Here is a 249,303-nt window from a genome sequence, read left to right as displayed (position 1 = left end):
ACATCCAAATCATAAAGAATCTATATTGGCATCAGGTAGCAAATGTGAGACTAGGCCAAAAATACTCAGATGATGCAGAAATATGAAGAGGGATCAGACAGGGATATATTCTGTCTCCACTGTTATTTAATATCTACTCTGAGTCAATCTTCTACGAGGCACTAGAGAACATCGATGCTGGCATCAAAGTAAACGGTGTTTGGTTCAGCAATTTAAGATATGCTGACGATACAGTTCTGCTTGCCTCATCAACAGAGTCAAAGCTTGAAGCTTAACACCTCAAAAACCAAGATCATGGTCATCAGCAAACAACCTGTTAATAAATAAATTCAGAAGGAATACCATTAGAAAAAGTTGAAAGGATCACACACCTCGGTTCTAATTGACATGAAAGCTGGGACATGATCACTGAAGTAAAGACAAGGATAGAGAAAGCTCGAACAGCATTCTTCAAAATGAAAAAGGTCTTCTGCAGTCACGACATAAGCCTAAGATTGAAAGACAGGCTTGTCAGATGTTATATTTTTTTTTCTATCCTGCTCTATGGAGTAGAGAATTGGTCTCTGACAGAAGGCCACCTGAAGAGACTAGAATCATTTGAAATGTTGATTTATAGGCAGCTGTTACTTATAAGCTGGGTTGACAAGATCAGAAATGAGGAGGTGATAAGCCACCTGGGAAAGCCAAGGGAAATCATCAAAACAATGGAAGAAGAAGAAGAAGAAGAAGAAGAAGAAGAAGAAGAAGAAGAAGAAGAAGAAGAAGAAGAAGAAGAAGAAGAAGAAGAAGAAGAAGAAAAGAAGAAGAAGAAGAAGAAGAAGAAGAAGAAGAAGAAGAAGAAGAAGAAGAAGAAGAAGAAGAAGAAGAAGAAGAAGAAGAAGAAGAAGAAGAAGAAGAAGAAGAAGAAGAAGAAGAAGAAGAAGAAGAAGAAGAAGAAGAAGAAGGGCAATAGCATTAGCACTTAAACTCATATACTGCTTGGATGAAGATCACTACAAATATGTGGGCATCTTTCAAGCTGAAAACATCAAGCGCAAAGAAGTCAAGAGGAATGTTAGTACTGAATGCATCACGAGAGTGAATAAGATTTTAAAGTCCAAATTCAGTAGAAGAAATACAACCAAGGCAATTAATACCTGGACAATTCCAGTCATTAGATACACAGCTTGGCAATACATAGATACTATAGTGGGCTGCACTCAAGTAGAACTAAAAGCCCTGAATAGGAAGACCAGAAAAATAATGCTAATCTAGTCTAAATATCTAGCTGACTGTGCATCCAGTTGTAATAAATCATAATACCATTTACCATTTAGCAGGGAACAATTAAAGAGGCACAAAATAGTATGAAACTTTTTTACTTTCTCCGAATTCATCAGGCAAAACATTATGAAAAGCACAGGTTACGGAAGATGCCAAAAGCTTAAAGATTTGACAAGATGTTTCAGCCACAAGATTTGCATCTCATGGTCAGCCTCCATCTAGGCTGAACACATGAATGAGTGATAGGCTTGATAAAAACTAAGGCAGACTCTATAATGGAAAAAAAAAAAACCCACCAGGAATCTGCTAGCATATTTTTTTTCATTCATGAATATTATTAAAAGGCATACATTTTGCAAGCTACAGGTCATTTCATCAGATGTTTTCAAAGTAGATTATGTCCACTATTTAGGGAAGAAGAAAACATAAAGTCCATTAGTCCTTAATCTGTCTTTTGTTGTAAGTGAAGATCATAAGATTCTGATCTGGAAGGGGGCAGCAGCGGTGTACTGTAGGAAAACTATAGTCCTTATTTGACCATAGTAATCACAAAAAAGTTAAGCAGGTTCAGACTTGGTTAATATTTATATGACAGAACACCAGAAAATCCCAGCATTATGGACAAATTGGAAAGTTGAAAAAAATATTCTGGAAGAAAAACCAAAGACAAATAATTTCTATATTGTTGCCAAGAAAGCAATATGGACATTACGGTGAATTATTTTCAGGAATTGCTCTGAAATCAATATATTATTTTACTGTCTTTTATTTACGGGGGATGGTTGTTATCTTTATGCTTGTACAAACTGTCTTGGATCAGCTCTAAGGCTTGGTAGTTCTCCTTAATAAATACAATTCAACTTATTTCATCAAGGATCAATATATTGTAGCTCATTCCCATCACAGCGCATTGATGATGATGTCAGCTATTTGATAATGAAAAATCTGCAAAAACAACCAAGCTCAGAGAGCATCAAGGACTACACAGTTCAAACCTTAGTTACAAATATTCTCTTCTATTGTTGGATTATATGATTGCACATTGTATAATTATGAAATCTCAAATCAAACAAGGACTGTCTGAAAAATAATACAGAGGTGTCTTTGCTCAACTCTAGTTGTAAAACTCCTCTTCATAATGAAAAGAACAGTAGTCTTTGGGAGATTTCATTGTATTTATAGGGTATTATACTCTATTTAAACCCCATTCCAACTCTGATCGGGTTGCTGGAACGTGCTACATTCCACCAGCTGCTGCTTAAACTGTAAGTTTTGGGAGAATCCACCAGGAAAGTAGCAAGGCCCTGATTGGATCTCCATTATATTTATAGGGTATTATACTCTATTTAAACCCCATTCTAACTTATATAACTATATAACTAAAAATCACAAACAGTAGCAGTACATTCAGGGCAAGTGTGTCTAACATCCCCTGTATCTAAGATGTCCGGCTTAGTTCAGTGCAACACCTGCTTTGCAACAGTCTTTCGCAGTACCCTTTTCAAACTTGGAAACTGTCCTATCTGTAAACAAATCACTAGCCTACAAGGACAGATCATTTACCTAGGGTCTGTAATCCGTGCTCTTCGGGCAGAAATTAGGTGTCCAGTTCAGCCCCTCTACTCTAGTAAGCCTCCCTGCTATCAGCCCCCTTTACCACAAAGATCCTGCAGGAAAAGGGCAGTGTGGACAACCGTGGAATCTGGCAGGGTGAGAGCTGTGAACCATAAACACAAAGCTTTCTCTGTGTCCCTGCACAACAGCTACAGTGCCCTTGCTGACCTTAATAGGGACATTAAGGAGACTGGTAAAGGTATTTGTGAAGATAACTCAAATAAGCAGGGGATTGTGGTCTGAGATGAAGAACTAGATTTTGACAGGGAGAAGTGTGAATCAGGTATTGCACAACAGTCATGCAAGAATAGAAAGGCTCCCAAAAAGAGAAGCTACCTTCTGGTAGGTGATTCAATTATAAGGGATGAAAATTTAGGAAAGGACACAGAGGCTTTGAAAGAGGTCAGGTGTCTTCCAGGTGCTACTGCCAGTAGGGACAAGAAGCGTATTTCTAAAATAATCAAGAATGGCAGCAAGGACTGTGATGTGGAGGCTATTGTACATCTTGGCACTAATGATCTGTCCCAAAAAGATGTACTCTCTGTGCAGAATGATTTCCAGAGCTTGGGGAAGGAACTTAGCAGAATAAGCTGTAGGCTTACTTTCTCAGAGGTTTTACCAGTGTATAAGGAGCAAAACGGAAAAGGCCAGCGCATAGCACAATTCAATATGTGGCTAAAGGAATGGTGTAAAGGGGAAGGCTTTGGATATATTAGTCACGATGTCAGTAGCTGGTCCAATCAAAAGATGTACAAAAGAGATGGTTTGCATCCATCAAAAAAAGGGACTGAGTTACTCGGCTATAAATTCACAGATTTTCTGGAGGGAAATTTAAACTAAACAGCGGGGACAGGGAGTTAATTGATACGGAACAACCCTGTCCCCGGCAATTTAAAAACTATAGGGCTATCAGTGCATGTAGCATAGATGTGTGTGTGGACAAGAATACCAACCTTGCTATCAATCAAAATGAAGCCTCTAATAGCGAGTGCCACATAAAGTGCACTAACCAAATAGGTGGTAAGACAATAGGGGAACTCAGGCACCACACAGGTTATGTAGAAAGGAAACACAGGGCCACCCACAAAGGACTCAAATGTTTTTACACCAATGCACAGAGTATGAACAGCAAACAGGGTGAACTAGAAATTCAGGTTAATGAGGGCAGATACGATATTGTTGCCATTACGGAAACATGGTGGGATGAAACTCACACATGGAACACACAGCTAGAGGGATTTAAATTATTTAAAAGAAACAGACCAAATAAAAGAGGAGGTGGAGTTGCTCTCTATATAAGAAATAACTACATCTCCACAGAAATAGAGTACAACAATGATAAAAACTCTCTTGAATGCATTTGGGTCAATATAAAAGGGGGGGGGGAAATGACATTGCCATAGGTGTATACTACAGACCACCCAACCAAACAGAGGAAATAGATGAACTTTTTGCCAGTCAGCTAACTAAGGTATGTAGGAAGCACATCACAATAGTAATGGGGGACTTTAACTACCCTGACATCAACTGGGAGACAAACTCCGCACCAAGTGGAAGATCAAACAGGTTCCTGGCAAACCTAGCAGACAACTTTGTCTCCCAAAAAGTAGAGAAGGGAACTAGGGGATTAGCCATTTTGGATCTAATTCTCACTAACAGAGATGAAATGATAGACGGTGTTGAAGCCATAGGAACCCTGGGAGGAAGTGATCATGCAATATTAGAATTCAACATTATAGAAGCACAACCAATAGAACACAGTCAAACTAGAGTCTTGGACTTCAAGAGAGCTAATTTCAATAAACTTAGAGAGGGCTTGGGAAGGATTCCATGGATGAGAATCCTCAAGGGGAAAACAACTCAAGAAGCTTGGGAAATTTTGAAAAATGAGATAATAAAAGCCCAGTCTAGCACAATACCAACAAAGAGGAAAAATAACAGCTCTCAAAAGAAACCAGCATGGCTGCATAAAGAACTCTCTGACAAATTGAAAGATAAAAAGGACAAGTATAGAAAGTGGAAAGAGGGGAACATAACTAAGTCAGAATATCAGCAAATAGCCCGAGCCTGCAAAGATGAAGTGAAGAAAGCCAAGGCTCAAAATGAACTAAGGCTTGCGACCAAAGTCAAAAATAACAAAAAAAGCTTCTTTCAACATGTAAAAAACAAGAAAAAAGTGAAGGAAACGATTGGTCCATTAGTGGGTGGAAGTGGCAAGAAGGTGACAAACAACAGGGAGAAAGCAGAACTATTTAACTCGTGTTTTGCATCTGTCTTTACACAAAGGGAAAAAACAGACCAACCTATTAAAAATAGTGCCATAAAAAACAAAACAGAAACACAAGTTAAGATAGGCAAGAAAATGGTTAGGGAGCACCTGTCCAGCCTAGATGAGTTCAAATCGCCAGGACCAGATGGATTACACCCCAGAGTTCTCAAGGAACTGGCAGATGTGATATCGGAGCCACTGAACTATATTTTCAAAGATCCTGGAACACAGGGGAACTACCAGAGGACTGGAAAAGAGCTGATGTAGTTCCCATCCTCAAAAAAGGAAAAAAAATGGATCAGGAAATTACAGACCTATCAGACCTCAATACCTGGGAAGATCCTGGAAAAGATAATCAAACAACGAATCAACGAACACCTAGAGGCAAACAAAGTCATTACTAAAAGCCAACATGGGTTTGTCAAAAATAGATCATGCCAGACAAATCTTATTGCATTCTTTGACCAAGTGACAAAATTAGTGGATCAGAGGAATGCTGTGGACATAATTTACTTGGACTTCAGTAAGGCATTTGATAAAGTAGATCACAACCTACTACTTGACAAGATAGAAAAATGTGGGGTAGACAGAACCACCACCAGATGGATCCGTAGCTGGCTGACCGGCCGTACTCAGCGAGTGGTCCTCAATGGAACTGCATCTATATGGAGGGAAGTGTGTAGTGGGGTGCCCCAGGGCTCTGTTCTGGGCCCAGTACTCTTCAACATCTTCATCAACGATTTGGATGAAGGGATAGATGGGGAACTCATCAAATTTGCAGACGACACCAAGCTGGCAGGAATAGCCAACACTCCAGAAGACAGGCTTAAGATACAGAAGGATCTGGACAGACTTGAACACTGGGCACTAACTAACAAAATGAAATTCAATGGTGAAAAAAGCAAGGTTCTACATTTAGGCAAGAAAAACCAAATGCACAAGTACAGCATAGGTGGCACCATGCTCAATAGTAGTAACTGTGAGAGGGACCTCGGAGTCCTAGTAGACAATCACTTAAATATGAGCCAGCAGTGTGCTGCAGCTGCCAAAAAGGCCAACACAGTGCTAGGCTGCATTAACAGAGGGATAGAATCAAGATCACGTGAAGTATTAATACCACTCTTTAATGCCTTGGTAAGGCCACACTTGGAATACTGCATCCAGTTTTGGTCACCACGATGTAAAAAAGATGTTGAGACTCTAGAAAGAGTACAGAGAAGAGCAACAAAGATGATTAGGGGACTGGAGGCTAAAACATATAAGGAACGGTTGCTGGAATTGGGTATGTCTAGTTTAATGAAGAGAAGGACAAGGGGGGACATGACAGCAGTGTTCCAATATCTCAGGGGCTGCCATAAAGAAGAGGGAATTAAGCTATTTTCCAAAGCACCTGAAGGCAGGACAAGAAGCAACGGGTGGAAACTAATCAAGGAGAGAAGCAACCTAGAACTAAGGAGAAACTTCCTGACAGTGAGAACAATTAATCAGTGGAACAGCCTGCCTCCAGAAGCAGTAAATGCTCCAACACTGGAAGTTTTTAAGAAGAGACTGGACAGCCACTTGTCCGAAATGGTGTAGGGTTTCCTGCCCGAGCAGGGGGTTGGACTAGATGACCTCCAAGGTCCCTTCCAACTTTACTATTATTATTATTATTATTATTATTGACCATAAGTTTATCACTCTTGATTTTGCAATTTTGGTAGATGAAATGAGCATGGAAAAACAAGCATATTGGACTGGATCTAATGAGAGTGTAGTCAGACTGACTGTCAGTGACAGAGTCACAGTCAATCTCAGTCATCAGAATCACAGAGTCTGAAGGCTACATGGCAAGATTATTGTGAGGATAAAAGAAAAGAGGGAAATTATTATGTGTTGCTTTAAGTCTGTTGGAGAAAACATGGAGCATAAAGACACAAAAAAGAGCTTCTGCTTCTGTAGGTAGTAGAGATTTCAACTATATGTCAGAATGTTCATGCATCACCTATAAAACAATGACCTTTATTTCAGGGAGCTCTCCTTTAGATTTATTTCTTTTTCAAAAGTCACGATTGCCCTTTATTTTGATCATTTACCTTTTACCCTATGAATAGTACCACAGTCGTGGGTGGTCATCAAAGTTAATAGATAGATACTGTAAATAGAAGATAGATAGATAGATGGATAGATAGATAGATAGATAGATAGATAGATAGATAGATAGATAGATAGATAGATAGATAGATAGGTAGATAGATACCAAATAATAACTAATAATAATAATAATAAATTTGAATGACTTTGTGAATCAAGGTATGGAAAAACTGCTGCAGGCTGTGAAAACAGAGAGCATTATAAAAATAATAGAAACAAAGACAGAAAATAAGAGAAAACGGCTGGATGACAGATTAAATAGATGGAAAACCAAAGCTTTGCATGGACAGCACTTGAAAAACATTGAAGGAAAATGTGATAACAACATGACATGGGCATGGCTTAAGATGAAAACTATCAAGGAAGAAATGGAAGGCTTAATACTGGCTGCTCAAGAACAAGCACTACAAACTAATGCCATGAAAGCGAAGATACAAAAATCCACTGACAATCCAAATTGCCGTCTTTGCAATGACAAGGTTGAAACTGTTTCACATCTAATATCTGAGTGCAGCAAAATCGCACAAACTGTGTATAAAGCTAGACATGACCAAGTTGCTAAATTAATCCACTGGGCATTGTGTAAAAAATATGACTTGCCTGTGTCCGAAAAGTTGTGGGAACATAGGGTGGAAAAAGTTGTTGAGAATGAGAAGGTGAAGATCTTGTGGGACTTTCGAATACAGACAGATCGCCATTTGGAACAGAACACGGCAGATATTGCAGTTGTAGAGAACCGACGCGTACAGGTGATTGATATCGCTGTGCCAGGAGATGCCAGAGTTGAAGAAAAAGAACTGGAAAAAATTACGAAATATTGTGATCTGGCCATCGAAACTACATGATGGATGGATGAAACATGTAACAGTGATATCCATTGTCATCGGAGCACTGGGAACTATGTCCAAAAACTTTGCAAAATATTTTAAGTAACTGCAGCTTCCTGCAATAACCCCAGCAATGCTACAAAAAACTGCGCTACTTCCAGTGGCTGCATCAGTGCTGATGGCCGCTGTTTGACAGCTGCCCATCCCGGGAAATCGTAAAAGCCAGCAAAACAGCGACGATCAGCTGTTTTGTGGCTTGAAACTTCCCTCCTGGGTGAAGGGAGGGAGGTGAGCTTTTGCCTGGATAGAGGTAGAGCCTCAGAACTTTCCCAGTTTTTTTTTCTGGGAGATGAAGTGAGAGCTCCCTCGGAGTCTGGGTGTTGCTCCGTTTCCTTGGATGCCTTTGTTCTCTGAAGAGAATAAAGCTAGACGCTGCCTCCACTGCTGCTATCTGATGGGAACAGTAAGTTAACTCAAAAGCAGACAGAGTGGTCAGGAAGAGAAGAATTGATGATTTTACTTTAAACCTAACTCAGTTTGAATTAACATCTACTCCTGTTACTATGCTAATTGGAGTGAAGAAATATGGCGGAGGAATCCTCCTTCTTTGTCACTTTCCTTGTTTGAGAACTTTCACTTTCTATTTTTTACTTACTACTTTTAAACTGGCAACAAAGTTTTAACAATGTAATAGACTTGGTTCATTTTAAAGGGGAAAAATTCTTATTCTCTTTTTTTAAGGGGGAATTGCTTTTTCTTCTCCTTTGTTCTTATATTACTATTTTTTGAAAAAGGGAAGGGGGGAAAAACCCCTCCCTTTTTTTTAAAATGGCTTCAAAACGTCCTGGACTTTCTTCTCTTTCTAAAACTTCAACTGCCTCTCCAGTAACTCAGACTGTACAACAACCCAAACCTAAACCTTCTCCACCTTCGCCCCCACCTCAGGCACTTACACTTCAGGATTTAAAAGATGCTTTAGATAAGATTTTGGAAAAATCACTAGAAAAAACAGCAGAGCTTCTGGCTCAAGAAAGTAATGAGCTCAGGAAAGATATTGTTTTGGCACTCCAAGGGCTTGCTGGCCTTGTGGAAAAGATCGACGACAGGGTGGATGAAGCGGTCGGTAATGTTGAAATATTACAAGATAGAGTTGAAAAAATAGAAGAAAATGTGGATGCTTCACAGAATGATATTATAATGTCACAATACAGAGAAATGGAGTATGCTTTGAGAATAAGGGGCCTGAAGGAAAATATTAAGGAGAATTTGAGAGAAGAAATTGCAGGCCTCTATTTTGGAAATTGATCCCGAAGAAATGTTGAAATATATTGAAAAGATTTTTAGAGTTAATTCGTGGGTTGCAAAACAGAGGAAATTACCAAGAGATGTGGTGGTCTATTTTGCGAGAAAATCACTTTGTAATGAAATTATACAGGCCTTCTATAAACAAAGATTTCAGATTGCAGCTCAGGATGTGATAATTTTAAAGGAAATACCTTCTAAAATTCTTAGAAAAAGAAAAGACTTTGCTTTTTTGGCTGAAGAACTTAAGAAGTGACAAATTCAATTTAGATGGGACATACCTGTGGGGATAGTGGTGACTTACGCTGGTACACAATACCGTCTTAATACAGTTTCAAAAGCAAGAGATTTTTATGTTACTATTTTAAAAGCAAGTCCACCACCATCTCCAAGATCAAAGAAAGATGAGAGCAAGGCAGAAGCACAGTTGTCTGTAGGTTTAATGCCATCTTTGGGAGAAGAATTGTTGGTTGAAGTTATGCAACAGAATTTGCAAATAACAGAAGACCCAAGAGAACAGAGAATTACACGCGTTGCTTATAAACGTAGAGAAAGACAACAACAACAACAACAACAGTAACAACAACAAAAGGCAGATGATGGAAGTTTATCACAGTTTATTTTGGAGCCGGTGGGAGGAGCAAGGCCAAAGAGATCATCGACTGTAAATTTAGAGGCTTTGTTCCAAAGGCTTCATCTTGCCAAGGATGGCAAAGCTGCTAACCTGGAATGTTAATGGCCTTAACTCTCCACAGAAGAAAAAGAAATCTTTCATTAGTTGAAACAACACAGAAATGATATTATTTGTTTACAAGAGACTCATATTATTTCTAAAGATCAAAAATATTTGTTTAATCCCCAGCTGGGGATACATTTTATAGCTCTTGTTTTGCAGAAAAAAGGAGGAGTAGTTATCTATGTGAGAAAGGAACTTTCACCGAAGTTAATTGATTTTGACTTACAAGGAAGATATGTTATTATTGATTTACTAATAAATGATCAGAGAACTCTTCTTGTTGGTTTATATGCTCCCAATCAACAACAAAAACATTTTTATAAGTTGATTCACCAGAAATTAACTTCTTTGGATTATAAGTCAGTTATTATGATGGGAGATTGGAATGGTGTTTTAGACTCAAGTAAAGATAAGAAGGGTCCTTTTAAAGTTTCTAACCATGCAAGACTTCCTAAAGTTTTTTTTGACTTAAAGGATGATTTGGAACTTAGAGATATTTGGAGAGAACGGAATAATGAGGAAAAAGACTTTACTTTTTTTTCGGATAGACACCAATCTTATTCTAAAATTGATTTTTTCTTGGTTACTAGTGATTTCCTTTCTAGGGTGAAGAATATCAAGATATTTCCTAGAATAATTTCAGACCACAGTCCGGTATGGTTGGAAATTTCATCGGAAGAAAGAACTAGAAGGACTTGGAGGTTGAATGAGAATTTATTTAGATATGAAGAGAATATACAGCAATGTAAAGGTTATTTAAAGGAATTTTTTGCTTGGAATATGAATAAGGGTACTTCGATGCCAATGGTATGGGATTCTTGTAAAGCATATATGAGAGGGGTTTTGATTTCTATGAACAATGCTCACAGAAGTAAACAGACCCAGAAACATAAAGATCTTGAAGATGGGATTAAATGTAAGGAAAAGCTTTTAATATCAAATCCAATGGACAATAAGTTAAAAGTTTCTATTACTTTGCTGAAGGAGCAAATTAATATGTTATTAGCAGATCAAATGGCAACTAATTTGAGGTATGTGAGACATAATACATTTTGTAATGCAAATAAACTTGGTAGATGGTTGGCTTATCAATTATGTAAGAAACAGAAATCGAGGATTATAGATAAAATAATTTATAAAGGTAAAGAAGTCTACCAAAAAAATTTGATTAAAAAGTCTTTTTTAGATTTTTATTCTAAATTATATGCTAGTGTGCAAACTTCAGATATAGAAAAATATTTACAGGGAGCACATTTTCCTAGACTTACGAGTGATCAATGTGATGGGATTAATGGCTTAATTACTTCTGAAGAGATTATTTTTGCAATTAAACAATTGAAGGTTGGTAAGACTCCAGGTACTGATGGGTTAACAGCGATTTATTACAAGATGTTATCTGAAGAAATGATAGAACCGTTAAAGGTACTTTTTAATGATATTTTATCTGGAGCAGAATTACCTCCATCTTGGAAAATGGCCTTCATATCATTAATTCCAAAGGATGACCAGGATCTGTCCCAACCTAGAAATTATAGGCCTATATCTCTTTTAAATACAGATTATAAGATTTTTGCAAAGATATTGGCAAATAGATTAATGCAGGTTTTGAAACAATTGATTCATACTGACCAATCTGGCTTTATAATGGGGAGATATATGAAAAACAATGTAAGACAAATTGTTAATTTAATAGAGTATTTGGATAAGAACAACCAAATCCCTGCTGCTTTAATATTTATAGATGCTGAGAAAGCTTTTGATCAATTAGATTGGAATTTTCTATTGGAAGATATAGAGGAAATGAATTTTGGAGATAAATTCTTGTCTGCTCTCAAGGCCATTTATCAACAACAATCGGCACAAATTATAATTAATGGGGAATTAACAGACGTATTTAAAATAGGAAAAGGTACAAGACAGGGTTGTCCTTTATCCCCCTTGCTATTTGTTTTAACAATGGAGATTTTACTTATTAAAATTCGAGATTCATCTAGATTAAAAGGAATAAAAATAAGTAAGATTGATTATAGGCTGAGAGCTTTTGCTGATGATTTGGTTGTGACATTATCCCATCCAACAGATTCGGTCAAAGATTTGGTTGAAATTTTAGCACAGTATGGACAGGTCTCTGGTTTTAAGGTGAATAAGAATAAAACTAAAATATTATTGAAAAATATTTCTATGAAGGGAAAAGATATTATAGTTGAAGCAACAGGTTATGAAGTAGTTAATAAGGTTAAGTATTTAGGAATATATATAACAACATCTAATGGAAAACTGTATAAGAATAATTATGAACGCTTATGGGTAAAAGTACAAAAAGATTTAAATGATTGGCAAAAATTACAACTATTGTTACTGGGGAGAATTTCAGTAGTAAAGATGAATGTTCTACCAAAGTTTCTTTTTTTGTTTCAGATGATACCTATTTTAAAAAAGGATGCTAATTTGGATGAGTGGCAGAAGGGTATCAATAAATTTATCTGGGGTGGGAAGAAATCAAGGGTAAAGTTTAAGATTTTACAAGATGCTTGAGAAAGAGGTGGATTTAAAGCACCTAATTTGAAATTATATTATGATGCGGCCACTTTAACTCTAGTAAGTGACTGGCTTAATTTAACAAATAAAAATATTCTTGCTCTTGAAGGTTGGGATTTATTATATGGTTGGCATGCATATTTAATTTTTGATAAGAAAGTAGATTCGGTCTTTAAGTCACATATTTTAAGATATGCTTTACTTCGAGTTTGGAAAAAATATTATTATAAGTTAAATTATAAAATACCTATTTGGGGGATCCCTGGACAAGCAATCCAGGGGGTTTCCAAGGGGGTGAACTTTGACAACATTTCGTATAAAGAGTTACTTATTTGGTCGGGTACTGATTGGCAATTAAAGTCTTCTGATGTGTTAAGGCAAGAAAACATTTTACAATCGTGATTTCAATATTTGCAAATTGTGCAGAGATGGACTTTGGATAAGAAAGTGGGAATTACTTTAGTAGATGAAAATTTAGTAATTCAGATCAAGGATCAGAAATGTGCCCATAATGAGTTAATAAAATTGGATTCAGAAACAGAATTAGTTAAAGATTGTATGATTAAATGGGCCCAGAATATTCAAGAACCAATCTCGTTGGACTTATGGGAGGTAATTTGGACTAGAAATGTTAAATTTACGCAGGCCCAGAATTTGAGGGAAAATTTTTACAAAATGTTTTATAGATGGCATCTGGATCCTAAAAAGCTGCCCTGTATGTACCCGAACCTGCAACCTAAATGTTGGAGATGTGGTTGCTTGGATGCAACCTATTTTCATGTTTGGTGGACTTGTAAAGTTATTAAAGCCTTCTGGATTATGATTTGGTGGAACATTCAAAAGGTTTTTAAAAGGAAGATTAAGTTTACTCCCCAACTCTTTCTTTTGGGAATTTTCGTGGATTTTAATGTTAAAGAAACTATTTTAATGTTGAATTTAATAACAGCAGCAAGATTACTGGTGGGTCAATATTGGAAGAAGGATACTCTGCCTTCTTTAGAAGAATGGGTATTTAAGGTTTCTAATTTAGCAGAAATGGCTAAAATTTCTGCTTATTTAAAGGACCATTCACAAGAGAGATATTTTAACGTATGGAGAAGATGGATAGAATATGTTCAGAAGAAATATGGAACTACAAAGTTTCACTTATTCTATGAGTAATGATTTTGTTTATAAACTTATGATGCTAAAGTTTGAAGAGAGTTAAGGGTTTTTATGATTTTGTTCATTGTATAATTAGTAAACTTAAATAGATTATGTTTAATATGTTTGCATAATCCTGTATTTTGCTCTGGGAAGTCGGGGTGGGGGGGATGGGGGGAGGGCGTGCATGGGTTGAAGTTTAAGTAGTTCAGATAAAGTAGAAATAGTCTTATTGTATATAATATTAATGTTTTAATTTTGGGAGAAGAATTGCTCGGGCATTTCCCCTGGACTGCATCAAGAGGGAGAAGAAGAAGGTGAGAAGTAAGTAGGAAGGTTGAGGTGAAGGAGAAGAGGGGGTGAGTGAAGAAAAAGAGGGAAAGAAATAAGTTGGTTTGAGGTGGGATGTGGTTTGGGGGGAAATGGACGGGCAAGACCGAATGTGGTGTGTATCAATTTGTTTTATTTTTTATCTGAAGTATTTGTAAGATTGTTATGTATTGTAAAGTTGAAAATAAAATTTAAAAAAAAAAAAAACCTGCGCTACTCGGAACATCTTACATTTTAAGGAAGTACCTGGTTGATACCTAGGATGCTGGCAGCAACCCATGTCAACCATCAGTGCCAGTCAATTTGAATGTTCAGTTGACTGAGATTCACGTCATCATACTACTACTACTACTACTACTACTACTACTAATAATAATAATAATAATAATAATAAAGTTGGAAAGGACCTTGGAGGTCATCTAGTTCAACCTCCTACTCAGACAGGAAACCCTATACCATTTCAGACAAATAGCTGTCCAGTTTCTTCTTAAAAACTTCCAGTGTTGGAGCATTCACAGCTGTTAGAGGCAGGTTGTTCCACTAAATAATTATTCTAACTGTGAGAAAAATTCTCCTTAGCTGTAGGTTGCTTCTCTCTTTGGTTAGTTTCCATCTGTTGCTTCTTGTTCTACGTTCAGATGCTTTGGAGAATAGCTTGATTCCCTCTTCTTTGTGGCAGCCCCTGAGATATTGGAACACTGCTATCATGTCACCCCTTGCCCTTCTCTTCATTAAACGAGACATACCCAATACCAGCAACCGTTTCTTATATGTTTTATCCTCCAGTCTCATAATCATTTTTGTTGGTCTTCTCTGTATTCTTTCTAGAGTCTCAGCATCTTTTTTACATCTTGGTGACCAAAACTGGATGCAGTATTCCACGTATGGCCTTACCAAAGCATAGTAAGGTATTAAATGGTATTAACACTTCACGTGATCTTGATGCATAGTCTTCATATTCATATGAAAAATATGGAAATCGGGTTGTCTTTTTAAGCTAAATGAACATACAGTAAGTACACTGTTGGGTTTTAGATAATTTTATTAGTATATGCATTTTTGTAAAGTTTTTCTCAGTTGTGCTCTTGAATTTTCCATTGTAAAGCAAAGTTATAAACAAACTGTTTTTTAATCCTTATGAACCTCTTTCAGGATTGTCTCTTTTTCAGGTTTGTCCTTTACTTTTTCTCAAGAAAATACGGCCTCTGTATCTATAATGGATTTGAAACATTCCAGATACGCCAAATATGTTTTTAATTTTAACTTCATCATTTAGCCTCTAGAAGGTGACAAAGACACAAAATATACAGAAAGGGCATCCCAGATTTAAAAGCAAAGGATGTTATAATACTGACCAGTCTTCCGGTACGAGGCGACGGCGATGGCGGCTATCTTTTAGCCGTCCAGCTGGGGAAGTGTCAGAGCCGCGGAGCACAGCGCGCATCAGCTGGCCCGCGGCTCGGAATTCCCTTCCCGGGCAAAGGGAAGGGACAGAGAACGCAGGAATAGAGGTAGAACCCCTAAACCCCCTCTGGATTTATTTCTAGAGGGGGTGAAAGGAGTGTTCCCTCGGAGCTCCTGCTGATCTCCGCCTCCCAGCTGTTTTTGCTTCCTAGGAAGCAAAAGAAACCGCCGCTTCTATCTCCGTGTTTATAGTATTTTGGTGAGTAATTTTTAAATGGACGGAGCAGTTTAAAGGATTTTTGTTATATATTTTAGGTGTTTATTTTTTTTATTATTTGATTTTTACTATTTTTCCTCCTTTTCTTTGTTATATTAGTGAAAGGATTTAAGATGGCGTTTTGAAAGTGTCGGAGTTTTTTTTCCCTTTCCCTTTTGTTTTACTTTCCCTTTTTAAGGACTGGATTTGCTTTTGCTTTTGGCTTAGAATTTTTTCTTTTGAATTGTTTGCTCTTTTATCTTTTATTCTTTGGATTTTCTCTGGATTTTCAAGGACTATAGTTTGTCTCTTTTTAAATTCTTTTTCTTTTTCTTTCCTCCTCCCTTCTTGTGTGGAGGGGAAAGGGAAGTGAGAACTGTGCTTTTTAAAATGGCTTCAAAGAGACAGCAGCCTGCTTCAATACCTAAGGTTGTTTCTTCTCCTATAACTTCCACTGCACAATTACAACAACAATCTAAACATGTACCACCGGCTCAGCCACCACCCTCCCCCCCTCTGCCTGGACTTTCAGCACAAGAGGTCAGAGGCATAATGGGAGAGATTGTAGTTCAAATGAGAGAGGAAATGAAGCAATTTGCCTCACAGATTAAATCAGAAATTAAATCTGATCTTAAAGAAGAGATAACGGGGATAAAGACTAAATTGCAAGAAAATAATAATGATTTACGACAAGATATACTTGCAGCAGTTTCAGGTTTGGCTACTGTGGTGGTTAAGCTCGATGCAAGGCTTGAGGAAGTGGAAAACAAAGTTGATTCCTTTGATGATAAAATTCAAGATGTGGAAAGGAAGGTGGAGTCCTCACAAGAAGATATTTTGATGTTTCAGTACAGACAGATGGAGTATGCCCTGAGGATTAGAGGCCTCAAGGAAGATATGAATCAAGATTTGGTGGAGGTGGTCCTTACTGATCTGGCAGTGGCCTTGGATATGGATAAAGGAGAATTACATAGAGAAGTGGAAAAAATTTATAGACTTAACTCCTGGATTGCTAAGCAGAAGAATTTGCCTAGAGATGTGGTGATTTATTTTACAAAGAAGTCCCTGCGGAATGAGATTATACAAGCCTTCTATAATAAAAGATTTCAGATTGCTGCCCAAGATGTTATCATTCTAAAGGAAATCCCATCCAAAATTTTAAGAAGCAGGAAAGACTTCGCTTTTTTAACCAATGAGCTCAAAGCTAGATTGATGCCATTTAGATGGGAAATTCCGATGGGTATTGTTTTGAGCCATGCGGGGACACGCTACAGATTGAATACAGTTGACAAAGCTAGAGAGTTTTATACTTCGGTCCTGGGTGCAGGCTCAACTCCATCTGGTCAGAAATCTCCGAGTGGCAAGGAAGTCGAGCAGCAATCTGAGGCATTAGGTTTGGTTTCCGCTGGGATGATACAAGCTGAAAGGCAACGCCAGATGGAGGTTAAAGAGCAGAGAATGACTCGTGCAGCTTATAAGCGTAAAGAGAAGGAGCAACGTAAAAAAGAGCCTAAAGAGAATTCTTCTGGAAGTGCATCACCGCCGGTGGGAGGAGCAAGACCCAAGAGTTATGCAACACATGCAGCTCTTTCAGATTTTGATGGTGTCTTCTCCAGGCTGCGTGCCAAGGGAGATGGCAAAGTTTTTGACCTGGAATGTTAATGGATTGAATTCTCCTCAGAAACGGAAAAAAATCTTTTATTATTTGAAGCAACATACCAATGATGTTATTTGCTTACAGGAAACTCATATTTTACTTAAAGATCAGAAATATTTAGTCAATGCTCGTTTGGGATCTCATTTTATATCTTCTGCTCCTGGGAAGAAAGGGGGAGTTGTTATATATGTTAAACAAAACCTACCAGCTTGTCTGGTAGAATCAGATCCCCAGGGGAGATATGTGATGATTGAACTTGGAATATATGGTAAGAAAGTACTTATAGTGGGACTTTATGCTCCAAATCAACAACAGGAACAATTTTATAAGCAGTTACATCAAAAAATAACATTGCTTGACTATAGATCAGTGGTATTAATGGGTGATTGGAATGGTGTCTTAGATATACAAAGGGACAAGAAAGGTTCCTCTCCTTTTCTTAAACAAGCAAGGTTACCTAAAGCTTTTTTTGATATGAAGGAAGACTGGGAATTAAGGGATTATTGGCGGGAATGTAATCAAGAGGAGAGAGATTTCACTTTTTTTTCTGATAGACACCAATCTTTTTCAAGAATTGACTTTTTTTTTGATTACCACGGATTTGTATAATAAAGTAAAGAATGTAAAGATTTTTCCTAGATCACTGACGGATCATAGCCCAGTTTGGATGGAGCTGACTCAAGAGAAAGAGGAAAGGAGATCCTGGAGAGTTAATGAAAATTTGTTCAGACAAGAGAAGAATGTTCAAAAGTTAAAGGAGTGTTTAAAGGACTATTTTGCTTTGAACATGTATAAGGGGACTTCAATGTCAATGGTATGGGATGCAGGTAAAGCATTTATGCGTGGTGTTTTGATAAAAATGAATAATTGTCATAAGCGGAAGCAGATTCAGAAACGTAGAGAACTTGAAGATGAAATTAAATCAAAAGAAAGGGCCTTGATTCTAAATCCTTCTGATGAAAGTATTAAAGAATCTGTAAAGTTACTAAGGTCACAATTTAATATGTTGATAGCAGATCAAGCGGCAACCAATTTATTGTTTATGAAACAAAATACATTTTGTAATGCTAATAAGCCTGGGAGATGGTTGGCTTATCAATTAAGAAAGAAACAGAGACAGAGAATAATAGAGAAAATAAATTACAAGGGTAAATTAGTTTCTCAGAAGGAATTGATTAAAAAATCTTTTTTGGATTATTATCAAAAGTTATACAAGTCTACTAATGTGCAACTGCTAGATATAAATAAATATTTAGCTGAGGCAAGTTTTCCTAAATTGACTGAGGATCAGAAACATGAAATTAATGGCTTAATTACTAAGGAGGAAATTGCCTCAGCAATTCAACAACTGAAACTAGGGAAAGCACCGGGTCCGGATGGGTTAACAGCTGTTTATTATAAAGCTTTAATGGAGGAGATGATCCAACCATTAAATGATCTTTTTAATGGTATCTTACAGGGTTTAGAGATTCCTCCTTCATGGCGTAGTGCTTTTATATCATTGATTCCAAAGGAGGATCAAGATCTTACTTTACCAAAAAATTATAGGCCTATATCTCTTTTAAACGTGGATTATAAGATATTTGTAAAAATTTTGGTAAATAGGCTTATGAGGGTGGTGCATCATCTTGTGCATAAAGATCAATCAGGGTTTATAACAGGAAGGTATATGAAAAATAATGTTAGACAAATTATTAATCTATTAGAATATTTAGACAAGAACAACCAAGTTCCTGCAGGGCTCATATTTTTAGATGCTGAAAAAGCATTTGATCAATTGAATTGGCATTTTATGCTAAGAGTAATGGAAGAAATGAATTTTGGCGAAAAGATATTACAAGCTGTTACGGTAATATATCAAAAACAAAGATCAATCAACTAAACACTCCTTTAGTTTTTGAACATTCTTCTCTTGTCTAAACAAATTTTCATTAACTCTCCAGGATCTTCTTTCCTCTTTCTCTTGAATCAACTCCATCCAAACTGGACTATGATCCGTCAGTGATCTAGGAAAAATCTTTACATTCTTTACTTTATTATACAAATCCGTGGTAATCAAGAAAAAGTCAATTCTTGAAAAAGATTGGTGTCTGTCAGAAAAAAAAGTAAAGTCTCTCTCCTCTTGATTACGTTCCCGCCAATAGTCCCTTAATTCCCAGTCTTCTTTCATATCAAAAAAGGCTTTAGGTAGCCTTGCTTGTTTAAGAAAAGGAGAGGAACCTTTCTTATCCCTTTGTGTGTCTAAGACACCATTCCAATCACCCATTAATACCACTGATCTATAATCAAGCAAAGTTATTTTTTGGTGTAACTGTTTATAAAATTGTTCCTGTTGTTGATTTGGAGCATAAAGTCCAACTATAAGTACTTTCTTACCATAAATACCAAGTTCAATCATCACATATCTCCCCTGGGGATCTGATTCTACCAGACAAGCTGGCAGGTTTTGTTTGACATATATAACAACTCCCCCTTTCTTCCCAGGTGCAGGAGATATAAAATGAGATCCCAAACGAGCATTAACTAAATATTTCTGATCTTTAAGTAGAATATGAGTTTCCTGTAAACAAATAACATCATTGGTATGTTGCTTCAAATAATAAAAGATTTTTTTCCGTTTCTGAGGAGAATTCAATCCATTAACATTCCAGGTCAAAAACTTTGCCATCTCCCTTGGCACGCAGCCTGGAGAAGACACCATCAAACTCTGACAGAGCTGCGTGTGTTGCATAACTCTTGGGTCTTGCTCCTCCCACCGGCGGTGATGCACTTCCAGGAGAATTCTCTTTGGGCTCTTTTTTACGTTGCTCTTTCTCTTTACGCTTATAAGCTGCACGAGTCATCCTCTGCTCTTTAGCCTCCGTTTGGCGTTGCTTTGCCACTTCTATCATCCCTGCGGAAACCAAATCTAGTGCCTCAGATTGCTGCTCAGGTTCCTTAGCACTCAAAGATTTCCGACCAGATGAAGTTGAGCCTGCACTCAGGACCGAAGTGTAGAAATCTCTAGCTTTGTCAACTGTGTTCAATCTATAACGTGTCCCAGCATGGCTCAAAACGATACCCATCGGAATTTCCCATCTGAATGGCATCGATCTAGCTTTAAGCTCATTGGTTAAAAAAGCAAAGTCTTTCCTACTTCTTAAGATTTTAGATGGGATTTCCTTTAGAATGATGACATCTTGGGCGGCAATCTGAAATCTTTTGTTGTAAAAAGCTTGTATAATCTCATTCCGCAGGGACTTCTTTGTAAAGTAAATCACCACATCTCTGGGCAAATTCTTCTGCTTAGCAATCCAGGAGTTGAGTCTATAAATTTTTTCTACTTCTCTCTGTAATTCTCCTTTATCCATATCCAAAGCCAGCGCCAGATCACTAAGAACCACCTCCATCAAATCTTGATTCATATCTTCCTTGAGGCCTCTAATCCTCAGAGCATACTCCATCTGTCTGTACTGAAACATCAAAATATCTTCTTGTGAGGAGTCCACCTTCCTTTCCACATCTTGAATTTTGTCATCTAAAGAGTCAACTTTGTCTTCCACTTCCTCAAGCCTTGCATCGAGCTTAACCACCACAGTAGCCAAACCTGAAACAGCTGCCAGTATATCTTGTCGTAATTCATTATTATTTTCTTGCAATTTAGACTTTATCCCCGTTATCTCTTCTTTGAGATCAGATTTAATTTCTGATTTAATCTGTGAAACAAATTGAGTCATTTCCTCTCTCATTTGAACTACAATCTCTCCCATTATGCCTCTAACCTCTTGCACTGAAAGTCCAGGTAGAGGAGGGGAGGGTGGTGGCTGAGCCGGTGGTGCATGTTTAGATTGTTGTTGTAGCTGTGCAGTGGAAGTTATAGGAGAAGAAATAACCTTGGGTATTGAGGAAGGCTGCTGCCTCTTTGAAGCCATTTTAAAAAGCACAATTGTCACTTCCCTTTCCCCTCCAGCCAAAAAGGGAGGAGGAAAAAAAGAAAAAAAGAATTTTTAAAAAGAGACAAACTATAATCATTAAAAGTCCAGAATAAATCCCAAGAATAAGTAGTAAAAGAGCAAACAATTCAAAAGAAAAAATTCTAAGCCAAAAGCAAAAGCAAAAGCAAAAAACAATCCTTAAAAAGGGAAAGTAAAACAAAAGAGAAAGGAAAAAAAAACTCCGACACTTTCAAAACGCCATCTTAAGTCCTTTCACTAGTATAACAAAGAAAAGGAGGAAAAATAGTAAAAATCAAAAGATAAAAAAAATAAACACCTAAAATATAACAAAAAATCCTTTAAACTGCTCCGTCCGTTTAAAAATTACTCACCAAAATGCTGTAAACACGGAGATAGAAGCGGCGGTTTCTTTTGCTTCCAAGGAAGCAAAAACAGCTGGGAGGCGGAGATCAGCAAGAGCTCCGAGGGAACACTCCTTTCACCCCCTCTAGAAATAAATCCAGAGGGGGTTCAGGGGTTCTACCTCTACTCTTGCGTTCTCTATCCCTTCCCTTTGCCCGGGAAGGGATTTCCGAGCCGCGGGCCAGCTGATGCGCGCTGCGCTCCGCGGCTCTGACACTTCCCCAGCTGGACGGCTAAAAGCTAGCCGCCATCGCCGTCGCCTCCCACCGGAAGCTCTCTAAGATTTCGGCTTTCTTAAAGCAACAAACGCAAGAGAAGTTCCTTGCTGTTTGGGACAAATGGATAAAATTTATACAATTTAGATTGGGTATACAAAAATATCACATAGCTTTTTTATAAGTTTTATTTTTATATATATAGATAGATATTTTTTTTAATATATATATAAATATAATTTTTTTAATTTAATTTTTTATTTTTATCTCTTAATTTTTAATTAAGCCTATATTCTGCTCTGGGAAGCTCAGGGGGGGGGTAGGGAGGGTTTTTGTGAGGGGTGGGGGATGGGGGGGGTTATATATATGTAATGTTTAGTTTTTTTTTTTGTATATGTTGCTTTTTGTTTTGTATTGTTTTTGTCTTTTTGTAAAATTTATAAAACTTTTAATAAAAAAAAAAAAATACTGACCAGTCTTTAAGTATATTGGCACAGGATGATTGAACTTGCAGTAGGCTGAGGACAATAATCTGGACTTAATCTTCTTTCTGTTCAATTAGGTTAAGAATAATTTTCTTACCAATCGGCAAGAAGTTGATAATCACTAGTGTGGGAAGTCAGCCCCCCAGAGAAGGAAATATTTAAAGAGCAGAAAATATATTTCCTCAAAGGATCTTAAAGAGGCAGAAAAGCATGCCCAGTTTTTTTAATAGCCCCAAGTCTCCCTCCCACAAGCAGAAACCATCTCTGTAGAAATGCAGATGTAAATAATCCAGGAAGTTGGAGGCCCCCAGCTAGACGATTAGGAAGACAAAGACATCTAAAATCTACATACCCCACCCAAACTCTAAGACAGGACATAATAGGATTAACCCACAGATGCCAAAGGGCACACTCAGACTCAGGTCAAAATACATGACACAGGAAATACAAAGATTCAAACAGCAAAAGGAAACAACCTCAAGAGCCCCAGAGGGTATAAAAACCCACTCCCCGTCTACTTTTCCTTTTCTTATCCTCTGTTTACCGTGCCTTTGTCTGCCTCTCCTGGGAGAGCCCATCCAGAAAGGGGGGAGGAGATCTTGTTCTCATGTCTTTCAGCCTTACACAGATGACCCCCACAACTTTTGGAAGCAGAGCTCACTGACCCAGTTGCTGCCTCAATCCATTTGAGCCATCGAATTGGGTTTGGAATCCGGTCACCCACTAAAAAGCCACCATGCAACCAGAATGGAACAGATCTTCCCAAGTCCTACCATTCCCCCAGATGCCTGTGAAAGTTGCAGAGGAAGGAAGGAGCCCTGGAGCCATTGGTCCCCAAGTGAAGCCTAAGAAAAAAATTAGGAAGACTATGGGGGGAGGGTGGAAACTCATTGTAAGGTTTTCTCTCTGGCCCCATTTGTGTTGTAATTAATCAGTTGAATGTATTTATGGAGTGAAGGCATTTGGGAATAGTTGGCACAGCAAGTACTGAACACCTTGGACTTCTGTCTGGTGGGAGGGAAAATTTGTCCAGGATGTTTGCATTGCCTGTTTTGTGGAAGTAGCTGTGCACACATACACGCACACACACTATTCATAATCAGGCTGAGTCTATCTCTTTCACCTACCTTCAGTAAAGCTCCAGCCTGATTCTTGCCCTGTGTCATTAAAAGTTTGTAGGAACAACTTCCAGCAAATTCCAAGGGGGAGGGAACCAGGCCCCCTCAGATGATTTGCAATTCATATGCTCTTACTGAGGAGGTAGCAGAAAAGAGATCTCCAAACCTAAGCCCTGAATATCTTGCACTGGTGGACTCAGATTGGGAGTCCTAGGGCTCACTATGTGCAATTTAAGAAAATGTAATAGCCTAGCTTGCATACTGGCTAATCTCAGTTGGACATTACTAACCTGGATGAACTAAACTAAGAGCTAAGGCAGGAAACAACCCTTGAAAATGGGCAGCCAGTGGTTATGTACAGAGGCAAACCATGGCTGTGAAGAATTTTGAGAGGCATGAGTTTCAAAACCTGACTGAATGCTCAAAGTGACATCCAACATCTGAAAAAGAATTGGCACAGAATATTGGGCACTATAAATTTCTTTTCCATCTAACAGAACTTTTGCCCTGGCTTTAGACCTTCATGGTTGAACTCTATTAGTACCTCTCTTCTTTTGCATTAATATTTTAAGGTTTGTTTACCAAGTCTCCCTGATCAGATCAATTTTAATCTTGTGCCAGTAAAAGTGTGTCACCCACACTGTTCTGTTTTCGATGAAAAGGCATTGAGACGAGGCAGGAGTAACAACAGTCTTCTCTTTATTCACTCTCCAACAAAAACACAAATAAAATGGCATGGATTCCTTTTATACCCCTTGCAATGCAATGTATTTCTCCCACCTTGCGCATGGGCAATAGGCTGGAGACAGCCTGCCTGGTCCCGGGCATCCACGTGGTCTGCTCAGGCCTCTCTGCAGCTTGCTGCACCTGCTGAGTCACTCAGCAGGCCCAGGACATAACCCCTCTCCCCCCTTATTTCAAAACATAGTACTTAATATTTTACAATACTACAAATCTAATACCTTGTCAATTCTTTATTCACAACACAATGATATTCACTATTGTGCATTACTATAAATGCACTATTGTGCATTACTATAAACAACTATACTTGTTCTTTTGAGCGTGTTCTGATTTCTAAGTACCCTTAAATCTGTCCACCTCCTGACAGGAATCTTACATAGTCCTGTAAGTGCGTGAGTGGACCTCTGGCTCACTCTGACCTTCTTGGAGCGGTTGTGATTGCCTGGCCTGCAAGCTCACCTGCCAGGCTCGGCAGACCAGGACTTTGATGCCCCCTAGACTCAGGCGACCCTCCATCCTGCTGACTGATTGGATACTGTAAACCCAGACCAGAGTTTCTTGGTGGGGTAGAATTCTCCAAGTCCATAATGGACCCCTCTTGGGAGCACTGTCCCGTGAGCCCAAGACCAGCAGATGGAATGACCTGAACAGCTGATTTCGAGTAACGTCCCATGGACTCGGTGCCAGTGCCAGAGTCAGGAGCCGCCTCATTTGCACAACTCCCTACTGGTGCCTGTGAAGTTCCACTTTCGCAGAGAGACTGTGGTCCACGATCATAATCGTGGTCCTCCCCCCCCCCCGAGAGCAGAGTCAGGAGTGGAAGTGTGACTAGGAAGCCTCCAGCACAGTTGGTCAATGTGTTGACATAACACATGACCATCATCCAAGGCCACTTCGTATGACAATGCCCAGTGACTTTGCAGACTACTTCTGTCACCCAGAGATGTCCAGGTCCATAGTTCCTTGCCCAGACTGGATCGCCCACCTGTAGTCTCCTAGGTGCCCGTGGCTGTGACACCTGTGAAGCCACCCAGTCTGAGTGCAACCTGTCCAGTTTTGTAATGAATCTGCAATCCCAGCGGAGTTCAGCTGGGCTCTTTCCAGTGGCTGTGCAAGGTGTGGTGTGGTGGCAAAGAAGAAAGTTAGCTAACCTGTCATGCCAGCTTCCATGAGTGATCCTCTTTAAAGCATTTTTGGTTGTGTGCACCATACGCTCAGCCTGGTGGTTGGACGCTGGATGAAATGGTGCGGATGTGGCATGACGGATCATGTTGGCCTGTAGAAAAGCCTGAAACTCAGAAGAAGTGAATAGGGGTCCGTTGTTGGAGACATCTGGAAGCCCATGAGAGGTGAAGATCCCTCTCAAAATCTGGATGGTCCTGGCAGTAGTAATGGAGGAGACTGGAATGACCTCTAACCACCTGGAATGGCTGCCCACGAGGAAAAGGAAGAATTGCCCCTGAAACGGGCCAGCATAGTCGATATCAACCCTCGACCAAGGGGCATGTGTCTCCTCCCACCTATGTATAGGAGCCTGAGGCATTTCAGGCCTAGACTGTTGGCGTAAACTGTATAAAGAAGCCATGAATGTAATGGTTGTCAGTGCTGACTTTAATTTGTTACTTTACTGGAATAAACCTGAATGTTCTTCGTTCCTGACGGGGTGATTTTTGTATCAGCTGCTTGTGTAGTCAAGATGAGGCAACAGGAAACATCTTCCCTTGTGAAGATCTTCTGTTGCAGGTCATGACTTCTCAGTCCACAGACTAAACGATCTGGAAGCCTTTCTTCGAGGTCCTTGAATTCGCATGGCCTAGTTGCTTGTTCCAATGCAGCAATAAAGTCTGCAGCAGACTCTCCAGGATGCTGGTCCCTCTGCTTGAATGCATGTCACCATGCAATCACTGAAAGCTTTGGTTCAAAGTGTTCTGGCAACATCCTCTTCAGCTTAGCATACACGATGGATTCAAGAGGTGCTGGAGCAACCAGATTCTCAGCAATATCAAAAGTCTCTTGCTCACAGACACACAGTAGCATAGCAGCTTTAAGACCATCCTACCAAACTTGGTTTACCTGAAAGTAGTTCTCTACCTGGGCCACATAACAACTCCAATGTTCTGGATGAGCTGTGTCGAATTCCGACAGACGGCCTAGCTTGGACATCGTTACTTCCCGGCAGCCTCGTCAATGCCTTGTGCTGCAAGGCTTGAGAAGGGGTCCCTTTCTGTGGAGCTCTCCTCCAGTGTTCTCGTACTGGCAGGCAGAGTCGCACTCTTTGGACACCGAACTTCCCAGCACTTCAGGCCTTCCATGGTGAGTCAGCCTATCTTCTTTTCATTGTTTCCCTTGCAGCAGATCCCATCCTCATCGCCAATGTTTTGTTTTCGATGTAAAGGCATTGAGACGAGGCAGGAGTAACAACTGTCTTCTCTTTATTCAATCTCCAACAGAACCACAAACAAAATGGCGCGAACTCCTTTTATACCCCTTTGCAGGGATAGTGTCAGCCAATCAATGCAACATATTTCTCCCGACTTGTGCATGCGCAATAGGCTGGAGACAGCCTGTCTTGTCGTGAGCATACACGTGGTCTGCCCAGGCCTCTCTGCAGTTTCCTACATCTGCTGAGTTACTCAGCAGGCCCAGGATATAACACACACAATTATGCACAAAGGGGGGATTTGTGGGAAGTCAGCCCCCATGAAGGAAATATTAAAAGGGAAGAAAAATATATTTCCTCAAATGATCTTAAAGAGGCAGAAAAGCATGCCCAGTTTTCTTAATAGCCCCAAGTCTCCCTCCCCCAAGCAGAAACCAGCTCTGTAGAAATGTAGATGTAAATAATCCAGGAAGTTGGAGGCTCCCAGCTAGAAGATTAGGAAGACAAAATCTACATACCCCACCCAAACTCTAAGACAGGACATAATAGGATTAACCCACAGATGCCAAAGGGGACACTCAGACTCAGGTCAAAATACATGACACAGGAACTACAAAGCCTCAAACAGCAACAGGAAACAACCTCAAGAGCCCCACAGGATATAAAAACCAACTCCCTACACATGCTCTTTCTCTTTTCTTCCAGAGCCATCTTTCTAAAGCAGTCGCCATGTTGTTTATTCGCGGCATGGACTGAACCATGATGAAGACTTTTCCCTCAACACTAGGTTTATGGACACAAAACCCAGAGTACCAAACAGAGTAAAATGAGAAAGGTTTTAAAGGTAAAATGGAGCTCAGTGATTTATTACTTAAGTGAGAGTCAGTAAACTAGCATGGGGAAAGTAGATCCATGTGATCTTGTTTCAGTTATTACATTAAGATCTATTTTCCATGTTTCTCTCGTTCTCTCTGAAAATAGGTGTAAGAAGAAGCAACTACTTGAAGTTCAAGCACAGACAATGACCCAAGTGATATATATACAGTTCTCATTTTAGTGTATCAGTATTGCTTTATAGTACAAATAATCCCCAACTTATGACCACACCTGGGACCAAAGTTTCTCCTTAGTTCTAGGTTGCTTCTTTCTTTCATTAGTTTCCATCCATTGCTTCTTGTCCTGCCTTCAGGCACTTTGGAGAATAGCTTAACTCCCTCTTCTTTCTGGCAACCCCTGAGAGATTGGAACACTGCTATCATGTCCCCCCTCGTCCTTCTCTTTGTTAAACTGGACATACCCAGTTCCAGCAACCGTTCCTTATATATTTTAGCCTCCAGTCCTCTAATCATCTTTGTTGCTCTACTCTGTACTCTTTCTAGAGTCTCAACATTTTTTTACATTGTGGTGACCAAAATTGGATGCAGTATTCCAAGTGTGGCCTTAGCAAGGCATTGTAAACTGGTATTAATACATCACATGATCTTGATTCATGAAGTATTAGTACCACTTTACAATGCCTTGACTTTTTGCGTGTTGGAAGTCAGGTGGGAAAGTTGCAAATGGTAAGATGACCCCAGGAGTTGTAAATATATATGGGTTGCCAAGCACCCACTTTTTGATCACATAACTGTGGGGATGGTACAACAGTTGTAAGTATGAGGTTTGTAAATCACTTTTTTCTGTGCTGTTGTAACTTGGAATGGTAACTCCTGTTGCTGGCCAAATTCCTGATGCCATATCTTAGACCATATCTTTTCAACTCATTGTACGCGTACAACCTGTGGTACATTAGCGCAGCCCTGCCCAGCCAAGTGTAGTGGGGGAGGGAACGAGCCAGCACAGGCAAGGACTTACTGTGAGAGAGTCCTTCGGAGCTGCCCGAAACTCACTTCTGCCTCAGGAGGAGGAGGAGGAGGAGGGGTACGGAGACAGGAGAGAATATAAAAGGAGGCAGTTTGGATGGGAGAGAGAGAGAGAGAGAGAGAGAGAGAGAGAGAGAGAGAGAGAGAGAGAGAGAGAAAACAGCAGCCTTGGGAGGAGGCTCTAGCTGCACTGAAGGTAAAGAAGGAGGAAGAGGAGGGTGGGGGAGAGGAGAGGAGATCCAGCAGGCTGGCTGTGAGCCGATCTACAACTGCTGTGGCAGCCCCTGTGCTGGCAGCAGCAAACAAGCAAGAAATGCAGCAGGGGAGGGGTCACCCTCCAAGAGGAATGAAGAAAGGCAGCAATAAAGAAAAGCAGCATCGGCTGGAGGTGAGGCAGGGAGGAAGGAGGGAGGGAGATTGAGAGTGGAAGGATTCTTATGTGCTTTTGTGACTTTGAAATTACTTAAGTGAGAGTCAGTAAACTAGCATGGGGAAAGTAGATCACTACTTCTTTCAAAGCAGGCAGAATCATCTCTTCTTCCAAAGAAGCGTTCACACCTCAGGATCCAACCACATGTCATTTCCTAGGAGGCCTTGTGCATATCGTTTCCTTGGCAATAACATAGAAGTAGATTACCATGGATTTGTTCCTGAATGTTTTTTCAGCTTCCCAGTTTACTCTACCGATTTGCAATTTCCTGGAAGTCTTCACATACGGTAATAACCTGGTCTGATTCGGCTTAGCTTCCCAATTCTGACAATGCTGTCCAGGACAGTCACCATCACCTCTCTCTTATTCCAAATCAGGAATGAGAGCAACTTTACTCAGTGTTTTGGGTTTTTTTTTTTTTTTTAAAAAAAACCCAAACCACTGAGTAAAGTTGCTCTCATTCCTGATTTTTTTAAATAGAGGCTTGTGTTCGTTATGTTAAAAATTAACTTAGTTTTTTTAAAAATGATTGATGCCATTCAGATGGGAGATTCCGATGGGTATCGTAGTGAGTCATGCGGGGACGCGTTATAGACTTAACACTGTTTCTAAAGCAAAGGAGTTTTATAAGTTGGTCTTGGGAGCAGGGTCATCACCACCTATGATGCAGAAAGTCTTGGATGGCAAGGAGGTGGAACAGCAGTCTGAAGAAGTAGTATTGATGGATGTTGGAAAATCACAGGCTGAGTGGTTGCAACAAGCAGAGATCAAAGAGCAAAGAATGACTCGGGCAGCTCATAGACGTAAGGAAAAGGAACAACAGAAGAAAGAAGTTAAAGAAGTTCTACAAGAATTTGCTTCGGTGCCTGTGGGAGGAGCAAGACCCAAGAGCTCTGCAGCACATTCTTCAATGGCAGATCTTCAAGCAGTCTTCTCCAGGCTTTTGGTCAAGGGAGATGGTAAAGCTCCTGACATGGAATGCTAATGGTCTTAACTCTCCCCGAAAGAGAAAGAAAATCTTTCATTACTTAAAGCAACATAACAATGATATTATTTGCCTGCAGGAAACACACATTATATCTAAAGATCAAAAATATTTAGTTAATGCTCGTTTGGGATCTCATTTTGTATCTTTTGCTCCCGGGAAAAAAGGGGGAGTAGTTATTTATGTCAAGCAAAATTTATCAACCTGTTTAGTAGAATCTGATCTCCAAGGGAGATATGTTATGATTGAAGTGGGTTTGTACAGTAAGAAAGTACTCATAGTGGGACTGTACACACCAAATCAACAACAGGAACAATTTTATAGATTGTTACATCAAAAATTAATTTTGTTGGATTATAGATCTGTTATATTAATGGGAGACTGGAATGGTGTTTTAGATACACAAAGAGATAAAAAAGGACCCTCCATTTCTTTTAAACAGGCTAAATTACCTAAAGCTTTTTTTGATTTGAAAGAGGACTGGGAGCTGCGAGATTATTGGCGTGAACATAACTTGGAGGAGAGAGACTTCACCTTCTTTTCGGATAGACATCAATCTTTCTCAAGAATTGACTTTTTTTATTACAATGGATTTATATTTCAGGGTAAAGAATGTTATAATCTTCCCTAGGACATTGACGGATCATAGTGCAGTTTGGATGGAATTGGTTAATGAAAAAGAGGAGAGGAGATCTTGGAGGATGAATGAAAATTTATTTAGACAAGAAAAGAATGTTCAAAAATTAAAGGAGCAATTAAAGGATTATTTTGCTTTAAATATGTATAAGGGAACTTCAATGTCAATGGTCTGGGATGCAGGTAAAGCTTACATGCGGGGGATTTTGATACAAATGAATAAGGTTCATAGACAGAAGCAGGTGCAGAAACGTAAGGAGTTGGAAGATGAGATTAAACTAAAAGAAAAAGCTCTGATTTTAAACCCTACAGATGAGAAGATTAAGGAATCCATAAAATTGCTTAAATCACAATTTAATATGTTGATGGCTGATCAAACTGCAACTAATTTATTGTATATGAAACAAAATACATTTTGCAATGCCAATAAACCAGGGAGATGGTTGGCTTATCAATTGAGAAAGAGGCAGAGACAGAGAACTATAGATAAAATAAATTATAATGGTAAATTGGTATATCAGAAGGAGTTGATTAAGAAATCTTTCTTAGATTATTATCAAAAATTATATATGAGTACTAAAGTACAGGTTTCAGATATAGATAATTATTTAAAAGAAGCTAATTTTCTTAAACTAACAGAAGATCAGAAACAAGAAATTAATGGTTTGATTACTAGTGAGGAAATTGAGACAGTAATTAAAGAATTAAAATTAGGTAAAGCACCGGGTACGGATGGATTGACATCTATCTATTATAAAACCTTGGTACAAGAGATGATTCAACCTTTAAGGGAGCTTTTTAATAATATATTACAGGGTTCAGAGATTCCCCCGTCATGGGGTAGAGCTTTTATATCCTTGATTCCAAAAGAAGATCAAGATCTTACTTTATCAAAGAATTATAGACCTATATCTCTTTTAAATGTAGATTATAAGATTTTCTCGAAAATTTTAGCTAATAGACTTATGAGGGTCTTGCATCATGTAATACATATGGATCAAACGGGTTTTATAACTGGAAGGTACATGAAGAATAATGTTACACAAATTATTAACTTATTAGAATACTTAGATAAAAACAATCAGGTTTCCGCAGGATTGATATTTTTAGATGCTGAAAAAGCTTTTGACCAGCTGAACTGGCAATTTATGTTAAGATTAATTGAGAAAATGAATTTTGGAGAAAAAATTTTACAAGCTCTTTGTGTTATTTATCAAAAGCAAACGGCACAACTTATAGTTAATGGGGGTTTGTCAAAGGTGTTTTTAATAGAGAAGGGGACTAGACAGGGTTGTCCATTGTCACCATTGCTGTTTGTTTTAACTTTGGAAATTTTGCTGATTAAAATTCGAGAATCACAGCAAATAAAAGGAATAGAAGTTAATAAAAAAGAATATAAATTAAGGGCTTTTGCAGATGACTTGGTTGTTACTTTATCTCAACCTACTTATTCTGTAGTAGAGTTATTACAATTGATATATCAGTATGGTCAGGTTTCGGGTTTTAAAATTAATAACAATAAGACTAAAATATTGCCCAAAAACATGACTAATTGGTTAAGTTGACAGATTTTGAAGTTGTCAATAAGGTAAAATATCTGGGGGTTATTTTATCTGTTTCTGATGCAAAATTGTAGTAAAATAATTATGAAAGGCTGTGGATCAAAATACAAAGAGATTTGGAAAATTGGGAGAAGCTGCAATTATCTCTTTTGGGAAGAATTGTGGCGATTAAAATGAATGTTCTGCCAAAGTTTCTTTTTTTATTTCAAATGATACCCATTTTAAAGAATGAGGCTAATTTAAATGAATGGCAGAAAGGTATCAATAAATTTATCTGGGCAGGGAAAAAACCAAGAGTAAAACTTAAAATTATACAAGATATTCGTGAGAGAGGTGGACTCAAGGTACCGAATTTGAAATTGTATTATGATGCTGTGGTTTTAACATTAATTAGTGATTGGGTTAACTTAACAAATGTAGAAATACTCCTCTTGGAGGGTTGGGATTTACTTTTTGGATGGCATGCCTATTTAATTTTTAATAAAAAGGTTGATAGGGTTTTTAAATCTCATATTATAAGGATTTCTTTACTTCGGGTTTGGAAGAAATATTATAGAAGTGATTTTAAAATTCCACTATGGGCTATACCGGGGCATGCGATAGAAGGGATAAGGAGAGGAGTCAAGATGGATAGCGTTTCTTATGCACAATTACTTAGATGGGATGGTAAAAACTGGCAATTAAAATTTTTGGAAGATTTAACACAAGAAAATATTATTTACTCATGGTTTCATTATAGACAAATAGTGGAGAGGTGGAAGATAGATCGTAACGTGGGTTTGCTTAGAGAAGATGAGAATTTATTAAAACAAATAAAAGATCAAAGACAAACTCATATTAAGAGAATTCATGGGGTGTTAGTAGAACTGGATTCAGAAGCAGAATTAGTTAAAGAATGTATGGTTAAATGGGCACAAAATTTTGATGAACCAGTTTCATTAGACACCTGGGAAATTATTGGGGTGAGGAATATTAAATTTACACAAGCCCAAAATTTAAGGGAAAATTTTTATAAAATGTTTTATAAACATTTGGCACCTTGATCCACAAAAAATGTCTCGTATGTATCCTGACTTGCAGCCTAAATGTTGGAGATGTGGATGTTTGGATGCTACTTATTATCATATCTGGTGGTCATGTAAAAATATAAAAGCTTTTTGGATTAAGATATGGTGGAATATTCAAAGAATTTTCAGAAGAAGGGTAAAATTTACCCCACAATTGTTTTTGTTAGGTATTGTTTCTGATTGTGATAGTAAAGAGACTATATTGATGTTAAATTTAATTACAGCAGCTAGGTTGTTAGTAGGGCAATGTTGGAAGAAGGAATCTTTGCCTACTTTGCAAGAGTGGTTTCTTAAAGTTTCTTATTTGGCGGAAATGGCAAAGATTTCGGCTTTCTTGAAAGATCAACCGCAAGAGAAGTATTTCCTGGTATGGAAAAAATGGATAGATTTTATACAATATAAGTTGGATATAAAAATATTATTTAGTTTTTGAATAACTTAAATATATTTATTTAATATTTAAAATTGAAGATATTTTATAGACATTTTTTTAATTTTTTTTCATTTCTTTTTTTATTTGATTTTTTCTTTTTCTGTTTCTTTTTTCCTTCCTTCTTGTATTTTCTTTTTATATATTGTTGTTAACTATTTTATAATTTGTTTAGTTAATGTATTTAGATTTGTTTATGGTTTATATGTGTTTTAAGATTTTTTTTTAAAAAAAATTAATTAAGCCTGTATTCAGCTCTTGGAAGGTCGGGGGAGGGTAGGGGAGGGTTGGGAGGGTTTGGGGAAGGTAAAACTTAAAAATTTTCAATTAAAAAAAATAATAACTTAGTTTTGTTTGTGTTGGTTTTCGTGCTACAGATATAGGAAGTCACAATAACCTGGAAAGAGGGGATTTCATCCCTGGCTACCACACAAAGGAAAGGAGGAATCTCAAGCTATAGGCATTTTATTCCAGTTATTCTCAATATTTGATGTCCAAATATTGTTCTGTCATTTCCAGTTAGAATGATCAATCGTCAGTCATGATAGCAGCAATCAGATGATCCATGATTGGAAGCTACCATGTTTCCTCTTTAGGTTTTTCAATTTTGGCATTTCAATCTGTGTTAGTAGAAGGGAGATTTCCTTTAGTGGAATTGTTTAGTGATATAGGTCGCTACTTGAGGCAGTCACTAAAGAGGACTACCTATATCTCTTTCTCTACCTAGTAATGACATTACATCCAAGTGATCTTGTTTCAGTTATTACATTAAGATCTATTTTCCATGTTTCTCTTGTTCTCTCTGAAAATAGGTGTAAGAAGAAGCAACTACCTGAAGTTCAAGCACAGACAATGACCCAAGTGATATATATATATACAGTTCTCATTTTAGTGTATCAGTATTGCTTTATAGTACAAATAATCCCAAACTTATGACCACAACTGGGAACAAAATTTCTGTTGCTAAGCAAAGATAGTTGTTAAGAAAATGCAGCTTTCATAATAATAATAATAATAATAAAAAAAAAGTTGGAAGGGACCTTTGAGATCATCTAGTCCAACCCCCTGCTCAGGCAGGAAACCCTATACCATTTTGGACAAATGGCTGTCCAGTCTCTTCTTAAAAACTTCCAGTGTTGCAGCATTCACCACTTCTGGAGACAGGTTGTTCCATTGGTTAATTGTTCTAACTGTCAGGAAGTTTCTCCTTAGTTCTAGGTTGCTTCTTTCTTTCATTAGTTTCCATCCATTTCTTCTTGTCCTGCCTTCAGGCGCTTTGGAGAATAGCTTAACTCCCTCTTCTTTCTGGCAACCCCTGAGATATTGGAACACTGCTATCATGTCCCCCCTCATCCTTCTCTTTGTTAAACTAGACATACCCAATTCCAGCAACCGTTCCTTATATGTTTTAGCCTCCAGTCCTCTAATCATCTTTGTTGCTCTACTCTGTACTCTTTCTAGAGTCTCAACATTTTTTTACATTGTGGTGACCAAAATTGGATGCAGTATTCCAAGTGTGGCCTTATCAAGGCATTGTAAACTGGTATTAATACGTCACATGATCTTGATTCATGAAGTATTAGTACCACTTTACAATGCCTTGACTTTTTGCGTGTTGGAAGTCAGGTGGGAAAGTTGCAAATGGTAAGATGACCCCAGGAGTTGTAAATATATATGGGTTGCCAAGCACCCACTTTTTGATCACATAACTGTGGGGATGGTACAACAGTTGTAAGTATGAGGTTTGTAAATCACTTTTTTCTGTGCTGTTGTAACTTGGAATGGTAACTCCTGTTGCTGGCCAAATTCCTGATGCCATATCTTAGACCAGGGCTTTTCAACTCATTGTACGCATACAACCTGTGGTACATTAGCATGTGGCAGGTGGTGCGCAGCCCTGTCCAGCCAGGTGTAGTGTGGGAGGGAACGAGCCAGCACAGGCAAGGACTTACTGTGAGAGAGTCCTCTGGAGCTGCCCCAGACTCATTTCTGCCTCAGGAGGAGGAGGAGGAGGAAGAGGAGGAGGAGGGGTATGGAGACAGGAGAGGCTATAAAAGGAGGCAGTTTGGATGGGAGAGAGAGAGAGAAAAAAAAGCAACAGCCTTGGGAGGAGGCAGAGTCAGCTCTAGCTGCACTGAAGGGAAAGAAGGAGGAGGAGGAGGGTGGGGGAGAGGAGAGGAGATCCAGCAGGCTGGCTGTGAGCCGATCTACAACTGCTGTGGCAGCCCCTGTGCTGGCAGCAGCAAACAAGCAAGAAATGCAGCGGGGGAGGGGTCACCCTCCAAGAGGAATGAAGAAAGGCAGCAATGAAGAAAGGCAGCATCGGCTGGAGGTGAGGCATGGAGGAAGGAGGGAGGGAGATTGAGAGTGGAAGGATTCTTATGTGCTTTTGTGACTTTGAAATTCTGAGATTTGTGCAATGTGGGCTTTGTGTCCTTTTTTATTATTTTTTCCATTGTTTTTATTTATTTTTTAAAATTTTATTCAAATACAAATAATACAAACATAACAAATATAAATCTAAATAAAAACAGTATAAAAATACAAATACTATAGTGCACGCACACCCCTGGAGACCATTTTTATTACCTATATTTCTTCTCATATAACAACTAACAATATACAATATAATTCAATTGTGCCTTTATCCCCTCCAAAACAGCATGTATTCTTGAGCAGGTTTATTCCCTTTGTCTTCCACCAAGACTGTTTTTATAAAATCATCCCATGGGCTTTGTGTTCTTAAGGAGTATTTGGCAATTTCTATTTGGCTGATGGCTGATGGCTCGTGTTAGTTTCTATTGCTCTGCTGTTCTTAGCTATAAGTTTTGCTACAAGAGATTTTGAAGTATTTTTTTCCTGAATGGATTTTGCCTGTAGCATTCCTTTACTTATGAATGGAGCCATTTGGGGAGGCTGCCGTCTCCTTAACTTTCCTTTCTAGCCAGTAGCTAATTCTTAAAGAGGAATGCGTCTTTTTAAGCTAGTTCCCTCAATGGCTTCTCTTTTCTGTCTCTGGAGGCTTTTCCTTGTTTGATGAATATATGGAAGAGGAAAAATATGGGGGGGGGTTCAAATTCTTCTTTCAAAAGGAGATGGGAATGAGAAAGAGGGAGGGAGGGAGGGAGGGAGGGAAGGAAGTCCCACTTTAGCACGTGGCCACCAGCTGTCATTGACTTTGCTTGTAAAAGGTTGCAAAAGGGGATCACATCATCCTGGGACAGTGTGACCATCATAAATATGAATCAGTTGCCCAGCATCCAAATATAAATCACATGAGCCTGGGCATGCTACAATGGTCATAAGTGTGAAAAATGGTCATAAGTCATTTCAGTGCAATTGCAACTTTGAACAGGTGGGGTTTTTTTTGACACCTTGCTAGGTGGTACTCGAATATTGCCATATCCTAAAAATGGTACAGTCAGTGAAAAGGTTGAAAAGCCCTGTCTTAGACAACATAAACCTTAAGTAGGACTCTTGATATGTAGAGCTTACATCATTTTGAACCTTCTATCTGACCTATGGGGAATGAGTTGCATTAAGAAGTTCCCATCTCTTCGCTTCAATTGCGATTTCCCCCATTTCTCTCATTTGAATAGAAGCATTCTTGGACTTGCTTCAATATTTTCTCTATTTTTATATAACCGAAAGTGGGGAAGGGGGTTGCATCTACTGGGCAGTAGCTGTTTATGGAATGTGGAATACCTGTTACAGTAGCAGGCAGAGGTGGACAGGGAATTACATTCCTGAAAGATCATTTTCAAAATAGGATAATTGTGGCCTTTGACCTTCAGAATTATCAGGAGACAGAATACACATAGATGAACTGGCTATTTTTCTTTCAGCTAAAATGTTGAACAATCAAAAGGTGACACACTCTTAGCTTCATAACACTTTGTCTGGGCTAGCAGGGGATAGACAAAAACTAATTTGAACCATTAGAGAATGTTTGTAGAGAATATTTTCTATCAAGGTCATTTTCCTTCAGAGATAACCTGCCATGTCTTGTGTGGCTACTATGGGAGGGGCTAAAATCAGCTGTGGGCAGGGTCACTTCCTCCCTCCTTAGTTCTGCCATTCCTCCCTCCCTCTCTCCCTCTCCCTCTCTCTCTCTCTCTCTCTCTCTCTCCTGCTTTCCTTCCTCTTCCCTCCCCACCCACCACCACCACTTCTGCCCTGAAATGAGAGCTGAAATTGCCCAGATCTCCTCTGGAGCAATTATCTCTAACTCAGTGCCCTCCAAACATCCTGGAAGACATGGGTAGATGATTGCAGCTATAGTTTAACCAACTCAGAGAAGCCAGAATGATTAATGCAATAGCAATATCAACAGCACTTAGACTTATATACCACTTCATACTGCTTTACTGCCTTCTCTATGCAGTTTACAGTTTCAGCATATTGCCCTCAACAATCTGGGTCCTCATTTTACCAACCATGGAAGGATGGAAGGCTCTTGGTAGTGGGTAGAGTTAGCCTGCAATACTTCATTCTATTTTTTATAAGATTTTATTGATTTTTTTCGTACATACATATAATAATTTTTCAACCAATGTGCTATCTGGGTTTAAAAGCGCTAATACGTATTTAATTCCTAATCCTTCATTCTTTCCTCTATCCATTGACTGAATAAGTCCCAAGTTTGATAATATTCTATTTCTTCTTTTTCTTTCAATCTCATAGTCAATCTTTCCTTCTCTGAGCATTCCAGTATTTTTTAATTATTTCTTCATCTGGTAGTATTCCTTCATTTTTCCAATATTGCACAAACATTATTCTTGCAGCTGTTGTGACGTGTAAAATCAAATATACGCTTTGTTTGTTAATCTTTTCTGGAGTTATACCTAGTAAGAAAAGTTCAGGTTTAAAGTCTACATGTTCTCCCAATATCTTTTCTAACCAAGTATGTATCTTTTTCTAATAGCTCTTTGCTTTATCACATGTCCACCAAACATAATAATACATGCCTGAATTATGTTTACATTTCCAACATCTGAAATATTTTTAAACATTTTTGCTAATCTTACTGGTGACAAGTGCCATCTATAAAACATTTTATATTTTTATATTTTATAATTTTCTTTATACGAAGTTGACATTGTCAATTTATAATTTCTTTCCCATAAATTCTGCCATTTTTCTAGTTCTATATTATACCCAAAATTTTTCACCCATCTTGTCATTGTTTCTTTAAGAAAGCATGCCACCCCAATTGTAGATCATGTCCCTCCAGATATAACAAACATTTGTTTCTAAGAATTATCCATTCTTTCACCCATGTTAAAACAAATGCTTGATAATATAGAGCCCACTCCGGTAGTCCGAAACCTCCAAACCTCCGAAACAGAGAAGAGCAACAAAGATAATTAGGGGACTGAAGGCTAAACCATATAAGGAAAGGCTGCTGGAATTGAGTATGTCTAGTTTAATGAAGAGAAGGACGAGGGGGGACATGATAGCAGTGTTCCAATATCTCAGGGGCTGCCATAAAGAAGAGGGAGTCAAGCTATTTTCCAAGGCACCTGAAGGCAGGACAAGAAGCAACGGATGGAAACTAATCAAGGAGAGAAGCAACCTAGAACTAAGGAGAAACTTCATGACAGTTAGAACAATTAACCAGTGGAACAACCTGCCTCCAGAAGTGGTGAATGCTCCAACACTGGAAGTTTTTAAGAAGAGACTGGACAGCCATTTGTCTGAAATGGTATAGGGTTTCCTGCTTGAGCAGGGGGTTAGACTAGATAACCTCCAAGGTCCCTTCTAACTTTATTATTATTATTTTCCTTAGCATCTTGTAACGTTTTCATCTTAATTCTAGCTTTCTTTCCTTGCCAAATAAATTTCAAAATTAATGAATTTAAATCTTGAAAGAATTTTTTTTCAAGTTTTATTGGGATTGTTTTAAATAAAAATAGAATTTTTGGCAATACATTCATTTTCACTGTAGCAATTCTTCCTAATATTGACAGTTGCAAATTTCTCCATCTTTCCTAGTCCAATTTTATTTGATACAATAATTTTATGTAGTTACCTTCATTTATTGTTGAACATCTTGCCGATAGATCTATGCCCAAATATTTGACCTTTTTCACTATCTGTAACTCGTTTTTTTCTGACATTTGGGTTTTTTTTTTAGTTTATCTGTGAGGTTCTTGACTATTACTTTAGTTTTTTCTTTATTTATTTTTAATCTTGCCATTTCTCCATACTGTTCTATCTTTCCCAGTAATTTAGGAATCATCTCCAAAGGTTCTTCTAAGATAAATACTAAATCATCAGCAAATGCTTGTAATTTATATTTTTCACCTTTAATCTCCAGTCCTTTAATTTCTGTATCTTGTCTGATATTTCTATTTAGAACTTCCAGAGTGAAAATGAATAACAATGGGGATAATGGACATCCTTGCCTTGTGCCTTTTCTTATCTCAAAGCTCTCCGTACAATCTCCATTCACGATCACTTTGGAAGTCTGTTTGTTATATATTGTTTTTATCATATTTATAAAGTCCTGTCCAAAGTCCATTATTTGTAGTTGCTGAATCATAAATTGCCAGGAAATGTTATCGAATGCCTTTGGGGCATCTAGAAATATTAGTGCCAATTGTTTCCTTGGATGTAGTTAATAATATTCTAATATGTCCATTATCACTCTTAAGTTATTTTTGATTTGTCTCTTTGGTAAAAAGCCATTTTGGTTTGAGTGTATGAATTCAACTAAATACGTTTTCAGTCTCTCTGCCATTATTGAAGTAAAAATTTTATAATCCACATTAAGCAGCGAAATCGGTCTGTAGTTTTTAATCTGTGTCAAAACTGAATCTTCTTTTTGTATTAGAGTAATATTTGCTTCCATCCATGTGGCTGGAAGTTTAGCCTCTAACAAAAGTCCATTACAAACATCTTTCAATGGTTCACTTAGTATATCTTGTAAGTTTTTATATAGCTCCACCGGTAGCCCATCTGGACCTGGTGTTTTCCCAATTTTTTGTCCCTTTATAGCCTCTGATATTTCCATCATTGTAATTCTTTCCTCTAATGTGGTTTTAAATGTCTCTGGGATTTTTGGAAGATTATTTTCTTCTAAGTATTGAATGGTTCTCTCTCTTGAAGTTTCCTCTTTGTCATATAATTCCTTGTAGTACTCCTTAATTATCTTTTTTATTTCTTCATTTTTAAATTTGGACAGCCTTTTCCATGTACCAAGTTGTATATCATTTTTTTCTCTTTCTGTTTTTTAAGTTTATAAGCTAACCATCTTCCTGGTTTATTTGCATTTTCAAAAAAAATCTGTTTTGTTCTCTTTATCTGCTCTGCCACTTTTTCTGAGTCCAACAAAATTAGTTTATGTTTTATTATTTCCATTTCTCTTTTCAAAGTCTTTTTCTGTGGGTTTTTCTTTAGTTCTGATTCTAGTTTCTAATTTTTCTTTTAATAATACATATTGCTGTCTTCTCTGTTTATTTTTCTTTGCCATATATGTTATAGCTATGCCTCTAAAGTTTGCTTTAGCTGTATCCCATACATTTTGTAATGTTGTGTCTTCCTCTTTATTTTCTTTTTTTTGTTTTGCTAATTCTATAAAAAATTTTTTTAATATAGATTGATTTAAAGTCCATCTTGGTCTTTTTTGTATTCCTCTCCACATCCCTTTTAACAGATTATGATCTGCCCATGTACCTATTTCTATTTCAATTTCCTATATATTCATCCTCAATTCAGACATCATCCAAATCATATCACTTCTTGACCAGGATTTTTGGCTGTTTGAATAAAAGGTGTATTGTAATTTTTCTGGATTAATTTGTATTCCAATTTCGTCTGTCATCTCAAAAATGTCCTAGGTAATCTTCTTCCGCTTTTCCCTGTTTTACTGCTTTTATAATCAATTGTATCATCTACTATCGCATTAAAGTCTCCTACTAGACAGATATTTTGATACTCCATTTCTATTACCGTATTTTCCGGCATATAAGACAACTTTCTAAACCATGAAAATCTTCTCAAAAGTCGGGGGCCATCTTATAAGCCCAGTCGTCTTATACGCCGGAAAATACGGGTATTCTATTTTATTCCTTTACACATGTGGTTTGGCATATTACTCATCAAGTTTTCTCTCCCCCCCTTCTCTTGCTGAAAAAGAGTCCTAGGGTTATTATTATTAAAACCAGCCGATCAACTAACAATATCTCTTTCCGGCCTCTATACTGGGAGAATGATAGGCATTATCTGGCTGTTGTGATGGTAAGATTTCCTGGAGGTTTATTCCCCATTCTATAATGCTACATTGCATACCGCCTCCTTCTCTCTTCTTCCCTCTCCTTCGCCATCCCAATCCCTTGCCCACACTCCAGAACTACAGATTGGTAGTGGCCGTCCTGTGATTAATTCATTCGAAGGAAGTAGAAAGGGATGGCCCATGTAATGGGGAAGGGGGGGAAAGAGTTGTAGGGTGGTTTTTTTATATATATAATGAAAACAAACCGAAGCATCTGCGTCCATTCAAGGCACTTCTCAGCGCTTCTTCCGCCATCATCCAGAGCCTTTTCGGCGTTGACCTCTGACCCCCAGTGGGAGTAGCTTGGGGGAGGTGGAGCTTGAAAGGAGGTGGGCAGTAGGAGATGCTCATGGGGGATGCAGTGGTGGCTCATACTGAGCGTACGACTGGTGGCTGTGGAGGTGGGCAGGCAGGTGGCGGTACAAGGCGTTCCCTCTTTCCTCACGCCCCACACAGTAGGGAGGAAGGAGGAGGAGGTTATGGGTCTGGAAGGGGAGGGAGGGGTGTCAGCTTAATTCTTCTCAGATTTACGAAGCAGGAATGGAGAGGGGACAGAAAACAGCTACACGGTCCTTTCGCCTATCGACTTCCACCGAGCTTATGCCAGTGGTTTCCCCCTGCCTAAATAAACCTGCATGGTGCATTTGTGGTGTTATTTATGACAGATCCTGGCTGGTCAATCCGGCTCCCATCAATAAGTATTGTAGTGCACTGAGTTTTAATAACAAATTAAAAGGAAAGCCGAAATTAAAAGGAAAGCATTTACTTCCCCCCCCATTAGCTGAAAAGGGGGCAACTTATCACATTTGTGGAAATGCAAGTTTTCGAAGGGCGAATGCCTTTCTTACTCAGTTTATTAACTGCTTCATTTCCTTCTTCCCTAAACATTCTGGCTGTCACTAATTTCATTCTTGGTAGTGTTACTTTAAAAAACTGCTGAGAAGTCCTTTTGCAGGCAGGGCAATTTTCATCAAGGTGTATGTGCGATTGACAAGGCAGAGCCCCGAAGTTTCCTGGCTCACAAACAGGCAGGCTTTCCACTTGCTTCCAGCTCCATATCCCAATCTGTCATCTCAACCGGGGGGGGGGAGTTTTGCAAGTACATCCCACCAAACCCGGGGAGGGGGGAGTTTGGCTCGGGGAAGCTGTGGAGGATTCACAGGGTGGAAGACCGAGAGGAGGAGATCCCATCTCTGGAGATCCCGGTGCGCAGCCCGCTTGCTCCAAGCCGGAGCTCGCTACCGGGGGGCAACGGAGGGGACCCGCTTGCTCCTTCTCTTCTGCCTTCATCTCCCCCCGCAGCTGCTGCTCACAAAGGTTGTGGAGGCATTGTCAGCCACCACCGTCCCTGCAACTCGCCTCTAGTGGGCGTGTGGTTTGCAGCTGGTTTTTGCTGACTTGAAGTCGCAGGCTGGTAAATGTTCACCCTGGGAAATTAGCCACAAAACTCAATCTGTCTCCTGGCTGCTTTGCACTTTCTGAGCTGCAAATCGTGGTAGAGGGGGGTGGAAGGATTGGAGGGAGAGGGAGGAGGGAAAGGAGGTGTGTGTGTGTGTGTATGTGTGTGTGTATGCATGTCATAAGCATTTGAATTAAAATTATGGTACCATATTGAAATCAAATCTGATGTTTTTTAATTTTTATTTGGTGTGCGTTGGAAGAGGGATAGTCTTATATGGCGAATATAGTCCAAACTCTATATTTTAACTGGAAAAGTTGGGGGTTGTCTTATATGCCCAGTCGTCTTATACGCCAGAAAATACGGTACTTTTCTATCTGGGCTTTGATAGAATTATTCTTGGTTATTGTTTGGTGAATAAATTGCCACTAACAATGTTTGTTTTTGGTGCAAATATATTTCTACCATTACAATTCCTTCTTCATCTGAGACACAACATTTTAAAATCTGTTGTCTCTTTAATACATTCAGCAACACTTATTTTTCTCTGATGCGCTGATGCATAGTAAAGTTTCCCAATTTTTTGATGTTCCAATAATTTGTGATGTTGTTTTTTTATATGTGTCTCTTGCAAACAAATTAGATCTATATTCAAATTCTGTAGTTTCCTGAAAATTTTGTTTCTTTTTGATGGGGAGTTTAGTCCGTTTACATTCACTGAAAAAATTCCATTTTCTTTCTCCATTTCCATTTCCATTATTTATATTTAGGTCTAGTCGCTCTCGTAATCCTCTGTTCTCTGGCCATTCCTTCACCTTCACCCTCTTGCTTGTCTTTCTTTTTCTGTTCCCCTACTTGTATAGTTGTTTCTTGGGCTGTCTCTTCCATTTGCTTCTGTTCCTTGCTCTCCTCTTGTCGTTGTTGCACTCCTTCATCTAGAATTGCTCGGTTTCTTGCTTTGAAGTCCTCCAAATTGAATCCAGTTGATATCTTGTATTATTCCAGTTTATTAAGATGCCTTCTGGCATTAACCATCTAACGTTTATGCCTTTTTGCAATCAGCTTTGTAGTTAAGAAATGGTAGTGTCTTCGAGTATCTCTTACTCTCTTAGGTATCTGCTTTAAAACCACAATTTCTTTATCTTTATATTGTAATGGGTCATCTCTCACTTTTCTCAGCACTTCATCTCTTGTTGTTTTCTTTATGAATCTTACATGTACTTCTCTTGGTGGTTTATTCTTCCTTGCATAGCTTGAATTCATTCGAAATGTTTCATCTATCTCAATTTGCATTTCTGCTTTATCTGCCTTCAAAGCTTCTGCCAAAGGCTCAGTGTTCACATCTGCTACGTTTTCTTCTCTGTCCTCAGGCATATTTTGAAATCTCAAATAGTGTTCTGCCTTTTCCATTTCTACAATTGCAACTGTCCCCTCTAGATTTTGATTGGCTTGTTCTAATTTTTCATTTTCTTGTGATAACATTTCCATTTTTTTATCAATATCCTCTGATTTATTTTTCACTTTCTGAATTCTTTGTTCATTTTTAATAATCATTTGATGTTGAGCTTCAAATTGTGCCTTTATATCCAAGATTTCTTTGCTTAATTTTTCAAAATTACTTTGTGTCTCTTCATGATTTTTTTTTTTCATCATCTCTTGGATCTATTTTGGTGAGGCCTGCATTTCATTTTGGGCAGTGCTTATTTTCTCATGCTGCAGCATTGTTTCAATAGATCCCTGGGTTGTTGGGCTAGATTGTCCAACAGAGGGTGCAGAAGAGATCTTCTTCATAAGTCTAGTAATGTTGGATGTACTCATTTTACAGACAACAATCTTAAAATAAAGTCCTGGGTGTAGGAAGAGGCCAGCTGTTTTTGAGTAAATCGACCTCCTCCAGTTGAGTCTCCAAAACAAAATGTTCACTTTCTCCAAATAATTTCTGTTTAGTTATAGTCAAAGTCAACAAATGTAACTATGAGGAGTCTTTTCCCTTGTAATCTCACACCAAGGCATTTTGTTTTCTGCAGGTGTTGTTTTTTCAAGGTCAAAAGAGTTTTTCCAATATTTATTTATACTGTCATTTCTTCTTTCACCACTAGTCCTCATAAACTCATTTATTAATGTCTGATATTCTTTAGGAGTTTTTCCCCTTTGTAGTTACTCGCCACTTTTAAGTTAATTCTTCTGAGGATTTTGCTTTTAGGTCTTACCCATCAGGGGCTCAATGTTTTATAACCCACAAGGAGAAGTAATAAAGCACTGGTTCACCTCTCTCAGCACGCTGTTGACAGTCAGCTATTTAGCGGAGTGCTTCGGCTGCAACTCCTCGCTTCCCCTCCGGTTTGGGACAACTTGGGCTGCGTCGGCTCATCCAGCAGCCTTTCCTCCGCCTTTTCAGAGGATTTCTTCAGTTCACTCCAATTGGCCAATGCTTGATCCGAGCTTCTGGAGTGTCCCTCCTTCTTCATTGCCCCTCCAGGGCAACTTTCTGACCCTTTAAAGGTTGCTAGGCAAAGTGAAATCAGACTGGAAAGCCAGAGCGCCGGCTTCTTCCATCCATCCCGTCCGCCACCAAAACCACATTTTAACCACTGTGCCACCATGGCTCCTAATACAGGTAGTCCACTTCATTAGTGATCATTCAAAGTTACAACGGCACTGAAAAAAGTGACTTATGACTGTTTTCACATTTATGAGTGTTGCAGCATCCTCTTGGTCATGTGATCAAAATTCAGCAACTGGTTCATATTGATGATGGTTGCAGGGTCTCTGGGTCATGTGATCACTTTTTGCGACCTTCTGATGAGCAATGTCAATGGAGAAGCCAGATTCACTTAACAACCATGTTATTAAGTGCAATGATTCACTTAACAACTATGGCAAGAAAGATCCTAAAATGGGGCAAAAATCACTTAACAACTGTCTCACTTAGCAACAGAAATTTTTGGTTCAATTGGGTGTCAAGGACTACCTACACTACAGATCAAGGATTCCACAAGAGGAATTTAATTACTCAGATTGACAGAAGTTGGGGAAAAGATTCTACAAATTGGTTCTGAGTGGATTGTATAAATGCTGTCAATTCCATTTGACTCATTAAGTCAAGCTTAAGCCAAAACTAACTTAATATAATTTGTGAATAAGGCAGCAGAGTAACAGAAAATTAGAGAGATCTGATAACACTGACATAGAAGAGTATCTGTTTTTAAAAATTACACAAGTTGCATTATGAATGTCAACACACTTTTATTCAAAGTGCTTGCCCTTTCCTCCAATATTAAAAACATAATTGTAGAATCAGCTAAACAAATCTTGTGCTAACAATAAGAATGTTCTCTTGATTGCCTATTTAGCATCATTTTGAATAAAATCCACATGACTGAATGCTGTGCACACATCCAAGTACTCTGCAGACAATGCTTCAGCCTCTGCAGTGAAACAAAAGATGTCACTTTCTTGTTACATTGAGAGAAGCAATTGAAGCACTATCAGGATTGTGACCAAAGTTTTGTTTTAAATATTATACTGTATTTCTCATTGGATGAGAAACATGGCATGGTGAGCAGATGGCTTTACTCTTGTCTCATATTGCAGTTTATTCTCTTGTGATTTGGGGATCCCCTTTCTCCAAATATAGTTTCAAAAATCATTCACACAATACAGTAGGCATTGAATGGATACTGCTGGTGGTACGTCAGGCTCCTTTCATTCACTGTTAGAGATAAAATGTTGAATGAAAGTCTAATAGTAAGAAATATAAGCAGTACTTCTGGTATTGTTGCACTCTAAGTAACCATCATTCCTCATCAATGGAGCTAATGGGAGCTGGATTTCACCAGTATCTGGAAAGCTGCCTATTGATTTAAAAGCAACAGAGTTTGGATTAAAGCTAGGAGGTGTACTTGACACAGCATGGATCTTTATATATGTTTTGTTAAATGCTACATTTCTTTGTCTCCATTAGAAGAGAGACTTTGAACCTGCAAACCAAATTTTAGCACCTTCAGGTGAGGAATTGCCAAATACAGCTTTTCATGGAGGGGGTGGATGTGCTGAGAGTCCTTCTTGCCACAGCAGCAGAGTAATGTGCTATCTTTGTCAGAAGTCTTTTTTGAAGCAAAGTAAGATAGGGTAGGCTGGAAATAGCTGCTTATTGGTGGCAAGACCAGGAACGTGGAATCACTAGCTGCCAGAAGGTCTTCTGAAAAAAGAAAATGATGACTACGTCAAAAGAGAAACAATAGGCGTAAGGGAAAGAACTGCCATAAGACAAAATAATACAAGAATTCCAACTAATCACATGCTTAGATCTGGGTCAACAAGTTCAACCATATATACATATATTCCAACACAATCAGGAGCCCATTAGCACAATACTCCCAAAGTCTCAGCAAGGTCGAAGGCAGCACTGGAGAGATTTGAACTGCAGGCCTAGCCTTTTCCAGGATGCAGGATCTGGTTCTGGCAGTTTCGCTTCTCAGGCCCTTCAGCTCCTGGAAGCAACTCAATGTAGCCCCCGTACTTGGAGGATGTTACTTATCAAAGGCTCTTAGACCCAGAATTTTCAATACTGCATGTTTCAAAGAACCTTTTGCAGCTACTGTTATGAGGAGAAGGAAGAAAGGTTTGCTTTGACTCCCTGCAGGTGAGCATCTATGACTAGGCTGTAAAACAGAATCTTGCAATAAAAACTTATGGAACCTGGGTTCCCCAGAATGTGCTGGATTCCCAATCAGAGCCAGCATACATGGTTGGCAACAGGTTGGGCATATCTGCTGCTCTCAATGGACCTTTGGTTTGGTCTTTTTTCCTGTTCAGGGCTCCATAGAATGAAAAGGAATGAAGTGAAAATAAAACAATAAAGACTTTGCAGCATTCATGTATCAATAACAGTCAGGTGCTTTTTTTTTCACATACTGAAATGCCCCCTAAGTGCAACCAATGTGAAATATTATTTGTTCTTTATTTTTTTTATTGATTGGAGTATTTTAATGTTTTGAAGCCAAAAGGTGATTCAGGCATAATCTTAATAAAGTAATATTAAGTAATAATCAAACAATCCTTAATTAAATGGTTCCAGCCAAATTACAGATATTTTTCCCCCTGCTTTATCACTCTCTTTATATCTGAAAACAACAAAAATTGAAACCATTGTGCTCTCATTTTTAATAACATCTACTGTAGTTTCCAAATACATGCAAATAAGTATTCTGAGCCCTTGTTTTTCCCAATAGTGATGAGATAGAATTTTTTAACTTAAGTGCCAGTTTGAGGTAGTGGTTCAGGTACTGGCCTAGAAATCAGGAGACAGTTAATTCTAGGCTTCCCTTAGGGATGAAAGTAAGCTGAGTGACTTGGGTCTAGTCAGCCCAGCCCACCTCACAGGTTTGTTGTTGGGAAAATAGGAAGCAGGAACATTAGATATATATAGTGCCTTGAGCTGACCAGAAATAAAAGCAGGATAAAAATCAAATACATATTTATTTACGAGCTAGCATAGATACAGGTGAATAACGCTAGGAACATATAACATTGGAAAAGAAGGAAGGAAAGAGAAGAAAAGGATAATCAGCAGTAAAGTGGGTGAAGTCAATTATACCGGCTATGACTGCCCCGTTGGGAGACTTGAAAGAACAGGTAGGCATAGTTCAACATAGGGAAGATCTATTTATGTTGTCACTAGGAATCAGAACCAGCTTAATGGCACAAATCAACCAGTCAGTTGGTTGATCGGTCAGTCAGTCAAGTCAATTAGTAGATACAGGTGCAGAATATATCCCCTGAACTGCCATTAGCCATTGCCAATACCAGCAGAATTAGAATCAGCTCATAGCTTTAGAACAATTTTATCTGTAAGTTCCTGGCGTTTCTGAATTCCCCACCTTCTTTACCTTAATTTTAGCAGTTGGGATATATACCAACTAGTAGTCTTGACCCTCTTGGAAAATAACATGAAGAGGAAACCCAAGACTTATTCTAACTCCGCGTAGGTAGAGTGTCTACTCACCTCCTTGAGTGGACAGTGGGCATGTGCGAACCACTCTTGGCTTAATAAGGAGAAAATGGTTGTCATGCCCAAAATGTGGCCTATCCATATGATGATGTTCCAGACAGGGTTTTTTCTCTTATCATTTAGAACAAAGTTAAGCAACACTGTGAAAACAAACAGAAAAAGGATTAATTGTATATATTCCAATCACACTGAGCCAAGGAGATAATTGTTGATTTCTAATAACTGTTATTTGCAATAGAAATGTTCTTCGTTACCAAATCTAAAATAACAGCAATTCCCATGTTAATTATAAGACAATACTGTATGCCTCATCCCTACTTCTATGGAGGTAAAATAATTTGGGAAAGACAATTCTCAAAGCAATACCCTTGTAGATGGAACTCCCTGCTCCTAGAACCTACGCTATTTCCCTGTCCCTCTTTTATCTGCATCCTGATTACAACTAAATTTTAGTCATGATCAGGACGCAGATAAAAGAGTACTTGCATCTGTTTTGGAATTGTAACTGGACTTCTGAAATAGCAACATTTTGTTTTCCAGTTATTAATTTTGTTTTTGCTCTTTGCTCTTGCTTTTTAATTTGTAAAATTGTTTGACATTATTTTTTTCCCCTCCTGTTGGAATAAAGAATCTTAATTTTCTCAGGGAAGAACCACTGTTTATTCAATCAGTGACCAGCAAAATTTGAAAAAAATACGACACCAAAATAATTTTCTCAGGGATGAAAAAGCAGCCTCCAGCCTAAGCATACAATTCACCATCTGAGGGAATAATACAATGCACATGCTGCCTGTGAAATTCTGGGAGCTGAAGTTCACACATTTTAAAGTCCCCAAGAATGAGAAACACTGGATGGGGGATGGGGTGGGAGAGGATAATGCCCTGAATCTTTCCTTAGCTAGTCTTTCCCAATTTAGGAAGCTGCACATTTGAGGCAAGCAATTCCCAAGATTCTGCAGCCAAGATGTCTGAAGGCTGTGATGACTGAGCATACTGGAAATAATAATAATAGTAATAAATCTGGAGCAGATGAGGTGGGGTGGAGGTTCGTTCTCCAAGCTTGTTGGTTTCGTTACCAGGCTATGTAACCTTTTCAGTGGAATTTAGGGGATGTCAGTGTCGGTGTTCTGTTTATAAGGTCTCTGTGTTTTCAGGTGTGGGTCACAAGGGAGGGTCCTGTAATAGGTTTTGTGATGGGTCAGATGTGGGTCACATAAGGTGAGGGTCTTGTGATGGGTTAGGGTTAGATGGATCACAAGACCCACCACAAGACTCTGACCACTGGCTTCATATACTTTAAATAAATTTGGAGCAACTCCACCTCCCAGTGGTAAAAAAAAAAAATATATCAAAAGGAACATGAGTGTGTACCATTTGGGGAGTGTGGAAACCCAAAACCAGGGGAGGGTAGGACATAATGGAAGAAGGTTCACCAGGAGCAATTCATGCCACGTTATTTTTTTACCGGCCTTGCTTGAATCCTCTGAGTAAAGGTTCAGTCCATTTCCCGAGGGAGTACTGACCTCCTATCATGGCAAATAGCACAAACATGACAGGAAAGAACATGCTAAAGGCCAAGGTGAGTAGGTATTCATGGACAACCGCTGAGAGAAGGAAGACAATCAGCATAGCTCCACCTCGGGCTCTCCCTCCAAACAGCTGGAAGAGAAGGAGCACATGAGACCTCACCTTGGTACTTACCAATTAACAATGAAGACAGGCATAGAGAGATTACATGCAGCAGATCTATTTTATGGGATAATATGGGGTGGGTTTGGTAAGCTTTCCAATACTTTCAGGTATTCAGACAGTAAACCAAACCAAATAATAGTGCTTTTAGAAACTGTGCTTTTATTGTAAGGTTCCAGTAATAGAATCTTGCAGGTCTGAGAGCACTTCCTTCCTTTGCGGCCTTTATTTTTTGAACAACAAGAGAGAATCCCTTCTGAGATGCTGTTCTACCCCCCAATTCCGGCTGTGGGCTTAGGCATCTCTTGTTGATCATTGCCCTGGCTGAAGTTCTTCCTCCTGGCCACAAAGTTATTCACATAGCCCATTACAGCCTTACCTACCCGCAGAATATCTTGATAAATATAGTAGTACAGCCAGTCGTGTATAATTATATTCCATATCCGAAAGAATCCAGAGAATGATCTGGAATTCCACCAGTCCTAGGCAGGGAGAATGGAATAAATAGCATGAAACTAGAACATCCCTGTATTTTAGGCAAGCAAAAGAACAATCGACTCTTCATAAACCTCGACTTAGAAGGGCAATTGGGATTAGAATTTCCATCATTAAGTTAGTGGGGAAACCAGCAGGAATTTGCAACTCCCAAACAGGCAAGGTAAGTGGCTGTTGTTGGGTGTGGGAGAGCAAGCAGGTGCAACTGGGTGTTAGGGAAGGGGTGAGATTGAGGGGCAAGGGGGCCATGAAAGGTGAGATTTCAGCCATTGGGAGGGCTGATGAATGATGTGGGATCATGTGAGATCTTGCAAAGTCTTTCAGAACATGTTATTTGATCTCTTTTACATTCCCTCAATATACAGGCAGTTTCTACAGGCAGTCTTAATTTAGTGACCACAACTGAGAGCAGCAACAAAGTGGTTAAGTGGTCATTAAGTGGAAATAGTTGTGTTATTTATTTGTCAGATTTCTTTATTGCCAAATTTACATGGTTGCCCATCTCACCTGAAGTGACTCTGGTGCCATATGACAAAAGCAAAAAGTAAAATATTTTGCAAGCCCATTAAAACAATTAGCATAGATAAAAATGCTTGCAATCTGACTTCAACTTTCCTTTGCTTTATAAACCTGCAGAGATTGTAAATGTGAGGACTGATCATAATTTTACTTTATCATCATCATTGTAACTGTGACCAACTGCTAAATGAGAACCACCTATATTTATTACTTTGATTACAAGTAATTTGATACTTCAATGTCAGTTTCTTCAGTATAGTTGTTTCAGCAAGTTAAAATTTGCTTTTCTTTTAGAGGCATAACATCTCAGAATTCTTGGGAAAGTTTTTCAAACTGTTCTTCACAGAGTGGTCAATGGACCATTCAAATATATCCATGAGGAATGAAATCCAGACTCCCTGTATCTTTCTTGCAACCTCCCCCACTCCTTGTTATCACCTTGTAGAAAGAACGGTCTGCAAAGCGTAGGATCTCGGCAAACATGTTTTGCCAGCAGTGCAGGAGGAAATAGTGGATCATGATTCCCAGAGTTATTCCTGAATGAGAGAGGTAAAGAAATACATCAGTTCTTCCCGGAGATTAAAAATGCAATTATTCTTATGGATTTAAGACAGACGACTGCAAATCAAATTAGACTTTTAGCTTAGACTTTTAGAGGTTAGCATCGTAGTGGAATATCTAATCATCTAGGTCATGGTTGATCCAAGCAAAGCTGCCTTTTGCAATTGACTGATAGTGGTTTTGTCAGTGTTGGTGGTCTTCAAGTGGTGCTCCAGATGTTTTGGGATTGCACCCCAGGTGCCTATTACTATTAGTACTATCTGTGCTTTCTTTGGCCACAATTGTTCTATTTGCAGGTCTTTATATTTTATGATTTTTCTCCAGTTCTTTGTCTTTTCTTCTGCTTTTCCAGATACTACAATGTCTACTATCCAGACTTTTTTGTTGTAGGATCTGATCTGGGTCAGTCACTGGGATCAAAGGTTTTGTCTTTCAAGCTTTCAGACACTAGCCTAGGCTAGAGAAAGTTTCCTGAAGATGGGCAACAGCACAAGTCCGAAAGCTTGGAAGACAAAAACTCTGGTCCGGGTAACCGACCCAGATTGGATCCTGCAACATTACCCTGGGACACTTACATTTGCTTTCATTCGTGAATTTTGTCTTATCCATAATTGTTAACATAAAGTATTGTGTGGCAGATGCTTGTCTGCTTTAATTCTAAAGTGCCAGAACACTTTAGTGTCTTTGTTTTCTACTATTTGTCTATCTTGTGCTCTTACCAGTTCTTCTTGCAGGTAAGTGTTGTTATTATTATTATATTTTACCCACCTTTTGAATATATAACTCAAGGTGGCAAACATACACAATACTGAAGGTGAAGGTTCATTCTCCAAGCTTTAATTCATAGCTCTACCGACCATCCTACCAAAATTCTGGATATGCTATGTCAATGACACATTTGTCATCATAAAATGCTCCGAAATTGAAGAAACAGACCACCTACTCAATAACATATTCTCTGGGATCCAATTCACATGTGAAGAAGAAATAGACAACAGACATTCAATCCTCAATATTGACATAAGGAGACTAGACAATAGAGAACTGGAAACCCGCGTCTACGCCAAACCCATGCACATGGATCAGATCTTCTTCAGAAGGGCCAGGACAAACTGCAGTACCACAACACTAGGAAAAGCAGAAGAGAAATAGCTGCTTAACGTCTTTCTCCATAACGACTATCCAAAAAACTTCGTATTCCAACACACAGCACCAAAACCACAGGAGACCACTACAATACCCAAGAGTGGTGTCAGATATGACAGCCAGAATTTTCCAAACCCTAAGAATAGCAATAACCCACAAACCCATAGCTACATTCCACCAGGAATTATTCAGAACCAAAGGCAAGATACAGAAGGATGAAAGAAACAATGTAATCTACAAAATCAACTGTAACGATTGCAACCAATTCTATGTGGGACAAACATCATGTCAATTAAAACCAGGTTCCCTGAACACTGGCTTGGCAGTCAAATGCCACAATCCCAAATCCTTAATCTCTACTATGTTGACACCAAACAGCACCAGTTCCATTGGAGCAACACAAAAATCATTGATCATGCTATCACCCACTGTGCTCGTGAGTTTATCAAAGACTGGCACTCCACAAGCACTTCCATCAATAGACACATGGATCTACAATCAGCCTACGAACTCCTTAAAATCCAAATCAACCACACAGACAACCAGAGACAGCACCAACCCTCAACCAACCCACACAAGCCCCCATCACCAGCAGTTCACCTCCCAATGATTTTGACTTGATGTGACCTCCCCATCACTAGACACATCACAAGAATCTCACTAATGACTCTCACATGATTCATCACAAGACCCATCCCAAGATCCTCACTTGACACATTCATTCCTGAAGCCCTTATGAACAGAAGAACACTGATGTTGACATTCCCTAAACTCTGCTGAAGATGTTACCTAGCCTGGTAATGAAACGTTCGGGAACCAACCCACAAGCTCAGAGAACATACCTTCACCCTTATCCTACACCCGAGCTACAGATAGTCACCTCTATTGCGTACACACTACTCCTGCCCCATATTTTCTTCACAACAATCCTGTGATGTGGATTGGGCTGTGAGCAAGTGACTGGCCCAAAGTCTCCAGCTGCCTTCCATTCTTAAGACAGGTTTAGAACTCACCATAAACTAACTACAAGGCCAATGGTTTTACCAAACTGATCTTGTTCTCAACATATATGCAAAGTATCAAGAGGCAGGCAGTTAGTGTAGTTTGAACTAAAGGTAGCAGTCAGCTCCATAATTCAGTAAACACCTATGAGTGATTTTAGCTGGGAACTGATGGAAAATAGCTTCACATTTTTACAAGGAAGGAGGATAGGTTTAACATAAATCACTCTTTTTTAGAGGCAGAGAAAAGGCTGCAGTCAAATAATCAAAGAATCTAGAATCCAGATTCACTGCTAAAATTATATAATTATCCTAACACACAAAAACCTATACCAATTTATTCACAATTCTGTGGTCAGAATAGATGAATTGCACCATATTATATATATTATGAAAATGCTATGGGAAGGCCCTCCTCCCCAGAATAAAATATTCTACAGAATATTAAAAGAGGCAGAATAGAATATTTCCCCCTACAGTCTTTCTGCTATAGCCTCAACCAGAAGCCTGAAGAGGCTAGGTTTTGTGGATTGGTATTTTGCATCCATTCATAAAGCCAGGCCCCTCTATTCATAAACAAAGGGCAGCCAACAGCTCCAAATAAGCAGCACAATAGGCAAGGAGCTGAAACTGACAAGATTAGTTCAGACTACAAAACACCTGGGATTTGCATTTCCACTTCTGCCTGTAGAGCCAATCGTGACCCCTACATGACCCCATAGGAATCTGGCAACAGTCATTAAAATAATAAAGGACATGAACAGGCATCTCAATCACAAAGCCCCCAAAATTGTATAAAAGCCCATCTACGCTCATCTCTAATTTGTCAGCCACCCCAGAAACGTGCTGCTGTCACTGAAATGGAGATCTCTTTTCCAACTGCAGTTGCTTCAGTTCATTTCTTCTGTGTCTTTCTCCCAACTTGGAATAAGAACCAGACCAGATTTCACTTCCTACAATGCAAAATTTTATTCTGTCATTTATCCAACCAATTTGCATTATGCATTCTTATAATTTTACAGAAGGAGAAAGTCCTGTACAGAATTGTTTAACTGTACCATCTAATAATGAGTCATGTGTTTCAGCAGCAGCTAAGCTGCCTCCTAAGGTTTCAGCTGCCCATTGCCAGCTGCCTTGTAAATCTATCTTTGCAACCAGGACTACAAAATTGTTTTTCAGAAGTAAAGTAAGATAGCATTTTTGGTAAGTAGAATTTTATGAGCAGCACCATAGTCTCCAGATTTCTCCCATGTCTACAGAATTTTTGCATACCCCTTATTGCAAGGAAAGATGATGGACTTTGACAATCTGAACAGGACAATGTTCAAAGGGGCATAGCGCATGGCACTTGGAGAATAATTGAGGCAAAAGCAGAAAAAAAGAATAAGTAACTACCGGTTGCTAAAGCCCTTTTACAGGAAACAGAATCATCCAACAATGAATTCATAAAGACTTCTTTGCTGGACATTTGTTCTATTTCACATACTTTCATCATGAATAAAACTAGTAGACTGCCAGATCTACCTCATCATTTTCTGTGGGTGTTACATATAGTCCAAAATCATCTATATCTTGGCCTGTGGGATGAGGTAACAATTTACTTATTAAATTTATATGCTGCCCATCTTGCAACCCAAAGTAATTCAACATGGCTTACAATGAATCACTGAATTGCTACAGGTAGTCCTGGACTTATGATCACAACTGAACCCCAAATTTCTTTTGCTAAGTGAGACAGTTGAGTTTTGCCTCATTTTGTGACTTTTCATGCCAGTTCTTGAGTGAATCATTGCAGTTGTTAAGTTAGCAACCCAGTGGTTAACTGAACCTGGCTTCCCCATTGATTTTGCTGGTCAGAAGGATGCAAAATGAATGTGGTTCAGGATTCTTTGGAGAAAGCTATACAAAAGATCAGATTTGAGACAGAAGAGCTTTTGGAGGAGAAAAATCATCAGATGAGGAAAGATATTTTGTTGGCTCTTCAGGGGCTTGCGGCCCATGTAGAAAGGCTGGATGATAGGGTGGATGAGGTGGCTGGAAATGTTGAAAGATTGGAAGAAAGAGTTGAAAGAGTTGAAAATAATGTGGATGCAGCACATAATGAAATTGTGATGTCACAATGCAGAGACATGGAGTTTGCTTTGAGAATAAGAAGGTTGAAGGAGAATGCGAAAGAGAATTTGAAAGAAGAGACTGCTGCAGAACTAGCATCCATTTTGGGATGTGGAATTGAAGAAATGTTGAGAGATATTGAAAAAATCTTTAGAGTTAATTCATGGATTGTGAAGCAGAGAAATTTACCAAGAGATGTAGTTATTTATTTTTCTAGAAGATCACTTCGCAATGAAATTATACAGGTTTTTTACAATCAAAGCTTTCAAATTGTAGCGCAAGATGTTATAGTTTTAAAAGAAATACCTTCTAAAATTTTGAGAAGAAGAAAGGATTTTGCTTTTTTGGCTGAGGAGCTTAAGAAGCGTCAGATTCAATTTAGATGGGATGTACCTGTTGGTATAGTGGTGAACTATCTTGGAACACGTCATAGATTAAACACAATTTTAAAAGCAAGAGATTTTTACATTTCTGTTCTGAAGGCAGATGCACCACCATCTCCAAGATCTAGAAGAAATGAAGGTCAGTTGGCTGCAGGAGCAATGTCACCAACAGGAGAGGAGTTGTTGGTTGAATCAATGCAACAGTGTTTGGAGATAAGAGAAGAACCAAGGGAACAGAGAATGACTCGTGCAGCCCATAAACATAGAGAAAAAGAACAACAAAAGGTAGATGCTGGAGATACTACACAGGTTTCTACCTCTGAGCCAGTGGGAGGAACAAGACCAAAGAAGTCTTCAACTGCGGATTTAGATGCAGTGTTCCAAAGGCTTCAAGCCATTAGATATGGCAAAGTTCCTGACATGGAATGTTAATGGTTTGAATTTACCACAGAAAAGAAAGAAAGTATTTTACTATTTGAAACAACATAAGAATGATGTTATATGTTTGCAAGAGACTCATATTGCTTCAAAAGATGAAAAATATTTGATTAACTCCTGGCTGAGAGTACATTTCCCAGCCTCTGCTCCGCAGAAAAAAGCAGGAGTAGTTATTTATGTGAGGAAAGACTTATCACCGAAGTTAATTGATTCTGATCCACAAGGAAGATATGTTATTATTGACTTATTATTAAATGGCAAGAGAAGTCTTGTTATTGGACTATATGCTCCTAATCAGCAACAAAAATATTTTTATAAGATGATACATCAGAAAATAACTCAATTAGATTATAAATCAGTAATTATGATGGGAGATTGGAATGGTGTTTTAGACTCAATTAAAGATAAAAAGGGTTCTTTTAAATCTCCTAATCATGCAAAATTACCTAAAGTTTTTTTTTTATTTGAAGGAGGATTTGGAACTTAGAGACATTTGGCGTGAACGGAATATGGAAGAAAGAGACTTCACTTTTTTTTCAGACAGGCATCAGAATTGACTTTTTTTAAATTACTAATGATCTCTTTTCTAGGGTGAAGAACGTCAAGATATTCCCAAGAATATTATCAGACCATAGTCTTGTATGGATGGAGTTATCTACTGAAGATGGGAACAGAAGGACTTGGAGATTGAATGAAAATTTATTTAGATATGAGGGGAATTTACAGAGATGTAGAGATTATTTAAAGGATTTTTTTCTTTTGAATATGCATAAGGGTACTTCGATGCCAATGTTATGGGATGCTAGTAAAGCTTATATGAGTGGGGTATTGATTTATATGAATAATATGCATAGATGTAAACAGGTGCAGAAACGTAAAGAGTTGGAAGCAGAAATTAAATCTAAGGAAAAGGCTCTTATATTAAATCCATTGGACAATAATTTAAAGGCTTCTATTAGTTTGCTTAAGGAGCAATTTAATATGTTAATAGCTGATCAGATTGCAATTAATTTGAGGTATATGCAACATAATACATTTTGTAATGCAAATAAACCTGGTAGGTGGTTGGCTTACCAACTACGAAAGAAACAGAAATCTAGGATTATAGAAAAAATAAATTATAAAGGTAAAGAAGTTTATCAACAAAATTTAATTAAAAGGAGTTTTTAGATTTTATTCAAAGTTATACGCTAGTGAAAATAAACAAGTTTTAGATATAGAAAAGTATTTACAGGAATCACATTTTCCTAAACTTACTATTGATCGAAGAGATGAGATTAATGGTTTAATTACTTCTGATGAGATTATTTGGGCAATTAAACAATTGAAAGTTGGTAAGGCTCCAGGTACAGATGGATTAACAGCAAATTATTACAAAATGTTATCTGAAGAAATTATAGAACCATTGAAGGAATTTTTAAATAATATTCTGTTGGGAGCAGAGGTACCTCCATCATGGAGAAGGGCTTTCGTATCATTGATTCCGAAAGAAGATCAAGATTTGACGCAGCCCAAAAATTATAGACCTTTATCTCTTTTGAATACAGATATAATTTTTTTTCAAAAATATTGGCAAATAGACTAATGTGAGTTTTGAAGCAATTGGTTCATAGTGACCAATCTGGATTTATATCCGGAAGATATATGAAATATAATGTTAGACAAATTGTTAACTTAATTGAGTATTTGGATAAGAACAATCAAATCCCTGCTGCTTTGATTTTTTTAGATGCTGAAAAAGCTTTTGATCAATTAGACTGGCAATTTTTATTCAAAGTAGTAGAGGAAATGAATTTTGGGGATACATTTTTACTTGCCCTTAAGGCAGTGGTTCTCAACCATTTTAATGCCGCGACCCCCAACCGGTCGTAAGTCAAGGACTACTCAACCGGTCGTAAGTCAAGGACTATTCAACTGGTGCAGCACCATTTGCATAATGGGACTTTTGGCGGGCTCAGCAGGGCAGAGACAGTCTGGACAATTCCTATTGGCTTTTGAAAGCCAATAGAATTAGACTCTGTTCAAGAGAGTCTATTCTATTGGCTTTCAAAAGCCAATAGAATAAAAGGGAGTAGCACAGCTAAGGAAAAGGAGAAAAAAAATGGCAGACTGTGTTGTTTGGCGACCCCCGTGAAATGGTCGTTCGACCCCAAATGGGGTCCCGACCCACAGGTTGAGAACCACTGCCTTAAGGCAATATATCAACAACAATCTGCACAAATCGTAGTTAATGGAGGTTTAACAGAAGCATTTAAAATTGAAAAGGGTACAAGACAGGGATGTCCTTTATCCCCATTGTTATTTGTTTTAACAATGGAGATTTTACTTATTAAAATTCGGGAGTCACCTAGATTAAAGGGAATAAAAATAAATAAGAGTGATGATAGATTGAGAGCTTTTGCTGATGATTTGGTTGTGACATTATCTCAACCAACAGATTCGGTTAGAGATTTGGTTGAAATTTTAAGTCAGTATGGGAAGGTTTCAGGTTTTAAGGTAAATAATAATAAGACTAAAATATTATCGAAAAATATGTCTATGAAGGAAAAGGACATTATGGTTAGATTAACAGGTTTTGAAATAGTGAAAAAGGTTAAATATTTAGGAGTTTATTTAACTGCTTCTAATGTTAAATTGTATAAAAATAACTATAAGACATTATGGATAAAAGTGCAAAAAGATTTAAATAATTGGAAAAAATTACAATTATCTTTGTTGGGAAGAATTTCGGCAGTTAAAATGAATATACTTCCAAAGTTTCTTTTTCTTTTTCAAATGATACCTATTTTGAAAAAAGATGCTAATCTGGAGGAATGGCAGAAGGAGATTAATAAATTTATTTGGGCAGGGAAAAAGCCGAGAGTTAAATTCAAAATTATGCAAGATACACGGGAAAGAGGTGGATTGAAGGCACCTAATTTAAAATTGTACTATGATGCGGTGGCTTTAACGTTGATTAGTGATTGGCTCAACTTAACAAATAAAAATATTCTTTCTCTTGAGGGATGGGATTTATTATATGGATGGCACGCGTATTTAATTTATGATAAAAAGGTTGATCAGGTTTTTAAAACTCATATTTTGAGAAGTGCTTTGTTGCATGTCTGGAAGAAATATTATTATAGGTTAAGTTATAAAATCCCAATTTGGGGGATTCCAGGACACATGATTGAGGGAGTATCTAGGGGAGCAAATTTGGATAAGATTTCTTATAAGGAATTACTTAGTCTGGATGGGCAGCATTGGCAATTAAAGCCTTTAAATGAGTTGAAGCAAGAAAATATTGTATATTCTTGGTTTTATTATAATCAATTGTTATTGAGGTGGAGTATAGATCAAAAGGTTGGAATTACTTTAGAGGATGTGAATTTGGTAAAACAGATTAAAGATCAAAGTCGAGCTCATATAAAAAGAATTTATAATGTTTTAATAGAATTTGATTCTGAAACAGTTGGTTAAAGATTGTATGATCAAATGGGCGCAAAATATTCAAGAGCCAATTTTATTGGATACATGGGAAACAATTTGGGTTAGAAATGTAAAATTTACTCAAGCGCAAAATTTGAGAGAAAATTTTTATAAAATGTTTTATAGATGGCATTTGGATCCCCAAAAGTTGCCCTGCATGTATCCAAATTTACAGCCTAAATGTTGGAGATGTGGAAATTTAGATGCAACGTATTTCCACATTTGGTGGACTTGTAGAGATATTAAAGCTTTTTGGATAAAGATTTGGTGGAATATTCAAAAGATTTTTAAGAAAAAGATTAAGTTTACTCCGCAATTATTTTTGTTGGGTATTATTGTAGATTTTGATGTTAAAGAAACTAATTTGATGTTGAACCTTATAACAGCTGCAAGATTATTGGTGGGACAATATTGGAAGAAAAATTTGTTGCCTACTTTGGAAGAATGGATACTTAAAGTGTCTAATTTGGCAGATATGGCGAAGATTCTCCACCTATTTGAAGGACCATTCACAAGAAAGATATATTATGGTTTGGAGAACATGGATTGATTATATTCAGAAGAAATATGAAACTGAAAAGTATTATCTTGCTTTTGAGTAGATTTTAGATTATTAATTATTAATAGCTTTAATTATATTATTATTTTTGACTTAATTTGTTAATATTTGTATTGATAAGGAGTTAAAGTGTCTTATGGTTTTGATTGATAGTATAATTGGTTTATGTTAGCTGGATTATATTTGTTTATTCTTTTGCTTTACCCTGTAATCAGCTCTGGGAAGTGGGGGGAGGGGGGAAGGGGTGGCGGGGTTTATATTGTAATAAATTTATAAAACTTTTAATAAAAAAAGAAGGATGCAAAAGGTGATCGTGCCACCCTCTGGGGCACTGCAGCCTTCATAAATACATGCCAGTATTTACGGCGTGTATTTTGATCACGTGAGCATGGGGATGCTGCAGCAGCCATAAGTGTGAAAAATAGTTATAAGTCACTTTTTTCAGTGCTGTGGTATCTTTGAACATCACTAAACAAATGGTTGTCAGTTGAGAAATATCTGTTGTACGTCTTCACTTTCTCTAAAATGTGATAAATCAGCCTTATCCTGTAATCCCATTACACAAATTAAATCATAATTGTTTCCACATACCAGATACTACTGAATCAAAGATGGAAAGTAGCAGGATTTTGATGGTGAAGGGCTGCTTATGCATGTTTTTGAACATAGGGATGAAGGAGTATTTCATAAGGAAATTCAGAAAATATATACTCGCCAGGAACTGTAGGATGGAGAGAAAAAATACTACCTTAGTGATCCACTAGCATCTCAGTCTTCTGGCAAGGCATACTGGTTGCCTTGGCTATGACTAAGAACAATCTTCTTCTCATCTATGGTTTCAAAAGCTGGATTTGGCTGCCATTTTAATCTCCTACAATGCCCAAATACTGTCCTCCCTTTTCTTTAGTTTTAGTCAACCTGTCATAGATTTCTGCACCACTCACTTGCTGAATGGCTCTAAGTTCCATTAACTCCGCTCTCTTTCAAATCCTTTTTCCTTTTGTTTTCCTTTAGGAGATGTTTGAAAATATGTAAATTGTGTCTAAAATTTTAAATTGTACATCTCTTAGGGGCAGTGAACTTTTTTGCATCAAACATGACTCAGGACAAATGTTGTAATTCACTCAAGGCTAGAGAACTCTGGGAAATTTAAATGGTAGCCTTTAATCACTCAGGGTTTCTTAAAGTGTTATTGCTATTTACTACCTTGGCCACCTAAGATACCTTAGGATTCCCAGTTTAGCTCAGTCTTTTCTAATCCATAAAGAGGCCAGATAAAACCAACCCGCCAATGGAAACTTTAATGTGTTTTACTCACCTCAACCAATTTTTGGATGACGTAACTCCAGCGGATGTATGGATCTCTATAAGGAAAGGAGCAGGGATTGCGTTGAGATGTGATAAGGGTGCAGTTCCCTTTTCTTGGGAAATACAATGGTTACACCATTGCTCTAGGGGCATGGACTATAGACACTGAAGCCTGTTTTGCCCACTCTTTTTCTGATATAGCTGAGAAACCAAGCAGCCCCAAATACAAGGACGATATGCAAAGACTCACCTTGGATAGCTCTTTCTGTAGATCAAAGTAGGGCAGAAGAGAAAATACAAATATGTTGATAATTCAGGAGGGCTTATCTTCCCTGGAGTAGGGGAAAGAAGCAAAGGAACTATTGAAAGTACACAGGGACAAGTACCGAGACAGCAGTTTGTGTTGTACACTGAAGAAAGAGTTACACACATGATGCTCAATTGGAGACATCTTATCTCTGCATACTGTTTCAGCAGGAGGAATGCAGAGCTTTATGTATACGTGATGATAGCAGTAGCAGTAGCACTGCAGCCCTCTCTAAGAGGTTTACAGAGTCAGCATATGGCCCCCCAACAATCTGGGTTCTCATTTTGCTGACCTCGGAATGATGGAAGGTCAACCTTGAGCCAGTGAGAATCGAACTTCTAACAGTCGGCAGAATTATCCTGCAATATGGCATTCTAACTACAGCCCTTCTTATCAAGATACTTATCTACAAAAAGTAGCTGCAAAACCCACTATAGTTAAGATATGATACAGGATGCAGAATTAAAGCTTTCTGAAAAAATCTGTCTCCATTGGTATACAAAAGCAACAAATAAGGAAATTGTCTATTCCATGTGTTCACAGGGATATGTATAAGGAAAAAAAATGCAATCAATAAAATCTTGCATTATACGTCAGATTTTTTTTAAAAAAAACATTTTGAGCTGCTTTGTATCCTAATAAGAAAAATAAATAAATAAATAGATAAATAAATAAATCTCCCATGTTTTGACCTCTTCATGCAAAATGAAGTTTGACAAATAGGAGAAATTGTGATTTGGTGAGGGATATGGGGAAGTGTACTTGATCCAAGCAAGAGGTTTCTTTTGCTTTGAATCCATATAACTTTTCTTAGCATTTTGATATACCTAAAGTCTACTTACAACATCTAACATGATCCAATCACTGACAGGAAAATGGAAAATGTAATCCAATAGTTCCTCAGCTGTCATAAGTTGAGAAAGTCTGTGATTAGCATTTGGAGGCCAATGGTTGGATGACTAGCTTATGCTACAACTAAAATGCTGCCATTGATGGAAAATCAGTTTGGGGACTATGGGGACAACTTACAGCCATTGTAATCATGACTAAGGGCCTTCAAGTCAAACTCACCAACTTGGTCCCTGGCAAGGAGAAGAGGGGGCATCGATTCTCGCAGAAATGAGTGGCTTTTCATCAGGAACCGGATCTATCCCAGAGGGGGAAATGAGCAATGAAACAGTGTGAAGTTACATCATGTAGATATTCTTGCAGGGGACTTTAGTATTCTGCTATGCCATCTACCTGTCCTTCGGTACTATCCTTGTGGATATTCAAAGAATGGAATTGGACCCATCAGCTCAGATGGATGGGCTGATCCAAGAAGTCTCTAATGCTCACATGGTGGATCCCATGGTGCTCCAGACTCTGTCTGTTTAGACTTTTCAGATAGAAATGGCACTTGGCTATCTGTCAGCTATACTGCCTGCTGATTTTTCAGCTCATTGTCTTGTTTGGATGAAATCTGCTAGTCTTCCAATTTGCAAGAAGAACATACGAGGGCAATTCGGAAATAAACCTCCATTTGGTTATCAATGACAGACATGTGCAGATACAGAACTTTTACTATACAGATTAGAAAAATACAACATTACATTACTTTTCGCAATAATTGTCATTCAAATTGAGCCCCTTATCATAACATCATACAAGGTTTGAAATTCCTTCTGCAAAAAAATCTCCTGCCTGGGAATGAAGGCACCCCATAACAGCATCGTGAACTCATTTGGTTGTGTTTTGTGCTCCTCAGAAAGGAATTTTTGTACCCAACAAGCACAGAACTTGCGATATCCCAAATTTTCTGTCACTACCTCATACAAAACAGTGTGAGAAATTTGGGAAAAGTGTAAAGAAATCGCAGATATCATGAACCAGTGAACTTCATGGACCTTTTTGTCAATTTTCTGCATGAGTTCATTGCTGATTACAGATGGGTGGCCTTGCCTCATCGTGCACGTCAGTTTGTCCATCTTTAAACATGTGACACCACTGACGTACGACGCCTTCACTCATCACATTTGCTCCATAAACATTACACAGTTCATGATGAATCGCAGTTGCTGGCAGTTTTTTCACATACAGGAATCCTTTTACTGCACGCACTTCACCTTTGGAGGGATTTTCTATGGCAGGGTTAATTTTCAACTGATCCAGTGGATGAGTTAACTACAACACTACCTTCTCCTTCCATTCCTCACTGCCTACTGAAGTACTGCACATGTCTCCATTGGACGGGCGTCGCTATCCCCACCTATTTCTCATGCTCAAGGGGAGGTTTATTTCCAAATTGCCCTCATCTATTTGAGGCCATGGCAATTGCTACTGCAGGCATTTATACACAATGTATGCATGACCATGGCTGCTAAGGAGCATACCTTCTGCCACAAGATTAAAAAGAATGTACTGTATATCTTATTCAGGGCAATGTATAGTAAAGAATATGTGTTTGACCTGGCCATCCTTAATGCCCCTATTTGGGGTTTATGGGACCAGTCCAGACCATCCAGAGGGCACGAGATAGGAGACAACTACCTTAAACCTGGAGTGAGGTTGCCATGTCTTCTCTGTGCAATGGCACATATGTGGCCTGTGTTTGGTAGTATAAATTTATGCTTTCGGGGGCCTTTGTAGCACCTGCTGCTATCTATATTTTCCACACTGAGATATTCTATGGCAACCAGAGTTCCTTCACAAATCCAACCTCATCTTAACTACCCTCATTGCTGTTTAAGAAATCCTTTCCCCTCTACCAACTTCCTTTGTGCTGGCCCAGTGACATACCTGCTCAGAGATGACAATAAAACGGGAGGCAATTCCCAAATCACAGGAGAGAAGGATATAGATGGGGAAGAAGCCCAGCATTGCAGTGTGGCAGAGCAGCACCAACACCACCAAGGTGACTGTCAAGAGGTTGGGGAACCTGGTCATCTTCAAGCGGCCTGACCATATTTGCAGGGCCTGGTAGGGCACAAATAAGGTGTAGAGGAACATGCAGAGCCAGGCAAAGAGTGCTGTGGGGAGTTGTCGAAAGCTACTGATAATGAGATCGAAATCCAAAACAAGACTGTGGAAGACAAAGAAGAAAAGGCGCTCTAAGGATGTTGCCCAAAAGATAAGGATGTTTCAAATTAAAATAAATACCCCAGGTGACCCATATCCCTCTGCCTCTACTGCAACCCCTTGAGCTTTCTTTGGGGCATCCCCAATATTCAGTGGTACAATTGCTGAAAAGTGAAAGGGATGGGTCCTGCTATTTTGAGGAGGTAAACCCATGAAAGGTTCAATGAACTCTTCAAAATAGACAGATCAGAGTTAGATGAAGGAATATCCCCTTCCCCAACTAAAAGAATTATGATCAGTCTCTCTCATTTTGTTTCATAACCTTGTTTGATTTCATAATCTTGGTTTCATAATCTTTACCCTAAAATATTGGATCCACAAAAAAAGGTTCCCAGCACAATTTCAATGGGTCAGGAATAGAGGATGGTGAGGTATTTGATGTGCCTATTACACTAGGAACATTACTCAACATGCTTGTCAGAGAAATATTTGTATATTATTCTGCCGTCATCACATGGCTGTTTGGGTTTTTGCAGATCCCATCCTCTCTAAAAGGATTAGTTTTCTTCATGTAATCCCTTTCTCTGTTCCTAGTTTCTATATTTTTCCATTCCTATATTAATAGTAAATTTATCCCGATTTTCTTTAAAGTCAATTGGTCAATTAATCAATTTATTGACCACTAGTCAAATGGAATGGAATATAGTACAAATACAAACCATGTTAACAAATGGCAGATGCATACTATGTGACACAACACATATGTTCACCCACGAACACCGGTACAGAAAGATCCAAAAGGTAACAAGTTTCATTCAGAATGAGGTTAGAATAAGTGAACTGAGTAAGTGGGCTACTAGGATAGAGAACGGTGTTTGGATGCCTAGCAAAGGTGGCACCAAAGGGATGTTCCTCAGTTAGACTTATGAATTTCTAGGCAGGCATAGGAGGGTCCCAAGGGATACTGCTCCACAAGAGTGCAAAGACAAGGAGAACAAATTCCATCTCCTTTGTAGCAAGTAGATGAACAGTGACACCTGGGAGGAGAAGCAGCAGGGTCAGGGGACTCGCAGAAGGTTGCCAAACCGTTGATGGAATCTAAGTTCAAAAGATTAGGTAAACATGTTCTTAAGATAATTACTGTGTCCCTTAGCAGAAAACAAATAGCACCCTATCCCCACATTCACCCCAGCATTAGCATACATCAGAGGATCATACCGTCCTTCGTCGATGGAATCCCCAATGATTTGTTTGAGGACAAAGATACAGAGCATGGCCACAAATATGTGACGGATTGTGCGGAAATGTTCCACCTCCATCAACGTGCTGTAAAAGAGAGAGATGTTGCCAGCAAATAAGCAATAGAGGTGGGAGAAATGGGCATTTGAAAATCATTGGACGAGACCTGAGATACCAAAAGATTTTCATCTGGCTTTCTGTGCAAAAACTTGCAGTTTCACTTGTATAAAAGAAATAACAATCAAGGGGCTGGGGGAAAATGTTCCCTCTCTTGTGATATACAGGTAGTCTTCAACTTATGATCACAATTGAGCCCTAGGACCAAGCAGGAAACTCACTCCTGCTGAGACTACAAACAGCCTTATTCTAATATGCTAGTAATCACTCTTTGTACTATCATGCTAGCCCACTAATCAACCTAATCCTTTAAAACATACTTCATTCCATTTCCAATCTACAGTATCTATTCTTTGCATACTCTCCCTGCACCCATCAGTGTGTGGCTATGGAGCATGCTCAGTCCTTATTGGACTGTTTCCAGCTCTTGTTCGTCATCACAGTGGAATATCAGTTATTTGCCCCAGGTCACCTTTGGAACCTAAGGCCTTAGAGATCTGGCTACTTTGCCCATTGTCTCTCTGACTAAATCTCATTCATACAATGGCCAGGTATACTTACTCATACAATGACTGTTGAGGGACAAAGACTTTCTTCTTCAGTAGCTGACCTTTCTCTCTGCAAAATAAGATTTCAAAGCAGGTAATATTTAATATATTTCTCAAAACCCTTCTCATCTCTGAGCAAGTGGGGGGGGGGTAAAGGTAAAAGAGTCCCTGCAATTATTACTCCACTAGTCATTGCCGATTCATCTTCATTTCAAGGCCATTGAGCCAGTGCTGTCCAAAGACATTTGTGCGGTCATGTGGCCAGAATGACAGCACAAAGGGCTGTTACCGTCCCACTGAAGTGGTACCTATTTATCTACTCACATTTACATGCTTTCGAACTGCTAGGTTGGCAGAAGCTGGGGCAAGTAACAGGAGCTCACCCCCTCATGTGACGTTGGGTCTTGAACTTGAACTGCTGTTTTTTTCATCCAACAAACCCAGCGTCTTAACTACATTGCCAAGCATGGACGTGGGAATAGCAAAATAAGAGCAACAACGTCACAGAATTCATGCATCATATTACCTTCTTCAGAACCAGCCATCGCTTGTGTATTTGAAGCCTTGCCATTTATTTTTTTCTGTACTATAACCACTACATAACTTTAGGAACTGGTACCTGAATTTTCTTTCCCCTTCCCATTTTATTTGTTTTTAAATTGTTTATGGAACTTAGATTTTTTTACAAGATTTTATTAATTTTTTCCATACATACAATAATCATTTTTCAACCAATGTGCTCTCTGAGTTTAGATACACTAATACATATTTAATTCCTAATCCTTCCTTCTTTCCTCTAACCATCGGTAAAATAAGTCCCAAGTTTGATAATATTCTGTTTATTCTTTTTCTTTCAGTCTCATAGTCAATCTGTCTATCTTTGCGCATTCTAATATTTTTTGAATTATTTCTTCATCTGATGGTATTCCTTCATTTTTCCAATATTGCACAAATATTATTCTTGCCACCATTGTGACATGTAAAATCAAATATAGGCTTTGTTTGTTAGTCTTTTCTGGCATTATACCTAATAAAGAAAGTTCAGGCTTAAAATCTACATATTCTCCCAACATCTTTTCTAACCAAGTATGTATGTTTTCCCCAATAATTCTTTACTTTATCACATGTCCACCAAACATGATAATATGTGCCTGACTTGTGTTTACATTTCCAACATCTATCTGACATATTTTTAAACATTTTTACTAATCTTGCTGGTGGCAGGTGCCATCTATAAAACATTTTATATAAATTTTCTTTATAAGAAGTTGACATTGTCAATTTATAATTTCTTTCCAATAAATTTTGCCATTTTTCTAATTCTATATTATATCCAAAAATTTTCGCCCATCTTAACATTGTTTCTTTAACTTTCCATTTCCAAAGTTAATAAAAAATTATACATTTTCTTAATTAATTTCTTTTTTTAAAAAAACAAGTTTTATTGGTTTTTCAATTTTTATGTCAAAGTGCTTAGGAACCAGCATGGTGATGGGGTAATCAGTTATCCAAACAAACAAACAAACAAACCACAAAATCATAAGTATACAACTCAAATTTGTTCCTTAAAAGTTCCCTCTCTGTTTCTCTCAGTTAATGTAACATATTCAAAATAATATATTTCTAAATAAAATTCAGACAGTCAATAAAATTATCAATGACATTTTACCTATACAAATCCAAATCCTGTTTTGTAGCTTTAATTAATTTCCAATTTCCATGTTCCAATTTAGCCTTAACTAGGTATATTGTTTACATTTCGGGTATCCCTAATTTCCCTCCTTTTATAACATACTGATTATACTATCTAAAATAAAAATGTTATTCCAACAATTTCACTATTAAATTTCCCAAATATATTCTATTTCTATTCTAATACCTCCTCCTTTGCTAATACCATATCTTCCATTTTCACAATCCATTTCCTTGTTCTCATTCCATTACGAAGTAATTATCATACCTAAAGTAAATATGTTATTCCAAGAAATACATTCTTACTCTATTTCACTTATATGTTCTATTTCTTATTATAATAGCTCATTTAAAACCTTTTTCATGTTACAATTCCAAGCTACAGTCTAACCAATAATTTTCACCTCAGTTATAAATCTAAATCCTAAGCATTAAATCAGTCCGTGTCTCTAAAAAACCTTTTCAGTCCATAAATATAGTTTTAACTCCCATTTTTATACCTTACTCTAGCTTTCTTTTTGTGCCAAGCAGGTTTCCATAGTAGAGCCTCTGTGTCAACAAATAGGTCTCCCTTCATTCCTTGAAATATCATTTGGTCAAACTGATTGGCACAAACAGTCGTATCCAACATTGTAATTGGTAATTGATTGTCAAAGTTATCACAATTCTCAATGGTTTGTATCTGAGCATCAGTTCCTGTTGGTTTTGAAGTTACATATGATTTGGTTAAAGTCATTTTTGAATCATCAAATATCTCAGTAGGTTGTATGTAGAGTAGTATAAAGTCCTCTTTAGTGTTGATTTGTTCTTCTTCTGTTATTTTTGGAGCTGTAAAGAAATCAGTTGGAGTCTGGGGGTCAGTCAGCAGTTTTGGGACAATTTCTTTGGTTTCCATCCTGAAATTCATTTGGTCAGTAATTTCAAAGGTTTTTTCCAGAGTGAATTCATAATTAAGATGTGAATCAATTTCCTCCATCTCATTAAATTGTGTATGGTGTTGGGTATAGGCCTCTTGAGTGTTTGTCTGTTCCTCCTCTACTATTTCTTGGCCTGTAGATTGCTCAGTTGAGGTTTGAGCTTTAATCTGTCGTCCCCAAATAATCTCTTTCATTCTGGAATCCATTTGCTCAGTCGTTTCAAGATTTTTTTCCAATGTGAGCTTGTAGTTAAGATGTGGGTGGAATCCCTCCATGGCAGTGGTGATTAAAACCTTTAATCTTTTAGTGGAGGCTGCATTTAATAGCAGTCAGTATCCACCTGCACAATTTCTAACAGTTAGTTTCATCACCCAGCAATTCAGCTTGTTTATCTTTTCCCTTTTATGATAATTTGAAACTCAGTGTCATCTTCAAAATTAAAAGGGAAAAGAAACAGCAATTGCAATTTCAGTAACTATTTTCACCACAAGATGTCCCTAGTAAGTTATAAAGTCTTTTCCCAGACCCCAATAATTTTTTTTTCCAGTTAAAGAAATAAAAAAGACAATGTTCTCCAAATAAATAGAATGTTGAAATTCTATTAAAGAGGTTTTTCAGGACCCCAAGGTGTCCCAAGTTAAACCTAGTCATTAAAGTTAGTTGTTTATTTTTTCCCTTTGTTCCAAGCTTACCTTCCCACATAGACAAACACTGCTTTTTCAGAAAAGGGAAATAATTCCAGAAGGGCTTTTCACAGGGGTAAGTAAGAAAAGGAGAGGCAGGAAGGGATCTCACCCAGATCTTCCACAGTGGTTCTTTTCACTTAGATGTTCTTGTGACTTTCAGCTGGTGCAGCTAAGTGATCGGCCATCTTACTGGGCGATCTTTGCTCCATCGGCCCTAAGGAGCTGCCTCGAGCCACTGAAGGAGCTGCCCCCCTCCTGCAGTCAACGAGGAGCCTCCTCAATGGTGGTCGCCCCTCCAGGGTGACTTTCAACCCTCTTCAGGGTCTACCGGCAAAGAAAAACCAGCTGGCGAAGAGACAACTCTCTCAATAACACCACCAGCGCCATGAACCGGAACCGGAAGTCTTAATTAATTTCTCTTCTGAAGTTAATAAAGTCTTATCAAATACCGTTTGTTGTTTATAAAATCCATACAGTTTAACATCTTTTTCATATCTAGTTTGCATTTGTAAATGTGCCCACTATGACAAGTTGATGCCTTTGTTGTCCATTTCTTGTTTAGATTTTAAATTCCCTTCAGAATTTAGAATATCTTTATATGTCCAGATTTTTTCAAAGTCCACCAAATTTGAGGGTACAAATGCTTCCATAGTTGACAACCACCCTGGAATTTTCAAATATATTTTACTTTTTATTTTTTCCCATACTATTAATAATGCATTTCTTATATAATGGTTTTGGAAATATTTATGTATTTTGTTTTCCCCATACCATAAAGGCATGCCGCCCCAATTGTAGATCATGTCCCTCCAGATACAACAACCTTTTGTTTCTAAGAGTTATCCATTCTTTTACCCATGTTAATAGAGATGCTTGATAGTACAAAACCCACTCTGGTAAACTAAATCCTCCATTTTCCTTAGCATCTTGTAATGTTTTCATCTTAATTCTAGCTTTCTTTCCTTGCCAAACAAATTTCAAAATTAATGAATTTAAATCTTGAAAAAAAAATTCTCAAGTTTTATGGGTAATGTTTGAAATAAAAATAAGATTTTTGGCAATACATTCATTTTCACTGTAGCGATTCTTCCTAATATTGATAATTACAATTTTTTCCATTTTTCCAAATCCAATTTTATTTGATTCAATAATTTTGTGTAATTATCTTCTTTTATCATTGAACATCTTGCTGTTAAATGTATACCCAAATATTTAACCTTTTTAACTATCTGTAATTCTGTTTTTTTTACATTTGTTTTTGTTTATCTGTAAGATTTTTAGCGATTACTTTAGCCTTTTCTCTGTTTATTTTCAGTCCTGCCATTTCTCCATACTGTTCTACCTTTCCCAGTAATTTAGGAATCATCTCCAAAGGTTCTTCTAAGATAAATACCAAATCATCAGCAAATGCTTGTAATTTATATGTTTCGCCTTTTATTTCCAGTCCTTTAATTTCTGTATCTTGTCTGATATTTCTATTTAGAACTTCCAGAGTGAAAATGAATAACAATGGGGATAATGGACATCCTCGCCTTGTGCCTTTTCTTATCTCAAAGCTCTCCGTACAATCTCCATTCACGATCACTTTGTTTGTCTGTTTGTTATATATTGTTTTTATCATATTTATAAAGTCCTGTCCAAAGTCCATTATTTGTAGTTGCTGAATCATAAATTGCCAGGAAATGTTATCAAATGTCTTTTGGGCATCTAGAAATATTAGTGCCAATTGTTTCCTTGGATGTAGTTAATAATATTCTAATATGTCCATTATCACTCTTAAGTTATTTTTAATTTGTCTCTTTGGTAAAAAGCCATTTTAGTCTGAGTGTATGAATTCAACTAAATATTTTTTTCAGTCTCTCTGCCATTATTGAAGTAAAAATTTTATAATCCACATTAAGCAACAATATTGGTCTCTAGTTTTTTACCTGTGTCAAATCTGAGTCTTCTTTTGGTATTAAAGTAATATTTGCTTCCATCCATGTGGTTGGGAGTTTAGCCTCCAACAAAAGTACATTACAAATGTCTTTTAATGGTTCACTTAGTATATCTTGTAGTTTTTTTTTTATAATATTTTATTGGTTTTCCAGTTTTATATTTGAGTATTTAAAAAGCAACGTGGTGACTGGGTTAATCAATAGTTCAGTAACAGAAACTTTTGGTACCGATCTTGGGTTACATCATCAAATATTTCTTCTCTTTTTCCCTTAAAATTTACTATGTCATATTTAAACTAGTACATTTCTAATTGCATCAAATTCAATAAAAACTTCATTATTACATTTATCAATGCATTTTTAGCTTATACATATCTCAATAGGTCTTCATAAATAATCCATGTCCTGTTATTAATTTCTACCTAATTTTTAATTTTTAGTTTACGGTCAATACTCCAATTTAACCTTTAATATCCATAATTTTCATCTTTTGGGTAGCCCAAATTTCCCTTATCTCATTTCATAAGAAAGTATAATATGTAAAATACACTTTTTACCTACTTGAATATAATCTTATTCTATTTCCTAAAATTTTTCTATTTCTCACCATATTAAATCACCAACTTGGTAATAGAGTATCCCCTTTGTTGGCTCCAATCCATTATGTATATTGCCTGAGTTAGTTAACAGTTCAAACATATTCCTAATAATTAGTTTTCATTTCCCTTTTAAATCTAATTCTCGGTATTGAACAAATTAATTCCTTATTTTCCACTAATTTCCAACTATTTTAAATCTAATAATCAAAATTCCCCTTATCTCAATGTCTCCCTTTAACCCTCCAACTGACAATATAGAATCCCCTGTAGTAAATCAAAAACCCCAGTTTTTCAACCTAATTCTAGCCTTCTTCCTTTGCCAAACAGGCTTTCATACCAACGCTTTTAAATCATCAAATAGATCTCCCTCCATTCTTGTATATGTTTATTTATTTATTTAATTTTATTTATATGCCGCCCAATCCCAAAGGACTCAGGGCAGCGTACAAAATTAAAACAATCATCAACAATAAAACAATAAAATAATACAATCATACCGCGAGTCCAATCATATCCCGCCCTCCCCCCCGGGGACATCAGCCCAGGCCTGCCGGAACAGGAGAGTTTTAACGGCTTTCTTAAAGGCCGGCAGGGTGGGAGTAGTTCGAACCTCGGGGGGAAGTTGATTCCACCAGGTCGGAGCCACCACAGAAAAGGCCCTTCCCCGAGGGCCCACCAGCCGACATTGTCTGGCCGACGGGACCTGAAGGAGGCCCAATCTATGGGACCTCACCAGTCTCTGGGACTGTGCGGCAGTATGCGGTCCTGTAAGTAACCTGGCCCTATGCCATGAAGGACTTTAAAGGTGATAACCAACACCTTGAAATGCGTCCGGAGACCCACAGGAAGCCAGTGCAGCTCGTGGAGGATAGGTGACACGCGCCAAGGCACGCCCACAATCGCTCTCACGGCTGCATTCTGAACCAACTGCAGCCTCCGAACGCTCTTCAAGGGTAGCCCCATGTAGAGCGCATTACAGTAATCCAGTCTTGAGGTGACAAGGGCATGAGTGACTGTGAGTAAAGCCTCTCGGTCCAAATAAGGCCGCAACTGGTGCACCAGGCGAACCTGGGCAAAGGTCCCCCTGGCCACAGCCGATAGATGTTGTTCCAAATTTAGCTGTGAGTCCAGGAGGACACCCAAGTTGCGTGCCTGCACTGAGGGAGGTAAATTTGCCCCCCTCCAGGACTAATGATGGACCATCCAGTTGACCTTTGGGAGGCAAGACCCAGAGCCACTCGGTCTTGTCAGGGTTGAGTCTAAGCCTGTTCACCCCCATCCAGACCGTCACATCTTCCAGGCACCGGCACATCACGTCGACTGCTTCACTGAAAGGACACGGGGTGGAGATATATAATTGGGTATCATCCGCATACTGATGATACCTCACCCCGTGTTGCCGAATGATCTCACCCAGCAGTTTCATGTAGATGTTAAAAAGGAGGGGGGACAGGACCGAGCCCTGAGGCACCCCATGATCGAGGCACCTAGGGGTCGATCTCTGTCTGCCTGCCAACACCGACTGCGACCTGTCAGAGAGGTAGGAGGAGAACCACCGCAATACGGTGCTGCCCACCCCCACCTCTCCGAGACAATGCAGAAGGATACCATGGTCGATGGTATCGAAAGTCGCTGAGAGGTCAAGAAGCACCAGGATAGAGGAATGACCCCTATCCTGGGCTCGCCAGAGGTCATCGGTCAGTGCGACCAAAGCAGTCTCAGTGCTGTAGCTGGGCCTGAAACCAGATTGAAAAGGGTCCAGATAATTAGTTTCATCCAAGGATCGCAAGAGTTGGGACGCCACCACCTTCTCTACAACCTTCCCCACAAAGGGGAGGTTGGAGACAGGATGAAAGTTCTTCAAAACATCTGGGTCCAGGGAAGGCTTCTTGAGGAGGGGCCTCACCACCGCTTCCTTTAAAGGTTGCGGGAAAGACCCCTCCATCAAGGAGGCATTGATTATCGCCTGGAGCCAGCCTCGTGTCACCTCCCTACTGGCAGAAACCAGCCAGGAGGGGCACGGGTCCAATAAACAGGTGGCGGCATTCATTGCCCTCACAGCCTTGTCCACTTTATCAGGGGTCACAGGCTCAAACTCGCTCCAGATAACATGACTAAGACCAGCCCCCGGCAACTCGGCTGGCACTGCCCAGTCGGAGTCCAGGTCTCTCTGAATCTGAGTGATTTTGTCCAAAAGAAACTGAACAAACTCCTCAGCTCTCCCCTGCAAGGGTTCCTCCGCCACCTCCACTTTAAGAAGGGAGCGAGTCACCCTAAACAAGGCGGCCGGGTGAGATTCTGCGGACGCAATAAGTGCGGAAAAATGAACACGCTTTGCCGCCCTTATCGCCACTAAATAAGTCCTAAGAAAGGCTCTTAATAGTGATCGGTCAGATTCAGAGTTACTGGCCCTCCAACGTCGCTCTAGACGTCTCTTGTGGCACTTCATCTCCCGGAGCTCCTCAGTAAACCAAGGCGCCCTCCGGGGACCACCACCACAGAGAGGTCGCAAAGGCGCAATTCGATCCAGGGCCCCAGATGCCGCCTCATTCCAGGCCGCAACCAGGGACCCAGACGACTTGTGGATAAGGGACTCAGGTATTTCCCCAAGCTCCTCCTGGAACCGATCTGGGTCCATTAGGCGCCTGGGGCGGAACCACCTAGTCGGCTCCCTCTCCCTGCGATGGGGGAGTGATGCTCTGAAGTCCAGCCTCAATAGGAAACGATCTGTCCATGACAAGGGCGAGATCTCTATTCCCCTTAATTCCAGATCATGTCTCCATTGCCCGGAGAGAAACACAAGGTCGAGTGTGTGACTACCCCTATGAGTCGGATCCTGAATTACCTGGGTCAGGTCCATGGTTGCCATGGAAGCCATGAACTCCTGCGCCGCCTCTGAACGATCGCCGAGTGATGGTAGGTTAAAGTCCCCCAGTACCATAAGTCTGGGGAACTCCACCGCCAACCTGGCTACTGACTCCAGCAACGCAGGCAGGGCTGTTGCAACACAGCTGGGAGGTAGGTACATCAGCAGCAAGCCCAACTGAACCCATGAACCCAACTTCAATAGGAGGGACTCACACCCAACAACCTCCGGGGCAGGAATCCCACGAGGACTCAAGGACTTCCGAGCGATGACTGCCACTCCCCCACCCCTGCCCTGATGTCGAGGCTGATGAAGCACCACAAACCCGTCCGGGCACATCTCCGAGAGGGAAACACCCCCCTCTGGGCCCAGCCAGGTTTCGGTTATACATGCCAGGTCCGCCCCGCTGTCCAATATTAAATCACGGACAAGGGGAGCTTTGTTGACAACAGACCTGGCATTAAGCAACAGCAGCCTACAACTAGGGCCCTGTACTCCCCTGTCACCAGTATTGCAGGATGAGCCTTTTGAGGGGCCAGAACAAGGAATCGCTCTAATATAGCGAGTCCTCATTCCCCAAAGATGGCCTGCCCCTCGGCTCCCGCCATATCTGCCCATCCCAGTCATAACCGGGATGCTCCGACCTTCTCCCCTCCCCGGAGTACCCCCACCCTCACCAGCCTTCTCCCTTCCTGACCGGACTAGCTTTCCATACAGACCAAGCCCAAGGGTAAGTCCTGCCCCCCCTACTTTTGCTATTGCACTCAGCAGAGGGGGTACCAGGCTCCGCCCCCGACTCCACCATTCCCATACCCCAAACACTCAATACACATTCACACTCAATTTATATACATAAAAATAAAAATATTCACATTCATACGCCCTAAATACAATAATAAAATTTATACATAACAGGGCCACCATTCATCTACATACATACACATACCCACAACAAACATTCTCTAAAAAATATTGCCCCTCTGTATCCCAGGCTGGTCCAATGTTGCCGGCTAGGTGATCATTAGGTACTTGTATTGGGGCAGCCCGTACTTGGCCTTATGCTCCTCAAAGAGCTGGATCAACTTCTCTCGTGCAGCTCATCAATGGCTTCTCCGGATATCCAACAATTGTGCAAAGTCAACCCAGCCACGGCGGGACTGTAATTTGTCTTCTTCCACGGGGTGCCAGTGTAGGCCAGCTCCTCCGGCCTGCTCGACAGCCTCCCCAAAGGCCCATTCCCCAATGCGGCAGGACCCAGCAACAGCGTACAATTGAAGCTGGAGGTGGTGGCCTTGTTGTCGCGCTTCCTCTTGTTGCTGGCCATCACCGCAGCGGCGGCGGTTGCCGCCAGGGCAGCGGGCGAAGTCATGCGGGGAGCCCAAGACCCCGTCGCGGAGCCCGAGGAAAACGACGAGGCAGCGGCGGCGATGATAGCAGAGAAGAAGGAAAAGAAAGCCACACACGGGGCAGCGAGGGTTGGCTGAGCGCCGGGCCGGATTGCCCAAGCGGGCGGCTGCGGCGAGGCCTGCCGCCGTGGGGAGGCTGTGGTTGCTGGTGGGGCAGGCCAGAACTCTCCAGCAGCAGAAAGTCGGGCTATGGGTCGCCGCCACGCGGGACGTGGGACATGCCGGGCAGCGGGGACAAGGCGGCGGCGGCCTCCAGGCACAACGAAGCGGCCAAGGCGGCGGACGAAGAAGTCGAGGAGGCCGAGGAGGAGGCTGAGGCGGGGCGGCGGGCTGGGGCGGCGGCGGCGGCTGCTACTGCTACTGGCAGGCGAGCTGGCTCCGAGGCCTATGACATACAGGCAGGGAAAAAACGGAGCTTCGGCCGCCGGTAGCGGCGCCGGGATAAATGTACTTTATTCCTACTCGCTCAGAGCTGAGGCCGCTCTACGTGGCGGAGAGAGGAGGATGCTCAGGGGGGCGAGCCGCGCTCTTGCTCTCTCTCGCTCGCTCACTCGCTCGCTCCGGCGTCTCCTGGATCGGCTCGCCTTTTTCCTACAGCCGCTTCTGCCCGGTTCCCATGGTGGGGGCCGCCGCCTGGGCTGTGAGGCACGGGAGAGGAGGGCGACGGGCCGGGCGGACTGAACAAAGCCCCCCGTGCAGGCGGCGGCGGCGGCTGGCTTTTTTTTCTTGCAGGAAAACCACCGAACTCAGAGTTCCCCCTTCGCTTCGTCAGCTGCGCGGCGATTCCGTGTCCCGTAGGCAAAAACTATGTTGGATATGTTCTATGTTGTTTGAATTAAGGGAGATCATTTGATTGCCCATTTTCTAAGAGAACTGGTCAATTTGTAATCGTTAAATTGTCATCCCAGTGTCTCAGATCCCCATATTTGCTCTGGTATAGTTGTCTTCAATTCGATCTGGTCTTCTTTCTCAAATTTCTTCAGATTTGTATAAAAAGTCATTTCCATTTTTAAGGTTGTCGCTTCATTGTCTGGATGTTCACTAAGCTGTACTTGTTGGTCACTTAAGTCCTCTGTCTTGGTATTCAGTTGTTCCATTTCTGTTGTTTTCTGGATTGTTGGTTCTTTAGTTGAAATCAGAATTTGGCTTTGTACATCTAAGCTGGCATCTTGATCTTTCTTTTTAGGCTTCATTTTCTCACAAGCTGTGAGAATAGTTTCAAGTATTAATTTTAGCATGGCAAGGTTTTTTTTGCTGATCTTCCTCCATCTCTATCATGAAGTTGTAAATAGTCTTTCTAGTGAAGGTTGTTTATTGAGCAAAAGTCAGTAAAAGTTCACCTTCACAATTCACAATTCATGGAAACTAATTTCACTGCCCATCTGTTCTCTCACAGCTGAAACCCTCACAGACAATACCAAGGTCAGAGAAATCTTATCTGGGCTGGGCTGTGAGCTAAATCTTTTTGTAGGAAATAAGAGATTGTAATTCCAACCTTCCCCACAAGGTGTCACCGATACCATTTAAAGTTTTTTAAAAAAAATTCCCGGACTTTTCTAGGTTCTTTTCCAATTTAAATTCTTTTTTGCAGCTAGAAATAGAAAGTCTCTGTAAGAGTAGGAGATTTTTGGTCCCCAAGTTCCAAAAACATATAGATCCAATTATATTAGAGTGGTATTTTTGATGCTTTGATTCCCCTGGGTAGTCAGACATCGCTATTTTTAGAGGGGAAAAAATTCCCTTCCCTCTCTTCACAGGGGGACGATACTTCAGGAAGCTTTTTACAGGAAAATACTTAGGATAAAAAGAAGATAAGATCTCACCTGGTTCCTCCACATTCAGAGTGCTTGTTAGTGAGTTTGACTTCGGCTGTCAGCAGCTAAGTGATGGGCCATATTGTTATGGCCGATCTTTTTCCCGTTGGTTAGAAGAGCTGGCCCGGATCAAGTGGGAGGGCTGTTGCCATTCTGCGAGAGTGCGGGTCCTCTCCTTGCTCATTGCCCCTCCAGGGCAACTTCCAACCCTTTTCAGGGTCCCCCAGTGGGATAAAACCGGATGGTGGGGACAGGGATTGCCCTGACACATCCACCAATGCTGCGATAGCAAACTGGAAGTCATCTTGTAGGGTTTTATATAACTCCGTTATATAACTGGCCCTGGTGTTTTCTCATTTTTTTGCCTTCTTATGGCCTCTGTTATTTCCATCATTGTAATTTTTTCCTCTAACATAGTCTTAAATGTTTCTGGAATTTTTGGAAGACTATTTTCTTCTAGATATTGGATAGTTCTCTCTCTTGATGTTTCTTCTACATCATACAGTTTCTTGCAATATTCCTTAATTATCTTTTTTATTTCATTTTTAAATTGTAGACAGCTTTTTTCATTTACTAAGTTGTATATCATTTTCTTCTCCTTCTGTTTTTTAAGTTTATAAGCTAACCATCTCTCTGGTTTATTTGCATTTTCAAAAAAAAATGTTTTGCTCTTTTTATCTGCTGTGCCAATTTTTCTGAATCCAACAGATTTAGTTTGTGTTTTATTGTTTCCATTTCTCTTTTCAAAGTCTTTTTCTGTGGCTGTTTTTTTGTAGTTCTGATTCTAACTTTCCAAATTTTTCTTTTAGTAGTACATATTGCTGTCTTCTCTGTTTGTTTTTCGTTGCATATGTTATAGCTATACCTCTAAAATACTCTTTGGCTGTGTCCCATATATTTTGTAATGTTGTATCTTCTTTTTTGTTTTTTGCTAAAGAAAAACTCCATTTCTTTTTTTTTTTTTTTGCTAATTCTATCAATTCTCTTTCTTTTAGTATAGATTGATTTAAGGTCCATCTTGGTCTTTTTTGTATTCCTCTCCATGTCACTTTTAAAGGGTTATGGTCTACCCATGTACCTAGTTCTATCTCAATTCCCTGTATATTCATCCTCAATTCAGACATCATCCAAATTATGTCAATTCTTGACCAGGATTTTTGACTATTTGAATAAAAAGTATATTGTAGTTTTTCTGGATTAATTTCCCTCCAAACATCTTGTATTCCAATTTCTTCTATCATATTAAAAAATGTATTAGGTAGTCTTCTTCTTCCAGTTTTCCCTATTTTGCTGCTTTTATGGTCAATTGTCCCATCTACTATCGCATTAAAGTCTCCTACTAAACAAATATTTTGGTACTCCATTTCTATTATTTTTCTATGGAGGATTTGGTAGAATTATTCCTGGTTGTTATTTGGTGCATAGATTACTACTAACAATGTTTGTTTTTGATGTAGATACATTTCTACCATCACAATTATTCCTTCTTCATCTAAGTAAACCATTTTAGAATCTTTTTAATATATACAGCAACACCTCTTTTTTCTGATGCACTGATGCATAATAAAGTTTCCCAATTTTTGGGTATTCCAACAGTTTATGTTGTTGTTTTATATATATATATATATATATCTTGCAAACAAATTATATCTATATTTAATTTCTGTAGTTTCCTGAATTTTTTTTTTTTTTTTTTTTGGACAGGGAATTTAGTCCATTTATATTCACTGAAAAGATTTCATTTTCTTTCTCCATTTCCGTTATTTATATTTAGGTATAGTCAATCTCGTGGTCCTCTGTTCTCTGGCAGTTCCTTCACTCTCTTGTTCAAATTTCTCTTTCTGTTCTCTTGTTTGTGTAGTTACTTCTTCAATTATCTCTTCCATTTGTTTCTGTTCCTTGCTCTCCTCTTGCTGATGTTGCACTCCTTCATCTAAGACTGCTCGGTTTCTTACTTCAAAGTCTTCTGCTTTCCAGATTGAATCCAGTCGATATCTTGTATTATTCCAGTTGATTAAAATCCCTTCTGGCATTAACCATCTGAAATTTATGCCTTTTGCAATCAGCTTTGTAGTTAAAAAAAATGGTAATATCTTCAAGTATCTCTTACTCTCTTAGGTATCTGCTTTAAGACTACAATTTCTTTACTTTTGTATTATAATGGCTCATCTGTCACTTTTCTCAATACTTCATCTCTTGTTTTCTTTATGAACCTCACATGTATTTCTCTAGGTAGTTTATATTTCCTTGGGTAGCCTAAATTCATTCAAAATATTTCATCTATCTCTATTTCCATCACTGCTCTGTCTGCTTTCAAAGCCTCTGCCAGAAGCTCAATGATTACAACTGCTCTATTTTCTTCTCTGTCTTCAGGGATATTTTGAAATCTCAAGTAGTGTTCCGCCTTCTCCATTTCTAAGATCGCCACCATTTCTTCTAGATTTTGGTTTGCTTGTTCTAATTTTTCATTTTCCTGCAATAGTATTTCCATTTTGATCAATATCATCTGATTTATTTTCCAGTTTCTGGATTCTTTGTTCATTTTTGGCAATCATTTGATGATGAACTTCAAATTGTGCCTTTATATCCAAAATTTCTTTGCTTAATTTATCAAATTGCTTTTTGTCTCTTCATGACTTTTTTGCCTTGACTCTTGAATCAATTTTAGTGTAGTCTGCATTTCATTTTGGGCAGTGCTTATTTTCTCACACTGTAACATTGTTTCAATAGATCCCTGAGTTGTTGGGCTAGGAGTTGCAACAGAGGGTGCACAGGAAGTCTTCTTCATAAGTCTGGTGATGTTTGATGTACTCATTTTTCAGCCAACAGTCTTAGGATAACATCCAAAATGTAAAAAGGAGCCAACTATTTTAGGCTAAATCCAGTATCTCAAGGGGAAAAAACAAAATAGAGCAGGCAAAAAGAAAAAAGAAAAAAAAGCCAACTGTCTTAGGCTAAACTCCAATCAAAAAGAATGAGCCAACTACTTTATGCCAAAGCCAACTCGTCCAGTCGGGTCTCAGATGTAAAGCGTTCACTGTCTCCAAATAGTTCGTCAACAAATATAGTTATGAGAAGTCTTTTCCATTGTAGACTCACATCAAGGAATTTTGTTTACACCAGGTGTTGTCTCAAGGTCAGATATTTCCAGATTCTTTTAGTATTTAATAATACTGTAATTGCTTCTTTCATCACTAGATGTCCTCATACACTATTTTATCAATGTCTGGTTTTAGAAAGTTTTTACAAAGTTTTTCTTTTAAAGTTTATAGGTTATTTGCCCTTGAAAAAAAAAGCACTGATTCATTCAGCTTCAGCATGCTGTTGACAATCAGCTGTTTGGTGGAGCACCACAGCTCCTCGCTTTCCTTCCAGCTGTCAATGACTTGGGCTGCCTGGACTCACCTGGCAGTCTTTCCTCCATCCTTTTAGAGGGTATCTTCAGTTCACTCAGATGACTGCCATCTGGTCTGGGGTCCTGAAGTATCCCTCCTTCTTCGTTGCCCCTCCAGGGCAACTTTCCAACCCTTTAGAGTCGCCAGGCAAAGCAAAATCGGGCTGAGAAGCCAGAGCCCCAGCTTCATCCACCCATCTCATCACCTGCCAAAACCAGAAGTCCACTATGGAACTTAGATTTATTAGCAATCAGAAGCAGGGCCAGAAGTACTAAAGGAATGATTGAAATCCTAATGGTAACTTTTCATGTATTTGTATAATGTAACCTGCTTGTTCTTAAGAGCAGAATAGATTTCCTTTTGTCATTTTTTAAAGGAAGGCTGCTACTTTTCCCCCAAAAGCATTTGACAGTCTTTTGTCCACTTTTTCTTTGACAATCTTCTGGAAAATTTACTTAAGACTTGTTTTTTAGCCAAGCCCTTGGAGTAAGGATTGGCTTCTGAATGGTAGTTTTGTTTTTATTAGTGATTATTGTCATGTAATTAGCTGAAAACTATCTGCTGCCAGTAAAGATAAAGAAACATATAGAGAGGTTTTGTTCCCAGCTAAATAAAAGCATTGCCATGCATTCTGCGTGGTATTTTCTGTGATAAAATCAAGATTTGATCATTTATTCCTCTAGATCAGACATGTCAAACTCGCTACGTCACATGACGTCGTACAACATATCGGAAAGGTTTTGCCATTGCCGGCAATGGGGTGGGTGCGGCTTCCAGATGATGCATCTGGCTCACGGCCCAGCAGTTTGACACCCTTGCTCTAGATGGTCTGGAACTACAACTCCCAACATCCCTTTTAGTGGCTATACCAGCAGGACCTACTGGAAGTTATAGGCCAGGTGTCAAACTCGCAACATCACGTGGCGTGTCACGACGTATCACGGCTTTTTTTCCCATTCCCGGCAATGGGGTGGGCGCGGTCTCGCATGACGCATCCAGCCCAATGGCCTGCAGTTTGACTCCCCTGTTATAGGCCAATAAAATTTCTGGATGACTCTATTTTTCCCATCCCTGTTCTAAAATCAGTTGTGAGGAACCTCTTTCACCTGCTTTGCTTCTTTGCTGGGTCCACCCTCAAATGCCAGGGTATGGAATGAGCTGCTTCTTCCAAGGTCTTGTCCAAGAGATCACTCAGCTGATTGTGTACCTGTTCCAGGACATTCACCTTCATCACCTATCAACAAAACAGAGGGAATTTAATGATGCCCAGGTCTGTCATGATAGATTCCTAGAATGTATTTAGGTGATGGGCACGTTGGTTGGCTTGGTATATCTGTATATCTCCCAGGGTTTTTTTTCTTGTCCTTGTGGCTAAATTGGCATTATCTGGAATGTGTTGTATGACATTGTTTCATATGGTCTCCTATTCCAGAGTGTCCAACGCACTTGCTGCTTCCAATGCTCTCTTCTTCCAATGCCTGATGTAAAGCCTTCCCCATGTTGCATTTAGACAACATTTTTTTTCTCTCTTTATCATACTCCAGCCCATGATTGAAACAGCATTGCTGCATTGGTGTTAGATAATGTCCAGATTATGGAGAGGGGAGGGTTTGGCAGTGGCCTAGTAGAATTAGAGCTTTCCCCAAAGCTGGGCTGAAGTGGTCTCCTCCCACCCAAATAGCCACGAAGCCAATGGGTGAGAAAGCCAAGGTGATTTTATACATCTTGAGGCATTAGCTTTAGGGAAAGCCCCATTTCTACTATGCCATTGCTAAACCCTCCCTATACAGCCTGAACTATTCTTGGAGAAGGATGCAAACTTTAAAAAACTAAGACCCAAGAGAACAACCAGCAGCTGTCTCTCAACTGAGTTACTGCCTGAACCTATCAGATTACCCAGATGAGCTGGTTCTAAACTTAACCAGTTGTTTCCCTTCCTTGATCTATTACAAAAGCTCCCTTGCCCAGAAGGCCAAGTAGATCTCCAGGACCTGCTCCTCTATGACAAGGATAGATGTCATGTGGTCCTGGAGACACAGAATCAGCCATTTTAATCATCCTTGACTATTTACTGTATCATTTAGGATGGAATATTTGTTTCTCCAGTGCTAGCATTGGCTTTTATTATTACCTATTATAATATCTATTATTACCTCCAGGTGTCTCTTCCATTGGCTGTGGGCAATGACATTCTCCAGGTGTTCATCCTCTCCTAGAGAATTAGAAATAGCTTCACTTTAAAAACATGATTTGACATTGGGCGAATGGAGGAGGTCAGTTCATTGTTTGGATTAAAAATCTCATTGTAGAGATTTTTTTTTGTTTATAAATTACTACCTCCGAATTTCAAGCACTTGTTTCCCCACTCTTCACATTCTCTTTCCTTTGGGGTGGATAAAGCAGGTCCAAAACTATCTGCACCAGGCTTCTGAAATATGTTATATGGCACGTTTTATTCAGTTTTGTAGCCTTTTCTTAAAGCAGATTTCCAGACTATAATAACATCTTTTAACCAGAAGATCTGGAAGGCTGTTTATCCTAGAATTCTATAATAATAATAATAATAATAATAATAATATTGGAAGTGACCTTAGAGGTCATCGAGCCCAACCCCCTGCTCAGGCAGGAACCCTACACCATTTCAGACAAATGGCTGTCCAGTCTCTTAAAACAGCCTATAACATTATCATATCATTCTAGTAGAGATGAAGGAAGGAATATTGCCAGTACTTCTGATAAATTTATTAGAGTTTAGTACAGGTAGTCTTCAACTTACAACCATTCATTTAGTGACCATTTGAAGTTACTGAAGGACTGAAAAAAATGTGACCTGTGACCGTTTTTCACACTTATGACCATTGCAGCATCCCCATGGTCACAGAATTAAAATTTGGATGTTTAGCAACTGACATGTATTTATGACCGTGTATCAGGGTCATGAGATCCTCTTTTGTGACCCTCTTACAAGCAAAGTCAATGGGGAAGCCAGATTCACTAAACAACAGTTTTACTAACAGCTGCAGTGATTCACTTTGCACTGGCAAAAAAAGTCATAAAATGGGGCAAAACTCATTTAACAACTGTTTTGCTTAGCAATGGAAATTTTGGGTTCAATTGTGGTTGTACTTTGAGGACTATCTGTATATAAACTAACATAAAAAGGCACTTGGAGCAAAAAGCTAACTTAAATCAAAGACAAATGATAGGAAACTGTATTTGCTGACTGGGAAATAGTTTACCTGATTTCTCTCAAATGCAATGTAAAGCATATAAATGTGCCATTTCTGAGTAACCTTTTTAGAAAGGAGCCAAGAAAATATACATCAATAAACAGGTTCTAAAAGCAATTAAAAAGGAGCTGATGAAATTTTTTGAATGTTTTGTTTGTAACTGGTTAACTAATTAAGATGTTTCTTGTTTCTTTTCAACTAAATGTTTGAATTGTTTTGTCACTGAAGGCTGAATATTAGCATTTCCGGACAAAAATTAACTTAAAGGCTTTTCATGCATAACTCTTGAGCTTTTTGTCATAATTTCCCATGTTATTTCTTATTGATGTGTGTGAATCAACCATTATCTGATATTTGCCTCCTTGCTATCAGGCCCCAAAGCAAGAATGACATCCAGTGATTCTTCCCAGCTGAATTCTTTATTGTTTCAGATCTATAGACAGAGAATCTTGCCAGACTGAAGATTATACTGTCTGCATCTACAATACACTGCTATGGAGGGGCTGTCTTCAGCCTCTTTCTCTCATACATAATGTCTGGACAGAACTGTCTCCTTACTCCTTTGTGATGCACCCCCTCCCTTCTGTGAATCCAGCTCCTTACTACATTCCATCACATCTGCAAATGATTAAAGATTGCATCTGCCATCCTTTCTATAGAACCCATTCATACAACTTCCCCCATTTCCCTCTTTCTTTAACATACATTTGATCATCTCCTGTTCCAAAATCCCTTCCATCCCTACAATTACTTTGTGAATATTTGTATTAAGGAGAATACATACAACAGACACTATTCCTTTTGCCACAAGTTCTGCAATCTTTTCACAGGTGTTCAGAATAGTAGGAGCTTCTTGGGGTTGAACTCCAAAGTATTTGGGGGGACACCACTTATCTCTCTAGTAAAGTAATATAAGGCTTTTTGCTGCAGTTCCCAAAATGCTAATCTTTGCATAGTACTGCCTAAATCCAAGACCAACTGAAAATCCCCAGATAATTTATCTGTAGCAAAGTTTTGGTTCCATTTGTGCAACAAAATATATCGTCCGTTCCCTGAAATGCCTCCTTACCATTGAGTAATTGTGTTTCCTCTTCTCCCCTGGTCTGCTCCTGAGAGCTTCTTTGCCTCATGCCTCCAGTGTTCATTTCCATGATGGCTCTGAATGTAGAGTTTCTTAGGTTAGTTTCACACTCTAGCCCAGCAGTTAGACAACTAACTCACCAGGGAAGGAAATAAAGCCTCTGGAGTTAGAATTTTGCATCGATAAGGCAACACTTATCAAGTAGAGACAGCAATGATAGAGGGCAAACCTCCCTACTCTGATTGGTAAATTATACATTCTCGCTGAACTTTCCTCAGAGAAAAGTTGTAATGGAGCCAGGTTTCCAAAATCTTTCATTGTTCATACCATTTTATTTTCTGAATCAAATATGCAAATATTTATTTCTTAGAGCCAAAACATCTGAGAGTCTGTGTAAAGAAGCTATTTATTTCCCAGGTCCTATGATTTGAGAATATATCAAGGATGAATATTCTTGGCTGAACTCAAACACAAATTCAACTGCATTTTTCCCACCTGTTTATTCCCATAACAAGGCCAGACAGTTCTCTGGGGGACAGATGTAGAACTTGAATAGCTGAATTATCAGGCAAAGTAAGGTAGCTGTTTCCTGGGCTCCAAGATCATTGCAGATGGGGACTGCAGCCAAGAAATTAAAAAATGCTTGTTCCTGGGGAGGAAAGCTATGGCAAATCCAGAAGCATACTAAAAAGCAGAGACATCACCCTACCAACAAAAGTACATATAGTCAAGGCCATGGTTTTCCCAGTTGCAATGTATGGTTGTGAAAGCTGGACCATAAGAAAGGTAAGCACCAAAGAATTGAGGCCTTTGAACTATGGTGCTGGAGAAGACTCCTGTGAGTCCCCTGGACTGCAAGGTGATCAAACCAGTCAGTCCTAGAGGAGATCAACCTTGACTGCTCTTTAGAAGGCCAGATCCTGAAGTTAAAACTCAAAAACTTTGGCCACCTAATGAGAAGGAAGGACTTACTGGAGAAGAGCCTAATGCTGAGAAAGATTGAGGGCAATAGAAGAATGGGATGACAGAGAATGAGGTGACTGGATGGAGTTGCTGAAGCAGTAGGCATGAGCTTAAATGGACTCCAGAAGATAGAAGAGGACAGGAAGGCCTGGAGGAATGTTATCCATGGGTCGCGATGGGTCGGACATGACTTTGCAACTAACAACAACAACAAAGATAGTTGCCTCAGTCAGCAGATGCCATGCATGGCTATGCTAAAATGCAGTAGAAGATGCTAGCTATTCACTAGCACTGAGGAAAAAGGTTTTTTTTTTAAAAAACAAATAATTGTTATATGAGGCCATATAGTAATCAATAATAATAGCAAAAAAGTGAAAGAAGCAGCAGGCCTCTACAAAAAGAAAACCAACAACTTAGTTGACAAAGAGGGGGAAATTATCTTAGATGAGGATGAAAAATTAAAAAGATGGAAAGGATATATTGAAGAACTTTTTGAGGACACTAGGGATGATATAGATGTGGGAAGTATAACAACTGGTCCAAACATCACTATGGAGGAGATTGAACATGCAATAAAAATACCAAAAACAAGAAAAGCCACAGGACCAGATGATATCCCAGTAGAAATTTTAAAATTGCTGGAAGACAATAGGAAGAATTTTTTACTGTAGCTCTTCAGTTGAATATATGAAACAGGAAAGATACCAAATGATTGGCTAAAATCAACCTTTGTGACAATCCCCAAAAAATAAATGCAAAGTGTACCGAATACAGAACAATAAGTTAATGAGTCATGCCCTGAAAATATTCCTAAGAATAAGTCACACAAGAATATACAACAAAACAGGAGTCTCTAGGTAACACACAATTTGGTTTCAGAAACAGTCTTGGTACACGAGATGTGCTATTCAGCATTCAAGTTCTTGTACAGTGTTGCAGAGATGTCAATCACAGTGTTTACATGTGCTTCATTGATTTTGAAAAAGCATTTCATAAAATAAGACACAGCAGACTATTAGAAATCCTGAAACAAGGGGGACTAGATAACAAAGATATCCAAATCATAAAAAAATCTATATTGGCATCAGGGAGCAAATGTGAGACAAGGCCAAAAATACTCAGCTGATGCAGAAATATGACGAGGGTTCAGACAGGTTTGTATTCGGTCTCCACTATTGTTCAATATCTACTCTGAGTCAATCTTCAATGAGGCACTTCACGAAAATCGATGCTGGCATTAAAGTAAACGGTGTTTGGATCAACAATTTATGGAAATATCATGAAGATCACTACAAATATGTGGACATCCTTCAAGCTGAAAACATCAAGCACAAAGAAGTCATACTACAAAGTAGTATGAAACTTTTTTACTTTCTCAGAATTCCTCAGGCAAAACATTATTAAAAGCACAGGTTAGGGAAGACGCAAAAAGCTTAAAGATTTGACAAGATGTTTCAGCCACAAGATTTGCATCTCATGGTCAATCTCCATCTAGGCTGAACACATGAATGAGTGATAGGTTTGATAAAACTTAAGGCAGACTCTATAATGGCAAAAAAAAAAAAAACACCAGGAATCTGCTAGCATATTTTTTTCATTCATGAATATTATTAAAAGGCATACATTTTGCAAGCTACAGCTCATTTCATCAGATGTTTTCAAAGTAGATTATATCCACTATGTAGGGAAGAAGAAAACATAAAGTCCATTAGTCCTTAATTTTTCTTTTGTTGTAAGCAAAGCTCATAAGATTCTGATCTGGCAGAGAGCAGCAGGGGTGTACTATAGGAAAACTATAGTCCTTATTTGACCATAGTAATCACAAAAAAGTTAAGCAGGTGCAGACTTGGTTATATGACAGAGCACCAGAAAATCCCAGCATTATGGGCAAATTGGAAAGTTGAAAAAAATATTCTGGAAAAAAAAACTCAAAGACAAATAAGTTCTATATTGTTGCCAAGAAAGCAATAAGGGCATTGTCGTGAATTATTTTCAGGAATTGCTCTCAAAACAATATATTATTTTACTGTCTTTTATTTATGAGGGATGGTTGTTGTTGTGTCCTGAGTCTGCTGAAGCATGCAGAAGGCTCAGAAATGTTGAAAATGGTCCCAGGCAGACCAAAAGCTGCCCGGGACCAGACTGGCTGTCGCCAGCCTTGTGCGCATGTGCAAGGCGTGAAAACAGCCAGATTCCTATTGGCTGACACTGTCCGGTTTCAGAACAGTATAAAAGGCCTGCTTGTCTTTTTGGTTGCTGCTGGTTGTAAGAAGAAGTCAATAAAGGAAGCTTGATGTTCACCATGTGTCTTCGTTTAATGCCTGCAACCCAAAAACATAAAACTGGTGATGAGGGTGGGATAACTGCAGGCAAGAGGAAGATTTACAATTGAATCAAGGACTCACCAAAGGTCCTGAAGCTTGGGAAGTCGGTGTCCAGCTCTGCGACTCAGCCTGCCAGTATAGCTGGAGGTGAGCTTGGCAAACGGACCCCTTCCCCCAGTAAGACAAGCCTTGCAGTGAAAGGCATTAATGAGGCCTGTGAAGACTTAAGATGTCGAAGATTGGCCGCTTATCTGACTTTGATGTTTCCCACCCGGAGCGCTGGAATTCATACGTGGCACGGGTGGAGAACTATTTTAGGATCAATCAGATAAGGGAAAATGGCCTTAAAGCAGCAAGCCTGCTGTGTGTTTGTGGGCAGGAAACGTTTGACATAGCAGAGAACCTGGTGGCCCCTGCACTTTTACAGTCAGTAACTTATACTGACTTGAAGAAAATGCTTAAAGAATATTTCCAGCCTAAACTTTCTGTAATTGCTTGCAGGCATGCGTTTGAACAGAGAGACCAGAGGCCAGGTGAGTCTGCTGCGGACTTTATTGCTGCCTTAAGACAAGCAGCCAGGCCTTGTGAATTCAAGGACCTGGAAGAGAGGCTGCAAGATCATTTTGTTTGTGGTCTACGAAGTAGGGAGCAGCAACAGAAGATCTTCGCCAAGGAAGAAGTTTCATTCCAAAATGCATTGAGAGAGGTTGCAGCTGAAGAAGCAGTGGGCGGCACTGTGAAGGCCTTGCGGCTTGCCAGAAACCCTCCAGCCACCGTGACCGTCCATCAAGAGGTTGCTCGAGAAGATCCAGAAACAGATCCTGAAGAAGAGGTGGATAGGCTACACCAGCCAGCTGAGAGAAGGCCGAAGGAGCATCCAGACAAGGCTCCAGCATCTCCTCATTGCTTCGGGTGTGGAGGACACCACAAGCGCACGGACTGCAGATTCTGCTCCACCATTTGCCAGGCATGTGGAAGGCAAATCCACATTGCTTCTGTCTGGGTCGCCAGAAGGTCCAACCTCGGGAAGAATTGCTTCAGAAAGGTACCAGGGTCCCCAGCCAACACAGGGTGGGTTTCTGCGCATCACGCAGAAGTATTCTGAGGACAGGGACACACAAACCCCTTAAGAAAAAGCTTTGCATTGACATGAAACTGCAAGGGGTTCCCTTATCAATGGAGTTGGACACAGGGTCCGCTCTATTGATCATTTCACATGACACCTTCAAAAGGATTTGCAGCAGTAGTGGCCTTCAAGTCAAACTCAGGCCATCGAACTTAATCCTCACTGACTTCCAGAATTCCAGAGTCAGTGTGAAGGGGGAGGCTATGCTCAAAGTGCAGCATAAGGCTTTTGAAGGCCTATTAGATGTGGTGGTAGTTGGGGGTGATCGCACGAGTCTCATTGGACCTGATTGGTTCGAGGCCCTTGGAATCTAAGTGACTGGGCTGCACAGCCTGCAAACGCCCAGCCAGTCTGCAGGGAGTTGCTTATGTGTTTAGCTCAGAGCTTGGCTCTTACAAGGAGCCTACCATTGCCCTACACTTAGACCCAACTATCACACCTATTAGGATTAAGCCCAGAAGGGTGCCTTTTGCTTTCAAGAGCAAAATTGATGCAGAGCTGGACAAGCTGCTCCAGCAGGGCATCTTAGAATCTGTGGACTCTAGTCCATGGGAAACCCCCATTGTAATGCCTTTAAAGGCTAATGGAGAAGTCCGAATCTGCATGGACTATAAATGTACATTGAACAAAGCACTGAAATAGCATGCATACCCAGTCCCTTTGGTAAGCCACATTCTGGCCTCCCTCAAGGGGGGGGGGCATTTTTGCAAAACTCAATTTGGCACAGGCCTACCAACAGCTACCTGTTGATGAAGCAACAGCTGAGGCTCAAACAATAGTAACAGAGGAGCCTTTAAGGTTAAAAGATTGCAGTTTGGGGTCAGTGTAGCTCCTGGCATATTCCAAAGTGTCATGGAGCGCACACTTCGTGGTATTCCTTGGGTCTGTTCCTATTTTGATGACGTCCTCATTGCTGGGGAGTCACCTCTAAGTTGAGAGATTAAGGACTGTCTTGCTTCATTTCCGCCAAACGGGTCTGAGACTGAAGCAAGAAAAGTGCAAGATTGGAGTCACTTCCACTGAATTCTTAGGTTTCATAATTGATGCTCAAGGCATCCATCCTGCTGAATTGAAGCTTCAAGCGATTCAGCAGGCCCCAAGCCCCAAGTCCAAAAGCGAGCTGCAAGCTTTCTTGGGGCTCTTGAATTTCTATCACGCATTTCTTCCACAAAAGGCGGCAGTGGCAGAGCCATTACACTGGCTCTTAGATAAACAAGCTCCATGGCAGTGGACTAAGGTCCATGACAGGAGTTTCAATGAGGTTAAGGCCTTGTTCTCTTCAAATGCTGTATTAGCGCATTTCAATGAGCAACTGCCTGTGTGCATTGCATGTGATGCATCTCCTTATGGGGTGGGAGCAGTACTTAGCCATCTGAAGGCTGATGGGACACAAGTCCCTATGGCCTACTACTCAAGGACTCTGTCATCTGCAGAGCGGAATTATGCTCAGATTGACAGAGAAGCCTTGGCCATAGTGGCTGGCATAAAGAAATTCCATGATTTCTTATATAGCCGCCACCTCACAGTCTACACAGACCATAAGCCTCTGATGGGTTTGTTTACTACTAAAAAACAGACACCACACATTATTTCTCTACGTATGGTGAGATGGTCCATTTTCCTGTCAGCATATGACTACACTCTAATTCACAAACCTGGAAAAGAGATGGGCCATGCAGATGGCCTCAGCAGATTACCGCTAAAACAGATAGAGGCAGATCCTGCTCCTGCTATTAATATTCTTTCCATTCAGGAGTTGCCTGAATCTCCCCTCAATGCTAGGGACGTGGTTGCTGAAACTGCCACTGATCACACACTCACATGCGTGCTGACATGGGTGTTGTCAGGATGGCCTGACACGTGTCAAGATACTGAGTTTCAAAGGTTCTGGCAAAGGAAGCACGAACTTTCCACTTTCAAGGGGTGCCTGCTATGGGATAGTAGGGTAGTCATCCCAGCCTCATTGAGGTCTAGAATCTTGCTCTCTCTGCATGAGGAACATCCAGGCATAGTACGGATGAAAGTGCTTGCATGCAGCCATCTCTGGTGGCCTGGGCTCAATAAGCTCATTGAGGCCCAGTTGCATGGGTGCCAAGCGTGCCAGCAGTTAAGGCCTGAAATGCCTCAGGCCCCAGTACATAGGTGGGAGGAAACACAAACCCCGTGGTCACGGGTACATATAGATTACACTGGGCCCTTTCAGGGGCAATTCTTCCTTCTCCTCATTGACAGCCATTCCAAATGGCTAGAGGTTGTTCCTCTTTCCTCCACTACTACTGCCAGGACTATCCAGGTGTTAAGAGGGATCTTCGCCTCACATGGACTTCCAGATGTCCTGGTTTCAGATAATGGCCCCAAATTTACCTCTTTTGAGTTCCAGGCTTCTCTTCAGGCCAGCTTGATCCAGCATGCAACTTCTGCTCCCTTCCACTCATCTTCCAACGGCCAGGCAGAGAGGATGGTGCACACTACCAAAGATGCTCTAAAGAGACTCATGGCAGCTGGCATCACAGGTTAGCTGATTTCCTTCTTGCACATCGCACCACACCTTGCACAGCCACAGGGAAGAGCCCAGCAAAACTCTGCTGGGGTCGCCACTGTTGTGTCCTGGGCCTGATGAGGCAACTCAGCAGGCTCAGAAATGTTGCAAACGGTCCCAGGCAACCTAAAAGCTGCCCAGGACCAGACTGAATGGTGATGGACTTATGCGCATGTGCAAGGCGCAAAGAAAGAGGGTTCCTTATTGGCTGGACTGCCTGGGGTTTGGAAGAGTATAAAAGGCCTGTATGCCTGTTTGCAGAGTTGAGTGACGTTAAGGAGCAAATAAAGAAGTTTGATGTGTCGTGCTTCAATGCCTCGAACCCCAAACACAAAAGTAGCGATGAAGGTGGGATCGCTGCAAGGAAAAAGGCAATAAAAAGAGGATAAGCCTCATCTGAAGAGCCTGAAGCCTGGGAATTGGCATCCAGCTCTGCACTCACCTGCCAGTACAGCATCGCTGGAGGTGAGCTTGGCATACGGGCCCTTCCCCTCAACGAAGGCTTGCAGCGAGGCATTCGAAGCAGAAGATGTCGAAGACAAGACGTCTGTCAGACTTCGACATCTCTCACCTGGAGCGCTGGAACTCCTATGTGGCCCGGGTAGAAAATTACCTAAGGGTTAACCAGGTTCAGGAAGACGGCCTGAAAGTGGCAACCCTGCCCTGCATCTGTGGTCAGGACACATTTGATGTGGCCAAAAACCTGGTAGCCCCTGTACCAATGGAGTCTTGTCACCTACACAGACTTAAAAAACATGCTGAAGGATCACTTCCATCCCAAACTTTCTGTGATTGTGTGGAGGCATGCTTTTGAGCAGAGGGACCAGAAGCCGGGCGAATCTGCTGCTGAGTTCATCGCTGCCTTGAAACAAGCTGCCAGGCCTTGTGAATTCAAGGACGTGGAAGAACGCTTATGAGACTGTTAAGTTCTGGGACCGGTGATGAATGAAGAATACACATGTCTCTGAAACAGCTCTTTATTATGCTTATTTCAAACTCCAACAACAACGAGCAAAGGCACGCAGGCCTCCTTTTATACGTCCCAATTCCCCGGAAAAGATGGCAACATCACTAGGCACTTTTTGCACCTTGCGCATGCGCACTTGGTTGGCACCACTCAGTCTGGTCCCGGGCAGCTTTTGCAATTGCCTGGGAACCTTGCAATGTCCCGAGCCTGCATTTGCAGGCTCAGGACACAACACCTCTCCCCCTTTAGCTAGAACACACACGGTACTTGTTCTTACAATCCATACAAAAATGTAAAATAATAATAAATTTCTTTCCATCCTACAGACACTCCATTCTACTACAACTTGTTTGCCATCTCTAATGTGTGCTTCGCGGGTTCTATTGCTACCCACATAGGTTCCATCTCCTCACCATAGACTTGTACTGTTCTTATGCTGACAAGAACCTTACATACTCATCTAGGTGTTTAGGAGGGGCCTTAACCCATTGGGACCTTCGCAGGATGAGGGAAGGTGCCTGGCCTGATAGCTCCCCTGCTCGACTGGACAGACCAGGAATTTTATGCACAGGTTTTGCAGGTGACCCCTAATAGGGCATACCAGCAGAAATGCCAGAGTTTCCCCAGGCTCTGTGAGAGCAGCTGCACTCTCCCAACCTTCTGAGTTGGCTGAGGATTCCAGAACTACTCTGGATGGTTCCTGAGAACCTATGTCCTCGAGCCAGTGACCATTTTCAGACGTGCCCTGTGAAACAGGTGTGTGTAAGGGGCCCCAGTATTCAGTGGACCCCAAGGTCATGCCTGAGGTGCCAGAGTCAGGAGAGGCCTCTCTGCTTGCCCCCCTTACATAGGACCTCCTTTTGGCAGCAGTTGCATAATTGAACCTGCTTCCTAGGTGGGTTGCCAGTTCTTGCATGTTCTGTGAGTTCTGTGGATACCCCCGGTTATCCTCCCTGTCTGGAGTGTTACTGTTTCTATATGGAATATGTGGATGCCCCCAGGGTGATCCCCTGGCTGGAGTGCGTCTTGGTGTGTAGGGTAGTTCTCTGCCCCATGAATTCTTGTTTGGAGCACTTGCAGAATCTCGGAATGGAGGATCAATAAACTCTTCAGCTGCTGGCACTGGCTGCTAACATTGATCCTCAGAATGTATTCTATAACCTTCCTCTCCCCCCCCCAGAGCAGAGCCAGGAGCGGAAGGGTGAGACTCCAGCCTCACACACAGCTGATCTATGTGCCGCCGAAGAACATGACCGTCTTCCAGGGACACTTCATAGGACAAGGGCCCCGAGACCTTGCAGACCACAGCTGGTGCCCAGAGATGACCAGGCCCATAGTTCCAAGTCCAGACCAGAGCACCCACTTGCAGACTCCTCGGTGCCCAGGGATGCAACATCTGAGATGCCCCTCTATCCAGATGCAGCCTGTCCAGCTTAGTAATAAGCCGGCGACCCCAACAAAGTTCGGTAGGGCTCTTCCCGGTGGCTGTGCAGGGTGTAGTCGTATGATGTGCAAGAAGAAAGTCTGCTAACCTGTGATGCCAGTCACTGTAAGTCAGTCTCTTAAGGGCATCCTTGGTGGTGCGCACCATACATTCAGCCATTCTGTTGGTGGATGGGTGGAAAGGAGCAGAAGTTGCATGGCGGATCATGTTGGCCTGGAGGAAAACCTGGAACTCAGAAGAGGTAAATTGAGGACCATTGTCTGAAACTAGAACATCTGGAAGGCCATGAGTTGCAAAAATACTTCTCAGCACCTGGGTAGTCTTGGCAGCAGTAGTGGAGGACACAGGAACAACCTCTAGCCACTTAGAATGGCTATCAACAACAACCAAGAAAAATTGCCCCTGAAAGGGCCCAGCATAATCTATATGTACCCTGGACCATGGGGTTTGAGTTTCCTCCCATCTATGAACTGGGGCCTGAGGCATTTCAAGCTGGGACTGTTGGCACACACGACACCCATGCACTTGAGCCTCAATGGCTTTATCGAGGCCAGGCCACCACAAATGGCTGTGTGCAAGCGCCTTCATCCTGACTATGACAGAGTGTCCCTCATGTAAAGAATGCAGCACTCTAGTCCTCAGTGAGGTAGGGATTACTACCCTACTTCCCCATAGCAGACAACCCTTGAAAGTGGACAACTCATGTCTTCTTTTCCAGAAACTCTGAAACTCAGTATCAAGGCATCTGTCAGGCCATCCTGACAACACCCATGACAGAATGCGTGTGAACGTGTGGTCAGTGGCAGTTTCTGCAGCTACATCCCTTGCATTGAGGGGAGACTCAGGCAGCTCTTGAATGGACAGAATATTAATGGCTGGAGCAGGATCAGGCTCCAGTGTTGGAAGGGGTAATCTACTCAGAGCATCAGCATGATCCATTTCCTTTCCAGGCTTGTGAATTAAAGAGTAGTCATATGCTGACAGGAAAATGGACCAACACAGCATATGCAGAGAAAGAATATGTACGGTCTGTTTGGTCATGGTGAACAACCCTAGCAGTGGCTTATGGTCAGTGTATACCGTGAAATGGCGGCCGTATATGAAATCATGAAACTTCTTAATGCCAGCCACAATGGCCAGCGCCTCCCTGTCAATATGAGCATAGTTCCACTCAGCAGAAGACAAGGTTCTGGAATAATAAGCCACAGGAACCTGTGTCCCATCAGCCAACAGATGGCTAAGAACTGCCCTCACTCCATATGGAGAAGCATCGCAGGCAATGCAAACAGGTAACTGCTCATTGAAGTGAGCCAGTACAGCATTAGAAGTAAGCAAGGCCTTAACCTCATTGAAACATTTTTCATGGACCTTAGTCTACTGCCAACAGGCTTGTTTGTCTAAGAGCCTGTGCAAGGGCTCAGCTATAGCAGCTTTGTTAGGCAGAAAGGCACGGTAAAAGTTTAGTAGCCCCAAAAAGGGTTGTAGTTCCCCTTTAGACTTAGGGCTTGGGACCTGCTGAATGGCCTTTAATTTAGCTTCAGAAAGGTGGATATCTTGAGCATCTATCCTGAATCCCCAAAAGTCAGTAGAATTGACTCCTATCTTACACTTGTCCTTTTTTAACTTGAGACCTGCTTCCCTAAAATGAAGCAAGACAGCCCTTAATCTCTCAGCCAAGTTTTGAGGTGATTCTCCTGCAATGAGGACATCATCAAAACATGGACAGACTCCTGGAATATCCCTTAGTGTGTTCTCCATAATACTCTGGAAAATGCCAGGGGCTACATTTATCCCAAATTGCAATCTCTTAACTTTAAAAGCTCCTCTATGAGTCACAATCGTCTGAGCCTCAGCAGCTGCCTCATCAACAGGCAATTGTTGATAGGCCTGTGCCAGGTCAAGCTTCACAAAAATCCACCCCCCCCCCCTTTAGGGAAGCCAGAATGTGACTTACAACAGGTACTGGATAAGCGTGTTGCTGTAGTGCCTTGTTTAGTGTGCACTTGTAGTCCGCACAAATACGAATGTCCCCATTAGCCTTTAAAGGTGTTACTATGGGGGTTTCCCAAGGACTCGAATCTACAGGCTCTAGAATGCCCTGCTGGAGCAATTTGTCCAGTTCAGCATCAATCTTGTTTTTAAGTGCAAACGGAACTCTCCTAGGCTTGATCCTAATGTGTGTTAAGGATGGATCTAATCGTAGTGAAACTGGAGGCCCTTGTAGGTTCCAAGCTCAGAGCTAAACACATCTGCAAGTTCCTTGCAGACTTCTGCAAGACTAGACATTTGCAAATGGTGCAGCCCCATGACCTGAATTCCCAGAGCCTCAAACCAATCGAGTCCAATAAGACTCGCACGTTCACCCACAACAACCAACACATCTAAAGAATCCTCAAAATCCTTGTACTGTATCTTAAGGGTGGCCTCCCCCTTAACACACACCTTAGAATTCTGAAAGTCTGTAAGTATCACAGTGGATGGCCTGAGTTTCACTTGAAGGCCACTGCTGCTGCAAAACCTCTTGAATGTGTTGAGGGAAATTATGGAGAGGGCAGAACCAGTGTCCAATTCCATGGATAAGGGAACCCCTTGCAACTTTACTTTAAGGGACAGCTTCTTTTTTAGGAGGTTATGTGTGCCTGTCCTTAGAATACTTCTGCATGTTGTGCAGAAACCCACCCTATTTTAGCTGAGGACCTTGATACCTTTCAGATGCAATTCTTCTTTAGGTTGTACCTTCTGACGACTCAGACATATGGCTGCAATGTGGCCTTGCCTTCCACAGGCCTTGCAAATGGCGAACCGGAACCAGCAGTCTGCTTTTCTGTGGCATCCGAAGCATTGTGGAGTTATTGAAGCCTTTTCTGTGTGATCCCTCTGTCTCCTTCCGGCTGCCTGGTAGAGTTTATTCACCTCATCTTTAGGAACCTCTTCTGAATCTTCTTGCACATTCTCCTGGTGGACAGCAACAGTCTCTGGAGAGCTTCTGGTGGGCCGCATGTTTTTTACTGCTCCGCCTACTGCTTCCTCTGCTGTAACTTCTCGCAGAGCATCCTGGAATGAGATGTCTTCTTTTGTGAAGATCCTTTGCTGTAAGTCTCTATTTCTCAGTCCACACACAAAACGATCACGCAGCCTTTCCTCTAAATCTTTAAATTCACATGGTCTGGCTGCTCGCTTCAATGCTGCAATAAAGTCCTTAGCAGATTCTCCTGCCCTCTGATCCCTTTGTTCAAACATGTGCCTCCATGCAATGACGGACAGCTTGGGCTAAAAATGTTCCTTTAGAAGTTTATTTAAGTCTGTGTACGTTACACCTTCCAGCGAAGCAGGAGCCACGAGGTTTTCAGCAATTTCAAAGTCTCTTGGCTGCATACACACAATAATGTGGCAGCCTTCAGCCCATCTTCACGAACTTGGTTAACCCTAAATTAGTTCTCTACTTTTGCAACGTATGATTCCCATCGTTCCGGATGTGCTACGTCGAATTCTGACAAGCGGCCAATTTTCGCCATTGTAGTTCGTTCTTCACCACTCACTTCTGCAGGGAAAGGGTCTCTCAGCCAAACTCATCCTCCAGCGATGCTGTACTGGAAGGATAGCTGCTGAATTTGACACCGTTTTCTCTTCCAGGACTTCTTTTGGGTAAGTCTTAAAGCTTCCTTCTAGCTTTCCTTGTTAAGTATCCCACTTTCGTCGCCAGTGTTAAGTCCTGGGAGCAGTGACGAATGAAGAATACACATGTCTCTGGAACAGCTCTTTATTATGCTTATTTCAAACTCCAACAACAACAAGCAAAGGCACGCAGGCCTCTTTTTATACGTCTCAATTCCCCGGACAAGATGGCAACATCACTAGGCACTTTTCGCACCTTGCGCATGCGCGCTTTGTCGACGCCACTCAATCTGATCCCGGGCAGCTTTTGCAATTACCCAGGAACTTTGCAATGTCCTGAGCCTGCATTTGCAGGTTCAGGACACAACAGAGACCGCTTCGTCTGCGGCCTTAGAAGCAGGGATCTGCAACAAAAAATCTTTGCTAAAGCTGAAGTCACCTTCCAAGATGTCTTACACGAAGCTGCAGCTGAAGAAGCAGCAAGTGGCGCTGTGAAGGCCTTGCGGCTCACCAGAAACCACTCCAACCGTCGCGACCATCCATCAAGAGTTCGCTCAAGAAGTTCAAGACCCGGATCCTGAAGAGGAGGTGGACAGACTTCACCAGCCAGCAGTAAAAAGACCACAAGAAAAACCAGACAAGGCCCCAGCAGCCCTTCAGTGTCTCAGTTGTGGAGTATGCCACAAGGGCATGGATTGCCGGTTCCACTCCGCCATTTCCCAGGCATGTGGTAAGCAAGACCACATTGCCACCATTTGTTTGGGTCGCCAGCAGGTGCAACCTCGGGAGGAATTCCTTTGGAAAGGTACCAGGGTACCCAGCCAACACAGAGTGGGTTTCTGCGCATCGTGTAGAAGCATCTTGAGAACAGGGACACACAAGCCCCTTAAAAAAAAACTTCACATTGATGTACAGTTACAAGGGGTTCCCTTATCGATGGAACTGGACACCGGGTCTGCTCTATTGATCATTTCACACAATACCTTTAAAAGGATTGCTGCAGTAGTGGCCCTCGAGTCAAACTCAGGCCATTGAACTTAATTCTTACTGACTTTCAAAATTCAAAGGTTAATGTACTTGGAGAAGCCACACTCAAAGTGCAGCATAAGGCTTTCCAAGGTCTCTTAGATGTGGTGGTTGTTGGGGGTGATCATACAAGTCTAATTGGACTTAATTGGTTTGAGGCCCTGGGAATGCAGGTGACTGGCCTGAATAGTCTGAATAGTCTAGGAATTGCAGAAGTCTGCAGAGAGTTTGTGGATGTGTTTAGTTCAGAGCTTGGTTCATACAAGGGGCCTCCCATTGCCTTGCGATTAAACCCAAACATCACACCAGTTAGGATTAAGCCTAGGAGGGTGCCCTTCGCCCTCAAGGGCAAGATTCATGCTGAACTGGACAAGCTGCTCCAGCAGGGCATCTTGGAACCTGTGGACTCAAGTCCATGGGAAACCCTAATTGTGATGCCTTTAAAGGCTAATGGGGAAGTCCAAATTTGCGCGGACTATAAGTGTACTTTGAACACAGCTTTGCAAGAGCATGCATATCCTGTACCAGTAGTGAGTCACATTCTGGCCTCCATCAAAGGCCAGAAGCCTTTGTTTGCAAAGCTTGATTTAGCACAGGCCTATCAACAGCTACCTGTTGATGAGGCAATTGCTGAGGCCCAAACAATAGTGACCCATAGGGGCGCTTTTAAGGTAAAAAGGTTACAATTTGGGGTGAATGTTGTTCCTGGCATATTCCAGAGCATCATGGAGCGCATGCTCAGGGGTATTCCGGGGGTTTGCCCCTACTTTGATAACATCCTCATCGCAGGGGAGTAATCACAGAAGCCTCGAACTCCGAAACACAAAAGCCACCTCATCATGAAACTGGACAGGTTGCACCCAGACCGGGGGTTTCACAGGTGTCACAGCCACGGGCACCTAGGAGACTACGGGTGGGTGATCCGGTCCGGGCAAGGAACTATGGACCTGGACATCTCTGGGTCATAGCAGTGGTATGCAAGGTCTCTGGGCCGCTGTCATATGAAGTGGCCTTGGACGATGGGCGCGTCATCAGACGACACATTGACCAACTGCATTGGAGGCTCTCCAGCAACGTTTCCGCACCTGGCTCTGCTCTCAGGGGGGAGGAGGACCATAATTTGCATTCTGGGCCACAGTCTCCCAGTTCCAGCGGTTTCTCACATGCTAATGCACATGTTCCAGTGACAGAATGGGGGCATTCTCATAATTCAGGTATTGCTCCTGATCGGGGGTCATCCCAGGCTTCAGCAAGTGGTCCAAACAGGAATTTTCCAGAAAGAGGGTCATCCCGCATATCAGTTATTGCTCCAGACAGGGAGTTGCATTTCAGCTAATGCTCCAAACAGGGAGTCCCAAGAAAGAGGGGTTGCCATGGAGGCGGCTCCTGACTCTGGCACCTCCAACACATACACGGGGGCCACAGGGTATTGGGGCACATCCGCCACTCAGGCCACTCCAGCTGTTGGTCTTGGGCTTGAGGGACAGTGCTCCCAAGAGAAGTCCATCGTGGACTTGGGGAATTCCCCTCCTCCAAGGAACTCTGGCTTGGGCTTAGAGGGTCCAGCCAGTCAGCAGCTGGGTGAGTCACCTGGGTCTTTGGGGCATCAAAGTCTTGGTCTGCCTAGCCTGGCAGGTGAGCTGGCAGGCCAGGCATACTCACTGGCCATCAGAAGGTCACAATGGGTCAAGGGCCCACCTAAACATCTTGAGGACTATGTGAAGTTTCTGTCAATTCTAAGGGAACCTTACTAGTCCTTAAACAAGATGCAGAGCAAACACTCAGTTAAGGGGTGTTATCTTCAGCTTATTATTTGTTTTATTTTCTTTCTGAATGATTGTATATATAAGAGTCCTTGCCTGTGTGCAGGCAATTGTGATTTCCATTAACCCCCAGTCCCTTGAACACATGTACCTATGCTGTTCCATCATAAGGTATATTGTTTTATCTAGGGGGGAGGGGTGTTGTATCCTGAGCCTGCTGAAGCATTCAGCAGGCTCAGAAATGTTGCAAATAGTCCCGGGCAGACCAAAAGCTGCCCGGGACCAGACTGGCTGTTGCCAGCCTTGTGCACATGCGCAAGGCACAAAAACAACCAGATTCCTATTGGCTGATGCTGTCCGGGTTCAGGACAGTATAAAAGGCCTGCGTGCTTTTTTGGTTGCTGCTGGTTGTAAGGAGAAGTCAATAAAGGAAGCTTGATGTTCACCATGTGTCTTCATTTAATGCCTGTGATCTGAAAACATAAAAGTTGTTATCTTTATGCTCATATAAACTATCTTGGATCGGCCCTAAGGCTGTGTAGTTCTCCTTAACAACAATCCAACTTATTTAATTAAGGATCAATATACTGTAGTTCATTCCCAGCAAAGTGCATTGATGATGATGTCAGCTATTTGGTAATGAAACATCTGCAAAAACAACCAAGCTCAGAGAGCATCAAAGACTACACAGTTCAAACCTTAGTTACAAATATTCTCTTCTATTGTTGGATTATATGATTGCACATTGTATAATTATGAAATCTCAAATCAAACGAGGACTATCTGAAAAATAATACAGAGAAGAGTCTTTGCTCAACTCTAGTTGTAAAGCTCCTCTTCATAATGCAAAGAACAGTAGTCTTTGGGAGATTTCATTGACCGTAAGTTTAGTCACTCTTAATTTTGCAATTCTGGTAGATGAAATGAGGATGGAAAAACAAGCATATTGGACTGGATCTAATGAGAGTGCAGTCAGACTGACTGTCAGTGACAAAGAGTCTCAGTCAATCTCAGTCACTCAGAATGACAGAGTCTGAAGGCTACCTGGCAAGATTATTGTGAGGATAAAAGAAAAGAGGGAAATTGTTATGTATTGCTTTAAGTCTGTTGGAGAAAACATGGGGCATAAAGATACAAAAAGGAGCTTCTGCTTCTGTAGGTAGTAGAGATTTCAAGTATATGTCAGAATGTTCATGCATCACCTATAAAACAATGATCTTTATTTCAGGAAGCTCTCCTTTAGATTTATTTATTTTTCAAAAGTCACTTTTGTCCTTTATTTTGGTCATTTACCTTTTACCATATGAAGAGTACCACAGTCATGGGTGGTCATCAAAATAGATAGGTAGGTAGGTAGGTAGGTAGGTAGGTAGGTAGATAGATAGATAGATAGATAGATAGATAGATAGATAGATAGATAGATAGATAGATAGATAGATAGATCTACTCGGAACACCTTACATTTTAAGGAGGTACCTGGTTGATACCTAGGATGCTGGCAGCAACCCACGTCAACCATCAGCGCCAGTCAATTTGAATGTTCAGTTGACTGAGATTCACGTCTAATGAATAATAATAATAATAATAATAATAATTGTCGATAAGAAAGACAAAAAAGTCTGGATAGTGGACGTGGCAATGCCTGGAGACAGCAGAATAGAAGAGAAAGAACTGGAGAAGATAACAAAATACAAAGACCTACAAATAGAAATAGAAAGACTGTGGCAAAAGCAAGCAAGGGTAGTACCAATAGTCATAGGCTCCTTGGGTGCAATCCCAAAACAACTGGAGCACCACTTGAACACATTGGCATTGACAAATTCGCTATTAGTCAATTGCAAAAGGCGGCCTTATTAGGAACTGCTTCCATCCTGCGACGATACTGTAATACCATCAAACATCCACATCTGCCTATCCCAGGTCCTGGGTAAGGACTCGATAGGTAGACAAAATGCCAAATCCAGTCTGAACATCTGGCTGACTGTGCGATGATCCATAATAATAATAATAATAATAATAATAATAATAATAATAATAATAATAATAATGTTGGAAAGGACCTTGGAGGTCATCTAGTTCACCCCCCTGCTCAGACAGGAAACCCTATACCATTTCAGACAAACGGTTGTCCAGTCTCTTCTTAAAAACTTCAAGTGTTGGAGCATTCACAGCTTCTGGAGGCAGGTTGTTCCATTGGTTAATTGTTCTAACTGTCAGGAAGTTTCTCCTTAGTTCTAGGTTGTTCTCTCTTTGGTTAGTTTCCATCCATTGCTTCTTGTCCTTCCTTCAGGTGCTTTGGAGAATAGCTTGACTCCCTCTTCTTTGTGGCTGCCCCTGAGATATTGGAACACTGCTATCATGTCACCCCTTGCCCTTCTCTTCATTAAACTAGACATACACAATACCAGCAACCGTTTCTTATATGTTTTATCCTCCAGTCCCTAAACATTTTTGTTGCTCTTCTCTGTATTCTTTCTAGAGTCTCAGCATCTTTTTTACATCGTGTGACCAAAACTGAATGCAGTATTCTGAGTATGGTCTTACCAAGGCATTGTAAAGTGGTATTAACACTTCACGTGATCTTGATGCACAGTCTTCATATTCATGTGAAAAATATGGAAATCAGGTTGTCTTTTTAAGCTAAATGAGCATACAGTAAGTATACTGTTGGATTTTAGATAATTTTATTAGTATATGCATTTTTGTAAAGTTTTTCTCAGTTGTGCTCTTGAATTTTCCTTTGTAAAGCAAAGTTATAAACAAACTGTTTTTTAATCCTTATGAACCTCTTTCAGGATTGTTTCTTTTTCAGGTTTGTCCTTTACTTTTTCCCAAGAAAATACGGCCTCAGTATCTATAATGGATATGAAACATTCCAGATACACCAAATATGTTTTTAATGTTAACCTCATCATGTAGCCGCTAGAGGGTGACAAAGACACAAAATATACAGACTGGGCATCCGAGTTTAAAAGCAAAGGTTTTCTATAATACTGACCAATTTTTTCTTTAATTGTATCAGCACAGGATGATTGAGCTTGCAGTAGGCTGAGGACAATAATCTGGACTTAATCTTCTTTCTGTTCAATTAGGTTAAGAATAATTTTCCTACCAATTGGCAAGAAGTTGATAATCACTAGGTTTATGGACACAAAACCCAGACTACCAAACAGAGTAAAATGAGAAAAGTTTTAAAAGGAAAATGGGGCTCAGTGATTTATTACTTAAGTGAGAGTCAGTAAACCAGCATGGAGCAAAGCAATTGCCCTTTATTGCAAAAGAATTGCACAAGTGAGTAAATTTCAGAACTGATACTCAGATTAACTAAGTGAATCTGGTGCAAAAGGGAAAATTCTGAGTTCAGGGAATTTATTCTCACCAGCAGAACTGAATGGAGCTCAGAGTTCTTCCAATATAAAAATCTACTGGTAAACACTGTGTTTCCTGCACTGGCAAAATTGACTGAAACAGGGACTTCCAGTTTTGCACGGTAGCGACCGGTCATAGGTTTGCGGATTCTCCGCACCCCCGTGGCTAATTTCACCCTGTCTAAATGGGTCTAAGTTGCCCCAGAGAGGCGATGAAGAAAGAAGGGTGCTCCAGAAATTCTGGAATGGTGGCAGCCGTTCCATTTGACTTGGAGAGAGCCTTCTAACCCAACAGGAGAAAGGCTGGCTATATTGCATTGACCAGCCCAAGCTACTTGCAACCGAAGTCCAAAAGCACTAACAAGCACAATTGTGAACAACGTGCTTAAAACTGGGTGAGGAATTTGATCTTCTCTTTTCTATTTTACATTATATTTTCTGGAAAAGATCCCCAAGAAGCAAAATACCTCTGAAAGGGAAGGAGAGGGATTTCCGCCCCACTCTTATACTAACAGAAGCGGCAAATTAATCTTTTTATGGAGGATCAAAATATATGGAAGTGAAATAAATATAAAACCTGAAACTTAAAACTTAAATCTGGATAAATCTAAAATTATTTGAATGGTTAAGACTTTCATTTCAAAGATAATTTTTCATTTTGAAAATTGACAAACAAATAGTTGCTGACACCTAGTGGCAGATGAAGACTATGACAGCTATGACTTTAATATAAGACTTGGCAAAATCTGGGAAAAGCTATTCTGTGTCTGTGGCCTTCAAAGCTTTAACAACAAATAACAGCTGTGAAAAAAAGACAATAATCTGGGCTGTAAACAAAGAGAATTAAACATTTTAGAAATCTTTTTTGAACTATTTGGATTACAAATATCTATCTAATTGGGACTCTAAAGCTATTTACAGAGAAAAGAAAGGAAGAGGAAAACTCAAATTCTTGGCTATCATAGATCAGAGACGTAGAAAGAACATATCAAGAAAACATAAATACGCCACAGGAGGACATATACAATATACTGCAACTAATTCAAACAACAATGACTTTAAACCACAAAGAAATCCAAAACAACTTTGAAAATATAAATCAATCTATTTCCAAGTTAACTCTACAACAACAAAAATTCCAGAAAACAGCAACAGAGAAGGAGCAGATAAAACAGATAAATGGATATAGAATTGACAATAGAGACTTAAAGATGAAACTTAACAAAACAAGAAAACATGATTTAATCCTAGTGGGGAAAAAATTCACAAGAATTGGAAAAAACAATTTATCCCTTAAGACTACAAAATAAATCTGAGGACAAGAAAACAGACCAGATAAAATGGACTGTAGAGATGTCAGGAACATTGTAGAGAAAAGAAATGATAAGAGAAGTGGAGAGAAAGAAAAAGATTTTCAACAAAAAAGGAAAGACAGAAGTCCTGTACAAAGACACTTCTCCTGATTTACTTTTTATATCTACAGGAACATTTAGGAACATATGGAAAAACCTTTTGATTCAGCAAAATACATTGATTAAGAAAGACACTGGGCAAAAGAAAAGGACTAAAGTGGAAACTAAGAAAATAGATGATGGGAGAATACTTTAAAAAGAAACATTTGTTTGAATATGCTAAAGAAATAGAAAAATTTTGGAATATAAATGTCACTCTAAGAGGGATGAATTCTCTAAATATAATATAGTATGCTTTTTTCCCTTTTTTGTTCTCTTTCTTGATATGAGTGATATAAAAAAGTTGAAATGACTTAGATAAAGGAAATGTTTTAGATATTTAAATGTGATTGAATTTAAGAAAATTATAACGGATAAAAAGTTTTGAATAAGAGTTAAAGGACTAGATGACTACATGTATTAAATGGAATGTTTAAAAATTAAACACATTTTTAATTATGGTTAAAAAGAATAATAAATTTAGGAAATAAATATATATTAGCTTAGGAGATATATACATATTTTAGGTAGTATGTTATTTTTTATGCTTCTTTACTCTTGCTTTTCTTTCTTTTTTCTACTATTTTATCTATTTTTAAGAAATGTAAAAATGTGAGATGGTTCATATGGAAAAATAATTAAATTCTTAAATGTAATTAATTTTTGAGAAAATCTTAACCAGTAAGAATATCTAGAATTTGGTGGGAGAAACAAATTAAAATAAGGACTGTAACAGGATCTATGATAAGGCAACCAGAATGGTTGGATAGAAAAGAAATCTTATATTGATGTGATTATTATTTTTAGGACTATTGGGAAAAAATATATATTTAATTGTTATCTATCAAAACAATAAGAATTGTATTAACTCAATGTTTGCAAAAGAGGTTATTTTGGGAAAAGAGGAAATCAACTAAAACTATGTGGATTATGGATTATAGAAATCAATTGTTAGTAATTGTTTTACAAATGTAACCCAGACAACACACTGTTCATCAATTATTAAGTGATTTATGTTTTTAAAAAATCAATAAAATATATTATAATTTTTTTTGACTGAAATGGGCCCTGGTGGAAGGAGGAGAACTACCATAAAATAGTGTCTTCCACTCATAACTCCTAGGATGAATCCAAAAGGATATCATGATCAATGATATTGAAAGTCACCAAGAGATCCAAGAGGACCATCTTCCAGAAGATCCTCCAGAAGTGCAATCAATCAAGTCTCAGTACTATAACCTGGCCTGAAATCTGACTGAAAAGATCTAGATAAGCTGTTTTCTCCAGGGACTTTTGAAGCTGTAGGCCTACATCCAACTCAACGTTCTCCTCTCAAAACTAAAGGTTTGAGATCAGAGAGGAATTGTCCAGCTCTATGGAATCAAGCCATGGTTCCTTAAGGAAAGTGGATCGCTACTTCTTTCAAAGAAGGCAGAATCATCTCCTCTCCCAAAGAAGCATTCACACCTCAGGATCCAACCACATGTCATTTCCTAGGAGGCCTTGTGCATGTCATTTCCTTGGCAATAACATAGAAGTAGATTACCATGGATTTGTTCCTGAATGTTTTTTCAGCTTCCCAGTTTACTCTACAGATTTGCAATTCCCTGGAAGTCTTCACATACGGTACTAACCTGGTCTGATTTGGCTTAGCTTCTGACAAGGCTGTCCAGGACAGTCACCATCACCTCTCTCTTACTCCAAATCAGGAATGAGAGCAACTTTTCTCAGTGTTTTGGGTTGTTTTTTTTAAATAGAGGCTTATGTTCATTATGTTAAAAATTAATTTAGTTTTGTTTGTGTTGGTTTTCGTGCTACAGATATAGGAAGTCACGATAACCTGGAAAAAGGGGACTTCATCCCTGGCTACCACACAGAGGAAAGGAGGAATCTCAAGCTATAGGCATTTTATTCCAGTTATTTTCAATATTTGATGTACAAATATTGTTCTCTCATTTCCAGTTAGAATGAGCAATCGTCAATCATGATAGCAGCAATCAGATGTTCCATGATTGGAAGCTACCATGTTTCCTCTTTAGATTTTTCAATTTTAGCATTTCAGTCTGTGTTAGTAGAAGGGAGATTTCCTTTAGTGGAATTGTTTAGTGATATGGATAATCCAGGTAATGCACATTGAGCAGCCACAATTGGGACTAGCCACTGGATTATTAAATGAAGCAGTCACTAAACGAAACTGCAACTGTGCCTATGATCTTGCTTCCATTTGCTTTACAGACCTGCACAAATCATACATGTGAGGACTGATCACAAAGTTACTTTTTCATCACTATTGTCACTGAGAACGATCGCTACATGAGGCAGTCACTAAAGAGGATTACCTATATCTCTTTCTTTACCTAGTAATAACATTACATCCAAGTGATTTTGTTTCAGATATTACATTAAGATCTATTTTCTATGTTTCTCTCTTTCTCTATGAAAATAAGTGTAAGGAGAAGCAACTACCTGAAGTTTAAGCACAGACAATGACCCAAGTGGTATATATACAGTTCTCATTTTAGTGTATCAGTATTGCTTTATAATACAAATACAGGATTTATATTCAGGTTTTGGAGATAGTGGGCAGTTGCTTTTCGTAACACCTGTTGCTGGCCAAATTCCTGGTGCTATATCTTAGACAACATAAACCTTAAGTAGGACTCTTGATATGTAGAGCTTACATCATTTTGAACCTTCTATCTGATCTATGGGGAATGAGTTGCATGAAGAGGTTCCCATCTCTTCGCTTCAATTGCGATTTCCCCCATTTCTCTCATTTGAATAGAAGCGATCCCTCAAATGCATTCTTGGACTTGCTTCAATATTTTCTCTATTTTTATATAACCGAAAGTGGGGGAGGGGGTTGCATCTACTGGGCGGTAGCTGTTTATGGAATGTGGAATACCTGTTACAGTAGCAGGCAGAGGTGGATAGGGAATGACATTCCTGAAAGATCATCTTAAAAATAGGCTAATTGTATACTTACCTGGCAGGGGAGACACCTTGATCACGAAGGAGGTTTTCCCAGGGTGAGGCTCATCCATTGCACCCCGGGTGTGCTGACCCCTGCGATTTCCCCAAATGCAGGAAACTCGACTGCATAATTTGGTCTTAGTAGAATTGAACTCAGAAGCAGAGTTAGTCAAAGAATGTATGATTAAATGGGGACAAAACTTTGGTGAACCGGTACTATTAGATACCTGGGAAATTATTTGGGTGAGGAACGTTAAATTTACGCAAGCCCAAAATTTAAGGGAGAACTTTTATAAAATGTTTTATAGATGGCATCTTGATCCATAAAAAATGTCTCGTATGTATCCTGATCTACAGCCTAAATGTTGGAGATGTGGAAGTTTGGATGCTACATATTATCATATTTGGTGGACGTGTAAAAATATAAAAGCTTTTGGGATTAAGATATGGTGGAATATTCAAAGAATTTTTAGAAGGAGGGTAAAATTTACCCCACAATTGTTTTTATTAGGTATTGTTACAGATTGTGATACTAAAGATATCACATTGATGTTAAATTTAATCACAGCTGCAAGGTTGTTAGTAGCACAATGTTGGAAGAAGGAATCTCTGCCTACCTTGCAAGAGTGGCTTTTTAAAGTTTCTTATCTGGCGGAAATGGCAAAGATTTCGGCTTTCCTGAAGGATCAATCTCAAGAGAAGTATGTTGTGGTATGGAGGAAATGGATAGATTTTATACAACACAAGATGGATATTAAAAAATATTATTTAGCTTTTTAATAATTTATATTGAAAAGCCAATTTTCTTGAAAAGCCAAACTTTTTTTCCCTTTTTTTTCTTTTTATTATTATTATTTTCTTCTTTCCTCTTTTCTATTTTTCTTTTTATATATATATATATTACCTTTAATTATTTTATAACTTGTTTAAGTAATGTATTTAGATTTGTTTATAGTTTTATAACTTATATTGAAAAGTTAATTTTCTTTTCATATTTTTTATGTATTTCTTTTTTTTCTCTTCTTTTTTGGTATTTATGTTTCTCTTTTTTTTACATATATATTGTTGTTAATTATTTAGTAGTTTGTTTAAGTAATGCATCTAGATTTATTTATATTTTATATTTTTCTTAAGATTTTTTGAAGAAATTCTAATTAAGCCTATATCCAGCTCTGGGATAGTCGGGGGAGGGAAGGGGAGGGTTGGGGAGGGACGGGGAAAACTGTTTTGTGTTTGTATTGTAAAACCTTATAAATTTTCAATAAAAAAATAGGCTAATTGTGGCCTTTTACTTTCAGAATTATCAGGAGATGGAATACACATAGATGAGCTGGCTATTTTTCTTTCAGCTAAAATGGTGAACAATCAAAAGGTGACACACTCTCAGCTTCATAACCTTTTGTCTGAGCTAGCAGGGGATAGACAAAAACTAATCTGAACCATTAGGGAATGTCTGCAGAGACTATTTTCTATCAAGGTCATTTTCCTTCAGAGATAACTTGCCAAATCCTATGTGGTTACTATGGGAGGGGCTAAATCCAGCTGTGGGCAGGCTCACTTCCTCCCTCCTTAGTTCTGCCATTCCTCTCTCTTTCTCTCTCTCTCTCTCTCTCTCTCTCTCTCTCTTTCTCTCTCTCTCTCTCTCTCTCTCTCCCCTGCTTTCCCTTCCTCTTCCTTCCCCACCCACCACCACCACTTCTGCCCTGAAATGAGAGCTGAAATTGCCCAGATCTGCCCTGGAGCAATTATCCCTCACTCAGTGCCCTCCCAAAGTCCTGGAAGACTTTGGGTAGATGATGGCAGCTATACTTTAACCAACTCAGAGAAGGTCAGGATCGAACTCTTGGTAGTTGGCAGAGTTAGCCTGCCATACTGCATTCTAACCACTGTGCCACCACGGCTCCTAATACAGGTAGTCCACTTCATTAGCGATCATTCAAAGTTATAACGGCACTGAAAAAAAGTGACTTTTGACTGTTTTCACACTTATGAGTGTTGCAGCATGCTCTTGGTCATGGGATCAAAATTCAGCAACTGGTTCATATTGATGATGGTTGCAGGGTCTCTGGGTCATGTGATCACCTTTTATGACCTTCTGACAAGCAAAGTCAATGGAGAAGCCAATGATTCACTTAACACCTATGGCAAGAAAGGTCATAAAATGGGGCAAAACTCACTTAACAACTGTCTCACTTAACAACAGAAATCTTTGGTTCAATTGGTTGTCAGGGACTACCCACACTACAGATCAAGGATTCCACAAGAGGAATTTAATTACTCAGACTGACAGAAGCTAGGGAAAAGATTCTCTTGCAACACTATCTCTTAAGTATTCCTTTTCAGATTCTTCCATAAAAGCAAATGACTTTGCTAATTTGAGGAAGCTCTCTGCCCTGCATTCTAGATAATCTATCATTGGCTAGGATCTTGGGCATGTGACATACCTATATTATCTTGTGTGTCTTTGTGTACAGAACACATAGAATTTATGCTTATATACCACCCCATAGTGTTTTACAACACTCCCTGGGTGGTTTACAATGTAGGCATTATTTGCATATTGCCCCCAACAATCTGGGTCCTCATTTTACCAACCTCAGAAGGATGAAAGTGTCTCCGCAAAGCCTCTTTAAGATCCTTGTATTATATAAACTTCAGGTACATCCATCAACCTATCATATTGATGACCACTTTATGAGGAAGTAATGATTAATCCTGTTGACTTTGCAGCTCTTTGCTCCTAGAGGAGGAGAAGGCCAAGGATGGTTGGCAAAGCAAAGAGGAAGTAGGTGTGGCAGAGAGAGCCCTGCTAGAGAAAGGACTGTTCAGAGATCACAAACTATGGACAGCTCCTGCTGAACTGGGGTTGTGGGTCATTTCTCTTGCCTTCCATCCAGGCCAGGAGAGTGAAGAATCTCTCAGATACAGGAATCGCCTTCCTCATCAGGGTGAGTCTGCACCTGCCTTGGGATTCCTTTTACAGAGCAGAGCATCCTTGCTTCTGAGGAATATTTTCTTCCAAGCTAGTCCCTTTGCAGTTAGATTAGGTTTTTTTCACAGTCAGGCCCAAAACACCCCTCTTCCCACTCCCCTCCTCCCCTTCACATAGGAAATCTACATTCTTGAAATGTTGTTTCTTTTTCTGGTCAGACATTCTCTGACGGCTTTTGTCTGAAGGAAATCCTTGTGTAAAGTTTGACTCGTTTCTGATTTTGTGAGGAAGAGTTAAAAGCTTATTCTTTCTCTTCCTCCCTCTTCCCCCCACCCAGCAGCAAGGCCCTTAATACTTCCTGGGGTGATGCCAAAAAGCATAAATGGAGAGGCAGATGTGTGTGTGTGTGTGTGTGTGTGTGTTATTTTTATATAGTCAAGGACATGCTAATTAAAAAAACAAAACACAAGGCGAAAGCAATCTACCTCTGGAGTTTGATTGTGCCTAATTTCTTACCAGGGAGGTGTGGAGAATCAAGTGTACAGTGGTGGCCATTGCAATTTTGCTTTCAATATTAAATGCATAGGCACAGGTTCTGATTAGTTGGCAAAGCAGAAAAAGAAAAACTTTTCTCTTTCTTATTGATGTAACGTTAGGACAATGATTTCTTAGCTGAACAAGTTACAGTTAGATGAGTAGATTAAATAATATCCAGAGGGCCATCTAGAGTTATTTAGAAGGATGTAGCCTCTCCAAATCATCAAGGATGATTTGGAGATCAAGGCACGTATGTGTGTGATTTTAAAGAACCCAATGTACTTAGCCATAAGTTGGAGGCAAAAGAAACATGTGAATGTGGGCTATGCAGGCAGAGGAAAAGGTTGAAGTCTGCCAGCAGCAGTATCAACAACCTCCCTCTCAAATGCTCACAACTCATCAAAAGGAGAAGGTGAGACGTTGAATAAAAATATGCCTGTGTTCTTTCAATGGATGGTTGGAAGCAATTTTCTGAGATGTATCGTTGAAATCTTGGAGTGGATTAGCCAAGTTGCAAAACTCTGGTTATGAAAATTCTGAACCAGAAGCTTGGAGGGAGTTCCTGCTGAGAAATAACGTACAAATAGTGGAAGTGAATAATGCTAGTAGAGGCATGCTTGTCTACCCAGAGAGCATTTTTATTCATATTCAACAAGTGATTTATTTGGGGTTAAGGGGTTTTAACTGGTTAGAATCATTGTTCTATGATGACTGTTTTCATTCATAAATATTCAAAGCATACTATTTTGGAAATATTATTTCCCAGAATGTGCTTTCGATAGCTGCAGTGAATACTAGAATCTGGAAATAAAGCAGTGCCTTCTCTATGATATTCTGTAGGCAAGAAATTCCAACCTGAGAAATTATTTCCTTCCTCCTTTCCTCCTCTCCTCTCCTCTCCTCTCCTCACCTCCTCTCCTCTTCTCCTCCTCTCCTCCTCTTTCCTCTCCTCTCCTCTCCTCCTCTCCTCTCCTCCTCTTTCCTCTCCTCCTCTCCTCCCCTCCTCTCCTCTCCTCTCCTCCTCTCCTCTATCCTGAGACTGCAGTATATTCTTAACACATATTTATGTGTATACTCAGCGCTTTTTTGTAAAAAAAAAAAAAAAAAAAAAAGGTGCCGGAACTCACACACCTTATACAACCTTGCCTACTCTGCAAGGTTCCATCCAAAAAAGGTGCTGGAACTCTGTTCTGGACGTTCTATGACAAAAAAAGCCCTGGGTATACTATTACTTCAGTCAATTTAATTTCTTTTCTTAAAGAAATTGAAAGTAAGAAATTCAAGGGTTAGTGCTTGTTTGGTTTTGCTATAAGAATGTAATGCCAATATGCATGGTGAGCATAAACAAAGGGAAACCAGCATACGAGCGCAAGTATTGCTTCCTTACATTGGAGAGAAAGAGACTGTTATTTCTGCCTTTTTCAGATAAAGGATCAGGAAAATGATCTTGCCATTTCTCTCCACTCCAGACCATTCATCTTTCTCCTCACCAGAAGTAGAACAATAAAGTGTCTTCCTAAAGTCAGGCAGTTGTTTACAGCTTGTAGGCATTTGTATTACCCAATTCAGCAAAGCCAACAATAATTAACTATCTTAATGGCTTCAGTCTGTAAAGTTTAGCCTAAAGAGCCCTTTAATCATAAGGATATAAGATCGTGATTGAGCTTTGCCTGTATTGGAGAACTTTGGCTTGTTCATTCCCATTATCATCAATCAGATTTAAGAACACTATGATTTGCATATATGCTTTCTCCAAAAGTAAGCGTGAAGCCCTTCTTTGTTTCTGTGGGAATGGCATCCCTCTTTGGATGGGACGCTGTGGCTCTCGAGAAGCAGAGGCAAGGTTATACATGTACTCCTCGACTTACGACCACAATTGAGCCCAAAATTTCTGTTGCTAAATGAAACATTTCTTAAGTGAGTTTTACCCCATTTTACAACCTTTCTTGCCACAGTTGATAAGTGAATCACTGCAGTTGATGAGTTAGTAACCCGGTTGTTAAGCGAATCTGGCTTCTCCATTGACTTTGTTTGTCAGAAGGTCACAAAAGGGGATCATGTGACTCCAAGGCACTGCAACGGTCATAAATATGAATCAGTTGCTAAGCGTCTGAATTTTGATCATGTGACCATGGGGATGCTGGGTGAAAAAGTGTGAAAAATGGTCATAAGTCACTTTTTTTCCAAGTTATAACTTGGAACGGTCACTGAATGAACTGTTGTAAGTCGAGATCTACCTATACTCCTTTTCCATTTCTCTTTCCTGTCCAGTGAGCTGTTGTCCATCCTTTCTCTAATTCTGGCTTAAAATAGAGCTACTTGTTCTGGACTACAAAAACTGGACAATAAATTATTAATGTTTTCTGTATATCTATGAATGTTGTTAAGTTGGAATGGAATAGAATAGAGCTGGAAGGGACCTTGGAGGTCTTCTAGTCTATTCCCCTGCTCAAGGAGGAGAACCTATACCATTTCAGACAAGTGACTGTCTAATCTCTTCTTAAAAACCTCCAGTGATGGAGCATCCATTATTTCTGAAGGCAAACTGTTCCACTGGTTAATTGTCCTCATTGTTAGGGAATTTCTCCTTAATTCCAGGTTGCTTCTCTTTCTGGTCAGTTTCCAACCATTGTTTCTTGTCTTGCTCTCTGGTAGTTGAGGACTACCTGTAATGGAAGCTGCATAATTACAAGTGACTTTCTTGCAAACTAGACATTGACTTCCCCCCTCCCCCATTCCTGGCTGTTGCTATAGCTAAACCAGGGGAGTAAAATATTACTTATTGCTGTTGGAAACTTTATTTAAGCAGAGCTGATAAGGTTTTTGAAATATTATGACTATGTGCAAAGTCCAGAGTAACCTGACAAATCAAAGGTGAAGGCTGCCACTTTTATATTGTGCTATAAACTAGGTGATGCTTCAGAAAAATAGCTGATGGTATGTTGATCTTGGGACCTTAACAACGCAAGATATTGATTACAAAACCTATTATTATATACAAATGCAGGATTAAGTACAGTACAGATCCAAGAGAGAGTGAGAGAGAGAGAGAGAGAGAGAGAGAGAGAGAGCCTGGGTAACTAAGAAAGTGATGCTTTTGAACAAGAAACTTGCTTTTTAGAGCTCTAATATACTACAAAAGTGAAATTAACTATCTGGAAATAGTTTCCATAATTTTACACATAGCTTTCTGCCAGATCAGACATTGCTGTTTCTTTCAACTTAAGTTTTTAAAACATTAGATTTTGTCTGATTTAGCTATAAAGTTAAGGAGGGAGTGCGTCCAAATATTTAGAAATTCTTGTTAACTCTTATTATTTTGCCAGTTTTTGTCAACTTCTGTTCTAATTCTAATGTTAATTATTAAAATGATTGTCATATGAATATATTTGTTCTAATCTATTATCACTTACCAGAATAAATGCATTTCTTTTCTTTCTTCTTTTAATATTTTGCTTATTCTTAAATGTTTTTTATTTTGTAAATTTTTTGGGTTTTTTATTTTGTAGATTTTTAATGTATTTGGTTCCCCCCCCATTTTCCTATTTTTTCAGCTTTTTCTATTTAGGTTACATATTTTTGAAATGTAAAAAAGAAGTAAGTAGGGCAACCATTATGTACAGATGATCAGGCATTTATCACAAATGGGCACTGGTGGGAGTGCTTCCCGCTTTCCAGCAAATGGAGATCTGTAGGCTCTTATGCAATTTTATTATGCTGAGGCTTTTTCAGCTCAAAGACTAGCAGGCTGTCAGGTTGGAAGAGACCCCTGCCTCACCTCCTGGAGTAAAGTGGAAGGTCCTATGTTGGTGGGGTGTGTTTGTTGGTGGTGTGTAGTAGTTCAGCAGAAGACACAGGTTCTGCACCCATGTGAAAACAGCGGCCAGTCAGGGTACATCAGTCTTCCCCAACTTACCCTCTCCTGGTATGTTAGGATTATAGCTCTCAGAATGTCCCTCCAGTGGAACAGCTGGCTGGGGATGCTGGAGCTTGTAGCCGCAAACCCATATTTAAGAGAAGAATGCAGTATACAGAACTACCTGTGCCAGTAGTCTGAATTGAACTTTTGCTTTGTTATAATCACTCCTTTTGACTGACAGTCTAGTAATGGGGGCCAATTGGCAGTATCGAGGCATCAGCACATTCAGAACCCAAAGTTTGCCGAAATAAAACAAACATTCTTAAAACAAAGCCTTTGGGGAACAGCATTCCCCACCGCTCACAGATTAGCTTTCCAGCCGAGAGGCTACTGAAATAGAGGCAGAAAGGATAGAGAATTGTTGAAGTAGCCCTTTAAAGTAAGATAGGTCATGGAACAAGCCACACAAGGACTATTGGAACTCTATTGTTATAAGGTCTAGTCTTATAGAATACATGAAGTGTTAATACCACTTTATAATGCCTGGTAAGACCACACTTGGAATACTGCATCCAGTTTTGGTCACCACGATGTAAAAAAGATGTTGAGACTCTGGAAAGAGTGCAGAGAAGAGCAATGAAGATGATCAGGGGGCTGGGAGCTAAAACATATAAAGAACAGTTACTGGAATTGGGTATGTCTGGTTTACTGAAAATAAGGACTACGGGTGACATGATAGCAGTATTCCAATATCGAAGGGGCTGCAACAAAGGAGAGGGGGTCAGCCTATTCTCCAAAGCATCTGAAGGTAGGACAAGAAGCAATGGATGGAAACGAATTGGAGTTTTCAATTAGAAATTAGAAACTAATGGGAGAAATTTCCTGACAGTCAGAACAATTAACCAATGGAATGACTTGCCTCCAGAAGTTGTGGGTGCTCCAACACTGGAAGTTTTTAAGAAGAGATTGGACAATCACTTATCTGAAGTGCTATATGGTTTCCTTCCTGAGGGTTAGACTAAAAGACCTCCAAGGTCCCTTCCAACTCTGGTATTCTGTTAATAACAGAACTTTAAAAGCCTGCCAGAATTTTTCTCTATCTCCCTTATATAAAACAGAATCAAGGCAGAGTTATTTTGAGTTTCTTTCTCATATAATTTCTCCTTTCCCAGGACTGAGCTGTTGTTTATTTAATGCTTCTGGCATTCTATTCTTCAAGGTTATCTCTGCATTCCTCTGAATAAAAGCTCAAACTGCTGGCAGTTACTATGATTGAATGATTGTTTATGTGCCATCAAGTTTTTTTACTCCTAGTGACCCCATAGATCGAGTTTCTATATGAGGCTGGTCTCCCTGATGACAATGGCAAAGGCTTCATACTGCACTGGAGAAGACAATAGTAAATCTCTCCCATCTGGTTACCAAAAAACCACAAGGATAGGAAGTTACGCTAAGACTTCAGAATAATCCAAACCATGACTAGGAGGCAGTAAAAGGTTAGCTTTCCAGTTCTCTTTGCTCCCATGTAATGGTCAGGATAGGTTTTGTAGCCAACTATGATAGCTTTCAAGTGAAATGCAATACATTAGTCCTCAACTTACAACTACTCATTTAGTAACTGAAGTTGCAATGGCACTGAAAAAAGTGACTTAGGACTGTTTTTTACACCACTGTTGCAGCATCCCAATGGTCACATGGGAGCTTGGTAACTGGCAAGTATTTATGACGGTTGCAGTGTCCGGAGGGGGGGGGTCATGTGATCACCTCTTGTGACCTTTCGACAAGCAAAGTCAATGGGGAGGCCAGTTTCATTTAAGAATGGGGGCAAGAAAACTTGTAGAATGGGGCAAAACTCACTTAACAACTGTCTTGCTTAACCACAAAAATTTTGAGCTCAGTTGTGGTTGTAAGTCAAGGAATATCTGTATTTTGTTGTAAGGCCAAAATATATTGTTGAATATGCATCTGATGTACATAACCTTCGTGTTTTGCACACATATCCTACTGATATCCTGTTGAACGCCCTGGCATTTGCTTGTTATAGAGGCACCAGATTGTATAAGTGTACATCTGAGCTTTTTACTGGAAGGGTAACTCAAAACTACTGTTAGCTACCTCAAAATAGAGTATTTCTTTTAAAACAGCATTTTCCTCTTCCCTTGTTACAGGTTTGTCCCCTTCTTTGCCAGTTAGGCTTTGCTGAAGCTAAATACGCCGCATCTACTTTGTGTTATAACAATTTGGCAAAGGCACCCCAAAAAATCTGGTAATTTCAGAGAAAAGCAAGCAAGATAAGAAATAGTTTGGCATTCAAAAGACAGTGGAAATTTTCAGGCGAAGAGGAAGCAGTTAACTTTCCTCAAGAAGAGAAATCTCTAGAGCCTTGTTTTTTTGTCAACATTGGAGCAGAGTACGTTTAGTTTGAATTAAAGGAAAAGGAAAGATCAGGATTCATACTGGCCAAATTTCCTACCTGTAAGAATATGTGGGAAATGGGATAAGCTGTCAGAGGAAATTGAGATATATATTATAAATGGGATGAATAAAACAAGTTGAAAACAGAATAATAATAACAGAATAACAGAGTTGGATGGGATCTTGGAGGTCCAATCTCTTCTTAAAAACTTCTAGTGTTGGAGCATTCACAAAAGGATGCCTAGTAGCCAATCCTCATATAAAGAACTCTCTCTCTCTCTCTCTCTCTCTCTCTCTCTCTCTCTCTCTCTCTCTCTCTCTCTCTCTCTCTCTCTCTCCCTCTCTCTCTCTCCCTCTCCCTCCCTCCCTCCCTCCCTACCTCTCTCTCTCTCTCTCTCCATGCCCCACTTTCACTTTCTGATAGCCTCTCTCAACTTGTTCTCCTTTGAATTAGTTATAATTTACATATAATCAAAGAGTTAAACACAACTGAATGGATAACCTCATCATTACATATAATGGCAATGGGGTTTTGAGGTTAGTGAATGGGAAAAGAGGGCTCCCTTGTTTATTCAAAGGAATTTCTGCAGGGTGAAACATTAATATTTAGATAGGTTTTTGGTGGATCTTACTCTATACAATATTTGTTTATACATATAGATAGTCCTTGACTTACAACCATAACTGAGCCCACAATTTTGGTTGTAAGTGTGCAGGTTGAATGGGTCACCACATGACCATGACTGATTTTATTATTTTTTGGTGGTGGTCATTACATGAATGCAGTAGAAGTTAAGTGAACCCATTATACCAGTGTTTCTCAACCTTGACAATTTTAAGGCATGTGGACTTCAACTCCCAGAATTCCACAGCCAGCATTGCTGGCTGTAAAATTCTGGGAGTTGAAGTCCACATGCCTTAAAATTGTCAAGGTTGAGAAACACTGCATTATACAATGGGAAATAAACACTGGTTTCTGGCAACAAATGTTGCAAATCATGATCACATAACTGCGGGATGTTGCAAATGGCCATAAATGCCACATGACATAGGGGTGGGACAGCTGTCAGAACTTTAAAACTGGATTGTAAATACCTCAGGGGAGGTCCATTATAACTTTGAATGGTTGCTAAGTGATTGGTTGTTAAGTTGAACACTACCTGTACATACATTCTGTATGTTCCATATGGGGGTCTTGTAAGTCAAGTATGGGAACTCTGTGCAAAATGAACAAACCCATAAAACAAATAAACCACATTGTAGCTTGGCGCAATGTATGATATAAGGTAGCTAAAAGTAGAACCTACACACACACACACACACACACACACACACAGAGTATATATACACAAATGTACATACATACATACATACATACATACATACATACATACATATCCTCCATTCATCTACATTCAGTTCAGTAGGGGTTACTCTTACATTATTGGCTCCTTCACTCAGGTAATTATGTTCAGGGTTAGGGTTAATTATAACAAAGCAAAAGTCCAACTCAGACTACTGGCACAGATAGTTCTGTATACTGCATTCTTCTCTTAAATTCTGAATCCCAGAATTCCTGAGCCAGCTATGCTGGTCCACAAGTCATAAAAGAGACAAGGTTGCCTACCCCTGGTCTAGACCTACAATTTTTAGAAGATAAAATTCTGTGTATCCTTCTGTTTGGATCTGTGGTTGCAGCAGTTGCAGTCTGTGTTTGTGTATGTATGTATATATATTTTTTCCTTAGAATGCTGACTAAGGGTGAAATGGGAGAGCAGGGAGTCAAGGCAGACATTTTCCTGGCATGGCCTGACCATCTTTATGCAATCTTGCTTAGCCAAGCATTTAGCCCTTGTCTATGGGTTATTTACTCAAGAGAAGATTCAGCAAGAAAGTACAATAAAGCTCTGTCAGCAGCACTAATTGACTGGTCCCTCTGAACATGATCATTAGGATGGCCATAAAAGATCTTTATCACCAGAAAATAGTCCAACAGATTAGATACTGCCATTTTCCAGTGGTAGTTTGTGCAGTTTCCAGGTGAAAAAAAACCAGTCCCTGCATCTGCTGAGGAACTTGTTTGATAGACCTTAGAAATGAGAATATGGGTTGGTAATACTGAACGTTACAGAGAGCAGAATCAGTGCAGGATTAGCTGAGCTGGAAGCTATTGCTTTTGAATTATTGCAGTCCTTCTGGTCAGTGGCTTCCATCTAATAAAGCAGGGAAGAAATGCGAGCCTATCTCCCCCAAGACTTTCTGAAGAGTGATCCATGGTAGCTATGGCATTTTGGTTCTTTCAGAAGAACCAAAAGTAGAGAAAAGTAAGAATTTACACTTGGGCAGGAAAAACCAAATGTAGAAGTACAGATTAGGTGAAATCTGGCTCAAAAGCAGTACCTGTGAGGGGGATCTTGGAGTCCTAGTGGACAATCACTTAAATATGAGCCAGCAGTGTGCCACAGCTGCCAAAAAAGCTAATGGAATCCTTGGTGGCATAAACAGAGGGATAGAATCAAGATCACATGAAGTATTTTAGTACCGCTTTATAAAACCTTAGTGAGACCACACCTGGAATACTGCATCGGATTTTGGCCACCACATTATAAAAAAGATGTGACTTTGGAAGGAGTGCTGGGAAAAGCAACAAAGATGAGCAGGGTCTTTCAGACTAAAATGTATGAAGAACAGTTGCAGGAATTGGCTATGGCTAGTTTAGAGAAGAGAAGGACTAGGGGTAATGTGATAGCAATGTTATAATATTTGAGGGGCTGCCACAAGAAGAGGGGGTCAACCTATTCTCCAAAGCACTAGAAAGCAAGACAAGAAGCAACCTAGAACTAAGGACAAATTTCCTGACAGTAAGAACAATTAATCAGTGGAATAGCTTGCCTTCAGTAGTTGTGGGTACTTCATCACTGAAGGCTTTTAAAAAGAGACTGGACAGCCACTTGTCTGAAATGGTACAGCTCCTGCCTGAAAAGGGGTTAGACTAGAAGACCTCCAAGATCCCTTCCAATTCTGTTTTTCTGTAGAAGCAGCAATACATTTTGCCAAGCACAGCCCACCTTCTTTTACAGCTTGTGAAGATAAACGTCAGGAGGTGAACCAGGTTTCTTGGAGAAAAGGCAGAATAAAAATAATTATATGATCAAATAATTGTTCTAGTGGACTACATCATGGACCAAAATGTGATGCTGAAACTATTTCTGGCATGGAGATTCAGCAATGAGAAAAGCTTCAGCTGTGCAGTGTAGTAGATGTTAATGGCTGTCATTTGATTTATCTACATTACTCCAGCCTTAGCAACAAAACAGCTTTGACTGCTAATTCATTTCTGGCTCCAGTACAGGTGGGCGGTATTTCCCTAGCTTGGGAGCAAAAGATGTACTTGTAAGGGCCAGGCAGAGGGCTTTTTCAGTGGTGGGTCCCAGCTTTTCAAATGCTCTTGCTAAGAAGATGCGCCAAATATAACTATACTAACTTTTAGACACCGAATGAAAACATTTTTAGTTAAGTATTTTAAAATTGCTGTTTCACAATATTAGGCTTGATTCTGAAACTTTTTGATAGACATGGCTTATCGCATACATGTTGTGATTTTGGGTATATAATAATTCAGCAATATCCAGAAAGAAACCTCTCTTCCTGGCTTCCTGTGAGCAACCTCCAAGTGTATCAAGGCTCCCACATAGGCTTAGTTTAAAATAATTGGATATTATGGCTCAAGATCTGTGGATCAATTTGAGATCTCTTTTCTGCCTTGGCAGTAGGCCCTTGCAACATCGTGGGAAGGGCAGGCGAGAGGGAGTCAGACTGTCAAAAGCAGTACCTCAGTGTCACAATGCAAATCCCACTGCTTTCCAAATGCATTGTGGTGTCCTACACATGCCCCAAAAGGGTGGAGCATGCAGCTGATGCCACAATCCTGCTTTCAGCTTTTTACTGAAAACAACAGGATCCTGCAGACACAGCTGGTAGTCCCTAGATTCTGGACTGCAAAGGCTAGGTGACCAGTTCATTTGATTTGCTTACAAAATGGCAATTCCTTATGAAGAAGACTCCAGTAAGAAACTATTCCGGGGGGGGGGGTATTTTTACAGGGAGCAATGCTTTGGAACCAGAAGGGAAGAGATTACCACTGGGAAGCATGGGGTAATGGGCTGGCAAAGATTCCAGTGAGCTAGAGCAGGAAGTTGCCTCATCCACAGCTGTCAGCTGGTGTAGGAATCAATGGAATTGCAGGATGTATATGTGATGGGTGGAAGGAAAAAAAAGGAAGTATACACAAAACATTTCCGAAATGGTAGTCTTTAGGCCTTCCTATACATGTTTCTAGCTATGTTACACTCTCCCTCTCCATCTACCAATATGTTCTAAGATTAGGAGATTGCATTTGTTAGGATACTTGCTAACTTGTTCTTGCCTCTTCTATAAGGAGAATACCACATGCTCAAAGCCACAGCATTGTTTCTTTTTGAATTAGAGGAGTATAGAGCAGCACTCCTTCAATCATTTACAGAACAAACCCACATGCTGAATCATGAACTAGCTCCACTTTCTGGATTTCTGCAGTATATCAAACCACAAATTAGCTGAACATGGTTTTGCTTGGTTGCTTGTTAAGCCTATCTGGCCATCCTCTCACTAAGGAGCTCTGGAACAGCTAACAAGGTTTATAATCATCCAAAGAAGAAAACTGATATAATAATAAAATAAGATGAGATAAAACATATTGCTGGCATCTTGCGATAAACCCAGCCAAAATCTTGTGACTTCTTAAAAGTTCATGGCCCAATATTACATGAGACTGCTTCAAGAGAAATATTGGCATGTTTCATTTGGTTAGAAAGGATGAGGTTTGTCTTATTGAAAGCAACAATTTTGCATCTCTAGTCTAAGAATCTTATAATGGGCTGCAACTGTTTAGAGGTTTTTGTACGATGTTGACATAAATCCCCTTTGGAAATTTTTTTTATTATTATTATTATTAAAAAGTTTTTATTTTCCATTTATTCATACAAAATACAATTAAATTCCTAACCATTGGTACTGCCTGCCCATCCCCCCCAGGCTGCGTCCACCCTCTCTAATCCTTCCCCACTTCCCTCCTCTTTCTCTCCTCCCCTCCTACTCTCTTCCCCTCCCCTTCTCCTCTAACCATCCTACTTCCTCCCTACTCCTTCCTCCCCTCTCATCCCTCTCAAACACATGAACGCAGCATAGGGGAAATGCCCAAGTGTTTACCATGTCTATATTATCATTACCCACCCACTCACCCACCCACCCACCCACCCTCAACCCCTCGCTTCCCAGAGCAGAATACAGGGTTATTATTAAGAAAGTTAACAATAATAAAAAAGAAAAAAGAAAATAAAAGAGAAAAAAAAATCATACTTAACCTTTAATTCCCCTTTGGAAATTTTAATGTAGAAATAAATACCATTGGCCAGTTGTTTCAGTGTGGGGAGAGGGCGTTGCAAAGAGCAGTGGGGAGAAGTCTGCCTGCCTGTCTACCAATCACATTTAGCAACCCTCACAATCCTGAAGAACTCTTGATACTTCATAAGATAAAACAAAATAAACAGTACAAAAAAAGTTATCTTCATGGAAAAATGCTATTAGATTTGTAAAAAAAAAAAAGAGTAGGAAGAACCTGGTCATACCCTTTCCAAGTAATAAATCTACTTTGCAGATTTATTAGAAGGCTTAAAGTTTTTGAGGCTTCGGGTAACTTTTTTGGAATGCGTAAAAGCTGTGAATTGGACAAGATGTAATCAGATTCCTTCCAATTCCAATGTAGTTCTCCTCCTTTGATGTCTACAGTGATTACAAGGAATATAAATCCTTCTATTCCCCCCATCACCATTCAGTCAGAACTGAAGAAGCTTCTTGGATGAGAAGCAAAACATCTTCAAAGAAAACAAAAAAAGCCCAGTTGCCTTTTGAAAAAGCATCTGTGACACAACCATGACTTGGATGACTGAACATCTTCATAGACATTTACTAATCTTGAAGCAGCTTGAAGGAGAGGAGAGAGTACCGAGCCCTGTGGCGCTCCACAGAGGAGCAGCTGTGGGCTGGACCTTTCACTCCCTATCAACACCAATTGGGGCCAGCCTTGGAGAAAGGAGACAAAACTGCACTGCCCCACCCCAAACCCCACAGCCATCCAAAAAGGATACCATGATGAATGGTATCCAAGGCTGCTGAGAGATCAAGGTGAGTGCGGATGGTGGCACTACCCCCATCCCACTCTTGCCTGAGATCATCAACAAGTGCAACTAATTCCACTTCTATCCCATAACCCTGACTGAAAGGGATCCATTTAGTGACCTCATTGCTTAACAATGGAGTTGCAGGTCCCAACTGTGATGACTAAATGAGTATTACCTGTATTGTGGAATACTATATAATATCTGCAGTCTTTTCTGCATTATGTTTATCATTCTCTTATCCTCCTCTTTCCTTCTACCTTTCCCACCAATTATAGCCTTTTCCAGAGAGCAAGATCTTCACATAGTATCCCAAATAAGATCATTTGAACCTGATCATTTATGCCTCAAGAGAATTCTGGATTGATTTGTTGTTTGATGGTCCATCGGTTTGTTTTCTTGGTTGTCCATGGCATTCTCAGGAACCTTCTCCAAAACATCCATTTATGTGCCATTTTCTAAATTGCACAGTCAGTCAAGCAGTGATCTAGATCACGTTAATTATTTGATTATTTCTAATGTTGTGAAACTCACCCTGGGCATTATGCTTTTCTCTCCTTTTTTGCACTTTATTCTCTATGGATTGTCACTAGTGCCAAGAATGAACCAAGAGTCTGCAACTGTTTTTCACCAGTCATTGTGTGAAAAGCTCTTGATCAGGGGTCTTCAAATTTGGCCCTTTTATGACTTGTAGACTTCAACTCCCAGAATTCCTCAGCCAATGTGCCTGGCTGAGGAATTCTGGGAGTTGAAGTCCACAAGTCATAAAAGGGCCAAGATTGAAGACGCCTGCTCTTGACTGTGTGGCAAAAGCATCTGGATTTAACCTGTGACTCACTCACTTGCAGGTTAGTTTGGAATCCCTGCTGTTCCTGCAACCATGGAGAGCATGGCAGTTCTTGACTCTGTTGGTGTGGGAGACCTAGTGCTGTTGGAGCCACTGACTGAAGACACATTGATGCAGAACTTGAAGAAACGCTTCGAACATCAAGAAATCTATGTAAGTGGAGATGGGGAGGGATACAGAGAATAACAGATCTGGGAGCCTTTTCACTTTAGGGTCAAAAAGATTGGAACCTGCAAAGATCTACTATGATGCACACAATCGAAGCAGCTACTTACACCATTGCAACCACCACTACTATCCTAGAAAGGGAAAAGAAAGAAAGAATGCAACCAGCAGAAAGGGCCAAAAGATTTTCATAAATATTTTCATATGTTGATTATTATGCATTGCTGCAAAATGAAAAAAAAATGCTATAAAAGGAAAGCAGGACATCTCAACAAGAGGATGACCCATGTATCTTCTGTTCCTTATTGTGGATGGACAACTTCCTCTGATTAAACCAGGCCATTCTTCAGATGGAGGAAACCTTCCATTTTGAGAGTAGCCACCTCTCAAAACTGAAATAATAATAATAATAATTATTATTATTATTATTACTACTACTACTACTACTACTACTACTACTACTACTACTACTACTACTACTACTATTGTTTGGACGCACAGTCAGCCAGGTATTTAGACTGGTTTGAGCATTTTTATCTATCTACTGAATCCTTCCCAAGATTTGGGATAGGCAAATATTTTGTTAGATGATGTTAAAGATAAAGTTTCCTTTTGCAGTTGATGGATGTTTTTTCAATGCTGATGGTGTTCAAATGGTGCTTCAAAAGTCTTGTTATTGCATCCAAGGCGATCATTACAATATTCTTTGATTTCTATCCTGCCTTTTCTAGATATAACTTAATATAGTGAATATATCCAATGTTCCTGTCTCCTATTTTCCCCATAATCACAACCTTTGATGAGGGCTGGGCTGAGAGAGAACCCAAAATCACCCAACCATTTTCATGCCTAAGGGAAGCCTACAAGTCACCATCTCCTGGTTTCCAAACCAGCACTTTCACCACTGCACAAATTAGCTTCTGTGCACAGTCTATTCAGAAGTACCTCGGCATTGTGGGTTCAACCTAGGAAACATTAATGGGGTTCCAACCTAATAATATTTGTATTTTTCATGGTCTCTGTTTATTAATAAATTCTGCTTTAAAAGCCAAGATCATACAATGCATAGTCAGCAGAGAAGAACTAATAGCAATGCAAAAATTAATGGAAACTTTCAAGTTAACTTGCTTGTACCTCCTAAGTATTAATAATTTGTTCCTTGTATCCTTGCCATTTGTTTGTATACAGAGTACACAAATATTTAATAAGGCATTTGAAATAAAGAGGGCCCAACCCACGGGAGTTTATTCCTTTAATCCATTACATTATATCCAGATTTAACTGTGCTTAGCACAGGAGATCATTGGGGGGAAGGGAACTCAACCTAATTGCCTCATTTCATTCATGGCAGGTAGCAGCACCCAGCCAAACTTTCTTGATCTCAAAAAAAAAAAAAAAGCAAAAGCAAACAACAACAACCCCACAATAGTAAGCAGAGTGTGACCTGCCTCATACCTGGATGGGAGATCACCTGATTAGACTGGGAAATTGGGGGATTAAATCTCAGAAAGGGACCTGGGCAAAGCAGTTGCATAGTCATGCAGAAAAAAAATATTTAGTCTATAGGACTAGAAGACCTCCAAGGTCCCTTTCAGCTCTATTCTATTCTATTCTATTCTATTCTATTCTATTCTATTCTATTCTATTCTATCAAAGGTTGAGCTTGATTTGAGTAGTTTGCTTTAGATTGGAATTTTTGCTTTTCACCAGATGAAATAATCCTCTCTTTGGAGTCTTCCTATGTTTACTTTTTCCCTAGTGTAACAAAAGTTGGAATAGCTGCACAGTGTCCATTGATCAAGTAACATGAGAATTTATTCTTCTAGAATCACCACTTATCAGACAAGATGGAGTGGAGGGAAGATGGGGAAGTGAAGGAGCCATGGGAAAAGGCAATAAGGGAAAGGCCTGTTAAATAGGGCAGATTCTGAAGCCAAGAAAGACATGCTGAATTTCATATTGTTCCTCACTTATAGGCAGAAATCTTGACTAACTAAAGCAAACTGCTTGTATCATTGAAAACATACTCTGAGAACTTAGAGGAGGAGCTGACTTAATCCTTTTTCTCCCAACCAAACTATCTAAAAGTTTGCTGTCTCTTGCTTCTCTGAAATGCAGACCCTCCCTCCTTGGACTCCAGATTATAAGCAAGTGTCCCACTAAATCAGATTCCTCCTCTATAGTACAGGTGGTCCTTGACTTACAACCACAACCGAACCCAAAATTTACATTGCTAAGTTGTTAAGTGAGTTTTGCCCCATTTTTACAACCTTTCTTGCCACAGTTGTTAAGTGAATCACTGCAGTTGTTAGAGTAGCACGGTTGTTAAGTAGATCTGGCTTCCCCATTGATTGTGCTTAGTCAGAGAGTCGTAGAAGGTGATCACATGACCCTGAGGCCCTGCAACAGTGAACAAAACCGGTGAGCAAAGAGACCATGCCTCCTAATTCTCCGGTCCTCCTGAGCCACAGTAGGAAATAGAAATAAAAGCAGAGGGCAATGGTGAACTGATGGGACAGATCCAACCTTTGACTCTTTCTCCTACAGCCTGAGCACTGCCATCTTGCTAATGTGAACAACCTATTTCTGCCTCACAGACCTATATTGGGAATGTGGTGATCTCACTGAACCCATATCAGCCGCTGCCCATTTATTCAGCAAAAGTAGTGGAGGAGTATAGGAACTGCAACTTCTTCGCTGTCAAGCCTCACATGTAAGTGAGATGCTAACAGGGTGGGAATTATCAAACCCAGTAACTCTCAGGAATGGATTCCAGGGGATGGGAGAGAGAGAGAAGGCAGGTCCAGGGGGAATCCAAAGGAACAACCCTTCTCACTCTTCTCCCTCTGTTTCCCCAGTTATGCCATTGCTGATGATGCTTACCACTCATTGAAGAATCAAGACAAGGATCAATGCATCCTTATCACTGGCGAGAGCGGGGCCGGCAAAACAGGTGAGTGAGGATTTCTGGGTTTCTCAAGAAGGGCATAGAGAAAAGAAAGCATTGACAAGAGGCAACTCCTAGCCAAGCTTGGTGGAGCTTGGAAGGGATAGGAGAAAATCAGGGGTAGGGGTCTCCCATGCATTGAGTTGATCACTGCAGGGATAGCTAGGGGGTACAACTGAAGACACCAAAAGAGCTGGTAAAGTCTTCAAAGCAAGAGAATTCACTGTGCAACCATCCTATCCCATTCTTATCCTCTTGTGGGGGGAGGGAGGAAGTTCTGATAACTTTGCCTAACATTTGTAATTCTGCTTCTTCTGTCCTTTTTCCTGCTAGTGTTAGGAGCTGGGTATCTGAGGCACTCAGAGAAGAGCAGGGATCAATACATTTTTCAACCGTAATCTAAATAGCATGGGAACAGACCACTCTTGCAGGGTCTCTTTAAATAAATACATCTTAATATGAGCTTTCTCAAACCAATGAAGCAGAATATAGAAGCAGGAGGGGGAACAAGGGGCAAAGTGGTTCGTTAGAATTAGTTTAGTAGCACTGCCAGATGTCTATAAATGTAAGCAATTTAAGCAAACTTCCACAGCCTGAGTTGCATTGGGCTAGAATACTCCTCATCCCAGTCAGCAAAATCCTATTGGCTCCCTTCCTTGGGATGACAGAAGTAGCAGTGGGACCAATTTGAGACTATCAGACTGGAGAGAGTTCCTCTAGTGATTGTTACTGCTTCGGTGGCAAATTACATGCAAATTATTCCTCCATGAGGAATATATTCCTGATTGCATGGAGTGATATAATACATTTGCCCTCTCTCCTTCCTAAATATCATAAACCAGATGCCTACAAATAATTCAGAATGAAGTTCTAAATGCATTCTATAATCACAAGGAGGAATTTCTTCATGTCTATGGAGATTCTCAGTCATCCAGGTCACAGCAGCCCTCTCCCCCCTTCCAACCTTATAATTCAAGAAAGGAGAGCAGTGATGTCCCTAGGAAGAGACCCAAACATCACCATCTTGCCAGTTGATAAAGGAAGATGCATAGTCATCCTGAACACAGATGATTATTGGGGAATAGTCATCTAATGTACATTGGGGAAACTAAACAACCATTTTATAAATGCATGGCATAACATAGGAGAACAAACTCATCAGGACAAGATTCAGCAGCCCATCTGCATTTAAAAGACAAAGGCCACTCTTTAGAAGACAGCAAAGTTCGCATTTTAGACAGAGAGGACTGTTGGTTTGAAAGAGGGGTCAAAGAGGCCATCTATGTCAAAACTGAACAGCCCTCTCTCAACAGAGGGGGAGCAATATTACGTCATCTATCTTCAGTCTACAACACAGTCCTTTCAGCAGTTCCAAGAAGGCTCCACACCCATTTGCACTATTCAGGTGACCCTGAGGACACAGATAAACCTCCAGGTGGCATCAATGGCTCTCTAAAAGAATGTAAATGACCAGCTGTGTGCAAGGAGTATAAATTCTTTCATTCCCCACCATCCAATCAGAGCTGAAGAAGCTTCTTGGATGAGAACAGAAATGTCTTCAAAGGAAAAAAACAAACAAATCAAGAAAGTCCAGTTTGGGAGAATTTCATAATGATTTAAGAGGGCTTAAGCAGTAGGACAGCCTGTCTCAAACTATAGTCTCTTTTCAGAGGTGTTAAGTGTTCTCTGGGACTTGATAGCCGCCTACATTAGAGATTGTTTAGTAGTGGATTCCTACTGAGGAATTTTCCTGAGAAGGGAATTGGACAGGATTATGTATGCCCCTCCCCCCCTTTTTGTCCCTTCCAGACAGTCATGGTGACTATCTGGATGAGGCCCTGAACTATTTTTTAGCAGTGACATGCACTTGCCTCCTTTTGGGGGCTAAGAGTGACCCTGCTGGCCATATGCCTAGAGAAGGACTAGATCTCACTGCCTCCTGATTTCTGGATTTATGTCATCTACCACACCAAAGTTGGATCTTTTTAAAATATCCCTACCAAATCCTATACTCTCTTCCTGATTCTATGCTGCTTACACTTTTTCTTCATTAGAGGCCAGCAAGTTAGTCATGTCCTATGTGGCAGCTGTATGTGGAAAAGGGGAGGAGGTGAATCGTGTTAAGGAACAGCTGCTACAGTCAAATCCTGTCCTGGAAGGTATGTACTTGCAGCCTTTGTAAGGGATGGGAAAGGGAGGGATTGATTCTATAGGAGCTGATCAGTATTTATAGACATTCACTGGGCAATTACGTATTATAACATTTTCCCATAATGCAAAAACAGTATTTTGCTGCCGAGAAAGTGCAGATCTACAGCGCATTTGCAGTGGTTATAAGGAGTGGTTGTTTTGAGTTTTTATTCACAGCTAAGTCAAAGAACTCAGCTCTTGAACTGGCAAAAAAAATATATACCAGTACTGTATAAAATTTGTTGCCTGTACTGGCAATCCCTAACTTACCACTGGCATGATTTATAAGACAAAGCTCCTTAAATGGGGAATGGTCCAGAGCTTGCAATGCCATTGTGGTGTACCGGAACAAACTGTAACACATATAGTTCAGGAATGTCCCCTCAGGAAATTTAAGGGCACCTGGGATGACTTCATTTCAGCTGCAACAGAAACAGTTAGATGGTTAGTTTCCTTAGATATCAAACTGTAACATCTATCCCAGGGGTAGGCAACCTTGGCTCTTTTATGACTCGTGGACTTCAATTCCCAGAATCCCTGAGCCAGCTTGACTGGCTCAGGAATTCTGGGAGTTGAAGTCCACGAGTCATAAAAGAGCCAAGGTTGCCTACCCCTGATCTATCCCATTGTAATTATATGGCTCCATATTATGATGATTTTATTATGGTTTTATCTTAATTCAATATATATTATCTCCTATATTGTATTGTCCAATATCATATATATATTTCTAAAGCTGCTCACTCATAGAAGGCTCTGGGCTAAGAAGGATTAAAAACAAGTTTAAAAGAAGTTCCCTTCACTTTTTTGTGTGTGTTTTGTTTTTACAATCCTGGGAGCATTGGGATATTTATATAGTTCCTTTACAGTAAGAAAGACTGAAAGACACCCTCCTCTCTCCTTCCAGAATGGGACAATTTGCCACAGCCAACTCACTGCGGCCAATTTGCCATGGCCATCTTGCCAACAAACATGTTGCAGCCAATGAACAAGTTGAGGATACTTCTGGAAAAGTTAGGAAAAGTCAGTTCACCACAGCCAACTTGCAGTGGGCATCTCATCACAGGACAGCTCACCATGGGGCACCTCATCACGGAAAATTCCATTTTTATCAATGGAAATAATGTCAAAGAAACAGTGGCAGATAACACTTATCGCATTGAATTATCCTGCATGGAATTGTCTGTGGTGAGTTCTCTCATAGCAAATTGGCTGTGGTGAGTTGTCCTGCAGTGAGATGACCCTGGCAAGTTGGCTGTGGCGAACTGACCTTTCCAATTTTTCCTGAAGTATCATCAACCTGTCGGTTGGTGTTCTCCCCTGTGCTCATTGTCTATAATGGTGGCCTAATACATTTGGAGGCAGCAGGCAGCAAAAAACTGATGCACTGATAATTGTTTTTCCTATTATTGGTCTATATTTTACCAGGGTTCTCCAAAATGGTCAATATTGACCCCAACTGTCAAAGGGAATCTTCATTGTTGTTATTGTTCTTATTCATAGTACTATTAATTAAAGCAATATTTATTAAATTATTTTTATATAATGAATGTTTGGGGGTCAATGGACAATCTGAAACTTAATAAAAGAGTCAATGAGATGAGCATTTTGGGGACCCCTGGTCTATATTTACTGGTATATTGCCTCCCTAATCTTGCCCCAAGGCTTTATAACGCCATGCTGAAACAGATAGGCTAGCCTACAAGATTATTCCTAGGGAAAAGTGCAATTTATTTTCTCTTCTTTCAGCCTTTGGGAATGCCAAAACCATCCGCAATGACAACTCCTCCCGATTTGTAAGTACTTGATGGAGAATTACTACTGAGTGAATCTAGCACAGCTTCTAGTATTTCTTAGAAGATATGCATAATTGTAGATCTAGATTTGGGAGCAAGTCTAAATTTACAGTTTTTTTCAAATCCTGGTTCCTGCATCACAATTCTGCAACTCAAGTGGTCTGTAAAGAACAATTGAATGATTGATCCAACCTGCATAAATGATAAGGGTCAATTAAATGTTCTGCATAATTTATTCTTCTGCTCATCATAGAAGCAAGTAGATTTATAAAGCCTTATCTTTTTACTTTTAGAAACAGTGTAATTGCTTTTTTATTCTCTTTATTTCTCTGTCTCACACATGAGCTTACTTGGACTTTTCCAGGTATACAATTCTATTTTTGCTGTTTTGAAGGCTAAAATATTTTTAAGAAGATTAGAATTATCCGGAAATAGAATTGTGAGCCAATTTATACAACTCAATCAAACTTAACATTTACCCCCAGAAGAGCAGAGTGGATGATGTAAGCACTTCCTGGAATCTACCAAAATAATTCTTGGATAGAGCAACATTTCATTGTTGTGTTCTACAGTCAGCCCCCCATATATAACATAATGAAATTGTCCTGTGAAATGGTTCTTACAGAAATAAAAAACCAGATAGTTTAAATGCATTTCTAACTGGATATGTTATAGCTCATGAAAATATGTAACAAATAGGTTAGGAGTTTTCTGATTAGATTGACTATAGAAATGGCTAGTTTATGCTATTATAGAAAAGTAAAAAGTTGAGGTTCAATGCTAATGCCTTATTTTACGGCAACAGAGGGAGTTGGATGTTAATGCCTTTTTTTTTCTCCTCCCCCTTCCACACTTCTCTTTTTCCCTTCTCCTTACCTTTGTTTTCTACTACTTGCTTTTGGTATTTTTGTGTTTTATACTATAAGTTAATAAAAATAAATATGCAAGACAATACGTAACAATGAAAGATATGTCTCAACATTTGCAAAGTTGCATTGCAGTAATGAGGCTTTAGAGTTTAGAGCAAAGAAGAAAAGGAGAATTATTTTAAGTCCCACTCATGCCAACTATCTAATGTAGATCCCACACGTAACTTTTACTTGCTGCATTTCACATGTAATTTGACCTTAGTTACTGCCTTCAGACAATTTCCAGAACAATAAATACGTCAATCCATTGCAACAAAAATCAACAGTCTTGTGACATCTTAAAAACGAATCTGTTCAGAGCTTTAAAATAGGAAAGTCTTCTTTCAATCAAGATCAATTCCTGATGAGTTCATGGACACAACCAGGCAATAGTACAGAAATGGGCTGCTATTGTCTTTTGCAGAACGTTAGACTGAATACAATCTAATCTAGAGTCCTGGTTATCTCCCATGCAAGCAGACTTGGCTTGGCTTCCAACTTCAAACAAGATAATTCAGGTGCTGCCACCTGCTGAGGCATTTATTGTTCACATGTAATAAGTCGATTAGTTTTTCAAATACTACAAGTCTCCTCTGTTTTCAGAGAGTTAAGTTTCAAATGCACCCAGCTATATGTCTATGCAATGCCTTTGATTAGCTCTAAGCAAACAAAGGGCAGGGAAACCGTCATATCTATTAGGGATTCAAGGCTTCTCATTTGGGTCCAAATGTGCCCCTCTGTTTCTTTTTCTCTCCAGGGGAAATACATGGATATTGAGTTTGACTTCAAAGGTGATCCTCTAGGAGGCGTCATTAGCAATTGTGAGTATGATCTTCCAGATCTTTTCAACAGAAGGGGGCCAACTGCTAAAACTTGAGACCATAAAGAAAAATCAGTCTTGTGCTATTTACCATACAGGTAGCCTTTGACTTATGACCATTCATTTAACAACCATTCAAAGCTACGGGGATACTGAAAAAAGTTACTTATAACCCCTCCTTGCATTTATAACTATTGCAGCATGCCTGCAGTCACATGATCAAATTTTGGGTGCTCGACAACCACCAAGTGTTGCAGCATCCCTGGATTCCTTTTTGAACTTCCCAGCTTCTGACAAAAATCAAGGGGGAAGCAAGATTGGCTTAACAATCATGTGACTTGCATAAAAACTGAGGGAAAAAAGTTTGTAGAATCAGTCCTGACTCAGCTAACAACCACATTACTTAGCAACAGATGTTTTTTTAGCCCCAATTGAGGTCATGAGTCAAGGGCTACCACTAGCAGAGGAAGTCTTTGCTGATAGGAGATAAGGATATAAATTATTAATGATATATGTATGTACTTCCTAAATTGAGGGCAGCCACCTCCACACAAAGGCTTTGTGCCAAACTAGCTTCAGACCTAGTTATTGTTTCTGGGCTCATTCTGCTATGGTTTGTTGAAAACTGGAGGAGAGTTGCTTTTTTTTTCTTTGCAATTCTGTAGCTTTGGAAAGCTTGTGGGAGATCTGTGGAAATTCTTGATTTATCTCCCATCCAAGTACTGGCAGGTCTGGCTCTACTTAGCCTTTTGAGATGAGCTAAGATGGGACAGGTATTATTATCTAATGGGGCATATATTCGATTGCCAGCCAATAACAGAAATTCTGTATCATTACAGGGGAGGCTGACCTCCAGATTTGCTAAATGGCAATTGGCAACATTCCTTATCCCTGGTCTAGATGCTGGAAATGTAAAAATAAAGTTTAACAATATCTGGAAGTCCACAGCTTTTCTAATCCTGTGCTTATTTACTTATTTAAATAATTTATATGTCTGCTCACCTCACAGAAGCAGAATAACAGAATAGTAGAGTTGGAAGGGACCTTGGAGGTCTTCTAATCTAACCCCTTGCTCAAGCAGGAGACCCTATATACCATTTCAGACAAATGGCTGCCCAGTCTCCTCTTAAAAGCCTCCAGTGTTGGAGCACCCACAACTTCTGAAGGCAAGCCATTCCACTGGTTTATTGTTCTCATTGTCAGAAAATTTCTTTTTAGGTCTAGGTTGCTTCTCTCCTTAGTTAGTTTCTAACCATTGCTTTTTTTTTTTTTTTTTTGCCTTCTGGTGCTTTAGAAAACAGGTTGACTCCCTTGTCTTTGTGGCAGCCCCTCAAACATTGGAACATTGCTATCATGTCACAACTCTGAACAGCATAAGAGATTAAAATAAAAAAAACACAACACAAAATCTGTAGCATCCAAGGTTAAAACAGTAAATCTTAATCACAAAAAAATAAAAACCTCACCACATCAACAACAGCAGAGCCTACTTAATCTCCTGGCCCAGATACCTGTATTGTAGTGATCACATAGTAATAACAGCATGAACGAATCAAGCAGGAAAGGGGGGCAGAGTAGATAATGAACTTGAAACAGCCATGATCTTCTTTATTTATTTATTTATTTATTTATTTTATGAGACTTATATACCGCTTTAAGTGCAAGCACTCTCTAAGCGGTGTACACCAGTAAGCAATGTATATATATATTTACATTGCCCCCAACAATCTGGGTCCTCATTTTACCTACCCCGGAAGGATGGAAGGCTGAGTCAACCTTGAGTCGGTGAGATTTGAACCTCTGACCAGCTGAACACAGTCAGCTAAAGTGGCCTGCAGTACTGCACTCTAACTGCTGCGCCACCTCAGCTCTTCTTTGGCTGATAGAGGACATGTTCTAGCCATCTAGAGGGAACAACTTGGCCTTAAATTATCCCAACTCTTGCCCACGTGTTTTCATTTTCTCATTCTTGTCCTGCATTTACTTGCAGACCTGCTGGAGAAATCCCGAGTTGTGCATCATGTGAAGGGCGAGAGAAACTTCCACATCTTCTACCAACTCCTATCTGGAGGTTCAGACCACTTGCTTAGTATGTCTTTTACACTTGAGATCTCTGTGACTTGGATGAGAGAGAGAGAGAAAGAGGGAGGGACGGAGGGAGGGAGGAAGGGAGGGACACGAAGTGGTGGGGATTGAAATAAGGGGAATGCAGGAACAATCTATTGCTGGAATTTGGAAAACTCATTTCAGGAAATGTTGAATCTTCTCAACTCATTGAGGCATGGCTAGCCAAAGATACTAAACCAATGGTTCTCAACCTTTACTTCACCACGGACCTCTTTAAATACCTTTTGTGACTATGGATTACAACCATTATACCCAAGACTTAACTCATGATTTAAATCATAACATTTCTTCAAGTCTTCATGGACCTCCTGTGATGACATTGCAGTCCCCCAGGGGTCTGCGGACCACACGTTGAAAGCCACTGTGCTAAACCATTTCTTCCCAGCAGCTGGGAAGACATAGAATAGCAGTAACCAGAGCAGCATTCCCATCCAGGTACATTGTACCAAAATCTCCATCATATTTCCCCACCAGCATGCTAATTGGCCATGGTAGTTATAGTCTAATGCAGCTAGAAGATATCAGATTATGGTAAATTGAGTTATGCAAGTCAGTTCTTTTGGCCCAAAATACCAGGTCATATTAAAGGCAAGATATGGAATCTCTACTTTAGGTTGAAGCTGATCGGCACATGAGAACTGAAATGACATTAGAGGTAGCTCTCAACTTACAACCACAACTGAGCCCAAATTTTCTGTTGCTAAGTAAGAGATTTGTTAAGTTGGTTTTGCCCCATTTTACAATCTTTCTTGCCACAGTTTCTTTAGTGACTCACTGCAGTTGTTAAGTTAGCAATATGGTTGTTCAGTGAATCAGGCTTCCCTATTGACTTTGCTTATCAGAAGGTCACAAAAGGTCCTCACATGACCCCAGGACACTACAGCCATCTTAAATGTGAGTTAGTTGCCCAACGTCTGACCCTGGGGATGCTGCAACAGTTGTAAGTATGAAAAATGGTCGTAAGTCACTTTTAGTGCCTTTTTTTTACTAACTTTGAACAGTCACTAAATCAAATCAAATCAACCTTTATTGTCAAAGTACAGCATGTGTACAATGAGATTGACTAAGCCTCCCTTCGTGCACCCCCCCAACACAACTCACAGTGACAACAAACACACAATCTTATTACACCACGTGAACTTATTGAACAATGTGCCGGCCCCGCAAGTCTATCATACATAGAGTTATTTCCCATTTAGGAGTCTGACAGCCCATGGGTAGAAACTGTTCTTCAGCCTGTTGGTGTGGCTGGCTATGCTTCTATATCTCCTGTCCGATGATAGGAGAGTAAAGAAGTGCTGATCAGGGTGTGAGTCATCCCTGAGGATTTTCCTCACTCTTGTTGTAAGTTGAGGACTACCTGCATAGCATCTGAAGAAAAAAATCTTGACTGGAGGGAGCACTGCTCAGGACTCCATTCCCACAATTCCTTCTCTTCAACAGAACAGCTGAAACTGGAAAGAAAATTCAGCCTTTATAACTACCTCAACAAGGAGGCTGCAAGCCTGCAGGGCATTGATGATGCAGCCAACTTCAAAGTTGTTCAGGTATGTGTTATATTATACTCTTTGTGCAATACATAATATAAATTATATTAGCCTAGAGCAAAAGAAATCCTACCTAAAAATCAAGCTAGGGCAGGGGTTGGGTGTGTGGATCTGCCCCATGTGCCCCGCAAACCACTTATTTTGCAGCCAGGCCTCTCCTGACCGGCCCACTTCTTCTGCAGTGTCTTCTGCAGCCAGGCCTGCATTTCGCAGAGGCATTTCCAAGAAGGCCACTGCAGCTGAGAATCGAGCTATGGATTGAATCCATAGCTCGGTACTCGTCCGCAGAGGCCTTCCGGAAAGGCTTGACTGCAAAATGTAGCCTGGAATGCAGCTGCAGCATGAAGTTGCTCCTCTGGCCCAAGAAGAAATGGGCCGGCTGTGTGGGGCCATCAGTGCCGGAGGGGAGTAAGACACCCCCCCAAAAGTAAGACCTGGTGCCTCTTTTGGAGGCAATAAAATAAAATAAAATAAGGCCCGGTCTTATTTTTGGGGAAATACAGGTATTAACAGCTAGTAATTATCCAAAGTTGGATTCCTGCATTGCCAAAACTGCACTAATCCCCACAAAAGAGGGAGTCACCAGCCAGCTGGTGAAATCAATGATCTTTGGAATTGCAAAACAACTTGAAAGAAAATTAAGGGAGAAATAACCCTCCACAAAACAAAGCAAAATTTTCATGGGAACTAGCCTCAAGACCTTTTGAACGCTATACAGCTGAGCAATCTAAATGTGTTCTTTCCATTGGGCCCTTGGGCATTCCCTGAAAATACTGTTTGACTTTGCTTCCTATCTCAGTGCTATTATGCACATACAGCTTTACTTGGATGCAGAGAGAGAGATGAGTTGTGCTCTTTCTGAGGTTCTTGCTCTTCCCTGAAACTTCTTTAATGTAGGATGCCATGCGAGCCATTGGATTCACACCCTCAGAGATGACAGAGGTGCTGGAGGTGACAGCAGTCATCCTCAAACTGGGCAATGTGCAATTTGGAGAGCAATTTCAAGCTGGTGGGACACAAGCATGTGTTATCCAGAGTGACAAAGGTAAGTAGGAGAGAAGGATCAGTTCCAGGGCTATGTAAGAACTTGATGGCATCAGTTGAAAACAGTTCCTTCATTGTTCTGTTGCCTTAACAATCTCATCCCTGGGCATACTACACAGAGAAGCCCGGTCGTCATCATGGCTTGACCTTGAAAATAGCTTTGCATCAGAAGCTGCACAAACATCGGCTGCCTTGTGGAAAACAGCCAATAATGTAAGGCTGTTAGGGAGGCCATTTGTATTCCTCAGATCAATTGTTCCTCTTCTTCTACTCAAAGCCAAAGAACTACATTTCCTTTCCCTTCTTTATTAATGTACTAAGTAATACATGCCGTCCCTTTTTGAATTTCTCCAGCCTTGCCTCCAGCAGTCAGTAAAGTAGAGATGAAGCCAGAGAAACCTGCAACAGTTTGCTGTTGTTATAGCAGACTGTAGGAGATGACCAGGCTGAGCCCAAGGGAGGGGTCAAACATATCATAAGTCACAAGTCCCTGCACGCCCGGAAGAGATCTAAGTCTAGCTTGCCTTGAATGCCTTTCTTAACTCCCACTCATTTCCTATTGACTGTTGGTAGCTCAGATTTTTTTAATCTTGCAATAAATCTTTATACTCATTTGAACTGCCTGAATCTCCTGATTTCCCGGGCACTTGACAATGTCTGGGATTCTGTGGTGTACTTTAAACTGAGTCAGTTACAGACCCACTAGCTGCACTAAGATGACACAGGTTTTAACTGTTCTTAGAAATTAGTTATACGGCTTTGGGCAGGGGTCCCCAACCCCCTATCCATGGACCAGCACTGGTCCACAGCATGCCAGTAACTGGTCCATCCAAACAAGTGAAGCCCCATTCACAGGATACAGGCAGCATGCAAAACCATGCCCCTTCCCGTCCACAAAAAACCCTCTCTCCACGCAACCAGTCCCTGGTACCCAAAAGGTTGGGGAACTCTGGCTTAGGATATTGTGATATACCCAGCTCATTTAAGTGGGAAGTGATCCTTACTGGTCATACCCATCACAAACTCAAGCTATGCTCATGACAAGTTCAAACCTTCCTTGCCAGTGACTCACAATTGCATGTACTGTTTCCTTCCTATTCTACTTCTACAGTGGTACGAGAGATCTGTCAGCTGATTCAGCTGGATGAAACGGTACTAGAGCAAGCTTTGTCTTCTCGGACAGTGGAAGCCCATCAGGATAAGGTGGTGACATCCCTGAATGTCTCACAAGTGAGTGTTGGGCAGGTTTGTGTACATGAGATGTCTGAAATATTGCTGGAATAATTCTGTTAGTAGTGATCATTCTGCTCCATGCTGAAAAGTGTGCAGGGTACTCGGCATAGCTCATAACTTCAGACACAGATTCATCGATTCCAATATAAAAACAACAGGGTGTCAGGCATTTGAAGTTACTCAGATGTTCCAAAGAGAATTGAAGTTACTCAGATGTTCCAAAGAGAATTGTTTTGCAGATAACACTATTATTTGGATTTATTTTTCTTCTCCAGTAGAACCATCAGATTAATAGAAGTTGACTAACTACTTATTCCAGGGAATCTTTGAAAAGAGAGAGCCCGGGCAGCTTTCATTACTATGTTGCTCTTGAAATATGCTTTATCTTGTTTTAATATGGGTCACTGTATGGTGAGTGTTTTGTTAGTTGACCTTAGGAAAAACGCAACCTGACTGATGTGAATTTGATTTAGCGGGACAGGAATTGTTGAATTAATTAAATGATGGACAAGCTCATTTGAAGAGCGTGAAGGAAGAAAATGGAGCAGAGACAGAACTATGCTGCTTTGCCATGGTCGTTTTCCAGGTTTTTTGTTTCTTGCTTTTAATTTCCAGTCTAGCCTACAGCCAGCCCTTCACTTTGGAACAGCTGGCCCACTCTGATCAGCATGGCCCTTATCCTGTTTACATCTTGGAAGACAGTGAAAACTGTGATCTTCCATAGGGCTTTTGGTGAGAAGGACCCCAATTAGATGGATAGTGGTATTAGGGGCTTTTGAGACATTGTTTGTATTGGAATGTTTGTTACAGCTTTATAACTGTAAACAGGCTTAAATTCAGAGACAGCAGCATAGAAACAGCTGTACAGTATAAGCAAACTAAGAAACAAATGGGGAACCAATCAATTTATCTGTCTCTGCTCACCGAATGCCAGTTATTTGTATCCATTCTATGTATAAATGTATATATGTTCTCTGTTGCACCATCTCGCTTTGAACAACTATGAGAATAATAGTTCTTTATCAAGATTCTGCAAGTTTTGTGGGTATGCAGAAAATAACTGATGGAACTAAAATGGCTTTAAATGTTGTTTAAATACAAGCAGCCCAGTGAATATTTAAATCTGGAATGAATCTATCCCACGGGTGTCAAACTCGCTGTATCACGTGCCGCGACGTATCGTGACTTTTTTTACATTGCCGGAGCTGGGGTGGGCACGGCCTCCATATGATGCAACCCTAACTCTAACCCAAGCTCTAGGGCGGGGATTAATTCACAGTTTTTTTAAGTCTTAGCTTCTCAATGACTAATCATCACTGTCTTTGCTCCTAGGGCTACTATGTGCGGGATGCCCTAGCAAAGAACATTTATAATCGTCTCTTTAATTGGCTTATTAACAGGATCAACGAGAGCATCAAAGTGAGTACACTAAGCCCTGCTTTCTAACATATATTTAGATTCCATTCATAATAATTGAATGAGAACTTTTGAGAGAGCTTTCAGCAACCAACCTGGTATAGAGCTAACATTCAGAATTTCTAGCTAATACTGTATGGCTATTGCTTTTTAAGTCAAATTGTAAACTAGGACACTTGGAGGCATTGTGCTGGACAAGCATGGCTAGAGCATTGTATCGGTTTTCAGTCTTTGTTGAAAAGGCGAGAGGTGCATAGGAATTAAAGCTTTAACCACGGAAAAGAACACAAGGATGCCCCAGTTCTACAAAGACAGTTTTTTAACAGGTATGCAACAGCTGTTATGAAAACAGCAGTTTAGTCTGGAAACATGGGAGGGCTGAGGAAGAAATGAAAAAAGTTGCCTTTCTTACATTCTTTTTGGTATAAAAGGGAGAGAGAGCGAAACTTTCAAGATTTGGTTTCCATTCCTTATAATAATGGAATAGATTTCTTGATGATGTTGTAGGAGAGCCGTATCAGATTATGGTGCAAAAAAATCGGGAGAAATCTGACAGAATCTTTTCCACAATCTTTTCCACAAAAGACACAAGCTTTTATGAATTGCATCAGATGCATGATCAGATACATAGGGTAGCTTTTGATGAAGTGAACTGCAATTCACAAAATCTTATGACTTTTAATTAAATTTGTTAATTTGAAAAAGTGTTATTTGATTCCTTTTGAGTGGTTCTTGTGAGGTCTGCTGACCTGGGCTATCTTGAAGACAGTAAGACTGCCTCTTGCGGCCTTAGTTCACCAGATGAAGAAGTTGCATTAAGGATTCCCATTAAGGATTTCAAAGTTCCTAACAAGTCGAAACAGTCATTTTGCTCACTACTGGCTGTTTATGTCACTGAGGGTCTTTGGGCAAGATGCTTTTTTTCAACCTCACCTTCTTCTTAAGCTTGTAAAGGGGATAAAAATTGGAAAATAACACTTCAATTGTTCCTGCTTTCCAGAGGGGTTCTAATTTTAGAACCTGATCTTATTTTTCCTTTTTTTAATTGTGTGTGTAGCGGGGCTGTCTGAGAGTGTCTGCAGGAGCTTGGTTGGGAAGGGAGAGATTGGGACAGCTGCTGCTGGCTTTGGGTGTGGCCGGCATGGGCGGAAGAAAAAGATAGAAAAGGGAAGGAAAGGAAAAGGATGGGGTGGCTATGCAGTTTGTCAGGTGAAGGTAAAGAGGGAGTGGAAATTTTATTTGCTTTTCTTTGTAAGGAGGATATTTTAAACAGAGGCTAGAGAGAGGGGGAGTGGAATTTTATTGCTTTCCTTCGTAAGGAGGATATCTCAAACAGAGGAGAGAGAGAGTGGAGTTTTATTGCTTCCTTCATAAGGAGGATATCTCAAATGGAGGTAAGGGGGAGCGTGTAGAAAGGAGTTGGATGAGGCTCCTAGCCTTGGATTTTAACAATAAAGATAAAGGGGGGGAGGGTTTTGATGCCGATACCTGACTGAGAAGAAGCAATAGAAGGAGAGGAGAGACTGGTGGTGGCTACTGTTGCTGCGAAGCCTGGAGGCTATTTGGACTGTGACTATTGCTGCTGGTACAGGTTTTAGGCTTTGTGGGGGGAGTTGCCCTGGGGGGTGAGCTATTGCTATAGCAACTGACTGTTGTTGTTTCTACTACCATCTGGAGCCGGGGTTTTCCTCCATCCCACTTGACTCTGAACGATCGCTGAGGAATCCTTTATTCCTGCTGCTATAATGGCCTTGGCTGTTGGATATCATCATAGCATTGACTATCGTGGCTGGTCATTTCCATTCCTGGAAGCCCCTCCTTGATGACAAGAGCCTGCTACCTCCTAATTATGCATGAGCTCCGGCTGGAAGAGACATCTTATCAACCCCTAGAGAACACTACTGCAGGGCTTGACAAAGGGGGATGGGGCTGGGAGGGCCTGGGTTTTGGTGGCCCCTGACGAGGTAACGCTACACGTGTGGTGCTCGTCCGGGATTTCCTGCCCAGCCCCTCCCCTTAGTAAGGAAGTGTTAGTCTTGTGTAGGGATATGAGCCAGGAGAACAATATGGACTCTAATGTGGCCACCAGGTGGTATGAGGAGCAGAATAGTGAAGTGAGGACAAGCGTAGTAATTAAGGTCCCAGGTGATGTTTGGTCAGAGGAGCGAATTTTACAGACATTAAGGGGCATTGTTCCAGACCAGAGGGTATATGTGATAGATATGAGGGTGGATAAGGATTCCCCCCATTTTTATGTACTGCTGGAATGGAAAAAGTGCATCCCAGAGTGTTTCAGGTTCAAAGTCTGCAACTGATAGAAGATGCCAGAGTGGGGGTGATTTTCCCTACTGTATGGGGCATACCTTTGACCAAACCACTAGGCCAGAAGAAAGAGAAGTGTGTTTCCCTATCTACAGGGGTAGCGGAAGTAGGGGCTGCCCAAGTGGGGGGAAATTTGGCTTTTGTCCAAAATCTGATAGGGGGTTACTGTATAGGGGCTGGATATAGGAAATTACGTACTTTTTTGGGGATACAACTGGTGCCAGAAGGACAAGAGGAATACGAAGCCTGGATGGAGTAGGCAATACAAGCAGTTGAGGAGTGGAATATACCGGACACCCAGAAAAGACAACGAGTTAGAGAGAGCTTAAAGGGCCCTGCTGCAGAGGCCATTAGAAGTTTAACATTGGGTCAGGGGCAGTTTACTGTGCATGACTACCTCTCTTTATTGCATGATGAGTTTGGGTCAGTTGAGATGGTATCTAGTTTACTGTTCCAGTTGAAACATATGTATCAGAAGAGGGGTGAGAAGGTGTCCGAATATATAAAGTGCCTGAATAGATTATTATATCAGATAGTGGAGAAGGGGGGATTGGACCCAGCTGGGGTGGAACAGGCCAGGATAGAACAACTCTCCCGGTGTGCTTTGGCTTCGGACCCTAGAGAACACTACTGCAGGGCTTGACAAAGGGGGACAGGGCTGGGAGGGCCTGGTTTTTGGCGGCCTCTGAGGAGGTAATGCTACATGTGAATTGCAAGAATTAAATTCTAGTCCAGGGGTAGGCAACTCCGTGGGAGTTGAAGGCCACGAGTCATAAAAGAGCCAAGGTTGCCTACCCCTGTTCTAATCCCTTTCGCTATTGGCTAGAAATTGCATTTCAGTGCCAAATGGATAGATCTAGTTTCTGAATTCCTGAAATGAATGTGCCATGCAGTACCTGGCCTGCCATGCTCTGTCATTTCACATATTACCCCTTTACATTGCCACTTTCTTTATTCGATTTATACAGCCACATTTATCGAATACTTGGCCCACAAAGTTGAAAACAAAAAATAAAAACCAACAGTAACAAACCCACGGGGGGGGGGGAATTAAAGCAATTAAAAACAATGAACCATTAACCATAAAATGTAAAACATGAAATGCAAAATGCGGGAGAGTACCAACCAACACCTTATAAACAATATAGCCATCTCACCAGCTCCATACAGCCATGGGATCCCCAGGTCAGGGGACAGAACCTTGTCTTCAGGGTTCCCCAAAACAGAGGTCCCCAACCCCTGGTCCATGGACCAGTACCGGTCCGTGGTATACTAGCAACCGGGCCACAGAAAGAAGCAAAGCTCCATCCATGAGATGCAGGCAGCACACAAAACCACGCACCCTCTGGTCTGCGAAAAAAATCTCCCTCCATGGAACCGGTCCCTGGTGCCCAAAAGGTTGGGGACCTCTGCCCCAAAAGACCAATAAGGTTGCAGCCAATCTAACGTCAGTGGGAATGATATTCCAGAGAGTAGGTGCCATGGCTTCAAGCATCCTATGATCCTTGCACATTGTTCATGCTGTCAATGTATGATGGGAGCAATAGCACATCCAAACTGTAAGGACCTAAGCCAGGCAAGACTGCCATATACATCTCTTTGTAGCTACTTGGAATAAGATGGAACATAGCAATGAGGGGTGGGGTGTTTTCCCTTTCTTGCTAGAACTGGTATTCATAATCTGGGTTCAAGATACAAGCAATGCCCAAGTTAAAAGAGAAAATTGTGGATACCTTCAGAACATTGGGATTCTTTGAAATTAATCCTCAACACCCTCCTATCCCCCTCCCCCCATTCTTTTTAGGTGAGAACAACTGAGCGGAAGAAAGTGATGGGTGTTCTGGATATATACGGTTTTGAGATTTTTCAGGTAAGTGTTGGGTATTCCTGGAATTCTCTTTCTGAAGACCTGGATTTAATAAAGAACTTTGAATTGAGTTCAGAATTAAGCAAGGCTTACTGGTGCTTTCAAGTGTGTGTGTCTGCATCTGTGTGTCCATGTGTGTGTAACTGAAAAACATCACAGGGGATTCAGATGTTCGGACCCAATTTAGTCATGTTCTTATATATAGTTGCTATGAAAACCTGTCAATTCTAGCAATAGTGCAACCTGCAATCACACATCCTACATGCTAGCTTCTTTTGAAGTGAATCAATTTTCCCCTATATTTATACAATGTGAGTGGTGGGTGGTTGTGAGAGGTTAGGTAGCTACATTTGAACTGTACAAAGCATTTGTAAAAGACGCTTTTACAAAAGTGCACTGGTGCAAGAAAAAACACCCCGTTTCAAAACCCCAAAGCAGTGTTGTCCTCCAGAAAGACTGATAGCTACTCTGAAGGGTTTTCCCACGTGTTTGCCTACCTGTACATGCATAGGTACTTCCTGGACATGAACAGAGAATTGAGTCAATATTCAAAGCCATAAAAATCTTTGAAAAGATGTGGCTGCTTTAACAAAGATGCATGTTTTCTTAATCTGAGCATTAAATTGCAGCTCGTCTGGTGTGACCTTATAAAGAAGAAAAAACCCAGAAATTTGACAAAGTGAAATTGACAATCTGTAAAAATAGTAAGAAATGAACTTGACAGATTCACAAGGAAGGGAAACCAACACAGACAGATTCATTCATCTGTAATCAAGAGAGGAAGCTGTTCTCTATCCATTTTGGAACTACCAAAGATAGAAGATTTCCAGCTGATTGTCCCTAATTCTGTAGACTATGACCAATGCTCTCTCTAAAAAAGTCATTAATTCCAAACTTGGTTATGTGGTGAGAAATAGCTCTTTGAGCCTGTAAAATGCTAATAACTTTGTTTAACACTTGATGTCCATTATATCTTGTTGGGAAAGACAAAAGAAGAATACTTGAGAAATATATGGTACATATAATACCTCTGCTACACAAGCTACATTGTGTGCCAGTTTAATTCAAGGTCCATTTCAAGGTATTGGTCCATTTATTTTTGTCAAGGTATTGGTACCATTTCAAGGTACCTTTAAAGTCCTTCATGGAATGGGACCAGGACACGTGAGGAACCATCTTATCCCAATTACATCAACCCATCCCATCCAATCAAGTAGGGAAGACATGCTGATATCCTGTCAGTTAAGAGGTTTTGACTGGTTGGATCTAGGAGGAAGACCTTCTCAGACCTATGGAGTATCTTACTCATAGAAGCAAGGCGAGCCCCCACTTTTCTGGTTTTCCAGAAGAGTGTTAAGACCTACCTAGCTTTGCCAATTAGCATGGAGGTCTAAAAATATGATGCAACCCTAGGGATAGCTGGTGGCCTAATGGTACTTCCACTCCTTATTAACCTCCTAGCTTTTTGAATTGTGTACCTTGATTTTTATCTTCCAAATAATTTCTAGCAGGACTACCCAATTCTGCAATAGCTTTGTTCCCTATGCCATCCATGTTGTAAACTCACAAGATTAATTTTTTTGCCATGCACATGTAAACATAATCTGAACTAGACTGTGTTGTTACTCTGTGTCATATAATATATGTGGGTATGTGCATAATTCTGTGTTTATTTATTTTTGTCATATGCCTATTAGCTTTGACCATTAGTTCAGATTCTTGTAGAGCGCATAAGCTTGCAAGAAACATTTATATTCATTTGAACTGCCTGGCTTCCTGATTTTCCCACACTTGACAGTGCCTTTTCTAATAAAATTCTTTGGCATCACAGGTAATCAGGGTTGTTGAACCAAGCAGAACATTAAATGTTATAAGACCTCCTGGTTACACACATCCTTTAGCCTTTGGTTTTTGAAATTTGTCTTGTCCCCTCTTGTAGGATAACAGTTTTGAACAGTTCATTATCAATTACTGTAATGAGAAGTTGCAGCAGATCTTCATCCTGCTCACCTTAAAGGAGGAACAAGAGGAATACATTCGTGAGGTAACCAGTTATTTTGAATCTGAGGCTGGTTCACTGACAGGAATATTCATAGTCTGTGCAAAAAAAATAAATAAATTGACCAAGTAATCCAAATGTGCTGAGGTCCAGCCTAAAGCAGTGGTGGGATTCAAATATGTGAACAACCAGTTCTCTGTGTGGATGCCGCTTCCAGAAGTCCATTCTGGGCCTGGGCAAAAAAAAATAGCTACCGGTTCTGCCAAAGTGGTGCAAACCGGCTGAATCCCACCACTGGTTAAAAAGAATATTTTTTAAAAAAATAAACTGTGGTTCTAATAGATTTTATACAAGGGAGGAAATGGCACATTTGGCTGAATCAGTGATACAAAATGAGGTGATGTCTCCAGGACCAATACATTTCAGTTTACTCTAGTCCATCATGAAGAGCCAGTTTGTTCTACAGGTAATCCTCGTTTAGCAACTGCCTCATTTAGTGACTATTCACAATTACAGTGGTGATGCAAAAGTAACTTTATGAACAACCCTCTCATTTATTTTTTAAAAACAATTTTATTAAAAGTTTTTAAAAAGAACATAAAAACCCATATGAACTAGTAAATGTAAATTAAATTAAATCCAAAGGTGCAGGAAAGGAAAAGTTTTTTTAAAAAAAGTAAAGAAAGAAAAAGATACAAAGAAATAGCTTCCAATCTTCTTTACAGAAGTTATAAGTGCAATTATAAATTTATCTTTTACTCTATGATTACAACATAACTTTCTTCTTTCTATAATCTATCCTGTCTAATCATCAAAACCATATATCATAAGTTCATTTTTTTCTGTTTTCTACAAAAATCTGTAAGGGGCTTTCAGTCAGCAATAAATATAGGTTTTGTCTTTTCTCTAATCAAAGAAGTTAATTTGGCCATCTCAGCAAGTTCCATCATCTTCACCAACCATTCCTCCAGTATAAGTATTGCCAAGTCTCTGCATCTTAGTGTGTATAATAATCTTGCTGCAGTTATCATTTATAAAAACAAAGTTTCATGGTTTATTTCCAACTGTTTGTCCATCATGTTCCTGTCCTGGTGACAATCATTCCCAAAAGAAAGACCTCTGGTCTCCATTGTATATTGATCTTTAAAATCCTCTCTATCAAAGTATGTATTTAAATTCAATTTTTTTATTTTTTTTATACGTTCACCAAGCATTATAATATTTTCAACATATATTTTGAACCACCTTTTAATTGTTGCACTCATCTTTTTGCTAAACTCTTCAAACATTTTCTGCAATAAATTTAGTGAAATGGCTCTTATCTGTAAATTCTTCTAGAAAACTCTTGTACATTCTCCCAATTTGGCATCTTTGCTTGTGGTTGTCGTGGAAAGAAAGTATGTCAGTTACTACTGCAAAAGTAAAAGAATACTTTTCTTCCCCTCACCCCCCCATTTTGCTTCTTTCTACCTTGAACACTTTAGTCCAGAGGTCACCAACCTTTGTCAGTTGGCGGACCGGAGGAAAAGGGAGGGGGAAGCATTTTACACACACCACAAACAAGGCGGGGCTAGCGCCCACATGATACTCACTAGCTTGCCCCATTCTTGTGTAGCACAGCACCTTGTTCCTGCACCCTGTGGTGCAGTGGCACCTGTTTTTGCACCTGTGGTGTGGTGTCGGCATCCTGTTTTCATGCCCCAAGGCATGGCAGCATCCCATTTTCGCACCCTGAGGCACAGCAGCAGCCCATTTTTGCACCCTGTGGTGCAGCGTCCTGTTTTTGCACCCCACGGTCGTAGTACTAGCGCAAGTGAGGGGGTGTGCATGAACACACGTGCACACTAGCCAGCCTGTCCCGCACCCCAGTGACCAGCAGGCCATGGACCACTACCAGACTATGACCCATAGGTTGGGGACCCCTGCTTTAGTCCCAATTAGCTCTCTGTAGTTGCCGTCTCACAATTTAGCTCATGTTATCTTATCTTCTTTTTTTTAATAATCCACCAATTAGTACTGTCCTTAAAAACAATCAACATTCTTATAACGTTCCAATCTAATTAATTTTACTATTTCCAAGGATACTTTCAACCAGAAAAAAAACTTTCTTCTTTTTTAAAAAAACCCATGTCCCCTTTGTCCATTTAAAACTTTCTTAGATCATGATCTTGTTAGGTTTTTTGCTTTTAAATTGTAATCCTTTAAAATAGTAGGGTTTTTTCCCCTCTTCCTAATTTCAAAAAGAAGGCACTCACTGAGTCTTTGATCTTCACTGTTGCCCATAATATATATTTTAGGATATAAGGTAATTAATTAATAAAGTGTTTAAGAAAGTGAGCTTTTACCAGTCAAATGTCTCTGAATGCTGCACAACAATTAAGGGCACCTTGTAAATTTCATTTAATTAATTTAAATAAAATTTAATTTCTTGGCTCTCAAGCACATCAACCCACAATCAATCACGAGGAACTAAATTCCTGGGCAATTCTGCAGCACCAATGGGTGGTCTCCTGATTTCTCCTTCCTCCTGAGAAATTTCCATCAGACCTAGAGGCAGCAAATCAACCAGGAGTTGGTCTCAAGAGGTTTTCCCAGATATATTTGCTGATGTAACTTTTTTTTCTCCCTCCCAGGGCATTACTTGGACCCATGTGGATTATTTTGATAACAGCATCATTTGTAACTTGATAGAAGATGTAAGTTGCTTTCAAAACAAGGGAAGGTAAAACAGGTGCAATGCCATATTAGCTAAATCTATTCTTTCCTTTAATGCATGTAGAGCAGGGGTGTCAAACTGGTGGCCTGCATCATACAGAGACCGTGCCCACCTCAGCTCTGGCAATGTGAAAAAAATCACTATACATCACGGCATGTCACGTGACGTGACGAATTTGACACCCATGATGTAGAGTGTCCAGAATCTTTGGAATGTATTACAGTGTTGATTCTTCAACTAGAGAAACCTGGATGCACATCTGTATCAATTATTGGGAATTTGATGGCTTAGAGTCTAAGCCTTAGACTATTATTCCCCAATCTTGCCACCCTCCAAATGTAGACATTTCAACTTTCAGAAATAGTCGTGCTGGTTGGGGAAATTTGGATATCTAGAATATATCCAGGTTTGGGGACCCTGACTTAGAATCTATGATAAAGTAACTTTGAAAATTGAGGGGTAAGATTTTCTAATTGTCTGTGAGCCCCATCCCATTCCATATCTCTCTATAGCTTAAGGAGCCCCTATCAGCACTATGTGGTGTGCTCTGAAGAGCTGCAGGGTATAGATTTTTTTTAAGATCATCACTGTCTTCTTTTTCTGATGTTTCGGACAATTGTTAAAACTGTGCAAGGTCAGGAATGAAAAAATACAGAGAGAGCAACATTGTAATTGGTACTTTTTTTAACAGAACAAAAGTGGAATTCTATCTATGTTGGACGAAGAGTGTCTTCGCCCGGGGGAAGTAAATGAAGAAACATTCCTGAACAAACTTAACCAGGTCTTTGCAAAACATCAGCGCTATGAGAGTAGAGTTACCCAGAATGCCAAGCACATCATGGATGCCAGCTTGCCCGTCAACTGCTTTCGAATCCAACACTATGCTGGAAAGGCAAGTAGTGTTGGTCTTTCTTAGTTCTTGGAAGCAAAGAAGGAAGAGAAAAGGAAGACCACTGTGTCCGGGGATGCCGGGCAGATAAGCCCGGTTTTCTAAACTTGGTGATCTTGGATCTCTTTGGAGATGTTCTCAGTATTAGTGATATGATCTATACCACTGTAAAACTGAATAAAATAGTTCAGACAGGGAAGTTAGATGAGTATTTTGTGTCAGGACTGAAATGTAAGCCAGGCAGGAATCTTTCAAGGGTGGATAATAAAATGTATGATGTAACCCAGGAAAATAGAATAGAATAGAATAGAATAGAATAGAATAGAATAGAATAGAATAGAATGGAATGGAATGGAATGGAATGGAATGGAATGGAATGGAGTGGAGTGGAGTGGAGTGGAGTGGAGTGGAGTGGAGCTGGAAGGGACCTTGGAGGGGTCTTCAGCCCCCTGCTCAAGCATTTAGAATGAGTAAGAACTCATACATATATAGATAAGTACATATTTATTAAAATATTTCTCTTTGAGGGTAAATAATATTATGCAACATGCAGAATAAGAGTAAAGAGTAGTGAACAAATAAATTAAAGGCAAGAGATAATAAAGGGATGTGAATCAAATGGAACCAGCAGCATATGGTTATAATAGTATAGAAAAGGAAAATGTTACACAAACTTTATTATTTCTAATTTCATTAAAAATGAGAAAGAAGACATGGGAATTATGTACCAGGAACAAAACTCATAGTTATGGAAACTAGATAAGGGCTAGCTTATCATAGGAACAGACACTGTTTGGGGAGCAGGAACAAATTTGGAAATCTGAGAGCACTTTCATAAAACGGCTGCTATGGGTACCTTGCAAACTGGCAAAATTACTGACATGGTAGGTCAGACACAAAGCTCCCATTTACCAGAAAGCAAATTAGGTGCCCAGGATGCTCTCCACTCCCTGGCTTCTTAGTGGAGTTCCAGGGCATAATAACAAATAATAAATGCTGATAAATATGATGCTAAAAGCAGATACATTGCTTTGCAGCATAAATATGTTGTGAGATCCCTTTAGGAAAAATGATGAACAGAGTTGTGGGCCTAGGCCAGAACATTTAGTAACCATCTTATGGTCAACGTGATGCTTCCTTTCCCTGTGTCTCCTAAACACAATGTTAGATGAAGCACTGTGCTTGCCAAAGGATGTGTCTAAAGCCAGTCTCTCCCAAAGGTAACTTACAATGTGACTGGATTCATTGAGAAGAACAATGACCTGCTCTTTCGAGATCTGTCACAAGCCATGTGGAAGGCCAAGCATGTACTGTTACACAGCCTCTTCCCTGAAGGTGACCCCCAAAAAGCTTCACTCAAACGCCCACCTACAGCTGGTTCTCAGTTCAAAGCCTCTGTCTTCACCCTCATGAAAAACCTCTATTCCAAGAACCCCAATTATATCAGGTAATGAATGCCTACCTCCTTGTGAGCAACTCAAATTAGGGTTGAATTGCATTGGGCTTTAGCTAAACGTATTGACTAGTTTATTCTGTCTCAACAAGGCTCTGCTCATATTCTCTCTGCTGTCAGGTGTATCAAGCCTAATGATAACAAGATGCCGGCTGTATTCACTGATGGGTTAGTCCGGGCACAGGTGCGCTACCTTGGGCTGTTGGAGAATGTGCAGGTCCGGCGGGCTGGCTATGCCTATAGGCAGACTTATGAGCCATGTCTGGAGCGTTATAAGATACTCTGCAAGGAGACCTGGCCACATTGGAAAGGAAGTGCAAGGTAGGCCAAGGTCATGTGCTAGAGTTGTTGTCAGCAGGGCCTTCTGATAACCTTTAGAATTCAGCAGAAGATCCAGATGGTAAAAGAGCCAATGGTTCAATATAATGTGCCTCAAACGAGTATTGAAAAGTGCTGAACAGATATAATTGCAGAGAATATAACAGGGACATCTTAGAACTACTCTAGGCATGAGTCTCTATAAAATTGAGACACCATCTGGGGAATTTGGTTGGTGGTGGCATAACCAATACTGCTTGATGTTTGGCATAGGAACTGTGGCCATCCCATTGTTTTATAACCAGTGACCACAGCACTTATTTGCCTACTCAAGCAATATCTGATCTCTTCTCTTTTCTCATACAGGAATGGTGTTCAAAATGTCTTGAACAGCTTGTCCATTGATCCCAAAGAACTGGCATATGGACACACCAAGATTTTCATCCGAACCCCATCCACGGTGAGCTAATGGTACTTCAGAGCAATGGAAGCCAAAGAGAGCAAGATGACTATGCTAATTAAGAGTGAAAGGAAAAGAAGATTTTGTTTGTAGGACTATGTGGGATGTCCCTCACTTTGAATTTTCTAGTTGAAAGCAGGGATTTTAATGCCTCATAAAAATATTCCTGTGCAACTAATCCGTTTTTTTCTTTACATTCTCCCGCTTCAGTGATACCAGACTCTTTTTGATTGCCGCTGTTGCTTCTTCTTTCTTTTGATTCCACTGGTGTATTGATTAAAGATTTGCTCATCATAATATGATGTGCTCAGCCAGATTTCGCTGTTTAATTACATATGGAGAACAAGAAAGAGCAATTTAAACAAATGTTTTTGGAAAGAAGTGCTGAAATAACATGCAAAATATTGCCAACCCTGCCAAGCACTGCTACAATAATTACCACTTAGAGGCACTGCTCATATTTATATAGTGCGATATGAATAAATCTGAAGTATATCATTTCTTCTTCTGAGTGTTATCAATCCCTTACTAAAAAAAAAAAGGCAAAGTCTTTCCACTGCTCTTCCAGTTCCTTAGGAATTTATTGTAGTTTTCCAAAGTTTACATTAACTAACCCAGAACGAAGGAACAGAACTACGGAAAGGAGTCAACCTTGACTCATCTAGAACATTAAGCAGGGTCAGACAGGATAGGTTGGAGCCATCAAGAAACCCCAGGGCAAGAAATAAAAAAAACATTTCATAAGAAAGCAATGGCAAATCCCTTCTGGGCCATGCCAAGAAAACTGAAGGCGATTATTTAGTGACCATTACAACATCACTGAAAAAAGTGACTTATGACCGTTTTTCACACTTAGGGCCATTGCAGCATCCCCTTGATCACATGATCAAATTTTGGATGCGTGGCAGCTGAGTCATATTTATGACAGTTGCAGTGTCCCGGGATCATGTGAGCACCTTTTGTCACAAAAGGTGACAAGCCAAGTCAATGGGGAAGCCATGTTCACTTAACAACTGAGTCACTAACTTAACAACTGCAATGATTCTCTTAATAACTCTGATGAGAAAAATGGGGCAAAACTCACCTAACAAACATTTCACTTAGCAACATACATTTCGGGCTCAATTGTGGTCGTAAATAGAGGACCACCTGTACTTTTTTTTTTTTTACTGTGGTTTGATTTCAGTTCTGTGAATTCAACTTCAGTTCCTTGTCTTGCTACCATGATGTGAGTCAAACTGTTAATATGACCAGTAATCATAATTTAGCATAACAATTTAAATAAATGGGTTTTTTCTTCTAGTCCAGCTAGAAGAAAATTAAGTAATTATTGGTAGCACTACTGGAGATGTTTCCTTGAAAAAAGAAGAAAAAGAATGGGTTGGGGAGAGAAGAGGGACTTATTCCTAAACAATGATAAAGGTGAAATTTTTCAGGAAATAATTTCTTCCGAACCTTACAGTGTTCATGAGATTCTCGAGACAAAACCCACAAAGAATAGGATCCACTGACATTTAACCAATTAGGCTTAGGCTTGAGAAGAACATGTAGTCCTTAACTTATGATCATTTGTTTAACAGTTGTTCCAAATTACAATGGTATGGAAAAAAGTAACTTACAACAGGTCCTCACATTTACAACTTCACAGCATCCCCATGGTCATGTGATCAAGATTTGGGTATTTGGCAGCTGGCGTGTATTTATGACAGCTGCAGCATCCCAGATCACATGATCAACATTAATTGCCTTCCCAGGGGGGTTTCCTGACAAGCCAAATCAATAGGGAAACCTGGATTTGCTTAATGACATGGTGATTCACATAACCAGGTCAAATATAATCCTAAAATTGGGCACAACTCACTTAGTGACAAAATTGCTTGACGACAGAAGTTCTGGTCCCAGTTGTGGTTGTAAGTCAAGGACTACCTGTAAAATGCTACCTGTACTCAAATCTTAGTCCACCTTGGTGACTTTCTAACCTTCTTTACAGCTTTTTGATTTGGAGAGGAGACGCCAGCAGCGAGTACAGGAATTGGCTGCCTTAATCCAAGCAACTTTTCGAGCATGGAGGTGTCGTAAGCATTACCAAGAGATACGCAGGAGCCAGATGCTAATTTCTGCTTGGTTCCGGGGCCAAAGAGTAAGAAACAAACAGACTCAGAGTTGTATATGTTTAGCTGCTTTTGATGAGCAAACTCTACTGATTTTGTGCAGAGAGTGCAGAGAAGAACAACAAAGATGATTAGGTGACTGGAGACTAAAACATATAAAGAACAGTTGCTGGAATTGTGTATGTCTAATTTAATGAAAAGGAGGACTAGTGGGTGATATGATAGCCATGATCCAATAAAGAAGAGGGAGATCAAGCTAGTCTCCAAAGCACCTGAAGGCAGGACAAGAAGCAATGGATGGAAACTAACCAAGGAGAGAAACAACCTAGAACTAAGAAGAAAAAATAATTGAGAAAGATTTCTAAAGATGAAAGAAGTCAAGAAGATGGAAAGCTCTGTAAAACAAGTGTCTGGAGCTTTAAAACAAATTAATGATAAAGTAGAAATTCTAGAGCAGTGTTTCTCAACCTTGACAATTTTAAGGCATGTGGACTTCAACTCCCAGAATTCCATAGCCAGCAATGCTGGCTGTGGAATTCTGGGAGTTCAAGTCCACATGCCTTAAAATTGTCAAGGTTGAGAAACACTGTTCTAGAGAGTAAGATAGAAGTTATGAATAGAGAACTGGAAAGAAAATTAGATAATTTGGCACTATTGAATCTAAAACAGAGGGAATTTTGCCTGAGATTTAGAGCAATTATGATAATAGGCAAGAAAAGCCAAATGCACAGTACAATATAGGTCAGTGATGGCAAACCTTTTAGAGACCGAGTGCCCAAACTGCAACCCAAACCCCACTTATTTATCATCAGGTGCCAGATGGGTGTGGCCCACTGGATGGGCGTGGCCTGCTGGGTGGGCGTGGCCAGCTCAATGTCACTTGCATCAGGGGCACTTGTGCGGGCCTGGGCAGGACTGAGGCAGATATGAGGATCTGTAGCAGAGGGGAGGTGGGACCGGGGCGAGTGCTGGGGCATGGTGCACTGTAGGAGCCTCACTGAGCCTCAGGCCATGCAGGGGGGCCCTGGACAGTGGCACGGACTGCCTGGAGCCCTGGGCAGCAGAGGTCAAGTGCCCAGCCCAGCCCTTGAGTTCCCATGGAACCAGGACCCCACAGCCCTGCCTAAACTAGCTGGACTTCCCCAAGGGGGTGCCCAACTGTGTTTACCTCTTCCTCAAGGCTACTGCTTCTGTGCTCGCTCTCTTGGCCAGGTTGCTCATGGTGGGTGCAGGAGGGCAAAGTGCGTGGGTCAGAGGGAGGCCCACTCCCCCTACATGCGAGGAGACCTGGCTTTGTAACCAAAGCATCCTTAGCAATAGGATGGGAGACCACCAGGGGATGGCAAAAGGGCAACAAGCCTGCTGGTGGCCAAGAGCTAAGGCAGGACTTCCCTCAGACCCTCCCTCCCTTTATTCCAATCTTCCTTTCTTCCTTCCTTCCTTCCTTCCTTCCTTCCTCCCCCTCCCTCCCTCCCTCCCTTGCTCCTTCCCTGCCTCCCTCCTTTTCATTCCCATCTCCTTCCTTCTTTCCTTCCCTTTCTTTCTTCCTGTTTCCCTCCTTTCCTTCCTTTCTTCCCTCCTTCCCTCTGTGTCCAGGAAGGGATGAGGGGTTCGGCAGAGGTTGGCAGTGCTTCTCTCAAAGAGTAAGAGAGTTGGAAGAGACCTTTGAGGTATTTAGTCCAAGCCCCTGCTCAAACAGGCGATGTATACCATTCCAGACAATGGAATATCCAATCTCTACTTAAAAGCCTCCAGTGATGGAGGAAATGAAAATTAGCCATTAGATTATAGTTTTGAATTGTAATATGGAAGTGGATTTGTGACAATGAAAGATATTTTACTAATAAATGATGAGGTACTAGGACGAGAAACAGAATATACTTATAAAATAAGTATATGTAATTATCTGAATAACATGTGTATTTTAGTCACGACAATTATTTTGTAATGAAATTAGGGAAATTTGGGTTACCCGAAATTTAAATATTACAGTTACCAAAGGCTAAATTGGAACATGGTAATTGGGATTAGGTAAAACTTAAAACAGGACTTGGATATGTATACAAAATTATATTGACAAATGTATTGATTGACTGAGCTATAACTAGAATTGTATTAACTTGAATATGATATAATAATTAAGGGAAAAGAGGGAATTTTTAATAACGCAATCTTAGATATGTATGAAAGATTTTGTTATTGGACTATTGACTACCCAACCACCATGCTGCTTCCTAAACACTTGATGTAAAATTGAAAAATAAATAAAACTTGTTTTTTTAAAAAAGAAGCAATGGATGCAAACTAACCAAGGAGAGAAGCAACCTAGAACTAAATGTCCTGACAGTTAGAACAATTAATCAACAATGTGCCTCCAGAAGTTGTGAATGCTCCCACAATGGAAGTTTTTAAGAAGAGATTAGACAACCATTTGTCTGAAATGGTATAGGGTTTCTTGCTTGAGCAGATGGTTGGACTAGAAGACCTCCAGGGTCCCTTCCACCTCTGTTATTCTGTTATTCTAGTTTTGCAAAGGTCTCTATGGCAGATCAGCTTTAAGTCTTTGTCTAGCCTGTGCCTATAAGGACCATTGCCAGATCCACCCAGCCGCATAGTATTTCTTGGATGTGTATCTCTATTAGAATTTTTCTTCTGCTGAAAGCAGCCTAAGTTTGCTTAGTGGCAAGATATGGAAAATAAGCATCCAACTCCTAGTGTAGCATGGGGACAAAACAGGAAAGGGCAACATTTATGGGGCTATAGACTATATGCTGTTAATGTGATTAATTTCAGGAACTGGACTACAATGGTATGATATCATATGTACTGGAGATATAGTGTGTGCTTTTCCTCTTCCTTTTCATGTTGAAAAACCATATGAAATTGCACCTCTTGTACAACCCTGATGAGTCCTCAAGGCTAGGGGGAAAAGGATTCAGTAGCCACATGATATTCATAGTCTGACAATCACACCCATGTGGGATAGAACTTCTGCCAGAATAAAACTCAGTAAACCTTAATGTACACAATATCTGTGGCTGCTATGCATGCAGATCAAACAAAAAGTGGTTTGCCTACTATCTGTTACTGTATCTCTCTAGTAAAGTAGACATTTTATTTTGCAGGAAAGGAAGAAATATTTAAAAATGAAAACATCAGCTATTCTCCTCCAGGCCTATGTCCGAAGTTGGAAGGTGAGGAATTAAGTGTAATGGATATATAACCAGGCATTTAAAGATTCTGGATTGAGGGCAAGGTTAACCATTGTAATTTCTTGTAATTAAGAAATCGGAGATGTGTTCCTAAATTTATCTTTATTCATCTTCTTCCATGTTCAACCATTATAGAACAAAATCTTTGAAGATGTGCATTCATAGTATTCTGTTCTCTTGAGCATAGTCAATATATGACAGTCTTCCAATATCCCGCTGCCTTTTAGATATCCTAAACTTAATGTTCCTAGTTTTCACCAAGATGCTAAATAGAAGGATGAATAAATGAATTTTCATACAATTTCCTGAATATTGATAACTTATAATTTTGAAATATATATGCAAACCACAGATATACAGTAAATGACTCTGCAGAATTTCAGGACAGAAGTAGATGTAATATGTGATGTTCACTTGTCTATGAGATTAATAGAAATGAACAAACAGCTCACTCCTCCCCCCCCCTCAAAAAAACAAAACCTGGCTGTTTTGTATACCAGACATGATATGGGAAATGGATATCACAGTTGCATGTATTGAAGCTAATAAGATTACTGTGCTAGATAAAGTATGCAGCAGAATTTTGTTGATTGTATAGAAAATATTGGTTATTCCTGGTTTTCCAGTGGTATCTTCAATCCATTTTCATAATTTGAAGGGCCTTATAATCCTATTTCCCATCACCTTTGACATTTGAATTGGTATGATCCTATCAGTAGATGAGGAAACAGAAATGGGTTTTCCAAATGTCACAACAGCTTAATGCTATCAAAAGAAATTGTAAAAGGCAAGACTTGAGAGGAAGAAAATGAAAGCACTGCTTTAGTCGCTGGCTCAATATATTTAATTGTAGGTTCCCACCTATACTGTGCTGCCCACATCTTTTGCAAAGTCCTTTCTTTTTTTCTGAAACTTGATTTCTATAATACTTAGTTGCTCCTGTATACATCTTTAGGTGACTTCAGATAAAGTGGCAATACAGTTTATATCACATAATGCTATACTTGCAAATGTCCCGTCTCAAAGATGTAGTTTGCTCCATAATGGAGAAGACTCTTATCATATGTTACCCTGTATGCCAGCTAATTCACTATTTATTTTCAATCAATAAATACCTATAATATATATTGATGTTTATAATATATATATTATATTTTATTAGAAATGTTTTGGTAATATACAATATATATTTATAAAAAAAATATTTAATTTTTACAGATTAAATTAACTTAATTAAACATGTTAGGTTTCATTATGTTAATTTAATTAATGTGAAGAATGGTTGCAGGAATTGGGTATGGTTAGTCTGGAGAAAAGAAGGACTAGAGGTGACATGATAGCAGTGATGATTCAGTATTTGAGGGGCTGCCACAAAGAAGGGGGGGGGGATCAACCTATTCTCCAAAGGACCTGAAGGCAGGACAAAAAACAATGGATGGAAACTAATCAAGGAGAGAAACAACCTGAAATTAAGGAGAAACTTCCTAACAGTGAGAACAATTAACCAATAGAACAGCGTTGCCTTTAAAAGTTGTGGGCGATCCATCACTGGAGGTTTTTAAGAAGAGACAGCCACCTGTCTCAAATAGTATAGGGTCTCCTGCTTGAGCAGGAGGTCGGACTAGTAGACCTCTAAGATCCCTTCCAGCTGCATTCCGATTGAAGGCTATGCATTATGAAAAGTCTCTTTCTGAAATACTGAAGGATGTGCTAGTTGATATTGTTTATGAACAAAATCTATCACTTAGGTTAGAAAGAAAAGCTGTTGTAACCCTCTTTCTTTTTCTTTTCGGGGCCTTTGGAATAAAAGTAGAGCTCTGGCTTTTAAAGTTAATTTTAGCTTAAATCTCTGGTTGACAGTTCTACTGTGCCACAGTTTACACAACAAGGAATCCTGTGGCACCTTAGAGACTGATTACTATAACAACAGTCTCAAGGCAAATTATGAAAATGGAATCTGCTCACTCTCTCCCTTTTTCCTATGGGCTCCTTTGGGTTTCTTATCTATCCTTTCCCTTCCTCTACAGTCTCGTAAACTCCTACGAGAGTTAAGGGAACAGAAATGTCGCGCTCAGGCTGCCACCACCATTTCTGCTTACTGGAAAGGTTATCAGGTATGATTTGAGAACATGCCTAGATCTAAGCGCAGTGGCCATAATGAGCCTTCCCGTAATAATATCTCTTCTTTAATGCTCTGTTCCTAGGATGTTCAGCTTAAAACCTAAGCTACTCTCCTTTATTGAATACAGAAAAATCTGAATGAGTTAGAGTTAACTCTTGCCTTTGTAATACAGCTATCCTGAACATCACCTTCCATATAAAATGAGTACCAATTGACTTTCCCAAGAATTTCTCCCCTTATGGGAATCTATGTGGTACATTAAAAGATACCACTTTGCAAGAAAAGTTGCTTCCACATTCACAAAACTTTTCTCCCGGCTTTTTTCCAGAGGCAAAAGTGACATCCACATATATTTATATTGGTTCAGTAGAGATTAATAGTCATCCCTGTTTTCTTCTTGTGGAGTGTACTCTTTTCTTTAGAGATCCTATCTTTTTTCCCGTCACTCCTCACATATTCATGCAATCCTCAAGTTATAACCATTCAAAGTTACAATGGTGCTAAAAGACTAACAACCAGTCCTTGTACTTACAACCGTCACATCTTTGCAGCCATGTGATCAAAATTTGGACACTTGGTGACAGGCATATACCTAAAAGGTTTGCTGCATCCTGTAGTCGTGTAATTACCATTTGCAACTTTCCCAGGCAAAGTCAATGGGACTAGCTGGATTCACTTAAAGACCGTGGTGATTCATTTAATGGCCGTGGTGATTCACTTGACCATGGCAAAAAAGGTTGTAAAATCAGAGACAACCCACATGACTGCATCACTTAGCAACAGACATTCTGGTCCCAATTGAATTCCCACAATGACCCAGAGAATGGAAACAAGATGATTAGGTAATGACTTCCACAACGTTGCAACTGTGCAGGAATGTAGCTTTAAAAATAAAAATGAGAACAACAGTTGTAAATATTATAATGAGAGCCATAAGGAAGAACCAATTGTTCAGTCCTGAACTTTTATCCTTTGTGTACCAAGTCACAGATTTACTATCTGGTGCATTACCCAAAAAGAAATCTTAGCAAATAAAGATCTGAGAGCAGATAATATCATGAATAAAAAGTTTGCCCATAGTATTCCTATAACATCTTGCCAACATGTATTTTTCCTCCTCACAGATAAGGAAGGAGTATAAGAAATATTTCCGTACTGGGGCTTCTGAACGCATCGCCAATTTTGTTTACCGAAGACTGGTAAGTGGAATGACTTCAAACTGGAAAATAACTAGCAAAAAAAGTCCATTGAACTTTAATTAAGGAATTGAATACCTAGAACCTTTTGGGCTCAGTGTATCAAAAATTAGGAAAATACCTACTCTGACTTTCCTGTTGTCACCCCCACTCCCAAACAAAAGATCTAGGCCAGTCTGAACAGCGGCCCTTGACAGCACCATTGAGGCTGGTTCTGAAATAGAAACTTGATCCACATCAGTCCTAATACCACTGCTGCCACTCAAAAAGAGCACCTCACACCATTCCCCAAGGGATGTACCACATGTTTCTTACCTTCAACCAGTGTTTCTCTTTCTGGTGACAGATCCTATTCAAGGCTGCTCTGGATCTCACAAAGCCTTTGTTCTTGAAGCAGCTTTGCAGAATGTTCTTAAGTGGCCTCTGCAGTGTCCAAAAAAAAAAACACCAGGAAACCACGCCCCATTCTCAAGTATCTTTCAGAGGGTTTTGAGGCTGTGCAAGAGTTTATCCCATCCCCATGCAACCTCCAGGGCTTCCAAAAGTTGAGTAAGAATAGTGTGTGCTTCTAATAATGATTTATGATTTATGTATGCTGGCATGATACCCAGAGAATGGTGTGGAAGCTTTAACATTCATAGGTTCGCCATCATTGACCTAGAATAAGAACTTCTGCCTTTATAAGAGGATGTAGGTCTTGACATAGCTGCATGTATATAGTTTCCCATATATGAAGAAGTTGTAACTCCAGCGCTTAGTCAGGGAACAGTCTATATAACTCAGGATAAGAGTTTAGGAGATTTGGTCTTTGGAACGTATAGGCATGGTAAAAAGGCACTGACCTAAACTTTATGAATTGCTACCATTTTCAGTTACCAGATTCAAATGGTTAAATAATATCAGTGAAAGTACTCGCATGTGCACAGTTATCCTTTCTCACAAGCCATCTTAGTTACATTTATCTTGTTTTGCAAACTCAGGGATTGTTTGCTGAAAGCAGCTCCAGGTAACTAAAAGAACCCATGAAGACTCATTCACTCTTTCTAGTAGTACTTAATGTACTGCAACTTGGAAAGCTCCCAACAAGACACAGATGGCTGATTGCAGGTTGCCTAGTTTAAGGAGAAGAAGCAATTTTAGCATATATGCCTAAACCTAAGGAGCAGATCTTGTCATGGTTTGCACACAGCCCCAGAACTGTATCCTCACAGCCCCAGAACAATCAAGTTCTGGAATGAAGCCAGTGCAAGCAAGCAGTAGCTGCTTTTTGGCTAAGGACTGGCAATACAGTGCATGCTGTAATGCAAGATACTAGAAGGAAGCTATGTAGGTAGCTTCTTTCAGTTCAGGTTCAATAGCAGTGTTGAATTATTTATAAACTTTATGTCATCAGAATATACATGTACAGATAGTCCTTGACTTGCGACCACAACTGAGCCTAACATTTCTGTTGTTAAGGGAGACATTTGCTCACTGAGTTTTGCCCAGTGGTGGGATTCAAATATGTGAACAACTGGTTTTCTGTGTGGATGCCGCTTCCAGAAGTCCATTCTGGGTCTGGGCAACAAAAAATTAGCTACCGGTTCTGCCAAAGTGGTGCGAACTGGCTGAATCCCACCACTGGTTTGTTACAACCTTTCTTGCCATAGTTGTTAAGTGAATCACTGCAGTTGATAGGTTAGTGACTCAGTTGTTAAGTGAACATGGCTTCTCCACTGACTTTGCTTGTCAGAAGGTCGCAAAAGGTGATCACATCACCTTGGGACAAAGCAACGGTCATAAAAGTGAACCAAGCATCTGAATTTTGACCACATGATTGTGGGGTTGCTGCACGGGTTGTTGTAACTGTGAAAAATGGTCATAAGTCACTTTTTTTTTTCAGTGCCGGTGGTAACTTTGAATGGTCATTAAATCAACTGTTGTAAATCAAGGACTACCTGTAACCTTCTAACACAGGTCTCACAGTTTCTGCTTCTGTTCTGCTTATAGGTACAAAAATTCTTCTTGGGCCTGAAGGACAACCTCCCTTCCATGTCGGTGATCAACCACACTTGGCCCCCATCCCCATACAAATTTCTCACAAATACCAACCAAGAATTGAAGCAAATATTCCATCACTGGAGGGTTAGACACTACTTTTGACTCTTTCTATTCATTGCTCTTTCAGTCTAAATGCCTTGTTGGCATGTATCAGCCTGGTAGAGTAGACCATATATCATTTAGGTGTTTAAATCTACTTTTATTAGAACACGTAAGAGCATTTTGCAAATCTGAAAGTGCTTCTCTCCTTCCTCACTTTATCTTTCTGTGAAGATAAAGAGTAGCCAGCTGGAGGCATTTTCTCAGGTTGCTTAGAATGAGCTTAAGCTGTGTTTATGTAATGTTTGCCTTGATCAAGGATTTTCTCATGTCAGCTGTCAAACAGAATTCTGTGTCATTAGCCAGAATACTTGGTTAGTTTGTTCAATTCAGGGTATAATTGTCTGGGAAGATGTTTAAAAAGCCTGCTATTTCTGCACAGATTTATTTCATCCATATTACTGAAGATTCAATTGTGCAAGCAGCAATTTCTACTATTGTAGTAAAAAAGAAGGATTTCTTACTCACCAATGTCCTGCGATGTGGGGCATAAGTGGAGTGATTTCCCCCTTCGTGTTCCCTTCTTTAAGGCAAAGCAAATCGCACCATTAACTCCCCTCCATCCCCCACAGCATCAAGGGACACAGAACGCAAAAGGTTCAGGCCACACATCACTGGATCTTACCTTACCCCAAGTGCTGGCATTGCTGTGAAGGGCAATCAGATGGCCTCGTGGCTGGCTCCACCAGAAAAACTGTTAGCCAGAAAGCCTGGCTGATTTGTTCACCTCAGCCTGCAACAGCCAAAAGAAAAGCATTTAAACGCTCTTTATTTCTGCGCAGGAGCCAAGAGGGTACCTCACTTTCAAGAGGCATATTGAGTATTGTTTCCACCTAACTTTTATGCCTTCTTAAAACAAGGAAAATTATACCAAAAAATCATTCATTGGTTAACACAAACTCCTAAATCTAACACTTGCACACAGGTTTTGTCTAATCTGTAATATTCTTAGCAGTAACATGTTTCCTGCATTGTAATATATTGAGGGATGGGTTTTTTAATATTACAATGAAGCAGAGTTCTTTTATTACTAGACTGGAGCAGTCTATTCTGGTCAGCTGCATTCCTTTCCTTACTGCTTCCATTGTGCAGGCAGATGTTTAAAACTCTCCCCTCCCACTTCCTCAAGACCCTGAATACTGCTGGAATTGTCAGGTACCAAAATTTTGAAACCTTGCATGTGACTTTGCACATGCATGTGTAAAGGTAACTGAGCTGAATATATATCTTTGTTCCCAAACCACTTTAAGGAGTGTTTTTGTTGTTGTTGTTGTTGTTGTTGTTGTTGTTGTTTTTGGTCTCTGTACTTTATAAGAAGGAATGTCACCTTTTGTCCCTTCCCTTGTTGCTTGTTGCCTTTTTGGTACAGTGTAAGAAGTATCGAGATCAGCTTTCCCCAAAGGATAAAGAAGCCTTGCAGGACAAGTTGTGTGCCAGTGAACTTTTTAAGGGGAAGAAAAGTTTGTATCCTAAGAGGTGAGTTCAAAGCATGAAACTACACCACCCCAGGTCAAGAGGCCTTGACCTCCCCCAAAATAGTGCAAATTACAATCCAGGTTTTATGTTTTTCAGCCTCCCCCAGCCTTTCCGGGGGGAATACCTTGGTTTGAAGGAGAACCCCAAATATCGTAAGCTCCAAACCACGGCCAATGACAAGCTAGTGATGGCCGACTATGTGAAGAAAGTCAACCGAGGCGATGGAAAGGTGGGACATCTTATTAACCTGCTTTGGCTTCCAAGGAACTGCAGCAAGAACATGCCCAGTTTCTCACACTTTGCTCCTGTAAAGGGAAGAGTTCTGCTTATTGTGATCCTGGAATGAGCAAATATTTTGAAGCCTATATGCAATAACATTTTGGAGATTTCACACTCAATGATCAAAATAATAATTCTCAGAATGGGCTTCCTTGTGGCTAAAACTATTTTCCCTCCACCTCCTCTTTTTCTTAATTTATGGCCGCTGTCACTGAGGGCTAAAATAAAATACAGCTGCTAGAGTCCCATCTATGAGAAAGTTCTTATCAGGGAGTCCTTTTAGGGCATTTGCAAATATTATTTTGGCAGGCACTCTGTCAGGTGCTTTGGGAGGATTCTGTATTTATCCAGGTCATGTGTATCTAGCAGAAGCCTTTGGACAAGGGGAGGGGATGTTTTTGAGTTGCATAGCATGTCATGCAAGGCTTATGGGGCAATATAATATTACACATGGAAATAATGGTTAATTTAGGAATTAGGTTAATCCCATTGCATGAGTGAACACACAATAATAGCTCCTTCAAAGTCTGAGCCGCTATTTTATCAGCCACATGTTTAACAATCATGGCAGAAATCATGGCAGAGAATTGTTCCTTTCTTGCTGGGAAATAACCCAAGATCCTTACAAATACAGAGTAGCTAACCTTTCAGCTCAGACAAGCAAATATAGTACATGAAATAGGAGCTTTTCCTCTCTTCCTTTCAGACTTCTTCTCGGATACTCCTTCTCACAAAGAGTCACATCATCCTGGCTGATCTCAAGGCTGCTCAGCCCAAAACAGTGATCACCTTGAATGACGTTGAGAGTGTTTCTGTCAGTTGCTATTCAGATGGGCTTCTTGTTCTACACATTAGAGAGGTAAGTAGGAATTGGGGTTTGGTGGGGAGAAGAGGTATAAAAGATGACAGATAGTCATTTTGGGCTGTTCAAACAGCATTGAAAAAAGTGACTAATGACTGTGACACTCACCAAGAGACATTGTGACACAATAGTTAAAATGCAGTATTGCAGGCTAACTCTGCCAACTGCCAGCAGTTCGATCCTGATTGCAGCCTGGTAGTTCGAGTTCTAAATATATGGCATGAAAAATCATAAATTATAGATAGACAACAAGATAATCTTTGACAGGGCTTTTTTTCTCATAGAATGCCTAGAATGAAGTTCTGCCACTTTTTTTGGATGGAACCTTGTAGAGTAGGCAAGGCGGGTTGTATGACGTGTGTGAGTTCCGGCACTTTTTTTTTTAAAGAAAAAAAGCACTAATCTTTGGTATTACCGGTAGTTTGTCCACATATATATCTCTTGGCCTCTATCAGGACTCACTGAGCCCTGGTGGTTCAGTGATTAGATTGCGGTACTGCAGGCTACTTCTGCTGACTGTCGGCTGACAGCAGTTTGGCAGTTCGAGTCTCACCGGCTCAAAGTTGACTCAGCCTTCCACCCTTCTGATGTTAGTAAAATGAGGACCCAGATTGTTGGGGAGCCATAGGCTGACTCTGTAAACTACTCAGAGAGGGCTGTAAAGCACTATGAAGCGGTATATAAGTCTAAGTGGTATTGCTATTGCTATTTTCACACTTGACCATTGCAGCATCTCTATGGTCATGTGATCAAAATTCAGATGCTTGGCAACTGACTCATATTTATGATAGTTGCAGTGTCCTGTAGCTATGTGACCATAGCTTTTGCAAACTTTGGACAAACAAACTCAGTGGGGAAGCTAGATTCACTTAACAATCGTGTCGCCAACTTATCAATTGTGGTGATTCATTTAACAATTGTGGGAGGAAAGGTTGCGAAATGGGGCAAAACTCACTTAACAACTGTCTCACGGCAACATAATTTTGGGGCTCAATTGCGATCGTATGTTGAGGATTATCTGTACCATAGAAAGCTCCCTGTAGGCAATTTCATTTTGCTTTGGAATAGCAGAACTGCCCCCATTCAAGGTGTGAAGTTGCATCACGTTTAGGGTTTGGGGAAGAGCATATTTACAGTGCCAGAGTTGAAATAAAAACCCACTTGAGTTTAAAAAGCTAAACGTGATGTTCAACTTAGTTTCTTAAAAAATGGTTTGGAGGAACATACCTTCTTTGAAAGCAAAGGGAGTAAAAAGCTGGGCGTATATCAACAAGGCTATCAACTGACTGAAGGGTAGTTAAGCAGCAGTCGTACATATACAGGTAGTCCTCAACTCATGACTAGTCATTCACTTAGTGACCATTCAAAATTACTGCACACCCCGAAAAAGGGACTTATGATCCAGATTCAAAGTTCCAATGCTTGCCCTCAATACCACAGTCACATGACTGCATTTTGCTCATTCAACAGCTGGCCTGCATTTTTGGCTGCTTGCAGCATCCTAAGGTGACTGCAATTTATGATACTTTTAGCAGAAGCTGATGTTTACATCCAGTTTCCAGCAAAAAAAAAAAAACATCATGTAGCAGACAATGGGTTCACCTAACGTTTGTGGTGTTCATTTTATGACAGTCACTTTCACTTAATAGCAATAGCACTTAGACTTATATACCACTTCACAGTGCTTTACAGCTCTTTCTAAGCAGTTTACAGAATCAGCATATTGCCCCCCAACAATCTGGATCCTCATTTTATTGACCTCAGAGAAGGCTTTCCAGAAGAAACAAAAAAGAAGCCCAAGGGAGTGGGGGAGTCAGGGACATTTTGGTGGGGATGAAAAATCGTGGTGAGCATTGGGGCAAAAATGAAGAGATGATCTGAGCTGGCTGAAAGAAACAAGGTCAATGAGAGGGCCAGGGATAGAACTGGTGTGACTCCACCAGGACAGTGAATGGGGCTGGCCATGCAAGGGGATGGAAGAGAAGGAGATGGGCTTGGCAGCCATGCACATGGGCCTGTTCTCCGGAAGGGAAGGGGATACAGTCAAACTTGAGCCAGTCAAGATCAAACTGCTGGCAGTTGGCAGAATTAGCCTTCAATACCTCAATATTGCATTCTAACCAGAGCACCACCATGGCTCTGTGGCTAATGACCTCCACAAAAAAGGTAAAATTGGTGCAGTCATGTGGTGACCTGCTTTACAGCTGTCATGATTTGCAACTGAAACTGCAGGCTCAATTATAGTCATAAATCAAAAAAGTCATTTTTAAGGTATGCTTTTAAAGAGTGGGAATCTACGGCTGGGTAAATATATAGGGGGCATGCTTTTAATTAACTAAATCACAATTTTTTCTAGGAGATTTATCATTGAATTGCCTAGTATCTCACTGTCTTCTCCATAAACAGGATTTATTTCCAAAGCTGAGTTGTGTTTTAGTACAAAAGAGAGGAAGGGAAATAATCAAGGTTGTAAATATTTGGCATTTTACCTCAAATCAGCATTTTCCTTCTTGAAACAAAATTGGCTTTGCCTCACTTGGCTTAGGGCTATTTGTCATTAAAAGTTGTGGATCTCCTCCATCTAACTATTGCTTGTTTTATACTGGTCTCAACTCATTTGCGAGCCTTACAGTCTGTATCATTCTCAGAGTCTTTATCCATATGCCCCTTGCTCCTTTTTACCAACTTTGTCTAGACTACAGGTAGTCCTGATTTACAACCAGTCCTTTAGTGACCATTTGAAGTTACAACTGAAAAGAGTGACTTATGACCGTTTTTCATACTTAACGACCATTGCAGTATTCCCATGGTCACATGATCAAAATTCAGATGCTTGACAACTGGTTCATATTTATGATGGTTGCAGTGTCCCAGGGTCAAGTGATCCCCTTTTGAGACTCTCTGCCAAGCAAAGTCAATGGGGAAGCCAGATTCGCTAAACAACCGTGTTATTAACTTAACAACAGCAGTGTTTCACTTAACACATGGGTGTCAAACTCGATCACGTCACGTGACATATCATGGCTTTGTTTTGTCTTTGCGGAGCCGGAGTGGGCGTAGCCTGCGCATAACGCATCCGGCCTGCCAGTTTGACACTGGGGCAAAACTCACTTAACAATTCAATTTTGAGCTCAATTGTGGTCATAAGTTGAGGACTACCTGTGTAGTTCCTTTGTGACCTTGTGGTTTTTGAATGAGCTGTAGTCCTAAAAAATACCAACATCCTAAATGATCAAAGGAAGTGAAGTAAACCTGAGCAGAGTTTTGTTTCAGATTATTCACGAACAAACCGCTACAACAAAGTGAGTTGAATTGACCAAGAAATTAAGTTCTAAAGCTTGTAAGTCAGGGGAAAGATAACAAGTATCTCCAGAACATGTGACCACTCTTCTCTTATAGTCTTCCACAGCTGACACCAAAGGGGACTTCCTCCTTATCAGTGACCACGTGATTGAACTGGTTACCCGGCTTCACCAAACCATGCTGGAGGCTACAAAGCAAAGACTGAAACTCCAAGTGGCTGATGAGTAAGGACAGAGTTGGCCATGGTGGGGAAAGGGAAGGGTTTGGATGAGAGCTTTTATTTAGATGTTTATTCTCTTTTACTTGTATTGGAAGACCTCCAAGAGTGAGTCACTCCATTTGAGACCTCTGACTTTAAATGGGATAAAGGAGACTTTGGATCCAATTTTGACAAATTTTTCCTCCTCTCCCCTCCCCCCACAATTAAAAAGACTATTTCTGCTCTGGTGTGTCAGAAAATGAAGAAGGGACTGTCTTTAGCCCTACTGGGTTTAAGGAAGCAGGCCTTGATGTTGGAAGCTATCTGAAGATGCAGATAAAACTCTAATTTTTTGATATCAAGTGTATGTAAATTATATATTATGGCCTATAAATCTGGAGCCTGTACATCCCTAATTATAGTTTGTGTGGTTTGTTGCATTGTATTCAGGCTGTTTAGCTGTAGCAATTAATACATTTCACATCTCTCTTCCAATTATAGTAAAGTAACTAATAATTAAATGATGAAATGTTTTAGCTTCAATAGCTTGCAAAAATAACTAAATTTGATCATCCCCACAGACTATTGAATATTGTATCTCATTTGACACAGCAAACCTACTACTGTATTTCTTTATTAGGGACAGGACAGTTCCCAAACTGTCCAGCAGTGACCTACATTGGAGTTAAATAAATTTGCAGGGTTAATCCTCCCCCCCCTTCTTTGAAACCCATAGTTTACTTGATAAGATTTCAGAAGTAGTTTACCTTTGTCTGCCTCTTAGGGCTGAGAGAATGTGACTGGCTCAAGATCATCCAGCTGGCTTTTTGCCCAAGGCAGAATTAGAACTCACCATTTTCCAGTTTCTAGCCTGGTGCCTTAAACATTAAACCAAACTGGCTCTAATCCTAAAGTTAAGCCTGCCTTACACAGTAGTTGTAGTTATATGTAATTATATGTAATTATATATAAGTTTTTGGGATTAAACATTGCAGAGGCACCTCCACACAACAGACAAATTGTGAAGCAAAGCTAAAATAAGGATTATATTGTTTTATTCAGCTGACCTTTGATTTGATCTCTTACAGATTTCTGGTAAAGTTTAAGCAAAGCAACATCACTGTCAAACTTGTGAAGACAGAGGAGACCCAAGGCACTGCTCTTGTTTGCAGAAAGAAAGGCAGCAATAGGATGGAGGTGCTGGTCCATTAAAGTGAAGTTATTGCTGATTCAAAGGCAGCTACAATGGACTTTTAGGGACTCTGGAGTTGAGAATATGATTTAGATTTGACCCATTATAGGCATTGGTGCCTTCTAGGTTTCTCATCAGAATGTTTACAGCATGGAGCAACATGAATTGCATACATTCCAAGGCCAATCAGTGCATTTGCAGAAGGTGTGAATGGCAGCTTCCACTGCCTTGTCAATATCTTCAGAAATGGCTTCTTTCTATAGATGGAAAATTTGGGGAGAATGTCAATTAAAAACAAACAAATAAAATAAAATGTCAACTCTGCCTTGATTTAAGCCACTTAATGGAGTTATACCATCTTTGGAGACACCAAAGAATACAAAGCCTGAATTTGGTTACAGAGTACAACTTTATTTTAAGCTATCAGAATTAATCTCTACTCCCTTTTGAATTTTTTTTTTATTTTTTTTTTTGCTTTTCTCCAGTGATCTCCAACAGGGCAGTGGCAAAGTCTCATTAATGCAGTGGTGGGATTCAAATATGTGAACAACCGGTTCTCTGTCTGGATGCCACTTCCAGAAGTCTATTCTGGGCCTGGGCAACAAAAAATGAGCTACCGGTTTTGCAAACTGGTGCGAACTGGCTGAATCCCATCACTGCATTAATGTATTCTTTGGTCACATTGGATCTCTGCCCTAGTTTTAAATTTAAAATGAACGGGAAAGTAGTATACTGCAAATCAAATCACTAATTGCAAACATAAATTGCTTCCAACAGTGCCCTGGGCTACATAGACCATAAACAGTTTTAGAAAGTGAAATGGTGCATTTCACTTGACCTGTCCTGTCAAGTCGAACTCTGGAGGTCTGTGTGCTTATTTCTGTTTCTTAGCTAAGGGAGCCAGCATTGTCCAAAGATACTTATGTGGCCATGTGGTCAGTATTCGCCAAGACACACATAACATTATTAGCTTCCCACCGAAGTGGTACCTATTTATCTAAGCATATGTACCAGCTTTCAAATTGCTAGGTTAGCAGGAACTGGAGCAACACTTTGCTTCTCTTTTCTGATCAGCTATTGTAAGATGCTAAGTAAAAGACGCAGGCATGTCTTGAGCAGAGGTTTGAAGCTGCAGGACACAGCTTGACAAACTCTGAGTTTATTGCTTCTTATATACTTGTTACATACATAGGCTTTACCATTAAATGCTGACATTTTACATTCATAAGTTTAACCATTAGATGCTGACATAAAGTTTCTTCATTGGAAAATTCCTTCATATAAGCAACTATTTTCTAGTAACACATTACATGGTCAAAGACCAGGTAAGAACAAATACAGGTGGATCGAAAGGAGAAACAACTGACAAAGACAGGAAGAGATAGGAAGGAACTTAAGCATATTATCTGTTTAGGTAGGTGAGGCATTAAGTCAAAAGGGTATGACCTTCTGGCTGCTTCACTAGGACAAAGGGTATCAAAAAGTTATGAGGTTTGGGGGGGGGGAAGCATGGCAGTTTGCTGTGCGTGCATTTTTCCGCACATCTCACTCTTCTCTATTTTATTAGTGAGGACATTATCCTAAGCTGGAGTAGTTAATGGGTCTTAGTCAGGGGACATATAACTTTGCATTTGTTTATACAAAACATAACTTGTTCCTGAGGTAAGTTAGTGGTAGTTTAGTGTGGAAAATTGAAAATAGAGAAAAAAAAGACATTGAATAACCATATATGTGCATAATTAAAGGATACCTCTTGAAAGGAGGTACAATTTAAAATTCTTTGACTGACATGTATACAATGAAGTTTTTTAGGTGAAGTAGTACAATTGACAATTTTTGTACAAGTAAGATTTGTAGGCACAGCTACAATTGGTGTATGCAAAACAATAGCATCAAGGGGTAACATATAAGAGGCATGACCCCAGTTTGACATAGTTGCATAATGAAATTCATTGTCTGATAGAAAATTGCTTAAACCAGTATAATTTTTTTTAAAACTGAAGCTGGAACACACAAAGGTATAAGACAGGTAGAGAGTAGATTTTTCATATCATATGATTCAGAAATACAAAAGTCTGTCACTTGTGTTACATTAACTAATTGCACCTAAATATTATATTTCATCTGTGATTCTAAAGGATGAGGTGGGAGAGCTTGAGCCCCCACACAGCAATTAAGAAGGAAAGAGAGGCAAAGAATGACTAAGGAATTTGCAGTCAAAACCACAAATATGGCAGTGCATAAATTCTCTGGTGTAGGTTCTTTTCCCTGTTGCCGCAGAACCTTCTGTGCTTTGGATGTTAGGTTTTTCACATCGCCCCAGGTTGTTGGTCAACTGCGATGGCGAGAGCGAAAGGGACATTGTGCTATCTGAAGAGTCACCTGCTTCATTTCCAGTATTGGGTTCTGGACTTGATGCCATGACATCTTTGGCTGGTCGCACGCACTGGGCTGGAATCCAGAGAGGGCCTGTAGGAGCAAGCACAGCAGCATAGCCTCGCCCCCAAGTTAGTAAGGGAATTGGACCTAACCAGGTTTTATCAGGCAATTGCCGATAACATACCAATGGATTAGGGAGCACAGCTTTCTGCTGAAAGTGACGCTGGTAGGCAGTAGTTTTTTAAAAGGAAATATTTAGCTGATTTAAAGTTATTAGGACTTTATTGACTTGACGAGTTATCCATGCCAAATTAGGTACCCTTGATCCCTCCTTTTTTTATTTGTTTGTGAAGGCAGTCCTTAAAGGACCGATGCGTCTGTGAGAAACAAAGGATAGCTGCTGTAAAGTTAAAAACAAAGCCATAAGATTGGAGTTGTTCCCGGGCATGATGTAAACACCTGGAAAATTAAAAATAAGTTGGCACACATAATGAGAGTCAGAGATTAAGTTAAAAGTCTGTTGAGAAAAGGTGTGGAAAGCCAAAATAGCAGCAGATAATTCTGAGCGTTGTGGTGAGGATTGCTCTGCAGTGTAGGCAGATGATATGAAATACAGCCTATATAATCAGTTAAAGATCACTGAAGAGATAAGTTATTCTGAAAATAAAATTGAAAATCAAATTTTGGGATAGGAAGAACAATATTAATTAAATCTGTCCCATTTCAAGGACAAGCTCGATTGTGTCCTAAGGTTATTATTTCAGCAACAGCCTGGATAAAAGATAAAACATTTTGGGATGGGGTAAGTAAAGCCATTCAATACAATATACTTTTTGTGCTTCTAACACAGATAATACTTCTGATAGTAGCTTACTAATAAGAAATATGAAAAGTGTTAAGTGAAATTTTTTATGTGGAATTCTGTCCACAAATTGAGTACTCAAGTACTTAATTTGCTCAACTGTGGAAATGCTGCAAGTGGAACTACAATGAGATCTCCAGGTTGGTTTCCTTTGGTCAATAAGTCAAATTCCAAGTTAATCAAATACCATTCAGATGGAAACAAATTTCTATTAAGTATGTTAAACATTTACAAATCTAAGCAAAACAATTCAGAGTCATTTCTTTTGGTTGATGGCTATATAGGTCTAACTAAACAATTTAAACTCAACACTTTTTCCCCCCAAAAAATTGTCCAACAATTACTGTCTCCTCTTTGGAGTAAAACTTTGTAATCTGAAACTGCCTCCAATGACTTGGAGGACATAACTTCTATTGTTCTGTTGCTGCCTGTGTTTGAGCCTCACGATTCTTGGTCCCTCCTGGTACAGATGGAGCAACTTCTTCAGATTCAGATTCAGAATCCTGAGCCAAGACACTATCTTGATCTGAGGAAAATTATAATCCTTCTCCTTGAGAATAGGATTGTAGTAGTTGAAATAGTCATATTACAAAAGTCTAGTAAGATACCTGGCCTTTCCAAACAGTCATTTTGAAAGATATGATATAAATGACATATTTGCAAACCCCTGTAAATTCTCTATAGTACTATACTGGGAATTTCCCTTCTTATTCCAGGCAGCCCATTTTATAAAAGGGAGATCAGCTTGCCATACAAAGAACACCTCTGTCTTTTCAAATCAAAAAGTGGGCAAAATGCCATTTGCCATTTAATGGCACTATTTCTCCAGTGTTTCTTGCTTAATTCATATCTGTACTAAATCCCTGTATCAAAGAGACCTGGTCAAACATGATGAAAGCAAATTCATCTGCAGAAGCCAGGGATCTAGTTTTTTTAGGCAACCAAATCAAAGTGCCCTGGAAGACAGTGCCTGGCTGCCACATGGGACAGAGAAAGTCTATGGCAGTCTAAAGGAGCCAATAGGAGTTGGGCACATCTCAGCTCCTGGCTGTACATCTCCAAGGTCATAACCAAAGCCCTGCAGATCACTTGTACAGCAAGAAAGTGTGATAGGAGAAGCAATGAAAATAAGAATGCTATTTTGAAAATGGAACAGCAAAATGCAAATTTAAGCTGCCTTTATAGGTAGGCAGGGGGTGAGTTGAAGATGATATCATAAGGCTATGTTCTCCATAAATGGTTACTAGGGCTTCTTCATGCCACAGTGAGCAGGACATAATGATCCCTAAATGGATTTGTTCCATCAGAGTGCTTTTCTCAAGAAGATTAATAACCTGCTCTGGAAAATGAAGGGAATTTTCAAGGAGGCCCTGGACTGTTTGACTGCCTCAGACCAGTTTGCAAAAGAGGGTGCCATTGGATGGCAGGCAAATTTAGGCTTGAACAAAGGGTGCAGATCTGACCAGCTGATGTCTTGAGGGTAATAATGCTTCAGAACTCAACCATTCTTTAACATAGAAACAGAAAACTGATGGCAGAAGACCCAGTGGTCCATCAAATTTGCCCTTTGAGGTTTTTTTTTTAAATCAAAAGTTGGACATGTGTTTATCTCAAGCATATTTAAACTCAGTCAGTTACTGACTGACCCATCAGTAACTTCCAACTAACACTGGAAGTTGGTTCCAAGCTTCCACTACTCTTTCTCTGAAGTAATACTTTCTAAAATTAATAGTTTGTTACAGGTATTTTAATTTAACCAATCAGACAGATGGGCCTTTTTATCCTTTCTGATGTGTCCATGGGAGCAACTTCCTTTACTTTAATAGTAACAGCAGTCATCAATAAGAAGGCTCATAAATAATGGGATTCTCCATTCTATGCATGCTTATTCCTGTTCTTTGCTTTACTGTGCAAATAGGCTGTATCCAGTAATGTCCTGGTAATGATTTAAAAGCTAACCAGCTGATGTAATGCAAGATGTACGATGTAATGATGGGAATGACTCAGCAGGACCTATGTCCCTTTAAGAGCCATCTGGGTCTATGTCCCTTTAAGAGCTTTGTATAAAAGGGAAGGTTCTGCAGATGTGTGCTCTCTCTTCCATTTCCTGCTGTAACTATGGTTTGTTGGATCCTGCTGTATTAGCACATGTACGTATATTGTTCCTGGTGTGTGATATTGTAGATAGTGTAAGATAAACCACCATTTAATATAGACCACTGTTTACTGTATTTACTCCTGGGTTATCTCACACAGTAAAACTGTGCATGCTTTGATAGGTTATGGGCCCAGAGTGAAGAGAAACCCAGTGAGAGCTTGACCCAGAGCCAGAGAGTTAAGGCTTGTGGTTTGTTGTGGTTTGTGGTGGTAGCAGGCAACATGGACTGCGTCAGTGTAATGGGAGGAGGTTTTATAGTATCTTGTCTGAATGAGACAAACTACTTTTCCTGGAGTCTGAAAATGGAGATGTACCTGCAAAGGGAGGAGTTGTGGGTGATAATTGCTGATCCACCTGCAGCCCTGGATGATGTAGACCAGAGAAAGAGAAAGCATTGGCCAGCAAAATCTTGAGTTTGGACGATAGCCAGCTGATACACGTAAAGGGTCTCCAGTTTACTAAAGAGTGCTGGGAAGCTTTGCGCAGTGTGTACATGAGAGAGACTGCGAGTAGCAAAATAATGCTGATAAGAAAGCTATATAAGGCCTAACTGAAACCAGGAGAGAGCATGTCTACTCATTTGCAGTCCATGAGAAAGATATTCCTAGAGATAGAAGACAGAGGAATGACTTTTACTGAGGCACAAAAGGTATATGTGGTGCTCAGTTCCTTGAACACTTCATGGGACGTTCTGATGACCCGTTTAGAGTCTGTGCAAGAGAGGGACTTAATCATGAGTTATTTGACTGGCCGCTTGCTGGAGGAGGAACAGAAATGGCTAGAAAGGCAGCAGAGAGGGAACGACAACGCACAGACCAGGCCTAAAACTGCAACATCCAAAGTTGACAGTAGAGCAGCTGAGAACATTTGCATGGTGAAACGCTGCTTCACATGTGGTCCTACAGAGCATCTCTAGAAAGAAGAGAGAGAGAAGAGAAATAGAGGAGCACTGAAACAAGGCCGTGAAGTTACACAACTGACATTTTCCCTGGCAGCAACATTAACTAAAAAAAACCACTTGGCTTTTAGACAGTGGGGTGAGTCAGCATATTGCAAATGATCCACAATGTTTTCAAACCTAAGACCAGCTAAAAAAACATTTGTTAGCCTGGCTAATGGAAAACAGTCTGCTGTTAAAGGGGAAGGTAAAGTTTATGTATCTAGTATTGGAAAAACATTTGATAATGTATTATATATACCAGAGTTACACCCTAATGTACTCAATATTTCGAGTTTAGATAATATGGGGTATGAAGTACTGTTTGCAAAGGGTCACTACAGCATCAGGAAAAGTGGGAGGATTTGTGCACAAGTTGTTAAGCTGGATAATTTATACATGTTAGGAAAGAAGCAGGATGGTTGTGCATGAATACTTACAAACACTCCCACACATGATGATTGCGTACATTTATTATACAGGAGGTTAGGTCATGCAAATTTTAGAGTGCTGCAAAGGATGCCAGACCTAGCTGAAGGATACACATTAAGCAATGCAACACATATTTAGATTGCACTATTTGTAAGGAGTCAAAGTCCAGAGTGTATCTTTTAATGTAAGTAAGAAAAGTTCAAGGCAAACAAACAGAGCTTTGCAATTAGTGCACACTGATTTAATTGGAGCTAGGTATGTACTTGTCTTAGTAAATGACTACACCAGATATGGGTTCTGCTATCTATTAAAGAGCAAAACAGAAGTCCTACAACAGTTCAGGCAATGGATGAACTTTGTAGAGTGAAGATATGGTCATAAAGTATGCCAGCTGCAAGCAGACGGGAACAGAGTTTATGTCTGACAACTTCCAAAAGTGGCTGAGGAACTTAGACATCAGGTATAGACGTACGAATCCATATTCACCAGCAGAAAATGGGGTGGCTGAATGAAGGAATGGCATATTGCAAACCATGAAAGACTCACTCCTGGCAGATGCAGGAGTGAGTAAAATGTACTGGGGGGAAGCCATGAAAACAGCCAACTGTCTAGTAAACAGGGTATGAAGTGTTGCTATCAACAAAACTCTATATTACTTGTTATTTGGAAGGAAACCCTCATTGGCTCACCTAAGGACATTTGGCAGTTATGCTGGGGTCCATATTCTCAAAAGCACCAGAAGGAAAGGACAGAAAAAGGCCAGGAAACTTAGATTTGTTGGATATGAGCCAGGTTCCAAAGGGTATAGATTCATAGATGGACCAAAAAGGTTATGATTTCAAGGTCTGCTAGTTTTACAGAACAAAACAAGTTGGACAGGGTGCATGCTAACACTGAGGTTCATACCAACATGTAGCACTAGTTGTCAGGAAGTAGAGACTACACAAAGCCCAATGAAGGAAGAAAAGTATAGCTGGTCGGAAATAGTAGGACTAAAAGAGGATAGACCTGAGTAAAGAGAGAAGTAATAGAAACACAGGAACAGATGATACCAAGGAGATCTGAATATAGCAATAAAGGTGTACCTCCTGATCGGTTCTCAGCAAGTGTTGTTAAAACATATCATGTAATGTATGAACCCTGTAATTACCAAGAGATGTTATCATTGCCTCAGGTAGAACAGGATAAATGGAAGGAGGCTATGGACAGAGAAATAGAGTCTATGAATATGCATCAGGTGTTTACCCTTATGAGATTACCAGAAGGAACAAAGGCTGTGGGGTGTAAATGGGTATATAAAAAGGTTTTACACAATAATGAACTGCAGTATAAGGCATGGTTAGTTGTGCAAGGATTTACATAGAGAAAAAATGTGCATTATGATGAAGTGTTTGCACCAATAGTAAGAGGTGAGACCATAAGGCTAGCATTGGCTTTAGTAGCTGCATGCAGTTAAACCATTTATAATTTTGATATAACCACTACATATTTAAATGTTGAATTAGAGGATGGCATATATATGGCACAAGCTCCAGGTTATGAAACTAAGCACCCTAGATATGTATATAAATTGAATAAAGCCATATGTGGGTTAAAACAGTCAGCAAGAAACTGGAATCAGTGTTTAGATGCTGCTCTCAAAGAGTTGTTTTTTAGAAGCAACAAGGCAGATCCATATTTGTACACTGCACAGTATAAAGGTGCAGACTGTTTCCTGTTAGCTTATGTTGATGACTTGTATTTTATTACCAAGAATCGCTCCCAAGTTGACTCCTTTCTCAAGCAACTTGAAAGGAAGTTTCAATTAAAAAGCCTAGGGAAAATAAAGAATTATCTAGGTGTGGAAATAAGAAAACCAAAACAGAGAGGATATGTATTAAGCCAAACAAAGAAAATAAAACAGCTGTTAGAGAAGTATGATATGCTGGGCTGTAACAGTGTATTAACTCCTATGACCCCAAGCTTCCAGAATGATACAGTAGATAACACAGAATGTGATCAAGAAATGTACCAATCAGCTATAGGTAGCTTATTGTATTTATCCCAATGGTCAAGACGAGATATAGCCAATGCGGTTAGCATTTTGAGTTGGCACATTTCAGCACCCAAACAACATCACAGATAAGATAAGATAAGATAAGATAAGATAAGATAAGATAAGATAAGATAAGATAACCTTTATTGTCATTTTTTTACTATGGGCACAACAACACACATCAAAAATGAAATTTAGTTGCCCGCTCTCAAAGTGAAACACATACATGACGCACACTGGTTAGGGATAAAAAGAATGGTTAGATATTTAAAAGGCACAATGGACCTGGGACTAACTGATACCCTATCATTACAATGCTATGTAGACAGTGACTGGGGAAATGATATGCCTGACAGAAAGTCAGACACAGGATTTGTGATATTATTTGCTGGAACCGCAATTGGATGGAAATCCAGAAAACAACCTTCAGTAGCTCTGTCAACTGCTGAAGCTGAATTTATAGCATTGCCTGAAGAATGTTCTGAATTAACTTGGTATGTCCAATTACTCAGAGATGTACGTACTGATGTGAAAGAAGCTGTGCCAATGTTTGAGGACAATGTTGCATGTATAAAGATGGCAACAAGAGAACATATTGGAAGCAGAAGCAAACATATAGACACAAAATGTTGTAACATCAGGGAGGCTGTAAAGAATAAACTGATAAAATTACAGCATTGTTCCATTGATAGCAATATAGCCAATATGTTGACTAAGCCTTTAAATGCAGGCAAGCATCAAGAATGTATAAAAGCATTTGGGTTAACAGCTGTTTAGCTTTAAATGGGAAAAGTGTCAAGGTAATGATTTAAAAGCTAACCAACTGATGTAATGCAAGATGTATGATGGAATGATGGAAATGACTCAGCAGGGTCTATCTCCCTTTAAGAGCCAGCTGGACCTATGTCCCTTTAAGAGCTTTGTATAACTGTGTGCTGTAACTGTGGTGTATTGAATCCTGCTGTATTAGCATGTATATGTATATTGTTCCTGGTGTATGATATTGTAGATAGTGTGAAATAAACCACCATTTAATATGACCACTGTTTACTGTATTTACTCCTGGGTTATCTCACTGTGCATGCTCTGACAAGTAATTATTAAGAGTTGGGATTGCTAAATGGATCTCTTATGTGTACTTGTGTCAGCATTCCACAATCTAGCATTCTCTATACATAATCCATAATCTCCCATTTTGACTGAAGGAGCCAAGGGATTATAAATGTACAGGTAGTCCTCAATTTACAACTACAGTTGGGATTGGAATTTTGGTCACTAAGGGATGCAGCCATTAAGCAAGCCATCATATGACTGGTCTCAATGTTATAATTTTTACTGTGGTTATTGAGTGAATTGAATTTCTCCCATTGACTTTACTTGGCAGAAGCTGGCTGGGAAGGTTGCAAATTGCAATCATGTTCTTCAAACCATCATTCAACAAATATTCATATATTGAGGACTACTTGTATTCCAGCATACCTGGAGGTTGGTATCTTGGGAAGAACAGGATATTTTCCATAATGCCACAAATAATCAATTAATTTATTATTACAGCAAAAGGCCAACACATAAATTAAACATTGAAATAAAACAAAACTAAACAGAACCAACACAAGAAGACATAGCAATATATTACATTTAATGATGGGTGACCAAGATCTTCCTAGTTTTACAGACAGTAGCTACTTTCAGAAAAACTGAATTATATTGACCTGACAATAAAAATACATTGAGTATAGTCTAATGCTGCATAAAAAGACATAATAAAATTAATTATAAAAGATTATTAAAAAGATCTAAAATGTTTATTTACATTTCTGGCAAATCCCCAATGCTGCTGCACAGAATCTAGCCACCTGCGCCGTGATCACTGCCTGATCATCTTTAAGCAGCAACAGGAGATAAATACTTTCCAAACGACCAGGATACCTATCAATTATGGGGAGAATATGGTTTTTCTGAATAGCTCTATAGAAGGAACATTGAAGGAGTATGTGTCCAATGGTCTCCACCTCTCCTGAGCCACAGGAGCAGTCTTTCAGCCCATGGTGTCTTTTTATACTTATCGTACAGGACAGCCAATGGAAACACATGGCACTGTGCAAGCGAGAATGCTTTCCAGTGGTTTACTGACTCAAACTGACTAAGGTACCTGGCAGAAACAGCGGAGCTATACCTAAGTCCACTTGCCTCTCGATGTCCTCTACCCTTTGACGCAAGGTTTGTTTTGCTTGGTCGTAGTCCAATTTGAGAATTGAGGCTGACGAGAAGCCTGGTTTGGCAAGATTCGACTTGACTGCCTTGATCCATGAAGAGGAGAATTTATCTTGAAGAATTAATGGAGCAAGGCCTTGCAGAAAGTAATTAATCCTTAGCCAGATATTTAAGGAAGCTATACAAATTCTTGCTTCAACTTTTATCAATCCTGTCTCCAGGTGCAGAAGTACATTTGGGACACAGTGCGGCATCTGGAGAATTGTTCTGATAAATTTGGATTGAACTCTTTCCAGTGGTGTAAAACACGAAGCTGAGGGTCCGAGCAAGGTCCCATAGAGAAGCTGTGCTAGCGACTTGGCCAGAAAAAGCTTAATTGCAGATGGAACATAATGTCCTCCCTTTGTGCAGAAAAATTTAAAATGGCATTCGCTGATCGTTGGCCAGAGGCAGCCGCGTATTCTCCAGGGGCTTTTTGTGAGCCAGTGGCATGGATGACCACCCCTAGGTACTTAAAGATATTTTGTGGCTATTTAAATACTATTTTGGCCTTTTTGAAAAGGCCATAACCTTTGTTTTCTCATAATTTATGTCCAGTTTATTATATTTGCAACACTGGACAAGGGCTCACAAGACTCTTTTAAGGCCAACTGGAGTCCTGGAGAAGATCACAGCATCATCTGCATAGAGCAGCAGAGCAATGCTTCAGTCACCTATTTTTGGGGGTGGTAATTTGGATTATTTAACCATTTTACCATATCATTTATGTAAAAATTGAAGAGCAAGGGGGCCAAAATGCACCCGTTTATCCCTCTTTTGGGTTTCAACTGACTTTGAGAGAGACTCTTGCATATTACACCTCACCTTGAGGGATGCTTTGGTATGTAAGATGGAGGAGTCTGTGATCAATTGAGGCAGCTTCCAGCTTCTCCCATAGCTTAATCCTTGTAACTGTGTTAAAAGCTGCCTTAAGATGTATAAAGGTAGCGTATAATGATACAGGTCTATCTGATGCATATTTTTCAATCAAATGATGAAGAACTGAGCACTGATCTATGGTGCCTCTCCCCTCTCTAAACCTGGCTTGTTCTTCGGGAATCAGGTTCTCAAGATGCAGCCACTCCTTTAATTTATCTTAAAGGTGTTTGGCATAGAGTTTGCTGATTATATTTAACAGACCTATTGGTCTGTAATTGGCAGGGTCGTCTCTCTTTCCCTTTTTATAAATTGGGATCACAGTTGCCAAGCCCGAATCCTCTGGGACATGTCCGGTGGAGTCAATATACTGTAGGTGAATAGCGCTGCCAGGATGGGTATCCACCACTCCATATTATTCTTTAATAATGCAGCCGAAATGAAGTCAGCTCCTGGAGCCTTCCCGATCCTGAGTTGGCCAATGAGGGATTTAATTTCAGACTCTGAAACTGGGGGCCACTCAGGTAAATCCTTCATTATAGACCTTGTACTCTCGCTGGAGTACACTTCCGAAAATGAAGTTCCCAGGTTATAGGAGATATATGACAGTCTAACGTAGTGGTTCTCAACCTTCCTAATGCCACGACCCTTTAATACAGTTCCTCATGTTATGGTGACACTCAACCCCCCATCCAGCTGGCCGGGAGGGTATCAAAAACTTAACCAAAAAAAGAGGAAAATATGGGAAAGTATAGGTAGTCCTCGACTTAAAACAATTCGCTTAGTGACAGTTTGAAGTTACAACAGCACTGAAAAAGCAAATTATGATCATTTTTCACAATTATGATTGTTGCAGCATCCCCAGGGTCATGTGATTTACATTCGGATACTTGACAACTGATTCATACTTATGACGTTCACAGTGTCCCAAGGTCATGTGATCAATGGCCAAGGGGTGTGGCCAGCTGATCACTCAGGTTGCAGAGTGCCTGTGGGGGGGGGAATCTGTGGGTCTCTGGGATGGGAGTGGGATGGGTGCCTGCCTTCCTTCCCTCCCTTTGTCCCTTCTTTCCTTCCTCTCCCTTAGTCTCTTCCTCCTTCCCTCCCTCTCTCCCATTGTCCCTCCCTTCCTTCTTTCCTTCCTTTCCTTCCCCTCCCTTAGTTTCTTCCTCCTTCCCTCCCTCTCTCATTGTCCCTTCTTTCCTTCCTTCCTTCCTTTCCTTCCCCTCCCTTAGTCTCTTCCTCCTTCCCTCCCTCTCTCCCATTGTCCCTTCCTTCCTTCTTTCCTTCCTTTCCTTCCTTTCCTTCACTTCCTTCTTAGTCTCTTCCTCCTTCCCTCCCTCTCTCCTCTTGTCCCTTCCTTCCTTCCTTCCTTCCTTCCTTCCTTCCTTCCTTCCTTCCTTCCTTCCTTCCTTCCTTCCTTCCTTTCCTCTTTGTCCCTTCCTCCCTCCCCTCCCTTCCATTGTTCCTTCCTTCCTTCCCTCTCTCATTGTTCCTTACTTCCCTCCCTCTTCGTCCCTTCCTTCCTCCCCCCTCCATGCCCAGGAAGGGACAAGGGGAGGGGGATAGGCTGCCAGCATGGCTGGGGGCTTTACTGCTGGCAAACTGCCTGTGCACAGGCAGACAGAGGAGAGCTCGCCCAGCTCACTTGCTCAGCTTCGCCGAAAGACATGCCGCTTGCTAAGTTAACAGAAGCTCCAGGATCAGCGCCGGGCTACAGCTGATTCGCACTTCTGTTAAATTAGCCGGCTAGAGCAAGTTTGCTGGGCAGGAGCCAAGGAAAGCAGCTACAGCTGCAGAAGCGCGGATCAGCTGTCGAGTCTCACCCTGATCCTGGACAAGAGAGAAGGAAGGAAGGATGGAAGGGACAAGGGGAAAGAGGAAGGAGGGACAAAGAGGGAGGTGGAAGGAAGGAAGGAAGGAAGGAAGGAAGGAAGGAAGGAAGGAAGGAAGGAAGGAAGGAAGGGACAATGGGAGAGGGAGGGAAGGAGGAAGAGACCAAGAGGGAGGGAAGGGAAGGGAAGGAAGTTCCAGCCAGCAGAGGCTTGGTAGCCCGGCTGCCGAGAAACAGAAGAGTGCAAAGCCAAGGAGAAGAAGGTGGCGGTTTCCTCCCAAAGGGGGCTCCTTTTCTCCACCCCTTCCCTGGGTTTGTGGGGAATTTCTCATCACCAATGCTGACAGGTGCTCCTTCGAGCCCGCCACAAGCTTTCTCACCCCCTTTGCTTCGCCCCCCCTGCTTTCGTGAGGATTGTGGTGCCCTTGGGAAGCCGATCGTGCTTTGAAGCTTAGGAGAGGAGGAGGAGTCCCTTCCTCCTTCCCTCCCTCTCTCCCTGTCAAGCCCCAGCGGGCTCGACATGAACGGGTGGAGGAGGAGTCAAGGACGGATGGGGTGGCAAAGGAGACCTGCGGCCATCGCCAGACCTCCCGGCTGACAAGCACAAGTTCAGGGGTCACCAGCTGACGTGTGCAGGAGTTGGGTGCTGTGGCGGCCTCCCCTTTGCTGACCTGTGTGCACGAGAAGTCAATCCAGTTGCTGCACAATGAGTCTCTGGGGAGGGCGGGGCCTTGCTCTGCACCTGCACTCTTCATGCACCCCCTGCAGGGCACATTTGGTAGAGTTCGTGCAGACTGCCGCCAAGCAGCATATTTTCCACAAGTGAAGTGGAGCGGAGGGGGGGAGGGAGAGAAGGCGGTTGACAAGCCATGCTTAAGACCATCGGAAATATGTGTTTTCCAATGGTCTTAGGCAACCCCTGTGAAAGGCTCGTGCGACCCCCCAAAAGGGTTGCGACCCACAGGTTGAGAACCGCTGGTCTAACCGGATATAGAATCTTTCACAGTGGCAAGCCATTAGACGCCAAAATAAAGAGTTCTTTTGCTTTGCCGCTTCAATGAGCTGTTCCCAGGAAGACCTTGTGTCTTGTCTCTTCTTGAATGCAATCAATTGCTTGAATTGTTTTTTGAATGTAACTGCTTAAGAATAGCTTTATTGCCATATCCAGTCTCGCTTTTGTACTCCTTGTATGCCAAGTTAAAAGCTTTCTTGGCTTCTATGCAATCCTTATCAAACCATGGTTTGGAGGTGGTACAGGACCTCTTAACTGAGAAATTTTGGTCATGTGCTAATAATGGTTGTAGCTCATAAACTAAACTTTTATATAGTTCTAATAAGTCTTGAGTTGGGTTGACTGATAAAAAGGCTGTGCAGATTTTTTGAAAATTATCCTCTGTTAGGGCTCTCTTTACCTTCTGATTAAGTTGTTGGGTCCATTTGACCCGACATCTTGTTAGGCCTGCTGTAAAGATTGCAGGGATAAAATGGCCCTTGGAGGGTATTTGTCTGATAAAGAGCTTCATGTATATACACAGAGGTAGATTATCACTTTCTAGGTAAGGCAGGACTTCAACATTTTCTATATAATGTACTAAGAAGTTAAGATGTAGTCAATGGTGCTAGTTTTGGACTCTGCCATAAATGTAAACTCACAAGGATAGTCACCAGGCCATGAGCCATTAGATATGAAGTTAAATTTATTTGCCAACTTGACAAGACAGAGGCCAGCATAGTTAGCTCTAATGTCTTTAGAGAGTCATATGAGGGGGACGTTGGTTTGTATAAAGACCTCCGATGGTGGGTATTGATGATGTTTCATGAATAATGTATAATCATCTGGTCCCAATCTGGCATTAAAGTCTTCCCCTAGTAGGACCCTGGCATTTGGATGTTCCATGAATTGTTTATTAACATAGTATTCCAACTCCAGCCATACAGCAGTGGTTTCAGCTTTTCTTAGTGAAGGAGGGAGATAAGCATTAATTATCAAAAGCAAGACCAACTTGAGAAGGGCCATAGCTGAATGGTTTAAAGGGGTAATAAGTGTGGACTCTGCTCTCAAGTTGGTAGAAATAAATATACCCAACCCTCCTTTCCGACTCCCTGGGCCTCTGCCTGGCCTTGCTTCCAGCTTATATGAATAATAGCCATTAAGAAGGAGATCATCAACAGTCCAAGTCTCTTGCACCAATATAATATCCTTACCTTTCAGAGGATCAGAGTGATTAAGGCCTCTAAATCGATACCACCCAGCTACATTCCATGACATGATGTTTAAAGTGTTTAAAGTGTTTTTCTTGCACTGGCCTTCATATAGTCAGTTCGTGTTCTCCATAGGGGCACTTGTTGGAAGATAGTTATAATAATTGTTATTTGATGCATTAGATTGAGTAATTGTTGTCAATGCTTCTTTGAAACCATCCAGTCTCTGTGTATTATTAGCTTGCTCAGGTTCTGGCAATAGACCGTTAAAATCTATCAACATTTCTTCTGGCACACCCTCAGCAAATTCAGTGACTTTGGGTAACTCAGTTTGTGGATCACTTCTCTGCTTTCTCAAGGTTGATTCAGCTACCCGTTTCAAACTTATCAGTATGAGGGCTGTTGCCGTTTGGAGTTAAAGCAATAGTTCCCTCATGGAGAGACTGAACCAGGAGTGGGTGCAGGTTCCCTGAGCAGAAGACACATATTGGAAATATTGAAAAACTGCTCAGGAAGTGCTTCATTCTTGAAGGAATTATGGATTGTTTGAAGGATAACAAAATTTGTATACATTGCCTTCTTGCTGGCAACCACTCTGCATGTAATAAATCAATCTGAGTATACTCACAGCAGAGCAGCTGGCTAAGAGACTGCCTAACAGCTTTTCTATCACTCCAACATCCTCTATTCCTTCTGCTGTAGATTAGCAAGGTAACCTGGTTCGTCTGTAAACTGAGGTCACTTCTAGAACTATCTGATTGAGTGTTTTTTCTTTGTGGATATTCTTTCCTCTCTCGTTTATAGAAGGGAGAGAGGGGCCTATTCTAGTTTCCATTTCTACATTAGTCATCCCATGTCTATCATCCTGGGTCCTTCTGCAATGTTTGTTTGACTGCTGATAAACTTTGCAAAAGACTCTTTCAATCACTCAACCTTATCTGTGACAATTGATAAAAGTTCATAGATTGAATTTACAGTTTGAACTGTGAGAAAACATTGTCTGGAAAGGAGATCTATTTCATTTTCCCTTAATAAGTTTGTTACTATCCCATCCTATGCAGGAAAAGCAGATGCTGAATTCCAGGGAGGGGAGCTATTTTCTGTGAGAGAAACAGAAAGTCCTATATGCTGTTTGCTTTCAAGTTAGGTTTTAAAATCCCATTCCAATGGGTCACCTACAGATGAGTTAGTTACTGGAGCAGACTGTCTATTTGCCACAAAATCTTCCATTTTCTGCTGCTTCAGTGGTTTGAAAGAACTCTGTGCTGTCGAGTGAACGCGTTGTCTCTTTCTCCTTTTCCCCATTCTTGATAATCCTGGCTTGTAGAGATGTTAAAATGTAGGTAAAACAATGCAGCCACTCCAGTATATATAAAATGTTTTTGACTAGTATAAAAAGTCAAACAAGGGTTAAAACAATTTAAAAATAGGTTAAAATGGGTCAAAATAGGTTAAAAATGGGTTAAAAGTAGGTTAAAATGCAGTGTTAAAAAGGGTTAAAAAGTTAAAATAAAAATAGAATAAAAGAAAAGAAAGCTTTTACTTTTGGAGGAGCTCTTTACAGCCTTTGCTGCCTGTCCACCATCTTGGCTCCTCCCCCCAGGAGAAAATCTGCCAGCTCTCCTCTCCTTTGTGGGTGAAGAAAAGGAGCTGACCCCCACCTGAAGAGGAAAAAGGGGGCAGACACTTCCAGCCCCAGAGTAGGAATCGGCGGATCTTAATCATGCCACAAATAGTTCAACATGATTTGAAGTTTCCCTGAATGCCAAGGCATATGTGTCATAAATGCCAAAAGAGTTCAAGGTATATGGCATGAAAGATGATAGATAGGCAACAAGATATTCTTTGGTATTAGTTTGTCCACACATATTTCCCTTGGCCTCTCCCAGGACTCACTGAGTCCTGGTGGCGCAGTGGTTAGAATGTGGTACTGCAGGCTACTTATGCAGACTGCCTGCTGACAGCAGTTTGGCAGTTCAAGTCTCACCGGGCTCAAGGTTGACTCAGCCTTCCATCCTTCCGAGGTCGGTAAAATGAGGACCCAGATTGTTGGGGGGGGCAATATGCTGACTCTGTAAACCACTTAGAGAGGACTGTAAAGCACTGTGAAGCAGTATACAAGTCTAAGTGCTGTTGCTATTCCCAGGTTATTTTTGAAATTTTCTTTAGATAAGAAACAGATAAGCTTCAAAATAAAGTTCTACCATCCTTTAGCTGCACATAGGACCCAAAGGCATTTTTATAAAATAAAAACGATGGATGACTAAAAACCATAGCTTTGTTTGAAAGAGTGCTCACATGCAAAGTGGAAAAGAAGGCCGAGATAAGCAGCAGCTAATGTGGCAGCATCTTGTTTTCTAATGTCTATGCCCATTTTGATAGCCAATCCTTGTGATGACCACTTGGCAACAGCATTCTTGCAACATTCCCATAACTTAAAAAAAAGGTGAAGCATAAAGAAACCCATAATTTTATTCATTTTATCCATTGCAATGACTTACATTTTAATAAACTAAGAATGGAAGAAAATGATGAAAAGCATTGATATGTTTGGCAATGTATGGTCTTATGAAGAACTGAATGCACTAGCTTCCCATCTCCATCAGGGCACACAGGCCAGGAATTAGCATTGACAAGGGAAGGTTTATCAGAAGAATGGGGACTGCAGAGTCCTCAAGTTACAATATAATTAACTTCCGGTTCTGGATCGCGGCGCCTCTAGTCACACGAAGAGACTTGTCTCCTCGTCGGCTAGCTTCCCTCTGCCAGTAGACCCTTATACGGGTCGAAAGTCACCCTGGAGGGTGCGACTACCGTCGAGGCGGCTGTGCTCGGCTGAAGAGGGGCGGCAGCTCCTCCAGCTGTCCGAGCGAACTCTGAGGGACGACGGAGAAGATCGGCCAGTAAAATGGCCGATCATCCAGCCACACCAATCGCAAGTCAAAATAAAAACTAAGCATGAAGAACCACCGTGGTGAATCCGGGTGAGACTTTTCCTTCTCTCGCTATTCTGATTTTTCCTGTAAAGAGTTCTTGACTATTTCCCTTTTCCAAGAAAGCGGCGGCTGCCTATACGGGAAGGAGAGCTAAAGAAAAAAAAATAAGTCTTTGGTTTTTTGGGGTTGTTTTTTCTACTATTGGACCTTTTTTGGTGGGATATTTAGGGGAAAAGAAGAAAAAAGGGGCATTGTTACTTTTTTTTTTCAATTTTATAATGCTGGAGATACCTCTCTTAACTCTTTAAAGAAAGAGATAATTTTTTTTTCTTTAACTTTATCAACTTGGAAAAAAAGACTTTACAGTCCACTGAGGACATCTGGTGATGAAAAAACGACATTGCAACTGTATTTCTCTCTGTTATTTGAAGATTAGAGTGGATTTTCATATGATAATAAAAGAGAAAAGATAATTTGACAGCTGGGTGGTGAAGCTGGCTAATAGACCTTGGGAGGCGGATATTTGTGGATCTTTTTCAAATACAGTCTCCAATAAAGGAATAGACTAGTCCACCACCAAAATGGAAGAAAGTTATCTACATCTTGACTGACTATGACTTAATACTGGAAAATTTTTTAGAATTTACGGAAGACTTCAAAACTTATTTGAAATCTTGGAGAAAACTTAAAGATGCTACCTTGGAATCTCAAATCAATCCTCCAACAATGAATCAAGCTATGGAACAAGGAACAATAGAGGAAGAACAGAGCAATCTTGAGCAGGCCTCTACGCATCAAGATATACAATTTAAAGAGACAGAAACACTATGCCTACAACCCAATTGCGAATCTACACTGGGAGAAAATTAATTCTACACAATGTTACCTACAGCTGATGGATAACTTTGATGACCAACAAATAACTGTAATTGACTCAGTTCAACTACCAAAAATAACAACGGTTGATATTCAGATACAACCCTTTGGAAATCACAATAAAGCGGATAACTTACTTATAATTATAACATGGAATAAAAGCCAATATAACACTCAGATGATATTGGTAGAAAGAGAAGAAAATTTTGTTCAGTTTGAATTGGTCAGAAATTTTTGTAACCAAAACTTGAGGTTTGGTAACCGAAAAGCTTTAATATGGGAACCAACTTGGCATAGAAAGAAAGCTAGAGTCAGGTTTAAACGTGACATAAAATGTTACTTGATAGGCTAAAAAGGCTTTAAAGATTTTGTCTGATTTAATAATGAATGATGTGAATTTATTGTTATCATAGTTGATAATTATTTGAGGGAATAAACCTTTCTAGGGGTTAAAAAGATTTTATAGATGTAGATTAATGAAATGATAGAATACACTTTCAAAAATAGAAATGAATCTTTTCTCTCTCTCTCTCTCTCTCCTTACATTATTATTTTAAAGATGATAATTATATTGTAATAGAGAGATTTTATCTGATTTAATAATGAATGAGGGAACTTCCTGATATTATAGTTGGGGATGAGGATGGGAACTTCCTGATATTATAGTTAATAAGTATTGGAAGGTATAAACTTCATTAAGGGCTTATAAAGATTTCTTATAGATGTAAATTGATGAAGTGACAGAATATATTTTTAAAAATAGAACTGTATATGTTGGATTTATATTATTTTAAATATGATAACTATGTTGTAATACAAAGAGAGGAAGAGCTACTTGTGATAGGGAAAAAATTAGTCTCAATGATTGATCTACTATTAAGGATACCTGAAATCCCAACTATATGTTTATTGAAATGTAATTGGACTATGACAACTGTAATTAGTAACACTTAAAAACAGGATATAGATTATCATAATTGTAATGTGATTGATGATTTTTGTTTGATTGAATTTTACCTAAAACTGTATTAATTTTAATAAGCAATATTATAGTTAGGAAACAGAGAGGAAATTTTTGATAATTAATTTGAGCTATACTTATATGATTTTGTCTTTGAATGATTTGTTACCCTGATCACCACGTTGTGTTCTAAGCTTTCGTAAAAATGGGAAAAAAACAATAAAACTTTTTTATAATAAGTTACAACCATAATGGAGCCTGCCTGTCATGAATGTAAGTTGTAATGGTTGTAAAACATTACCAACCTGATTTTGTGATCTTTTTTGGTGGTGGTCATTGTGGTACAGTTTTGCTGAAAACCTTAAAATGAAGTCACCTGACTGTGGGATACTGCAAACAGTGGCCCTAACCTTGTTGCCGAATGCTCAAACTGAGGTCACACCACCACAAGGGGGTGGTGGCCATTGGAACGTCACATCTGCATCATAAGTCCCCTTTTCAGGTATGTCATAACTTCAATGGTTGCTAAGCAACCGGTTGTAAGTCAAGGAGTACCTACATTGGCTTTCCAGATATTTCTAAACTGCAGTTCTCAACACTTTTCACCATTGTTCATAGTGGCTGAGCTGCAGTCAATCAGATTGCTTTTCCACAACCCTCAATCAATTTCACAAGTTCCATAAGATAATTGAAGAAGGCTTAGCTTCTACAGCTTTTTCAGGACATATTTGTCTCATTTGTGTTATTTGTTTTTATTTTAATTGATATGAGCCATCTTATCCTACATTTACAAATATTTCCAAGGATTGGATTTTTTGGTGTGTGGTTTTATCATATGCTTTCAGATTTCTAAATACACAAATTTTATTGCTAACCTTGAAACATTGCTGTAATTTTATATGAAGTTTTCTAAAACCTATGGTTGAATATAAATGTTTCAAATACAAAAATTACAATGTTCATCTATCCTAGTATCTGCTAAATATTTTGGACCAAAACTCCCATTATTATTAGTCCACTTGATCACCTATTGACAATGCTAAGAATAAAATAGAAGGTGTCCAGCTGAGGGAAGCTGGCTATTAATTCACTGTCATGTGCCTGCTTAATAGATATCAAACAACTACAGATTTTGGTTCTCTTCCAACCCTCCTGATTTTATTTTGATAGATTTTAGACTTCAAAAAATGTGAACAATGATTTGCCTTTTGCCTTCTTCCCAGATGGTTTTGAAAAGTCCGTACTGCAATCTAGCAACACCACTTTTGATATAGTCCACTTTATATATTTTCAAATGTCCATCATACTGCATTCACAGCTATAGTCTAGTTGACCAGCATGGCTTAAAAAACAGCTCTGTATTCTCCTCCCCTGCTTTTTTCCCTGGATCATAATTTTTTATGTTATCAGATTGCTTGAGTTTCAAAGGAAGAGAGGTTCACATATGCTGCATCAATTTAATTATTCTGTTTTATTCCATGATGAGAAGTTACTAATTTTTTTTAAAAAAATGATCATTTAAACATGAAGCTAAAACATAAATTGTTAATATTGTGATTTAAACAGTATAGACAAAAGGCAGATTATGAAATTGCTCAAACAAGATTAATTTGGTTACGACTTACGGTGATCGGCATTCAAAAATAACTTGAAAGAGCTGCTAATAGGCTAAGCAACAAATAGTAAAGTTGGCCTTCACAAGGGCTCCAGCAGACCAAATTATGATGGATTGTCTGGGAATAACCCTGTAGTAGAAAACCAAGTGAGTAAAAAATGTGCAAAAGTGTAAGAAATGTTCTCAGAGCAAGTTTTCCTTGTGGAAAACTTAACAGAATGCAGTCAGGAGGACCATCTGCTTACAGACTAATGGAATAATCTGCCTGGAATCCTCTCCAGTTTGAAGCCATCCTGAACAACGGGATATATACCCTATTTTTGCACAGCTATGGCAGTTCCCAACCATAGCTTAGTGAACAGACATTTGGAGGTACAAGCTTCCTGCCCCCAGTTATCAGGACCTCAAAGATCCAAGGTAACCTACTAAGTTGGACAGATCAATGATCCTATTTGATTTAGGAAAACTTTGCATGCTTTTGCCCTGATAATACTTTAGAGTCAAAACCTAGATGAGCATCACTTCTACAACAGATAGAACAGGTGGATGGTGGGAATACACATACGCACATACTGTATAACTAAGTAACAAGGAAACTGCCCTGACCTGATGAAAGATAATTTAGGATATATTCTGGAAACAAGCATCGTATAATAAAAAGAGGAGCATATAAAAACCCGCCCAAGAATGAAAGAAAAACAATACATTTTCAAACCCAATCCATCAGTGTCAAACTTTCCTCTTGAAATCTCTCCATCCTAAGCTCTCTGTTCTGGTTGAGGATAAGACCACAAAAATAGTAGATCTGTTAGCCTCGTTGGTATGTAGCTTGCAGGGAGGTAAAAGAGTTTTGCATCCCAACCAGCTGAGTAGCGGAAGCGAGGATGCACAGCAGTCAATGCATGTTCCATGCAGTTGGTAACCAGATAAAGTTTAGCACTGCACTTGTCTTGCATCTTAGTCGTTCCTTGGATCACTACAGAAAGAGAAAGGGAAAGAAACGAAATAAGAATACACTTTCACAACATATAAATTAGAACCATTTAACAATCTGGTATACAAATGGCCCAGACCATACAGTACCTATTCTTTGCAATGGTAACTTTTGCTCATTACACATTTAGGTGCCTGGAATTAACATCCAGAGAATTGTAGGTTTCATTTATAAAATCGTCAATGTGGTAAGAATGCATCCAGCCAGAAATAATGCTCAGGGTAACAGCATAATTAGAATATGTAGAAGACTTTCTGTAGCTATGTGGCTCACTGCACCAAATGCATTGGCCCCAAGAAGGCTAATCTCTTTCATCCAATTAAGAGGGGAGGTTCTAAGTAACTCCCACCCAGGCATACATCATGCACACTGAAGCATAGCAATTGGTGTCTTCCTAATCCCCCCAGGAGTTCTCAAAGAAAGCTAGGACAGTTCAGAAAACTAGGATAGTTCATATAGGTTAGTTATTAGAAATCAAAATTCAAGCACGCTAAAACTGGGTCTAATTTTTGACACACGAGACAGAAGCAAGGCAGAGGGCAAAGAGATACAGACATTTATACCATCAAAACAATTTTCATGGAACTAATTTGATTCAGCTTCATATTCTTCTTATATGAATCATATGATTACTATGTCCTTCTTTCTTACAATTATTTGTTAATATTATGGACACTGAGGACAACATTTATTTTTGAATCCAGCTGAACAAAGTAAATATTTGTACCCATGGTTCTGAGTAGTACAGTACGTGCAAGGACAGGCATGACATTTTTCAGGTAGTTTCCAACAGGGTTTTTGAAGCCCACATATACAGATAGTCCTCGACTTACATCCATCTGTTTAGTGACTGTTCAAAGTTACGGCACTGAAAAAAGTGACTTATGACCACTTTTTACACTTATGATTGCTGCAACATTCACATAATTACATGATCAAAATTTAAGTATTTGGCAACTGGCATATATTTATGACAGTTGCACTGTCCCAGAGTGATGTGATCACCATTTATTATCTTCCCAGCCAACCTCTGACAAGCAACGACAATGGGGGAAGCCAGATTCATTTAACGACCCCTTGTCTCACTTAACAACTGCAGTGATTTGCTTAACAACTGTGGCAAGAGGTCGTAAAATGGGACAAAACTCACTTAAAAACTGCTCCACTCAGCAGCTGAAATTTGGGGCTCAACTGTGGCTGTATGTCGAGGACAACCTGTACATAAACCCACATGCATTGTATAGAACAGGTAAGGCTAAGGGGAGCCTTTGGTTCTTCTACAACTATGCAGTATTGTGGGCTAATTCTGTGACTGCCGGCTGCCTGCAGTTTGGCAATTCAAATCTCACTGGCTCAAGGTTGACTCAGCCTTCCGTCCTTCCAAGGTCAATAAAATGAGGACTCAGCAATATGCTGATTCTGTAAACTGCTTAGAGAGGACTATAAAGTACTATGAAGCAGCATATAAGTCTAAGTGCTATTGCTACTCAGCTCCCTCATCTCATGTGTGAATAGAGGAATGAATGTTGAGACAGAATTTCTACCTATTCTGATTATTTGATACAGGATATGATATCATCTAATAGAACTATATTTTATTTCCTAGATGAGAAAATAAGTTTCTCAAATTTCTTTGATAGGCTTACTTGAATTAAAGTCCCATTTAAGGGAAAAGCAAACCAAGCATTCAAGTTAACAAGCACAGAGTCTGACTGCCCATCTGTTAAGAAACACTGTCAGCTCCCTGCAGTTGAACTAGAAGTCCTGAATCCTGTATTGTGTGACATCAGGTTTTGAGAAAATAGGAGAATCACACTCACTTGCGTTAAAATAACTCTCTCCATACACTTCTTTGGTTTCTTTTGGAAGGCGCTCCCAGATGCTCCTGAAATTCTCGTGCAAGATTTTATCATTGGTGACTGCAGTTTTGAAGTAACCTGGCTCTATTATGCAGACTTTCACTCCAAAGGGGAAGAGTTCAATCCTGCAAAAATATATATATATATATTATCTACCTCAGATCCTGAAAGATAATTATGGCTGTGACATCTTAAAAAATGTGGGAGCAAGGACAAAAGGAAAGAACTGAGAATAAATGAACATGGAAGGAGAAAAATACAAAATGAGAAAGTACACATTCTGTATTCTATATGAAAAAATATTATAAGTTTTATAATTCTAGGATTAATCTCCCAAAAGAAAGCATGGGAAATAATGTTAAGACTCTTACTTCTATACACTACAAAGAATATATATTATTCTTTTTACCTGAAGAACTTTTTACAGTTCATTTAGTGACTGTTCAAAGTTACAATGGCACTAAAAAAAGTGACTTATGACCGTTTTTCACAGTTAAGACCTTTGAAGCATTCCCATGATCATGTAATCAAAATTCAGACAGTTGGCAAAGGACTCTTTATTTATCACGGTTGCTGTCAAACAAAGTCAACGGTGAAGCCAGATTCACTTAACAACCAGGTTACTAACTTATCAACTGCAGTGATTCACTTAACAACTATGGCAAGAAAGGTTGTAAAATGGGTGAAAACTCACTTAACAAATGTCTTACTTACCAACAGAAATTTTGGGCTCGATTGCAGTCGTACATCGAGAACTACCTGTATGTGGTGTTACATGAATGGGAAGTCTAAATAAGGATGCTTGGTGAAATGATGAAACAAAAGAAACTGTGAATGTGGGATGGAGAGAAAAAAAAAATGTGACAATGTGTTTTGGAAAAAAAGGGAAGGGGGATTGCAAAGAATATAATATAGGAGTTAGGAATGGTCCAGGATAAAAGAGATCGAGAAACTGCAGAACGATTATGATAAGATATAAAAAAAATGTTGTGGAAGTAGGCGAAGAAAGGGTAGGATGCAACAAATACAAATCTGAAAACTGAATGACAAAAGTTAGGTTTGATGGGGGAAATGAAGGTTATATCTACACAGAAAGAAAGTAGAATTTGTCAATTCATTTATGTGCCTTGATAGCATATTTACTGTTCTTCTGTCAAATTGGATAGAATACATAAAAATGTAAAAATGGAGAGGGAATGAGGTATTTAAGCATTGTCTTTTTGTGTGTGTGCATGGGTGTGTGTATTTACTATGTATAGTAAAGCAAGAAGAGATGGCCCAATTTTTTTTAAAAAATACTATTTTTTATAAATATTTTATTAGATTTTATACCGGTAGGGAAAGGATAGGGTAAATACGGGTATGGGAAGGGGTAGGAATAAGGAATTGAGGATAGGGTAGGGTTAGGGTTAGGGGAAAGTACAATAGTGGAGTAACTCCCAACAGTAATCTCATGCTTTAACAAGCAAACTACCATCCAGATATACATATCGAGTAAACATAGTTTAGATAATACTAAACAATTATAATGAGTGAAGTTAACTATAATCATCTAATTAAGAATTAATAAGTAAATACAATTCCTTTAAGTAGATAACCTTAATTAATAAAATATGAACTAATTCTAACTGTCTCCACTAGTATTTAAAATCACTAATAGTAACGCTATTATTAACATAGAAGATAGAGCTTAGTGAAAAACCTAAAACATATTCTATTTAATTTCAAGCTCTTTTCTCATTCTGTCATATTTCTAACCATTGATAAAAAAATTTCCCAAGTTTTAAAATAAATTGAATCTTCTTTCTCTTTCATCTCCAAGGTTAATCTATCCATTTCTGCACATTCTAAAATTTTGGTAATTATAATCTGATCCGATGGTAGATTTTCATTTTTCCAGAATTGGGCAAATACTATTCTTGCAGCTGTTAAAACATGTAATATTAAATAATCATTCTCTTTACCATAATCAGATCTTATTATTCCTAGCAAAAACAATTCCAGTTTAAATTCTATCTGTATTTTCATCATCTTTTCCAGCCATCTATGAATCTTAAACCAATATTTCTTTGCGTTAGGGCATGTCCACCAGGCATGGTAGTAGGTACCTGGCTTTTGTTTGCATTTCCAACAAGTATTCGACACATTTTTAAACCTTTTCGCTAATCGAACTGGTGTCATATGCCATCTATAAAACATTTTATATAAGTTTTCTTTGTATGGAGTTTAATGTTTTTATCCCAAAGTTTTTGCCAGTGTTCTAAGTCTATAGAATATCCAAAATTCTTTGACCATACTATCATTGTTTCTTTTATTTGTTCTACTTCCATCTTCCATCTTAGCAGAAATTTATAGAGTTTCTTAATCAAGTTTTCATCTGTTTTTAAAAGTATTTTATCAAGTGGAGTCTGCTCTTTATAAAATCCTATTGATTTTACATCTTTTTCATATCTTGTTTGGATTTGCAAATAGGACCACCATGTTAAGTCAATACCTTGGTGTTGAAGGGCTTGCCTGTCTTTTCCATCCTTATCCAAAAGATCTTTATAACTAACAACAAATATTATTTTTATCTTATTTATAGGCTGCCTGACTTACACCTCTAAATAGCTTACAATTAAAATGTTTTTAAAAAATTACAAAATAAAAAAAATCACGAGCACTCCAAAAATAACATAAAAGCCAAAACCTCAATGAATAAGGGGCTCAACTTTCAGTTTGCTCCACAGCCTGGGAGAGCAGCCAGATCTTTAATAACTTCTTGAACATCACCTGGTGAGAACCTTCTAAATCTCTAGGGGATATAATTCCAGAGAGGAGGCATGGCCCATTGTGAAAGAGCAGATTGTTTAAGAAAATTGCAGGCACCTGTGCCACCTTAACAAAGAAGGCATATGACACTGCTAGATTAATGGCATCCACACCATGCTTCCTCTGCCCAATCTCACCAGATGGGCAGAAACAACCAGGGACAGGTGGTCACTTGAATAACTAGGCCCTATGCCATGGTGGGCTTTATGTGTGAAAACTATGAGTAGGAGGCAGTTGTAACTAGGACAGCCTCTGCACAATTTCATGTTGTGTGCCAGTTGTGCTCTTTCCTGGCTCTGGAGTTCCTATGTTCAGTTTCTCAAGCCCTCTCATGCTTGGACTACTGCAATGAACTCTGTATGGAACTACCGTTAAAGAGTATCCAGAAAATTCAGCTAATGCAGAACACCACTGCACAGGTAGCCCATGTTATACTGCTGTTCCACGAGATGCATTAGTTGCCAGTTTGCTTACACATCCAATTCAAGATGTTGGTTATAGTCTTTAAAGCCCTTCATGCCATAGGTCCAAGCTATCTTGAGAAACTGGTTCACACCAATGGCATTAGCCTGCTCCAGTTGTGGCAACAGAAGGAGCATGCTGTGGGCTCCATCAGCCAAGGAATTTTCGCTGGCAGATTCCAGAAGAGCCTTTTCTGCCATGGCTCCTGCCTTCTAGAACATCATGCCCACTGAGATCAGATCTGCTCCCACCCTTTTGGTCCTTCTGAAAGTCCTTGTAGATGTGGCTATTCTGGGGCCCCAATGGGAGTGTGGCAAGTTGGAAGTGTCTAATGGAATATAGACAACATTACACCCCCTCCTTGTGTGCAGTTTGCTCCCTCCCTCTCCATCCTGCTTAGTTTTATTTTGACTGAAATTTTATTTCAATTAAACTACAACTAAGATCTCTATTTATTGTTTTAATGTTTTACACTCATTTCATTCAATATCTGTAAGTTGCCTAAAGCCGTATTTGGAGAGATAGCAAAAAGAAAGAAAGAAAGAAAGAAAGAAAGAAAGGAAGGAAGGAAGGAAGGAAGGAAGGAAGGAAGGAAGGAAGGAAGGAAGGAAGGAAGGAAGGAAGGAAGGAAGGAAGATATAGAGAAATAGATAGAGACAGAGATAAAAATACATAGAGATAGATGATAGATAGATAGATAGAGATAGATGATAGAAATAGATATAGATGAGAGAGAGAGAGAGAGAGAGAGAGAGAGAGAGAGAGAGAGAGAGAGAGAGAGAGAGATCCATATAAGATAGAGAGATGATAGATGTGCTAACCATAAGGTATTTTGTTTGAAATTCAGTGTGAGGCATGAACTCAATCACTGTAGGTTTGTAATGTCAAATTGGGGCCCTTTGATGAAGGGGGTAATATTTTTTTGTAACCCTCTAATTGCATATTTTTAAATAATATCTTATTGGTTTTCCAGTTTTACATTTAAGTATTTGAAAAGCAACGTGGTGACTGGGTTGGTCAATAGTTTAATAACAAAATCTTTAGTACATATCTCAGGTTACATCATCAAATATTTCTTCTCTATTTCCCTTAACATTTGCTATATCATATTTAAGCTAATAAATTTTTGCTTATACATATCAATATCCTGTTTTTAAGTTTTACCTAATTTTTAGTTTTGAATTACAGTACTGCAATTTAACCTTTAATATCCATAGTATTTAAGTTTCGTGTAACCCAAATTTACTTTGTCTCACTACGTAAAAGTTATATTATCTAAAATACACATATAACTTACTTAAATATATTCTTATTTTAATTCATAAAAATTTTCTATTTCTCATCCTAGTACATCACTACTTAATAATGGAGTATCCTCTGTTATCTCAAGTCCATCATCTATATTGTCTGGGCTAAACAATAATTCAAAATTATTTCCTAATAGTTTTCATTTCCCTTATAAGTCTAAGTCCTCAATATTACGCCAATTAATCCCTTATTTTTTATTATTTTCCAACAATTTTTGAATCTAATAATCAAATTTCCCCTCATCTTAAAATCTCCCTTTAGCCCATTAGTTAAGACTTTAGGATCCTCTCTAATAAATCAAACAACCCCATTTTTTAAACCTAACTCTAGCTTTTGTTTTATGCCAACCAGGCTTCCATACCAATGCTTTTAAATCATCAGATAGATCTCCCTTCATTCTTGTACATGTTACTTGAATTAAAGGAGACCATCTAATTATCAATTTTCTGGAGGGACTGGCCCATTAATAATCATTAAGTTGTCGCCCTAATGGCTCAGATCCCCATATTCCCTCAGAAGGGGAAGAATTTCAAAAAGCTTTTAACAGGAGAGTTACTTGGGGTATATAGAAGGTAGAGCCTCACCCAATTCCTCCGCATTGCTTTTGAAGTGCTTGTTTGTAATTTTTGCCTCGGCTGGTAGCAGCTTAGTGACAGGCCATGTTGATGGCCGGTCTTTTCCTCATCAGTTAGAAGAGCTGCCCCGGATCAAACAGGAGGGTTGTTGTCCTTCCACGATCACTCGGGGGTCTTCTTCACACTCATCACCCCTCCAGGGTGACTTCTGACCCTTTTCAGGGTCCCCCGGCAGGAGAAAACCGGACGGCGGAGAGAACGATTGCCCCACACGTCCACCTGTGCCGCGATCGCAAACTGAAAGCCCTTCCAATTGCATTTTTAACAATGGCAAAAAAAAAAAAAATCTGACTTGCCAGAGTTATGAAAAGCAAGACAGTTGCTAATCACTTAAGCACTCCAGAGAGTGCTTAAAACAAGGGCTGTGGCATTTTATAATGACTAGAGCAGACAAGATTGCAAATACTACAAATATGGTTTTGCAAATCAAAACCCATCTATGCTAGGGAATTGCTCGATTTCAGAAAAACATGTGCTTGAAGCAAGTGGAAAGCTGGATGGAAAAGCAGGGTATTCTGTGTGAAATATTTCTATATTTTGGATGCAAATGGGTGACAAGCATTTGTTTCAATGGGAATAAGTTATTGGCACTAACCACTTTGGGAGAAATTGACATGTATGATGCTATGTGAACTTCATTTTTCAGAATGTATGCACTGGTGTATATTTAATAAAGTTTTACCTGCAGGTACAGATAGTGCTTGACGTACAACCATAATTGAGTCTGGGATTACAGTTGTAAGTTGTGTTGGTCATTAAGTGGGATATCACAAGAGTAAACCCAATTTTATAACCTTTTTTGTCGTGGGCATTAAGTGAATCACCATAGTTACTTTATGAACACACCATTTGTTCAGTGAATCCATTGTTTGCAATGGGTGTTTTTGCCAGAAACCAGAAGTAAGTATGGCTTTCCAGCAAAAAAGTCACAAATCTGTCATGTGACCGCAGGACAGTGGAAACAGGTGTAAATGTGGGCCAGTGGCTGAGTACCCAAAATGCAACTATGTGACGTGTGTGTGTGTGTGCACATGCACCATCATAACTTCAAACCAGGTTGTAAGTAGCCTTGGAAAGGTCTGCCATCATTTTCAACAGGTAATAAGCGACAGATCATAAGTCAAGGTCTACCTGTATTCCGCTTTGCTTTTTAGCCAGCAAGATTTGCACTGATGTTTTACATGTATGTTATGTCTCTCTCATACACCTGGATCTAACCATCAGTTCTTTTAAAGGAGAGCTCCCTCAGTTTTACTCGCAAATCAGTCCCCCTGCATTTACACAGGTTTAGCTCAGTTTAATGAGTCATTCTCTGTTACTTTCAGCAGAGGAATTTCAACATGGTGATGGTAAAACATCCCTATTAATTAGTAATTATCAATCATCTATGTACCAATTTTTCTCTCACTGTAACTTTTTTAAAAATATAAAGCAATTGGGTCATGAATGATGTGTTAGGAGGGGGGGAGTCAAAATCCCTGATTAGAACGTAAAAGTTTGCTCAGCATTTTGAAATGTTGGTACTTATAAAAGTATGGTCCAAGTTTGGATTGTAGATAGTGTATTTAACTTTGGTGCCAAATGAGAAGATTGATCAGTCTGCAATTACGCTAATGTTGTATCCTGCGACAGTTCTGTAGACTAATACTGTAATTATTACTGTGACACTGGTTTTTATATTATGAAATACCCTATTTTATGAAAGAATTTACCCCACCGTCCCAGAAACATTTGAATTTTTGCCAATACTATTAACAGAAAACAGCACTTACCTGAGACTATCAGAGAAAGATTCCACGCCATATTTTGAAGGACAGTAGCCTCCACCAAACGTACTTAATCGGCCCATTACGCTGGCGATGTTGACAATACGTCCCTTGGCTTTTCTCAACAATGGTATCATATGTATGGTCACGTCAATCACACCAAGTAGATTGATATCTATGATTTTCTTGAAATCCTCCTTGGTTAGCCACTCATTTGGGGCTGTCGGGACAGAAATACCGGCATTGTTTACCAATCCCCAAAGTCCTAATAAGAAAAAGAAAAACAAGGGATGTCAACTATGTGATAAAAAGCTTCTACAGCATTGCTCTGGAACAACCTCTCTTGTTATACATTAGACGTATAATCTTGTTCTTGAAACATGTGAAGAAGACAGCTTAGAGATTATCTAAGACACAGTCCCCTGGTTCATGGACCAGCAATAGTCCGCAATATACCAGAAACTGGTCTGCACAAACCAGCAAAGCCCCATCAGTGGGATGCATGTGAAACCACGCCCCCTCCAGTCGGCAGAAAACCTCTCTCCATGGAAGCGGTCCCTGGTGCCCAAAATGTTGGGGGCCGCTGACCTAAGACAACCAAACTGTATTCCCTAAAAATAGAACAAAATTAAGCAACTGATAAATAGTTCTGTCCTTCAACATCCTCCGCTTTGTTACCTCAAACTTAAAACTCACTGAATGTTTATAAAACATGTATAATTTTTGAGGTTGGAAGCCCCAGTTACTATAACACCAGGGATCTTCAAACTTGGCCCTTTTATGACTTGTAGACTTCAACTCCCAGAATTCCTCAGCCAGGCACACTGGCTGAGGAATTCTGGGAGTTGAAGTCCACAAGCCAAAAAAAGAGCCAAGTTTGAAGACCCTTGCTATAACATAACAATTAACTGTTATAAAATTACCATAAATCCAGACAGTAAATGCTGATTGCATTTAATACTAAAGCCAGCAAATGTTGATAAAAAAGTGAAGGCTAATCTTATGGGACATGTGTACTACATTCCAAGATTAGTGCGTCAAGGGAAAAATTGGGCTTTCCTGTTGTTACTAACACATGGCTGTGTTGGCTGGGACTGCATAGAACTTACACATCTGGATGGCCACCACAACCTGATTCAACCTGTGGTCAGCCATTTACATCTTTATTACCAAGCCAATTGCAATATGCACCATTTTCTGAAACCCCTTGTGAGGAGAAAGATCAGTAGCAGCCTCAGAAGACACAAGGAGCAAGAACAAAACTGTATGTAGTGCAGGGCAAGCAACCTTGCAGGGATTATGGACAACTCCTGAAATTGTTTGCCATTGTCTGTGCTCAGGCTGATGGGAGTTGCAGTCTAAAATATCTGCAGGGTAACAGGGCAACAGTTCAGTCCAGTTTAGTAACTCTTGCCTCCGAAGCATAGTAAGGAACATTTTTCATTGAAAGAAAAGGATTGCTCAACAGTCACATTGTCTAATATGTACAGAGATAAAGAAAATGGACTTCAAACCTAGAGAAGCTAGGATCAAAATCTCCTGCTTAGTATCTTTTTTTATTTATCAGTTTCAGAGGTTCGTAGTGATAAAAAGTGGGGCTATCCCTTCTGTAAATTCACCCTAATTTACACAAGGAGAACAAATACGTTTATTATTCTATTTTAGTCAAACCCTAAAGAAAACCCAGGAGTGCCTGAGTTCTGTGCCAACCTTTGTCTCCCACTTGGCTTTTCACCCATTCCGTTGCTTTGTCCAAACTTTCTGTGCTGGTGACATCTATGAGGGTGGTCTGCAACCGTTCTGACGTGGCTTCTTTCAGCTTCTCTGCAGCCTGCTGGGTCAAACAACCTGCCAAGACCCGAAGACCTTTGGCATCCAACTGTCGAGCCAGGAGATTGCCAAATCCAGAGTCACAACCAGTTATGAAGACATATTTCTCTGTCAGGTTTGGCAAAATCTCTTTTTCACGGTACCAACGGTACAGGAAATAGAACCCCAGCAAAGCCACCACATAAAACCACATGGTCTTCTAATACTTCTGTGGCTGGAAAAGAAGAACATTACTGATGTTTGATTACCAATGGAATGAAGGGAGAAGAGGCAAAAATAATCAATAAACAATTATTTATTGAATAAACCCCAAGTGCTTGGATTCACGCACGCTATATTATAACCCAGGTTTTACAAACCATAGTGGCTAAGAGTTCCCACACTATCACAATCCAAGCACCTGAACGATGACTTAGTGTCATTATCTGTTAACGACAGCAGTTTTTATCTGCTGTGTTTTTATAATGAATGATTTTAATGTTTTCAATGTCACTATATTGTAAGCTGCCCAGAGTTGTTGGATACAAGATGGAAGGCAAATAAATATAATTAATTAATTAAGTGTCTTTGCCAATCTGACCTTGCATGGAAGAGCTGCAAAGAGGGTGAGCTGTGATTTCAAAATCCCCAGCTGAAAGATGACATTTGGCCAGGAATAAACAAAGTGGACTTTAACAAGGGACTCTTACCTTGCTGAATTACATTGCATTCTGTTTATAGAGAATGGTAAAGACTCCAAAAGAATGCTATTTGTTTCCTACTTTAAAAAAAAACCTTGAGAGATTATGCATGAATCTCTTCTCTTTCACACACACACACAGCACCATCACCACCATTTTATTTCTGTGGCTGCTCTGTGAAATGCCATCAGCAAGATTAGCAAAAATGTTTAAAAACATGTCAGACAGATGTTGGAAGTGCAAATACAAGTCAGGTACTTATTATCATGTTTGGTGGACATGTGCCAAAGCAAAGAGTTGTTGGGAAAATATACATACGTGGCTAGAAAAGATATTGGGAAAACATGTAGATTTTAAACCTGAACTTTTTTTATTAGGTATAATGCCAGAAAAGACTCATAAACAAAGCATTTATTTGATTTTACATGTAACAACAGCCGCAAGAATTATATTTGCACAATATTGGAAAAATGAAGAAATACCATCAGATGAAGAAATAATTTTAAAAATACTAGAATGTGCGGAGATGGATAGACTGACATTGAAAGAAAAAGAAGAAACAGAATATTATCAAACTTGGGACTTATTTTATCAATGGCTAGAGGAAAGAATAAAGGATTAGGAATTAAATCTGTATTAGTGAATGTAAAACACAGACAACACGCTTGTTGAACAAGTACTATTGAATGTATGAAAAAATCAATACAAATCTTATTTAAAAAAAAATCCACGAGGCAGAGAAAGATGACTGACCCAAAGCCATTCCAGGCAAAGGTCAGAGCTAAATGGGACTTTGAACTCAGGTCTTCTCAACTGACGTCCAGCTCTGGTTTTCTGGTATATATAAAATGGTAAATATAGTATTAATAAAAGCATTGACTTAGAAAATCTTTCTTGTTATGGCTATCAAGTGCCTACATTGCTGTCCAAACCAAGAGACAGTTGTCATTTAATCATCTTGTCTGGCATTCTGTATAAATCTACCATACAACAACAGCCATTGAATGACAAATACTGGCACAGGAGTTAATAGCCTTTTTCTCTCCAAGGAAGAATTAGAGCATAATTACATTTGTATTTCGCATGCTAGCTGAGCTCCACCATTCATTTGTAAATGGGTCAGCTATGATCATGTAACTTTGTCTTGTTTTATTCCCTCTGAAACCCTGAGAAAACAATGATACTGTTTGCAAACCATAGCCATTTTCAAGACAGTATCTCAATTCACTGAGCAAGGAAATGTTATTCTACCAAGGGATACATTTTTCTGCCTCTAATAGGACAGCTGGTAATCACACCTGTTTGTTTGTTTTTTTGCATTATTGTTGTTGTTGTTGAGACAGCTGAAACTCAGGGCAACTGCCTGAACAAGAAAAACTGCAGTTTTCTTGGCAAGATTTCCAGAAGTGAATTGCTCATGCCTCTTTCCTAGGGCTGAGAAAGAGAGAAAGTCCGGAGGGCACTGAGCGAGTTTCGTGACTAAGGTGGGACTAGAACTCACAGTCTCTCAGTTTTTAGCCTGGTGCTTTTAATTACTCCACCAATTCAAAGCATCGCAGGGTCTGCAAGTCACTGACAGGGTTAATAATCTCAGAATCAGATTGATATGGGAATCCGTATGGTCTATAATGGTTAAGGGACCAGGTTAAGGAGATGGTGAGTTCTAATCCCACTTTAAGGCGTGAAAGCTGGCTGGGTGATTTTGAGCCACTCATTCTTTCTCAGCCCAACCCACCTCACAGGTTTGTTGTTGTGATGAAAATAGGAAAGGAAGATTAGGCATGTTTGCCACCTTGAGCTCTTTACAAAAATAACAAAGATTTGATCATAATTAAAATTAAATAAATATAACCTTTTCTAACTGAATGTCCTCCAAAGGCACTGAACTTCAATCTCACCAAAACGACTGAAGGCTGGTTTAAAGTAGGACATTCCACAGGCACTCCCAGATTCATTCTCTCAGCATTTAAAAAGACACAATTTGAACCGAGTTTGATGGTCTAGCAATCCTTGAACAAAACCAAACCAAGGGGGAGTTCAAGGGTGGGTCTCACTACTTCTATTTTATCTTCCCAGACAGAGTTTTGTGCTACGAGAAATAAATCTGGTGAAAGAAAAGCTGGATATAAAACTAGTAAATTAAAAAAAAAAAAAAAACCTAGGCGCTAAGACTTCCATTTCAGACACTTATTAGAGTTGAAAAATTAATAAAATACTGTCTTGAAGCATTACTTAAAACTATAATCCTTCTTCCCATTTTTCCAGTGAGCTCGGCTAACCTCAGCAGGATTGAGGTTTTGGGGGACAGGCGGTTGAGGGAGAGACGGGAGACGAAAGAGACCAGCTTTACTCTACTTTGAAAATAGCTGCCCTGTTCAATTTTACGACAACAGAGCTCTTTTCGCCATTTCTACTAGCTAAAAAAAGGTGGAGCCGATATACACCCAGTAATGCCACACCGTTTAAATCCCCGTAAACCCCCCCCCCCATAAAAGAAGATACCTCTCAAATGTTCCCTTAGCCGAACTTCCGGCAAGCGCTTCAGAGATCACGATCATCTGACTTGGTTTTGCCGACTTATTTGTACTGAAAGTAGGTGGAGTTTACTGCCCTCAGAGCCCGCCCACTCAACTGGAAAAGATAGGCAGCGGTCTGAATGGGGATCCTGCCAATAACCGTTTGTGTGTTATCTGTTGCCTAATAGTTTAAAAAAAAAACATACTCATTAAACTAGGAGGAGAGACGGTAGAACAAAGATGTGACCGCAAGACTGATGAAGCCGTTGTGCAGACTTGCAACAGAGATGTAGATGATCAAGTCTTCATAAGGCTAGACTACATGAGTATAAATTTTATATAATTTTAATTATGGTAATTTATATTTTATATTAATTTATAAATTTAATGGAATTTATATTTATAAATTTATAAATATAAAATGGAAAGAAGGATATATAGCTAAAACAGAATACCAGTATATAGTCTGAATCTGCAAGGACAAAGTCAGGAAAGCTAAGTCTCAGAATTAGAATTAGAATTAGAATAGAATAGAATAGAATAGAATAGAATAGAATAGAATAGAATAGAATAGAATTGGAAGGGACCTTGGAGGTCTTCTAGTCCAGCCCCCTGCTCGAGCAGGAGAACCTATACTATTTCAGACAAGTGACTGTCCATCCACAATTTCTGAAGGCAAGCTGTTCCACTGGTTAAGTGTCCTCACTGTTAAGAAATTTCTCCTTAATTTCAGGTTGCTTTTCTCTTTCGTCAGTTTCCAACCATTGTTTCTTGTCCTGCCCTCTGGTGCTTTGGAGAATAGCTTGACACCACATCAGCCCTTTCCCATCATCAGATACTTCCCCGATGCTCCAGGATTTTTGAAAGATATAGTGCAATGGTTCTGAGATAATATCTGCCAGCTCCTTGAGAATTCTGGGATGTAATCTGTTGGGTCCTCGTGATTTATATTCGTCAAGGTTGGATAGGTGTTCTCTTACTATTTTCTTTCTTATTTTGATTTTAATTTTTGTTTCTAGTTTGTCTTTTTTGGTATGTTGGGCTATAATTTTTTTGTGTGTGAAGACTGATGCAAAGAATGAGTTAAGCAGCTCTGCTTTCTCTCTACTGCCTATTACTTCCTTGCCATCTTCTCTCTTTAGCAGACATACAGTTTCCTTGACTTTTTTCTTGTTATTAATATGTTGGAAGAAACTTTTTTTATTGTCCTTGATTTCTGTTGCAAGTCTTCGTCCATTCTGAGTCTTTGCTTTCCTGACTTCATCTTTGCATGTTCTGGCTGTCTGCTGATAATCGGCCTTAGTTATGTGTCTCTCTTTCCATTTTTTTTGTACTTGTCCGTTTTGTCTTTCAGTTTGTCAGAGAGAAACCATGCTGGTTTCTTCTTGAATTTCTTATTTTTTTCAGTGGTTTTTTCAGAGTTTCCCACGCTTCTTAGGTTGTTTTCCCCTTTAGGATTTTTGTCCATGGAATCTTTCCTAGGTTCTCTCTGAGTTTGTTAAAATCAGCTCTTTTGAAGTTTAAAACTCTGTTTGGATTATTTTCTGTTGTTTGTGTTTGCATTATATTGAATTTCAGCATGATGCAGTCACTTTCACCCAAGGTTCCGGCAACTTCAACTCCCTCTATCACTTCTTCTTGATTTGTAAGGATTCCCTTCTCTACCTTTTGGATGATAAAGTTGTGGGCTAGGTTGGTTAAGAATCTGTTTGATCTTGGGTCAAAACTCACTTATCTGATTATTTTACTTCTTGTTAAACTATACTAGGCTGGATATTCACAGTACTTGCAATTCTAACAGGTATTATTTAGGTTGTCTTATCCTTACTTAGGCTCACTTTTCCTGTTCCTGAAAGCTTGGTCCAGGAACACCCTTCCCCCTAGCTCCTTGTTCAACCTGGCTTTAATCTAAAAAGTAATTAGACTGAAAGAAACTGGGTGTGTTACAAGCAAAATTATTTAATGAATGAGAGAAGCTAAGACATTATGTTGCCAGAATATGGCTTACTTAACTGATAGCATTTGGCAATGTTCATTATTAGAAAATATCTCTTTATATCACAGGGGATCTATAGATGCTTCTTGTTTCCTCTAACATTGTTAAGTTCTTTCCTGAGATTCTTGTTTTTCCTGGCTTTGGTTTCTATTTTGTTCTTTGCAATCTCCACCATTTGTTTTGGCGTCCACTTTTGTTGCTTGGTCTTTGGAAGTCTCTTTTTACATACATTCTTAACAACTTCAATCAGAATAGAGCTAAAAGGGACCTTGGAGATCTTCTAGTCCAACCCCCTGCTCATGCAGGAGACCCTATGCCATTTGAGACAAGTGGTTGTCCAGTCTCTTCTTAAAACCTCCAGTGATGAAGTACCCACAACTTCGGAAGACAAGCTGAGTTCCACTGGTTAATTGTTCTTACTATTAGGCAGTTTCTCCTTAATTCTAGGTTGTTTCTCTCTGTATTAATTTCCATCCATTATTTCTTATTTTGCCTTCTTGTGCTTTGGAAAATAAATTGACCCCCTTTTCTTTGTGGCAGTCCCTCAAATACTGGAATACTGATATCATGTCACACACCCCCCCCCCAGTCCTTCTTTTCTCTAGACTAACCATACCCAGTTCCTGTAACCATTCTTCATATGTTTTAGTTTTCTGGCCTTTAATAATCTTAGTTGCTCTTCTCTGCACTTTTTCCAAAGTCTCAACATCTTTTTTGTAATGTGGTGATTAGAATTTATTTGATTTCATCCCCCAGTTCCTCTAGTTCCTCAGATTCAGGATTTCAAAGGGATTCCAAATGTTCCTCTATAAAATGTTTAGAAACAGGTTGGTTTTGTTCTTTAGCTTATGTTGGAAACTGCACAAGAACAATATGATTTGTTTCACTCAGCCATGGGCCCAATCTTCCATTACAACCGAGCACTTTATTTCCTTGTATAAAGAGTATAGTCAATTTGATTTATGTGTGCTTTGTCTATTGATGCCCAGGTATCCAGAGTGAAGTATTTGGAAAATGTGAAATCTTCCTTTCTATGTACATCTGTAACAAACTATGGCTGGAAAAGGTTGGAAAATAATTACATTCATCTCAAGGCATAAACTCTATAATCAAAACATGCACAGACCTGCAGAGTTAAGAAAGTTCCATTTTTAAAAGTACTACAAGAAATACACGGCAAAAGACATATATGTCATAGTACATTCCTATAAGTAAGCAGGCACATATATTAGGCAGGAAGATATAGGAAGATGCTGGGGATGGTTGATCTCTTTAGTGATTTTGACAAATGCATAATTTTCTACTGCATGGGAGAAAGCAGTGGTAAGGTAACTGTATTTTACTAAGACAATTTTTCCCCTGCTCACATATTTGAAGCTGCTTTAAATACAATTCTTCTGTATAGGTAATCCTTAAAGTTAATATAAACAAAGGAAATTATGGAAACAATGGCAGAGGGCCCATCCTAATAGGATTTTGGGGTCATGAGATTGAACTATTAACAGCAATTAAGAACAGTGCTAGACACAACAATCCACAGTCCTTATTGAGTTACAGCCACTTAACAAAAGCTTTGAGGTGTTTAAACAGGAAGACTTTCAAACAATATTTGCCTCTGGTCAAGTAAAAGTTAATCTTAACTGAGCTTCATCTCAAAGACTTAATCCCTTCAGTAATGCGGAAAAGAACTAGTAAATTTAGGATGCATTGGAAGAATAATAATAAAGCAAAAAAAATAAGTTGTGTCTGCACAGGAAAGCTCCATTTACTTATAATGATGTTAAATAGGAGCCCTGCACATCTGAAAATATGAGCTGCTGATTTTGAAATCTGTGCTGGGATGAGATATGCACAGTCATTAGAGGTCACAGGAACCTGTGACCATGTTTTTCCAGTTTTTCCTATATTCTCCTGGACCTCCGACAAACACAATGAGCACCATAGACCTTCCCTATACATAAATATTCAGAGACAGAATAGCACTGAGAACAATTCTCTACTTTGTATTCTAATCAGCTTTTCTGATCAATCTGGCAGTCTGTTTTTGGCAGCAGGGCTATGGTGGTGATAATGTCTTGGTTGTTCAGCATAGGGCAGGGGTCGGCAACCTGCAGCTCTGGAACTGCCTGCGGCTCTTTCATCCCTCTGCTTCGGCTCCCAGTCCACCACCGCCAGGTGCAGTCCCACAAACAAAAGAAGTGGGATTAAAAAAGTACAATCAATCAATTCTAACTTCTCGCAAAAAAAAAAAGATCTCGCAAAGTTGGAATTGATTGGTTCAGCTTTTTTAGTCCCACTTGTTTTGTTTGTGGAACTGCCCACAAACTTGGGCGTGATGGTGGACCATGATGGAGCTGGAAAGAAGATGCAGCATGGGTCCAATCAGAGGCGTGGGGAGGTTTCTGCCAAGAATCTTGTACGGAGCCAGGAAAACAGGCTGCATGGGAGGAGCTGCCAATGCTGCTGTCATGAGGCTTAGCAGATCCCCCAAGTGGCCATGATCCCCCCTTCCCAGCCAGCCAGCCACCATTGCCTGACCTACTCCTCACCTGGCCAGCCGGCCTCACGCTCTTCTCCTTCTCCTCATCCTCCCCACTCAATTGGCCTCCAGAGGTTTGGATGGCTCTGCTCTGTCCGAGTTGAAGAAAATGGAGGTGCAATAGTGGGATTGCTCTCAAAAAATAAGAGCCGGGTACGCTGCTCACCTGTGTGCACCTGTCTTATTGAGAGCAATCCCGCTGCTGCACCTCTGCTTTCTTCAACTCGGACAGAGCAGACGCACCCAAGCTGCTGGTGGTCACTTGAGTGAGGAGGATGAGCTTTGCTGCTGCTGCTGGGCCACACCTGGGCTACGCCCTGCCGCTTCCTCCCAAACTCCACCTTTGCCACTGGGTGAAGCAGCAGCGGAGTGCTCCGTCCTGGGGGGGGAAGCGGTGGTGGTGGAGTGCTCCATTGGGGGAGAGAAGCAGTGGCTGGCGGCACGGTGCTTCGTGCAGGGGGGAAGCAGCAGCGGCGATGGAGTGCTCCATTGGGCTGGGGGAAGCAGTGACGACAGGGTGCTTCGTGTGGGGGGGAAGCAGTGGCGGCAGTGGAGTGCTCTGTTGGGGTGGATGGGGGAAGCAGCAGCAGTGGTAGAACGCTCCATTTGGGGTAGGGGAAGCAGTGGCGGCGGGATGCTTTGTGTGGGGGGGACAGCAGCAGCAGCGGTGGAGCACTCCGTCGGGGGGTGGGGGGAAGCAGTGGCAGCAGGGCGCTCCATGTGGGGGGGGAGGAAGCAGCAGGATTTTGTGGCTCCCAGTGTTTTCTGTGGGAAACTGGTCCAAATGGCTCTTTGAGTGTTTAAGGTTGCCAACCCCCGACACAGGGTATCACTCCTCTATTTTTCTGACGGGGCAAGATATCTCCCACGATTTGAAAGAACCCTAGATGGCAGCAGTTCTATAGGAAAGCAATAGTCTTATCAGAAATAGTATGTACAGTAGAAGGAATAAAAAAGCCCATTGCTTAGAAACAATCTTGCCTAATAAAATTCAACCAAAAACTAATACATGAAAAAAATACAACATTGATAACAAGAAATTAATATGTTGATTAAAGTGAATTAAAACAGAAGAGAAAAAAGGATCTATATCAGTAGCATCTGCAGGGGTTCAAAACATGTCAAAATGGTGGCTTGGACCATGTGATCAAAGTTCCATCCCTTTGTGCACGCATGCAAAGTTAACAGAGCCAGTTTGATATAATGGTTGAGGGGCCAAACTAGAAACCAGGAGACCATGAATTCTAGTTCTGTCTTAGGCATGAAAGCCAGGTGAGTGACTTTAGGCCAGTCATTTTCTCAACTTAATCCACATCACAGTTTTGTTGTTGTGGGGAAAATAGGAGGAAACGGTATTAAATAAGTTCACCGCCTTGAGTTATTTATAAAAAATAATAAAAGCGGCATATAAATATAAATAAATAAACTCATATATCAAAGGGATAGGGCTTGGATAGTTTTGATTGATTGTGGCTGCCCTCTTGACATTTATTACCCTCCTCACTTTGCAAACACCTATGATCCATATACTATTAATGCAGATGTAGCTTAATCCTTCAACATGCTATGTTAATTTTGATTGATTATGCCATCAGGTCATTGTCCATACTTACCGATCACATTGATAGATTTTCTTCATGACGATCTGTCTCTAATCTAGTTTTTCAGAACATGTTATGTTAATACTCCCTGAAACTACCCTACAATTAATCATGTGAGAACAGCAATCATGAGGTGGACTATGGAGGCCCAATTTATCTCAAAATGTTTTCTTTCCAACTCAAGTGCAGGAAGAAAGCAGTTTAATGTGACCATGAAAAAGAATGGATAACAAGGCAGATATGAAGGACTGCTTTTGAAGTTATGTGTTGGTAACCACCACACTGTCATTTTTAAAGGAGCAGAAAATGAGTTGTCTCCTGCAAGAGATCATCCGTTAGGGCAACCAGGACTAGGTGTTGTATTTCAAAATCAGGTCTGAACTCAGACTTAAAAGAATTAATATCACTGGGGTTGGAAAAGAACATTGTCAGCTTTGTAGATACCTACTGTAGATCTAGTTCTTTAAAACATTGTTGTGGTTACAAGGGCATATTGTGTCTTTAAAATACCTCAAGCTTTAAAAACTAGCAAGAAATCAAGTGATTTAAGAAGTGTCAGATTTTCTGTAATCTTTTTTTCCCTGGTCGGGATACATTTGAAGATGATCCATTCCACATCAGCGACTGTAGGAGGAGAATTACAATAGTCTATAGTACAGTGGTTCTCAACCTTTCTAATGCCGCGACCCCATAATACAGTTCCCCATATTGTGGTGACCCCCAACCATTTATACATCACCGGGTGCCAGGGGCATGGCCAAAGAAAAGGGGGGGGGAATGGCAGACAGCCTTGTTTGGCGACCCCCGTGAAATGGTCGTTTGACCCCAAATGGGGTCCCGACCCACAGGTTGAGAACCACTGCTATAGTAGCAAAGAAAAGAAGAAAAAAATAGGATCTTGACTAACTAACACATCTTATTAAAAGCTTGAGATTCACTGATGACATTTTTATCTTGACTCATGGAAATGAATCTCTCATCAAATTCCACAATGACTTCAACAACTTGCATCCTCCATCAGTCTTAACCTCAACCTATCTATAGAACGAATTCATTTCCTTGATGTCATGATAAAACTACACAACGGACCCACAAGCACCATGTTATAAAGAAAACCTACAGAGTGCCATGCATATCCATGCTTCCATTTCCACCCAAAACAACTACTTAAATCTATAATCTATAGCCAGGCTATATTGATACAACCACATTTGTTCTAATCACTTGACAAAGATGGTAAAATTAAGCCAGGCATTCAGGAGAGCGAACTACTTACCCTACAAAATCAATGCACAAATCAATAGAGCCAGATTAATTTCCAGGGAGGACCTATTAAAACACAGACAGAACATCAATAATTGTCCACCTATAGCTCATGGTGCAAACCAATCAAATGCATTATTAATAAAGTACAGCCCATATTTTACCATGACACTGCACTTTCTCAAGCATTGGGCGGCAAGCCCATTCAGCACCCCAACCCGAAGCAGATTTTCAGAAGCAACAAGAAATATCAAGACAACGATGTTAACTTGGGAACCAAACCTCACAACAAACCAAATATCTACTTCCACACACACCTACACGTTCAGCACCATCACAGGCTCAAACCAGTGGAACAGCTTGCCTTCAGAAATCGTGGGCACTCCATCACTGGAGATTTTTAAGAAGAGACTAGACAGTCACTTGTCTGAAATGGTATAGGTTCTTCCTGCCTGAGCACGGGGCTAGACTAGAAGATCTCCAAAGTCCCTTCCAGCTCTATTCTATTCTAAGTAAACATACAAGATCAAAGGTGCCTTCACATACTTTTCCACCAATCTAATATATGCTATCACCAGCTAAGAGGTGCCTTCACATACTTTTCCACCAATCTGATATATGCCATCACCAGCTAGGAATAACCCTGTGGACTCTACATAAGACAAATGGAACAAAATTGACACAAAAGAATGCATGGACATTTAACATTAAGACTCCTAACAAGGACAAAGTAATATCAGTGTGTTTCAACCTCCCAGGACACTTTCCTGCAATGACCACCTTGGAAACAGGAGACTTTACAGCTCAACTAATTCCACCCTAAAATTAAGGGGAAATTTCTTGTCAGTGAAAACAATTAACAGCTTGCTTCCAGAAGCTGCGTGTGCTCCATCACTGGAGGTATCTAAGAAGAGATTGGACAGCTATTTGACCAAAATGATTTAGGTTCTCTTCCTTGAGCAGGGATTGGACTAGAACAGGGGTCTTCAAACTTGGCCTTTTTATGACTTGTGGACTTCAATTCCCAGAATTCCTCAGCCAGCGGGCCTGGCTCAGGAATACTGGGAGTTGAAGTCCACAAGTCATAAAAGGGCCAAGTTTAAAGACCCCTGGACTAGAAGATTTCCAAGGTCCCTTCCAACTCTGTTATTCTGTAATTCTGTAACTGGGTGAGAATTCAGATACTTCAAAAGATTTCATGCAATTTGAAAAGGAGTCAACAAACACAATGAATTCTAGCACATCACAATTGTTTAAGTGATAAGATACTTGAAATTTGTTTCACATGTATCCTGAATCTGTATAACCAGCCTGTCTTCCTCTCCCTGTGTCATCCCAATTTAACACTGCATCCAACCTAGCCCAGTGTTGGCTTGGGAATTCTGAGAGTTGAAGTCCACACTCCAAACTGTTATGGCTGAGAAACAGTGTTCTAGTCACTCCATGTCTCTGATGGAGTAGGTTGCAATCCATACCTTTTAATAAAATTTATCAGTAGACAAAGTGCATATAGATGTTAGGACTCATTAAATCTATGTGTTTGTTTTCAAACGCAGCTATCCATGGATTGACTGAATTGATCTAACTTCCTGCATTTGTATAACACACTGAATTGTAAATTAACTATAACCACTGGGTTTGCATAACTCTAGACAAAAAGATAGTCAGGTAGTGTGTAACAGACTGTGCTGTGCTAGCTCAAGTTTTGTCATGTATTTGTCATGTCAAGTTTTGTCATGTATGTCATCCACCAAGAAGCACAGTTCTCTACACACAGAGAGAGAGGGGGGGGGAGAAGTAGCTGGGAATAGACTACAACAACTATATATCCTGGGGCTGTTCTAGTCATACTTTCTCTGTCAGGTTTTTTCATTTCTTTCTCTAGTCTAGATGAATGCTCTTTGTGAAATGAAGAATTGATCCCAATCAGACCATCACAACATCAACATCAACATCATTACATCTAAACATTAACCAAAGGAATGATGGCTTACCAGATTTTAAAAGAATGTAGACTGGCCTTGAGAAGTGGGTGGGAGAAGTGAAGTGGCTGAGAAAAAGATTCCAAATCTGTTGTCTTTAAAAAGAGGCTGTGAATGTTTGGGAGCAATATTTTGCCAATGGAAAATAATGTAGTATTCCTGCATTGTCTGTTTCTTGATCTGGCACATCTCAAATGGAGGAAATGGCTGAAATGCTGGTCTAGATAGGCAGCCTTGTTATAATTTTGATTCCCTAGCCAGAGTTTCTCAAAGTATGGTCTTAAGACCTCTGGGGAGGGTCGCCCAAGACCCTTTCAGGACTCTCAAAATCAAAATGGTTTGCTAGCATACAGTATATTGAAAAGTAATATTAAGATCATATCAAACAATTATGAGAAGTGAGCAGCAATCAATGCACCAATTTTAATTTTTAAAATGGTAAATATCAATACATATCACTCAAAAAAAAAAAAAAACTCTTTTGGGGTCCTCCAGAAAAGTGGAGAGTGATTGCAACACTTTGTTGAGAAATGTATCCAAAGAGAACAAAAGCACTTTTATATGGTAGAAAAATAGCCGGATCTCCAGGTATGCTATTACCAACTAGGATTCAATAAATGAAGGAATAATTGTTTTCATTACCCTATATAGATGCTTGGTTGCTAATGCCTGCAGCCCTTGCTGTTGTTAAAGGATTAACATTCAAATATATAAGAAAAATTGTCTCTTTGTTCAAATTCAAAAAACAAAGAACTGCTTTAGTAGAAATGGCTGTATAACCTAGTCATTCAGCTTTCTATCTTAATGCTAGATTTCTCTGAGAATCACTTAAAAGAAGGATACAGTTGTGGACTCAGCATTTAATACAACTCTATTAATAGAGGGCAGCCTTGAACCCATAACTTTTCAGATGAGTTGGAATACACAACTCAGAAGTGACCATATTGATTGGGAATTCTAGGAACTGTATGTCAATGCTGCTAACATTGGATGTTCCCGCTTTGACAACTGATGAAAATGCAGCCATTTTCTCTATTCCTTTAACATGCTTTTTCTTACTTTAGAAATTAGGTGCAGCAGAGGGGGGGGGGGTTGGAATATAAGCTCAGCTAGCCATAACATAACGCTGTGGTGGGAACCCAAGGACAAGCTGATAACATTTTGGCGGGCTGCGGAGCGGTTTAAGCTAATTGGGGAATGTGATTTATGACAGTTTATAGGGGGGGGGAATTGCACTTTGTTACTTTGTATCAGGGGAAGGGAATTTAGTTTTTGGGTTCAACTATGTAGTGCCGATACTTTGTTTCCCGAATAAAAAGATTCTTTAAGGAAAACAATGCCTCAAAGTTCTTTTGAAAGGTTTCATCTATCAGAACCATGACACTGTAGTTCCAAGGGTATTGTGGGAAGCTAGCCCCCCCCCAGAAGGAAATATTAAAAAGGTAGAATATTATATTTCCTCAAAGGATCTTAAAAAGGCAGAAAAGCATGCCCAGTTTTTCTTAATAGCCCCAAGTCTCCCTCCCCTAAGCAGAAACCAGCTCTGTAGAAATGCAGATATGATAATCCTTTTAGAAAAACTGGCACCAGGAATCTTAGAGCTGATGCGATTACAAAGACAAAAATCAACTCATCAAATCTATAGATGACACTAAGCTGGCAGGAATAGACAACACTCCAGAATATAGGCTTAAGATACAGGTGGATCTGGACAGACTTGAACACTGGGCACTATCTAACAAAATGAAATTCAGTGGTGAAAAAGTAAGTGCATTTAGGCAAGAAAAACTAAATGTACAGGTATAGTACAGGTGGTACCTTGCTCAATAGTAGTAACTGTGAGAGGGATCTTGGAGTCCTGGTGGACAATCATTTAAATATGAGCCAGCAGTGTGCTGCAGCTGTCAAAAAGGCCAACACAGTATTAGGCTGCATTAACAGAGGGATAGAATCAAGATCACGTTAAGTATTAATACCACTTTACAATGCCTTGGTAAGGCCACACTTGGAATACTGCATCCAGTTTTGGTTACCACAATGTAACAAAGATGTTGAGTGCAGAGAAGAGCAACAAAGATGATTAGGGGACTGGAGGCTAAAACATATAAGGAACAGTTGCTGGAATTGGATGTATATAGTTTAATGAAGAGAAGGACAAGGGGGGACATGATAGCAGTGTTCCAATATCTCAGGGGCTGCCACATAGAAGAGGGAGTCAAGCTATTCTCCAAAGTGCCTGAAGGCAGGACAAGAAGCAATGGATAGAAACTAACCAAAGAGAGAAGCAACCTAGAACTAAGGAGAAACTTGCTGACAGAACAATTAACAAGTGAAACAACCTGCCTCCAGAAGCAGTGAATGCTCCAACACTGGAAGTTTTTAAGAAGAGACTGGACAGCCATTTGTCTGAAATGGTATAGAGTTTCCTGCCTGAGCAGGGTTTTGGACTAGATGACCTCCAAGGTCCCTTCAACTTTATTATTATTATTGTTGATGTTGTTCCAAGAACTAACAATTCCTCACCCCAAAAAATCCAACACAGGACATAGCCATCAGCCACAGCCCCAGAGAAGCAGGATATGAACTTTAGGTCATAACAGGATTAACCCATCACCATCAGAATACCAGAAAGGCACACTGAACCTCAGGTCAAAGTTCATGCTACAGGAACAACTCCAAACACATAAGCCCAAGAAGGTATAAAAACCTACCACTCCCTGCTCCATGTGGTCAGCTTTCCCAGAGCCTTCTGTCTGGTTCTACTCTTCAGTAAACTACAACCTTCTTTCTAAAGCAGTCTCCATTTTGTTTATTCCCAGCTTGGACTGGACCCTAAAGATTTTTCATTCAACAATATCTAGAGGACATCAGGTACTGAGAAAGCTGTTGGAGAGATTCAGTTTTAGATAATAAATTGCCTGTAGAAAAAGTCATCAAAAATATTTGTTAAAAGTTTCTAAATACTCTCTTGATTCATTAATTGTTATGAAGGCAAACTTCTTTTTCTTTCTTGCACTCATTAATATTAATCCCATTCAAAGCTAAAGATTAATAGTACTTGAGATCTCTTTCTATGCTTTTAATTACAGCTGGATATTTTGATATTAAAGCACCATTGGTAGGAAGATGAAGAAAAACAGGGTTAAAATCTGTGTGCCAGTCTTCTGAAAAACAAGTTTTAAAGCAGGCATGTCCAGCCTGCAGCTTGCAGGCCTCATTTAGCTTAGACAGCTAATAATGCAGGCCCATGAGATTGTGAACTTTAACAATATTATTTTATTGATTTTATATAATAAAAGTATATTATATACTTTATATGTGGCCCAACACAATTCCTCATCACTCAGTGCAGCTCATGGAAGACAAAAGATTGGACCCTATGCTTTAGAGGTACTTGTGGATCATTACCATATACTTTTCTGGACCTGGCGTCCATTTTAGCATTTGAATTGAATTTTTTTTACCTCTTGGCTCCCCACATCCCTGACCCAGACACCTAGGAATGATCGATTTTTAAAAAGAGTAACCAGCATCATTTTTAACCATCAAATCCCACCCAGAATCTTGTCCTGGTATTCATTTTTACATTCAGGTTGAAAAAAAGATTGATCTCCTGACCCCCCCCCCTTGTCCCTAACCAGGAATTTTCTTCTCCTGACACCAAATATGGTCAATTTTTTAAAACAATAACCAACACCATTTTCAGGCATGAAATTCAACCACAAACCTTGCTCCGGCATTTGTTTTAGCATTTGGGTTAAAAAAGTTTGGCCTTCCAGCCCCCCTGCGCCCGATCCTGGAATCAGGAATTTTTTTGTCAGGTACCAGACATTATCAATTTTTTAAAAGAGCAACCAGCACCATGTTTAAGTATCAAATTCATCCCAGAATCTCATCTGGACATCTGTTTCAGCATTTGGTTGAAAAATATTTTGGCCTCCTGGCCACACTCACCCTAACCCCAGCATCAAGAATTTTCTTCTCTTGACATGAATGTGTTCAATTTTTAAAACAGCAACCAACACCATTTTCAGGCATGAAATTCAACCCCAAATCTTGTCCAAGCATCTGTTTTAGCATTTGAGTTGAAAAACATTTTGGCCACCTGGCCTCCTGCGTCCCTAACCCTGGCATCAGGAATTTTCTTCATTTGACACCAAATATGGTTGATTTTTAAAAACAGCAACCAACACCATTTTCAAGCATGAAATTCAAACCCAAATTTTCTCCCGGTATCTCTTTTAGCATTTGGGTTGAAAAAAAGGTTGGCCTCTCGGACACCCAGATCCTTGATCCTGGCATCAGGAATTTTCTTCACCAGGGACCAGACATGGTTGATTTTTAAAAAGAGCAACCAGTAACATTTTTAACCATCAAACTCCACCCAGAATCTTGTCTTGGCATTTCTTTAGCATTTGGGTTGAAAATGACTGACCCGGCATCAGGAATTTTCTTCAGGGGGTCAAATATGGTTGATTGTTAAAAACAGCAACCAACATCATTTTTAAGCATGAAATTCAAACCCAAATCTTCTCCTGGCATCCATTTTAGCATTTGGGTTTTAAAAAAACATATTGGCCTCCCAGCCCCCCTCATCTCTAACCCTGGCATCAGGCGGGAAAAAGGGAAAGTCTCCTTTACACCCACAGGAACCAATCATAGTGTAGATTGCTTCATGCAAGAGCCAGCTCTCTCCAACCAATCAACTACAACTTTGTGTTCTGGCCCATTGTACACTTCACTGTTCCAGCTACTAAATTTAATATCTTAACACTGCGGTCTGGTGCAGTGATGGTGCACAGTGTGGCAGTTAGGGTGACTATAGGCAGGGCCAGATGGTGAGGACAGCTGGTGGAAGTGGTTAAGTGGTCAGTCAAAAGGCAATCATAAATATGGGTGGCCCTGAGTGGGCTGGAAATTTGTTTAAGTGAGTGTTCTTTTTGTTCAGCACCATTGTAAAATCAAATAGCCATTGAGTTAACAAATGTTAAGCAAGGACTAACTGTATCAGCATGGCAAATGTCAGCTCAATTTAGAGACTTAGGTATATTTTATGATGATATTTCCTCATTGGTGCTTTATCACTGTTAGACTGATTAGCAACTTTTCTGCTAAAGCAGAGGTGCAGAGCCTGAGGCCAAAGGTGGATTCTTTTAGAGGTTGGTGAAAGTTGCTATTAATTTGTAACATGTCTGAACAAATAACCAGAGAATAGTAACTGTATGGTATGGGGGGGGGGGAAATGCTATAATTAATTTTAATTAAATGTAGAAGATAACAAATCAAATTCTGACATGATTTTCTGGATGTGAGCCAAAAAGGCTCTTCAAAGACTAAGCATGTGTTTTGGCTCACAAAAAAATATTCACCACAACTTTGTGTAGAAAGCTGCCTTAGGCAAATCATACCATGATAGAGTTTATACACCCATTAAATCATGATGTGGCTTGTTTTATGATCTGTCTGTAACAATAGCAGAAAGATTCTGTTTATTTAAACATTTCATCAACTTTAATAAGCAGATTCCTTAAGGCAGGGGCATTATTTGCCTCAGGCTTGAGAACAGTTGTGCTGCTTTAACAAACAGCAGAGAGGGTCTGTGCTTGAGTGATATGCAAAGCACTTTTTTCGAATCATTGTCATAGCATGCATTGCACTAGGATGTTGTAGTTTTAGTATTTCTAGTAATCAGCATGTACGGTACCCAAACCTTTTGGAGTCTTGTGGAGTATACTGAGAGTTTTTGCATGGCAGACAATACAGAAAGCAGATGTCTAGAATAAAAGAGCAGGTATGAATTTGTTATTCATTCATTCATACAATGAAAACTATACAAGAGTAATATAAAAAACAATCCACAATTTAAAATATTATTGTCATGAAGGCAGGAGACAGCAGCAGATGCTAACAAAAATGGAGCCACTTCAGCAACTCAACATCCTGTTGGGGGCCCCAAGCCTGATTATATAATCAAATGTTGAGGAATTTACAGCAAGTTAACAGAGATGGAGCCAATCTCACCCGGAGGGGGTGGGGGAGAGATGATATTCCATAAGATGTATCTCCTGGGGCCTGCTAGATGTAACTCCTTAGCAAATGGGAACTGCAACATACTGCTGGATCTGAAGGGACAAGCAGATGTAATTGGGAAAAAGTTGTCCCTTTTCCTGAAGCATCATCCGCTTTGTTCATATTATTTCCCCCAGTCCGTCCTGTTCTATCTTGTAAAAGCTTAAAACCACAATACTGAAGATTGGTTGATCATTTAGTGCCTTTGAGTGGAGGGAGATCTGGGGACCATGGTTCAGCCTGCCTTCTCTTTTTGCAAAGAAAGACCTGAGATTGCAGTTACAGAAAGAAAAAATGTGAAGAGGACTGGCAAAGGACGTGTGTGTGCATGTGAGAGAAGAGAAGAGAAGAGAAGAGGAGAAGAGAATATAGAGACAAGGAGGGAAGCAAGAGGCTAGAAAAGAAAACTGCACCAATTTGCTGGTGATAGATATTCACATTTTCATCAGATGGAGAACTGGCAGAATAGACTTGGAGGACACATAAGGGCTGCAGGTTATATGTAGATCTGTAGATCTGAATAGTGAGATGGTTAGCATATAAAATTAATTAATAAATAAAAGTAAATAAAAAATAAGTTCATGAATTACAATAACTAACATGTTTACTCTTATCCTTTTAACATTCATCATACACACACAAACAAACAAACAAACAATATACACATATATTTGTACATGTGTGAACAATGCTATTGCTTATATACCACTTCACACTGCTTTACAGCCCTCTGTAAGCAGTTTACCTAGTCAGCATATTGCCCCCAACAATCTGGGTCCTCATTTTACCCACCTTGGAAGGATAAAAGGCTGTCAACCTTGAGCCAATGAGAATCAAACTGCTGGCAGTTGGCAGAATTAGCCTGCAATACTGCATTCTAACCACTGCACCCTCACTGCTCCTCCAGGTGTGTGTGTGTGTGTCTGCGTGTGTGTGTGTGTGTACCTAAAGCAGGGGTAGGGAGTTCTACAGATAGGTTAATTTAAAACAGGAATTTTCACTAACTTTTTTTTCAACTCGCAAAAATGGTATTCATTAAAAAGGGTTTAATCTATTTTCAGTGAAACTGAGCATTTTTCAAAAATGTTTTGCTAGAACAGCCTATTCAAGAAATGCTGGCTATGGATTGCCTTCAGGATTGTTCCTGTTGCTGGCTGTGCAAAAAACGGAATTTGGAAGTTGACAGATTTCTATGTCGTACTGTCTAAGAGTATATGCTGACTTCACATGTTTCTCTGGTGCAAAAGCCGATTACAAAAAGCAAGAAAGCAACAGTTAGACTAAACAATTTCCCTTTGTTCCAGAACCCTTCATTTTAATGGAACATTCAGAGAATTCAGCTATATGATGATAAAGCAGAAGACATGTAGTAATGGGTCTTCAATCTAGAGACAGTAAAAAAAAAGTGTTAGGGCCTCTTGTTACAGCAATAAAATGATTAAAGATGTAACATTATATTCAAACCATACATACATGACCTTAGTTATACACAAATACACCTGTATGCTAAGGAGGGGCACTTGAACAAATTACAGACACCGCTTACTTTGAGGGGAAGGGAAGAGAAAATGAGGAACGATTGGATTTGTGGCTAGGGTTATGGAGAGAGACAAACCTTTCTGAGCAGTTTTAGCAATAGCAAAAGCACTTAGACTTATATACCGCTTCTCAGTGCTTTACAGCCCTCTCTAAGCAGTTTACAGAGTCAGCCTATTGCCCCCAACAATCTGGGTCCTCATTTTACCCACCTCGGAAGGATCGAAGGCTGAGTCAATATTGAGCCTCCGAGATTTGAACTGCCAAACTACTGGCAGCCAGCAAAATAAGTCCACAATACTGCATTCTAACCACTGTGCCATCACAGTTTTAGCTTACATTGCTGACATATCTGAGTTATCTAAGAAAATAGATCAGACCCGGTTTGGTCTATCGGTTAAGGCACCCGGCTAGAACCAGGAGATCCTGCTTAGGCCATGAAAGCCTTGGGCCAATCACTCTTTCGCGGCTCAATTCACCTCACAGGTTGTTGTTATGGAGAAAACAGGAAGAAGGAGTATTAGATATGTTCATTGACTTGAGTTATTTATAAAAAAAATAAAGGCAGAATATAAACAAATAAATAAAAACAGTGTGTCTCAAGAAAAAAGGGAAGGAGGATATGTTGGGAATGTTGCTACACTGACTTACAGGAGAATGATAGCCTTAAAGAAACAAAGAGAATAAGAGAGAGAGAAAGATCATTCAGAAATACAACATACTAATCTTCTTTTTAGAAAATTTCTTCCCCCGAGGCACAAGGATTTACAACTTTACCAAAGAAAAATATGGAGGAGAGAATGTGGCACAAAGAGACTAGAAACAAAATAAAACAGGAAGGGATGGATTTTTGCCTGGAGGCTGAATTGTTTTACTCCTCACATGACCAAGGAATTGCAAAAGTTCTGGCTTCTTCACAATGACTTAACAGAATACAGAGTTGGAAGGGATCTTAGAGGTCTTCTAGTCCAACCGTCTGCTCAAGCAGGAGACCCTATATCAGGGGTGTCAAAATGCCAGCCCGTGGGCTGGATGCTTCATGCCGCACCCACCTCGTTGCTGGCAATGGCAAAACTGTCCCGATACGTTGCGCGACATCACATGACATCGCAAGTTTGACATGTCTGCCCTATATCATTCCAGATAAATGGCTGTCCAGTCTTTTCTTAAAAGCCTTCAGTGATGGAATACCCACAACTTCTGAAGGCAAACTGTTCCACTGGTTAATTGTTCTCACTGTTTAGGAAATCTCTCCTTGGTTCTAGGTTGCTTCTCTCCTTGATTTGTTTCCATCCATTGTTTCTTGTCTTGCTTTCTGGTGTTTTGGAAAATAGGTTGAGCTCCTCTTCTCTGTGGCAGCCCCTCAAATATTGGAACACCGCTATCCTATCACCCCTAGTCCTTCTTTTCACTAGATTAGATATACCCAATTCCTGCAACCATTCTTCATAAGTTTTTTCACATCCCTAATCATCTTTATTGCCTTTTCTGCACTCTTTCCAGAATCTCTATATCTTTTTTTTATATGGTGAACAAAATTGAATGCAGTATTCTATGTGTGGTCTTATTAAGCATTATAAAGTGGTATTAACACATCACATGATCTTGATTTTGTCCCTGTACTAATGTAACATAGGATTGTGTTGGCTTTTTTTGGCTGCTGTTGCACACTGCTGGCTCATTTTTAAGTGATTGTCCACTAGGATTCTAAGATCCATCTTACAGTTACTGCTGTTGAGCCTGATCCATACCTGTACATTTGATTTTTCTTGCTTGAGTGTAAAACCTTATTTTTTTTCTACATTAAATTTCATTTTGTTAGTTAGTTAGTTAGTTAGTTAGTTAGTTAGTTAGTTAGTTAGTTAGTGTTTAAGTCTGTAGAGATCCATTGTTCTTGTTCAAGGAGAATTCATGATCTGGAAACATTCCAGTGCAAATACCTTCTATTATGGCTTTTATTGTTTTATTAGGACACACCAATTCTGCACACTTTTACAGAGTGATAGCTGTTTGGGAGAGTTACCTAAATACTCTAACATTTATTTCCTTATGCTCCTAGTTGAGCAAGGATGTCACAGATAGGACTGTGAGGAACCCTACTTCTTCATAGTTACATTCCTTGATCAGGGCACCCAGACTTGCTTGCTAACCTCCTAGAGAATAAAGTTACCATTTTATTACAAGAGTAGGGCAACTTGCTGAAACTATTTTGATGTCACTTTCATGACCCGAGTATTGGAGCTGTGCAGATATTGAACCAAATTGGGGGATATCTGTTTCCTTCTTATCTTTTCAGAAGTATGTATTATTTCTCAGATGCATCTTAAAAGAAACCCTAAAATTTTGAAGTGCAGATTTTTCTTTGGGGGAAAAATGATAGACTCATGTTTAATCATCTATGCCACAGCAGAATCCATTTTAGCAAATCCATTTTTCTAATGTCAGGGGTAACATTTTGACATCTAATATGTTTTTGATTTCCTATTAATGAACCTCTCCCAAAATTAATTTCTGTTTGCAATCCATAATTCCAGATACAGTTAATCGAGAACTGCAGTTCTAAAAAAAATATCAGGAAGTAGGCCCTGTTGAACAAAATGGAAGGTTAGCTTTGCACCCTAAACCTCCTATGGAAACAGGAGACAGAGGAGGATTCTTTTCAGAGGGGTACAGTATTTGGATAAAAAAGTGGGTAAAGCTACTGCACTTTAAAGAAGGTGGGTCTTTTCCTGAAGTCAATCATAATGATGTGGGCCTTGGAAAATGTATATTGAATTAAGAAGGTAACAATAGATTGTGACCATGTGTCATCATTCTGTTGTTACCTCATTTTCCTGGGACTGGGCAGCTTCCACAAGTGTCAAACTCAATCAGGTCATGTGACATATCATGATGTATCGCAACGTTTTTTGCCTTTGTGGAGCTGGGATGAGTGTGGCCTGCATGTGACACATCCGGCCCATGGGCTGCCAGTTTGACACCTCTGATGTAAGCCAAGAAAAGATATGGCTCCTTTAAGGAACTACATCCTGATGTAGTGAGGGCAATCACATTGGGTACAAAGCAACTTTGCCTGCTTTAGAGGTGAATTCTGAATACCTTCCCCATCCTTTCAAGCCTGTGTCCTTCTTTCATAATCCTACTTCGCTTAGCTGCTGAACCAAGTAAGATACATCTCATTTGCCTGGGAGTAATCCTAAGCAATGTAGATATTTAAATACCTATCCATTTCATCATTCCCCCAAACAACATTATGCAGGTTCAGAAAAGGAGTACGCTGTGGTAAACCAAATAAATAGAGGCGTGAGATAACCAAGGATAAATTGTATTTATTTATTTTTATAACACCTTTATTATTTTTTATAAATAACTCAAGGCTGTGAATATAATACTCCTATTATTTCCCACAACAACAATCCTGTGAGGTGTGTTCAGTGGTGGGATTCAGCTGGTTCGCACCACTTCAGCAGAACTGGTAGCTATTTTTTTGTTGCCCAGGCCCAGAATGGACTTCCAGAAGCAGCATCCACACAGAGAACTGGTTGTTCACATATTTGAATCCCACCACTGGGTATGTTGGGCTGAGAGAGAGTGACTGGCCAAAGTCACCCAACAAAAATACAGTGAAATCACCAACACTATTTAGTGTACTTTTTCCATACAAAACCATCCTTCTTTCCACCTCATCTATACAATGGCTCATTTCTTTTTTTTCTTCAGACTTCTCCCTCTTATTAATTTCATCAGCCATAATTTTCTCAAAATTCTCTTTCCTCTGGACCAATCTGTTCCTCCTTCATATATTTATTTTTTAGTTCAATTACGATTCATTCCTTTGATATCATAAACCAGCTCAAAATATTTACTCACTTTTAACACCTCAGTTAAAGTTTTGACTGAAGTTTGACTGCTAAGCTAGAGGGACTGGAAATTCCTAAGTAGGAATAATTCTCAGCCACCACCATCACCAAGGCTTAGAAATTCTTTCTTCCAATGTACCCCATTATCTGCACATTTTTGCAGTATCTTATATCCTATCAGGAGAGGTTTGTATAGTTTTTATTATCCTTCAAAGAGTTGATTTATGCATACAGCTTTTCTCACTGGTTCCCATTCCAATGAAGTCATAATACTGCTTTAGTGCTGGAATATTCATGAGCAGGAAGAGTCATGTGGTAACTCAGTCAGCCAATGTGAAGAAAGTGCTACTGAGTCTGTGCAAAAAGATATTGAGTTAGAAGCTGAATTTTTAGTCTCAGATTTGTCTCTGTATCTCTCTGTAAGAAGTCTTCATTGAGCTATGTTGCTGTAAAGAAGAATGTATGGTATTGTAAATATTTTGATATGAATATAAAAAGGTTATTTTGAATCAGCTAAATGAAGTCAACTGTGAGAGCTTCTGATTTATTTTCACCAACAGAGAAATTAAAATTCTCTAACAGGTTATGGGCCCAGAGCTTACTGCATTGTAATTTAAAGTTGGAAGAAATTGCCTGTGTTTAGAAAGTATAAGAACAAGGCAGAATTAGCAGAATGGCTGCAATGGAATTTGAGGAAAACTCTGTGCCTCGTTTAGGCCAGAAGAATTACATTGCGTGGGCTGCAAAAATGGAATGTTTGCTCAAAGCTAAAGAGCTGTGGTATATCGTAGAAAATCCACCACAAGTGTTTGCAGCCGCTGATCAGAAAAGTCATGATCAAGCAGTGGCTTATCTCATCTTGAATTTAGATGATGAACAATTTCTAAATGTTGCAAATTTAAAGACTGCAAAGGAGATTTGGTTGAAGTTGAGAGCTGTGCACGTGAATGTTTCTGCATGCAATATGGTGCAATTGTCAAGAAAACTTTACAGGGCCTGTTTGCAACCAGGTGAATCTGTGGGACAGCATTTAAATAAAATGCAAAGTTTATTTTTGGACTTAGAACAATGTGGGATTAAATTCCCTGAGTCCCAGAAGATTTTATTGGTGTTGAACAGTTTAGGTAAAACCTGGGACACAGTTTCTGCGATATTTGAGTGTAAAGAAGAGCAAGACTTAAATTTTGAGGCTTTAAAGGCATGTTTGCTTAATGAAGAAGAAAAGCAACATTTTAGGAACAGCCACGAGGAGGTGAAATTTCTGAGGAGGGGGTCCAGACTGCAAGTCTCCAGAGAAGAAACAAGCAAATGGGACCAAGTTGCGTCAAAAGAGAGATTTTGCAAGCAGAGAGCTCAGCAAGAAAAGAATTGCTACATTTGTGGAGCAAACACACATCTGAAAAGGAACTGTTTGCAGAGGAACAATTTGCAGTGAAGGACATTTGTGCAAGCAAAAAAGACTGATTTGCAAAAGGAACATTTTGGTGTTGCAAAAGTTTGTTATAGCAACAAAAGAGACAAGTGGCTAATAGATAGTGGGGCAAGTCAAACAATTGTTAATGACTCTGAATTATTTTGCAGGTTTGTTCCAGTAGCACAAGAAGCTGTGGCTTTGGCAAATGGCCAGAAAGCAAAAGTCATCGGAAGAGGCGATGTAAAAATTCCATATTTGGAATCAAAGTTTACCAATGTGCTTTATGTACCTGAGATGGAACATAATTTGTTAAGTGTGTCTAATTTAGACAAACAAGGCTTTAAGATCATTTTTGCAAATGGGAAGTGTCTCATCAAAAGGAATGGGAATATTTGTGCAGAAGGCATAAAGGAAGATAATCTATATGTATTGCAGGGACAAAAGGTTCAATGTTCCCATATATTTAAGAATGTTGCAGAGCATGATTCATGTGTTCATCTTCTACATAAAGACTTGGCCATGCAAGCTTTAAAATTTTGCAACAAATGCAAGAGTTTGCAGAAGGACTAAATTTGAAGGGATGCAAAATATATTTGGACTGTGCAGTATACAAAGCATCAAAGTCAAAGGCATTCCCAGTTAGTAAATATAGCACAAGACAAACAAAAAGAGCTCTAGAGCTGGTCCATGCAGATCTGGTGGGACCTATGCAAGCCAGTTTGGGAGGAGCAAACTATGCACTGGTAATTTTTGATGATTATAGCAGGTATTCATTTTGCTACTTGCTTAAAGGTAAGACAGAGGTGCTACAACAATTCAAACAGTGGGTAAGTTTTGTAGAGAGAAGGTACAGACAACAAGTGTGTCAGTTGCAAACTGACAGAGGTACTGAATTTATGTCAACTAAATTCCAACAATGGTTGGGGCAGTTGGGGATAAAACACAGACGTACAAATCCTTACACAGCAGCAGAGAATGGTGTAGCTGAAAGAAGGAATGGTGTTTTGCAAACAATGAAAGATTCATTATTAGAGGATTCTGGTATGAATAGGTCATATTGGGGAGAAGCCATATTGATTGCCAATTATATAGTTAACAGGCTGTGGAGTTCCTCCATTAATAATACTCCATATGCCATTCTATATGGGAGAAAGCCATCACTGGCACATTTGAGAATTTTGGGAAGTACTGCATGGGTATATATTCCGAAGGCAATCAGAAGAAAGGGACAGCAAAAGGCAAGAAAGCTCAGGTTTGTGGGCTATGAGCTAGGGTCAAAAGGATATCGCTTTAGCAATGGAAGTAAAAGAATTGTAATTTCAAGGTCTGGTAATTTTGCAGATCAAAATTGGGACAGAATTAATGCAAATTCTGGGTATGTCTCACTTAATGACGGTGATCTATTTAATGACAATAACTCATCTAATGATGGAAAAATGATTATTGAAGATGTCAATGTTTAGGGAGGAGAGGCTGAACAAGACATGAAACCAGAAAGACTTGAGACACAGGTGCAGTTAATACCACATAGGTCAGAGCGATGTAACAAAGGAATTCTGCCTGACAGGTATTCTGCCAGCAAGGTAAAGGTTTGCAATGTGTGGTATGAGCCAAGACGTTATAAAGAGGTGTTGTCATTACCAAAAGCTGAACAAGAAAGATGGAAGGAGGCCATGGATAAAGAGATGAAATCCATGGGAGACCATGAAGTATTTAAATCAGTGACTTTGTCACAGGGAACCAAAGCTGTGGGTTGTAAGTGGGTATATAAGAAAAAGGTATTGCCAAATAATGATGTACAGTATAAGGCCAGGTTAGTGGCACAAGGTTTTTCACAATTAAAGAATGTGCACTATGATGAAGTATTTGCACCAACTGTGAAAAGTGAGAGTATAAGATTAGCACTGGTGTTGGCAGCGGCATATAAGCATAAAATCTGGCACTTTGATATCACAACTGCATTCCTCAATGCTGAGTTAGAGGAAGAAATTTATATGATTCAAGCACCAGGATATGAAATTGCAAAACCTAACATGGTGTATAAATTAAACAAGGTTATTTATGGGCTGAAGCAATCAGCCAGAAACTGAAATATCTGTTTAGATACTGCTTTAAAGGGTCTTGGATTTAAAAGTTGCAAAGCTGATAATTGTATATATACTGGACAGTTACAAGAAGGGAATTGTCTACTGTTATCATTTGTGGATGATCTTTGCTTCATCGCAAAGGATGCATCACAAGTCAAGGAATTTGCTGATAAATTAGGAAAGAAATTCAAATTAAAGAATTTGGGAGAAATAAAAAATTATCTCAGTGTAGAGATACAGAAAAATGAAAAAGGTGGTTATATTCTCAGTCAAAGGAGAAAAATTGAACAGTTATTGGAAAAATATAATATGAAAGATAGCAATACTGCTCCCACACCCATGAGTACGGATTTTTATAATAGTTTAAGTGCGGACAAAGGTGAAACTTGTGATCAAGAGATATATCACTCAGCAATAGGGAGTTTGTTATATCTATCACGGTGGTCCAGACCAGACATAGCTTGCGCAGTAAGCATTTCAAGTCGTTTTACTGCTGCACCTACAAAGTTACATTGGATGGGTGTAAAAAGTGTTCTCAGATATTTAAAGGGAACTATAAATTTGGGTCTTCAAATACAGATTAGTGAGGAATTGAAATTAAAGTGTTATGTCGATAGTGACTATGCAAATGACATAAACACAAGGAAATCAAATTCTGGGATTATAATATTGTTTGGAGGGACTCTGATTGGATGGAAGTCCAGAAAACAAACAACTGTTGCTATTTCAACAGCGGAAGCAGAGTTTATTGCTTTATCTGAATTGTGTTCTGAAGTAACATGGTATGTACAGTTGTTGCAAGATTTAAATATTAATGTAAAAGAATCTGTAAAGGTATTTGAAGACAATGCTGCCTGTATAAAAATGGCAACTGGTGACAGGGTGAAGAACAGAAGTAAACATGTAGAATTAAGTATTGTAATGTCAGGGAAGCTGTAAAAGGAAAATTGATTAGTTTACATCATTGTTCTTCTGAGGATAATTTAGCAGACATGATGACTAAACCATTGGGTGGTGTTCACTATGGAGAGTGTATTAAGTCAATAGGTCTGATGTCTGTTCCTATCATGAAGGGAGGAGTGTTGGAATATTCATGAGCAGGAAGAGTCATGTGGTAACTCAGTCAGCCAATGTGAAGAAAGTGCTACTGAGTCTGTGCAAAAAGGTATTGAGTTAGAAGCTGAATTTTCAGTCTCAGGTTTGTCTCTGTATCTCTCTGTAAGAAGACTTCATTGAGGTATGTTGTTGTAAAGAAGAATGTATGGTATTGTAAATATTTTGATATGAATATAAAAAGATTATTTTGAATCAGCTAAATGCAGTCAACTGTGAGAGCTTTTGATTTATTTTCACCAACAGAGAAATTAAAATTCTCTAACATTTAGTGATGTCATAATTATCTTACAGCAGTGGCAAGATTGCGTGCCCAATCACAGAGGTGAATACTGAATTGATGGAGGGAAGTCAATAAAAGACTGCAGACTCCCAAGAGGAAGTTTAGAAAGAGAAAACTGGGAATGTTTCCAACATCCATCAGAAATGTTATATTTAGATAGCATGGTAAAGAAGGCATGGACAGTTCTGTAATAAAAGAACTGGAACTGAAACCTGGATATTCAGCCATGGTGCCTCTGAATCTTATAAATCATGCTAATACTGGTGGGGTTTTTTTTCATAATGCTTCTTGTCTCTCAAAAACTGAGCTGTGAAATCTGAAAGTTGTGGTATCTTCTCATTAAGAGAGGTCACAATGACTTTCACACTAAATAGGACCTTTACTTGAAAAGATTTTCCACTTTTTTTCCTCTTCCATATTTACCCTACAGATAGCTTGTGAATGAGGTTTTTTTAAAAAAAGTACTAGTGTTATTAAAATATTATTTGAGAAATGTCACATGGGACAAGAATACTGTCAGGCCCAAGAACCAAGAATGACTGGTAGAATTACTTAAGAGTTGTTTCTTTTATTGTTCTTCACCTATAGACAGAATCTTGCCAGACTAAACAACTATCTGCATAACAATAGATATATGCTGTGAATTGCTAGGGAGGGGCTTTTCTTACTCTCTTCTTGCCTACCAAATTTTTCAAACTCCACTGCCTCTTTGCCCTTTGGGAAGCAGTCCCTCCCTCCTGGGACTCCAGACTATATTCCACTACAATTACTCCAATTCAGTACCTATAAAAATAATTATTTAATATATGAATCAACAAATTATTTATTATGAGTTAAACTAGTTAACAGAGTATTCTGCTGCTCACCCAAAATAGCTAATTTCACTATACTTCCCAAAACCCTGTAGGTTGCGTGGTACAAGGGAAGATGGGAGGGCCATACTCCCATCTTTCCTGCCTCTTTTTAACCCCTACACCAAATCAGCTGCTGACAAGGTCTAACAAGTAAGTGGTGATTGGCTGCTTTGAAACTGAGGCTGAATTTTGAGATCTCTTCACATTGTGAGGGAACGATGAGAAGGTGACTCCGATGCTTGCTGGTGCAGTAGGTCTGGCTGGGGAGAGCTGGCAGTCAACAAGTGAGCTCTCTTCTTCTATGGAATAAGACAGCACTTGGGGACAAGCCAGAATGGGGAATATGGTGCAGTTTTCCTCATGGTCCAAGGCTCCCTTTGTTCTCCTTCTCCTCAACAAAGTGGCAAGCAATTTGAAAAGGAGGAGAAGGGATTTCTAAGCTTGCTTCCTGCAAGCAATGTCAATAGTGAAGCTGGCAGAAAGTTGAAAGTCATTCCCACTACCACTGCTTTTTTTGTCTGTGCATGATCATTCTGTTTCTGTGTTTATGTAAGGAATATCTCTGAAAGGATGATCCAGTAGATTGTCTAGTTACATACAGTACTTTTTTTTCCCTCCTCAACCCGAGCATGTGAAAAGAAAGATGCTTTTATGGGGTACATATCCTGAAGAACAAAATAACATATTGGAATAAATCCACCTTCTCAATTCTGAAAGTTATTATTTTTTGAACAATGATAACAACCATTCTCCAAATATTTACTCAGGGTGAAACTGTGTCACCTGCAACCTAGACATTTGTCTCCAAGATTTTGCACCAGTGATCAATATTTTACAGACTTTGACAAATACCATCATATGACAGTACCTGACAGTTAATATGAAACAATATTCTATGTGACAGTATCAAAAAAAGATTTTCTTGCAACTCCACTTGCTTAAAAGTAAAAAGCAATTGACTTTTGATATCACATTTTAATCTTCTAAAACTAAGAACTTGAACAATTTATAATTTTGAAATAGTGTAAAGCTCCATTTCAGCTCTAATGTCTGCATGAGTACATTGACTGATGTTCTTAATGCCAGATATGCAGATCAAACAAATTTACCTGCTTGTATATATGTTACAGGAAGTGGGAACAGTTGCCATTTAGTCATACATTAATAATACAAATTTTAATGAAAAGCTAGATCGTTAGGACCTTTTGTGATCAAAATATACAAAATATACAATTTTGCAGATAATTGGAATGCTAAGGGATAAGCTTACCTGCACAACAGCTATTATCTGCCCTGGTCTGTGGTAATGAGGGGGAAGCAGGCAGATATAAGAGGGGCAGCCATGTTGGAGGGCTGCCATAAGTGATGAAGGGCTGGCATAAGCAAGCTGCATTTTATAACATATTACTACTGTAATGTGAGTCTGGACATCTCTTACTATTGGCCAAACTGGTAGGTTTGCTGGGAATTGCAATTCAACAACATTGGAGAACCATAAATTCCTCACCCCAGATGTAAAGTAGGACAGTGTTTTTCAACTCTGGCAACTGTGAGATGTGTAAACTTCAACTCCCATAATTCTTCAGCATGGGTGACTGGGGAATTCTGGGAGTTGAATTCCACACCAGTTAAAATCACCAGGATTGAAAAACACTGGATTAGAGACTAGAAAGAGTCAAGAAGCCATCTTCTGGTACATGTTTAATTACAGAGCAGGAGGTAGAAAATAGTAAACAAAAAGAACTAGTCTTATGTAAAATAGATAGTTATGAAAAGGGGGAGATATTAAAATATGAATATATACATATACATACATATACACAAACACATACAAAGCAGAAAGTGGGCTTTAGCTAAGATGCAGTTCATAGCCTATTCATGAAAGGTTATAAATATGCCTTCTTGAACGGCCACCCACTGGGTACAAAAGCATTTAAAATAGCCATTTTGTCTCGTTTGTATATGGCAACAGGCCAAAAACAGTTATGATTTTCTCTCTGAAATAAATGGCATTTACAGGGAAGGAGGAAGTATACCCAATGAAAAGTGTACTTTCATACTTGGGAGATTTAATCTGGTGATACTCTGCAGAATGTGATATTGTTAAATTAGAAAAATGGCTTTGTAGCCTGAGCCTATACATTGTAATAAGTTACAGTTTCTTAAACAAGCTATAATTGTCCGGATTCATGCAGCATGCCAAGCCATAAAAAATGGTTTAGAAATCACAGTGGCTGTGTTCAACTAAGATACTAAGCCAATAAGTAGCAATTTGGAAGGAGAATGTTCTAGAGAGTGCCATGTCCTGAATATCCTGAACTACTTCCTATTTAAGAAATTTTCTTCTGGAAACAGACACATCACTCTAGGAATGGCCTGGTCCAGAAGGGAATCAGCATATTGCAGAGGGGTAATAGAAAGTTCTCCAGAAACTCCATTTCTGAATTATGGAATTTTATTCATCCTTACCTGGCTCATCATCTCTGCAAGCCCTTTTGGGAAGCATGCATAAGCTAGTAGTCCTCAATTTAGGAGAATGACTCATCAGGTGCTATTGAAGAGACCATGGATACTATTTTTCTCCTTATTCTGGCACTATCCAAAAGCAGCCTCATGGAGCATGAAATCTATTAGACTTTGTACCTATTTGGAGGGAAGGTAGATGATTGCAGTTATTTTAACAGAGGCAACAGGAGGAGGCTATGGATCAGCAAAGACTAGATGCCAATCTAGTTTTCTGCTGACTCAAGGACAGCTGGAGAGGACTCAGCAGAGAAGAAAGGTACCATGTTCAAGGGACTACTGCTGTTCCTTCATTTTTTCCCTTCACTATTTCAGGGCAAGATGTAACTATCTTTCCCTCAGATGCTACTTTCAGAGCATTTTACATTCCAGCCTACAGTTAATGAATTATCTCGAAGGAAACAAAATTGCAGAGCCATCCCAATTGGTCTAGGAAAGAAAACACTCAAGAAAGTGAGAAGAGACTGGCATTCTCTTTTGTAGACACTAGAGGGCACTAAATGTATTCACTTAAGAGCAATTTTTAGGAGTAGACAGAAACTGCACTTTGCACTTCAAGGAAAAGCAAAGAAAGTCCAGTTGCCCTTTGGAAAAAAAAAATCACCTTTGGGTACACTTTGCACTGTTAGCTGCTGGAACAGAGAAACCAATCACTACTTCCTTTTGTGCAATCAAGATAAGATGTGATAAGGGATATAATGGTCACTAAATCTGGATGTCTTGAAAGGGAAATTTGATAACGTGGGATCAAGCTATCAGTGGCTATGCAAACTTTAATTAGATTGGAGGAATCAGACGCCTAGATTCTAATTTTTGGGGACCACAAGCAGAAAGGTGTTATTGCACTCTTCTTTTTGTGAGTTCCCACAAGTACTTGATTTGATTGCTATTGAAACATAATGTTGGGCTAGAGAAGTCTTGGTTTGATCTAGCCCAGGGGTAGGCAACCCAAAACACTTAAAGAGCCACTTGGACCGGTTTCCCACCAAAAACAAAACACTGGGAGCCGCAAAACCCTTTTCATATCTAAAATGAAGATAACACCACATATATCCTTTTTTACCTTTATTATAGGTGTGTGTGTGTTTGTGTGTGTGTGTATATGTGTGTGTGTGTATATATGTATATGTATGTATGTATGTGTATATACTCACACACACACAGGTAAAAAAAGGATATATGCAGTGTTATCTTCATTTTAGATGTCAAAAGGGTCTCTCTCTCTCTCTGTCTCTCTCTCCTTCCCTCTCTATCTGCCCTTGGTCTGCCACTCCTCTTCCCTCCCCCCCCCACGCTCTCTTTCTTTCTTTCTCTCTCTCTCTTTCTTTCTCTCTCTCTCTCTTTCTCTCTCTCTCTTTCTCCCCCCCCTCCTATCTCCTGCTCACCTGGCAAGCTTCAAGCTGTTGTCCAACAAGCAACCTTGTCTCTTTTATGACTTATGGACTTCAACTCCCAGAATTCCTGAGTCAGCCTAGCTGGGCTAGCTAGCTCTCTCCTGCCCTTCCCGCTTCCTGCTTCCTGCAGAGACGCAGCAAAGGGAGGAGCTCCGCCCAGTAAGCTTTTCAGCTGCTCGGAGAATACTGTGAGTGCACTCTCTTTTACACATACACACACACACACACACACACACACACACACACACACACACACACACAGAGAGAGAGAGAGAGAGAGAGAGAGAGAGAGAGAAGCAGGGAAGCGCAATTGCCTCTCTCTGTCTCTGTCTCTCTGCAAAGGCAGAGGAGGCTGGGAGCCACAGGGGAAGGCTCAAAGAGCCGCATGCGGCTCCGGAGCCGCAGGTTGCCGACCTGTGATCTAGCCATACAGAGCTTCATTTGGTCATTGATTGTACTCAGGTGTAATAGCTTACAGGAACTAGTAAGAGTCTGGAATACCTAATAAACTAATCCAGGATGTTTACTGGGGTCAGTCCTAACTTGTTGATCTTAAGGCTTTTCATTGTATGAAAGTTTAAGTGTTGCTCCATAGGCGCTATTGATCAAGGAGGTTCTGTCATAACAGATCAATTGATATGAGACAATTACAGCTTGATCAGTTTGTTGTAGACAAATTTAAAGACAATTATGGCATAAACCTTTGTATACTACAACCTATTTTCTGAGAAAATGGGTGGTTTGCTGAGGCCTTTCTTCCTACTATAAATATTCCTTTGCATTCCATTTGAGAATCATAGTTTGACATTCAATTTTTAAAGGTTGCTCTTCCCTTATCATCATGCAGTCACTTCCTCTCTAAATATAATAATATACCTAAGGCAAATATTGCAGGATATAGTTCTTAAGAAGGAACCATGTTTACAACCAAAAAATTTAAAAGTTATAACTGTAAATCTACAACTACTAGTGTCTATGACACTAGTTATAGTGTTACAGGCTGCTGTAATAGCTAATGCAGCCTACAATGAGAATACAATGAACTTTCTCCAGTTGTGAATTTAAGGATGGTTTTCCTGATGCTGTTGAACTAAAAAACATTCTGAGCCAAGGAACATGGATAGTGGGAATTGTAGTTCAGCAACATCTGGAGGGATACAAGTACTCTGTCCCTGACTTAGAGTTGGAGACATCTTCCATTGATATCATCTCCAGAACTGTCTTGCTTCCTACTCCATTGATTAAAGAATCTGTCAAGCTTCTTTTACAGGCTGGATTTGGATTCACAGTCTCACAAAATATAATGTGACGTGTTCGTTTTTGGCTTAATGTTGGGAGACAGTTATGATACAAATTTAATACATTATTATTTAATTAACTATTAATGTAATTTGTGGACCACTGAGGTTTTAAACCATGATTTATGGCTTACTTGTATGTGTACATTCTGTTCAAAATTCAGATGTTTGGCAACTGACTCATATTTATGACCGTTGCTGTGTCTCAAGGAATGCCAGATTCACTTAATAACAGTGCTACTAACTTATCAACTATGCTCATTCACTAAACAATTGTGGCAAGAAAGATTGTAAAATGGGGCAAAACTGACTTAACAAATGTCTCACTTATCAACAGAAATTTTGGGCTCCATTGTGGTTGTACGTTGAGGACTACCTGTTGCTTGGAAGGTTTAGCAGTAAAAGGAAACCAAGCCATCAAACAACACAATGGTTGGACACCATCAAAGCTGACACCAGCGAGAGCACAGAAAAACTCAAAGAAATAGTGAAAGATTGGAAGATGCGGAGAGACCTGGCCCATAGAATCACCAAGAGTTGGACACAACTGAATGGATAAGCTCAACAGCAGCATTTTTCAAGTATCCAAAATACTTCTACTAATACACATATCTGTAATCCTCATAACAAATCTGTAAAATATTCTTCTTTAGGACATAATTTACTTGGATTTCAGTAAGGCATTTGATAAAGTAGATCACAACCTACTACTTGACAAGACAGAAAAATGTGGGGTAGACAGCATCACCACCAGATGGATCCGTAGCTGACTGACCGGCCGTACTCAGCGTGTGGTCCTCAATGGAACCACATCTACATGGAGGGAAGAGTGCCCCAGAGCTCTGTTCTGGGCCCAGTGCTCTTCAACATCTTCATCAACGATTTGGATGAGGGGATAGATGGGGAACTCATCAAATTTGCAGATGACACCAAGCTGGCAGGAATACCCAGAAGACAGGCTTAAGATGCAGAAGGATCTGGACAGATTTGAACACTGGGCACTATCTAACAAAATGAAATTCAATGGTGAAAAAAGCAAGGTTCTACATTTAGGCAAGAAAAACCAAATGCACAGGTATGGTATAGGGGGTACCTTGCTCAATAGCAGTAACTGTGAGAGGGACCTCGGAGTCCTAGTGGACAATCACTTAAATATGAGCCAGCAGTGTGCTGCAGCTGCCAAAAAGCCAACACAGTGGTAGGCTGCATTAACAGAGGGACAGAATCAAGATCATGTGAAGTGTTAATACCACTTTACAATGCCTTGGTAAGGTCACACTTGGAATACTGCATCCAGTTTTGGTCACCGCGATGTAAAAAAGATGTTGATACTCTAGTAAGAGTACAGAGAAGAGCAACAAAGATAATTAGGGGACTGAAGGCTAAACCATATAAGGAACGGCTGCTGGAATTGGATATGTCTAGTTTAATGAAGAGAAGGACGAGGGGGGACATGATAGCAGTGTTCCAATATCTCAGGGGCTGCCACAAAGAAGAGGGAGTCAAGCTATTTTCCAAGGCACCTGAAGGCAGGACAAGAAGCAATGGGTGGAAACTAAGCAAGGAGAGAAGCAACCTAGAACTAAGGAGAAACTTCCTGATAGTTAGAACAATTAACCAGTGGAACAACCTGCCTCCAGAAGCAGTGAATGTTCCAACACTGGAAGTTTTTAAGAAGAGACTGGACAGCCATTTGTCCGAAATGGTATAGGGTTTCCTGCCTGAGCAGGGGGTTGGACTAGATGACCTCCAAGTTCCTTTCCAACTTTATTATTATTATTATTATTATTACTTGAGGGAAGTAGATGTACCTTTCAAGTTATGGGGAAATGGTAAGGAAGGCTTCATCTAAGCAATTTAGCAAAACTGAATTCCTTCCTGTTAGGCATCCAAAAAGATAAGGAGGCCATATCCAATCTGACCAGGGGAAGAAAAGCCTTTGAAGCAGAGAGTTGCCTAAGGCTATTTAGTCAACACATTAATAACTCCATTAAAATTTGAATTGACCACTTCCTGTCTAAGAGTTTGCACACTACACCATGCAACGCTATAAGGCACAATCCTAGCATTAAAAACAGGTTGGTCTCAGGCTAAACCCTGGAAAAAACCTGCTGCAACGGAGTCAGGCAGGTTTTATAATTGACTTTTCTCATCTCCTGAGAGTTGCAAACAGATATGCCCAAAGCAGAATTTCCCCAGAGACCCTCCCAATGTGGATTCTGGTTCCCACTTGGCCCTCCTTTAGTAGACAGAAGACTCATTCGGGTGGAGCAGAAGGTGTCCTTGGGGTAAGTGATACCAAAAGATGTATGTTTAGTGGGAGGAGGAAACATCCTCAAATTTCCCTGATCCTGTGGAAACCCAAGGCTCATCTTATGGCAGGGCAGAGGGGGTGGCATGCCCAGCACCTGAGCCAGGCAGCTGGCAGCATGGCTGGGTTGGGATCCAGCTCTCAGATTTCCCCCCTCTCATCATTACATCCATTAAAGTCCCGTTCAGCCAGCACACAAAAGGATGGAACAGCAAATTAGCAGTAAACTCTTGAGCAAACATGACCCAGCCTGCATTATTAATGTCACTAGAGAATGGGTAATGTGAGCTTCCCTTGAAGGTCGGGGCTGAATCTTGCTTGATGGTAGTCATAGGTGACTTCTCACCTACTGGTGGGTCAGGCCTTTCAAAGAAGATGGGTGGAAAGTGAAGCTTCTTATCCAAGGATATAATATTGGATACTTAGCAGCACTTTAGCGCTGAGTGTTACAAATGTTTTGGCATTCTTGGGAAAATGCTAAAATTCGATCTTCTGACCCAGACTTTCATTTGTCTGTTGTGGTAAAAAACCTTCTCCCTATTTTTGTCCATCTGCTGCTTCATTTGATCTTTAAATGCCCTAGTAGTCCTTTTCTGGAGAACATTAAAACGTACTGCACATGGTTTTGTATAAAGACATACCAAGATCTTTTTTGAATATGAAGCCATATAAAGATAGATTTTGGATTATAATCTGTCACTTGCTTCAAGTTCAGTTGTGCATCATAGCAAACAATCACTTCAGCCATGTGCAGACTGCAACCTGGCAAACCAGGGAATGCCAGGTTAGTGGCTTCTTTAGCTAAGTTACAGCAAGCTTTAGAGCAGGGGTGTCCAACCTCTGATCGGTGTACCACTACTGGGCTGTGGCCCATTGGATCCAGGCCACACACAGGCGCATGAAACCATCCCCATCCCCTCCATAGCTGCCAGTCCCTGGAGCTGGAAAAGTCGAGGACCACTGCTTTAGATTATTCTGGTTACCAACTGCTTCCATTTGTATCAGGACACAACCTATTCTCTGTCCGTAAATCTCATTACCTTATGTGTTTAATCAACCAGTTATGTGGCTGATTTCAAACTTATATCATCTGGATTATTAGTATAGTCTTTCCCACTAAAGACTTAGAGCATCATTTAGCAGTTGTCCAACCTTGGCAACTTTAAGACTTCAACTCCCAGAATTCCTCATTCCATCTGGGAGTTGAAATCCATAAGTCTTAAAGTTACTAAAGTTGGATATCTCTGGTCTAGCATCACCCAGCCACCATTCAAGTGATATAAACCTTTGTTTTGCTGTTGTATCAACCTAAGAGTAGTAGGAAGACTCTAGAAGATGCTCAGGATCTTTCCCTATTACCCACTTAGGGCTGTCCACCCATCCTTATGTCACCAGAAAACTCTACAAGCATGAAACTTCGGTCCCCATTCCTGACCCCACCGCTATTGTGTCTTTTCTGACTCTCTGACAAATAATACCATCCTGATTTTGCATGTGCAGTATGTGATAAGTAAAGGAATTGGTTAATTCTTTGACTTTGTCACCCTCACCTTTCAGCATTTAATCAACTGCTGAGAAAAAATTTGCCAGTCATTGGGCTCCATCAGGAATGGGGTGAGTCTGGTTACAGGACCCTGTCAAACATCTCTAGGCTGTTTCCTACACTCCTCTCCTTCTATATGCTATTCTTTTATAACCTGAATTGAATTTTAAAAAAATCCCAATTACAATGCATTGGAAACAGGAAGAGGACTGAGTCACAAGCAATAGTTTTATTTCCAATTTATCTCTTTTTCCACAGTTTTTTTTTAATATAGGCGACAAATGCCAACTTCAAGATTCCTCAGCGCTATATTTGGAGGGCATTGGGAAAGGATACATTTATTTATTAAGTTTATTCACTGCACATCTTGCTGTCACGTGACTCTGGCCAGGTTTCTATCAGATAAAACTTAGTATAAAAATTAAAACAGTAAAATAATGAAACAATAAATACACTAACATTACAAAGAAATAGCTAAGATAGCAGGGGTATGCAACAGAGGTGAGATCTTCTAAATAATACAAGAACCACCTCCAAGATGACAGGCCCCTATGCAGGCCCCACGCCAACTGACAGGGCTAAGTGTTCACATCAAAGCCAAGTTGTTCCAGTGGGCAGGACTTCTCCTGGACCCTGCCAAAAATTCCTTGCTTGACAGGGTCGCAGCATACCCCTTCTGCCGGCACGAGTGGGATGGGCTGATCCCATTGGAGTGAGCTGGCTCCTCAGATAATCAGGACCCATGCAATAAAGGCCTATATAGACAATAACCAACACTTTGAATTGGACCTGAAAGCAAACTAGCAGCCAGCGCAGCTCACATAAGCACATGTTGCATCATTGATCCTTTCATTTCACTATTACACTATTTCACTTTCCTGTTACACATTTTTGCACAGGTCCTAGAGCCAAAACACTTCCAGTATTGCTGGCTGAGCATTTTAGTACCATTGCACAATGTGGGTGGAACGCTAAACATTTTGCTGGTATATCCAGTTCTTCAGGCTGATCACAGCAAAATGGCAGCAGGCAAGATTTGCAAGGAACCAGAAAAGAGAAGGTATGCCTACCTCAGCTTCAAACAGCCACTCCATACTGCTTTAATTCCATTTACTCGACTTTACCATGATTCTGTATAATAGGTGGAGAAGCATAACAGAGCTTACAGTATACTTGCAGTGACTTTGGATGATGTCTGAATGAAGGTGCTGGTACAACAAAGAAGTCTGAAGCTGGTCTCACTCAAGGGTTGGGTAAGAGATACGAGCAATGTCATGTGCATGTGGCAGAACTACCTCCTCATGTTGCAGGTCATGTTTACCTTGTGTTTAACAGGGGAGGCCATTCAGTCACTCTGCCTACAACCTACCTCTTTGCTTTTTGCCTGCTCTTCTCATTTCATTCAATATGTAGCAATTTAAAAAAAAAAAAATTTGGGATTTGATTAGTTTGATCTGCCTCAATCATCTGTGTTTTCCACAAAACACCCCCCCACACACACACACACACATCAATTTTGCAAGATGGCGCATGCTAAAATTAATTAAGCTGGCTGCAATAAAACATTGAACAAAACAAAAATTTAGGAAGACAGAGTAGGAACAAAAGAGTCTGGAGCATACCCAGACTTTCCTCAAGAAGCTGAGACATGTTTAGGCAGGCTTAGGGTTTCAGAAAGGGAGTGCCAGAGCAAGCGGGCCTCTTTAACCCATATCCCCATCCAGTGAATATTTTTAGAAAAGGGGACTCAAAACCAGATCTCTCCCAC

General features: G+C 39.8%; 3 protein-coding genes, 2 long non-coding RNA genes and 1 pseudogene across 9 annotated transcripts in view; 4 read left to right on the top strand and 2 right to left on the bottom strand.

Annotated features, from left to right (window-relative positions):
* Positions 1-46,286: 46,286 nt before the first annotated feature.
* On the bottom strand, positions 46,287-166,672 carry LOC120302341 (sterol O-acyltransferase 2-like). Of its 4 annotated transcripts, XM_039330553.1 has the most exons (16): positions 165,518-166,672; positions 87,969-88,057; positions 85,823-85,881; positions 84,776-84,903; positions 68,371-68,427; positions 67,672-67,779; positions 66,175-66,457; positions 64,468-64,543; positions 63,340-63,421; positions 63,100-63,145; positions 62,373-62,502; positions 52,552-52,649; positions 51,483-51,581; positions 50,934-51,069; positions 49,405-49,550; positions 46,287-47,598 (listed from the first exon to the last, which is right to left on the bottom strand). In XM_039330553.1, the coding sequence occupies exons 2-16, from the start codon at positions 88,048-88,050 to the stop codon at positions 47,548-47,550; spliced, it is 1,581 nt and encodes a 526-aa protein (XP_039186487.1). In that variant the 5' UTR covers positions 88,051-88,057; positions 165,518-166,672; the 3' UTR covers positions 46,287-47,547. The 4 variants fall into 4 exon arrangements, with proteins under 4 accessions (XP_039186487.1, XP_039186490.1, XP_039186488.1 ...); XM_039330556.1 differs by lacking the exon at positions 87,969-88,057; XM_039330554.1 differs by lacking the exon at positions 165,518-166,672 and having other exon boundaries at positions 87,969-88,669.
* On the top strand, positions 111,545-111,677 carry LOC120302367 (annotated as a pseudogene).
* LOC120302340 (unconventional myosin-Ia-like) lies at positions 114,335-174,982 on the top strand. Of its 2 annotated transcripts, XM_039330550.1 has the most exons (29): positions 114,335-114,487; positions 128,346-128,497; positions 131,107-131,222; positions 131,368-131,462; positions 133,511-133,615; positions 135,396-135,442; positions 137,108-137,171; positions 139,161-139,259; positions 140,741-140,844; positions 141,742-141,889; positions 143,000-143,118; positions 144,454-144,540; positions 148,664-148,729; positions 150,666-150,770; positions 153,359-153,421; positions 154,133-154,333; positions 155,551-155,777; positions 155,904-156,104; positions 156,468-156,561; positions 158,552-158,701; positions 161,798-161,866; positions 163,912-163,998; positions 165,131-165,205; positions 167,192-167,326; positions 168,711-168,817; positions 168,914-169,046; positions 169,803-169,955; positions 173,358-173,485; positions 174,549-174,982. In XM_039330550.1, exons 2-29 carry the CDS (start codon positions 128,378-128,380, stop codon positions 174,670-174,672), a joined length of 3,222 nt encoding a protein of 1,073 aa, XP_039186484.1. In that variant the 5' UTR covers positions 114,335-114,487; positions 128,346-128,377; the 3' UTR covers positions 174,673-174,982. The 2 variants fall into 2 exon arrangements, with proteins under 2 accessions (XP_039186484.1, XP_039186485.1); XM_039330551.1 differs by lacking the exon at positions 163,912-163,998.
* A 5,027-nt stretch (positions 174,983-180,009) lies between these two features.
* On the top strand, positions 180,010-197,599 carry LOC120302337. The gene is made up of 3 exons (XR_005555114.1): positions 180,010-180,043; positions 184,840-184,940; positions 195,741-197,599. It is a non-coding gene; the product is annotated as an uncharacterized LOC120302337 (long non-coding RNA).
* LOC120302336 (retinol dehydrogenase 16-like) lies at positions 196,850-211,976 on the bottom strand. The gene is made up of 5 exons (XM_039330545.1): positions 211,856-211,976; positions 208,554-208,887; positions 206,850-207,108; positions 199,823-199,986; positions 196,850-197,984 (listed from the first exon to the last, which is right to left on the bottom strand). The coding sequence occupies exons 2-5, from the start codon at positions 208,864-208,866 to the stop codon at positions 197,767-197,769; spliced, it is 954 nt and encodes a 317-aa protein (XP_039186479.1). The 5' UTR covers positions 208,867-208,887; positions 211,856-211,976; the 3' UTR covers positions 196,850-197,766.
* Positions 211,977-248,506: 36,530 nt separating this feature from the next.
* The window catches only part of LOC120302360, an 8,348-nt gene continuing 7,551 nt past the window's right edge, over positions 248,507-249,303 (top strand). The window contains exons 1-2 of the long non-coding RNA XR_005555116.1: positions 248,507-248,595; positions 248,678-248,788. This is a non-coding gene — a long non-coding RNA (uncharacterized LOC120302360). The remainder of the gene's footprint in view (positions 248,596-248,677; positions 248,789-249,303) is intronic.

The sequence above is a fragment of the Crotalus tigris genome, unplaced genomic scaffold (genome assembly GCF_016545835.1).
Source record: "Crotalus tigris isolate CLP2741 ecotype Arizona unplaced genomic scaffold, ASM1654583v1 scf7180000024429.2167931701:2281839, whole genome shotgun sequence".
NCBI lineage: Eukaryota > Metazoa > Chordata > Lepidosauria > Squamata > Viperidae > Crotalus > Crotalus tigris.
The sequence above is the reverse complement of the archived record's forward strand: the minus strand, read 5'-3'. Positions and strand labels throughout refer to the sequence as shown.

Bases quoted from the DNA above. Each gene is read 5' to 3' on its own strand.
- LOC120302341 (XM_039330553.1), bottom strand. From the start codon at position 88,050: ATGGAAATGAACACTGGAGGCATGAGGCAAAGAAGCTCTCAGGAGCAG. The intron at 52,650-62,372 runs GTATGTGGAAAC...TCTCTCATTCAG, and splicing joins CTTTGATTCAGTAGTATCTG to GAATAACTCTGGGAATCATG. The intron at 47,599-49,404 runs GTGAGTAGACAC...TTCTTTTTTCAG, and splicing joins CCCACTGTCCACTCAAGGAG to AAGACCTTCTGGCAGCTAGT.
- LOC120302340 (XM_039330550.1), top strand. From the start codon at position 128,378: ATGGAGAGCATGGCAGTTCTTGACTCTGTTGGTGTGGGAGACCTAGTG. The intron at 133,616-135,395 runs GTATGTACTTGC...CTCTTCTTTCAG, and splicing joins GTCAAATCCTGTCCTGGAAG to CCTTTGGGAATGCCAAAACC. The intron at 135,443-137,107 runs GTAAGTACTTGA...TTTTCTCTCCAG, and splicing joins ATGACAACTCCTCCCGATTT to GGGAAATACATGGATATTGA.
- LOC120302336 (XM_039330545.1), bottom strand. From the start codon at position 208,866: ATGTGGTTTTATGTGGTGGCTTTGCTGGGGTTCTATTTCCTGTACCGT. The intron at 199,987-206,849 runs GTAAGTGCTGTT...ATATTTTTGCAG, and splicing joins TCTTTCTCTGATAGTCTCAG to GATTGAACTCTTCCCCTTTG. The intron at 197,985-199,822 runs GTGAGTGTGATT...CTCTTTCTGTAG, and splicing joins AGAGAGTTATTTTAACGCAA to TGATCCAAGGAACGACTAAG.